The 288,358-nt window shown below is 47.7% G+C and overlaps 1 protein-coding gene and 1 pseudogene across 1 annotated transcript; one reads left to right on the top strand and one right to left on the bottom strand.

Annotated features, from left to right (window-relative positions):
- Window positions 1–3,429: 3,429 nt before the first annotated feature.
- Window positions 3,430–9,248, top strand: LOC146206775 (uncharacterized; annotated as a pseudogene).
- A 51,224-nt stretch (window positions 9,249–60,472) lies between these two features.
- LOC146206774 (uncharacterized) lies at window positions 60,473–257,742 on the bottom strand. The gene is made up of 13 exons (XM_084575576.1): window positions 257,736–257,742; window positions 254,495–254,692; window positions 253,648–253,840; window positions 251,483–251,594; window positions 249,453–249,460; window positions 232,876–232,895; window positions 229,517–229,535; window positions 191,205–191,239; window positions 190,879–191,145; window positions 162,368–162,442; window positions 70,588–70,671; window positions 62,546–62,683; window positions 60,473–60,573 (listed from the first exon to the last, which is right to left on the bottom strand). Exons 1-13 carry the CDS (start codon window positions 257,740–257,742, stop codon window positions 60,473–60,475), a joined length of 1,257 nt encoding a protein of 418 aa, XP_084431702.1.
- Between the last annotated feature and the right edge of the window lie 30,616 nt (window positions 257,743–288,358).

The raw sequence follows: 288,358 nt of genomic DNA, 5'->3' as shown, positions 1-288,358 counted from the left end.
GGGAATGTGTTTCTATGCTTCTGATGCTGTCTGGTGATGTTGAGCCTAATCCAGGACCTAACCAAGTTGAAATAATGCTCGCCGAACTATTGGAGGGGCAAAAACTAATTAGAGATGATATAAGAGAAATAAAATCGACACAAGCTTCCTTTTTAACCAGTTAGAGGTAGTAAACAAAAAGATATCGGAGATTGAAACAGCCGTACAGAATGTGAAAAAGAATGAAGAAAAGATGGAGTGGCTGGAAGAATCAATTAACTGCACAGGTGCTGCACTTCAGCGGAATAAAACAAAATGGTCGATCTAGAAGACCGAAGCCGTAGGAATAATTTAATCGTGTTCGGAATTTCAGAAAGGGCAAGCGAAACGATCGGTGAATTGAAAACGAAAGTCTTAACAGATGTATTTGAGACCAAACTTGAAGGTCAGCACAGTTGAAAGAAGTCACAGGATCGGCAAAAAATGTTCGAATAAAGATCGACCAGTTATCGTAAGATTCTCTAACTATAACGAAAAGGTGAAAATATTTCAGAACTGCAAAACGTTGAAGGGCAGCAATACCTCAGTTGCTAACGATTTTTCTGAGGAGACGCTAAGAAAGCGTAGACATTTGTGGGAAAGTGCGAAAGTGGAAAAAGGTGGTGGCATGAAGGTTCGCCTTCTGCATGATAAGATCCTGATCGACAAAGACATATTTGTCTGAGATGACGAAAATTAATGCAGAGTGCAAGTAAGCAAGACGGACATTAGCGAGCATACGACCGATTGACGTATTGATAACGGGCCCAGGGATTTCAGTCTGATTAATATCAATGCTCGTAGTCTGGCAAACAAGACCCTCGAATTTGAACATCTTTTACTGCAGTACAATCCTGATGTCGTCGTCGTGACGGAAACTTGGCTACGCCCCGAAATGAAAGATTGTGAACTGATTGCTCCTGGTTATAGAATGGTCCGCAAAGATCGCGACTCACGTGGTGGGGTCGTAGCAATTGTGTTTAAAAATGACATTCAGCTGATTGTTTTGAATGATTGCCCTAACACTGAAAGTATATGGTACAAAACTGTGTTTCAAGGTGTGCCTTTTGTTATCGCAGCCGTCTATCGGCCGCCGAATGCTCCTCTGTCCTTCTTAGAATCGCTGCAAGATTATATGTGCTGTAACGTTTCTTCGTCCACCCGTGTCATTATGCAAGGGATTTCAATTTACCGGGGATAGATTGGAGTAATCTTGAAGTCAGTGCAACGGACGCTAGACATCAGGAAGCCTTATTAAACACTGCGTTCAGTTATGATCTCGCGCAAGTAGTTCGTGAAAACACTAGGATTACACCTGCCTCGGAATCCTTACTTGATCTTGTATTTATATCAGGCAACGTAACTGAATACGACGTGTTGGTCAAAGATGGGCTTTCCGATCACAATTTTGTTTTAGTTTCCTTAAAAGAAGCCCTGTCGGCCAAGAATTGCAAGAGGCCAACTATCTATACATAAGAGATTATTCTAACGCAGACGATGGGATCATATTGGACAATCTTGAGATGTCATTGTACTCGTTCTATCGCGCGGATGACGTCAGCACTTTGTGGAATAAATTTAAGAACACGATTAATTGGTGCCTAGAAAAATTCGTGCCAAAACGAACTAAGAAAAACGGAATCCCTGGATTAATCGCAATATAATTTAAATGAAGCGAAAATTAAGGCGCAAGAGGAAGAACAAAAAAGGTAGTAAAACAGAGATCTCGCAGATTTCTGAAGCCCTTAAGCGTGCGCTCCTGACAGCAAAAGAACATTTTACTCACAAACACTAACCAAATTCAAATTTATGAAAGACTCCCCACGGCGATTTTGGCGTCACCTTGCTCCATCGCACGAGAGACTGCAGTATGTCAATGTTGATGGCAAAGCAGTTATGGACTGTGCAGAAATTGCTGAGCTTTATAATTAATATTTTTATTCTGTGTTTGCTCCGCCGGAACCACTCTCAATTGACCTTGACGCGAAGCGCACTGAGGAGCCGTGTATGCCAGATATTGTTTTTACAGAGGAGGGAATATTTGGCCTACTGCTCAACCTAGATGTAATGAAATCGCCTGGTCCTGATCGTATTCCAAATGAATTCTTAAAACGGTATGCGGAATGGATGTATATCTATATCATTTTCACTGCATCGCTGGAGCAGCACCAATTACAATCTGATTGGCTAACCGCCAGGGTCATTCCTGTTCTCAAGTCTGGTGGCAAACACCGCATCGAAAACTATAGGCCTATTATTTCAATTACTTCCGCATGCTGCAAGATTATGGAACATGTTATATCAAAAAGCTTGTTTAATTACTTTGAGAACGCAAATATTTCTGTACCTAATCAACATGGATTCCGTCAGAAACTGTCAACAGCTACACAACTCACCGAAACTATACATGATTTTACTAGTGTGCTTAATGAGAAAGGCCAGCTAGATGCTATTTGCCTCGATTTTTCCAAGGCGTTCGACCGTGTTCCACACACTGATTTGCTTCTTAAACTGCTAAATCTTGGTGTGAACATTAAAATTATCAAATGGATACAATCATACTTAGTAAAGACACAGTTTGCGGAGGTAAATGGTGCAAAATCCGGTGTTTTACCTGTAACTTCGGGCGTCCCTCAGGGATCAGTGCTAGGCGATGTCCTTTTCCTCATTTATATAAATAATATCGTTGACAGGATTGACTCCGATATCAAAGTTCGACTTTTTGCAGCTGACTGCTTAATTTACACCACAGTATCCAGCCACAACGACCAGACTGCATTACAGACCGCCTTACAAACTATATTGACTGGTGCGCCAAGTGGAAAATGAAAATAAACAACAGTAAGACAATGTACATGAGAGTGACAAATAAGAATAAAAACGTCTACTTTCTCGATTATGAGATAGATGGTAAGCCTGTAAGCCGTGTTAATCAAATCAAGTACCTAGGTGTAACCATATCCTATGACCTTAACTGGAAAGCACACATAAATAACATATGCTGTGCTGCTGAAAAGAAGCTCTGGTACTTAAAGGGAAGCTGAAGCGGTTTTCAAATTGCATGAAATGCTGTGGTTGGGAAGAAAAGACCTCGAAAATTATATGTGTAAATTTTTTCTCGATTCTGTCCGTTAGAACAGCCGCAATCGCCCTTTAAAAACCCGCCGCGGACACGCCCCCGTCGCCTCCGGAAGCGCCGGGTTGGGGGATGGCAAAATTGGAGAGCTGGCGGAAGTGACGCCATTCACGGGGAGCCGGCCGGCCGTCCTGCACGTCCTGCATTGCTTGCTCCGCTGCGTCTCGCGCTTTGGCGTGGCGAACGACGATCTCTGTAATCCTTTGCTAGTGCCGATTGTTTTTTTTCTAGTTCGAGCGTTGTGTGTGGAGTGGGTGTAGCAACAAGTGACCATCATGCCGTCGTTCTGCGCAGCATTCGGCTGCGCGAACACTGGCGGCCGGGACGATGTGGTCTTTCACACATTTCCAAAGGACAAGAAACTTTCAGCGCGGTGGGTCTCTGCCGTGAAGAGGAAAAAATTCGTACCTACGAAATCAACTGTGTTGTGCTCGAACTATTTCCGTGATAGTGACTATTATCGGAGCTTGGGAACGATGCGGGCACTCGGAATTCCAATTAAATCAGCGCGACTGAAGCCCGGAGTTGTTCCGTCAGTGTTCCCGCACAACAACGCCTCGCCACCTCCAAGAGCGGCCTTCGCCAAAAGAAAGCGGCGGGAGGTAAGTGTTTAAGGTACGCTTGTGCCTGTCCGTGGTTTGCTTGTGTGGTTCAAGGTTCCGCGAACTGACTAGAGCTATGTGAAGGACATAGTGGCGAAGGGCTCGGGAAATATTTCTCCTACCAGAATCTCCATACATCGGATATTACAGAGGCGCCTTGCATCTCCCAAAACTGGATTGCGGCTGCTGTGGCGGGGCCAAATCCCTCTGCCTCGAAATCAGCGTCCTAGCAATCGGCACCCGATGGCCATAACTGTATAGTGGATCGTGTGAACATATCCTGTGCGCCGCAGCAGCCAGTCGGCGGCACGAGGTCCACCAGTTAATAAGGTGTGACTCGGCAGCCCGTCGCCTTTCGACGACATTCGTCAAAACAACCACTGAGCCACCGCGGTGGGACAGTATATATATATATTTTTTTTAATTGCGTGCTATCAGCTTTGTAGTACTCGGGGGTATATCTGTACAGCATAAAACTGAGACCTTTGGTCGGAGTTTAACTTTCGGATTCTCTCTCATTCACCCTCTGAACATATATCTGTCAAAATGCACCATATTGGTGTAGTGGCAGTAGTTTTCTGTGCTCGTTAGTAAAGTTGCACTCACGCTTGTGCTGTTAATCAGTATAAATCTGACTTTTTTTGAACAGAATCTTGCAACTACATCTTTCACAATGCAAAAGAACGGAGTGCAGGGAAGAGCACGTCTCAGGATAGTAAATTCCTTGAGGCTCCTAATCTTTGGATGTGGTCTAAGGCACTGTGGTTATTGATACTAACGAAAGAAAATGCTTTTGTCAGTGTTTTCATGAATTTTTATGTATTTCTTCATAGTAGGCTGGCATTTGTGTTGTGCATATTTCATATTCTTTCAGGTCCTCGCAGAAATGCTCGAGAACACGCCTCCTGAAGAAGAAGCTACCACTTCACCCCCTTCGCCATGCGAAGAGAATGTAAACATCAGGGTTACAGAGGCACAGGTCGTCTCAAAGGAAACTGCTGACAAAAGCCTGCAAGTTGTGGTGCGGCCGCCAACAGTTTGCAATGCATCCCAAGCAGATATAAAACCCAGGAAAACATCACGAAAGACACAGACCGAGCCTCGAGGTGTTTCAATAGGTACAATACTTTCATTATTATGTTTCTTTGTGCATGTGTTTATGTTGAGCACATGGAATACAATGTTCACCATGATATTTCAGTTGTACTTGTTAGCTTCTAAATTAATTTAAAGTGAATGGCTCTTTGTCTTAGTGAAAATAATGACATTGAACTCTAAAATATTTCGTTAATACGTGTTTTCTTTCAAGGTGTCCAGGTTGGCAGCTTCCTGGTAGACGCAGCTGCCCAGGTGAATTTTGCACAACAGCCATGTGAAGATGATAGTAGCCTTACTGACCCTGAATCTGAGCCCGAGCGTTGCGACAACTACAGCCCTGGCAGTGACTCCTGGCAAGAGTATGTGTTGCTATTCTTACTATGCTTAGCCTTTAAGCTTGAGGCAGCATTTCATGCAGCTTATGCTCCATGTCGAAACTCTGTGCCATTGCCCCACTAGCTTTCACTCTGTGAATCCTATTCTTCTTTTTCAGGCCTGACAATTGTGATGGGCACCTATATCCAGAACCACCGTCGACCTTAGGTGATTGTGAAAAAGGCACGGTTCTTGTGGATAAAAAGCACCTAAAAGAATTGTTCAAAGTGTGCCACACGTGCCTTGCACCTTGCACATGCAGCGTTCACTGTGAAGGAACGCTGACTGAAATACATGCTTGGTGCCCCTCAGGGCACCATCTGTACTGGAGAAACCAAGATGTTGTGAGACAGCAGCCAGTATTAAACTTAAAACTTTGTGCTGCCCTGCTATTTTCGGGAAATAACCCCACTGCATCTTTGAGGATGTTGTCATCAATTGGTGTCTAGGTGGTCACCGATAGAACTTTCTTCAACATTCAGCGGATTCATCTTTGGCCTGCAATCGAGAAAGTAAGTGTTTTGAAAAAAGGTCGTGCCTAAGAAAAATTCCACTGCAAGTGCTCACTGTTTTGAAAATCTTTGTTGAAGGTTTGGAGGGAACAACAAGACCATTTGTTGGAGAATGCCAGGGGCAAGGAAATCTCACTTGCTGGGGATGGCCGAGCCGATTCGCCTGGATTCAGTGCCAAATTTGGCACATATTCTCTGTTGGATGTTTAAAACAACAAACTCCTGCACTTCGAGCTTGTCCAGGTTTGTTTTAAACTTCTCATTTAGCATTCTTGGGAGGCTTCACCACTCCATACTGGTCAATGCTATGCTGTTGCAGAAGTTGTGGCTGCTTTTGCTTTCACTTTGTTCTATTGTGAGAAAAAAATAATTGCCTATGTGTTGTATATTGCAGTCCAATGAAGTAGGAGGCAGTTGTTATATGGAATTAAAAGGACTGAAACGTGGCCTGCAATTCCTTGAAAGCCAAGGCATCAATGTGAAAGCCATTGTCACAGACCGACATGTCCAAATCAAGGCATATATGCGGAAGGAAAGACCAGGCATCCAGCACAAGTTTGATGTTTGGCATGTTGCAAAAGGTACTTCGAAGCAGCACATTTTTTAGGTGGCAGTATTGGCATTTGCAATGTTTTCTGTTTAAGTGTCTTGTAACAAAATGTGAGCGCTGACTGTTAGCTCTTGCATTATGCCTTTTAGGTGTTTTCAAGAAAGTGACGTCTGCATCAAAACGGCGTGATTGCAAGGACCTGCAGCTTTGGGCGAAGTCCATCCAAATCACCTGTACTGGTCAGCGGCGTCTAGCCACGAGAATAGCGACCACATTGTTCCGAAATGGTTGTCGCTTCTCAACCATATTAGGAATGTGCATATTCACGGCAATCCACTATTTCCAGCCTGCCTCCATGGCACGCCTGAGTTCCGGCAGTGGCTCTAAGAGGGTAAGTAGAGATGTAGCCGAAAAATATAAGAATAGTGAAGATGTTGGAAAGCAATGAAACACTCGTTAGGATTGAAAGCTGCCCAAGTTGGTCGATATTATGTGTAAAATATGCCAGACAAGATGGAAACATACACAGGAAGACTCACTTTGTGCACGTTTCCTTCGTGTCTAATATCTTTTCTCTGTTCAAAATTTGTACACTGTTAATTGCAGGGTTTAATATTTTTAAATACTCCAGCTATGTGAAACACCATAGTGGTAACCACTTAGAGTTGTTTATTGTGAGCCAACATGTGTTATCAGTGAAGGTGGGACTACTTTTTTTTCAGCCTTTTCCAAAATGTATCAGAGTACGTTTGTGCAGCCACTCTTGTTCCTTGTTGCTCTGTACTCAGATGGTGTAACCATCCTTAGCTCAATTCAGTAATCTGTATCAAGTCTCTTTTCTCTGGCCGAGCAGAAATGGCAATGCTATTCTGATTTGCTCCGGCTAGTATATGTCTACCCCGAGTCAGGCAAAACTGTTAACACTGATAGCCCAGCATTTTTCGCACAATGCTGTTATGTTGTGTGTACATGTTTTTCGCCCTTTCTGTACCATCAAAGTATATGCCACTGTACCATTCTCGCTCGGTTCACGCTCAGTTGCTTGCTGTAAAGAGGAAGCCGGGCAGGATGTTTCAAATTTTCCTGAGTCTTCAGTTTGTTCAGTGTGAGACTATCTCCCCAGAGGAAATTTGCTGAGAGTATTCAGTTTCCTCACTCAGCTTTGGATTGGTTCGCCCTGTATTCTGTTTTTCAGAATCAAAGGCATTTGAAAAGCTACGGGACATAGCTACCTCGAAGGTTCTATTGGCCGACATGCCAAAGCTCTCAACCAAGCACCAGACCTATGGTCTGGAAACATTTCATGGCCTTCTGTTGCATTTTGCACCAAAGAATTGCCAGTATTCATACCTTGGAATGAGGGCAAGGTAAGATTCAACTGCTTCAGTTTACTTTGTTATTCAACCTGCCAAGATAGATGTAAGCATTGTATATTTGTACAGGTTCAGTTGTCTCAGTAATATGGATAATGTGAAAAGAACCATTCTCTCCTATATACTCACGGCAGTTACTGGCTTTTAACTATGAGTTAAATTTAAAAGTTCACTGAAAATGCCAGTAAATGTATGGAAAATCAAATATCTAGGTGTTGGTTCTGACCAAAAAAGGTGGTATTCCTGATTGCCGCCACAGTTGGCTGGCAACTGTGTACGGCTTATATTGCAGAGCAAAAGAAAAACACCGAAGAGGTATTTCAAACTTAGTAGTATTGATTGTGTTTTTAGGCCATACTTGCTATGTCACCTGTGTCTGCAGCACAGATGAGAGATATTAGGTTAGGTAAGCATGGTTCTGTGTTTCGAGGTACTGCTTTGCTATGTTACATGTTCTGCACGCAGGATCCATCTCTTCACTATTTTAAAGCAAAGCACTGTTCATTGTCATCTCCAGCTGAGGGCAGCAGAGGCAGAGCTGAGCAGGTTTAATAAACCATGCATTTACACTGACGTGAAAACATCCATAAGTGTGAAAAATGTTTTGGCTGTAGCTCAGGCCTGCGGCAGTTTCCTTAACTGCCAACAGTACAGGGACCGCATGTTGCCTCAACCATTTGCTTAGCCAAGCACCATGCCTCAGCAATGCTTAGACAACCTAATTTTAGAAATATATGACCGCAGCATCTAGAATGATAGTGCCATCATTTGTCTTCTTTTCTTGGGACAATAGCTATTCTAAAGCTGTACCTTTGTATAAACCACTGAGTCTGGATATACTACAAGTCACTTGTGACTGTCTTGGAAAGAAATAGACTTGCTGAAAAAAGTCAGTACATTCTGAAATACATTCACCAACATTTGCAAACTTAAGAAAAATAACTGAAAGACCAACATCCTTATTTTAATGACAACTCCAAACATCTGCTGGCAACTAGCAGTATGAAAATATTCCTACTGCTTATGTATTCATAGTTTGCCTAACTGTCTAACATTGTTATCTTATGGGGCGACAGTGTACAGGCTGTGATATGTGACCTCTGCAAGAAACAAGCATTGGCGCATGTAACTGTTTTTATTGTACTCTTAATCACTGAGCATTTTTTCAGAACCCAGTTGGCTATCATGCATTACAATGAAAACAGTGCACGAAGCCAAGCGCTCCGACAAGACGGCACAGCCCGTTGGAGGCTGAAATACCCTAAAGCTACAGGAGGCAAAGCAACTGCTTGCCCTGTAAAGGAACAATCAACACATGGTAGGTGCAAACGATTTTGTTATCCAAGAAAATCTGCTTCATGGCGTTCCCAAATCTTTTTCCAGGGTATGTGCAGACACTCTTGGACGCGGTCATGGTGGAGGCCAGCAGACCATCACAGGACAGGAAAACTGCACTCATGCAGACCCCACCACCACTGAGCAGCCAGTTTCCCAGGGTTTCAAAGGAAGATGCTGTCAGGCAAAGGAAAACACGATTCAATAAGTAGTGTGAGAGCAGGAAATGCTTCTTTCGTGGAAGCAGGAAATCGGTCCCCCTGTCAGTGCTTATTGTTATATGCTTCCTGGCTGTTGTGTCCAAGATACGTATGGATGCTGTCATCAGCACAACATGAAGTACCTGAGCGTGTGAGCAACGTGGGAAGCAGGCATATACAAGCAGCCATACCGTTTGAAGGGCACAAACTACAGTACTATCCCAACCAATGCTTCTCAGTGATGAGGACTGCAGACACCCATCCGAGTTAGCAATGACCAATAAAAAATAAGATTTCTCTGAGCCACACATTCCTCTGCTGAGCTCACTACTATGCTTCAAATAAATATAGTGCTGAACTCGTGTTTGCATCCTCATGTTTGGTTTCATTTATTTATCTCTGGAAAATAATACCGATTTTGAGAGCTTCTTCAGGTATGTGTTGCAAAAATAATAAACGGATATCAATGAACATGCTGGTCTTGTCGTCACTTGTCAAACCTAAATCATGCTTGCTGGTGTGAGTTTTGGAGCTGCTGTTACGTTTGTACAATCTGCCTATAGAACTTAGCCAGAGCTCTGTACAGACATTTGTATGTTAGGGATTTTTTCGTAGAAAGCTGAAGTATGCAGACTGTTAGTTCAAGATAGGAGTGTCAGTCCACATGTCATTCGCAGAATGAATTTGCTATGAAGTCCAACACTCTAGTAAAAGAAGACCTGCATGTGTTGCTAAGTGCAATTGCCAAATAAGGTTTCTAGAATTGATGTCGTTACATGGTGTTGCCATGAATAAAGCTGTAATGTAGTGAATGCTAACTGAAAATAGAACCACAATTCTGCACTTACCTATATGGAATCCCAGAAATGCTTGAAGCCTGTGTATAAACCAGTTTTGGCAGGGTACTTCTTTCGAACAACGCTCAGCACACAACTTGGTAGAATCTTTCGGTTGTTCTCTCCCAGTCTCTTCCAAGTTAACCAGACAAACTGGCGGTACGCAGCATACCGCAACTGCCTGCACGAAATGCGTTATTGCATCGACATTTCTCTTTCTGCTACATTTATTTCTTACCTGTTTGTAAACTTGTTGCCTTTTCCAGCTGGTTCACATCCGTGCTGGGCTAAAGACACTTCCAGCACTGCCTTACTGAGACATACAGTCATGAACTCTTTTGAGCTTGTTACACACTGCGTGCCTTTTAGCTTTTTCTTGATTTCTTGCACCTCCTGGCAGCACAAGCAGTCCTCTTCATTATTCATCAGCACGCAGCACATGCAGCTGCACCTAATTGAACAAAATTCGATTATTTGAACTTATGAATATTTGAGCAATGCAAATAATTTGCATTCGTGAACGCTTGACAAGGCTGATGATCGACAATGGTATAGCGTTCGTGCAAATTTTTCCTCGAGTAAAAATGGCAAACTCGTCGAGCCGCGGTATGCATATATCTGTTGCAAGTCATTCTGCTGGCTATCTCGCTGCGCAACACCACCAACTACATCCTGCCGAAACAAGACCAACGGAAAGCCGCAGACAAAAAAAGGTGCACAGGACGACGCGGCAAAGATCTGCCTCGTTTTCTAGCTGGCTTTACTTGTTTAAAATGTGCCAATTCACCTAGCTCTCCACTCTACTACATCTCGTAGGACGACAGAAGAAAAAAAAATACAGGGGCTCACTTAATAGCACACACGAATAGCTTCCTCTGTCATCTCGTTACACTGCAGTACAGCAGTGAACTCACTAAACAGGTTTGGCGCTCTTTCGTAGTAATAAAAGGCCTTCGGATGTAAGTAGGCACCGTGCTCTAAATAAATGAAAAACAAATGCTTTACCTCGCGTGACTCGTGTAAGCATACCGGCGTTTTGAATTCGATATTACAGGTGTCTGGTGTTTCGGCTTTTATGCAGCAGCCAGTAAGCAACAGCGTTTCGACGTGATTTACTTTATTACCACTTGCACATATACCTCGCAAAGATATGTAAAAACAAGCACCTACGCAAAACATACGTACCAGAGGAGATTTCCAACCCGTGAAAATGTCGCGGCGTCACTTTCTCCATCGGCGCACTCCGCGGCGTCGTTGGTTCCGCCGTTTTCTGCAGCCGCTGATGGCTCGAACATATATGGCGAGAGTCCAAACTGTGCACTACTGCCCGCACTATCCATAATTTTCAAGACTAGGCCTTCCAGCCAACTGAAGCAACGCGCTAGCAACGCACTACGCAGCAACGCCGTCGGTGCAGGCCGGAGACCCGCGGGACCCCCGTAGATGACGTCACGACGGTCCCGACCACTCACAGGCGACAGTGGCGTTCGCTCGGCGCCCTGAGGCGCTGGCGCGCGTTTTCTTCTAAAAAACAGCTGTTTGCGTTTATTTAAGGCCTTTTTTAATGCGATATTCTTGTTCAGTGGACCAAAAACAACTAAATGCTGCCCGAAACTCAATTTTTTCGAAAAGTGCTTCAGCTTCCCTTTAAGACGTAAGTTGAAACTCGCTGCTGAAAAAACAAAATTAGCCGCATATATGACATTCGTCCGCCCGACATTAGAGTACGCGAGCGTCATGTGGGACCCGTTCAAGATGAACCACATAGATAAAATTTAAAAAGTTCAGAGAAGAGCAGCGAGGTTCATCTTATCGCAATATCGTCCAACCGACTCAGTCACTAAAATGCTCGAGAAACTTAACCTACCGCCGCTCTTCCAACGCAGAAAAATAGCTAGGTTAAAATTTCTTTATCTCATTCGTCACAACACATTCAAATTGGACACACAAACGTACATAAAGCAGCGCACATCTCGAACAGTGAGAAGCAGCCACCAAGACCAAATCCAACCCATGTCAGCACGAATAGATATATTGTGAAAGAAGGCCAGGTCCAGACGGCAAGGTCGTGAAGGCAAGGCAAGGTATGCCGTGTCAGCGTTTTATCTGATGGAGAAAAACCCAAGCGCGCGCCGGAGCCGGCGCCGCGGGACGATGATGATGGTATGTACAAGAGGAAGACGAAGATGATGGTATGTACAAATGAAAGAAGATCCGTGGAGGGCTCACACAATCTGCCCGGGGGGTCGGAAACGGCCAGCCTGGCCGCTCCTAACCAACCGATGTACCGCGGTGCACAAACGGCTTCAAGCGAGATACAAGAACAATTTCAGTTCCACGGTGGCGTCGGTCAGCTGGGGGATCAACAGGTGTGACTTGGTAGTTTACTGGGGAAGTTTGGTTGATTACCTTGTAGGGACCAAGATAGCGGTGCTGAAATTTATCACTAAGGCCAGGGGTGAGCAGTGGTGTATACAGCAGGACTTCGTCACCAGGACGAAAAGAGACCACGCGATGTTTCGAATCGTAGCTACTTTTGCGGTCCTGCTGGCACGCTTCTGTGTTGAGGCGGGCAAGATGACGGAATCTGGCTACACGGGATAAGAACTGGGCTGGTAATGATGAGTAGTAGTCGGGCGTAGAGAAGAAGGAAGTGTCGAGGATTGTAGTGGGAGGACGGCCGAAAACGAGAAAAAATGGGGAGTAACCGGTAGTCCGTTGTACTGCAGTATTATAGGCGAATGTGACGAATGGTAGAACAGTATCCCAATTTTGATGATTCGGTGTGATGTGCATGGATAGCATATCCGATAGGGTGCGGTTAAATCGCTCAGTCAGACCATTAGTCTGGGGATGGTAGCTTGAGGTTGTCTTATGGAGGGTGGATGACGCACGAAGAACTTCGGATACGACTGTCGATAAGAAGGCCGTCCCGCGGTCACTTAGAAGCACCCGAGGAGCGCCATGACGCAATACAATTGACCGCAAAAAGAAATTAGCTACCTCTTCAGCGGAACCAGTCGGTACAGGGGCGGTCTCAGCATAGCGTGTAAGGTGGTCGACAGCTGTTATAATCCAATGGTTACCCCCATTGGAGAGAGGTAGGGGACCATATAAGTCGATGCCGACTACGTCGAATGGTGTGGCGGGACAGGGAAGGGGTTGTAGGAGACCAGCGGGGGAAGAGGTCGGCCGCTTGCGACGTTGGCACATGTGGCAGGAAGCAACGTATTTAGCTACGGTGGTAGACAGGCCAGGCCAGAAGAATCGTCTTTTCACGCGGTCGTATGTTTTGTTAAAACCAAGGTGACCTGCGGTAGGGTCATCGTGGAAAGCTGCTAGTATACGTGGGCGAAGCACACGCTGTACGACTGGGAGCCAGCGAGTTCCATCAGGATAATACACGTAGTGGCGTAGTATGCCATCTTCAAGCTTGAAATTGCGAATCTGTCGGCGAAGCCTAGCTTTGGGTGGGCTCCAAGCGCCGATAAGGCGGTCGATGATGGGCCGACAGTAGGCATCAGCTAATTGCTGTGAACAAAGAGCGAGCTTGTTCTCAGAGTCGTCAAAAGAAACTGCAGTGATATGCGTCGGTGGAAGCGATGATCGGCTGTGGTCAGAGGTGGAAATGCATTGTGAAGAAAAACAGCAGGCTGATTCCGAAACCGGGCAGCGAGAAAGAGCGTCGGCGTCTTGGTGTTGGCGGCCCGATTTATAAACGACGTCGAAATGGTATTCTTGCAGGCGTAGAATCCAACGGCCAAGTCTGCCTGTCAAATTTTTCAGTGAAGATAACCAGCAAAGAGCATGATGATCGGTCACAACTGTGAAATGCCGACCATACAGGTAAGGGCGAAACTTTTGAACAGCCCAGACGACGGCGAGACATTCCTGCTCGGTAATGGTGTAGTTTTTCTCAGCTGGAGTCATGGTCCGACTGGCGAAGGCAATCACTCTCTCACGTGAAGTTGCATCGCGCTGCAGAAGTACAGCGCCAAGACCGTGACCACTGGCATCAGTGTGCAGGATGGTAGGAGCGCTGTCGCTGAAGTGGCCAAGAACTGGATCTGATGTGAGGGCGTGCTTTAGGTCGTTAAAAGCAGTGTTGCACTGTTCAGTCCACACGAAAGGGCTGCGCGCTTTAAGTAGTTCATGAAGTGGCGCAGCAATAGTTGCAAAATGTCTTATAAATCGCTGGAAATAGGACGCCAGGCCAAGGAAACTCCGCAAATCTGTAGTCCGTTGCGGACGAAGAAAATTCAAGACCGCGGTTATTTTTTCAGGGTCTGGGCGAATGCCGTCATGGCTAACCAGATGTCCTAATATTTTAATTTCCTTCTCTGCAAAGTGGCACTTCTTTGTGTTGAGCTGAAGGCCCGCTGAAGCAAGACACGTGAGGACTTCATTCAGGCGCGTGAGATGGTCGGTAAAAGTTGACGAAAAGATAACAATGTCATCCAAGTAACATAAACAGGTTCTCCATTTGAGGCCACGGAGTACAGTATCGATCATTCTTTCAAATGTTGCGGGTGCGTTACAAAGGCCGCAGGGCATAACATTAAACTCGTAAAGTCCGTCAGGAGTTGCGAAAGCGGTTTTTTCTTTGTCGTCCTCATGCATAGGTATTTTCCAATAACCTGAGCGGAGGTCCAAGGTCGAGAAATATTCGGCACCTTGGAGAGAGTCAAGGGCGTCATCAATACGCTGCATCGGGTAGACGTCTTTGCGGGTAATTTTGTTGAGTGCGCGATAATCAACACAAAATCGTACCGATCCGTCCTTTTTTTTAACTAATACTACTGGGGAGGACCATGGGCTTGTTGATGGACGAATAATATCGCGACGGAGCATGTCATTGACATTTTCTTCAATTACTTTTCGTTCCGAGAGAGAAACCCGATAAGGTCGTCGGCGTACAATTGAGTTACCTTCGGTAAGGATGCGGTGATGTGCAACACTAGTCCGTCCCAGTGGTGGGGAAGTGGCATCAAAAATGGCTTGGTGGGCTTGAAACAATTGCAGCAATTCTTGATGTTGGTTTGGCTTGAGGTTCGGATTAATTGTCTTCGACAGCATGGAAAGAGAGACTTGCGATGAATCGCGTTGCGGAGGTAGCGGGGCAGTGAGCGCCATCATGGATATAGGGTGAGCATCCACTATGCATGGCAGGGAAGTTCCTTTAGTCAGCACGAGGGATTCACGGGAAGTGTTCGTGGCAGCTACTATTGCAGAGCTGCTGCGGAATCGTACAAGGCTTGATGGGAAGGCGATTCCACGGGCAAGATGACGATGATATGGTGCGATGAGTACATCCCCGTCACTGATGTGTTCGGAAGAAACAGTAATAAGTGTTTCGCACTGTGGAGGCAATACAGTATCAGCTGCGGCAATGAGGAAATGATGCCGTGCAGAAATGTCAGATGAACAATCACTGTCTGTCATATGGATGACACGGTCGCCACAAGAAATTAACGCTGAAGTTGTTGACAAAAAATCCCATCCAAAAATCATCAAATGCGCACACGGTGAAAGCACAGCAAACTGCACATGGTGGCGGACGCCGTCTATAACAACTCGAGCTGTGCACTTTGCTGAAGGGTGCAGAGGGACGCCATTAGCTCCACGAAGTCCAGGTCCATCATATGGTGTCGTTACTTTCCGCAAACGGTGGCACAAATCAGCATGAATAACAGAAAGTGCAGCTCCTGTGTCAATCAAAGCTTCGACCGGTAATCCTTCAGCTAAAACGGAAATCATATTATACGGGCGACGAGGAGGACTTTTTGTAAGTTCGCAAAGTGCAGTTTCTCCTCCGGAAACTGCATCGCTTAGTTTTCCGAATTACGGACAGGAACAGTTGTTGCTGGTCGAAGTGGCGAAATAGTGCGGCGGTATGGGGAAGGGGACCGGCGTCGGGATACATGAGCCCCACTTGGTTCAGACGAGGATACCGGCGGTGGAGAGAATCGACGAGGTTGACTAGGAATTGGTCGTCGCTGATAATATGCAGGTGTGTCACTTTCGAAGGCGTCATAACCACGTCGCTCATTCTGAATGCGTCGGCGACAAAAGCGAGATATATGTCCTCGAATTCCACAATAATAGCACACTGGGCGAGAGGGGCGCCAAGGTGCGTAATAGGGTGGCGTCGGTTGAGCCGTGGTCATGGCGTTGATGTGGTTGTAGTGTGGTGCTTGGGGTGGGGAACAACAGGAGGAGGGGATGCAGTGACGTGAGCGTAAGTCGGTGCTGGGCGAGGTGCAGGAGGATCAGGCGTGACAGGGTGGTTGATAGTGGCCAACTCTTGTTTAATGATGTGGCGGAGGCCCGCGTCATTAGGAGGAGACGAATGATCGCACCCGTGCCGGCAGAAAGGGCTGAGAGCTTGGAGCTCCTCGCGGATTATCGCTCGAATCATGGCTCGTAGATCGAGGTCAGTAGAAGTCGGAGCAGTAGTGAAGCTGGGCTGCAATCGGGAGGACTGTAGCTGGTCGAGGCGTTGGCAGGTCGTTATAATGGAATCAACACTTGATGGATTTTGGGCAACTAGGGTGTTATATGCCATTGAATTGATTCCCTTCAAGTCATGGTGTACACGTTCAGATTCCAGCATAGTGGGACTGATACGCCGACAGAGTGACAGCACGGCCTCTATGTATGACGCATAGGACTCATCGGGACATTGACGGCGGGTAGCGAGCTTGTTCCTTGCGATTTCCGTCCGAACAGCCGGGTCAGCGAAGTACTGTCGGAACTGCTGCTTGAAAGTGGGCCAGTTTGTGGTGTGGGGCTCGCGGTTAATAAACCAATTTCTGGCGACCTCAATAAGGTAGAAAGATACGTTCAGAAATTTCAAAGCATCATCCCACCGGTTGTAGGCACTGCAGCGTTCATAAGTGTCAAGCCAGTCATCGACGTCTTCGTCGCGACGACCAGCGAACAGCGGCGGGTCGCGTTGTCGTGTGGGCACCATCGGAGGCGGCGGTGTAGCCGAGGTAGAGGGTCCGGCCGGGTCGGGACTGCTCTCGGTTGACATGACGATGGTAGTGGTTAAACGGCGACCGGAACGTAGCTCCAGCGAGAGGCAGGCACAAGGCAGCAAGGGGATCTAATTTCACCTCCACCACTTGTGAAAGAAGGCCAGGTCCAGACGGCAAGGTCGTGAAGGCAAGGCAAGGTATGCCGTGTCAGCGTTTTATCTGATGGAGAAAAACCCAAGCGCGCGCCGGAGCCGGCGCCGCGGGACGATGATGATGGTATGTACAAGAGGAAGACGAAGATCATGGTATGTACAAATGAAAGAAGATCCGTGGAGGGCTCACAATATATATATATATATATATATATATATATATATATATATATATATATATATATATATATATATATATATGAAGGAAAGAAGCCAACAGTCGGCGATGCCAAGGAAAGCAATGGGGATTATGTTTTATATCTTTTTTTTACTTTTAATTTTTAATTGGACAATCACAGAAATGAGTAATGTAATCTGCTTAGGGGAAAGATAATTAAACACAAAGTAGAAGAAAAAACAACGTGCCGATGGTGGGGACCGAACCCACGACCTCCGAATATCGCGTCCGGTGCTCTTCCAACTGAGCTACATCGGCCGCTGTCCCCCCTGCTACTTTCTCGGGTATTAATGTTGTCTGTATACGAACCTTGAGAGTGTTCACAAGCGCCACCCTCAACCATAGCGGCGGACTTGAAACGTCCTGTGTTACCGCCAGCGTCATGTAGAACGTGATCAAGAGCGAGGGCGGAAGCTGTGCTAGAACCCTCTTATGCTACCTATGGCTTCAAAACTGCCAGAACCGAGACCCCCGTAAGCTACAAGAAGATAAATGAAGGGGAAATGAGGGTGCTCGTTATAATACATGAAGGAAAGAAGCCAACAGTCGGCGATGCCAAGGAAAGCAATGGGGATTATGTTTTATGTCTTTTTTTTTACTTTTAATTTTTAATTGGACAATCACAGAAATGAGTAATGTAATCTGCTTAGGGGAAAGATAATTAAACACAAAGTAGAAGAAAAAACAACGTGCCGATGGTGGGGACCGAACCCACGACCTCCGAATATCGCGTCCGGTGATATTCGGACTGCTATTTTAAATGTTTTTTTTTTGTAGCCACCCTGTAACGGCCTCTGGCCAACAGTATCAATAAATAAATAAATAAAAACGGCTAACTTGGCAAAACTGCACGGTATGATAGGTAGTGTCGGTGGTGAAGACGCCACGGTGAGACAGACTCCGCCACAGTTACGAAATGGCTAGAGGATTCTTGTGGTCTATCCAGTTTCAGTTTACAACGGGACAAGCCTCAGATCTTTCAACCGAATGGTCCTGCTGTTGTGACCTGCCGAAAATGAAACACAGACGAAAAGAACCTGAAAAAAAAAACATTCAAGCACTCTCAGAGTCATTATTGCTTTTCCGCTTTTTATGAACGCCTTCGCGGGACCTGTGTCTTGAGTCAGTGTTTTAGGCATGCTTGGTAGTTGCACTGTCTGTTGCGCGCTCTCGCTCCACCTCTGGGGAGACCAACGCTGCAGGGAAGGTGACGCCCTCGCTCGGCTACGTCATCAGCTTCGCGTAGTACATGAAGTGATCCCTCGTTTCTTCGGTTTCTTCGCAGGCCCTGCTGAGCCCACTTTCAACGCTATAGTCATACAAGTGGGCAGCTACAGTTGCTTTACTTATGCGGTGTAATGTCAGTGATGTCTTGGCCGTTTTTTTTTTTCCGTGCTGGGCCGGAAGTCTCCTCAATCAGAATTTCGAACAGGTCGAACTCCTCCTCAATTGTGCGTAGGCGTCTGACCCAGCGAATGAACAATGATGGTGATGATGTCCGTGTTGGCAGCCCTTCGGAACGGGTGGTCACAGTCTGTCTTTGCTAGAGTGCCATCTGGCGGATGCTCCACCAAGCTTTCTTCCATATGCCAAAACTGACGCCCGAATTCACAAATGCACCTCGACTCGAGGTTCCCCCTTCTCTCCGTCCAGTGGAGAAGGTGGCCACTCCTCCACTCAAAAAGGTTCAGTTGGGATTCATGAATGCCGTCCTTCGTGTCCTCTGAACAAGCCTCCTCGAAAAGTCGCCCTCCACTAAAGGAAACGTTAATAACACGTATGGAGGAGATTAGGGCCAAACGTTTGCCCCATAACTGCATGCCGCTGCGCGTAACTCACACATTTTATCATGTCAAGTCTTCTTTACAACCTTCGCAAACAACGTCAATATTTATAGCTTAGTAAAACATGTTTTGAGGTCTGCATGAACAATGTAGAAATGAAAAGCAGCCGGAAACACTTTCTCATCTCTCAGCGACAATCGCTCTTCACTTCACGCAGCATGTCGCAGGCGTTCAGAAGCGATCTGAAATAATAATAGCAAAAGAATAGTAGTGAGAAAGGAAGAGGGCTGTGTCGACGGGAGGTTTCGCAGGGTGTCAATTAGTAGGACATGGAAGTTGACAGACAATCGGCGACGCCTGTCTTGCGAGTGAGGAGGTGTCGACGGCGACGGTCAGCCGACTACTCAAGTCGGCGCAGTGTGGCTAGCCATAAAGACACAGTGTTTGCTGACCGAACCTACATCGTGTCATGCTAATGTGGTTTCCCCTGAAATGCAGCCTTGGTCAAGAACTCGGGCCAATCCTTGTCGTACTGCAACTGTTGGCATTGTTTCAGTGAACATTGACCTAAAATGTCGGAAGTGTCTATCAGGAAAATTAAATGTGCCTGTCATGGAACTACTGACAAAAAACGTTTGTGTAAATTTGTCTCGAAAGTCGTTGACGTAGATAAAACGGAGGCATATGTACAAATACGCTTTGGTAAAATAATGTCCCGAAACAGTTCACAAAGATGGACACGCAGGTTCTCCTTCGGGGGATTCCAAAAGAGGCACTGGAAACGCGATTCTGGTGCCGAAACCGGGTTCATCTTCGATGCATGGCTGTAGTTAGGTACGCCAAGGTGGACCTGCAAGCCAAAGAAAAACGCGACCAACCACTTAGGGTGAGTGTGTATTAAGAGGGTGCTGAAGAGTTTCTAAAAAAGAAATTTGCTTTGATACTGCTATTTGACCCTATAGACCAATACGGTACTCTCAAATCCAGACAGATTTGCGCGCACTCTCAATTCCAGACGTCCGGCGTCACCTCTACCTTTCCGGGCTGCAAGAACCGCTGCGAAGTATACCTTTCTGCCGTACACTCTATGCAATCGGATGTGTGAGAGCATAAACATGTCCGTGCCAGTTGCGGTAAGTACAAGGAGTCGTCTGGACACCACGTCGATGGCTACGGGCGCGATAACAACCAGATGATAAGAAGCGGAGAGATTGTTGAGACCAATATGCTACGTACTTAGACGAAGCGTGTCGAGTGTTCTGCCAATACAGAACGTTCAGTTTGCGTCGTTTCCCATCAAGCATATAAAAATTGCGACTTGCGTTAAAAAGCGGATGCCTATGGTGAGCAGGAAAACTTTCGAGCGAAGCAAGAACTCGCTATAGTAAGTAGTGTGTTTGAAGCGAGCAGTTTAACACCGTGATGATTCCAATATATTCATCATCTATTGCCAATATATTCATCATCTAGAAATAATGTAGCCAAGCCGCAGAGGGCCGTCTTGATTTAATTCCGCACGCATGTGCCGAAAGGTATTAAATAAGGCATTCACGCTGGCGCACAGAACGCTACGAACAACGGCTAGGATCGCCACGCAGACAGGGGTAGGAAAGCTAGTTTCGATTTAAACTACTTCAGCATACCTGGCGACTGAAGAAAACTGATGTTTATCAAGGAATGACCCCCTGTTCATGCAAGCGGTGAGATAATGTGCGGCGGTGACCAGGTTATTTGAACTGCTGGCATCGAAAGTACTTTTTCGCCAGTAGTGGTTCGAAACGTGCTCGGAGACGAAGTTTTATAGCGAAAGCTACATTGGCCACGAACGAGGAGTTTCGCGCGGCGGGAGGAACAAAGCAGTTGCCTAACAACCACCACAGCTGGCGCTCGCCACGCCATCTTGCAATCAAGAAACAAGCAGAAGAAGATGCCTCATCTTTAATGCAACAACAACGTAGCTAGACATAGTGAGTAGCGCATCTTAATTCTCCTTCTCTAGCCTGAGGATGATAGTAGGTATGATGATAGGCTATTCCGTGGCGCATTTCGGACGAACGTGCACTCATCATTAGACAGGGTTGGATTGGACTAAATTAGATTGGACTGGATTGGACTGTTTGGATTGAATTTTAAAGGATTGGTTCGATTGTATTTCACTGAAATGAACTGTACTTGTTTAGACTGGATTGGTTTGGATTGAATTATGTTAGACTGAATTGGATCGGATTACACTGGATTGAATGAGATTAGACTGGATTGAAGGGGAGTAGGCAGCCCAGCGCCAGGTACACATGTTTTCGCTACGTATATCCTGGCCTAGCTTTGCTAAGCCACGGCCAAATTTTTTTTACAACGCTTTAATGGGCTTTAATCCGGCCGCTATGAAAGGCGTTGGCGCTAGTTTAAATGGGAAACAATAGGTTTCTGTGGAAGTTTCCTGCCGCAGATGCATAACCAAGGTAGATCTAATTGTAGCGAAACTTGCATAAAGTCCCATGATGACGACTGAGTGAAGCACGAGCTTCTTTGCATAAATATATATATATATATATATATATATATATGGCATAAAAATAGAAAAAAGCTATTTATAATGAAGGTAATGTTTTATACACATGACGAAAATTGTGCACAGCTTTATGCGCACGGACTACGCTTCTCAGGGCGTACAATTGAAGGAGAGCCCGCACGGAAACGAACGACACTCTATAACAATTAATCACAGCACTCTGTCCAAATGAGCTGTTACACGAAAGCGTCTTGTATTTCGCAAAATTTTTGTCTACAAATAGCAGTCAGCTTGCACGCCTTATGTCAAGGCAGTAAGGTTCTAATCAACCCAAATATTAATCAAGTGAAATGTATGCATGCCACAAAGCAACCCTACACAAACCACCGTAATAATACGTCGGACATCTGAATAGACTCAAGTACTTAGCTTCAGGACTTAAGTCCTGCCCTTTGTTATGAGCAGCCACATTACAAAAGTTGGCCTTTCGTTGCCTCGTAAACCAATGAGGCCTAACTCATGTGAACCAAGAAAACAATTCAGCATTACAGAATCGCTGAAAACTGAAGCATTTTTCTATTTTCTGATCAAGGAGAGAGCAAAGGCCTTGAATGACATTGTCTCGCGACACAAATTTCACAACAGAAGCCTTAAAAGGGCATTCACACGCAGAAAAAATAACCAAAAGGCTGTTGCCACGGCATTTCAATGCCTCTTCTGATGAACGCCAGTACATTATTGTATAGGATCCCACCCTGCCTGCCACAGTATTCCCCCAAGGCCTTCAAACTTATCGCAAGATGTGTTGTAGGACAATTCTTTCTGGATGTAGTCATGAGCAACATGAGAGAGAACAATGTTTGCGCAGTCATTTACGGATTACTCCATAATTACGAGTGAGAAGCGCAGCTTTTTCACATTTCTAAATAGTCTGCCTCTTAAATGCACAATCTCTAAAGATCGTTCTAATATCTAATAGAGAAATGCCGAGAATATTCGTAATTTTGTGCAAAACGTTTATTCCCTGTCGTATTGCTCATGACTCTCCATCTTACCAAACATTGTGGTGCATACTCGCTCGGGTGCTGAAAACGAAGCTCCTTTCTTTTACTATTTCAACTATTTAAGAAAAAGCTAATTTCAAAGAAAGAAACCTTCGACTAGAGCTGCAGTGACCCAACAGATGTTAACATGAGAAACTACCAACAATACCTATAGCCCTTTTGGCGGTGCAAGTGAAGTCCCAGAGAAAATGCTTTGTTGTAGGTGAGGCCAAGGCAACCACAACCTTCAGCATTTCTGAGCTTGAACTCAGCATTAACCAGTGTAGCAACTGGTGACAATACATGAGTGCTTATATTGTCCCGTGGTGGTGACAATGCCATTGACAACAAATGAGGAGACTTGATCTTCACGGGAATCAACTCTTTATGTGGCTGACTTGCGCCCGCAAAATAACTAAGCAATCGGCGGCGGCGATAGTAACAATCGTGCTCAGCGGTCGTCGATCTACAAATGCCCGTTTCACTTCAGCGCTCAGTTTAAAAGCTGTGTAGACATCTGGATAAAACCGCGAACAATGGCTAACATAACCGGAAAAAGGTAAAAATACAAGTGCGTGGCTGAAATCCTTCGAGATACATCCCGACGCATCTTGCGTGACAAAGAAAATGATAAAGCGTCGGCTCGCGACAACGAACGTGAACAAATACAGAATCGATCTGCGCGCTAGAATAACAATGATAAGGCCGCTTGATAGCGACTGTCGAAAAGGAACAAATAAAGATTTAAGTATCTCGCGGCATTACACCCCCCTTTAAAAAGACGTCGCTTCGATGCTTAAAAAATAAACACAGAAAGATAAACAAAAATACGAGAAATTAAAATAACTAGGGCCTTTAGTGCGTGTAATAGGGCACGACATGAACTGTTTCTGGTCGCTCCCAGCGCTGCTGGTATCTGGTCGTGCCGTCGGGAATGATTTCATAATTAACCTGTCCGATGCGCAGAATGACTTTGTGTGGGCCAAAGTACCGCGGGCAAGAGCTTTTCACTGAGTCCATGACTGCGTATCGGCATCCAAAACCAAACTTGATCTTCTCGTTTGTTCTCTGCGTCGGGTCGTCGCACGTTGCAGCGCCAGCCTTCGGTGCGTTGCTGGTCTTCGACGCGCATTCGGGCGAGTCGTCGGCCTTCCTCTGCACTCTGCAGGTAGGCGGCGACGTCGGGGTTATCTTCTGTCACATGCGGCAGCATCGCGTCGAGCGTCGTCCTGGGCTCCCTGCCGTACACCAGCATGAACGGGGTCGCTCAGGTTGTCTCCAGGGGCAGAATTACAGACGGCTCACACTCACAATCGTCCTATTGGCCAGCGGCAACGCGACGGGAGGGGCCTTTATTTACGCCATCGACGTCTGCTGTTTACGTCATGAACACACTTGAAGTGATGACGTTGCCCACGGGCCAATTGTGAGCGGGGGTTATGAGCGACGCGAGCCGCTCACAAATCGTTTGCCATCATCATCATAATCAGCAGCCTGATTATACCCACTGCAGGGCGAAGGCCTCTCCCATATTTCTCCACTTAACCCGGTTCTGTGCTAGCTGCATACACGTGACCCCTGCGAACTTCTTAATCTCATCCGCCCACCTAACTTTGTGAGCGCTCACAAAGGGAAAATGGCGGCGATCTATGCGGCGGCCGGCGTTCTCGTGAGGTGGTAGCAGCGGTGCCCCGACGCGGTCATCGGCGAAGGAAGGTGTACGAAGACTGTTTGACGTGCCGGGCGAGATGTGTCGACGCATGTTGCTACTCGAGAACAGAGAACAGTGACTGTGCGGCGGCAGATAATGTGTGCACTGCGCTTTTTCCGAACTGCTAGTGGCTTCCAAGCCGCTACCATAGAGAAAGGGATAGGGTAAAGAGCGGACACTTCTATAGGGCCCAGTGGCCCAATTGACTGTAGCGCACCAAGCGGCTGAAGCTTGACGCACATCCGCTTTCGTTAAAGGCGCGCAGTTTGAATGCTGAAACGCGCTACGCCACGGTGCGCAGTTTCAATGCTAGCAAGCGCTTGCCATACTGCCGCACCCTGTTGGCACGTTATTTCGATTCTGTACGGTGTGGTATTATTTTTCTATTTATTTTCAGCAATGTAATATAAAATAAGGGCACAATTACTGCTGACTGGCCATCAACGCAGCTGCGTCAAAGCCTTTGCCAAACAGCAGTATTGCAGGAAAGATACCAGGAGCTCCGTGAAATGAACATTTATTTTGCTTCATACAATAACAAAACAGATACAATTCTGTCACAGTTTGCTGCACGAAAGCAACCAGGAAGGGAGACAAAACGTAGGAAACATAAACCCACGCGTACATTATAACAAAGTAACAAAGTAAAAAAAAATACACAAGGCAAGAAACAATACATAGGTAGACAAATGTAGCATTACATGCAGATATACATAGTATGGAAAATGATGCACAAGATAATAGACATACACTATGCTCAAAATATATTCGCGGCTCCCTCACAATACCCTGTATCTTATTTTAAACACAGATTTCAAACAAATATACTTCAAGTAGTCTTGTGTATTATGCCACAGACACATTGCTTTTAGCTTAAATGCGCACCCTTCCCCATACAAGTATGTGTTTTTGAATACGACCTTGGCAGCGAATTCCAGCAGACGGTTACGTCTTTCATTCTCAGCATCACCTTTTTCAGACAGTTTGAAGGGTTCCTAATCACAAATATTCTGTAAGCCCGAAATAAGCTGGAAAACGTTTACTCATGTTACAAAGTGCCTTGTATTCATTTTACAATGGCAATGTAACTGGCACTCGTTAAATACATAGCCAGAAGGCTCAAGAGTGTAAATATACAAATGGTTCCTCTATTATTCACGTCTTTATAGCCTGGGTCTCTTTGGGACGGTAAATAGAAACCAATCAAGCTTAGCTTGTAATATTCTCAGATGGTCAATTTGATGAAATGTGAAAATATGTACTGATATTAATATTTCAGGAAACAATTGAAACATTTAGTTCATGCCTATTAACACATTTTGCATGTTAAATAACATATATATCGTTGTAGAAATACCTGATGTGCACTTTATATCACGTGAAATGGTTAGCCAAAAGTGAAAGCTCAAACCTATCGACTCGATCGTAGAATGCGGGATATTGGTCCGGACCTCTTGCACGTATGCTGCAATTGACTCCCCAGGGCTCACTGCAGAGATTGCCGAATCCTGGCATCAGCTGGAAAATTTACAGTAGAAATATATGTCAGCGTGATACACCTATTACTGACACTGTGTAAACAGATTAAACACGAGAAATCTGCAAAGGAATAAAGTTACGAATATTGGTCAATCATTTATCGAACCTCGTGTACATGTCCACGTAAAATACACAAATCAAGCTACACGGCGAAGATTCCTACCAGTAATTTCCAAGCATCGCTCCATTTCCTGATGTTAGCCTGGTCTTAAAAGCCGCATTGACAGCCGAATACGCGTTTCATTCCGTAAAAATATTTGATACCTGGCGGAAACAACACAGGGGATACCACCGTGCGCGTTATGAGCACTGAAAATAAATGCGCGGGTGGAATGCATGCTTTCAAAACGGAGAGGACAGAATTATTGGCGGGCCACTTCTTTAGTATCAAGCTGTTTAGAAGCACCTCGGCGTTTCCTTTTCTATTGCCTTTTTTTAAAGCGCATTCCCAGTGGGTTTTTTGTTGCAGATGACGATCCTCGCTCGACACACAAGTTTGGGATTCTCGAGATTTTGTGCGGTACCTTTTTTGTTCCTGCCGTGTTAACAATAACGGTCCCGTACATACCACGCGAAAACGCTCGTCCTTAGCACATCAACCTACTCGATGTTCAGATTTCACCCGGCCAACACATGACCTAAAAGAGATTGCGCACTGGTGAAGGTAATAAAAAACACCCCAACATGTAAAACTCAACGAGAAATTACGCAAAAGTAACCACTAGGCAAACCAAGCAAAGAACGTCAGGCGCGGATTCACTCTTATCTCACTGCGCAGTAACCGGCGAGCCCTTGTTGCGCCATTACCGAGCACATATAGGCCTTCTCTTCACAACTTCGCAAGCCAAAGTGCTCAGATAAATTGCTTGAAATGCAGCGTAGTTTGCAAACAAAAAAAAAATATCTCACCTTGCCATTGCCCGAAGCTGCCAGGGTGTAGCGAACTGGCCGACCCATGACGTGCGCACCGGCCCCTGTTCACGAGCTGCGCAATTCAAGAAACCGGCCGGCGCGGTCCGCATAAACTGCTCGAAATGCAACGTTTTAAACCAAAATAACGTTCATCACCTTGCCGCCCTGACAAACTGCAGTAGTTCCGTTTCGAAGGCCAAGGAAGCCGCATTCAGACCTCACGAACACGCAGCTCGCGTAGACGGCCCTGCCCTTTTGCAGTCCGCTTCGGTCTGCGCCGGCAGCACCCGCGCGCGCGGCGCGACAAATGCTGGTGGTGCAATCTATTTGGAGGAGCTGAACTAACGCTATCAGTCATGCGTCATTTCCTGGGGCCAGATTTCGCCGAGTGTCCACTATTTACCCAATCCCTTTCTCTATGCCGCTACTAGCAAGGAGGTGAACATCGGCCTCGCACAGCCGGCAATTCGAAAGCGTTTGCGGCGTGCAGCTAGGGCGGCGGCGTAGAAAGGGTGCTTTCGTAACGGCAGCATACCCGGCGTCATCGGGTTTGTCGACGGCATATCGGGCATCTACGAGTAGCCTTGTCATGTCCCTGCTTTCAGATGAGATACCCACATGATTTGGGCCATGAACCTCCCTACCTGGGATCTTGGCTTGAGGCTTTCTTCTGGCGACATTATCGGCTGCACGCAGACATGACGTGAGCTGCGCTGCTCTTTGCAAGATAAGTTACGGTAGGCTCCACATGCCTCACAGGTATTACCGTTCCTGGGCTTTTATAAAAGCTGCAACATAAGACACCTAGTACATTGTTGAAATGCTTACGTAAGAAACAAAAATGGAAATTCGTGTGTTTGATGCCTGTATTGAGTATGAATGGGGCCTCATTTATACCGATATAAAGTGCAAGACTGTCCTTACAGCAGTGTTGCTGAAACATTCAATCATTAATTGTCTGCACACCCATGAATGTCATCGTCAGCAAAACCTGGCAATGAGGTATTTGATGCTACTCTTCCATTGTGTCAGTAAGGCGTTAGTTGATGAGGCTGTTGAGGTCGACAACGACAAAGGATGTGCTTAACAGCGTGCCATTTTCGGTTATGCTGGTGAGAGGGGCACCTGCTGGAGACATGGCTGCCAGTGCCATGGAAACCCGGTCCTGACTCCCAACTCTCCATAACGGTTATAGAACAAGGCATACACCTCCACAAAGTTAATGGTGTATAACTGCATCGGCATGCTGAAGAACCGCTTCCGGTGCTTGCAAAAATACTAGACGATCATCTACCATCCAGAGTGTGTAGCATGTGCTGTGTTGCGTAACTTCTTTGGATGCATTTCTGCGTGCAAACGAGGAGGGTGCTGCTGACATGGACAAGAAAGGGTCACATCTGAGCACCGGCTACTTGGAAGTGGGATCACTATTGCCATGCATACCTCTAGGGAAAAGCCATACAGAATCATGTGAGCCTGTTCCACAGAACCTGCCACCAGAGGCTGGCACAGCTGTCCATGGTGCGCCAATAGCTGCGGCGCCAATCCCACCACAGCAATCGGCAATGATATACTACAAGTAGCTGACCAACTCATCACAGGCAGCCAAGTACAGCGTCTTCTCGTTTCATGTCTGTGCCAGAAACCTGTTATGATAAAGATGCATCTTCTCGAACCATGCGTTAAAACACCTCATCTGTCAAGTCAAATTTGTCTTCGTACACCCCCCTTCACTGTCGCTTGCAACCATGCATGTTGGTGTTTGTGTGTGTGCATGTGTTTGCGTACATAATTAATGTGTTTCACAGCGAGGCAGCAATGCCTATCGGAATGGGAAAGTCTTACAGAATTTATTTTAGAAGCACGTGCATCCACTGTGCACCTTTATTTTCCTGCAGCACTTCACACGCTTCTATATGCAGCAGCGAAACCAACTGCCAGCAATAGCATCGGCAGTTATTTTCACGTGCTCCACAATTGTTCTACATAGAGGGGACATACAAGAATAATTTTTAGAGCCTGTAAGCTGGCACAGTACTCATCGCAGGCCTGACACACATCAAAAGCAAGAAATGAAAGTATTGTGCATAAACCTGCGACACAGAGGCAAGACACAAAATAATAGTTGCTTTATGATTACAGGCTTGCATAGTAGTTGTCATAGGCTTGCACATTTCAGAAGCAGGGAACAAAGTATGGCACTTAACAGTGCAGAAACATGGCACAAGTAGTGCTAGGTACAATTTTTGCATAGGGCAGTCTCCATTAGTGAGCCTTTCAGGACTACAGGCCTGCATATACTGTTAGGATGCATAGAATGCATTTGCTTAATGCTAAACAATCAAAAGCTGACAAATTGAATGCATAATATTGCGAGTTTTATTGCTCACAGTGATTGTAGCATAAGTAGAAAATCTCATAGACATGCAAACTGGTGCAAAAACATCACATATGCGTCAAGCAAATGGTGTTTGGGCAGAAAGTATCGCTCAAAAGCGAAGCAACCCACTCATGGAGAACGCTGCAAAAAAACTGCAGCGCACACTTCAATGGACGCTACATCGAAAGTTCTGTCACGGTGGCACTGCAGTGAATGTATGCTTCGGGTTCAGTCCCGGAAGGGGTGGGAGCATTCCCATGGTTATGTTCTTTCCAAACTATGCGGCTACATACAAGCAGATAAACATGCAACCGAGGAGCTTCATTTCGGCCTACACTACATGCTTCACAGTAACCTTGTATTTCCTAAAGAGAAACAAATGGAACCTCAGAGCCTGTACGTTGCACTTTCAGCACTTTTCTCATCGATACATGCAGGCGCCGACCGAAAACACCTCCGCAAGTTTTCTTTGTCCATTTCTGTATCAAGCGCTCCATGGAATTTTATCGCTGCAGACCCTGAACTTCAATTTCATTCTATTAGATTTTCAGCATGCTGATGGCACCCGCACGGTACTTCGATTTCAGACGACGGTAAAAAAAAAGCAGCACCTTCTCGGGGAATCAGCTGTTTGCTTGCAGGCCGCCCTGTGCACGCCATGACGCCGCCGGCGCACCCTCGCGGCAACCAAAGTTATCTAATAGCAAGTATAATTGCAAAAATTAGAACGCCTCAACTTCAGCTTAATGTTATCCAATATTAAAAATAGTACCTTGTCAAAATAAACCTTTGTTTGTTTTATTTATTGCGTATTAATTGCGTCGTGTTACAAAACGTTAGGAGATGGTCCCTGCTCAGTTTTGTGCCACACTGGCAACAGCGTTTGCCGAGGATTCGGAACTACCGGGGCGGAGCCACGCTAAATGTCACTGGTAAATGGACGATTTCGTACTTCGTCACGATTGACGTCTCAAGGCTGCGTCACGGCTTCGTAATTTTGACGTCACGCTCGCAAACTTGTGAGCTGACTCCGTAATTCGTAAAGTTCATTCCTTACTAGTGAGGCAAGACTATTTCACAGGCGACTGCGTATGGGTTCGTCAGACCCTGGAAGATCGCAAAATCAGCTTGCCTGTAGCCAGATTAAAACTAGACGGGCCTTTTGGTGCAGTAGACACTGATGCTGCAGTGTCCGACGGGGTATTGTCCAGCTGCCCGTACATTCTTTCGAACATAATGGGAAGGCAGCTCAATGTAAGAAACACACACGTCTTTTTCGCGCAGTTTTACTTGTTCAATTAATATGAACCAACTAGTCCTTCAGAGTGTATTACTTCAGCTCAATGACCCGGGTGTCTCGCTTGATATGAATCCCGTTCTAGTAGTCACTCGCTCCATGACGAAAGCGAACAGGTCCGAGCCACAAACGCTCGCGACGAAGCCAGAAACTGATCAGACTGATAACGAAACTGCAGAAGCAACGCCAGAAGATGGACTCGAAGAAGCGGACGTGACCACGCTGGTTTCGCCGGAAAGCACGAACTTTGGTAATCTGGCAAAGGTTGATAAATGCACGCTCATCAGTGAACAGACAACTCACCCAACGCTGGAAAGATGTCAAGATAGCCTGGGAAAAAACATGGCACCAAATATTTCGTTCTATGTGAAGAATGGCCTCGTTGATCGACACTTTAAGCACAAAGGCGGGAATGAAGTAGACCAGCTGGTAGTTCCACACAAGTACTGGCGGGACTTTTCAGAACGCGCTCATAAAGAGGGATGGTTGGGGCACTTAGGAATCATGAAAACGAAGTGCAGGCTCTTGGCAGAGTACTATTGGCCTGGTTGATTCAAGTACGTTGAGGAGTTTGTTCGTTCGTGCGACACGTGTCAAAGGACGGGAAGGCCGAATGAGCGACGAAAGGCTCCCCTTACCCTGGTGCCGATGATTACTGAACCATTAAGGAGGCTTGTGATAGATGTGGTAGGCCCCCTACCTACCACTAAGGCTGGTTATAGGTATATATTAACTGCGATCTGCCCTGCGAGCAAGATTCCCGAGGCCGTGCCTATGAAAGTTCAGACTTCTGTCGAGGTGGAAGACAGTCTTCTAACAATTTCTCTCAGACTGGGTTCCCAAATTAGATTCAGTGTGACCTTGATAGCGTTTTCACCAGTGCATTAACAAGCAGTTTTTTTTTCAAAGGTGTGGCATCAAAATTTTGCACAGTTCAGTAAACCATCCACAAAGTAATAGCGTGGAGTGAACGCATTCGATCTTCAGGGCCTTATGCTACGAGAAGAAAAAGACTGGGACTTGGCTTGGCCAGCTATGCTTGTCGCTCTGCGGACCATCGCTCGCATGTCCACGGGTTTTACGCCTGCGGAATCGGTCTACGGTAAAAACCTTCGTTCACCTTTGAGACTACTGCGTGAGGGCTGGGTAGGCCAAGAAGACAACCCCTCGGTAACAGAGTATGTACTCTCACTACTGAACTGCCTGCACAAAACTCGAGAGCTGGTCAAAGCAAATCTTGAAAAAGCTTGGGCTCGGGGTACGGTTTACTGTGGCAAAAACAGTCGCCTCCGAGTGTACAAGGAAGGAGACAAAGTGCTGCTCTTACAATCTGCAAGGGCAAATAAATTGCAAGTGCAGTGGGAAGGACCAGCGACGATCCAGCAAAAGCTGTCTCAGACGTCGTAAAGAGGTGCGCATATATCACTGCAACCCAATGAAGTCCTACGTGGAAAGGGTACAAGTCGTCAGCATCGCACTAAACCAACCAGAGGAAGTTCAACCTCGTATTCCTCACTTGGGGAAAACAAGTACAATGTTGACAGTCGCAGAAATTTTGGAGGCTACTACTGATCCGAAACATAGTAGCGACCAGATGGCTGATTTGAATGCCCTAATCGAAAATTACCAGCATCTATATTCTACCATTCCCTTACAGGCCACCCTTGTCCAGCACGATATTGAAGTAACTAGTCAGTCGCCAATTCAGTGCAAGTCATATCGCTTTTCCCCACGTCAAGAAAAACTTTTAAAAGATGCTGTAGATCAAATGCTTGAACTGCAGCCAATTGAGAAGGAAGAAAGTGATTATGTATTTCCTATGATTTTAGTAGAGACCCCCAGCAAAGATCCGCGTCCCTGTGTGGACTACCAGAAGTTAAACGCCGTTACGGTAACGAAGGTCGACCCGATCCCGAACATTGAAGCCTGCATCGAGAAAGCAAGCAGGCAAAGTACATATCGGTCATCGATCTTGTCAGGGGATACTGGCAAGTACCACTTACTGAACGCGCAAGCAACCTGGCAGCATTCATGACTCCATTCGGCGCCTTCAAGCCACTTGTTCTACGTTTCGGTCCAAAAAAATGTTCCGTATGCATTTTCAAGGCTGATGAATCAGGTTCTAGCCGGAACACATGATTTCTCATTGCCCTACTTCGACGATATAGCATTTTTTTCAGACACATGGGCGGACCACCTTCAACATTAGCAGCAGATCTTTTCTCCCTTGCAAGACGCAGGCTTAACGGTTAAGGCTGTGAAGTGTAAATTCGCCGGTAATGAAGTAGAATATCTGGGTCATGTCGTCGGCCAAAGAGTAAGACGACCACAACGACTTAACGTTCAGGCTATCAAAGAGTTTACTTTGCCGCAAACGAAGAAGGGTTTGATGTCTTTCATCGGATTGGTGAATTACTACCACCAGTAAATTCCCCGGTTCTCGGAAAAGGCGAGTCCGCTAACTGATGCCTTCAAGAAAAAGCAACCCAATAACATTCTGTGGGACGATCGTAAGCGCAAAGCGTTTCAGCCCCTAAAGCTGTCATTGATAACTCAGCCTGTGCTGGCCACCCCAGACTCCACGAGACCTTTTTCGGTACAGTGTGACGCTAGCGAAAGAGGGATGGGCGTGGTGCTAAGCCAATAAAACCAAAAGGGGAAAAAACATCTTATTTTGTTTGCCAGCAGGAAGCTTACTTCGAGGAAGAAAGCTTGCAGTACTATTGAGAAAGAATGCGTTTGCTTGGTGTGGGCTGTCTAAAAGCTTCGCTGTTACCTCTGGGGCACTGAATTTATTCTCATTAGCGATCATCGACCGTTGACACGGCTCCAGCAACTGTCTCAAAAGAACGGCAGATTGCTCCGGTGGAGTTTAACTCTCCAGGAATATGCTTTTGTGGTAAAGCATAAAGGATGCAAAATTCATGCAAACGCTGATTAAAGTCGGGCGCACGAGTAAGTGTGCCATCTTGTGTTCTTTTTTTTTTTGGCTCATCTGCATCATTGTAAAGTCTCATTCCTTCTCACTTCTTTTTCCATAATTTTAATCAGTAATTTTTTTGAAGGTAAAAATCTGGTGGCCTTTAGGAAGACGTTTTGGGCAGTGTGATGTGGAAAACAAACGACACTTTCGGTGAACAAGATTGATGTTTTGGGCACCTCGGTGGCTTCTGTGCGGCTTGGTGGTTGTGGTTCTTGTTTGCTTCCCCGTCTACTCAGCCGTCAGTCTCATTCAAGAATGCATGGGTAACCGGGGACATCGACCGAAGGTTCCAAGAGACACCGTCGGATCAACGCTGTAATCCTGGGCAGTGCAGTCGACATATTTTCAACGGAACGGAGGTCGTGGCACTGACGTTTGCTTCTTTTTATGGTTTGGCTACACCCACCCGCCAGATTGCTGTGGTGTTGCGCTGTGGTGATGTGCTGTGATGTGCTGGTCCTTTCATCTGGGGACTCCGCCGCACCAAATCTTGGAATCGTGTTTTCACCTGCGCCGAACTAATCGTCATGACTGTTTTATGGATCAGCGGGATCAGCGGTTTATACTCAAAGACCTCATTGTTGTCGACTTGTGAGTGTCGGGTAGTTCACGGCTGTGTACAACAGCGGAGTGAAAACTTGTTCAATGTGCCTGATGCCGTCCTAAAAGGGGGAGGAGTTGTTACGTTCTTCGGCTGATAACGCCCTCTTTCACGCCGAACGTATCATTCCGTCTTGTTCATGATGACGCGTATAAAAAGCACCTAATATGGGGGCAATATAAGCGCCTCGTCCGAGCGCTGCGTCGTTCTTTCCTGCCCGGCTGCCGAGATGGAATAATGGCATTCCTGACAAGCTTCAGTGTGGCCGCTTGCTCGTCGTTCGTCGAAACACCCAGAAACGTAACAACGTCGGTGACTTGTATGACTGTAGGTCAAGATGTCCTGCGTGAGCTCTGTCGTAAATGATGTTCCCCTATCCGTGATGAGTACTTCATGGGAGCCGTGTTGCAGTAGAATGCGTTCGACGACATTGGCGACTTCTGCCGCAGTACCATTAGGTAGGGCTTTCGCTTCGGTGTAGCGGGTAAGGTAGTCAGTGGTCACAATGATCCACTTGTTACCCGCAAATGAAGTTGGAAAGGAGCCAAAGATTAAAATTTGCTCAAAAGGTTTGATCGGGGGGCGGTATCGGGTTCTGTAGCCCAGCTGGTCTGACAGGAGGCGTCTTCTGTCGATGGCATTCACAGCACGTTTTAACGTAATGGGCAACGTCGGCAGATAACCGCGGTCAGTAATACCTCCCTTCTATCCGATGCAACGTGCGCGCCATACCGACGGGACCTGCTGTCGGCTCCATCATAGAACACCTGCAAAAGTTTCTTTCGGAGTTCCTTAGGGACGACAAGGAGGTATGTTGTCATGTTGTGCGCGAAGGTCTTCACGAGAACGTCGTTGCGCAGCGCGACGGACGACAACTGACGTCTGAAAACAACAAGAGGGGAAGCAATCTTTCCTTCTAAGTAGTCCGCCAGGTCTTTCAACTCAGGGTCCGGCCGCTGCTGTTGAGCGAAACTGCTGGCGCTTACCGTTCCCAAGAAGGTGTCGTCGTTGTCTTGTGGGGGCGCGTCCACAGGGGCTCGAGACAAGCAGTCTTCGTCGGAATGCGTGCGACCAGACTTGTAGACCACTGTGATATCAGATTCTTGGAGATATAAGCTCCATCGAGAATGGCCGCCGGAGGGGTCTTTCAAATTGGCGAACCAACACAGCACATGATGATCCCTTGCTACCTTGAATGGTCGACCGTATAGGTACGAACGGAACTTCGAAGCCCAGATGATCGCGAGGCACTCCTTTTCTGTAGTGGAGTATTGGCTTCGGCATTTCGGAGGGACCTGCTAGCGTAGGCGATTACTTTCTCCCGTCTGGCATTCTAAAAAAGAACGGTGTCTAGGCTTACGCTGCTCGCGTCAGTGTGTATCTCATTCTTGGCGTTCTCGTCAAAGTGTCCTGGGACAGGAGGGGACTGTAGGCGGCGCTTAAGTTTCTCGAATGCTTCCGTGTGCGGTGCTTCCCACTGAAATGGTACGTCTGCTTTTGCAAGCTGCGTTAATGGTTCGGCGAGGCGCGAAGAGTCCATAAAAAATTGTCGGTAATATGTGCACAGTCCGAGGAATCGTCGTACAGCTTTCTTGTCACCGGACAGTCGAAAATGTGCGATCGCAGCTGCTTTCTGTGGGTCGGGGCGAACTCCTTCCTTGCTAGCAATATGACCTAGAAACAACATCTCTTCGTGGGCGACGGGACACGTCTCTGCTTTAAATGTTAAACCTGACAACTTGTTTGCATCAAGCACTGTACGAAGCCTTCTAGATGGTCTTCAAAGTTCGAAGAGAAGACAAAAACGTTGTCTAAATATGCCAGACAAATGTGCCATTTCAATCCAGCCAGTGCAGTATCCATTACTCGCTGTAATGTTGAGGGTGCGGAGCACCAGGCCGAATGGCACAACCTTGAACTCAAAAAGGCCGTCTGGCGTGATGAACGCGGTCTTCTCGCGGTATCTTTCGTCAACCTCGATTTGTCAGTACCGCTCTTCAGGTCCAACGACGAGAAGTACTTAGTGTTACAGAGCCGGTCCAGTGTGTCGTACATGCGGGGAAGTGAGTAGATATCATACTTTGTTACTCTATTCAAGAGACGTTAAACAAAACAGAAACAAAGTTTTCCGTCTTTCTTCTTCACCAGGATGACGGGGGCTGCCCAATGGCTCTGAGATGGCTAGATGACGTCGTCACGAAGCGTTTCATCGACTTGTTCGCGGATGGCTTGGTGTTCTTGCGGCGATACTCAATAGGGGCTTTGACGAAGACGCCGGGCGTATTCGTCAGTGATAATGCCGTGCTTAGCCAACGGCTTTTGTCGCACCTTCGATGCTGACCAAAAGCACTCGCTGTAGCCTTTAAGAAGACTGCGAATTTGGTCTTGTCTGCAGCGGGATAATGCTGGGTTGACGTCGAATGTCAGTAGGTTTCCTCGAGTGGGTGCATCATCAACGCGCTGTACGGGTAGGGCGAAGACATCTCGGGTAGCTTCTAGCACGTCGAGGAAAACGATCTTCGTGCTCTTGTGAAGGGACCTGTATTATTCGGTGAAGTTTTTCACCAGCACCTCAGCCTGACTTCCCCAGAAATTGGCGATGCCTCTCGCGATACCAAGACCTCGTTCAAAGAGTAACTGGGTGTTTCCTTCGACGACGCCTTCAGCGGTTGCGATTTCGCGCTACCCACGCACACTAAGACGCTAGATTGGGGCGGCATGGTCAATTCTTCGTACAGCATGTTCAGAGCAGCAGATTGTGTCGAAGTCGTCGTAGTACGTATGGCGTTTTTCGTCGAAAGCTTAATGAGCCTTGAGTGAAGGTTGATGGTTGCCCGATGTTCTTTCAGAAAATCCATGCCCAGAATCACATCGCGGAACACTGCTACAGAACGACCAAGCTGGTTGGTTCGATACGTCCATTTACTGTAGCCGTTGAAGTGCACCACCCCGACGGCCTTATAAGGTTACCTTCAGCGATGCGGATTAGCGAGCCGTCCGAAGTTGTCATCACTTTTTGAGCTGTACGGCGAAAGGTCCACTGATGACAGAATAGTCGGCTCCGCTGTCCACTAGGACGGTAACCGTGCGACCATCGACAGCAATGGTGAGGTCACTTGTTCGTGTCCTCGTATTGCATGTTGGCTTCGGTTTTCGATCTCTACTTCGTCGATTTGCTCAGATCGCGGCCAGGGCACACCGTTATCACTTCTTTAGCGATGGATGTGGTCGCGTGGTCGTCGATGTTCTCGTCGTGCGTAGCGGCGGGGTATTGGTTGAAGCGTCGTCGCCCGTCGTCGGCGGGGGAGAATATTCGTTAGTTCGCCATTTAGCAACGTCACATCCAAACGCTGCTCCATATAGTTTCCAATACGCGGGCTAAGGGACCGTTCTCGCACGCTGTCATCGTAATTACGGCCTGGCGACGCAAAGCGGGCCACGTACGGTGATGGAGACCTGAACCGACAACTTGTTGGCGCAAACTCACCGCTACGCATATAGTTCTTGATTTATTGCGGTCGTTCACCTGGGCGTGTGCGTGGGGCATTGATCCTCGGAGACCCATTCGACGATACGGGCCATGGCGCAGAATGTGGCCGGCCTCACCGCTGTGGAAGCATAATGGCCGGTTGTTCGCAGTCTTCCAGGCGTCGCACTTCCTGGGGATTGGAGGTCGTTGGTAGGCTTGGCGGATGGAGGCCATAGGGCGGCTTTCAGCAGCAGAACGGTAGCGTCGAGGGCTTGGAAAGTCACGTCGGGGCGCAGGGTGACGTAATGCAGGAGCGTAGTTCATCGCTGTTGCTCCTGCGCTGGAGCCATCGGAGCCGTCGCTTGGGGAACGCCCAAAGCTTGCTGGACTTCATCACGGATTACGTCCGTGACCGATGTAACCTACGAAGGCGTTGGCGATGGTAGGAGTCAGCGCAGCTCTTCGCGAACGACCTCACGGATAATCTCCCGGAGGTTATCTGCACTTGTAGCTGCGGCTTCGCAGTTGTTTACAAAGAACATTTCAAGAGGCCAGTTGTACTGTCGAGTGCGGGCGTCTAGGGTCCGTTCTATTAATGCTGCTTCTCGTTCGAATTCGGCCACTGTTTGTGGTGGGTTTCTCACGAGGCACGCGAAAAAGGATTCTTTGTCTTTGAACATTAAATGTATGTAAACTTTTTTTCCCACCCATAGTTCGATTAGTTCACTTGCTTTGCTTGATTGCAGTTTTTGATTTTACTGATTGTATTCGTTATGCTCCTTACTCTATTATTTAGCAAATGTATACTTATTGTATGCTTATATATATCTGTTTTACAAGATTTTTTTTTGTTGTTTTAACATCTTTGACTTTCCTCATGCACTGTTTTATAATGTACGTCGCTTCCCCCCTCCTCTTATGTAATAACCTGTAAAGGGTCCTTAATGGTTCAATAAATGATGACGACTCGCAATAATAAATTCACTTTCTTTTCTTCAGTCATTTCAAGGTCTGCGTGGCGAAATAGCCGCTTCATTTCTTCTACGTAACTGAGGACTGACTCATTAGGGAGCTCCTGCAGGAGTGACTGTGCTTTCTTTTTGTGCTGGTACTAGTAACAGAATTCAATGGCTTCGTATTGAAATGAGCGAATCCTTCAAAAAAGCCTCGCAATTCTCAAACCACATTGGAGAGAGTCCCTGGAGAGCAAAGTACACTTCCCTGAGCTTCGTTTCGTAATCCCAGGCGTTGTAAGCTGATACGTGTTCGAACAGCTCGAGCCAGTCTTCTGCATCCTCATCCAGTCGTTCTTGGAAGCTAGGGGCTCACAGGGCTGGGTGAAAACGAGAGGCTGTGCCTGCCAAGCTGGTTCCGTCTTCGGCTGCATGGTCACGTTGACAGGGATTAATCTCCTCCACCAGATGTTACTTTGTGGTGATAATGCCGTGACAACAAGTGAGGAGACTTGATTTTCACAGGAATCATCTCTTTACTTGGCTGACTTGCGCCCGCAAAAGAACTAAGCAATTGGCGGCGGCGATAGCAACAATCGTGCTCAGCAGTCGTCGATCTACGAATGTCCATTTCACTCGTCAGAGCTCGATTTAAAAGTTGCGTAGAAAGATCTAGTGTGAGCGCGAACAGTGATTAGCATAACCGGGGACATTGTAGAAATACAAGCGCGTGGCTGAAATACTTCCAGATACATCTCGAATCATCTGCCACAACAAAGGAAATGATAAGGCCGCGTCTCGCGACAGCTAGCATGAACAAACAAAGAATACAGAAGTGATCCGCGCACTAGATTCACAATGATATGACCGCATGCCAGCGGCTGTCGAAAAAGAGTAAATAAAGATTGAATGTTTCGCGGCGATATCATTTACGATTTCGGCCGCGCTCCTCTGGCGACGTCGGTGTGCAGATTGCTGAAGTCTCTTGATGCGTTCTCGATGCAGCTGGCCCTTTCTTTCAATGTTTGGGATGTTCCTGGTGGCAGAACTGCGTTTCGTACAGGAAGCTGCAAGATGCATTGTAGAAACAATAGAGAGAAATGCATGCAACACTGCATAACATCTGAAGGAAAAACCAAATAGGAATGCATTTAGTCGGAGTTGTGATGCTGCCAATATATCTCGGGTAGTACGCATCTATTAACCCGGTAATAACCAGCTCTGTAAGCTCATGAATGAGCGTCATAAAAAAAAGTGGAGGTTTCAAGGTACCTTATTGAACTGCTCTGTTATTGCTCGATGCTGAAAATTAGCTCATACCTCAAGCTCTGTATTTAAAGTGCTATTCGAGCCCCTATAATAAGTGCTATAAAGGGCTAGACGAGCAAATGTATTCTCGCAATGTATTATGAAACATGCAAAGAAAGGAAAATTGAGGAACGCCAACTAGGAGATTCAGAGCATGATATACTAAGCTCGCTGAGGAATGAGACATTACCACCGTATCAGCAACCCTTCTTTTGAACAAGTTCGTTTAATACAACCACGTAAGTCATGTAAGGCTATCGTTCACGTGTCAACCCGTCAGTAACAACTCGATCTAATTTATGCAGATAACATGTTAATGTGACACAGCAACCGAAATGAGCAGCTAAGCTAACAGGAAGGAGGCTGTGCAGAAGGGGGGGGGGGGGGGGGCACACGCGACTTGGAAGCAATAGAAGCTCGTTTGCTCACCTTCATTCACGCATTCAGACGCCGTTCGAGCAGTGCATTCCGTCATTTGCCGCGAATGGGCGTCTCTCCAAAGAAGCGTTGACGCAGCACTGCCTGAGAAGCTTTTCACAATACGAGCTTTATCGCAACCCACACAACGACGTGCAAGTACATATGACACATTACAAACCACGTTCACCTTGTGTGCAGAAGTGGCAAGATGAAGACATGCTGATGCAACGAAGATACCGCTGAACCGCCATCTTACCGCACGCAAGCCCATCGCGCTCTATCGGATTCACAAGAACAAAAGTGGCCGCTAACAATAAGATGCGCTATACTTACTGCACAATAAGTATACCGCATTCCTGTTAAGTCACCAACATAAGAAATGAAAATGTTTTTTTACTCAGTAGTTGCAATATTTACAAGGATATGACTGACAATAGTAGTAATAATAATAATTCGTTCACAGGAAGGGAAAGGCGCAGTATATGTCACACTTGCTTCTGTGGACACCTGAACCGCGCCGTAAGGAAAGGGGCAAGGTGGTAGTGAAAGTGGATAGAGAGAAAGGGGTGCCGTAGTGGAGGGCTCCGGAGTAATTTCGACCACCTGGGGATCTTTAACGTGCGCTGACATCGCACAGCACATGGACGCCTCTTCGTTTCGCCTCCATCGAAACGCAGCCGCCGCGGTTGGGTTCGAACCCGGGTACTCCGGCACAGTAGTCGGGCGTCTTACCACTGCACCACCGCGGCGGGGCTGACGACAGGATTCCGCACCCGTTTTCTCCCAAGCAACACGACCGTGCGATGGGCCTTGGCCATGGTGCAAGATATATATGTGGGGAAACCTCACGGGCGAGGCACTGGATGCAAGTGAGCAAATAATGTGCCAGCCACGCTCATACGAACCGGGCCGCTGATCGATCGTAGCGTCAGCGTCGATGTAGCGGCATAGAGAAAGAGATTGGTAAAGAGTGGACGCTCGGCGAAAACTGGCCTCAGGAAATGACGCGCGACTTGTTGCGCTGCCGCCGATTGATGGATGGTGACACCGGCTCGGACGCGCGCGCGACGGCACTCAAGGTATATACCGGGTGTCCCAGCTAACTTGAACCAAGGGTTACAAAATAATATATTTGAGGTAGGTCAGTGAAACCAGTTGCATACAACTACCAGCCTGCTTGCGCACTACAGGCAATTTTTTGTTTTGCAATTAGTTAATTGGCTAATTATGTTAATTTTTCTAATTTAATAAATATTCACCTTAGACCAAAAATGTGAATTGGAAAGTTGTAGAGCACCTTCAGAAACCCCCATTCCATTAATTGCGATAAAGAATGTCTCACGTGTATCTTTTTTTCCGGGCTCAAAAGAAAGCCCGCGAAATACAAATAATACCACGTGACTAGCGCATTTGAGCGCAGCGATCGTGGTGCTCTCAGTCGTGGTTTGAGCGAACGAAATCAGCTGCGGCCGTGACCCGATGGTCCCGTTGCAGCGGCAGGCAGAAATGTTGGCGATGGTTGGAGCGAGCTCGAGCTCGCCCGTCCTCCCCGCGATCTTGGCCAGGTCTGTGCACCGCAGCAGCCTACATCACGACAGGCGGATGACGATAAAACCGGCAAATGAAGGTGCAGCGCTAATTTTAGTCGAGTCAGATGTCATCTCGCCCCTTTACCCAAGCTGTATGCGCAGATTCAGTGGCTGATACCTTATCGCTCATCCGTTTGCCGTAAAGTTCGCTGATGGGAGAGGAGAGTTTGTTAGAATCCCGGTGCTGTCGGCTCGCCGCTCTCGGTGCTACTTGCACCATCACGTGGGCCGGCTGTCGGACGCGGGCGAAGAAGCCATCGCAAGCATATCGGCCTGCCGCTTTAGAGGGGCAAAGGAGACACGGCCACAGCTAATTTCGTTCGCTCAAACCACGACTGAGAGCACCACAATCGCGGCGCACAAATGCGCTAGTCACGTGGTATTATTTGTATTTCGCGGGCTTTGGTTAGAGCCCAGAAAAAAATATACACGTGAGACTTTCTTTATCGCAATTAATGGAATGGGGGTTTCTGAAGGTGCTCTACAAGTTTCCAATTCACATGTTTGGTCTAAAGTCGATATTTAATCAATTAGAAAAATTAACATAATTAGCTATTTAAGTAATTGCAAAACAAAAAATCGCCTGTAGTGCGCAAGTAGGCTGGCAGTTGAATGCAATTGGTTTCACTGACCTACCTCAAATGTATTATTTTGTATCCCTTGGTTCAAGTTAGTTGGGACACCCGGTATATGTACTATGGTAGCGAAGGCTCCATAGACGTCCATACGTACAAAACATGGCGGCTCATGGGCTCCAGCGACCAATGAAAATTGGGGGGCCATGACGTCAAAAGACTTCACGCACACGTTTACTTTGGCGCGAATTATAAAGAAGTTTAAAAAAAAAACGCCGCGTTGCATTGACGAGCCCGCACCATTTGAAGGTTGTTGCCTTTCAGAGCGAGCCAACCTTTGCCATCTAAAAGAACTCGAGTTGTTTACGCCCTTGTTTATAAGCAGTTGCTTTAACACAATGAAAGTGGTTGGCAAAGGTAGCGGCATAGAAAGGCAGCAACACATCCAAATAGAGACCACGCATGCAAATTCATAATACAAATACTGCTGCAAGTCATGCAAGTACTTTGGCCATTTACTTTGTCCCTCAGCACAGTAAGGTGCGGTCCAGAAACACTGGTGCAACGGGGCAGTCGTGCCCAGTTCGCAACAGAGTGTACCAAGTAAACAATTATGGTTTTCATATCCATGGTTTATTGCATCAACCAATAAAATACAGCAACAAATCACAACAATAAAAAGGCATGTCGCAGACAGCACAAACAGTAGCGCTGTTTAAGCTGGCTAATCATCGTAATGTTCACAGCCGAGGCACGGAAAAGGCTTGAAGTGCCTGCCACAAAACATCACCAGAAAAGAAACATGCACGTACAGAAAACAAAGCTATGACAGCAGCAGTTGAAATAAAAATGTCATGAAATAGTAGGTGCATCAAAACATACGTGGGGCATAGAGCACTGGGATCACTCTTCACATTTAAATGCTTCGGCAGAAAGTATGCAGCAGTTTTCAAGGCAATTTTAAGGTTGCACCAGTCCAGACAGCTTTAGCATCAACAAACGTGCTTAACACAGGAGCCTTAGAGCATACATTGAGTCTCTGTGCAACCTCCAGATCTGCTCACCGGTGAAAGTCAGCCGGGAAGCGGTAAGGATACCGACGGTTGAGTCGACGCTGTCGCAACGTGCCGCAGAGCATCGCTTCCTCACTTTGTGCGGACTCATCTTGCGATAAAACGCTAAGCGCAATACACTGCTGCAAAAAGACTTCGCACTGCCCGCACGACGAAGGGTACGAAACCAAAAAAACACGGCTGCAGGGGGATATTAAATCTCACCAAGCGGCGACAGAGCAGGGACCAGCAAGGACGCCGAAGTCTTCGCAAAGGGGACATTTTCAGACTTGCGAACTAAATTACGCTTTCCCGGGCGCACCAAGGTCCGCACCACAGCAGACGAGCAGCAGACAGCGATAAGAAACCGTTTCGTGCTTCGTCAGCTTCGTTATCTCCGTTGCCCTGGTTACCTCTGGCAGCGCCTCCTGACCGATGCAACATCAAGGGGGTGGGGTGATAAGAGTGTTGCAAGATTTAGAAAAAAAATAAGAATGTATTTATAAAATACCTTACCTCATTCACAAGCGAAGTTATCAAAATGCCTACTCTTTTTATGTCGATTGATACTTTTTAGTTTGTAGTAGTATAATTTCTTAACCTGAGTGGTTGGCCCCCCGACTTGTGGCTATGCCAATCTCTTTCTCTATGGCTATGCTGCCGTACCGCTATAGTGCCTAGAATATACTGGCTAGTGTGCTGAGCGCGCACCCCGCGCTATGCGAGAGGGTGGCTCCTTCCGTGATGCCTGCCCGCTACTGTCAATAGAGGACGCTGTTCGTCGGGAGGGTGCCACAGTCGCAGCTGCGCCATAGAGAAAGAGATTGGTAAAAAGCGGTTACTCGACGAAAACTGGCCCCAGGAAATGACGCGCGACTTTTTGCGCTGCCGCCGATTGATGGATGGCGGCACCAACGAGCGCATGCGCGGACGCGCGCGCGACGGCACTCGCTGCAGCGGCAGCCCGCCGGAGCAGACGACAAAAAGCTGTTGAAGGGAGCGAGCTGTTGTCTGCTCGTGCCTCGCCGCGCCTGTGCCGCACAGACGGCATATGTTATCTCTCGTGGGCTGCTAAGCGGAACGACTGCGGTTTGGAACGACGTCAAGGTGAGCAACGTTTTTTGCTGGATTACGCTGCATTTGAAACAGTTTCCATGACCACGCCGGTCGGTGCCAATTAAGTTTCGCAGCTCGTGAACAAGCGCGCCGGCTGTTCAGGCATAGAGAAGTTCACGCGCAGTTCGTGACGCTCCGGCAGATTCCAACCGCGGCGAGGATTAATATGTTGTGTTCCTGCGAAACTGAGCTGCATTTCGAACAGTTCATCTCAGCACGCTGGACAAAGTGGCATGCGAAGCACCAAGGCACGCGGTTGCGCCAACATGGCGTAGCCGGCCGGTGCGGCCAGGCCTGACGCGGTTTGCCGAACGACTAGTTTTCCTAAGTGTCGCGTTTAAAAGGGCGACTGTAAGGTGAGAAATGTTGCATTCTTGACTTTCTTGTGAAACTGTGCAGAATTCCAGCAGTTTAGCTCAGTACGGCGGCGACTGCGCTTCACAAAGTCGGCCGTCAAGGGCAAGCTAACAGGCATGACAAGGCGTGCTGGCCGCCGCGGTGACGTGACATGGCGTGAGGCGGTTTTGCGAACGCCTAGTTTTGCGTGGTGTCGCATTGCATTTAACCGGACAACGTTAAAGTGGGTTGTTTTTTATTATGCTGCAAGCTTTATTGCTTCAGCTGTTAAGTTCTTTTGAGGAATATTGTTAGTTTAGTGGCAGTTATTTCACTCACTGTAGAAATGCATTTTCAGATAGGTTCGGTTAGCCTACATTTCCTGGCCTCTACGTTGCAAGAGTAGCTTTTGCATCAATTTTACGAATGACAGCTTTTCTGTTCTGGACCATAACTCCTGCTCACAAAGTCTTCAGTACGAACCCACATGCACAGATGTGTGAGCGGTGCAGTGGCCTTAGAGTTCATTGCAACGTTCTGCATGATGTTCATTCCTTTTCCAGCAGCACTGCATGGACCCACGGACTGCAGCCGAAGCACGGCAGATGCGACGAGTGAACGGTGTGGCCTTCCCCCAAGCGTCAGTACTCCTCCCTTCCCTGAATACAAGTTGCCCTTACTAAGGTAGCCGCTACTAGGACTGTGTAGTTAGTGTATAATGCCTGTTTTGCTACATATCATTTGCCATAATGCGGAAATCAACGTTATGCTATTTTTTTTCTATTTCTCGCCTTGTGTATTTTTATTTTTCTGTACTGTGCACATCGTCTAATGTGTGCCAAGTTTGTCAATGCATCCGTCTCCATCTGTTGCATCTCTTGTGTGTTTTATATACAGCAAAATAAATGTTCATTTCACACAGCACGTGGCGTCTTTTCTGCAATACTGTTTTGCAAAGGCTGTGGCGCAGCTGCGTTGATGGCCAGTGTAGAGAACTGGGAATCTATTTTTCATGTTATTATGCATTCTGAAAGTAAATAGAAACACTAGCAGACCATGTAAAACCAAAATAATGCGCCAAATGGGCAGGGAAGGGCGCAGCGCATGCTGACATTCAAATCGCGCGCCTTTCAGCAAGGCCGGAAGTAGTTGCCGCCGGCCGCTTGGTGCACTACAGTCAAATGGGCCGCTGGGCCCTATGGGAGTGTCCGCTCTTTACCAATCCCTTTCTCTATGGCTGCGCAGACTGGTCGCCGTCGGTTTTGACGTGTGTTGCAGCTTTCCACGTGCTTCTTCAGTGATTGTTTTGTAGCTTTGCTACTTTTGTGCGTGTCTTGTGGCTGCTCTGTCATTGGGCGTGAAGTTTCGAGAATTGTTTCGGCAGTTCGCGAAACAAATGCCAGTAGCGCAGGACGATGTCAAAAGCAAATCGGTAGTGCAAGGAAACGAAGTATTTTGTGCCGCTTTGTCGGAGTGGTTACAAGTCTAGCAAAGAGCGTGTCTCGATGTTTACTGCTCCAACCGACCCTGTGCGGCTCGCGGATTGGGAAAGGAAAATCAAGAGAGGGGACAGAAAGTTGACGCCGTCAGCTGTGGTGTGCGAAAAACACTTTGAAGACATCTGCATCGAGCGCTCGTTCAAGGTAACAGTCAACGGCGTTGTTAATGAGATTCTCCGAGAGAAACCCCGTCTAAAGCCCGACGCTGTCCCGACTGTTTTTGAGAACTACCTTCCACACCTTGTGCCCAAGACGGCACCAAAAAGGAAGGAAAGAAACATATGCGAGCAGCAACCAGCTCGTAAACGCCATAAGCGGGACGCAGGGACTGGACCCGGTGATTCGGGCTCGGAAATCAACGAGGGCTCCTGTTTTCTCGAAGCTGGCTTTCAAGACTGCAACGACTCCTTCGGCTCCAGTGAAGCGGGCATTGTGGGTGAACAGAGTGGCAGCCAGGCTACACTGCAGACACCTAACCACCACGGAGGCCGTCATCCGTTTGACGACATTCTGATTCCGGTTACATGGATGCGGATACCTTCCGTGGATGACAGCCTAGCTTATGCTTGCTGCGTAGCACAAGCAAATAATTTTTCAAATTTGTTGATGGAAAGAGTGGTCAGCTTTGGAAAGCCTTCAGCTGATGAAGGCTCGGTCGTGGCCACTGTTTATTTGAGAGGCCGAGAGGATGGCAAGAAAGCTGTCAGGACACGGAATGAGGCGGAATCTTTGATTGGAGATGTTAATAGGAAATACCTGTGCGGTGGCTGCGATATGAAGCCTACCTCAACAAAGTATGCTTCATACCAGGAAATGTATTTTGCCGAGAGGTGCCTCCTCACAATTGAGTCCAGAGGAGAATCTTGTGCGCAATGCAAATATCAACGCAAGCTTGCCAAAACCAAATGCGCAGAACAAAGAAAAAAGTGCGTGCAATGAAAAGAAAAAGTCTAAGAACATCATTCGCAATTTGGCCAGAACAAGAAGGAGGCTTACCAGTGCACAGGCACAAATTTCCCACATGAAAGAACGAAACGAAGCACTAAGTGAACAGGAATTTGAGAAAAGAACCCTGGCACTCCCTCGCAAGCAGCAGCTGGCTGTGAAGAACTGTTTTCTTGCTGCTAATGATAATGGCGGGCTCATTTACCCATGTCAAGCCTTATCAAGTGCTGTAAAGCTCATGGAAGATAGCTTTACATCATTTTTCAGCAAGAACAAGTTGCATATGGAAAGCTTACTTGAGTTGGCCAGCCTTTTACATTCCCTAACGTTTAAAACTCTTGAGTGCCCCGAGCATCAGAAGCAGACACTGTCAGCTGTGCTAAAGTTTTATGTTCTGTTCAGATTTAGATTCTTTGTCAAGGGACTTAACAAGGAACGAGACGGACAGCGAGAGCGACTGAAACTGTTGAAGTTGCGCCACTGCAATGAAGTTGCGCCACCTGTGCGGCACAGACCGCATATTTTATCTCTCGTGGGCTGCTAGGCCGAACGACTGCGGTTTGGAACGACGTCAAGGTGAGCAACGTTTTTTGATTAACTACGCTGCATTTGAAGCAGTTTACCATGACCACGCCGGCCGGTGCCAATTAAGTTTCGCAGCTTGTGTTCAGGCATAGAGAAGTTCAGGCGCAGTTCGTGACGCTCCGACAGTTTCCAATTACAGCGAGCTTTAATATGTTGTGTTCCTGCAAAACTGAGCTGAATTTCGAACAGTTTATCTCAGCACGCTGGACGATGTGGCATGCGAAGCACCAAGTCTCGCCGTTGCGCCAACACGGCGTAGCCGGCCGGTGCGGCCAGGCCTGACGCGGTTTGCCGAACGGCTAGTTTTCCTGAGTGTCGCGTTTAACAGGGCGACGGTAAGGTGAGAAATGTTGCATTCTTGATTTTCTTGTCAAACTGTGCACAATTTCAGGCAGTTTAGCTCAGTGCGGCGGCGGCTGCGCTTCACAAAGTCGCGCGTGAGGGGCTATCTAATGGGCATGACAAGGCGTGCTGGCCGCCGCGGTGACGTGACATGGCGTGAGGCGGTTTTGCGAACGGCTAGATTTGCATGGTGTCGCGTTTAACGGGGCCACCGCAAGGTGAAAAATGTTTCATTCTTGTCAAACTGCGAGGCATTTCGGGCAGTTTAGCTCAGTACGGCGGTATGCGCTTCACAAAGACGCGTATGAAGAACAAGTCAACATGGCGTGCTTGCCGGCCGCGGTTTTGCGAACGGCTAGTTTTGCGTGGTGTCGCGTTGCATTTAATGGGACAAAGTTAAAGTGAGATGTTTTATTATGCTGCAAGCTTCATTGCTTCAGCTGTTGAATGCTTTGGAGGAATATTGTTAGTTTAGTGGCTGTTATTTCACTCACTGTAGAAATGCATTTTCAGATAGGTTCGGTTAGCCTGCATTTCCTGACCTCTACGTAGCAAGAGTAGCTTTTGTATAAATTTTACGAATGACAGCTTTTCTGTTCTGGAATATAACTGCTGCTCACCAAGTCTTCAGTACGCACCCACATGCACAGATGTGTGCGCGGTGCAGTGGCCTTACATTTCATTGCAACCTGCTGCATCATGTTCATTCCTTTTCCAACAGCACTGCATGGACCCACGGACTGCAGCCGAAGCACGGCAGATGCGACGAGTGAACGGTGTGGCCTTCCCCCAAGCGTCAGTACTCCTCTCTGCCCTGAACAATACAAGTTACCCTTGCTAAGGTAGCCGCTACTGGGACTATGTAGTTTATGTATAATGCCTGTTTTGCTACATATCGTTTGCCATAATTCGGAAATCAACGTTATGCTATTTGTCTCTAAGTGCTGTTTCTCGCCTTGTGTATTTTTATTTTTCTGTACTGTGCACATCGTCTAATGTGTGCCAATTTTTTCAATGCATCCGTCTACATTTGTTGCCTCTCATGTTTTATATGCAGCAAAACAAATGTTCGTTTAACAAAGCACTTGGCATCTTTTCTGCAATACTGTTTTGCAAAGGCTGTGGCACAGCTGCGTTGATGGCCAGTTAAGAAAACTGGGAATATATTTTTCATGTTATTATGCATGCTGAAAATAAATAGAAACACTAGCAGACCATGTAAAACCAGAATAATGCACCAAAGGGGTAGGGGAGGGCGCAGCGCATGCTAGCATTCAAATCGCGCGCCTTTCAGCAAGACCGGAAGTAGTTGCCGCCGGCCGTTTGATGCGCTACAGTCAAATGGGCCGCTGGGCCCTATGGGAGTGTCCGCTCTTTACCAATCCCTTTCTCTATGGGAGCGGTGAATCTTCGCCGGAAGAAAACACATACATGAACGCCGCCGTTGCGATAGCAACCAGCTGATATCACACGGAGCGTTTCTCCGGCGCAAGCCGTTCGCGTGGCCTGAGTTGTTTCTCCGTATAGCCAAAAGCGTCATCGTGCACTTTATTCTTAAGCCGTGTCCATCGCATCAGTTAAAAAGCGAAGATCCAGAATAATTTATTTGCCCGACAATACAATTGACGCAATTTATATCCTAACAACGTAGCGGAGAAAATGTTGAAGTTTCACTTTATGTTGAAATTCTGTGAACTGAGCAGCACAATACTAAACCATTTATTCATGGTGATTTCATCGAAGGCGCTCGGGGAGCACAGTTTTTTTTTTTTCACCTTAGATAGGGGCACGAAAAAAACGAATCCTCCGTCCTATAAGGCGAACGGCAGAAAATATAAAAAGCCTCGGGGCCCTCTTAACCACTTATTTAAAGGAAGAAATACAACAGCGCCCCCTAACGCTTATATATCACAGAAATCCCTAACGTGCAGACGGCTGAGTGGACGAATGGGATAAGCAAGCGAACAGAAGTACGAACGAGCTATGTGTGCCAAAAGCAGAATAAATGATGCCGTGAGTTAAGCTTTCTTAAATCAAGCAAACGCAACAGCCATCAATATTTTCAAGAACCCTGACTGCCCAAACGACTGCATGATCTCCAAAACGCGCAACCAATTGCGCCCGCCATGCCACCTTTACACATTTTGTGAGGGTTGTATACATGAAGGCAATGAAAGTTCACCGGGTGGGCTCCCGCGCATCCGTCAACATAACAAGCCGTCGATGCACACCATCTTGCCCTACGCCGCCGGCACGAAAGTAGGTTAAGTCAACTCTCGAGAATAGGTTTCAATCAAGTACATGGTCCATACGCGCAGCAATCATCACCCTTCATTTTTTGTCGTCGTAACCATGAACAATACATCTCAGTGTGCCATTGCAATAAGTACGGCGACATGTGCACAATCATATTTTGTAAGGACATGTAAAAATAGAATTCCTTGCCCGCATTTTAACTAGCATCAATCATCGCATTCAGTTTAAAAAAATACGTACAATGCTGAGTAATTTGTTTGTGTTTATTAACTGATTTATTATGCTGCTTTGGTGCACACATCATTGTAGTGTTCATGAAATCTCTAATGTAGATTTATGAAAACGTTCACCCATAATTTTACCTCCATTGCTTCGTATTGTGCAAACTATGCTTGGTATTCTTTTTTTATTGTTGTGAAATTCTCTTCCATTGAGTAATGTACTCTGTACCATGGGGACACAATAATCAGAGAGAAACTGGAAAAAATAAATGGAATGGAAATTGGCATAGAGGAAGCGACAGGGGGGGAGGGGGGGGGGGCAGTTTAGTGGGAGTGGGCAGAACCCAGTTAGAGAACCTCTGGAGAGAGCGATACCGTCACCGAAACACCCTCAGCGCGCCAACTAATTGTCACTTTTATGGGCTCCCTGTCAAGGACGAGGGCCTTGCACTCTTGAGCCTAGCAGCGTTTTTCAGTGAACGATATGCCGCCCTTTCAACAGAGGCATTCGTTTCCAGGCTGCGCTGCCTCCGGGCGATGGGTGCAGTCGGCGCACCACTGGGTCATTGGCGTATACAGCTCGTAACGCTTCTTTTTCAAAAAAAGAGCCCTTCACGCAAAGCAGCGCCGAGAACAAAGTTCCTGTCCCCGCGTATTCCAGCGCGACTGCCATGAGACTGGAAAGTCCTCGGAAGAAGGGACTGCTTTCCCTCTCTGCCTACGTTTCCGTTAAGACGGACCCTGCCTTGTGCGCTTCTTCCCGACTCCAGCCCGAGGGCAAGTAAGAGACGGCCGCAGCTGGGCGTTGAACAAAAGGAGCATACAGGCGCAGAGATCAGAATAGGCCGACTGTTGCGTTCAATGCCGCGGTAGAAAGAAAATTGCTCCGGGTCGGTGCGCCCGCGCTGCGATAGTGGCCCCTAGTGGGCGCCACTAGTTGCAGCACATTTTCTAGTGTGCTATACATGCTTTCCACCATTCTGCTGGCGTTCCTATGGGCACGAAGGATGAATATTTGGCTTCTGTCAGCAACATACAAATATGTCAGCTTCTGTCAGCAACATACATAAAACTCTGCAACATACAAATATGCTTGTTTGATATTTATTTAGACGCCTATCTAGACGCAGTTAGGAACTTTCATGCCACTTACTGTACAAATCACCTAATTTCCGAACGCAGAGACATGCGTCGTCTGCTCGAGCAGCTGGGAAGGTGGCACCGCAGAAGTCTGATGTGGTAGTTAGCCTCGTCTGACAAAAAACTGTTTAATGACTTCTTGTCGCCAACGTCGATTTCTGGTTGTATGATCGGCAGCTCAGCTGTCTGACAAATGGTAATGTCCTGAGACCAGCTCACGCATTAGGGAGGCCCAAAGTTAGATGCGCCACCTCAGGACGAGCTGCAAAACTAGATGCTTAGCTGTGTTGATAAGATTTCCCTAAATGGGGTGCTCTCATCGGATGGCATGCTTGCTGTCGTGCGCGGGTAGCGGGAAGTCCTCCTCTATCGTACTCATCTACTGACTGCGCTTCTTATGTAACTGCCGGTCACGAGGGGAGCCATTAGCTCTATGATGGGATCAGAAGAGCGCTCTTAACACGACAATAGTCGTTATGCCAAGGCCATGGTGTAAGATATGTAGTTGGGGACACAGCGGGAGGCGCTGGTGTCAGATAATGTCCCCATTTCGTGTAAGCCCTACGAGATGGCAGTTCGCTGTGCTGCCCGTTAAAGACCCTTGATAATTTGAAAGTAGCGACTTTCTGTGAACTATGCCGCCGCGCCGCGCACCCTAGCCGATCCTCCTCTCTCACCTCTCCCATCGGACGGTGATTGGCTCCGCGGGCGGTCTCCGGGAAAAGCGCGCGTTAAGTTCGCTCTTTTTGTGTTTTCATTTTTCGTCGGCGACATTGTTTGGGCAGCCGCCGCTTCTCCGACCGAGCTCCCTGACATTGCGCGCTTGCACTTCGCGTTATTCGCGCTCCTTTAGTGCAGCACTGTGCCCAGTTGCTGCGCATTTCAGTGCACAAGCCGGCGTGAAAAGGCTTTGTTCTTTTCGCGATTCCGAGTGGCAAGAAAGACACCGTTCGAAGAAAAACGTGGTTGCACAACATCGGCCGCAAGAACTTTACGCCGACGAAGACTGCCCATCTCTGCGAGGTACAAGCGACTGTGTATACTGAAACTGCATGCAAGCGCATTACTAATCTGGCAATCTCACTTTAATCACTGATAATTTTGCGTCGTTATGCTTGTTATTGTTTTCACTTCATGGTTCCGTTCAACGTGCTATAATAGCGACGACTAATGCATAAAATGCGCATACATTCGCATACAATACTGGCTTTAATTTCTGAACCTAGGTCTCGCTTTTCAACGATAGCGCGTGCAATGAGGGAGATTATTAAGCATTATTAGGCTTATGTCGCAGGAAAGCGTGTAGAGAACTCGTCCACAGAACGTGTCCGCAAAACTATATATCCGCACATCAAAAATTTCTCTTTAAACCCTTAAAATTTGACCTTGTCCGAATCTGGCGAAAATTGGTGTCTAACCTAACTTGAATATGGCGAATTCAGTAGTTAAGTCCAAATTTCGGGACCTCCCTCAAAATGCAGCCCCAGGAACCTTCTGAATTTGACCTCATCCGAATGTGGCCAAAATCGATGTATAACCTATAATTTGGGTATGGCGAATTCAGTGAAGTCGACTCCAAATTTCGGTGGTCGAGAGGGCCAAATTTTGGGGTGCGGACACTTTCCTTGGATGACGGGAAATCGGTGCGCGGATCTTTGTCTCTCGATTTCGGCTCGACATCGGCTCAAGGTCGCAGACAGCAGGACATAAAGGTGTTTCATGCTTAATAGAAAAAAGTTCATATTCGTTTTCAAGCCGCCGCGAAAATTCTCAACTACAAAAACGATTAAGCCGTTGCATGTGCACTGCGCGGTGCCAAACTCGGACTGAACCTTAAGGAAAAATTTTAGGACGGCCATCAAAGCAAATGTCCCAGCTTGTTCCCAGCATACATCCCACTACTAAAACTGCACTCGTGAGTAACCTCATAAACTGTACTTCCGCGAAAATTAGGTCGAGATGAATCTAAATTTAAGTAACAATTGGTATGCTGAAAATATTCTGGAATGTTCAAATATATTGTAAATATTAAGCTTCATATACTATGCTGTGTTGAGACAGACGGTATGGAAAAGTAAAAAGAAATGTGATATGTATGCAGCAAGTGGTTTTGTTCGTGCCGCAAGCGCTCTTAATTGGCACTTTCATTGCGCGTACGAGACGCAAATGTATGTGGCTCGTGGTAGTCAAGCGTGTCGCATGTCATACTCGTGATTTTATTCAATAACAGAGTGTGGAAAAAGCGCGAACTTAAGAGCGCGCGCATGTGCCAGCCAACTGCCCGGACGGCGAGCGAGCGATGCCCAAAAAAGCGTGCCGTGTGCAGCGCGCGCAGCAGGCGGGCGAGAATATTTGAGGAGGAAAACGCCGGAGTGGAGGAGAGTGTCGCTACTTTAAAATTATTAAGGGGTTTTACTGCCCGTGACGTAGTGGGCGGCAATGCTTTTCTATGGGAAATAAGCGCTTTTTGAGAAACATTTTATCAGAAACTGAGGCCGATGATAAGAAGAAACTATTTTTGCTGCGTTGTTTTTGTCTAGGGCCATTTTTAAGCGCAGTTTTGTGAATCAGTGACGTCGTGCAAGCTTAAATAAAGGCGTAGAAGGCGAAAAAAATTTTTCGCGCGTAATTTGAACCTGCGCTGCACGAATAAACGCCGGCGGCTTGTTGACAACAAAGAATTAAACATCACTCCTCTCATAATGGTTTTTTAACTTTGTTCGTTTCCTTCGCGCATCAATATGCCCGCTCATCTGTTCGCTCTCTCCAGAGGTTCTCTAACTGGGTTCTGCCCGCTCCCACTGAACTGCCCCCCCCCCCCCCCCTGTCGCTACCTCTATGCCAATTTCCCTTCCATTTATTTTTTTCCAGTTTCTCTCTGATTATTTTGTCCCCAGGGTACAGAGTACATTACTCAATGGAAGAGAATTTCACAACAATAAAAAAAAGAATACCAAGCATAGTTTGCACAATACGAAGCAATGGAGGTAAAATTATGGGTGAACGTTTTCATAAATCTACATTAGAGATTTCATGAACACTACAATGATGTGTGCACCAAAGCAGCATAATAAATCAGTTAATAAACACAAACAAATTACTCAGCATTGTATGCATTTTTTTTTAACTGAATGCGATGATTGATGCTAGTTAAAATGCGGGCAAGGAATTCTATTTTTACATGTCCTTACAAAATATGATTGTGCACATGTCGCCGTACTTATTGCAATGGCACACTGAGATGTATTGTTCGTGGTTACGACGACAAAAAATGAAAGGTGATGATTGCTGCGCGTATGGACCATGTACTTGATTGAAACCTATTTTGGAGAGTTGACTTGACCTACTTTCGTGCCGGCGGCGTAGGGCAAGATGGTGTGCATCGACGGCTTGTTATGTTGACGGATGCGCGGGAGCCCACCCGGTGAACTTTCATTGCCTTCATGTATACAACCCTCACAAAATGTGTAAAGGTGGCATGGCGGGCGCAATTGGTTGCGCGTTTTGGAGATCATGCAGTCGTTTGGGCAGTCAGGGTTTTTGAAAATATTGATGGCTGTTGCGTTTGCTTGAGGTAAGGAAGCTTAACTCACGACATCATTTATTCTGGTTTTGGCACAAATAGCTCGTTCGTACTTTTGTTCGCTTGATTATCCCATTCGTCCACTCAGTCGTCTGCACGTTAGGGATTTCTGTGATATATAAGCAGTAGGGGGCGCTGTTGTATTTCTTCCTTTAAATAGGTGGTTAAGAGGGCCCCGAGGCTTTCTATATTTTCTGCCGTTCGCCTTATAGGACGGAGGATTCGTTTTTTTTGTGCCCCTATCTAAGGTGAAAAAAAAAAACTGTGCTCCCCGAGCGCCTTCGATGAAATCACCATGAATCAATGGTTTAGTATTGTGCTGCTCAGTTCACAGAATTTCAACATAAAGTGAAACTTCAACATTTTCTCCGCTACGTTGTTAGGATATAAATTGCGTCAATTGTATTGTCGGGCAAATAAATTATTCTGGATCTTCGCTTTTCAACTGATGCGATGGACACGGCTTAAGAATAAAGTGCACGATGACGCTTTTGGGTATACGGAGAAACAACTCAGGCCACGCGAACGGCTTGCGCCGGAGAAACGCTCCGTGTGATATCAGCTGGTTGCTATCGCAACGGCGGCGTTCATGTATGTGTTTTCTTCCGGAGAAGATTCACCGCTCCCATAGAGAAAGGGATTGGTAAAGAGCGGACACTCCCATAGGGCCCAGCGGCCCATTTGACTGTAGCGCATCAAACGGCCGGCGGCAACTACTTCCGGTCTTGCTGAAAGGCGCCCGATTTGAATCCTAGTATGCGCTGCGCCCTCCCCTGCCCCTTTGGTGCATTATTCTGGTTTTGCATGGTTTGCTAGTGTTTCTATTTATTTTCAGCATGCATAATAACATGAAAAATATATTCCCAGTTTTCTTAACTGGCCATCAACGCAGCTGCGCCACAGCCTTTGCAAAACAGTATTGCAGAAAAGATGCCAAGTGCTTTGTTAAATGAACATTTATTTTGCTGCATATAAAACATGAGAGGCAACAGATGTAGACGGATGCATTGAAAAAATTGGCACACATTAGACGATGTGCACAGTACAGAAAAATAAAAATACACAAGGCGAGAAACAGCACTTATATATAGCATAACGTTGATTTCCGAATTATGGCAAATTGTATGTAGCAAAACAGGCATTATACATAAACTACATAGTCCCAGTAGCGGCTACCTTAGCAAGGGTAACTTGTATTGCTCAGGGCAGAGAGGAGTACTGACGTTTGGGGGAAGGCCACACCGTTCACTCGTCGCATCTGCCGTGCTTCGGCTGCAGTCCGTGGTTCCATGCAGTGCTGTTGGAAAAGGAATGAACATGATGCAGGAGGTTGCAATGAAATGTAAGGCCACTGCACCGCGCACACATCTGTGCATGTGGGTGCGTACTGAAGACTTGGTGAGCAGCGGTTATGGTCCAGAACAGAAAAGCTGTCATTCGTAAAATTTATACAAAAGCTACTCTTGCTACGTAGAGGTCAGGAAATGCAGGCTAACCGAACCTATCTGAAAATGCATTTCTACAGTGAGTGAAATAACAGCCACTAAACTAACAATATTCCTCCAAAGCACTCAACAGCTGAAGCAATGAAGCTTGCAGCATAATAAAACATCTCACTTTAACTTTGTCCCATTAAATGCAACGCGACACCACGCAAAACTAGCCGTTCGCAATACCGCGGCCGGCGAGCACGCCATGTTGACTTGTCCTTCATACGCGTCTTTGTGAAGCGCATACCGCCGTACTGAGCTAAACTGCCCGAAATGCCTCGCAGTTTGACAAGAATGAAACATTTTTTCACCTTGCGGTGGCCCCGTTAAACGCGACACCACGCAAATCTAGCCGTTCGCAAAATCGCCTCACGCCATGTCACGTCACCGCGGCGGCCAGCACGCCTTGTCATGCCCATTAGCTAGCCCCTCACGCGCGACTTTGTGAAGCGCAGCCGCCGCCGCACTGAGCTAAACTGCCTGAAATTGTGCACAGTTTGACAAGAAAATCAAGAATGCAACATTTCTCACCTTACCGTCGCCCTGTTAAACGCGACACTCAGGAAAACTAGCCGTTCGGCAAACCGCGTCAGGCCTGGCCGCACCGGCCGGCTACGCCATGTTGGCGCAACGGCGAGACTTGGTGCTTCGCATGCCACATCGTCCAGCGTGCTGAGATAAACTGTTCGAGATGCAGCTCAGTTTTGCAGGAACACAAATATTAAACCTCGCTGTAATTGGAAACTGCCGGAGCGTCACGAACTGCGCCTGAACTTCTCTATGCCTGAACACAAGCTGCGAAACTTAATTAGCACCGGCCGGCGTGGTCATGGTAAACTGCTTCAAATGCAGCGTAGTTAATCAAAAAACGTTGCTCACCTTGACGTCGTTCCAAACCGTAGTCGTTCGGCCTAGCAGCCCACGAGAGATAAAATATGCGGTCTGTGCCGCACAGGTGGCGCAACTTCATTGCAGTGGCGCAACTTCAACAGTTTCAGTCGCTCTCGCTGTCCGTCTCGTTCCTTGTTAAGTCCCTTGACAAAGAATCTAAATCTCAACAGAACATAAAACTTCAGCACATGTGACAGTGTCTGCTTCTGATGCTCGGGGCACCCAAGAGTTGGAAACGTTAGGGAATGTAAAAGGCTGGCCAACTCAAGTAAGCTTTCCGTATGCAACTTGTTCTTGCTGAAAAATGATGTAAAGCTATCTTCCATGAGCTTTACAGCACTTGATAAGGCTTGACTTGGGTAAATGAGCCCGCCATTATCATTAGCAGCAAGACAACAGTTCTTCACAGCCAGCTGCTGCTTGCGAGGGAGTGCCTGGATTGTTTTCTCAAATTCCTGTTCACTTAGTGCTTCGTTTCGTTCGTTCATGTGGGAAATTTGTGCCTGTGCACTCGTAAGCCTCCTTCTTGTTCTGGCCAAATTGCGAATGCTGTTCTTAGACTTTTTCTTTTCATTGCACGCACTTTTTTCTTTGTTCTGCGCATTTGGTTTTGGCAAGCTTGCGTTGATATTTGCATTGCGGACAAGATTCTCCTCTGGACTCAGTTGTGAGGAGGCACCTCTCGGCAAAATACATTTCCTGGTATGAAGCATACTTTGTTGAGGTAGGCTTCATACCGCAGCCACCGCACAGGTATTTCATATTAACATCTCCAATCAAAGATTCCGCCTCATTCCGTGTCCTGACAGCTTTCTTGCCATCCTCTCGGCCTCTCAAATAAACAGTGGCCACGACCGAGCCTTCATCAGCTGAAGGCTTTCCAAAGCTGACCACTCTTTCCATCAACAAATTTGAAAAATTATTTGCTTGTGCTACGCAGCAAGCATAAGCTAGGCTGTCATCCACGGATCCTGTCCTGAACGAAGGTTTCACGCCGTAATATTATAAGCGCTACTACAATGTTTCAGTAAACCTGTTATAACATAAATGTAACATTATTCAAAAAGATAAGGCAACCCTGCACGAGCATGTAAGCCCACCACTCATGATGGAGTTCTTTGTAAAGACCCCAGCAATCACAACCACTCCATAATACAGCACAACTACCGCACTTACCCATGAATAGAATAGAGTCAAGCTTTTATATCCGTCATCGATGGGCTTCCCACGAGTGATAGCGGCGAATCGAGAACATGCGCTTCCAAACAAAATTACAGGGATATGCGTGCACTCTATGGAAGGCATTATTTCGAAGATTTATTTGGAAATTTTTATTTAAATAACGAGCTTAATGGAAGAAAAAGTTCAAAAGCACCTGGACACGGTGATTGAAATATATTAGCCATGTTGTTTACATTATGATTCAAACATCAATTTAACATCTAGAAGATTATAATAAAACATTTCTTTGTAACATTCAAATAGCGCTTAAAAGCAACATAAAACATTCAAAAGTGAACACTATTCACAAAACTTTAGGCAACATTCAGTTAACTTAGATAACAATTTTATAACAGTATTTGAATGTTCGGTGCTACCTGGGTTGTTTTTCAAGACCTGAAGCGGCTCGCAGTGACGACAGTCTATAAGCTGGTCATAATTTCTCGCTTTTGAAAGCACCGATAAAAACACGTTTCAAACCAGCCTCTTTGTAAGCCGAGGAACCGAAAAACGCAAAAAATGAGAAGCTGCACTGACAAAGAGCACCGGCTTTGCGCGCATCTCTACACGACTGTTGCTCCTCATCTTCATTATCCTTATCGTGCTCTTGTGTGCACATGCGGCCGTTCTTGATCGAAGGTTCTGGCCTGACACCCGCTCTCACGCGGGCGGGCTGTTCAGGTTCTGCAGTCAGCCATATGCTGCACGGTCGCGGCTTCGCGGAGGTTTTGCCGCTTCTCTCCACTCCGTCAGAATCCGAGCGCTGGCTTAGCACACGAAAGCAGGCTGCCCCGAAGTCACACATAACTCATCGACCCATTATGGTCCATACAACTCCTCTGGTAACCCCCCCCCCCCCCCACATACACACACACAAATCCGCGATGTGTGTTTTGAGAGCTTTTGTTTTTGAGGCAAGGGCCCTACTCAGGCACGGGGGCTGTCGTTGCGGTGACACACTTGAGGCGGTCGCACCATTCACAGAAACAGCCTTAATCACCACTGTGGCAGCAAGCAAGCAGGGTGACCGGACCTTCATTGCACCTGGAGTGCTTCGAAATGCGACCAATCCATTAGAATCCCTCATATTAGCACAGACAGCTGACCACCAGAAACCAAAGAAACCACGGGCGACTAACACCAAGTGGCTTTGAACCTCTGCTCACCGTAAAGATGCCTTAACCGTTGCAGGGAGCACCAAACTTCATTCCGCACATTTCTAAGCGCTTCATGGAGGCCCGGGACCTTTCTGTTGTATGCGACCGCACAGTATGCTGACCATACTTGGTATGAGCACTCCACGAGCAAGAGGACGAACTAATTCACATCATGTCTAGACATTGGCTTCAGGTATCGAACTGCCTGATATGGCACACCTGGAAGCTGGAACACGTCAGCTATACATGACGCAGTCAAAGCTGCAGGGAGAAGAGACTGCGCGAAAGTATGCACAGTGTCCTCACGACCACCACACGCTGGACAGGTTGATCGCAAGCAGGCTCGTGCAAACACGTTTGCCTTAAGACGGAGTACTCCCTTGGCAAAGCGATGCATAAATGATGCTCGCCTCCAAGAAGCCTGCAGTGACATACTTCCAACTGAGACGGACATTGACAAACTTGTTCATGGTGACGGTGATGAGGCGGAAGGCTGGGCTTATGTTCCCGAGAAAAGCGGCAACAGAAGACCGCTCGGGTTGTCGGTGGAATCGAGAAGCACTTTATGGTCTTCTCACGGGAATCCGCCCAGAGGTCTTAGTGGCGCACCCGTCGCGGTTTTCTATTTCCCTAAGGGGAAGTAATTACCTCCTCTCCCAGCCGGTTCTGCCACAACGCTCGCGGGGGGGGGGGGGGGGGGGGGGGGGGTTCGGTCGCGGTGACGCAGGAGGATACGGGTTTTGCACAGGGGCAACAAATGAATATACGCCCACGGGCTTGGGTAATATGACGAGAGGACACCACGTGACTCGGCTCAGGCCTGCGTTCGTGACGTAGGTTCTTAGGGTAGCTGGGATGCACTGGCCTTGTCAAAGTCTCGGTGCTAACGCATGAGGGCGCTAGCCAAGTGCTTACCAGCTGCGCGCATGTCTGCCGGACAACCAGGGCTTGCATGGTAACGATGGACGGGCTCACGGGTGGTAACGCGGTATGCCTAAGTTCATGCGACTGGACTGCGAGGCAGAGCTCAAAAAACATTTTCCCGAGAACATGCGTCCGTTAAACTTGCCACTGGGGTAGTGCGTTGCAAGATGCGCAGAAAGAAATTATCTGCTGTGTTCGCAGGTTAAAATGTCTTGAAAGAAAAAGGATACTTTAGTGGAGACCACGGTTTTTTTTTTTAATTAAGCATACACTGCCTAGCATCTACCAAACCAAACGCGATGATAAAGTTTCATTCTATGTCGCCAAAATAACGACAAGAGCTTTTGGCAGTGCATTACCTTCTGTGCTTATGTTTCTATTTTTTTATGCAATGTCACCAATCATTCACTGGAGTCTTCAAAGTAGTTGAAGCTTTTCACTTCGTGTTTAAGCGCACAAATTTTGTAAAACACTCCTCGATATTGCGAGCCTTTCTCTCTACATTTTAGTCGACCAGAGTTGAGCTTCAGCTGCAATGTAGCAGCCATACTATGCGTTTGGCATGCTGCATAGTCTATGACAGCTTCATGAGTACTATACAACTAGACCTTATCTTCACCTTCTATGCCTTCATGTCTGCATTCTGCACTGGATACATAAACGTTTAATTTTTTTCTCACGTAAGTTGCTTTGATTCGTTCTGAGACTTTAAAAGCGTTAAGACTTGTATTACTTCGTCGACGCTCATGTGTGCGAATATGCGACTAGGTTCCTGTACGAGACATACGGAATTCGTTGGTGTTATCTCTCTCACATCACTTGGTTGTCTTCTCTTACTACTTTTGCGCGAAACAAAAAAAAAACATTCCTCCTGGTTTGCTTTGTTTCTTTCATGTGAAATAACCTTCAGAGGAAAGCAGGCCAATGACAAACTTTTAGCATTTCCTTCGCCGGTTAGGCGCTCAGATTTCAGCGCTTATACATTATAATACGTGATATGAGAGTCAAGGTACCAAGTGTTGTGCCACATATCTGGTGACAAAATATTGCCGCATTCCAAATCATCCTCGTGGCACCGTCATGCGGCCGCACTGCATTACCGTACGTTTTACCTGGCCTTAGCCATACTAATGACCACGGTGGTTCTTCGTCTTTCTCTCTCGTTCTCCCAGCTCCCTTGCCCGCGTCCCAGTACGCTAATAAACCTACCTTCTGGGAAAACCTGCTTTGGCTGCTCTGACTGTTTGACGGTGACATTCCGCGCGCGGAAAGCGGCTAGTGCAAGCTGGGTGCCTGTGTTGCCACTCACGGTAGCAGGAGAGCCTGTGGCGCGCAGCGTCCGCCTTGAGGCAGCGGCTGGTGCAGTAGGAGGCGAGGCCGCAGTCGATGCACTTTACACGGCCGGCCTGGCTGCAGTCAGGCCGCTGGCACACACCCAAGGGACCAACTGCATGAACGTCAAGGCTGTCAGCACAGGCCACACAGTCAAAAGTCTTAACACGGCCGTGCAGTCGGGTGGTACCAGTGGTGGTGGGGTTATATATCGCGTGGCGGTGTTATTAATTCTCGTACATGACGTCCAAGGTAAGTCGATGCGGCAACTTTTATCCAGCTCTAGAAATGCTACCTGTTATTTGTGCTTGATCTCACCCTATGTTCCGTCACTTGCTGAGCCGTGAAGCTAGCTTACTAATTCCATGCCATTATCAGTGGCAACAGTTAATCTGCATATGAGCATAGCATAGTGGTGTTTCATCCGCAATAGTAAGCTTGTTCACAGCTATAGCTGCAACTCCGCGAGCCATGGGACCATACCGCAAGCGTTCCCCCTCTTCCTGCTTCAGCGTCGCAGCAGCTGTGAGTCAGCACAGAATGTGCCTTTGACTCACCCCGAAATTCATCGACTGCTGATGGATACCGATGGTGATGGGTCTGTCGAAGCGGCAACAAGAAATCCATCACGCGAAGAAATTTCGCAAGAGGCAAGGAGTCGAAAACCACTCCACAGAAAAGTTTTGTTTTGCTTTCCTCGTCGGCATTGCAGATGGCGTCGACATTTGCGAAAGCTCTTAAGGCGCGAGTATAGCCCGACGCAACGCACGCGCGCGCGTGCGCTCGCACACGCTACGTTACGCTTGCGAAAACACTCCGTCGATAGTTCCGCAAGCTCCAGCGCCCAACGTAACCGGAGGCGGTCAGCGCGCCCCGACGGGCCCGGTGCAGAGACGGCTCCTGTTCCATTCAAGCGTCGGCGCCGCCGACCGCGTCGACCCACAATGCATCGCGCAGAGAAAGATGGTGGATGGCCGCGTAAGCAACGTGAATTGAACTCGCTTCGGACAGCTTGGTGGAGAGGTTTATCGAAGCCAGCGGCTGACTTATTGCGCCGGGAATCCGCCTTTTGCGCGAGGTGGCGCCATCATGCGGGAGCGGGCGGGAAACACATTGAGCGACAGTGTAGCAGACGACGCGAAAGCACACCATACGAAATGGCCACGCCAACGCTGGTAGAAAGCGAAAGCTTCCCCTCTTTTTTGGCCTCGGAGCGGAAAGTAGTGACAGTGATTGCAGCATATCACGTTCACGAAGTATGGGGGAAGGTAGAGCGTTTTCACAATCCACTCATAACGCACGTACGCATATACTATCTTCGTATTGTAAGAGCGTGTAGCGCGGGCCGTGTTCGACGTGACAGAATGAGACGCTGTCAGCGTGCAGGTTTTCGGCAGACAGGAGAGCGTTTGGGCAGAGAGAGAGAGAGAGAGGGGATCTCAAAGGGCAAAGCAGCCAGGGGTTTGTTGATGCTGCAGAGCTAGGTGGAATCGTCTCCTGTGACTTTGAGCGGCGCATATGCGCGGGGTGTCTTGAGTTACCGAGCACAATGCGGTCACCGCGGCGCCGGCATGGTGCAATGGGCGTCGCTTCCTCCTCGCGTCATCTACAACTGTGCAGCTATAGGATTTCATCCACGAAGATCGGCAGAGAGGCACATATACACACCCCGTGAAAAGGGCATTGTCCCGGCCGGAATGCACACCTGCAGGAAACGCGCTGCATTTTTCTGGCAATGGATGATTCAGAGCTGTAGCTGGTTTCTGGCCTCAGGAGTCAGAACGGATGTGGTCGCAGTGGTGAAAAGGTTCTCGGTGGGCAGAGAATGGTCATTCTGTTGTGAAAGGATCTCCAACGTTCATTTCTGCCTCCGCCGCGATTTCTGCGGAATCAACAACTTGGTGACACATGTGAATCTCCTACATATCGGATGCGCATCTCGGTCAGGAACCAACCCTGTTCTACGTCCAGAGCGATCCACTCTGCAAGTGAACGAGCATGAACCCTCCAGGAGACTCATTTATTGTGCCGGGCGGTTTCCTTGCCGTTGCAAACGGTTGGACGTAGACGACGATTATCAAGCTCCCTAACGAAGTGCATCTGATTGCGTACACCAAAGGAACAAAATCCGGATGCTTTGGCGTGCACGAAGGCGAGCCTTTAATTAAAAAAAAAAATACTGTGCGTTGTGCAAGAGTGTCAAGTGCGTCATATGCTCCGAGCGGCAAAAACACAGATACTACAGGTATGTATGCATCTAAACGAAATATGCATGATGAAGAGTACCTACTGGAGTTTTCACCCAGGCTGTAACGCACCAGTGATAGCTGCAATGAGGATTTCTTCGGTGCGTGATTGCTTTAGTTGCGCCGGGGCCTGAAGGCGATGTATTTTGTCCTTTCTTTTCTTTATGTGCGAAAGGGCTAGGTAGCTTAGATATCACAGGTGCGCTAGGCCGTAATATTTAGCATGTTTTATCGTGACTGCCTAACAAGAAAAAAAATACGGCGTTTTAATGCACTGCCGCTCGCGAGCCTCATGACCAGCTCAACCACTCGGCTCGCGAACGGCGGTGCATCACAACAAACGCCCAATTTTTCTTTTCTTTTTAGTGAGGTGGCAGTCGCGATAAAACATGCTAAATATTACGGTCTAGCGCACACAGCCACCTGTGATATCTGCGCTACCCGGCCCCTTCGCACATAAAGAAAACAAACGACAAAATACATCGCCATCAGACGCGCCGAACAAATGCTCATTGCGGCTATCACTGGTGGGTTACAGGCTTGGTGCAAACTCCGGTAGATACTTTTCATTATGCACATTTCCTTTAGATGCATACATACCTGTAACGAAGTGTTTTTCGCACAGTCGAGAGTACGCAGTAGGTAGCTAAGGTCGGCCATTCACATCTTGACGCTTGGTGGCCCTAATTATAGCTTCACGTCGTTGTTGGCCGCGGCTCGGCGAAGGAAACCTGAAAAACCGCGTCTTGCATCTTGGCGCGCTTAGAGAGTGGCAACCGTACGCGGCAGATGTGGTTGGCATCGCTTTGCCAAGCCTGTGACGGCCACCGTGCCGCCCCGTGCCGCCAGCCCCCGTGCACTGGCGGCGCCGAGAAACGCCGTCGACGCCGCTCAATGTGTTTCCCTCGGTCGCCGCTACGACTTCGCGCATGCGCAGAAAACTCGCTCAAAAGGCGGATTCTCGCCTGGGCGGCAGCTGTGTGAACCTTGAACCACACGTGAGCGTCCAGTGAGTGCGATGTAAACTGACAACCCCCACCTGCAGCGTGGCTCCGACGAGTCGGCGCCGCGGTGGCTGACGCCGTGTCGTCCGTCCGTGTTCACCTTGTTTTGGTTGTGGTGTTTTCTTTTGAAATGGGCCTGTGCGCAGCGAATACAGCGTTCATGTTTTGGTGCGAGAGAGTGCGATCACGGGATACCGAGCAGCAGTGCACGGTGCGTTGACAATGAGAGCGGGCGCGTGAAGAAATGTGCGAAGTGCAAGTGCGAAACGAACAAGTGTATTTGTAATCGAGTGGTTAATTTTCAATATAGCCATTGTTCTTTTTCGTAATATATTTGTGTGACTAGTCTTTTCTTTCACTACTTCAGAGTCCAGCAGCGCAAATAGAACGCGTGTGAACAGATAAGGCGGAGCTGTGGTCTCTTGACAGGTGAGCTGTTCACTGCTGCTGTGTTGGGTTTCATTTGTATGCTTGCCGGTCGAAGCGAGTTTACCACTTGCTGCACGCACCGTTATACAGTAAATTTTGATCTTTTTTTCGTCTGTCGTTTTTATCTGAGGTTGAAGAATGCTATAAGTCGTGGAAGAAGCTCCGAGATCAGTTTACCCGCGAACGGTTGAGGCTGCGACGGCCCGCGGTCGGCGATCTTTCTGCGCATGCTCCGAAGAGAGCCGCTGACGGCGTGCAGCACTGAAGTATAATGGGGATATATTTCGTCTGGCGTAGCGTGACTGACCGCGAGCGACGCTTGCGCGCGCGCGGAACACGTCGGACTATATACGCGCCTTTAAGGTCGAACTGAGCAATCGTCTTCTACTTTCCTTCCCTTTCGTGTTCTAAATTCTCTGAATTAAAGCAATATCGCAGTACTCTGGGTACGTAGAATTGTCATCGATACATGACGGCAGGCTCGCTTCGAAGTAAGAAGTGAAAAAAGCGGTAGAACCGTTGTCTATCCATAGCAGTTCTTGTGTCACCACGCTTCGGGCACATCTCGTGGCAAGCGTCCACCTCCCCGCCGGTGACTCGGTACTAGCCGAAACACTCTCAATCAAGGGAACGCCTGCCTCGTGATGGCGATATCGACGGTTCGACGCATGCATTTCAAGTGGATGTGTACGTATCTTCGTTACATGACGATCGGCGGCGATTTCGTAAGCAATAGCACTACTTTTAAACGCCAGTTTATTATCCCCCCTTCCTACGTGTCATCCCGCATCGCTCATCAGGTCAAAGTAGGTGCTCCACAATGCCGCAGCGATATTTTTCTAAATTTGTTCATTCCTCACCCCTCCCTGCGCTCAGTGGAACCCCCTTCTTGCCTTCATCACCCCCATAGTCAATGTTGATGCCTTCAAGCAATGTGCCTCCGACGTTGTATGTACTTCCTCTTTGTAATGCCATCGGGCATTGAGAGTATTGAAATAATAATAATCATCATCATCATCATCAGCCTGACTATACCCACTGCAGGGCGAAGGCCTCTCCCATATTTCTCCTATTAACCCGGTTCTGTGCTAGCTGCATCCACTTGACCCCTGCGAGCTTCTTAACCTCATCCGCCCACCTATGGAAATAAATAAATGAATACATAAATAAACTCCGTGGTATCTTGACTCCATTAATACATTTATTTCGATCTCATGCAACGGCACCTTGATTACTCTTATGGAAAGCGGTTGACGATTAATCCGTATCCATCTACTGCATCCAACTAGACCGCTGCACTCAAGGCTCACCGACTTTCATATCGCCACTTGAGTATGAGGAAGAACGCAGCCGCGCAATCGCATAGTGATAGCACCCTTTGGGGACAGAATCTACGGCCACCAATGTGGTTTAGAACCAAGAATCAGCGACGTCAGCTTGGAAATAAAGTGCCAAATGGAGGTGAGTGGGCACGTAAACATTGTTGAAAAAATCTAGTGTGTATATTGTGGCTTGTATCTAAACACCGTTTTAATTTGTGGTTTTAAATAGGAATTAATTGCGCGCGTTTTGCTGAAAAGTTCAATGTTTAATTGTTTTTTATTAAAAGTGCTTAAATTAGCATGCTCCGAGTTCTGCGGACCATTCTTATGCAATCCATCTTGAGCATGGCAAACCGTGTTTGCCGCTTGGACGAATGATGTAGTTTTATCAAACCGTGAATCATTTGTGTGCAGCTGCTGGCATTTTATCAATGTGAATTTCAATTGCTCTGTCGCCGTGTTACGTTCTCGTAGCAATGAGCGTGCGCTTCTTTTTTTTACCATTCAGACATAGTTGTTCCAGTTTCAGGCTGCTGCGTTCTGAAAGTAGCCACAGCACGTGAAGAGTGCTTGCACAACTCTAAAGTGTCCAATTGTTCAAGTGCCAAATGCACGCATCATGCTTGGACGGCAAGGTATTAGTCAATTTGGTAAGCCGTCATTACTGACTGCCTACAGCTTCCAGGGGGTGTTAGGTGTAGATGAAGGAGCTGGATGAAGGTACAATAGAACTGAATTATTATGCGATGTTTTGGATGTGCTTGGTTAAATAATGCATGGATGTTATTTATGTTCATGATGAGCAACGCATTGATCGACTTGCACTTGGCAGCGCTGTAATGTAAAAAAAGTTATGATGTACGGATATTGCGTGCCGTAAAATTTGTGATTTCAAGTCTATATTTGGTTCACATTTCTCCAAATGTTCCGGAACGCTTTGAAGAAATCAGTAATCCTATCTCTTGGAAACAGTGCGCAGATGTTCACTGTACTGATATTTTTCCGAGAACATTGGAAACTGTACAGAAAATGTTTTTGAACACATTGAATTTTGTAGATATTTTGCTGTTCTGGAACTACACTAACAATCAGTCAAGACCGCAGATCAGATAAGCCTATTTTGTACTATGGCCTACACCCCTCGAAACATCTTATGCTGGGGCTGCTATTTGTCTTTTCACATTAGGCACAGTCGGGATTTTCTGAGGTCAGTTGTCTAAAATATTCCAGTGTATTCTTTTCTTTTTTGATCAAGTGCTTGCTGGAACGTTTGCCACGAGTAAAACTTCGGTGTACATTTATTGCCCATTCACCGTATTTCATCTTGCTTTCTCCTTGCATGAATGTTCAATTTTAGGTGACGGTAGGTTCAGTTCGTCTGCGGAGCTTGTGATTCATGTGCCCCCGAAACTCTCATCCGGTGCAATCGATGACGTCGGCAGCCCATGTATTCCTGTTCAGCTCATGCATTACCTCGGAACAGTCACCACTGAATGATCGGCAAAGCCTTATGTACTACAGCTATTACGTTTAAAAACTAAAATACAAACAAAAGAATCGTAATTAAGTATAATAATTTGTAGGTACACGTCACATTCAAGCTTTACCAAATCCAACTGCTGTAGTGCTAAAAGTCAGTATCGAACAGCAAACAGGAGGCTAAAAACAAAACACAGTCGTGCGTTGTCTACGGCCTCTCTCAAGGTACATGTAATGTTCCCTTAAATAATTTCCTGTGCTTAAAATGTTTTGCCGCTACACAACGACGATAATGTTACTTGAGTAAAGCGGCTTAGATGGCCGCTATGAACCAGTTCGAATAAGCGGACTCTGCAGCTGCAATTCGTCGCTAGAGTACTCGACTATCACTAGCACTGACCGGGTCCATCGCAGGCTATTGGGCTAGATATCGTCTGTAAGGAAACAGAATTCGCTTTCTCGTCTCTGCCTCTTATCAGCACGCTTTTTTTATCAAGTTAATTATACACCTAGCAACTAAGCAACCATGGGGCAGATGGTAGCTTGCATGCCTTCAGAGCAGTGATTCTGTAAATACGCTGCCTACAATAACTACATTTCTGCGGCTATAGTGCGGCCCGGCAACCTTGGCAATGGTGTAAATGGCAACATGTCAGCCCGTGCACGGGAGTCTGAAAGGGCTAGAGCTCCACAATGACAGCAGTTAACTATGAACTGAAAATAACAATTAACAGATATGCAAATATGCCGAGGCGTTTGCACTTAAAGTGCTAAATTTGGTATCGCCCTCTTATGCCCAACACGGCATGCGCTTTTCGTTTTTTGCAGCGAACCCTGCGTGCATATGTGCAGCGCCCATGATGCTGGGCACGAAACGTACGTTGATGCTACTCTGCAGAAAACGTGGTTGTCTCCACTATCTACAAGGAAGCATGTCATTGAGGAAGAGTTCAGAACTTGGGGTGGGGGACTTCTGCTAGCCACAGGGCATTCGAGACAAAGCACCGACAATACGTGGTCATCATAATTTTTAGTCATATCTCGCGCTGCAAATGAAAAGTGAGGAGGCCACGTCCTGGAAGAGACAAACAAGCCAATGTATGACATGTAATGAGTGAGCAATTACCCCTTAGAACCCACCCAAGCGCAGCCATCAGGCTCCAGTGGAAAGCTATACAGTGTTCTCAGAAACTACGCAGTTTAAGAATTTGTCCTTGGACTCTGTTAAGCATTGGAAGCGAAAACCGCATGTATAAATATTAATTTCAAGTAGGTATAATCAAGTCCGCATTTGTTTTTATAAAATGAGTACAAAAAAATGCGCTGCCTATTTTGAGATAGCCTTAATGGCTTAATATAAAACATTCTTCGCTAAGCGGGATAATTGTCTCACCACACTAATATAAATACGATGTAGAAGAGCGGTCGAGGTAGGTTTACTTTCAAATGTAACTTGATTTTGAAAATATAAACTGGGTTGCCTTCGACTCTACAACGACCACAGGGAGGCGGAGAAGCCATTCGCCAGCATTACTTTACCGTAGCTGTCGACAATGTTGTTCGTCTTCCTCCAGGGCCTTGCAGGCATGACTGTTGTGGTAAGCGAAGATGAGTGGTTTGCTTCTGTAACAGCAAAAAAAAAGAAAAAAAAAGAAAACCTTAAATTGTGCTTTATTGCAACTGCGGCGGTCATAATCATTCATGTTGCTTTCTCTCCCGTATAACAAACAGAAACGTTTCAGGGCGTTTGCCGGAGTGAAACATGCGGAAGTATAAGGCGGAGTCGCGGAAACAGTTGGTAAATTCAGACCGTCAACAGCCTGTTCGCGTAGTGTTGGCGACCCTGTCACTTCGCCCCAGCACGAACTATTCCGAAACATGTCGTCGTCTTCCGCCAACAGCGCTCGCATACTTAAGGTCTCTTCAATTTGGCTGCACCACCTGCACTAATTCAATGGTGCAGCACCGTCGTCCTCGTTTTTGCAGTGACGCGCGCACCCTCTGCACTCGTTTTGTCAAGGTGCAAGCCTAGTTCCGCACGAGTTCTCTGACACCTTGCACTTGTTCGGAAGGTAGTGCTGAGATTAGTGCAGCATGGCTGGCGTGGCGCGCGTTCCACCCAGCGCAGAGCACACGACGCTCCACGTTCATGTTAACGGCATGAGAAAAGAAGTTCGCCTGCTTTTTGGACCTGATGGGTCAGCCATGACCGATGAAAATGGGTACATTTACGAAGCAATAGGTAAGTAATGCTGCATGATGGCGTTAAACACGTGGCTAGCGAATTTATTGATTGGAAAGGCAGATAGAGGTTGGCCTGCTACTCTGCACTAGGGAAGGGGAACGATCAGGAGAAGAGGATAATCATGATAGGTGACGATGTGGGGAGAAGACGTACAAATAGACACATATGCATGGCAACGTGCATGACAAGCGCGAGTCTAGTCCCGTCTTTTGTTAGTCGCGGCCGCAAGTAGCCGTGGGTGCTTTAGAGCAGAGCTTTTCTTCTTTGGCATCGCGCTATGCTGTGCAAATATTTTAAGTAACCGTCTTTCCCTCTGCAGACGGTCAGCGTGTGTCGGTGCGGTTCGAGGCCCCTCGGCAAGCCGTGCCCCCTCCTACCCCTCCGGTACCATCGCCGCCGCCGGCTCCCGCAACGTCGATGATGCAGCTGGCGATACAGGCAGTGCAGACGGTGCAGAATTTTATGCCATCCCTGATCTGGAAGAGGCACCCGCTTCTGTAGACGAAGCAGCAGAGCTCTGGGGTGCCCGGAAGACTAATTTTTTTTTTCGAAGTATTCCGAAATGAAAGATTTAGTGGGCAAAACAAGAGCACTCCGGTACGTTGTCTTTGTCTCTGAAGTGTTGTGCGTCATATCTTGACATATGCTATGTATATTAAGGTTTTTTTTTTACTGCAGCACGCTGTAATACGAACAGGTATTATTTACTTGCCCCTTCATGAATCACTGCCTTGTCGTGGCGGAAGGGCTTGAGAAACTCGATGAAGTCGTGAGCTCTGCTGTGTAGGGCCACCCAAGATAGACAGGTCACGGCAGAGAGTTCTGACAAAATGTGATTCACTGGAGAAGGTAATGGCAACCCACTCCAGTATTTCCTGCCAAGAAAACACTATGGCCAGTCACATTACCAATAACGATACGGCGCCGGAAGATGAGCCCCCCCAGGTTGGAAGGCGTCCCACATTTTACTGGGGATGAACAAAGGGCGATTCCTAGTAGCTCCAGGACGAATGAAGCGGCTGGGCTAAAGCCAAAAGGACGCTCAGTTGTGGATGTGTCCGGAAGCGACCGGAAAGTCCGATGTTGCAAGGAGATATATCACATAGCAACATGGAATGTAAAATCTATGACGCAAGGTAAACTGGATGTCGTCAAACGAGAAATGGACAGATTGAACTTTGATATCTTGGGTATCAGCGAGCTCAAGTGGACCGGAATGGGAGAATTTAACTCCGGCGACCATTATGTCTTTTATTGTGGGCACGAATCCAAGACAAGGAATGGGGTCGCTCTCATAGTAAACAGAAGAATGGGCAAAGCAGTGCTAGGGTACAACCCCAAAAACGACCGAATGATTTCACTTCGGATCCAAGGTCACCCTTTCAACATAACAGTTATCCAAGTCTATGCACCGACCACTACTGCTGAAGAAGCTGACGTTGGGAGATTTTATGCGGACCTACAATGCCTTTTAGACCGCACCCCATCATCAGACGCCGTTTTTCCCATAGGTGACTGGAATGCTAAGGTCGGGAGTGAAGAAATATCCAGAATTATAGGCAAGTTCGGTCTTGGCGAGCCAAATGAAGCTGGGCAGAGGCTAGTAGAGTTTTGTCAAGAAAACAACCTGACCATAGCGAATACTCATTTTCAACAGCACAAGAGGCGCCTGTACACATGGACTTCACCGGACGGTCTGTACAGGAATCAAATCGATTATATTCTTTGCCGGCAGAGATGGAGAAGCGCTATACAAGCAGTAAAAACAAGGCCTGGGGCCGATTGTGGCACCAATCATCAGCTTCTTGTTGCCAAAATTAAGCTTCGATTGAGGAAAACGCAGAAAACTAGAAGGCCTTTCAAATATGATCTGGATCAAATTCCATTAGAATATGCTGTGGAAGTGAGGAATCGATTTCAATGATTAGATCTAGAAGACAGAGAGCCCGAAGAGATGTGGACTGATGTTCATGATATAATACAAGAAGTTGCGACTAAGGTAGTTCCAAAGCAAAAGAAATCCAAGAAAGCAAACTGGTTATTTGAAGAGGCTTTGCAATTAGCTGAGGTAAGGAGGATGGCAAAAGTTATGGCGGAAAGAGAAAGATACAAGGTTCTCAATGCGGATTTTCAGAAAATAGCAAGGAGAGATAAGAATGCCTTCCTGAACATACAGTGCCAAGCAGTAGAGGACAACAGCCAATTAAGGAACACAAGACCTCTGTATAAGACAATCAAAGATATCAAAGGAAGCTTCTGTGCTAAGCTGGGCATGATAAAGGACAAACGAGGCAAGGACCTCATTGAAGCCTCAGAGATAAAGAAGAGGTGGCAGGAATACACAGAAGAACTGTACAAGAAGGACCCGAATCTGCAAACCCAACATAAGACAGTTGTGATTACTGAGCTCGAGCCGGGCATCCTGAAGAGTGAAGTTGAATGGGCCTTAGCCAGCCTTGCTAAGAACAAAGCTAGCGGATTTGATGGCATTCCAGCTGAGTTGCTTCAAAACCTCAACCATGACGCTGTTAACATTCTGCATGCATTATGTCAGAAGATTTGGACAACCCTGCAGTGGCCACAGGATTGAAGGAGGTCAACTTACATCCCCATTCCGAAGAAAGGCAGTGCCAAAAATTGTTCCCACTACCGCAATATCGCGCTTATTTCACATGCTAGCAAGGTGATGTTGAAAATCCTCCAAGGTAGGCTGCAGCAGTATGTGGATCGGGAGCTTCCGGACGTGCAAGCTGGGTTTCGCAAGGGCAGAGGAACTAGAGACCAAATTGCCAACCTTCGCTGGATCATGGAAAAATCAAGAGAGTTCCAGAAACCCATCTATTTCTGCTTTAATGATTATGCGAAAGCGTTTGACTGCGTAGATCGCAGGAGATTGTGGCAAGCTCTCCAAGAGATGGGAGTTCCAATTCACCTCATCTGTCTCCTCAGGAACCTGTATGAAGGGCAAGAGGCCGCAGTCAGAACTGGGCATTTTCTTACTGATTGGTTTCCGATCGAGAAAGGAGTGAGGCAAGGCTGCATACTGTCGCCCTGCCTATTTAACCTATATGCAGAGTGCATCATGAGGAAGGCCGGTCTGGACGAGTCTTCAGCTGGAGTGAAGACTGCTGGAAAACGTATCAACAACCTTAGATATGCGGATGATACCACTTTAATGGCAGAAAGTGAAGTGGAACTCAAGAGACTTCTGATACGCGTACAAGAAGAGAGTGAGAACTTTGGGCTTAAACTGAGCATTAAAAAGACAAAGATCATGGCGTCTTGCGCTATCAGATCCTGGAGCATCAATGGACAAGAAGTGGAAGTCGTGACAGAGTTTCTGTTCTTGGGCTCCAAGATTACCTCGGAAGGAGACCGCAGCCATGAAATTAGGAGACGCCTGCTTCTGGGAAAGAGGGCAATGGTTAGCCTTGACCGCCTAGTAAAGAGCAGAGACATTAGTCTGCCAACCAAGATCCGTATAACTCGTGCTATGGTCTTTCCAGTTGTGATGTATGGATGCGAGAGTTGGACTGTGAAAAAGGCTGACCGCCGAAGAATTGACGCGTTTGAGTTGTGGTGCTGGCGAAGACTCTTGAGAGTTCCTTGGACTGCCAGAAGATCAAATCAGTCGATATTGTCGACCATAAACCCTGCCTGCTCATTGGAGGGTCAATTTCTAAAGTTAAAGCTCAGCTACTTTGGTCATCTGATGAGAAGAGAGGAGTCGCTGGAGAAAGATTTGATGTTGGGAAAGGTTGAGGGTCACCGGAGAAGGGGTAGGCAGCGAACGCGATGGTTAGATGGCACCCTCGAGGCACTGCAGATGAAGTTATGTGATGTTAGGAAGATAGTGAGAGACCGGAAAGCGTGGCGTGACATGGTGCATAGGGTCACAAAGAGTCGGACACGACTGAACGACTGAACTGATTATTTACTTGAAATTGCATTCACACCTTAGCTGCCATGCATCTGAAGCAAACTGTATGGGTTTAAATCTGATAATCTGATCAAATATTCAGTATAAGTGCACACTGCGAGGGATTCTTTGGAACAATACTGGAACTGTAAACCACAGAGACAATATATATATATATATATATATATATATATATATATATATGAAGGAAAGAAGCCAACAGTCGGCGAGGCCAAGGAAAGCGTTGGGGATGGTAATTTATGTCTTTTTTTTTAATGTTTACTTGGATAATCACAGAAATTAGTAATGTAATCTATTTAAGGGGAAAGATAATTAGACACAAAGTAGAAGAAAAAACAACGTGCCGATGGTGGGATCCGAACCCACGACCTCCGAATAACGCGTCCGGTGCTCTTCCAACTGAGCTACATCGGCCGCTGTCCCCCCTGCTACTTTCTTGGGTATTTATGTTGTCTGTATACAAACCTTGAGAGTGTTCACCAGCGCCACCCTCAGCCATAGCGGCGGACGTGGGACGTCTTTGTTACCGCCAGTGTCACGTAGAACGTGATCAAGAGCGAGGGCGAAAGCTGTGCTAGAACCCTCTTACGCTACCTATGGCTTCAAGACTGCCAGAACCGAGACCCCCGTAAGCTACAAGCAGATCAATCAAGGGGAAATGAGGGTGCTCGTTATAATACATGAAGGAAAGAAGCCAACAGTCGGCGAGGCCAAGGAAAGCGTTGGGGATGGTAATTTATGTCTTTTTTTTTAATGTTTACTTGGATAATCACAGAAATTAGTAATGTAATCTATTTAAGGGGAAAGATAATTAGACACAAAGTAGAAGAAAAAACAACGTGCCGATGGTGGGATCCGAACCCACGACCTCCGAATAACGCGTCCGGTGCTCTTCCAACTGAGCTACATCGGCCGCTGTCCCCCCTGCTACTTTCTTGGGTATTTATGTTGTCTGTATACAAACCTTGAGAGTGTTCACCAGCGCCACCCTCAGCCATAGCGGCGGACGTGGGACGTCTTTGTTACCGCCAGTGTCACGTAGAACGTGATCAAGAACGAGGGCGAAAGCTGTGCTAGAACCCTCTTACGCTACCTATGGCTTCAAGACTGCCAGAACCGAGACCCCCGAGCCGATGTACGCTAGTGCAATTAAACATGCCTTTTCGGCAGATATCTGACAATGCCCTTGAACCGCTTTTGGATGGAAGGCTGAAGCTTTGAATCTGCTACTCAGCCAGTCAAATGTCTCTCTAGGCAGTCTGAACAATCTCTTAAATTCGTACTCGTAGTACCTCCTTACCACGTTCTCATATCCAGGAATACGATTAGCATTTTCACGCACCAGTGCGCAGGCGATCAAGATGCACACGTCGTCCAGTTCTTCATCTGAGTCACTGAAATCGAAGTCATCGTCCCTTTCAGAGTCCCTTTCAGAAGTCATCGTCCCTTTCACGCTACATGTCACATGACCACTTGGCACCGCTGCAGCACTTTTCAGAACTAGTGCAGCCAGTGCCAGCCAAATCGAAGAGATCTTTATTCTTCGATAGTTGGGCAACACCATGTCACACCGCGGAAACTTGCTGCTCCTTGCGGTGCCGATATCAGGAGCCGCCTACTTCGCTACAATTTCGCCCGAATTCATGCACTATACGCGGGGCCGTGAAAACTTAAATAGCGAAAGAGGCTGTCCTTTAGTCTGAACTTGCTTTAACGATGAAGGAGGGCACGTAAATGCTTGCGGGCCTTAGTTTCCATTGCACTAGGCATCGCTTTCGTACACCGTCTTGAGCGCTGCTTTCTCGTGTACGAATGTGCTGGTTGTGGACAAAATAGCGAATGAAAGTGGTCATCGAGTATAGAATTAACGACAGTGGACTGAAATCAAAGATTGCTTACATCGCAAGGAGCGTGTACATTCACCACGCAGCGCAGGTGCGACCCAATCCGCAAGGCTATAAGCGGCCGGCAGCAGCCGTCGGCGCTGCTTGTGGGGATCACATTAAGTACGGCCGCCGAACTCACGTCTTATCCGACGTATTTTACTGAGATGGACATTCCTGTAATGCGGGGACGAAAAACGAATCTTTATTACGATGTGGACGCCGTTGACCTGTTCAGGAATCAGGAGTGCCGTCCGCCGAAACAGACTAAGCCCACGGGGGGCGCCATTGCCGAAAGTTCCGCGCTTTGTGCTGGCATGCTACTGTTGCACAATTATAGCAGGTAGTCCTTCTGATCGCAACTTTGTTTTTTATACGAACGAGCACTGCATAGAACCAAGCAATGCTACATATGCAGCGCCGCTCCGCGGTCTCGGCTACGGCGACGGACAACGCGGACCATCGGCGCGCCGTCTGCGGCAGTTTTCACAGGTTTTGGTTTGGTTTGGTTTGTGGAGCTTAACGCCTCTACGTGCCTCAGGCTATGAGAGACGCCATAGTGGCGCACTTCGATCGTTGTGTTTACAGTCATAACGTCTAGCCGCTGCATCGCTACTTCGCAAGCCAATGTCAACGCTACGTTACGCATCACGCAATAAATGTTTGTTCCATAATTTAGTGTGTTTCAAGAATTGTGTGCTCAAAAAAGCGCAGAACTTGCGTTGAAACTTTACAACAGAACCAACAGCAGCGGTGGTCCCGCGGCCGGCCCTGTGAAATACGCCTAAAGTTTTACGCACTACACGGCATGATTCAAGCTATCTGCAGTTAACTCTCAGCAAGCTGGGTAGTTAACTCTCAGCACAGCAACCATAGTTCTGCATAAAGAAAGTAACAAAATTCCCATAAAGAAAGGTGTTAGGCAAGGAGACACAATCTCCCCAGTACTATTCACAGCTTGTTTAGAGGAAGTATTCAGAGACTTGGAATGGGAGCAGTTAGGGATAAGGGTAGATGGAGAATACCTCAGTAATCTGCGATTTGCTGATGACATTGCCTTGCTAAGCAACTCGGGGGATGAACTTCAAATAATGATTGATGACCTACACAGGAAAAGTAGAAAGGTAGGCTTGAAAATCAATATGCAGAAGACTAAGGTAATGTTCAACAGCCTCGGGAAGGAACAGCAGTTTACATTAGGTAGCGAAATACTGGAAGTAGTAGGCGAATATGTCTACTTAGGACAGGTAGTAACCGCAGATCCGGACCATGAAAAGGAAATAACAAGAAGAATAAGATTGGGATGGAGCGCATTTGGCAAACACTCGCAGATTATGACTAGCAGCTTGCCGGTATCGCTCAAGAGGAAAGTATACAACAGTTGCATCTTGCCTGTACTCACCTATGGGGCTGAAACGTGGAGGCTAACCAAGAGAGTTCTACTTAAGTTGAGGACAACCCAGAGGGCTATGGAACGAAAAATGGTAGGGGTAACATTAAGAGATAGGAAGCGTGCAGAGTGGGTCAGAGAAATAACTCAAGTTACCGACATTCTAGTGGAAATTAAGAAGAAGAAATGGACATGGGCAGGACATGTAGTGCGAAGAGAGGATAACCGATGGTCGCTGAGGGTAACAAACTGGATTCCAAGGGAAGGAAAGCGTAGCAGGGGGCGGCAGAAAGTTAGGTGGGCGGATGAGATTAAGAAGTTCGCAGGGGTCAAGTGGATGCAGCTTGCACAGAACCGGGTTAAGTGGAGAAATATGGGAGAGGCCTTCGCCCTGCAGTGGGTATAATCAGGCTGATGATGATGATGATGATGATGATGATGATGATGATGATGATGATGATGATGATGATGATGATGATGATGAAGCTGGGTAGTCAGTTAAGAGGTAAACGCCACCTTCGCGACTTTCACATAGCAAGACAGCATGTCAGCTAGAACCATATCTCAACCTCTGAAAGCCCAGGTTAGGCCTAACTTTGTGGTGCAGTGGTTAGCGCAGCTAGCTATCGTATAGGAGCTCGTAAGTTCGATCCCACAGGTAGAGATTTTTTTTTTTTTTGCTTTGAATATACTGTCTCTTATTCGCCGTGGACACCTTTTATTTTTCGAACACTGCCTTTCTGATCCTCCAACCACAACCGTAAAATACTGGACAGTATTCAGCCTCGGCCTGTAATCATGACTGGTGAGGCGCTTGTTTTGGTATGGTCGAATTTATGAAATAGAATTAAAAAAAAGCGTCCCTTAATTTTATGAGAATAAACCAAGTAAAATAAAAACGGGAGTAGGGGTAGAAAGGAGAATCTCGCAGGCAGAAAAAAAAAGGATTAAGAAAATAAATTGTATAATGACACGAGAAGAGACTGAGAATGGGAGGGCCTAGTCGGTGAGTAGGTTTCGCACGTTGTCTCGCTAGTGTGACATAGGAGTTGGGCGACCACCGGCCGACAACCGTCTTGCGAGCGACGCGGCGCCGACACCGACTGTCGGCAGACTGTTTCCGTCGGCGCAGTGTGACATCGAAGCCGACATCAGGAAGACATCAGGTTGGCAGATCAAATCGGCGCCGTGTCGCGCTAGTGTGACAGGCCCTTAACGTGCACACACAGGCACCTTGTTTTTCACCTCTACCGAAAAGCGCTCGCCGCGGTCAGGATTTGATCCCAGATTTTTGTTGGGCGCAGTAGTCGAGCACCCTAACCACTGCACCACCACGGCTTGGCCCGTCGCAGATTTTAGTGAATGAAGAGGGAATAAAGTACAGTTTTGGCTATAGTGAGGTGTATTCAACAATTTATGGTTTACATTAGCATGGAAGTACAATCCCCACGAAGCGCCGGTGTGCGGCCGGAGCAGTCTCGCTCGACTACGCTAATGCCTTCTGCAACGGGACGAGCTACCGTCGCTGCATGGGTGCCCGCCTGCATACGCCGCGCAAGATGCCACAAGGTGGAAAATGGTTTGCAAGAAAACGTTTTCCAGAAAGAAACACATCTCCAAGTAGGAAATGCGCAGGAACGAGTCAATCAGCTCAAACTGAGTACTTTGGTTGGTGTGTTGTCCCCCGGCCCGCGAACAGAACTGAAATTCTCACGGCCCGCGAACAGGCCAAACAGCGTTGATGGACATTGTTTCCTGCTTGTTTTGGTTGTCCAACATTGTCACATCAATGCAACACCGCAGTAACCTGTTTGACTTCCAGATTGTTCGTGCGGTTTGACATGCTGTCGGGAAGTAAGTTGGTTCGGAAACGTGTTGGCGCCTTGCTTGGCAAACGTGTTCTGTTGATGTCGTTGTTGTGTTTCCGTAGTGTGACTCTGCCTTTAGCGATAACTGCGTCCACCTCCGTTTATCCCCGGCTACTGAACCGGATGTGCAGCGATAAACACCACCGCTGCCACTTTTGAGATTTTCCGGTTATAGGGCTATTTTCAAGGTGGAGAGCAATAATCACACACGAAATATGGCCAGTAACAGATTTAATCATAGCTAGATGCATGACGGTTCAGACAGCGAGCTCAACATACGCGCCGGCAGGACTAGCAAGCCGTCTTCGTATTTTCAGGCAGTCGTCCCTCAAGAAACAAGGCTGTTTCGACCTTTTCTAGCGCGTCCCTCGTTCTTCTCTGCTCCGCCGTCCTTCTGCTGCTTTCCTTGTCACCTCGGGTCCTTTCTTCCCGTTCTCAGAACCCTCGCCACCCTCGCAACAGCGTCCGTGTAGCCGTCATTAGCATGTCGCCCCCGCATTCCAGCGTGCGTGTCGTTCAGCGACCCTTCTTCGCAGCCGGTTTTTGGACAAAGGCGACAGGAGACGGCAATATTGTGGAGAAGTCGGTGCCTCCCGGATCACCACACAATCCGAATTCCAAGTTCCGGCACAGGAAATTAGCCATCACACTCGCTCATCATATTTTTTTTTTTGTTTTCTAAAAAAACGTTTTTTTTTCGAAGTCTACGCACCACCACATCATTTCTTGTGTCCATACGTCGTTGACTCTGAGCTTTGCGCAGTGCCACGAAAGCACATCACATGAGTTCAACCGCATCTCCGTCCATACAAGAAGTCCGCATTTCACACACAACAGCGAGGTCATCCAGCTCCCTAACATCTGTTGATAATCAACTGGCTCGACTGGCGACTATTTTACAATGAACAAAAATGCGTGTACACTTTGTTTTCTTTACAAGGCATTGCAACGGATACACATTTTAAAGGTGGTCCAAAAATGGTGTTATACAGGTTGACATACACATGAATAAACTGATTTCATAACATTCATACAAGTAAAGCTAAGCACAAAAGTGCAAGAATAAAACTTACAGAACTGAACAGTGTTCTGAAAATGGTGTCATACTATGTTTTCGACATGGATGAAACTTGACTAGCAGGTTCACAGCGCTATCAATTAAGACACGGGCAGACACAGGGAGACACACATCGGGATGCAAAATCAGCTCACGGTCTGGCTCTTTCGGAGTTCTGAGTTTACGGTCTTGTTCTCTTCCAGTGCCGGCGAACTTGCCGCCTGTGAATTATCCCCGTCACCATCGGCAGGGCTGCTGGGTTGATTATCACCATCTTCAGCATTTTGCGGTGGTAAATGCTGAGCATGTGTCAGAATACCGTAAGCGATTTCGGGATCTATCAAGCTGGTTTAGATTCCCGCCTATAAACGGGCCTAGATTCCCGCCTGTGGCATTTGCGTGTGCTGTGAAGTGAGCGAGTATCACACGTGCATACGCGCTTGTGCTGAAACATATGTGTCAGTGCGCTTTGAGCTTGCTTTGTTGTTTTTCTGTTGAAGTACCTCGTGTGCGTGCTTCCGTGCTTGTGCCAGCATGTGTGTTCACTGACAAGTTGTGCGCGTTCAAGACATATGCGACATGTTGCGTTCTACGAGTGTGCATGGTTTCCTCAAGTGCGCGAGTACCACGTGTGTATGTGGTACTTTGAGGTTTTTCTGGTGAAGTTCATCGTGTGCGTGTTTCCGCGTTTGTTCTGGCATGTGAGAGTGCAGAGTTTTTTGTAATTGGGGTGGTGTTTGTTCAGTGAAAAGTGGTGTGTGTCCATGTAATGTGCGGCATGTTGCGTTTCACGAGCGTCGTTAGATGCAGTGCATGGCCTCCTCAATACCTCGACCACAAGTGAAACCTGACTGTACCACGACATCACCACCCTTCATTCACACCCTAACTCTCTTTTACTTCCTCTTTCCCCTTCCCCAGTGTGTAGTAGCAGGCCAGGATCTCTTTACCGCCGGCTGACCTCTCCACCTTTCTTGTAATTAAATTTCTCTTCTTCTTTCGGCACAGGCAATTAGCCATGACATTCGCTTACCATAGTTTTTTTTAAATGAGAAGGGTTCAACGCTGCTGAAGCAAATGTGGAGCGAATCATTAGCTGCGGGTGACCGAGCGTTCTTCTTCTTCGTCGTCGTCTTCTTCTTCTTCGTGGTCGTCGTCGTATTCTTTGTCATTGTCTTCTTCTGATTCTTCTTCTTCTCGTAGCTACGCCTCTTCACGACGTAGCTGCGGCCACCTGAGGTCTAGCTTTGGCTGTCGTAGTGCTGCTTTCGCAACTAACCCCCACCTTTTTTTTTTTTCGAAGTCTGTACACGGCTACCTCAATTCTTGTGTCCATACGTAGTTGACCCTGAGCTGTATGTGCACTGCCACGAAAGCACATCACAGATGAGTTCAACTGCATCACCGTCCATAAATGCAGACCGCATTTCACACACAACAGCGAGGTCGCCCAGCTCCTTAACATCTGCTGACAATAAACTGGCTGGACTGGCGCCTATTTCACAATGAGCACAAAAATGAGTGTACACTTCCCTTTAGCAAAGCATTGCAACAGGTACACATTCTAAAAGGGGTCTGAAAATGATATCATACAGGTTGATATACACATGATTAAACTGAGTTCATACCATTTATACAAGTAAAACTAAACACAAGAGTACAAGAATAAAGCTTCGACAACTGAATAGTGTTCAGAAAAGGGTATCATACTATATTTTGTACATGGATGAAACTTTACTAGCAGGCTCACACCGCTATCAATTAAGACCCAGGATTGCACGTATCTCACACTTTGGGATGCACAATAAGCTAACGGCCTGGCTCTGTTGGTAGTTCGGAATTTTCGTCTCTGTTCTCTTCCAGTGCCTGCGACCCTGCGGCCTGTAAATTATCCACGTCACCCTCAGCAGCGCTGCTTGGTTAAGTATCACCATCTACAGCATTTTGCGGTGGTAAATGTTGAGGATGTGTCAGAATTTTGTTATTTCGGGATCTATAGAGCTGGTTGGTGCAGGCAGGATTAAGTCATTGCAACTGTTCTGAGCCGGTGTTCTGTGTGCAAGCTTCGATTCTGTCCTGTTCACTTTGAGCGGCCCTTTCTTGGTAGCGTTTCAGCCTGTTCGCATGCACAGTGAACGTTGGGTGCCTTCCCTCACAGCTCCGAACCCGAAATGTTACGTGGCCTAGTTTTTCTCAAGGTGCGGTAGGGGCTCTTCCATTTTGGCGCCAGTTTATGTGACAGCTCCCTTTCCCTGTGCTCAACTTTGAGCAAGGCCTGATCTTGTGCTATGAGCTCTGCTTCCGCGGCTTTAAACACTGCCCCGGGCCCTGACGGGGTTACGAATAAAATGCTCAGAAATCTAGATGATGACTCGATTAGATACCTAACAGAGTGCATTCAAGATGTTTTGGAAAGAGGGCAGCTTCCAGAGCAGTGAAAGGCGGCAAATATTACATTTATACCAAAGCCTGGCAAGTCGCCGCTGATAGAGAATCTTAGTCCAATTTCCCTGACGTCATGCGTAGGGAAATTGATGGAACACGTCGTTGAGACGAGGTTAGCGGCCTTCATGAAGCAGAAAAATCTGTGGCCACACGAGATGGTCGTGTTTCGACCACACTTGTGCACGCAGGACGTGATGCTCCAACTGCAACATGGCATAGTGGACTCGCACACTAAAGACGCGAAGGTAATCTTAGGACTAGACTTCACGAAGGCTTTTGATAACGTCGAACAGGAACCAATCTTCAGAAAGAAGCTCGAGCATCACGCGATACAGACTCTAGGCCTTATTAAACGCATAGCAGTCAAGGGCAGAGGACTTAGAGAAACCTCATGAAACTAATACAAGCGTAAGTGATTGGCAGAATTAGCTACGCGACGCCATACTTGGATATCAAAGCGGCGGAGAGAAACAGGATAGACGCCCTCATACGCAAATGCATGAAGAGGGCACTAGGGCTACTTATGTGTACCTCAACGGAGGGACGGCTCTCTTTGGGAGTACCTAATACGTGGAGGGAGTTAGCAGAAGCGGTTAAAGTATCTCAGATAGAGAGACTTAGCGCGACAAATACGGGCAGGGTAATTCTTGCGAAAGTTGAAATAAACGCGGAGAAAGGATTGAGAAAGAAAGTGAACATACAGAGGAAAATAAGGAACGCCTTAGTAGTCCCCCCACTTCCTAAAAATACGCATCCGGAATTTAGTAAAGAACGAAGGGAGAAGTGAGCTGAGGCCCTAAAGCTAAGGTTCGGAAACATGGATGACAGTGAGGTAGCCTATGTTAATGCAGCCGGAGGCCAAATCGAGGCTGCGGTTGCTTCGGTCGTAAACGACCGAGGAGTGCTAGTTTCCGCTGCGGCTATCCGGGGACGCGGAAGAAGTGGCGATCGCTTTAGCCTGCGCAGGAACAAAGGCAAAATTCATCATAAGCGATAGTAAGACTGCCACGAAATAAACACAGCGCGAAGAAACAGGACACAGGAAGAAGACACATACAAGAAGACACATACATACAAGAAGACATACATACCTGTGTCATGTTTCTTCGCGCTGTGTTTATTTCGTGATAGTTATGAACCAACTAGCCAAGACCAAGATCCTAATTGAAAGTGAGACTGCAATTCGAAATTTTGGAAAAGGCAGGATCTCACCGGAGGTGGCAAAGATCCTTAGCCAACAGCCACTGAACAGGAAAATTCAGATAATCTGGACACCTGCGCATGCTGCCATCCCTGGTAACAAAGCGGCCCATGAGCTAGCTCAAGCACTCTACTTGCGGGCAGCCATGGGCCCCCTGACGACTGGGGTAACGAGGAGCGGTTGCTAACTTATGGAAAAATAATCAACCATTATCGATTGGCACGTAGGCTGGTACCTCGCCTACACCCAAATTGCATAACAAAGAAGCTGCTGCATGAAGGTGCTTGCAAACTAATACGTTCATGAATCCGGTCATGGTGTACCATGTGTACCCCTCACCCTTGACCACATAATATGGGAATGCCGGCACTCTACCGGCGTGCAAAAAATATAGTTAGTAGAGAAAACTGGGAGACCTTGCTGCAGAGCTTCGACCCTGAGCACCTGCGGAACATCTTCCACCTGGCGGAGAAGGCTGCCATGGGCCAAGGCCTGCCAACCAGCCTTTAACGTGGCGGCCTGTGTCTTCCAGGCCTACGTGCCGCGGGCGGGGGTGATCGGCTTCTTCTGGTGGAAAATAAAGTTTTTTTTTTCCATCCGCGGCTTTAATGTCATGTCTCGCTTTCCAGACCGGAGAGGAGGAAGCCAAAGCTATTTTCGGCATCTCGTGAGATAGCTGCAGTCGCAAAGCCAACTCTGCCCGATAGTCGTCCATGACGGAGTACTTGGACCCCCCACTCCTCAAATACCTCTTGCGGCATGTCAGGGTCCCGGCCATAAATTAGGCAGAACGGCTTCTCATGAGTACTCTCGTGGATGGCGGTGCTGTATGCGAAATTACATACGACATTCACAACTCCCAGTCTCTGTGGCCGCGTGCCGCAACATGCGAGAGCAGCGGCTTAACAGTCTGGTTCAGCCGCTCTATTACCCCATTACAATTGGATGGTATGCTGTAGTTTTCAGCTTTTTGACCTTTAGAAGCTTACACACTTCTGTCATAGCCTTGCAAGTGAAATTGCTCCATTGGTCAGTAAGCAGCTGTTTGAGCACACCGTGGCGCAAAACGACTCTCTCAACAAAACTCCTCGCCACTGTTGGCGCCTTCTGGTCAATCATTGGAATGGCTTCCGCTAATTTAGACAGGTGATCGGAGAACACTAAAACGTACTTGTTTCCATTACTGGTTGTCGGTAATGGTTCGATAACACCCATGACCGTTCTCTCAAAAGGTGCGCTCAACTCTCCAAACTCCTGAAGCGGAGCGCAGTTCCTGTATTTCAGTGTTTTTCGTAGCTTGCAGGATTCGCACTGAGCGCAGTACTCGGCAATGAACTTCCTCATTTCTGGCCAGAAATACTTCGATTTAATTTTTTGTCTCATTTTCTTGGCCCCGAAATGAACGGAGTATGGCGCGTCATAGAATGCACGCAACGCATCTCTAACTAGGCTGTGGAGCCCAATGTGTCTTTCTCTAGTAGCCGCGCCTGGCCATTACGTCAGGCATAGACACACCTTTAAGAGCTAGCCAGATGCGCTCAATGCGTATCCCCTTGAAGACTTCGGGCCGTCGGGTAGTTTATCCATCATTTTTGAAGTTTCGCGTCATTCTACTGCTCTTGTTTCAGCTTTTTTCATCAATAACTGGAATAAAAGCTGTGGTCCTCACTTCACATAATGGTTCCGAGCGCACCCGACTCCAGGCATCCGCGTTTGCGTGTACTTGTCCCGCTCTATGCTCTGTCGTAGCCTTGAAGGTGGAGGTTCCAGCACGCCAGTCGTGAGCCAGAATCCTTGATGTTCATAAGCCACTCAAGCGGTTGACACTCTTTAACTTTTACAAACTTTCGGCCATACAAGTAACAGTGAAAGTGGTGGACCGCCCATACAACAGCCAAGCATTCTTTTTCTTTCGCGCTAAAATTTTATTCCGCATTATTTAGCTGACGACTTGCAAAAGCCACCGGATGTTCATTTTGTTCTAACCTTTGCGACAAGACTCCTCTAACCGCGCACTGTGAATCATCGGTTTGAAAGATAAATTCTTTCCTAAAGTCAGTGTACTTGAGTATTGGCGCTTCAACTACCTTCCTTTTCAGATTCTCGAAAGCAGCTTGTGCCTCGGCCGTCTGCGACAAATGTGTGTGCTTTGCTGTTAGCAATGTCAGTGGCATAGCCACTTGCGCAAAGTTTGCGATGTGACGCCGATAATATCCTACTACAACCAGAAACTCTCGCAACTGTCAACACCATTTGGGTTGGGAAAGCGAAGAACCGCCTCCACTTTCCCCTCATATGGCTGCACGCCATTAACAGACAACACATGCCCGAGGTACTTACTATTTCGCCTTCAAAATTGGTGCTTTCTCGACTTCAACTTTAGCTCGGAGCCTTTCAGTGTCCTCAGCACAGCCACAATATCTGTCATGTGCTGTTCTATCGTAGAGCTATAGACCCTTAATAGCGCGAGCGCATGGGCCTGTCATATTTTATCTTGTGACCCTTCCGCCATCGCCGGCCTTCGGGCCTTCTGGTTTGACGGCTTCCGGTGCCCTGGCACCCGGCTGCACGGTGCGGCGTACCCGCTATCCCTGGGGACAACAAACGTTCAGAGAGCCCAGAAACTTCATGTCAATGCTCATAGTATGTGTAGGGGCTACAAAATGTTTTTTTTTTTTTTCTAACCATGTAGCTCTTTTATTGCGACCTTCTCACTGTCTGCGTTGGCTATAACGTGTCGACAAACCCGTAAGCCGTCGGCTCGTTTTCTTTTTCCCCTTCCCCCTCTAACGTTTTTGTTGAAAACATGGTTTACTGTAAAACTGAATAGACTACAAACTGATTATACCCTCAAATCTTTTTTTTTTAATTTTCTTGCGCAAAGGGCGAATGCATGTTCAGACTATGCTGGCTATAGACACATATGAATGTTCACCATTTAACATTGTGTGCAATATTTACTGCTCAATATGGATGCGCGTATAATCCGTCCATCAATGAATAAGATATATCTTAACTCCTGTATACGTCCTTGCTTCAAAACACTATTACGCTGCTCGAAGGCTGCATCAGGCGCTCAGCGGCGCACGCCTGCGCTCGCCTGCGCTGGGGCGAAAGTGACTGGAAACTGCGCCGAAATTGAGAAGCCATAGTGGCAGCCCGAGCAAGGTGGGCTATAAAAATGTTATCATGGTAAATTTAATCATTGACCCATGGATTAGTTTCATAAAAGCAGCAGTCTTGTCTAATTAAAGTAAGCAGGTTCACTGACATGCCCACACGAATTTTCCCTCTCTACACAATCAATTCTCATGAATACATAGGCATTAAACCACGCAAAGATACTTCTTAACACCCTGCGAAAATAACGTGGCAGCAGTGCAAAGATACAATATACATTTCCTGAGAAAATGTCAGCGCCGTTCTCGCATTCCCCATGGCTACTGCCGATGCACAGGTGCATTCTTGTCCCAGAAAGAAATATGAACTCGTGATACACCCCCAAGAAAAACGGTGGCCTAAGCCATGATGTGCTCTCTTATGAAGAAAGCATCGTCCGTTCTTCCGCCCATAAACAACTAAGTCATTAGCTCTACTTCCTCGCAGGCTACTTCGACAAGATAGATGACACCTGCATCAAAGCATGCGGTGTTTAAAAGTCAGCCGGTATCCTTACACAAGATGCACAGTAGCAGTCCGATGGATGGATGGATGGATGGATGGATGGATGGATGGATGGATGGATGGATGGATGGATGGATGGATGGATGGATGGATGGATGGATGGATGGATGGATGGATGGACGGACGGACGGACGGACGGACGGACGGACGGACGGACGGACGGACGGATGTATGGATGGATGGATGGATGGATGGATGGATGGATGGATGGATGGATGGATGGATGGATGGATGGATGGATGGATGGATAAATGGATGGATGGATGGATGGATGGATGGATGGATGGATGGATGGATGGATGGATGGATGGATGGACGAATGGTGGGTGGGTGGGTGGGTGGATGGATGGATGGATGGATGCATGATGGATGGATGGATGGATGGATGGATGGATGGATGGATGGATGGATGGATGGATGGATGGATGGATGGATGGATGGATGGATGGATGGATGGATGGATGGATGGAATATAGGAGCGCCCCCTTTGAAACGGGGTGGTAGCAGTAGCTATCATGCTCATTTTTCTCCCTATATCTTATATTGTTTTAGATTGGTTAATTATACCATCATTCTATTTATTAAATTTTTGTTTCCACATTACTAACATTATGTCACTCCTCTGCTTTTAAGCCACCAATCTTCCAGTCGATTTTTGCTAGCTTCCACCGCCGGTTTATTCACCCGGCCACTGGCATCTCTCAACCCCAGAGTTTCAGGAACAGTGACTGCGCCTGCATCAACTTCCGGATAGATAACATTACATTTGACATTTGAATATAATATTGTCCATTGTTTCACTGGAGTTACCACATAGAGCACATGCGTCATCTTCATTGTTAAATTTCTTTTTGTAGCTGCGTGTTCTAAGACACCCTGATCTAGCTTCAAAATGTAGGGCACTGCCTCTTAAGTTATCAAAGAAAGCTTCCTTCCTGATCTGCCTTTTCCGCTTTCGGTATAATTCCACACTCTGTTTCTTTTCCATCGAATTTACCCGATTTTTACCTTCTGTGTTTTTCACCTGTTGCTTAACGCTATTTATTTCTCCGTCTTTGTGACTAGCACACTTACTAGTTAGTTTCCTAGTTCGTTTCCTCCATTGTGAGTCAATGCTTTTTATGTATTGATATCTAAATACTTTAGCTCTCATATAATATTTTACTCTGAGCTTCCCCTACTTCGAAATATGCCCAGCCCATATCTCCCTGTACCGCCTCATTTGTGGTTTTGCCGTGGGCACCTAGTGCTAATCGTCCAACGGCTCTCTGATTTATTTCTAATGTCGACTGTACCTCTGATTTTGGGCACAAAACTGCATTTCCGAAAGTAAGTCTGGGTAACATAGTTCCTTTCCAAATACCCCTCAAAACCTCATACCTGCTGTATCCCCACAATGCCCTATGCTTCATTATCCCGGCATTTCTTCGCCCTTTGGCCTTAATTTATTGCTCATGCTTTCCAATGTATGCCAATACATCGTTCACCCATGCCCCCCCCCCCCCATATTTATATTCTGCTGCTCTGGGTATTTCATGGCCTTGTATTTTAAAACCCTGATCTATTGAGCCGTTGAAAATCATCATACCCGACTTAACTGCACTAAACCTGAAGCCTAGAGCGTCCCCTTCGTCTCCGCAATACTTAACTAGAGTTTGCAATTCCTCCAGACTCTCAGCTAGCCGCACAATATATTGCGCGCATATATCGTACCGGGGAGGCGCTGCTCTACCGCCTTTCCACCTAACCTATGTGACAGGTTAAAACCTAGGTTACTGTCTTGTATCCTCCGTTCCAGGTTTATCATATAAAGCATGAACAGCAGTGGTGATAGAGGATAGCCTTGTCTTAATCCTTTGCATACTTTGTCATCTTCCGTACTTCTTATGCCTTCCCATGTAATTTCTACTTTGTTATCTCGGTATATTTCCGGTAGGAACTCTATTATCTTATAACCGATACCTTCTTCTTTTAATATGTTCCACAGGAGTTCCCTGCTTACGTTGTCGTACACCCCGTTTACGTCCAGGAAGGCCAAATACAAAGGTCTATTTTCCACTCTAGATATTTCGATGTATTGGTAAGCACGAACAGGCTATCATCTAAGCGCCTACCATTTCTAAAGTTGTTCTGAAGTTCTTCGAGAATCTTGTTACTTTCTACCCATGCTTGCACCTTTGATTTCACCGCCTGCATGGCCAACCTGTACATAACAGATGTTATGGTAATCGGCCTGTAGGATTTTATGTGCATCCTTTCTCCTTTCTATTTATAAATCGAATTCATTTTGCTCTGCCGCCAGCTGTCCGGAATTCGCTTATTAGTTGTGATTGTTCCTAAAGCTTTTAACAACGTTTCCTCACTTTTTGGACCAAGTTCATTAATCAGGTTGATCGGAATTCCATCTATTCCTGTAGATGTGTTTTTAGGAATCTTTTTTTCTGCCTTTTTCCAGTTTAGATTGGCCAGTTCTACGCTGCTTTGTACTCTGCTACCTTGTCTTGCTTCCCGATTTGCGGAGATCACCCTATCGTCGCTCTTCAATGACTAGGCTATAACTGATGTTATGTAGTTCACTGCGTTGTCTCCCTTTAAACAATTTCTCTCGTCATCTTGAATCCGATCCTGTTTTCTTTGATTCTTCTTCCCTAGCCAGCTTATATGGTTCCAGAATTTTCTTGCTCCGCCTCTTGAGGCATCGTGTATGTCAGCCATCCAGCGATCGGTGGACTGCTTTAGTTTACTTTGGACGAGGGCCTGTACCTCAAGTTTCTTTTGTCGATATGATTACCATTTTTGGTCGATTTCCTCCTGAGATACCTGTGCTTTCTTTGCCCCTCGGTGGTCCCTTGAAGCAGCCCGTCGTTGTTCAATAGCTTCCCTGATTTCCTCATTCCACCAGCTCCGTGGCTTCCTCTTTCCATTCCAGCGGTTTGCCACTTTAACCTCGTTAATTTTCCTCCTAATGATATGTTCTACCTGTTCATAATCCCAGTCTTCCATGGGACTTTTCTCTATTGCTTCCTCTATGTCTGCTGCTGTCTGCGCTATTTGATCGTCGTTTAATTTTCCGTTTACTTTTTGTCTAAATTTCATTTCTCTTGTCATCAAGGGCCCCATCTGCAGACTAATACGTTTATGATCACTTCCCAGACTACACTCCCCTTCTTCGTCTATTTCCATTTTTCTGACCTCGCTATAAATTCCTTGCGACATCAGATACTAGTCAATGGTCGCCTGCCTGTTGCGGAATTCCCATGTGATTTGGCCTTCGCATTTTGTTTCTCTATTTACTACAACTAGATCGTGTCGCTCACAGAAATCTATCATTAGCTTCCCGTTACAATCCGTGTATCCATCCAGATCGTCGATGTGGCCGTTCATGTCCCCCCGGAGAATAATATCGGCCCCGTCTCCAAACTGGCTTATATCGGCACTGAGACATTCAACAAGATCCTTGTTTTCTTGCCTGCATTGGTGTCCTGTTCCTAAATAAACTACCCCTAGCCATGACCTTGTGCCGGCAATTGTTCCTGAAAACCAGATATGTTCTTTACAAGATGATTTTATTCTTTGCCAATTTGTTCCCTGGTGTATCAACACACCTACCCCTCCACCCTTTTTTTCCGTTCTCGTTCTGTTGCGCCCTTCCCAGACGTAGCCTTCTATAAACGGCGGATCTTCTAGATCCCTGAGATGAGTCTCGCATAGAGCGTACACACCTATTTTGTCATCCTTCAACTGCTGTTCTATCTCTAGCCATTTCGCTCTTTTTCTACCTCCTTGCATGTATATGTAGCTGATCCTAGTGCTAAATTTATTTTTCGTACTTTTCTTTATCGACCTCCTCCTTGCCATTTTTTGGGGCTCAGCCTCCGTTATTACACTTTCTTCTGCTTCCCTTCTAACTACCTCTGTGCACGGAGTCCTCGCGGACCCCCTAAAAAAGCTACAGTCCTGCCTGCCAGGCGCCAGCTGATCTCTGCTCCCACCCTTCTGTTAAAATGAATGCCATCTCGCTGAAAAGCCCTACCAAAACCTGCTTTATGCACCTCCCTGTTTACCTCAACCACTTCGAAACGCTTCTCCAGGCTTAACTTTCTTATGTCCTGATTAACTGTCACCACGTCCTTTTCCTGCTTTCCGTTCGATCCTAGCACTTCCGGTACTGTACATACAACTATCTGCGCTTACTGTGTTATCTCCCTGATATCGTCAACTCCCTTAGCTAAACATTCCACCACTCCTGCAGCGTCACTATTTAAGACATCGTTTAGCCCCGCGGCTACTATCACCATACTGCGCTCTGCGGAAGTTTTCAACATCCTATATTTTCTCTCTTTCAACACTGCCCTCATTGTCCTCCCTGGGAAGGACGCAACTAACACTCGCTTATCACCATTTACACGTTCCAAGATATCTTGCTTGCACCTGCTCATGTTAGAATCTCCGGCGATAAGCACTTGGGCATTCTCTCTCCCTCTCCCAACTGTTGGCTCCCGCTTTCGGCTATCTGTGCTCTTCTCTCTGGGATTTTCGTTCTTCCTTTCTTCTTCCTTTTTTCCCGACTTCTGAGTAGCTGCTTCTAAATAACTCAGTCGGTTCGGATCCGCCTGACCATCCTAGTGGCGCCACCTGTTAGGGAGAGTGGAAATACTCTCTGTAAACGGTCTATAGACGATTATGTGATCCATGTACACTTGACATGTGTAGCCAGTAAACCCTTCGAGCACGTCGGCGGTTCGCCGCCAGACAGGAAGACTGTTTACTAATCGCATGGGCATTCTCGTCTATTGATAATTACCACTGGCGGTGTTAAAAGCCGTTTTTTCCTTATCATTAGGATTCATCTCGAATTGCTAGAAGCCAGAGGCCAATTCCACAACCGATAAGTTCTGGCAGATCCCAACTGTGACAAGGTCTCTTGGATATCTGGCAGCGGATACGGGTCCACTCTGGTGACACTGTTTAGCGTCCTGTAGTGAACGACAAAACGGAATGACCAATCTGGCTTTTCAACCAATAGTGCAGGTGAACCCAACGGGGACTTGGAATATTCTATAATTACGGATTTGAGCATATCCTTCACCTCCTTGGCCATTTCCTCACGCTGCGCACACGTAATATAGGCCCTCTGGTACGCAGGAGACGCGCCCCGTGTCTCTATGTGGTCTTTGACTGCCCCACATTTCCCTTGATCAAAGTAGCCTCGAGAAAAACCTTCAGTGTATGCCTTGATTACCTCCCTCTGTTGGGTCAAGTCCTCCTCATGTATGTGAGACACATCAAAGAGAGACGTGATCTCATCATCTGTCGATGCCTGGCAATGATCTGTGACCGCAAGCACTTTTCAGTCCTTTGGTTCTTCCACAGCGCACAGATAAGTATTAATATTCTTATTTCGGGGCAACATTATTTCCTCTCTAGTAAAGTTTGCAAGGCGGATGGGAACGCGGCAGCTTCCGTCTGGCTTCACTAGAGTCGCGGACCCTATCAATCCATGTGCCAAAACCGCGTCTACCTCGACGACTCCAACCTGGCCTACGCGTACGGGTTTTGCCACCTTTGCCCAGCGAACAATTTGTGACAAGGCCGGTACAGTGCAAGGGCACGTCAGCCTCACGGATATGCGTTCGGGCGCATCATCGAGGATGGCTAACGCTTGAGGGACCTCTCTCATTGTTTCAGCTCACCAGGTTTTATTAGGAATTTGGCACTCTTGTAGATCCAAGACCCTTTCAGTTGTTAGAATATTAATTCCCTGGGCCGATATGTTGTCCTGCTCGATTATTCTGTCTACTGGGATTGCAGGCCCATCCGCAATCACAAAACTTTCATGAAAAATATTTCTCTTTCCTCGGGAAATTTGCAAAGAGAAACAGCTGTGGATGTCGATCTTACTCCCAGTGAAGCCCACAAAGCGCCCATAAGAGCTTACCGCGCTTGTAATTTTGTCAGGACAACGCTATTGCAACCTCTTGAAAGCCCGTTCAGAAATGAGCAAAATGCGAGAGCCCGCGTCAACTAACATTTCAGCTTCACTCCCGTTTATGCGACACTGAACTACCGGACTAGTTTCCTTCGAATATCGTACTACTGTAAGAGGATCTCCAAAGATCGCTGCACCCTTATTTTGTACACTATCTTCCCGTCTACAGCGGATTTACTCACCGATACCCCCCGTTGCTATTCTTTAGCGCCTTCTAACCCACAGTCAGAGGGACGACCTACTCGTTTTTTGGAATGGACTGTTTCTTGGAGTCTGCACGCTCTGCGCAGTTACGAGCAAAGTGACCAGTTCGGCCACACACGAAGCATGCCCTACGTGAATAACGCCACCCATATGGAGCACTCGATGACTGTGGTGCAGTGAGCAACCTCTCAATGTTCTCTACTCGTTGTTTCGTTTCCTCGTTCCGTCTCTTTGCGAGACGAGCCTTCTTTCGTATCGACGATTCATATCTCAGACATGCCGCCGCTGAAGAGTCCGTTCGCTTCCTCGTTGACAGCGCAGGCGACAGCATCGTTAAACGTCGACGGATCACGTGACATGACAAACCGCTGCACACTGTCCCTCCGCCCATTCACAAAATGCGATCTCATTTGATCCTGCAGCAATTCTTTCTTGGTTTTGCTTTTCTCGTCATTTGTCTCAAGTCCATAGGCCATTATTACTTGCTCTAGCTTCTGTACTCGCGTCGCGGAGGATCGAACGTCTTCGCTAGGCATCTGTCGGTCACCCATAAACCGCTGGATGCGCAATGTCAACGGCTCCATGTCAAACTTCGCGATCATAATCTCTTTGGACTTGGAAAATGTCGCCTCCCTGGCCGCTGCACCATGCCACACACTTTTTGATAGCACCTGCCATCTTACACTTACAGAGACACAGCACATGACTATCGGCGCAAGAAGTGATGCTGACAACTTGCTCTACGGTATAAAGAAATTCGCGAATAGATCCAGTACCATCAAACATAGGGATCCAATGGCTAAACGCTAGTACACTCGACCCATTCGCCATGACCTGATCTTCAGCTTTCGCGTTCATTTCAGTGCCAGTCTAGCTTTCCTTGTCAACTCGGGTCCTCTCTTCCCGTTCTCGAAACCCTCATCATCTTGGCAACAGCGTCCGTGTAGCCGTCATTATCACGTCGTCTCCGAATTACAGCGTGTGGTTCAGCGACCCTTTTTCGCATCCGGTTTTCGGACAAAGGCGACACGAGCAAGAAAAATTGTCGAGAGGTCGGTGCCTCCCGGATTACCGCATAACCCGAATGCTATGTTTTGGCACAGGCAATTAGCGATAACACCATGGCCCTTCCTGCGGCGTGTTTAGTGCTTTCGCTCGCTGTGCCCTCATTAGATTTTTAAAATACTCGACTTCGTCCATTGTAAAGTTCACACCTCGATTTTCATCGCCTTCTAAAGTTTAACGTCACCTCCTCGAGATTTAGCGAAGGACGCCGCACCTTTCGAAGAGACAGTCGACTTCCCGAGCCAGCATGTGGCATGGCGGACCATGAGTGGACCGACATTTATTTGTTCATTACGATGCCTGAAGGTCTAGGGGAGCACTATAAATGGCAGCGGAGTCAACACGACATACAAATTTATAGTACGGCAAAAATTATATACACATAAACCAAAAGCTAAGAACTAAAATGACCGTTAACCGAAGGTAACATGAAACAGCAAATAAAATGACTGCTCTTAAGAGGTACTGGTAGTCGAGTCAGACCAGTAGTTTAAACACTTTGCTGCCTAGAGAATAAGCTGATCAAAAATAATAAGATGACAATATGGATTGCCTGCCTCGTGACGGTTATTTCTGCTCGGTGATATGAATGCCACGAGCAGACTAAGAGCATCCACCTCACGCGCAAGACGACACGTGTCAACGGAATTGCATATTGACATCTGGAATACAGTTTTACCCCGGTGACCATCGACTGAGACGCGTACTGTCTCATCAGAACAGGATTTGGCCGCCGGGGTGTAGGAATTGGCTGCAACCTCCTATATGAATATGCACACAAACCTCCGGCACTTAGTCCTCGTTACTGTAGAACTGCCAGGTCATAAAAAAATAATTAGGTGTAAGAGAAAGCCCGCACCAAACGAAAGGTTCTTAATGCAAACCCAATTCAAAATAAAAGAGGCAGACACCCAGGAAAAAAGTTTAAGAAAATCTAATTGGAGAAAAAAAAATGACACAAACGACAAGTGGGAAAAGGGGACAGAGAGGCCCCAAAATCGTTAATCCTTGTGAAGGAAAAGAGTAAAAATCGCAAGGCTTGATCCAGCGCGCCAAGAAGCTTGAGACGTGCTAAAAAGTGGCCTGGAGGAGCGAAGGTGCGGGGGACTGTGGGCAGAAAAAGAAGTCAGGAAGAGAATACAAGCGGAATAAAAAAAAAAGGGGGGGGGGGGGGGAGGGGGAGAACGAAGAATGTTATTAGAGAAACAAAAGTGGGCCAGGGAAAAGTGAAGCAGGAAAAATAACAGGTAGTGACAGCGGCATTGATGCGTAACCGGTGAAAGAAGAGAAAACACGAAAGAAAAGTATCATCGCAGAGGCAAAAATATCAGTGTGGAAAAACAAGCAAACTGTCCATCTAAAAGCCATTAGCAACAATTTTTAGGAAACCAAAAGGAGTATTCGAGTTATAATTTACACTAATCAAAAAACAAAAGTCGGCCAGCGCGCGTTCGTAGCCCTCTGGGTGCTCCCAAACGGCGGCCGCTTTTCTTGCACAATGGGCGTACAGTAAGTTGAGGGGGCAGAGGAGCATCGTTTTTGATTCCTGATATCATTGAATTCGCTAAAGCAGCCTAAATCTTTTTCTATTGTGGAGAGGACTGATGGAATACAGATTGCTCAGGCAAGTTTTCTAGTTTTAGTAAACAGCGTTTTATGCACCCTTTCATGAGAGTGATGCAGATAATTTAACTGAAATTAATAAGAGGTATCAATTGAAGGGGGTACATGCCTACTCACCTACATCAATCAATTACCAGGTAATCAAAGTCTTCTGTAAAAATGTAGGATTAGCATTAAGGAAAACATACAGGCGGTTTATTTCAGTTCCCATTGGAATAGCGTGCGGCATCAGTAGCCTTTCACGTGATTGTGCTTGTTGTGCCTTAATTATGAAGTGGTATTTGCTGATTTAATTACGGTCGTACTTCTAGGCCACACATCGCATGTGCTTCACAGAGACTATCCTCTTGGAAGTAATATTTTGGTTCGCAATGGAGCATTAGATACGCATCACGCTTTGCAACATAGTCTGGCAAACACAATTTTGTAGTCAGTGAAGCCGGTTTGACATGGCCGTGACGTCATCCGCATGAGCATTATTTTGAAATACAAGATGTCTACGACTGTTCCAATGCCCTTAGTCAGTTTCTTGCTGACGTTTTCTCTGCACATACTGCCTCTGTGCATACAAATCTTTCTGTCTCTTAGACATGACACCGACCTCGGTTAATTTCTGCTGCCACTGTCTCTTACCCTTTCTTGGTCCCGTTGTCGCACATGACGATACTAGAGCCGAGACAGAAAGTATAGGATCCGTGCTCTGCAGTTTGGGGAGCGCGCGTGGCGCCATCTAGATGCCAGAAGGGGCTAAAAGTGGACGCCGCTCTCTCAGTTTGCAGTCAGCGAGGCGAGCGGCACGATGTTTCTGCCGAAGGCGAAAATAAACTTCACTAAATACGGGTGACTCGACCTATAGCAATGTCATAACAGCTATAAAACCCTGCAGGTAAGGTGCCGAAGATAAAATTTCATCGTTTTCCTTAGAAATCCTAAGAAACGGTAAAGAGGTAGCGCTGGATTCAGGCAGTGTCTTTGCATGTCTCCTTTTAATTTTTACTCAGACCACTATACACCGCAATTCAATGTTCTAGGCCCTATACACCACTGTTTTTAGACTATACACTCCGAAATAACTTCAAATAATCAGGCCAAACGCGTTCCGAAAACTGTCATAGCCTTGATCCAATGTTTTCGATGCTAATCTTGATTACGCAGGAAATCTGAGATAGCGCAGACAAACAATGACGATTAAAGGGATACAAAACCAACAAGCAGCTCTAGTAATGTCGCTAGCGTTTTTATTCATCGCGCCCGTTCTTCGCACACTGCTTTAAACGTTGATTATTATGCAGGTTCATATATGCATATGTGGTCATGTCTTTGGTTTCACAGTTCGAGTGCTGTGCGAAAGAAAGATAATTGAAACTCAGCAACTGAATTTCCCGTGTAACGTATATTGTGTGGTTTACACGCATGCGTGAACGTCATAATAACATGTGATTATATAAAAAAAAACGCGAAAGAAACAGAACGGCCGCTAAAAGTAGCGTGTGATGCCACAAGAAGCATAAATGTTGGACGCGAGGCGCCTCTACAAGCAGGACGTCCTCCGCCGCTGCCACCCTTCGAGCGTTTCCAGAGGTAGCCGCGTGGCGGCGACACCATATGTGGAACCACAGCCGGTCTCGAGAGAGAGCGCTTTCCGCGCTCTCTCGAGACCATCGCAAGTGGGAGACTCTTAAAGGAGGTTCTACCGTGCGAACCACGGAACCTTACAATGTCTTTTATTTGTTCTGCTTGCTTTTGAGCGCGCAGCGCTATCTCGTTGTATAACATTGTACTATGTGTTTAAAAAGTTTTTTTTTCTTCAAAACTCGTCGCAGCATCCCGTCTAGGCCAGTCTAGGCGAAGGAGTAGGGAGAAATACCACTTGGACCATTCTGGCAAAGGCCGTGACCGCGGCATGGGCTAATTTCTCTTCACCTCAACAGCTATAGTGTAACTCTTGGAGGAAAAAATGGTTTAGTGCTTTATTTTCTGTGTGTGCGCGTGCGTGCGTGCGTGTGTGTGTGTGTGTGTGTGTGTGTGTGTTTGTGTGTGTGTGTGTGTGTGTGTGTGTGTGTGTGTGTGTGTGTGTGTGTGTGTGTGTGTGTGTGTGTGTGTGTGTGTGTGTGTGTGTGTGTGTGTGTGTGTGTGTGTGTGTGTGTGTGTGTGTGTGTGTGTGTGTGTGTGTGTGTGTGTGTGTGTGTGTGTGTGTGTGTGTGTGTGTGTGTGTGTGTGTGTGTGTGAGAGAGAGAGAGAGAAGACCTTAGTCGTGACTGACGACGACATATGTCGTGAGGTGTCGTAGGTCTGTATGTTGTGGTACTGGGCGCTTGTTTTTCTTTCATTTCGAGCATGCATTTAGATGGTTGGCTGGTGACTGGAGTTGAATTAAGCGCAAAGTGAACCATGTTCGCGTGCCATGTCAAGAACGTCGATGTAATTAGGTCATAGACATCGGAGTAGTCATACGCATTTGGGATCGGTAGTGCTGTAGCTTCTCTCTCCATCGTCGCAGTTTGGCTGCTTTCGCTCGTCCCTTGGAATCTAGTGAAACGGTAAACGTGTGAGAAATTGTCCCTTTCAATTTGATGCCGACTATGTGTTCATTGCTTCGCAACAGCTACCCTAATATGTGCAGTAGTTCAATTGCAAACGAATAAAAGAATGTCGCTTGTGGGAACCTTGCAGCTATTTGAGGTTGCTGCTGTATATTTCAACGCGGTCAGTAGTGACAAGAGAACGTCGAACACCCCAGTCCGATTTGCAGTATGTTGCAGGGTGCCGATTCGTTGTACACAGATAGATGAAAGAGAGGGCGCACCCGAATGATCTCTTGCCCTTTCCTGTCCGGTTGGACGCAAAACGCATCTTTGTGTATTGAAATATTTTATTGCTGACCGCAGACACATCAGTGGTCGAAAGCATATCACTTCGAAAGCACGGCAAAGTGGATCAGACGGGTTTACACAGACATTCGCATCTCTTCCTAGTTTTTACACACTTGTCGAAAGAAATATAAACTACAGTAAGCAGAAGACAGTCTATAAAATGCAGGGTTCACAGCACAGCGTGAATATCACTGGCGCAGTCTTCTTTCATGCCAAACACACTCCAAATATCACAACAGCATGGCCGCATCATATATTTATGCTATTTTTTGTAGGATATGACACCTAACTGAAGCAAAACTGTTCGTCACATCAAAGCTGTAACCTGTCATTGTATATATATATATATACAATGACAGGTTACAGCTTTGATGTGACGAACAGTTTTATATATATATATATATATATATATATATATATATATATACAATGACAGGTTACAGCTTTGATGTGACGAACAGTTTTGCTTCAGTTAGGTGTCATATATATATATATATATATATATATATATATATATATATATATATATATATATATATATATATATATATATATGGCATTCCTTTGATATGATTGGCATTCATCCCTGCAAGTGTGCAGGGATGAATGCCATTGATATCAAAGGAGAAGACGACCTAGAACAGTTGAAATGAGTGCTGTGCTTGCCGAATCGATAAAAGAAAATAAAGTAAAGCAAAATAAAGGTGCAAAGCCAATATCATCTTCCTGCTGACTTAAACCGTATTATTTCCTGTTTTTCGCCCTCTTCGCTAAAAGCTGTACACATCAACGCACGATCAGTGAAGAATAAAACACAATCCCTAGAAAAATTTTTCAGTGAATTCAAGTTCACTGCGATAATGTTAAGTGAAACGTGGAGCACCAGTGAAGATAATGTTTTCAGAATGACTAACTATAAAACGTATTACCTGAATAGATCTGTTGGCCGTGGTGGGGGAGTGGCAGTTCTACTGGATATGAACGAAAATGGTGAAATGCTTGATTCATACAGTATGATCACACCGCACTACGAGGTCATATCACTGTCTGTGGGGAAAATTATCTATTCCGTTTGTTATCGCCCACCCAATGGGGATATAGCCGTTTTCTTGAAGTTTTATGATCACTTTTTATCGTTTGTAGCAGACGGAGGATACCTGCTTATTGCTGGAGCGGACTTTAACATTGACATGTGCAGTGATAATTATCATGCTAGAGAATTTAGCACTATGTTGGCTTCAAGCGGTTTCACCAATGTAATTGAAATTCCAACGAGAATAACTTTTGAAAGTCAATCCACCTTAGACTTGTTCATCACCAATTTATGCCACCCGAAACTTAAGGCGGGTGTATTATCGTGCCCCGTCAGCGACCATCTGCCTGTGTATTTCTGTATGGAGGTGCCAGCGCGAACTTTAAAGCAACCGGAAGCTTTCACTTACCAGTGTATAACAGAAGTTGCACTGGAGGATTTCAGAAATGCCCTTAACAAAGTTGACTGGACGCAGATTGTTGAGCTTGATAATGCAAATGATACTTATAACCAATTCCTTGATATATTCAAACAAATCTACCAGTTTCACTTTCCCAATAAGACATATCAGCGGTCCCGTAAGAGTCGTAAACCTTGGATCACTCCTGCCTTGCGCCAAGAAATAAAAATGAAAGATAAGTTATATAGAACGTTTCTGACGACACGCACGGCTGATAAGCTGAAGGCGTTCAAGCAGTTCCGAAATAAATTAACAAAGAAACTACGATCCGCTCGAAAGGACTATTGCTCTGCATTTTTGGACATTAAAAGGGGTCGTCATGACCTACTTTGGTCCCGTCTAAACTCTTTGTTGCAATGCAACCAATCCCATGCCAGCGTACAAAGGTTGAAGATTAATGACAATGGTTTAACTGGAATTGAGTTGGCTAATGCTTTTAATGATTTTTTTACGCAAATACCAACGTATGGATCGCTTCCAGATGCATGTGAGTACATAAACTGTCGTAACGATAAACAATGTTTCTAGAAACTGTTACAAGAGAGGAAGTTGTGTCAGTATTATTAAGCCAAAAGAATAGCAGATGCCGAGACATTGACGACCTTCAGATAAGACCAGTAAAATATGTTGCTGATATTGTAGCCCCCGCAGTTACGCACATATTCAACCTCTGCTTAACTACATCTTCCTTTCCAGAAAAAATGCAGACCGCCAAAGTAACCGTTCTATTTAAAAAGGGCGACCAAAATGACTTAGGTAATTATAGACCTGTATCCATACTTCCTGTTTTTTCTAAAGCACTAGAAAAAGCTATGCACTCCAGGTTCACTAAATTTATTGACCAATGTAATTTCCTCACTCCGTGTCAGTTCGGTTTTCGCAAAAATAAATCAGCTGAACTAGCACTTCTACATCAAAAAGAATATATTCTGTTCCGGTTTGATAACAGAGCTTTTGTAATAGGTATATTTGTAGATTTTTCAAAGGCATTTGACTTGGTGAATCATGAATTACTCCTAAAAAGGTATGGTACTATGGTATCCGAGGCCAGGCTGCAATGTTAATAAAATCATATCTTTCGCAAAGAAAACAAGCAGTTAGCTTAAATAATCTACTATCAGAGGTAAAACCTATATTTTCTGGCGTCCCTCAAGGCAGCGTGTTAGGCCCACTTCTTTTCAATATATTCCTTAATGACATCGTTAACATCAACAAAAATGCCAAATTCATCATATACGCTGACGACACGAGTATATTTTTTTTGCTGGGAAAAACATTCAGGATCTAATAGTGTCTTGCAATACAACAATGGTCACGTTGGAAAAATGGTCGAAATCCAATGATATGCGCGGGAATGAAAAGAAGACAAAAGCCGTAATATTTCGCCCGAAAAACAAGCCGGTTTCTACTCACAGTTATATTCTATATAATTCTCTACCTATAGAAATAGTTAATCATTTTAAATGCCTTGGAGTTATATTTTCTTCAACCATGTCATGGGAACACCATGTAAATCACGTTTTCAAACAACTGGCTAGAGTAGTGGGCACGATTGGTTGCAGACGGCACATTCTTCCGACGTCACTCAAACTAGCTCTTTATAACGCACTTTTTTATTCTCACGTAAATTATTGTCATCTTGTATGGGGAACTGCAACACATTCTTGTCTTCACAAAATACACATGTTGCAGAAAAGGGTCCTTCGCTACGCCTTCAATGTTAGCTATGGGTCACCCAGCAAAGGTCTCTTTCTTGCAGCCGGTGTGGTCCAAATCCATGAATTATATCGATAGCGGTTGAGCATGTCTTACAAAACAGAAATAAAAAATGTTACAAACCATATTCGACGATTGGCAAACTTGCAAGAGAAAACCACAAATTACCCTTTCAGACAACCCGAACAATGGATGGTGCCAACAGCACGCCTAAACTCCGGGCAAGAACGTTTGCAATTCACACTCCCTTCCCTTCTGAACGCTTACACATCTGCACATTTTGACTTATTCACTTGTACTCATAAGGTATTGCGTAGGATGTATATCGAAGATAGCTCCGAACAATTTTCATCCTCAGTTGTGCCAAAATGTCTTTGCTTCTGTATCTTATATTTTATGTATGCGAGTGTGATATGTAATAACAATCTTTTTATCCCTGTGTTTACTCAGCACGCTTGAAGTGCTCTTGCTATGTATAGCATTACATTTTTGTTCTTTTGTTTCGTTTATACGACACCAGAAGTTGAGTCGTTATTTGTCTTCTGCTGTTGCCTGTAAAATGGGGGCTGCGGCTTTGTCAAGCTCTATTTTTACAGCTTTTTCTGCAGCTCCTCTGTCCATATATCTTTGAGGCAGAAATAAAATTTATTTATTTATTTATTTATTTATTTATTTATTTATTTATTTATTTATTTATTTATTTATTTATATAAATGAAGGGGAAATGATGGTACTCGTTATAATACATGAAGGAAAGAAGCCAACAGTCGGCGAGGCCAAGGAAAGCATTGGGGACTGTACTTTGTCTTTTGTTTAATTTTTACTTCGATAATCACATGAATTAGTAATGTAATCTGTTTAGGGGAAAGATAATTAAACACAAAGTAGAAGAACAAACAACGTGCCGATGGTGGGAACCGAACCCATGACCTTCGAATATCGCGTCCGGTGCTCTTCCAACTCAGCTACATCGGCCGCTGTCCCCCCTGCTACTTTCTTGGGTATTAATGTTGTCTGTATACGAACCTTGAGAGTGTTCACCAGCGCCGCCCTCAACCATAGCGGTGGACGTGGAACGTCCTGTGTTACCGCCAGCGTCATGTAGAACGTGATCAAGAGCGAGGGCGAAAGCTGTGCTAGAACCCTCGTGATTATATGATTAGCGAAGTAAAAATAAAAAATAAGACAAAGTACAATCCCCAATGCTTTTCTTGGCCTCGCCGACTGTTGGCTTCTTTCCTTCATATATATATATATATATATATATATATATATATATATATATATATATATATATATATATATATATATTGCTAAGGATTATTTACAGAGTGATTGTGCACCTTAGCCTGGTGCGCTAACCAACAGATGGTGAGCTTCCTCTTCTTCAACCTTTATCCTGGAGAGCCTCTTTTTGCACTTCCTTCTCCTCTTCTGTGCGCATGCCTGACATTTCCCCATTCGGAGACGAAGCCTCTGGGCTGTCAGTCAGAGTCCCGAGAGTGGCAGCGCTTCATTCTTGCGACATGAACTACTTGTGTTTTCGGAGAGGGGCGACCTTGGGAACATTGGTGAGACACTACGTAATTCAACTCATTGATGCGTTTGAGCCCAATAAATGGGCCTGTGTAGTGCGTCAACAGCTTCTGGGACAAACCACGCTTGCGGAGAGGTGTCCAGAGCCACACTAAGTCGCCGGGAAGGTAGGAGACATCCTGATGCCGACGGTCGTAGCGCCGCTTAGAGAGGTCCTGCGAGGCCAGAGTGCGTAATCGAGAGACCCGACGAGCCTCTTCAGCGCGGCAGAGGGTGCTCGAAACAGAAGGCTCGCTGTCGAGAGAACGGCAAAATGGTGTCGAGAGAACGTCGAGGCGGACGGGCGTAGAGGAGGAAAAATGGACTATAAGAAGTTGTCTCATGCTTCGAGGTGTTATAGGCGTAAGTAATGAATGGAAGCACGTCATCCCAGTTCTTGTGCTGCGAGTCAACATACATCGCAAGCATGTTCGTCAGTGTCCGGTTTGCACTTTCAATGAGGCCATCTGTCTGGGGATGGTACGGCGTAGAGTGACGCAACTGGCAAGTACAAAAGCGCAGAAGCTGTTCCACAACATCTGCCGTAAACTGGCGGCCTCGGTCACTGATAATTACACGAGGAGGCCCATGGCGGAGGACGACAGCGTGAAGAAGAAAGAAAGAGACGTCAGCGGCGGTGGCGGAAGGGATGGCGGCAGTTTTACAGTAACACGTGAGATGATCAACGCACACGATGACCCAGCGATTGCCTTTTGACGAGCAGGGAAACGGGCTTATGAGCTCAACACCCACTTGCTCATATAGTGCGGTTGGTGGTGTCACCGGATGTAAGTGGCCCGGCGGACAAGTCGTGGGGAGCTTGAACCGCTGGCACTGCACGCAGCAGTACACGTAACGCTGAGTCGTTCGACGCATATTTGACCAGTAGAAACGTTCCTTAATGCGGGTAAGAGTCCTGGCAAACCCTGCGTGCCCAGCTGTAACGTCATCGTGCATAAAGTGCAGAACAGAGGAGTAGAGGCTAGCCGGAACGACTAGCAGAAAGCGTGCACCGCCAGAGGAGTAATTTTTTCGGTACAGCAAACCATCGCGAATGCAGAAAGAGTTCGCAGATGCCGGATCAGGAGCTTTTTCAAAAAGTGATACCAAGTCTTGATCTTTTCGTTGTTCTCGCTGGAAAGTGGCAAGATCCGGAAATTGTACGGAAACGGCGGCAAAATAGTCGTCAAAGTTGTCATCGCAGAGGGTAGTTGCGAGAGGCAGCCGCGAGAGCAGTCAGCGTCAGCGTGTTGGCGGCCACTTTAGTACGACACTGTAAAGTTGAACTCCTGAAGGCGTAATGCCCAGCGGGCCAACCGACCGCAGGGGTCGCGTAGATTCACCAGCCAGCAAAGCGAATGATGATCGGTGATGACTGTAAAGGCACGTCTATAAAGGTACGAGCGAAACCTCTGTACGCCAAAAACGACGGCAAGGCACTCTTGCTCAGTCACGGTATAGTTGCGTTCAGGCTTGCTAAGAGTGCGACTTGCGTAAGCGACAACGTGTTGGTTTCCGTCATGCCGTTGTATGAGCACAGCACCCACGCCGATGCTACTTGCGTCAGTGTGGAGTTCAGTGGGAGCTGTAGGGCTGAAATGGCGCAGTATGGGCCGCGAGGTAAGAAACTTGAGCTGGCGAAACGCAGAATCACATTCAGGAGTCCATTTGAAAGGAATATCTTTCTGCAAGAGGGATGGGAGGGGGTAGGCTACGTCAGCAAACTTGGGGATGAAGCGTCGAAAGTAAGAGCAAAGTCCCAGGAAGCTCCTGAGTTCTTTCACAAACTTGGGCTCTTTGACACAGCTGACAGCTTCAATCTTCTGTGGGTCAGGCCTAACACCGTCTTTGTCAACCAAATTCCCAAGCACAACGATCTGGCGTTCACCGAAGCAGCACTTCTTAGAGTTCAGCACGAGACCCGCTTCCTCCATGCAGTTAAGGATCACAGCTAAACGGCTGTTATGCTCGGCGAAGGTCCTCCCGAAAATCACTACGTCATGTAGGTAACACATGCAAATTTGCCACTTCAGTCCACGGAAAAGTGTCCATAAATCTTTCAAAGGTAGCCGGAGCATTGCATAGACCAAAGGCATCACGTTAAATTCATATAACCCATCGGGGTCACGAATGCCGTCTTCTCCTTGTCTTTCGGATGCATCGATATCTGCCAGCATCCGGACCGTAAATCAACAGATGAAAAGTAGGAAGCTGAATAGAGGCAGTCAATGGCATCATCAACACGCGGGAGCGGGTAAACATCCTTCTTGGTTACAGTATTGAGGCGGCGATAGTCGACACAAAATCGCCAGGTGCCATCTTTCTTTTTCACGAGAATCACAGGGGCAGCTCATGGTGCTAGATGATTCCTAAATAATTCCTCTTTGCATCATATCACGGACCTGTTCGTCAATTATCTTACGTTCTGAAAGTGAAACACGGTATGGTGTCGGTCTAATCGGGTGTGCAGATCCAGTGTCGAACATGTGATGGGTGCGGGAAGGCGGAATCGGTGGTGGCTGACCTCGAGCAAAGTTGAACACGTCCGCATGTTTCATAAGAACCTCCATCAATATTCGGCGGTCGTTGGTGGGTAGCGATTCATTTATTATGGACTGAAACTGGGAATCGACATGATCGGGATGTCTAGTTGAACGAGCAACGCCGTCACTGAACGCGGCGATGTGCATAGAAAGGCGTTCTTCTTCAAAGTCGGCGAATTTCAAACCACGCGGCAATACGGCAGGTTCGTTGGTATGGTTGACAGTCCAAAGCGTGGCACGGCCCTCATTCACTCGAACAACGTTGCGGGGCACCAACACACTCTTTTTGGCACCGGAAAGGGAAGCGGGTTCCACCACGGCATCGAAGGCATTGGGAACCGCGCCGAGGACACAACTGGGATGAAGATGGCGGACATCGCCGGAACGACGGTATCCTCGAAGACAGAAAACACTTGGACAGCCCGCGGCGATTCTTCTATGAGGGCCGATTGAAGGCTGGGGCTTATTGATATCTCGCCCCTGTTGAAGTCGAGAGTTGCGCCACACTGCTGTAAAAAGTCAACTCCTAGAATAACGTCGTGCGTAGAGCGAGGGAGCACCGTAAATTCAGTTCTAAACTCGTGTCCAGCGATCGCTACATTTGCATAACAAATACCAAGTGGAACCAACGATTCCCCCCCTACACCACCTCGAAATATGACAGTTCTATCGCAACTAAACATAATTTTGCGGCCGAGACGGTTCTTAAAATCTAAGCTCATCACGGAAACTGTAGCACCCGTATCCACTAAGACCATAACACAAACACCATCCACTAACGCTTCCAAGCGGTTCTTCAGCATAACAACCGGTAGAGGAATAGGCAATATCGATGACCTGGCGACCGCACCTCCATCGGCCGCACACGCTAGTTTCCCGGTGGCGGAGAAGACGGCGGGGAGAAGGCAAACGTCGAGAGCGGCGGGCAGGAGGAGTCAGGCTGCGGTCAGAAACTGGTGAGTCGTTGCGTGCTGGTGCGTAGCGGTAGGAGCCGGAAGGAGGGGGATAGGTCGGGTCACGGACTTCTGGACTCACGGTAGAACGGCGATTTGACCATTGGCGCTGATAGCGTGGTGCCGGTTCCGGCGGCTGCAGAATCTGGATATGTGGCCAAGCATACCACAGCGGTAACAGACTGGTGGTTCACGAGCACGGTCCAAATAATAGTCCTCGGTAACAGGATCGAAGCGATCAGCAAAGTACAACCGCTGGGGTTGTTGCGGAGGAGGTGGTGCCCTGTAGTGGGAACGAGCTAGGGGAACAGGGTCATATGAGTCGTTTCGGTGGTCACGGACGGGAGGAGGAGCGGTAGAACCCCAAGAGGAAGAGCGCTGGGTGGGAACCGCCTGCAGGGAGCAGCTATCACAGGGGATCACACTGCGGTTCACATCTTGATGGCGGGAGAGCTCATCACGGACAATTTGGCGAATCATGTCGGCCAAATGCGGAGGCTCATGTGAATGCTCGTGAGAATCCACGCTTGCAACAATGGTCACGTTAGGCAGACGGCCGAATTTCGGTGTTATGCGATGCAGCTTCAAAGTTTCGAACGTCCGACAGTGCTTGATCACGGCCGTGGGAGAATTTAAGTTTTCTTTTGTAATTAAAAAGCTATATACGTCCACCGCGATGCCCTTTAAGAGGTGGCCAACTCTGCCTTCGTCAGACATGCTCGGATTCACCGCTTTGCAGAGTTTTAGGACCTCTTCTATGTACATTGTGCATGTTTCACCAGGCCCTTGGGCTCACTGGAATAAAGTCTGCTCAGCGCATTTCCGTTTTGCCATGGTATCCCCAAAACAACGTAGAATGTCCTCTTCAAAACAATCCCAGCTCGTTAGGGACGTTTCATGGTTCTCAAACCATGTCAGGGCTGTGGAGTCCAAGAAAAAAACATTTGCCAGCATTACAGTGGCAACCCAGCAATTGTACTTGCTCACCCGCTGGTAATTGGGGAGCCACTCGTCCACGTCTTCGCCAGCCTTGCGAGAAAAGGTCCGCGGCTCGCGGTAATGCTGCCATGCGGGTGCCGCTGGACCTGGCTGCCATGCGTCGCCGTCTTGGATCATTGTGGGTGTCAAAGGGGGGAGCCCAGCGAGTCGTCAGCTCGAACGAGGTAGAGAGGAATCCGTGTTGATCGTTGCAGCACGTTCCACCACACTGTTAAGGTTTATTTACGGAGTGATTCTGCACCGTAGCCTGGTGCGCTAACCAACAGATGGCGAGCTTCATCTTCTTCAACCTCTATCCTGGAGAGCCTCTTTTTGCACTTCCTTCTCCTCTTCTGTGAGCATGCCTAACAATATATATGTATGTATGTATGTATGTATGTATGTATGTATGTATGTATGTATGTATGTATGTATGTATGTATGTATGTATGTATGTATGTATGTATGTATGTATGTATGTATGTATGTATGTATGTATGTATGTATGTATGTATGTATGTATGTATGTATGTATGTATGTATGTATGTATGTATGTATGTATGTATGTATGTATGTATGTATGTATGTATGTATGTATGTATGTATGTATGTATGTATGTATGTATGTATGTATGTATGTGCATACATTCTACCCCGCCGGGGTGGCGCAGGGGTTACGGCGCTCGATTACTGTTCCGAAGGACGCGGGATCGAATCCCGGCCTCGGCGGCAGCTTTTCAATGGAGGCGAAAAGCAAGGCGCGCGTGTGCTGTGTGATGTCAGTGCACGTTAAAGAACCCCAGGTGGTTGAAATTTCCAGAGTCCTCTACTACGGCATCTCTCATAGCCTGAGTTGCTTTGGGATGTTAAACCCCAAAAACCAAACCAAACCAAGCATAACTTCTGTGAAAGTATTGCTTGTAATTCTGGGCTTTATGCTACCCTTTATGAAATGCCACCTCTGGAGAGCTTCAAGGTACAAAATGAAAAGAAATAGGCCATTTTTTGGAGCTGGAAACGATGGGACATTCCATTGATGATTTACTCTTCAAATTTGTATGTCGTGTACCTTTATGTGTTTTCTCAGTGCATCTACCTTCTTCCTCACTCTTCCATGTGTCTTCCAGGATTCTGTAAGCCCAGTTCTGCAGCACTTTAATTTACCTAGGCGTTGCCGAGTGGGTGTTTGTCTTTATATCTCTCCATAAGACCATTTTATTGGGAATTCCCTGACCAATAGGCCACTGGTGGACACTGTCCCCTGTAATAGTGTATTGAGTGCTGCTGAAATAAGCAGCATCAAGTGCTTCCTGGTCAGTATAGTATACAGCCATGTTTCTCAGCCTGTCGATCGTATTTTGTAGCCTTGCTCTCGAGGCTCCGAGTCCCTGTTTTTAAGGTTTTGGAAGAATACCAAATTGAATTCTGCTTGATATTTTGGGTGGAGAGAGATGTTGCACCTCATTCGACTTCTGAACCCGTTTCAAGGCTCAGTTGAGCATTGCTGGTGTGATGCTTAGGAAGCCTCTCAAAGCCCCAGCCTTCAGTCAGTTGGAAAACTATGCAGATGTTTTTACATGGCAGTTTACACTTCTTGAAGTCTGCAAATGTACAGGTTGGTGTGTTAAAGTTTACAGTGTGATACTGACCAGGTGTGCTGGAGCTGTCTTTAAACACACCATTTTCGGGTGAATTATGTACATCAGTTTGGGTGTAGTGCAGGGCAGTGTCTAACCTTTGCATGATGTGCTTTATGACTTGTGGAGGTCTATTGTGTAGGTAAGGTAAATGGGTACTGTACCATGATACCTCCGGTACTTTGAGGAGCTCCTCATCGGTTCCTGGTTGAACAGCGTCTTTCGCTCAGGCAAAAACTGACTAGTTAAGGTCCATATTAGGAATGATAAGCTTTGTTTGCCATTCCCTGATTTCAAATAATGTTATTTCAATAATTTGTTCTCTGATTCAGTGCCACTGTTGGTGGTTATCACAACTGAGAATTTCGTTCTGTTGAACATAGTTCATTTGTCTGCTATTCGCAACCATTTGCGGGACATATACCTCCTCCGTTTAGGGTTTTTCCAATGATCAGAATTCATCAGCTGTTTATATGCATCGTCGTATTCCTCCTAGGACATAGCATGGGCCAGCCTCCTCAATAAAGGAAGTGCACCCTCACGATCAGCGACTCCCCTCTCCTTTTTCCTTAGCCAGCGGTCACATGCCTGTCCCCTGTGGAACTCGTACTGTTTGGGAAAATTTCTTCAATTGCTCACATTTCTGCTGAGCAATAGTCCGCCATCCAGTACTAGGGCTCTATCTCTGGTCACCAACGCTTACAGACAGAAAGTGTCTCAGCTATGCAAGATGCAGTCTCGAACTGATCGAGCTATGAAAGCTCCGGCAGCCATGTAGCCAGTCGGAGTTTTCACTACTATGAAAAAAAGAGGCAGCGTATAGCCTGTTGTCTTGTTGGTGGCATCTGAACAAACAGCACTCTGCCCATATTTTAAAAGCAAATCCTTCATAAAACATGACTGGTAGCAAAATAATAATGCTTGCTCATATTCCTTCGCAACTGCCTCCAACTTATTGTTTCCCTCTTAGTTTCGGAATTAACTCTTTTGTGGTATGGTCGGAACTCGACATGGTCACCTGTGCTACTGCTCTGAGGAGCCTCGACCATTGCTTCTATAGAAGCAGGGCGAACACGATCAAGAACTCGATTCAAAGATCAAGACCACCCCATAGCGGAAAACTTCGGAAACGATAATGAAGGCGACTTCCCGAACAAAGGAAAAGACCGCAAGTCTGACTTCGAGGACATGCAGGACAAAGACGCCCAGGAATCAGATGAATCCAAAACAATCCAGAAGCAAACAATAGAGAAAGACGAAAGTGCATTCAATGACTCTGCACAAGACAAAAAAAGCCAGCAGCAGATAGCCTACCATGAAGAACTCACAAGAGGTTTGCGACTATCGCGTGTGAGAAAGACTGTGCGCCATGTTGGCACATTGATAGCCAGGGACAGTCGGGTATTAAACGCAGTGTTAGAGGCGTCCTGGTGTTCGCACTGCTTCTTCTATAGCTCCCACATCTTGATCAATGTTATTTGACCCTTGTTTTTTAAGGGCATAACGAATGTGATTTACTATATTTTTGTTTGTCGGGTATAATTCTCGGCAGGTGATATCAGGTTTTTCTTTTTCTGCAAAGATCACATCTTCTACATAGTGCCTACGGCACTTCCATACTCCCTGCGCTGATCTGCCTTCTCTCACAAGCTGATAGATTTTCGCTGCATATTCTGGATGCAAATGAAATCACTTTGTCAAAATTATGTTCGATGTCCTAACATTTTCTTGTCATGTGGACATGTGCAACTAGCCGCGCACCATTTCGGTTGGAAAATAAAGTTTATTTCTCCTCCTCCTTGCGTTGATTGCGGATGTGTACACCGGCTGTGAAACTGCCCCTGCCACGGTCACGGCTACTATGGCCCAAGTGGCATTTCTCCCTCTCTCTTAGCCTAGACGAGTTGCCGCAACGAGGTTTGAGGTAAAAAATAAGTCCTTGATACAGTGCAACAGCCGCGGACGTCAGAAGGGGACACAAACAAAACACACACGGGCGCGGCGGATCAAGAAGGGAACACCAACTCGCTCAAGCATCCACATTAAAAAGTCATTCTTTTTAAACGTATAGTACAGCGCTGAGGATCACGCTACGAGCTTAAAAGCAAATGAAAACAAAAATTTAAAAGGTCGTTTCTCCTCGGCCTAGACGAGATGCGGTGACGAGGTTTGAAGTAAAAAAAAAGATCATCTTTTCAAACGCATTCCAAGGCACGAACGAAAGCAGCCAAACTGCGACGATGGAGAGCGAAGCAACAGAACGACCGATCCTAAATGACCTTTGTCAATGACCTAATAACATTCATATTCTTGACATGGCACGCGAACATGGTTCACTTTCTGCTTAACTCCAGCCACCGGCCACCAATGAAATGCATGCTGGATAACGAAAGAAAAACAAGCGCCCTGTACCGCAACGTGCAGCCCTACGGCATATGCCGTCACGAGTAGCAACTTGGGTACTTGGGTCTTCATACAACACACAGCACACACAAAAAAACACCAAACTTTTTTTCCCACTAGATACACTATAGCTGTTAAGCTGAGGAGAAAACTGCCCATGCCGCGGTCACGGCCTCGGCCAGAATGGTCCAAGTGGTATTTTTTCCTACCCCTTCTTCTAGACGAGATGCTGCGACAAGTTTTGAAGAAAAAAAAACTTTTTGAACACATAGTACAACGTTATATAATGAGATGGCGCTGCGTGCTCAAAAGCAAATAAAAACAATTAGAGGTCACATTGTTCGCACGGTGAAACCTCCGTTAAGAGTCCCATCGCAAGTTCCACATACCGTGTCACCGCCACGCAGATACCTCTGGAAACGGCCGAAGGTTGGTAGCAGCGGAGGACGCCCTGCTTACAGAGGCGCCTCCCATCCAACATTTATGCTTCTTGTCGCATCGCATGCTGCTTTTAGCGTGCCGCTCTGTTTCTGTCACGGTTTTTTATATAATCACATGTTAATATAACGTCCACGCATGCGCGTGAACCACCCAATATACGTTACATAGGAAATTCAGTTGCCGAGTTTCAATTTTCTTTCTTTTGCACAGCACTCGAACTGTGAAACCAAAAGCATGACCATGTATGCATACATGAACCTGGATAATAATGAACGTTTAAAGCCATGTGTGAAGAACGAGCGCGAAGAATAAAAACGCTAGCTACCTAACTAGAGCTGCTTGTTGCTTTTGTATTCCTTTAATCGTCATTGTTAGTCCGCGCTATCTCAGATTTCCTGCGTAATCAAGGTTAGCATCGAAAAACTATCAAGGCTATGACAGTTTTTAGCAAGACGACCTCCCTCCTGCCACAGCGCGGCACTTCCGGCGCAGCCCCCTTTTCGCTTCGCTTTTAAACCGGTTTCGCCCACACTGAGCATTCCCCCACCGAAATTTCTTCTCCCGTGTAGAAGCGGCTTAGGAGTCTCCACAAGTTGCAGCCTTTCCTCTCCCTCCTGCACCATGCAGTATGTTTTGCTCACCAGACCCCACACACATGCAAGTCTTCTTTGACGGAGCTGTGCCCCATATCCCCTCCCCCAGCCGCACTCGGAAAGGTCAAATGTCAAACCGACTTCAGGCATCGCGTTTTCACTATAATGCGGGATGTAGTGCTACACCACTAAAAAAATTATTCGGGTACTTAAGCTTCGCCTTAAAAGTACACGGGATAGTACCCTTACAGTGCCTTTTTAATTTGTGAATTTCCTCAAATTTATCAATTTTTAATATATATCAGTGCATAATCAGTAGACATCTCAAACACACGTCAGTAGGTCATGCGCACAACAACACGTTTAATAGGTGCCCCTCTAACATACTTGGCACCAGACGTTACCGAAAGTAAGTAACCGATTACAACTGCAATTACTCTCTCCGAAATGTATTTGATTACAGCCGTCAATTACAGCTCCGGAAAACTGCAGAAGAGTAATCGGTTACTTTTTGCGTTACTTTTCTTCGAACAGCTTGTTCATATTGTACATTATAGAGCCTTCGAGCAGTCCCTGGGCGTCGCCTGTCGTGCTTGTCAAAAAGAAGGACAATACATGGAGATTCTGCGTTGATTACCGACACCTCAACAAAATTACAAAGAAAGACGTTTACCCGCTCCCCAGGATAGATGATGCCCTCGACTGCTTGCACGGTGCCAGCTATTTCTCGTCCATTGATCTTCGTTCCGGTTATTGGCAGATCGCAGTCGACGAACGGGACCGGGAGAAGACCGCCTTCGTCACTCCCGATGGCCTGTATCAATTCAAGGTGATGCCTTTCGGCTTGTGTAATGCGCCCGCAACATTCGAGCGCATGATGGACTCTCTCCTGCGCGGCTTGAAATGGACGACGTGCTTGTGCTATCTCGATGACGTCATTGTATTTTCCTCTACATTCGAGAGCCATCTCCATCGCCTTGATGCCATTCTTGGCGTCTTCCGAAGAGCTGGCCTTCAGCTCAACTCGAAGAAATGTAGCTTCGGGCGACGTGAACTCAAGGTGCTCGGTCACGTGGTCGACGCCCGTGGCGTTCTACCCGACCCAGACAAAATACGTGCTGTAAGTGCATTTCCTACACCCCGTTGTACCAGTGACGTACGTAGTTTTCTTGGGCTTTGCTCCTATTTTCGGCGGTTTGTACCCAACTTCGCGGAGACGGCTCGACCACTCACCAATCTTTTGAAGAACGACACTCCATTTTGCTGGGACCAAAAACAATCTCAAGCCTTTTCTGCGCTCATTGCAGCCCTCACCAACCCGCCCGTACTGGCACACTTCAATCCCTCGGCCCCAACGGAGGTACGCACCGACGCCAGTGGTCACGGTATTGGTGCCATACTCGCCCAACAGCAGATGGGTCGCACTCGCGTCATTGCTTATGCTAGTCGCCTCCTTTCTGCAGCTGAACGGAATTACTCGATCACAGAACGTGAGTGCTTAGCCCTCGTGTGGGCCATTACAAAGTTTCGCCCCTACTTGTTTGGCCGCCCGTTCTCCGTCATCACAGACCACCATGCCTTATGCTGGCTTTCTACGCTGAAGGACCCTACTGGTCGCCTGGGCCGTTGGGCCCTCCGCCTTCAGGAATACACTTTTTCTGTCATCCACAAGTCTGGCCGGCTGCACGCTGACGCCGATTGCCTGTCTCGCAACCCGGTAGATCCACCACCTGCGAGCGAGTGTGACGATGACACATATGTGTTGGCCATATCTGACCTTTCAAACATTCGCCATGAGCAGCGCTTAGATCCGAAGCTTAACAGCATTATCAATCGCCTCAGCACTGACAACTTTGACGCTACCTTAGCTCTGTTTGTGCTCCACAACGGCACCTTATACCGACGGAATATGCGACCAGATGGCACCGAGCTTCTGCTCGTAGTCCCCGAACACCTGCGTACCACCGTTCTTCAACAGCTGCACGACGCACCTACAGCGGGTCATCTTGGCGTATCTCGTACGTACGACAGCGTCCGCCGCCGCTTCTTTTGGCCAGGCCTCTATCGCTCTGTCCGTCGTTACGTGGCTTGTTGTGACCGGTGTCAGCGACGGAAGAAGCCCTCGGTTCTGCCAGCTGGATCCCTGCAGCCGATCGACATCCCAGTAGACCCGTTTTCCCGAGTTGGTCTTGACCTTCTCGGGCCTTTCCCACTTTCTGCGTCGGGGAATAAATGGATTGCGGTGGCCACGGATTATACTACGCGCTACGCTGTCACCCGAGCGATACCCACCAGCTGTGCAACCGACGTGGCTGCGTTTCTTCTGCACGACGTCATCCTGCTCCATGGTGCTCCACGCCAGCTGCTCACTGACCGTGGTCGTTGCTTTATTGCTCGAGTAGTCGACGAAATTCTTCGGTATTGCTCCATCAAGCACTCTTTTACCACCGCGTACCATCCACAAACGAACGGCCTCACCGAACGCCTCAACCGCACGCTCACGGACATGCTGTCAATGTATGTCTCGGATGATCACCGTGACTGGGATGTTACTTTGCCGTTTGTAACGTTTGCGTACAATTCCTCTCGCCACGACACAATGGGCTATTCACCCTTTTATCTGCTATACGGCCGTGACCCTCCCCTTCCGTTTGACAGCGTACTGCCTCCCACCGCTAACGCCAGTACCTACGTTCGTGACGCCATCTCCCGAGCTGACGCCGCCCGTGTTATCGCTCGCCGCCGACTAGCTTCCTCACAAAGTTCTCAAAAACGGCGCCATGATTCTCGCCACCGGGATGTCCACTACTCTCCGGGCTCTCTCGTCTGGCTCTGGACTCCCGCTCGTAAAGTAGGACTGTGTGAGAAGCTCTTGCCACGATACACAGGACCCTACCGTGTTGTACGGCCAGTCACTCCTGTGACATACGAGATCGCCCCTGCACATCCGCCGCAACAGTCCTCTATGCGACGCACCGAGATTGTTCATGTCGCCCGGATGAAGCCGCATTACCCCTGTAGTACTTCGTCCTAGTGCGCACCGGGACTGTGCTTTTCGTGGGGGGGTAATGTGACATATATGCCCTGCATCGCTGGAAGTTGAAGATGAAAACGATCAGCAACAGTGACACAGAAGAAGACGAAGTGGTAGCAACGATTGATGATAGAATAAGGTCGACGCTGCTGTGTTTCTGTGTTCTGTGTGCGGTGCCAGCCTGGACTAACCTTCGCGGACTAGCCTTGCCACGTTACAATATAACATAAGTGCACAGAGACGACAGACAAACTTCGGATCACGTCGTATACAGTTAACTATTATTTTTTCAAGAGGAGCTGTTTTTTAGTGTTATCGCCGATAATCCTGCCACATTTCGTCGTGAAGAGGTCCGCAGCTACCTAAACACTCTCTCAATAAATGCACTGAAGGGAAGGGCGGTCATTTGTGTGTGAGCGACGTGAACTCGTTGTGCTTTTTGTATTTTGTAAATAATGTACAAAGCTCCCCTGTCCTTTCTTCCTACCTCTTCAGTTTAGTTTCGCCCTCAGGTGGCCAGGTGAGGAAACAATGATGACGCTCATCGATGTTTTTGATATAGTTCGTACTCGCAAACGTTCACATTACTTCATAGCACTAAAGAAATGTTAACTATTTATTTACACATAAGTAAAACAAGAAGACACAAAGAAGGAGAAAACTATTTACATGAAGAAAACGTTGATCAGACGACATCAGCCCTGGTTTAACACAGAGCACTTACTTTAAGCTCTGTGTCTCCGCCTTTGGCGGGGATGGCAACCAACAAGCAATAAGGCAAAAATTGTCACCAATCGACGATTAGGAAAATAAAGTTTCGGTCAGGTAATCAAAGACTGGGGAACGGATATTAATCAAAACTTTGGAAAAGGAGAGGTCCCAAGCAAACATACGAACAGCATTGACGTCACTGCATTCCGAATATCTGCTTTCCCCTACGTTTTCTTTTCTGTACACGTCATAGGGGACCAACGTGTGCCTCAGGAACAATAGCTGAATGTTCTTACAAAAAAGAAGAAGAAAGCTGTCTCTGAGGTATCAAACGCTTCTTCTGAGCACCTGCAGCTCAAATGACTCATTGGTGCTTCATCACGCAGGTCAGCCACCGTACACCTGCTTCCCCACAATAGGCTATATGCATGTGAGCCGAGGGAATGGCACGCACGTACCGTTACGAAAATGCATAAAAAATTTCCACTGGCCACAGAAATGACACTGAACACTGTGAACACTGCACAAAGGGAACGGGCGTTCTTTGGCGGCGGGTGCAGCCGGCAACAATAGAGCTGCCACCGCGTTTCCGTAGTGCGTCCGTGGTTCCATCAATTCGGTAATCCTTCTAACGGGGAAGGGTGCACATTTCAAAGTAGCTATACCTCGATTCGTACCCTCTGTGCGGAAGACCGAATACCGCATTAGTAGTTCAGCGAACTTTACACCTCCCAACCAAGAATTTCACACGAACACTTGCTGTCAGTGTGAGATTTCAATTCAGCCACAAAGTTTCTCACTGCGCGCACACACAGAAATCATTCATTCCGCGCAAGCAAGGCTAGTACACCAGTCAGCACATTCGAGAACCTTCCATGTTCGTTCTCTGTATGCCAACTGCCAGGCTAGCCCCTAACCTTCATTTCCCACAGTGACTGCCGCAGGGAGCTAGTCAGCCACTACCACACAGTCAATACACGTACCGATGCAAACACATCTAACATCACGTCACTCGTTTGCAGTTGCTAGAAAAGCAAACACGCAAACAAAAACATAATCTCCTAGGACGGTCGTTCGTCGCACTCCAGACAAAGGAGATGCACAACCTCTAAGTCACATTTCTGCCATACAAGCAACGAGTATATCCACTGCGGCTAGTGGGCGCTGAACGACTCAGGTAAGTGAACGGTTTGTGGTCTGTAGGGACCTTCACTTTAGCCTCAAATTGTCCCGTATCCAGTCTTCCATGTGCTCACATGACTGCAAAAGCTATCTCTGTGCTTGGAGACACTTCGATTTAAGCCGGCATGAATTCCTTGCTGCACAATGCGATCGAATTCAGTTCTTTAACTGGCTGAGACGAATATGCTCCTACCGCTATCCCCGAGGTATTCGTTGTGAGAGAGAGCCCCTGCGTGTGATCAAGCGCGACCAGTTCTGGCAACAACGTCAGTACGGTTTTCTTTTCACAAACCACTTCATCGGGATCTGAAACATTAATGGTCGTCTCTGCATTCCGCAGTGTGGTGTCTCATAGATCTCATAGATCTCACCATCCAAATGTAAGACAAATTCAAGGTTCCGGGTTCGCTCAAGATAGGGTCGTACCCTGTTCGCGTGCGCTTCATGACATTGAGATTCTGGCAGTACTTGCTGCTTGTGTGGCCCGTCATCTACAGTCCTCCCGTGGCTACCTTTTCTCGCCTGTTTGCGCACTTCTCGCAAAGAGGCATCATCTGGCTGCTGCAACTTTAAATCTTGGAACCTCGACCTCGACGTAGTTCCTGACTACTTCTCCAGACCTACTGCAACAGATGAGACGACTACTGACTCCGCATTCTCGTCCACCTCGGACTCGAGTGTAGCCTCTGTTTTGTTTTCACTCAACTCGTCTGCATCCCCAAGCCTCTCCAAACGAACCACTCAGTTTTATTTTATTTGAGCATTCATCTCGACACGATGCCGGTACTGTATCTGCCCTCAATAATGTAATATCAGCCCTTGCGTCCACACAAGGTTCTTCCAGGTTATCCCCGATTTGCAACCGTACGCAGGTAAGGGCGTCAGACTTAACCAATTTGTAGGGCTTACCCTTCATCTCAGTTCGGAGTCTAGCTTAATAGGAACGAGCATTTCAGCTCGAGCTACAAGACTGCTCGAATTCTGCTTGGAATCTGCTGCTTCTTATGTTTGCTGTGCACTTGGGCAGTGAATGGAGATGTGCCCATATTTCTGGCAACGAAAGCACGTCACTCTGCTCGTCTATTTTTTCTTCCATCCTTAGCACTTTGGATTAACGTCTGCTTTACAGGTTTCTCCCCTCCTTGCTGAGGTGTTTCAGAAGCTTCGAAAGTGTGAAGTTGCATTTGTGCCAGTTTGATCTTCTCAAGCTGAATTTTGAGCTTAAGCTTTTCAGTTTCAAGTAATTGAGCCTTATGCTTCTTTTCTGCCAACAATGCTCGCGTCATATTTTCTACTGCCTGCGCTTTCACTGACACTGGCTCTGCTGACAGAGATTGCCCGCTAGGCTCTAGACCATTCTCTGTGGCATCCATCCCTGTATCAGTCATTATAGCTACCTATAGCATACGATGACTACACAGACACGGCAACTTCGGAGAAAGTAGAAAGTTTTTCAATGCTCCGTCGACCACACTGCTGTCGCACTCGGCGTAATAACAGCGGGTTCCCGGGAACATAGACGACCATGAGTTGCTCCTGGTCCCTCAGGAACTCGCCGCCTTAGACTCTGCTTGACTTGGTCGCCTGGTTCTTACTCTGAACCTTTCGATGTGGAGTCCTGATTCCTTTCACCAGCTTGCTGTCTCAAACTGTCGAAGGCTCGTCTTCGTCCAGCTTCTTCAGCTCCTCGCTGACTTGAGCCTCCGACGTCCTCTCTAACTCGACCAGTCATCTCGAAGCTTCTCGGCGTCACTTTCTCGAGGCAGCTTCACCTTTTCTCACTTTAGAACGAACTACTTTGTAGCTTGTCCACCGACATGCTCTTCTCACCTTCCGTCAAATGCCTCGAGTATAAAGTCGTTATGATCCTGTCGACTGTGCCAGTTCAGTTTCCCCTTCATGTGGCTAGGTGAGGAAACACTTGATGATGAGGATCATCGATGTCTTTGATATAGATCGTATTCGCAAAAATTCACATTACTTGATGGCACGACAGAAAGAATATTTATTTATTTACTAATAAATAAAAGAAGATACAAGCAAGGAGAAAACTATTTGCATGACTGAACCATTGATAAGACGAAATCAGTCCTGGTTTAATCCAGAGCGCTTACTTTTAAACGGATAGAGACACCAAATTTTGAAGCTAAGATGGCGATGCGACTCGACTTTTCAATAAACCGAGCTACCTTGCATCGAGTTTCATCCGCGGCCTTTGCGTGGAACATATTTTAATTTGATTTCATTGAAATCCTGGAGAAATGCTCAATATACCGCACCCATCGGCATCGACATGGTCACGACGCAGATTGCCCGTTTGGAAGCGCTATAAGCCGTGACGTCACCTTGCGTCTATGACGTAGTAGGCTCAATGGACCGCAGGGGTAGAAGAGAAGCGCGCGGCGAGAGCGTTGCCGAGTTGTGTTGCAAATCCTTCTCAGCGTAACTACGATGAAACATGTTGGTCGCCCTCCTGTCACGTGGACGCATATGATAGTTTGATTTCGTTGCTACTTGTGCCCGCCCATCAGCAATGCTGCATTACCGTGAAGTGGACTTTTGCCAAAGCACTGAAGGAGGCCGAGCAGGCAGTACCGACAGTGTAGCGCTTCACCGCTTCCCCAGTGACGCTCATCAGCGGTAGGTATGGACAGACCGTGCTCTCCTGATCGCCTGCCTGGCTGCCGGGGAAATAGTTTTATGTGTTCGCTTCACTTTACGGACGACTGTTACATTTCGAGCTCGGCATGCCAGGCGAAGTTAGGCTTGAAGTCATGCAGAGCATGTCTCCGCTCTTGATGCAAGCTGCGCAGGGTTCAGGTTTGTATTTGTATTTCTTTTTAGTCTGCATGTGGCTATGCTCCGACGAAGCATCGCGCCGGGAGCGTTTGTTTTTCATTACATTCCGGAAGCATGTGCCCATGCACATACATCTCTTGCTTCGTCCGCCCGTTGTGTCGAGCCGAAGTTGGTTGAACCGAGGTCTACGACAACCGGTTTGTGTGCCTTATTCTCCAACTTTCTCGCTAGGAGATAGCCTTGGTAAGTAGCTTAGGTTCTCGCTAGGAGGTAGCCTGGATTTCACTCTGTGAGCGCTGCGCGTTTAAAGCGCTGTCCACTGCAGGTGTACGACTCGGCGTATGCATCTGCCACTCGGCCAGCAACGGACCGTTTACTTTACTACCTTTTCTCAAAAGCCCGTAGAACCTGTTGGTTGCGCAGTCTAAAAATTTGGTAAACAGCTTATGTTGCAGCAGTGAGGCGAATGGGGCGGCATTATACATTTCTCTGCGGTAATTGCGAAGGCTAGTCAAATAATTCAGGAAACATGGAGAGGAACAGGAGCGTGGAAAAGGACTTCTACCAACTGAATTTTTATTGAAAGACAGGCTCTATTTCTATACTCCAAATCACACACCACTCATTAGCAAACACGTAGCACAATTATAATCATTAATGGCAGTACAACAGTCATCAACCCAGGAAGGTCAGAGGCAGTCAACAGGCTTATATGAATAAGGGGAAATAAAAATAAAATGGTTAAAATTAGAGAACCAGCAGTTGTGAGTACCATCATAGAAAAAGCAGTCAGAACTACAAACAACGAAAAACAAGAGAAACAACGAGAGTAAACATTACGCAAAAACTTCAGGAAAAAGGAAAAAACGAAAAGGAAAATAATTTTTGTTCTTTTTCCTATGGCCTGTGGCTTCATACAAAAAAAAAATGAAAGCGACACCGCAATAAGTAGTTGTTCATAGGCATTTTTGGTGGAATGGTTTGTCCCTGAACTATGTGAAAAAAAAGAGAACTTGTGTTCAGAAAATTGTGTATCGATGAAAACTTATCTGCACATCCTTTTGTACATGACTGCCTAAAGCCCTATCCGTTCTTCCGAAACACGACTGGGAGCATGTATTTAGTTTCTTGAAGTTCTTATGCTGTATTTCTTGTCTAGGCTCACCCCCAGCAAAGTATGCACTTGCCGGCGAACAGTGCTCAGGGGAACACATCAACACGAGCTGCTCTGAAGCCAAGAACAATGACAATTTGATCGCAGAGAGAGGATCTGGGGAAAGATGCTGGTACGCAACACAGCATTTCACATTAAAAGGGCTTATTTTAAAGCATTGTTACATTCTGCTAAAAGCATGGTTGCACAAATTATCCCATGTTTTTCAACTAAAGAAATAGTTTATTTTTTGGCTAGACTGCACAAAGCCGTGCCACAGCTTTCGATAATGATTTTGTGATTAAAACATTTAAATCACATTAACAAGCAACCAACGCACCAAGCAACATAACTGCTCAAGTCTGTAAAACATTTTTCACAAGTCTTGTGATGCGTCTCATCTAAAGTGATTGTGTGACTGAATTGTCAGAATGCCAAACTGGTGAGCTGTCCACCATCGTGCTGCTGCAAGGCATACCTCATGACAGGGCTACACTGCAGCCCATGGAGATTTGTTATCAGGATGACCTTTGTGACGTTTCATACCAACTCTCAGAGAACAGTTCTGCCTCGTAAGTAGCCTATGAATATTATTACAACTATTACTTCTGTTGCAGTACTACATTCAGCACTGAGGTAAATTGAATTAGGCTTCAGCTTGAAGCAGGCAGCACTGCTCTTCAAAGTAATGCACATACATTAAGGCATGCTTGTGTACAATCATATAATGGCTTTTGGAACAAAAGATTTGTTTTTCAGCTAGCTGACCTAGAACGAGGATAATTTGCTGCCGTTGGCATTCAACAGAAGGCTTGCAGAGAATAAGGACCACTTAGAACATGGCACAGTTTTACCTGGTCGCCTCAAAGCTGCTTGTTATAAAGTCACTAACATTACTGGGGGACTAAATGCTTACTTTTCTTTCTATCCTGGAAGTCTTTCTATGCTATTATAACCATAGTTCTCTGCAGCCAATTTTGAGAGATGGACATTTAGAACAGGAAGGGGGAGGGGGGATTCAACCGAATCACTACACATCAGACATCTAAAAAGACATCACAAATGGCTACACAGCTTTTCTTTCTGGATCCATCTCCACCTTATTGCAAACTACCAAATCATGTGTTTGTTTTGTTTACACATCAATGTCTCGCAAGAGAGTATGAGGTTAGTGTTGGCCTTACCCAAAGGAACGTTCAGTAACAATACACCATGGTGAAAAATAAAACGTTCTGAAAGTGTAAATGTGCCACATAAGTAGGCACTGCACTAGTGGTAGTATCGCATAAAGAGGAAAATACAGTTTTTCAGAAACAAACAATAATGACATGAAGTAAAAGAAGAAGGCAGTGGGCACATTGTGAATAAAATAAAATCTCGTTACCTTAACCTTCAAGGAATATACTTGAAGTATTCAAAAGTTCAAGCTATTGATGGCCTTGAATCAGTGCCAAAAGCAGTTTGCATTGCAGCAATTTTAATTCAATACCCAGAACATGGTTGTCTATATATTTGAGATGAAAGCTAAGTGACAACTACACTTTCATGCTTTTGTCAACTGCTTTGTTTTCCGCACGCTGTCTAGAGTGTTGAAGAACTAATCCAAAATCGCAAGTTCCACCACGCCCCTTTTCGCAGTGCGACCCAGTAGCCGTGATGCCTGGTTAGCAAATGGCCGTTTCATTTTGAGGATCCTGTGTGGTGACGCATCCTCAAAACGCAACGGTTCCGCTGAACTTGGCGTACTCAAAAGCACAGGAAGCATGTGCTATGTGCTATAAAAAATTAGTAGGCATTTCAGTTGCCTGATGCAGTCCCGACCTAAAAGGCCAGTGATGCGCGCTGCAGTGAGTGAAATGGCATGACTGGCCGCATCAAGCTTGTCACGTCAACTGTTTCATTTGTGCATAATATGCCTGCATGTGTTGTGGCAATGCATTTTTTCAAGATGTAACCTTAGATCTTTTGTATTCCTCTCAGATGCAAAGTATTATTCAAGCAGAAAAAACGTTAAAAGCTTCAAATTTTATGAGGGAGTATGTAGTCATAATTGCAGAGCAAAAATTAACATCCTTCCAGGTGCTTAATTGTGCACTGGCAAGTTGTCATATCCCCACGCTGTGTTTTGACGCAGGTCTCAAAGTCTGTTGTTCTATTTTTTGTCATTTTTCTCACAAGAACTTATCATTGAACAAATCATGCTATACTAAACAATTTAAAGCACTAATCTTGGGAAAAAGAATGCCAACAAAAATGAGGCGGAGTGACCACAGGTGTGAAAACACTACCAGAAAACGCCCATGTGTTCAATTTAAAACCGATTTTCTGCATTAAATATATTCGTCTACATTGATTATCGTTACCTGCGGATCGTTATGGTAAGATGCGCATATATCACTACGGAGGTGGTGAGGTACGACGAGCAGCCACTTATGGCCATCTAGCATATAATTGTGTCGATAGAGGAGACGGTCACGAAGGGCGAAATGCTGCGCTTGACGACGAAGGGCGCGAGGAGACGGTGAAAGTGACGAGTTCGTAAGAAGATCGATTAGTGATGTTAGCCACGAATCCTTGCGCTGTTCTGATGGCATGTCGTCGATGGACAGGGAAGACAAGGCGATGCTGGAGGCAGGTGAAAACGGAGCGTCAGGCGGCACCGGCGGGCGGGATAAAGCGTCTGCGTCGGAGTGCTTGCGCCCTGTACGATGGATAACTCGCATATCATACTCTTGCAGTCTAAGCGACAAGCGGGCGAGACTGTCGGTGGTGTTTTTTAGTGAAGACAACCAACACAAAGCGTGGTGGTCTGTAACAACATCGAATGGGCGCCCATACAAGTATGGCCGAAATTTCTGAAGCGCCCCAAGCATTCCTTTTCTGTCACCAAGTAGTTGATCTCGGCCTTCTTCAAAGTTCGACTTGCGTACGCCACAACGTATTCATCAACACCGGGTTTTCGTTGGGCAAGAACAGCGCCGAGGCCGGCGTTGCTGGCATCGGTGTGCACTTCAGTAGGAGCAGCCGGGTCAAAATGGCGCAATACGGGGGGTGCACGTAAGTATCGTGCACAATTGCGCACAAGCAGCATCGCAAGCCGGCGACCAGGCAGAAAGATCTTTGTGAGCGCTGAGAAGTCGCGTCAGAGAGGCAATGATGGTCGCAAAGTTCTGAACGAAACGCCTAAAATAGGAGCTTAAGCCTATAAAGCTGCGTAATTGCTTGATAGATGTTGGCTTCGGGAACTCAGCGACAGCGCGAAGTTTAGATGGATCTGGAAGGATGCCATCCTTGGACACTGAATGCCCTAAAATAGTGAGTTGGCGAGCGGCGAAATGGCACTGTCTCAGATTGAGCTGCAGACCGGCGTCGCTAAGGCATTGCAAGACAGTTTCAAGGCGAGTTAGGTGGGTCGCGAAGTCGGATGAAAATACAACGGTGTCATCCTAGTAGCAGAGACATGTGTGCCACTTCAAACCGCGGAGAATATTGTCCATCATGAGTTCAAAGATGGCGGGCGCATTCCACAGGCCAAACGGCATGACGTTGAACTCATAGAGCCCGTCGGGGGTGACAAAAGCTGTCTTGGGGCGATCGTCCTGAGCCATCGGAAATTGCCAGTAGCCAGAACGTAAATCGATTGAAGAGAAAAATTCCGCTCCATGCAAAGTGTCCAGCGCGTCGTCTATGCGTGGTAGCGGATAGACGTCCTTTCGTGTGATCGCATTAGGGCGGCGGTAGTCCACACAGAATCGAATAGACCCGTCTTTCTTCTTGACTAAAACCACCGGGGACGCCCAAGGGCTACTGAAAGGTTGAATTACACCCCTACTGAGCATCTCGTTGACTTGCTCATCAATAATGCGGCGCTCTGAGGCTGATACACGATAAGGGCGTTGGCGTAATGGGGCGTGCGTACCAGTAGAAATGTGGTGAGAAACAGTTGATGTACGACCCAAGGATGGCTGCTGGATGTCAAAGAAAGCTCGGAATCGGTTCAGCAAGTCGAGGAGCTTGGCGCGTTGATCTGGAGCGAGAGCACTGTCGATGGCTTTGTCGAAGGTAGCCAGAGGCGATGAAGGAGACGAGGAACGAGGTGGGCTAAGGGCACTGACGTTGTCGAAGATTGTGTCGGCACAGATGGAGAAGACCGGTGGGACGGTCACAAAATTTTCTGATCGAACAGGCTCGGCATGCCCAACGCACTCGCCACATTGCAACGTGAGTGTATAGAACGAATCGTTAGTAATGGCTAGTTCGGTGCGTCCGCTTTGTACACTATGGACGGCGCAGGGTAGGGTTAGACAGCGTCGCGAGACGAAAAAGGAAGATGGGGTGAAGAGCACTGTACAGTCTTGAAGAGAGGCACAGTTTATAGGCACAATCGCAGCAGATGAAGGCGGGATGTCAGTAGCATCCGCAACGTGGCATTTGGCTTCCCCAAGAACGTTAGCGGCGGTCGGTGCGGTGCACACCGGAGAAAACTCTACTTCGGCACGAGCGCAATGAATTACGGCGCGATTGCGACACAAGAAGTCCCATCCTAAAATAATGTCATGAGAGCAGTCATGGAGAACGATAAAACTGATGACGTAGAGAACGTCCTGAATGGTGACTCGAGCCGTGCAGGTACCGAGCGGTTCGATGTGCTGAGCAGTGGCTGTGCGCAAAGCAACCCCAGAATATGGCAGAACAACTTTTCGTAACAAGCGGCACAGTCTAACGTCAATAACTGACACCGCAGCACCAGTATCTACAAGCGCAAGAGTACAAACGTTTTCAATGGTAAGTTCGATTAAATTGTTCGGTGGCGAAGCAGGACTTTCACTGGTCGACGAAAGCGCAGTTCTTGCCTGCGGAACTGCGTCTAGTGGTTTTCCGGCATTGGCGAGGTAGAACGGCGACACATCGGCGACGGTGCGGAGAGGTTGAGCCGTTGTCATGCGAAAAGTGGTCAAAGTTTGACGCTGGCTGAGGGGGCGCACGAAGTGGGGACCGCGGCTGCAAGTAGTTGACCGGGCTCTGATCGAAGGCATACGGAGCCGGGTGACGGCGGCACAGGCGTGCAACATGGCCAGGGAGACCACATGCAAAGCAAATGGGCCGGTTGTCAGATGTGCGCCAAGGGCGTAGAATAGGTGGCGCACGGCGCTGGGGGAAAAATGCCCGCTGAGGCGAACCGTACGATGGAAAAGGCGTAGGAGGTGGTGGTCTTGCGGCAACCTCAGCATACGACAATGGATTGTGTGCGGGCGTCGGGACAGCGTCGGCAAAATGAGCGGAGCTGTCAGTGGAGCGGCATGAAAAATTGGTTGTCGAGGGGGCGGAAGCGCTTCGGCAACTTGTTCCCGAATAACCTGGCGTATGGTCGGAGTCAGGTGTCAACTGGAATGCGGAACGTTTGGAATTAGCGATAATTGCCGTGCAACTTCTTCCCGTACGAAGCCTTTGATTTCTTGAATTAGTGCGGAGCTGACAGGGGCGTCAGACATAGCCGCTATCGTGGCTTCAGGTTGTCGAGGGACGATGCGTTGCCGCCGAAAGTCGTCGTAGCTTTGACACATCGTGACAACCTCACTTACAGTAGGAGGCTCTTTGCCATCAGAATGTTGAATACGCTTTCGTGGATGCTCATCATGATGTGGCGAATCTTCTCGGCTTCAGTCGTCGATGCGTTTACACGATGGCACAAATCTAAAACGTCTTCGATGTAGCTAGTGAAGGTTTCTCCTGTCTGCTGCACCCGCTCGCGCAAACGGTGTTCGGCGTGAAGCTTGCGGACCGCAGGGCGACCGAAGACATCCACAAAGCGAGATTTGAACGAGGCCCAAGTTGGAATGCCAGCCTCGTGATTAGTGAACCACAGCTTTGCTACTGTTTAAGGTAGAAGATAACGTTGCTAAGTTTCAAGACGTCATCCCACTTATTGTGGGTGCTTACACGCTCATACGACAAAAGCCAGTCCTCCACGTTCTGATCGTCGGTACCGCTGAAGAACGGCGAGTCCCGCTGTCGAAGCACTCCGGAGCATGGAATAGAAGAGGCCGAAGAGGCCGAGGTAGCGGGACCGGTGGTGTTGGTGCTGGAGTCAGTCATTGAGGTCGGAATTCGGCGGCTGCGGAGCTCCAGAGCGAGGAAATAGAAGAGAAATCCCGCGACCTCCACCAAGTGTTAAGCGGGGATCCAGGCACTGGTAGTGGGCACTGGTAGCGAGCAAGTCCGGAGCGGTGGTGGCTCAGCTTGTAGACAGCTAGTCCGCAAAAGGCACTTCCTCTTTCTCGGCGATCTGTCCGCTTAATTGGAACTTCTTTACAGTATACAATTTAGGCTTTTCACATCCTTCTAATTTGTGCATGTTGCACCTGCTGCACAATAACTTGACAGAATTTACGCTGCATGCGCAAATGTGAATGATATGCCTCAGCTTATGAAGGTTACCTGCAACGCACCCTCTCAAGTGTTGTGGCTGCATAGCTGGCAGTGTATTCTATGAAATCTGCTTTTCCAGGCGTGTGATAGTGACAACCACTTGTCAGGATGGGCACGTACACACATGGCATTGCCAGCCGAAAAGAAGAAAGTTTCCACGCAGCAACATTGAGATTGCTGCTGCCATCTTATTTACTGGGTGAAACCCCACACAGTCTTAGTGGTTCCTGGTAAAAGCTAACATCAGCTGCTTCACCAAGCAGACCTACAACCGCATACAAAATTCGTGCAGGTGATGTGTAGTAATAATTTAGGCTTGAGACAAATCGCATGCACTATTTGGAAGGCAATGTAGTGAACAGGAATTAGGGATGTGGGGTGCAATCTTTTATATGGTGCTGGTCACTTGTAAACACTGTAAGGGCTCGTGCGACATGGCAAAATATTTTCACACGTGCCTGCACGGCGGGGTAGAAGCCAGGAAAGGACAAGGGATTCTGGAGAACACTGTGGTGGTGACGCGTAACAGCATTTTTGATAATCTTCGGAAGTGGAGAGCATATAGCAAGCAATCTTAGGGCGGTATTGGTTTAGGCTATGGCCATAGGCGTGCACATGGCGGGGGGGGGGGGGGGCAGGGGGGGCGACCCCCCTTGTTCCTGCCAGGGGGGCGCCAAGTCCACCCTATACATTTACTCTGCCCGACCTGTGCCATCAAGTTGTAAACGCGTAAGTTCATGGGCATGCAGGTTTGTTTGTTTTTTTACAATACTGGGGGCTGACGACCTGTGATGTTGTATTACAAAAACTGCTAGCTTGCCACCTTTACCTCTGGAAACCCGCGGACTCAACCAACCGTTGTGAGACCACGATGTCGCATACTTTTCAATTCTGTGTCCATGACGAAGCTTCTTTTAATTTTAAGCCCACATTTTCTTTTTATGTTTAAATTACATCACGTCAAAATAAATGTTTGATAACAAATCCTCATCTTTGCGTTGTGTTTTGGCCATCAGGACTTTGGTGGGAGGAGCGGGCGGGGCAGGGAGTAGGGCGTTGCGGTGAAACGTCGCCCCCCTAATGCAGAACCCTGCGCATGCCTATGGCTATGGCATCATGAATAAGGTAGTGATGTATCATGCTGCAGGCAATAAGGAGCCCAAGAAAATTAATACGTCTCGTCCAGATAGAAGTTAGCGTCTAGAAAAATCATTGATTAAATATTGTGGATGAATTTCAAAAATTTGTCTAACACCTGAATCCCCTGTGATGGTGGGTTATGTATATGAAGAGGATGTTTATGAACATATGGCTAAAGCATTGCAGGCAGCATGAGTGAATAATTTTGTCAGCCACTGTGGAGAGAAAGCAGTGGCTATGGTCTGAAAGCAGTTGACAGGGAGTGCCATAGTGGAATATGCCGTGACGCATTATGTGTGCACATAGAATCAGTTACAAGTACTTTGCATTTACTGGGCAAGGCAATGCTGCCTCGATCTTGGTTCCATGCCTGTGAGACAGTTGCGGTCACACAATTTACAACGTGGAAATCATACGCATTATAGAGTGCTGTTTTGTTTTGTTAGTTCGGGAAGCAAGAGCAGGAAGCCCTGATGGGACAGCTGAAGACATCTGGTAGTGTTGCAAACACATGTCAGGGCTACAGACAAGCTACCACCAGAACTTCCGCCACTTGGTGTTTTCTTCCAAAAGGACAGCACTGCCAAGAAAAAGCAAGCCAAGAACCTCAGCGGAGCCCAGCGTCCACAATCTTGCATTGTGAAGGCGCCCAGGGGTGTTATTGTTATGTCACGCAAACAGTGGCATCTGGTGCTTTTCGAGAAGGAACCCGTCCTGCTTCCATTTTGTCGTCTTCAGTTTCTGCGGGCCAGTATCAATGCCCGTGTCGACGTCACTATGTTCTGGACCACTAAGGTAAATGCTTCCTGCTACTTCCAGGAGATAGGAGCAGCACTGAAGGGCAACGTATCAGAAAGGCATGGCAAACAACCTCCCAATGAAGACCACGGGGTCTGGAAGGTGCGTCATCTCACCGTAGAGTGAATTTGTAAACCTTTGGTATGGCATTGATGTTTGGGAGAAAGGGATGTAGTGGCGCTACTAACTATACTGACATATCTACCAGAGGGTGTTGCCCTTCAGTATTTTTCATGGGTATGTTTGTATATATATAAAGTCACAATTAAGTTCCAAGCACTTTGCAGGCCGAGAGCCGTGCCTTATCCTTTGTACCACTAAACTCGGCAGCATACAACGTTTGCTAAACCTGAGGATAGCTAATATTTTTAGTGATTCCATTTGCAAGCTTGTCCTGTGGCAGAAATATGATGCATGGCATTTTTGTCGTGTACTGGCATTCATTGTAATGAATTAGTGTATCCTACTGCTACATTTATTTTCAAATGCCTGCTGTGGTGACCTTGTTAGTTTGGACACTGGTTCCAGAGCAAAACTTCCCACAAAGTGAATTGTTTATAAGATCATATCCCGAAGAACTTAGTTTCAGAAAAGAATGCTGTGATAAAGGTCTGCTGCAGTGCATTGTAGTTTGGTTGGTAACAATTTTATTTATTGTCCTGCAGAGCTTTCGCCGACGCGGCCTTAGGTCTCCCACGTGGGGAGTGCACTGCAGTGACCAGTGAACTTAAAGTAAAATGTAATAACGGCAGATACAAGCACGTTATTTTGGTTGTCATTATGCTTGAAATAGTGTGGTGCAGCTTGATGCCCCTATAGAGATAATTTATCCTTAGCGTGGGAGTATCTTATGGCTCAGTGGTGTAATTCCTGCGACTGCTTGCATCCCATGGACAGTTACTGTGTCAGCACTCAATTGGTATGCGTCAGCACTTAATCGGCCGACTACGGCTTCCTACTTGACAGCCTGCAGAGGGAGTTTTTCTTCAGTCGCGGTACTAAAAACAGTAAGACATAATGGTTGGACAACTTTGCACTGTACACCACGAAGGCAATGACAAGAAGTCATTTGCAATTTTTTACTGCATTCTTGCACCCAAAATGCAAGAATATTGTTACACGAAGAAGACTAGAAGGGCTCATATGCACCAGGATGTTACGAGCGAGGTTTAGGGCTATCCTTTACTTCCCTCCCTACAATGTAAGATGTCTGCTCCATTGGAACATTGGCCTGTACAGTTACTGCACTTAATCTAATACAAATTGTAGAGAATGAGATTATGCAGCACCCATTCATTTCAGGCAGGTTAACACTTAACGTGCCTGCCTGCTTGTGCAGTGATTCTCTTGCCACAGAATGTAATTAACGAGGCTTGTACTTGCGACGACTAATGTTGAATGACTGCCCTGTATAATTTAAGCAGATGTTTGTTCCTGTAAAGTGGCAGAATGAGGCCAGCCTACTACTCGCATAGTTGTCGCATTCCTTTTCTTGACGCGAATTTGCTACATTACACGAGTGGTCCTCTCAAAAAGACTCCATAATTTCAATCCTCACCTAAACAAGTTGGATGGCTGCATGGGTTGCTTACTGGATCAGCACCTGCTGCAGACACCTGAAGTTATGAGACTGCAGGCATTGACTGGCGGCAGAAGGTTCTTGCTATATGAGTGTGCTTTTTCCTCACCTTGACATGTGCAGGATAGGGAAGAATGTGTGCTGTGTCTATCTTTTTACTCTATTTGATAAGCTGATTTGTTGATGCCACATTTAACACCTATTGACCTTATGGCATTGGTACCGTCATGAACTCATACGGCTTCTGTATGCATGCATGCTTTGTTGTGCATGTCCCATAATAGTTTGTTCTGTACCTTTGTTGATGCCGCTCATGTTTTTCACCCTATTATGTCTTCATAATAGCATGTCGCGTGTCGATCGAATTGCATGAACAGGTTTGGGGTGCGACCTGATGCCGGTGAACACCTCCGGCAACGCACTCCCTCACCAGAACAGGAGTTGGCCACCCTGGGGCAGTAATTGGCCGCAACCTCTCATGATAAACTCCATAAAACCCCAGCCCTCAGTCACCAGCGGCTGCGGAACAAATGAATGAAAACTTTATTTCCACCGAAAAGGAGCCCTTCATCTCTCGCCCCCGGCACGCAGGCCGGGGAGCGGGTCAGGAGGGCCCCGCAGGCTGAGGTCAAGTGAGGTTACAAGCACTCTTCACGGCCTCAGCCGCCAGGCGGGTCGCGTGCCGCTGAACGGTGGGATCTCCGCTCCGCAGCCAAACCTCCCAGGCTTCTCCACTATCAATGTTAATGCCGGCGCCTGGGCAATCGGCGCATTGCCATATTATATGATCTAGCATGCCTTTTTGGCCTCAATTTTTACATATAGAATCTTCTTGCTCCCCGGTCTGTGTTAAGAAAACCCAGACAGGGCAGATGTAGGGCTTGTAATCGCCCCCAGATGCGTGCTTCATTGTTAGTGAGAGACCGATCTGGGGGAGGGTATACTTTTCGATCTAGTTTGTAAGGTTCTGTCCTCTCTTTGTATGTGATAGCGCAATCTTTAATTCCCTTGCATTCGGGCTGTTCCACCGCTTCCCGGTGGTAGAGATCTCGGCCCAGCAGGTGCGCAGCTTTGTTGCCAGGGACAGACTCGTGTGCTGGTATCCACATGATGGATATGGTTCTAGTAATGGGATTTGTGAGAAGAATCTTTTTGGCCTCCTCTGAGATCCATCCTTTTGCAAAATACCAGACAGCCGTTTTGCTGTCGCTGATTATAGTGTTGGCCTGTGTACTAGTGCATGCGAACGCTATTGTGACCTCTTCAGCTGTACTAATGTCACGGGTGCGTGTTGAGGCTGAGGCCGCAATTTTGGGTGCACCTTCTCCATTTACTACTGCCGAGACAGCTGCTCCGTGTCGTCCGCATGATGCGTCTACATAAGCAACTTCATCGACTGCTTTGCGTTTCATTCTTTTAGCGATGGCTTTGGCTCTGTGTTCTCTGCGTTCTTCGTTGTAGTCTGGGTGCTTGTTTCGAGGTAAGGGTGGTACCAGTATGTGTTCCCTTATGTTGGGTGGGATAGATGTTTTCGTCTGTGGGCCTCTGTCTGATTGGAGTCCAACCCAGTCTAGGAGGGCTCTGCCTGTCTCCGTCTAACTTAGTCTTTCCAGTTGAGAGATTCTGACAGCTAAAGTGCGCTCTTGCCGTGTATTATGAATCCCCATTTTCTCCAGCTTCTCTGTTGATGTGGAGACAGGGAGGCCTAGTGCGCGTTTGACGCATTTTCGAATCATGACGTCGATTTTTTCACGTTGTCTTTTTGAGATTGAGAAAAGGTGTGGCATAACATATGCGACTGATGATGTGGGCCTGTGTCATTTTGAGTAGACTGCGTTCCTTGAGGCCGTGTCCTCTAAGCACTACTCTTCTGAATATGCCCGTAACTTGGGCTGCGTAGTTCTCCAATTTTTTTATGGTGTTTGTGTTCTGCCCTCTTGCTTGGAGGATCATTCCTAAGATTCTAATTTCCTCTACTTGTGGAACCGGGTAGTTTTCAACATTTATCTTTGTCTGCTTTATTTTTCCTATATTTGGGGTTGTAAATGAATAGTTCTGACGTTTGCGGTGAGCAGGATAGACCGCGTTCCGAAGCGTACTCAACCATCATATTTGCGGCAGCCTGGAGTTTTTATCTCTGCGTCGCTACCATTATTTATCCAGAGATTTATGTCATCTGCGTACATGCTAAATTTTACGTCCGGTATTTGCTTTAGTTGTGCTGGTAGCCCCCTCATAGCAATGTTAAATAGAAAGGGAGACAAGACAGAGCCTTGTGGCGTTCCCTTGCTACCCAAGGTGACTGTGGGTGATTTGGCGCTTTGAAAGCTCATGGTGACTTCTCTACTAGTGAGAAAATATTTGATATAGTTATAGGTTCTGATTCCAACCCCAACTTCTTGGAGACCTTCGAGCACTGCCTTATGCATGACATTGTCGAAGGGTTTGGTTAGGTCAAGTCCGAGAATAGGCTTTGCATCTGAAGATTCATGTGTTATGATATCGTATCTAAGTCTGAGCATCACGTTCTGTGTGCTTAGCCCCGGCCTGAAGCCTACCATTTCGTGTAGCCAGAGGTTCTCTTGCTCCGTGTATTTGGTAAGTCTCGTCTGAATAACGCGTTCCATTAGCTTTCCCACGCACGAGGTCAGTGATATGGGTCTTAGGTTTTCTAGTTTTGGCGGCTTCCCCGTTTTGGGTATAAGGACTATACTGGCATTTTTTCTATGCCTGTGGTAGTTGTCTAGTCTCCCATACCTTATTCATGTTTTCTGTCAGGGCTGTGATTGACTCGTCGTCCAGATTTCTGATAATAGTGTTCGTGATACTGTCAGGTCCTGGGGCTGATCTTGTCTTTAATCCAATAATCTCGCCTCGGACTTCAGCCCTAGTGATGGGAGCGTCTAAGTCTAGGTTAGGTTTCCCCTCATATGCTGGTAACGTTTCGGTTTCCATTTGTCCGATGTAGATTTCGGTTACTTTACTCATCAATTGTTCGTCCGAGCCTTCGAAGGCATGCTTAACTTTAGTTTGATTTACGTTGGCTTGTGCTTTAGATTTTTCCGGATCGAGTATATGTCGTAGAATGTTCCATGTTTTGGAGAGGCTCACGCCTTGTTCCATTTCATCACATCTGCTACACCAGTTTTGTTCATTTAGTTTGATGGCGTATGTCTCCATCTCTTTATTATGTCGAGCTAGTGCTCTCCTAATATTACGGTTTCATCTTTGTGTTTTTAGGCTTTTCTCTAGGTCCTGTTTCTTGTTCCACATGTTTAGGAGTTTGCTATCGATACTTGGCGGTGCATCTTCGTCTTCTAGAGTGGCTGTTGCTTCCTCCACGTGTTTCTTTAGCGTTTCTGACCACTTGTCGATATCGTCGATTTTCTCAATTCCCTCGGTCTCTCGTATTTGCCTAAATCTTTCCCATTCCGTGATTTTGGGTTGTTTGGGTTTTCTAATTTTGATTCCTTTTCTTCATGTGAGTGCAATAATGAAGTGGTCACTACCTAAGTTTTGCTCGGTGTTTTTCCAGTCCGCTGTATTTACATTCTTGCTAAGGTCAGGTCGGGGGTGGTGTCCCTGCTGACGCTATTACCCGTGCGTGTGGGTGCATTTGGATCCGTGTGCAGGGTGAGTCCTAGTGTTTGCATGTCTTCCCACAATTGTATGCCCTTATGATCCTGCCGATTGCACCCCCAGTCCTGATGGGCTGCATTAAAGTCACCCGCTATGATAAGTGGGGTATTTCCTGCGATCTTTAGTGCTTTTCAGAATAGGACTGGGAACCTAACTTTCCTTTGCTTCGGAGTGCTGTATATATTCAAGAGAAAGATACTCTTTCGGTATTTTCTTCCAGTGATGATTTCGGTTAAAACTGCTTCTATATCCCGAGATGTGATCTCGTTATTAGTAGCGGCTATGTTTCTCTGGATAAAAGTCATGACTTTGGATTTTTCTCCCCTATCGCTGCTGCGGCTTGATATCCAAACAATTTGGTTGGGTTTTTCCCAGTCTCCTGTATCATGATAGCTATGGATTTGTCGGCAGTTTGTTCTATGTATTGTTGCAATAGCGCTCGCTTTCACAGTACCCTCGGCAGTTCCACTGCAAGATCGTGGAGTTGTCTTTCTGATTATGGCTTTTGTCCATTATTGTTACCCATTATTTCGTCTAGTTTTGCGATTCTGTTACTGCATTCAGAGAAGGCCAGTGATGCTTCCTGCATTTGTTTAGTGAGATTTTGAATCTGCACTTGCATCTGTCCCTAAGCCCCTAGAAGTTGCTGGATTAGCATGTTAATATTCTCGAGTTGCTTATCAAATTTATTACGTTGTTCAAATTTTCTATTAAGGGTTATAAACGGATCGGTCTCTCCCCCTTTATGCTTCTGGGGTGGCGGCCGGGTGAATTCCAAGTTCATACCGTTTGATGCCTCTGAAGTAGAATTAGTAGTAATTGAATTTGCGGTTTTTGGTACCTCATTTGATTGATTTGCCGGCGGGCTCTTAGCCGTGGGCTTTTCGGTGAATTTATATTTAAGTTCCTGAATTTCACTACTCATTTGTTTGATCATCTCTCTAAGTTCTGCGTTTTCCCCTCTGAGTTTTTTCATCTCTCTATTTTCAGCCTGGGAGGTTTTGCTAACGAAGCTTACCGTCTTGTTGTCTGCTGACTTGGGTTGGCCCCATGGATTCTTGGGATATCTGGGAGGCAGGCCAGGTCCTCGTCCCTGGCTCGTGTTCCGGGATTTCGAGGTCGCTCTGGTTCTCGAGCTCGATCTTGATCTCGATCGGGTCCCCGACATTTAGTCCGTGTTTGCCCGGTTCCTTCCTCGGGGTTCTCGTCCCCGGTGCTCCTGTTCCGAAGAGTAGAGGATGGGTCCCTTGCTTCCTGAAGTTGATAGCAGTTGTTCTTTTTCTATTTCTCCCACATTTTCTTCTTTGAGAGGTAGGGCATCCTGTATATTTCGCGGCATTTGTTGTCTCCTAGGACATGGTCTTTACCGCAGAGTTGACACTTAGGTTCACATGTGTGTCCAGCGCCTGGAGGTTCCAAGCCACAACCGCGACACTTCACGTTGGTCCGGTCTGGGCATACATCGGCTCTGTGCCCCAGCCTGCCGCATGTTGTGCAGGCTTCGTACTTCTTCTTATACAAGTAGCACCTCATGTTGATTCCCTGGAAATTGAGCCGTTTCGGCGCAAACTAGTTTTCGAAAAGTATCAGAATGGTTTTGGATCCCGTTCCCAGTCTTCTAATAACGGAGATTTGCGGACTAGTCCCACTCCATTTTAACATTTCTTTAAGTTCTTCCACTAAATATTCTAGTGGTACGTCGTGAACGACGCCTTTGCCTCCGTATTCCGGCATGGCGATGTATGACTTGGCTTCAGTTATGTTGGGTCTAATCTCCAGAGCTTGAATTGCTGTGTACTTGTAAGTTCTCTCGGTATCCGTGGTAGCGACTAGTATTGATTGCTGAGTAGAGTTTGGGGAGATGATGTCACCCTTCGTGGTCGTCAGGTCCAGGCCGGCTGCTTGGATGATAACTCGAGACAAGTTCAATCTTCCTACGATGTTGATAATACTTTTAATTCCGCCTCTGGGGCGAATGTTGATCTTGTTAGCGGTGCTGGGAATTCGCTCCTGCTGTCGCTCAATCGATTTTTCGGCCAACTTCCTCCCTTGAGGGTGCTTGGACTTGGGTAGGCTCAGCGTTCCAACGTTGTAGGCTTGGGCGTTGTTGACGGCCACGTTTCGGTTTCTCTTTCTGATGAACCATTGTCCGTTCAAAATATCGCTGGCGGAAGCGTCTCTTCCCTCCACGGTTTAAATCATCTTGCTCTTCTCAAGCCGCGACGCTCTGGGGCCGCTCCCAGCCTCTTCGGGTACCGCCTAGCACCCAGCGAGGCTTCGGAGTCGAGCTACGCCTAGGCCTCGGTCAGATATTTTTAAAGACTCATAAAATCCAGAAACTTTGGCCTACCGTCGAAAGTCCGGTGTCCCCGTGGTGCTTCAAGGTTAAGGTATCCGTTGGTAACACAGAATAGGAGGTGAGAAGTCCAATACCGCATTCGCAGATTGAACTTTTGCGGAGCGAAACAAAGTGGCATTCGTCTCAGAAAGCGAACTTAACCGCCACTGCGGAACAAGTGACCACGGCGGCGGTCAGACCTGTGACGCAGCAGGAGGTGCTCGGAATTCCTGGCTCCCCTGGACAGGCCGCCATTGGAAGCTGACCCTGTGTCACGAAATCGGCGCACATTTTCATCAAGTCGGCACGGCGCGAGGCCCGCGCGGCGTCGCGTGGAAAGCATGTAGAGAAAAGCCCCCTTCCCCGCGCGGGAGAGCGCGTAGCTTTGTACGCGTTGCCGTCACCCTCTTTCCCATTGCCCGGGGAGGACGGTGGTTCATCGGACTGGAATCAGCCAGAAAATTCCAGCATCTTCTATGGGACCTAGCCAATGACGACGCGCGGCTCGACGGGAGGAGAAGAGGGAGCTATAACCAGAGAAGCTATGTGTGTGTGTGCGCGCTAGCTTTGACGCGTGCTAACAGACGCGGCGCGCCCTATTTAAAGCGACCGCGCCGCTTGTGAGTCAGTCAGTCAGTCAGTTCGTCAGTGTTTTGCGACGTGCTCGCCTGTGCTTCGGCTGGACTCCCGGGGATCACCCGCTGCTGGCAAGCCCACGGACTTTCAAGGGAGCGGCGCTCGTCTCCTATGGCAGCCACATCGTGACTCTTAGGGCGTCGGACTGCAACAGTGCCCGGTGAACAATTTGGTGTTTGTTTATGTAACTCTCTCGTGTTTGATCTGTTGTAAAGCCTGTGTTATTGAATCATTCTGTAGTTGCATGCTTAGCGTTTGTATTCTGTGAACCTCTCGTCTGTTGTATTTCAAGTGACCTTGTGTATGCCTTTGTATCGTCTCTTGCTGTGCATAAATTGTGTTTTGTTTGTTACTTCTGACTCCGATCCTTACTCTGGTTTGAACCGGCGACCGCTGGGCACCAAACGACCACCCCCTTCTGTCACTACAAGGTAGTTTAATTCCGGCTGAGCTTGCCACGCAGGTCGAGGGCATCTCCTTTGCGACCGGAACAGCTACCCCCACTCACTCAAAGGGTGTCTGGGAGTGTGCGCACCGTTAAGGGCGCATCGTTAATAATACCCCCATAATTATTAACGGGTGACACCCTGGCAACGTTTAACGCTAGAACCCTAGCTAGTGAAGCTAGTTTAGCAGTGCTTTTAGAGGAACTAGAGGGTATGAAATGGGATGTCATAGGACTTATTGAGCTTAGGAGGCCGAATGAGGTATATACTGTAGTGAAGGATGGGTACGTACTGTTATCGAGGTTTATTAGAGAGGCGGCAACTAGGAGTACGTTTCCTTGTCAATAAGTATATAGCGGGCAATATAAATGAATTCTATAGTATTATTGAGAGGGTGGCAGGCATCGTAATTAGGCTTAAGCGGTATAAACTGTAGGTTGTACAGGCCTATGCACCTACATGTAGTTATGGTGACCAGGCAGTTGAAAGCTTCTACGAAGATGTAGAATCGGCAATGCGAAAAGTAAAGACGCAGTATACTGTACTAATGGATGACTTCAATGCTAAGGTAGGGAAAAAGCAGGCAGGAGACCAGGTAGTAGGTGACTGTCGCATTGGTGCTAGGAATAGCAGGGGGGAGTTACTGAGTTAGCAGAGCGCAATAACTTAAGAATCAAGAATACCTTATTCATCAAACGTAAGACCCGGAAATGGACGTGGAAATGTCCTAACGGGGAGACTAAAAATGAAATTGACTTCATAATGTGTTCAACCCCCGCCATTATGCAAGATGTAGAGGTAATCGGGAAAGTGCGATGCAGTGACTACAGGATGGTGAGGTCTCGAATTAGCCTAAATCTGAAGAAGGAACGCAACAAATTAGTAAGAACGAAACCCATCAACGAATTAGCGGTGAGGGGGAGTGCAGAAGAGTTCAGGATCTCGCTACAGAATTTATATTCAGCTCTAACCGAGGATGGCGACATTACCCAAGAGGCAATGAACAATAATTTCAGAGATATTACTGAGTGCGCGGTAGAAGTAGGCGGTAGGATAGTTAGAGAGGATACCGGTAAGCTGTCTAAGGAGACGAAAGATTTGATTAAGAAACGCCAAAGTATGAAAGCTTCCAATCCAACAGACCAGATCGAATTGGCCTAGATATCAAAGCTAATCAATAAGCACAAGGTGGCCGATATAAGGAAGTATAACATGGAGAAAATTCGGGCATCCTGTAAAGAACGGGAGAAGCCTTGAAGCGATAAAGAAGAAATTGGGCATAGGCGAAAACCAGATGTATGCGATAAGGGACAAGGCGGGCAACGTAATCACGAATATGGACAAGATAGTCAAAGTAGTCGAGGAGTTCTATACAGAACTCTACAGTAGCTAAAGTAGTCAGGACCGTAATGAGATTGGCGGTAGCGAAAAACAGTCCGACGTTCCACCAGTGACGAAGGACGAAGTCACGAAAGCATTAGAAACTATGAAAAGGGGGAAATCAGCTGGAGAGGATCAGATAACTACAGATTTGCTGAAGGACGGGGGGATATCGTGCTAGAAAATCTGGCCACCCTGTATACGCAGTGCCTGGTAACATCGACGGTACCGGAACCATGGAAGAATGCAAACATTATCTTCATTCATAAGAAACGGGACTCTAAGGACCTTAACAATTACAGACTAATCAGCTTACTGTCTGTTACGTATAAGGTATTTACTAAGGTAATCGCTAATAGGATCATGACAACCTTAGACTGCAATCAAGCAAAGGATCAAGCAGGTTTTCGGAAACGGTACTCTACTATCGATCATATATATTGACGAATCGATCATATCCATATCGATATCATCGATATCCATATCATATCCATATCGAGACTATCGACCATATCCATATCATCAATCAAGAGACAGAAAAATGCTCGGAATATAACCAGCCCTTATACATAGCATTCATTGATTACGAAAAAGCATTTGACTCAGTTGAAACCTCTGCGGTGATGCCTGCATCACCGCAGCATTGCGGCATTGCGAAATCAGGGGGTAGACGAGTAGTACGTGAAAGTGCTGGAAGATATATGTAGTGGCTTCACAGCAACCATAGTTCTGCATAAAGAAAGTAACAAAATTCCCATAAAGAAAGGTGTTAGGGAAGGAGACACAATCTCCCCAGTACTAGTCACAGCTTTCTTAGAGGAAGTATTCAGATACTTGAAATGGGAGCAATTAGGGATAAGGGTAGATGGAGAATACCTCAGTAATCTGCGATTTTCTGATGACATTGCCTTGCTAAGCAACTCGGGGGATGAACTGCAAATAATGATTGATGCAATTGCAGAAGACTAAGGTAATGTTCAACAGCCTCGGGATGGAACAGCAGTTTGCATTAGGTAGCGAAATACTGGAAGTAGTAGGCGAATATGTCTACTTAGGACAGGTAGTAACCGCAGATCCGGTTCATGAAAACGAAATAACAAGAAGAATAAGGTTGGGGTGGAGCGCATTTGGCAAGCACTCGCAGATTATGACTAGCAGCTTACCTGTATCGCTCAAGAGGAAAGTATACAACAGTTGCATCTTACCTGTACTCACCTATGGGGCTGAAACGTGGAGGCTAACCAAGAGAGTTCTACTTAAGGTGAGGACTACCCAGAGGGCTATGGAACGAAAATGGTAGGGGTAACATTAGGAGATAGGAAGTGTGCAGAGTGGGTCAGAGAAATAACTCAAGTTACCGACATTCTAGTGGAAATTAAGAAGAAGAAATAGGCATGGGCAGGACATGTAGTGCGAAGAGAGGATAACCGATGGTCGCTTAAGGTAACAAACTGGATTCCAAGGGAAGGAAAGCGTAGCAGAGGGCGGCAGAAAGTTAGGTGGGCGGAGGAGGTTAAGAAGTTCGCAGGGGTCAAGTGGATGCAGCTAGCACAGAACCGGGTTAAGTGGAGACATATGAGAGAGGCCTTCGCCCTGCAGTGGGTATAGTCAGGCTGATGATGATGTCTTCATAAAAAATGGCAACATGAATTAAAGATACCTTTTTATTTTGTACAAGGTGTGTTTATTAGAACTGATAATACCTAAATCCTGTGTATTCCTCTGAAGGGAATCTGCCTCTTATTGCCTTTACCACACCGCTTGGCAGCACTCCGTTGTACTTGCCGAGTCGGTGGTAGGCCCACCGCACAAGCTGCCGGTAAGCAACAAATATGTAGCTGTTGAAAAAGGAAAGCATGATTTTACAGGTGTGAGAACACATGACTGCAGTTCCAAAGATATACTTTCACTGTAAGTCGTATTACAGTTGTGTGTGTTTTAGCACAGATGTAATATTGCTTATACACATATGCAGTTTTGAGACATGTTTGCTTTGATTTGTATGATTTAAGTACCAATGTGACTCTGGCTATGACGAACGCCATGGTGGAGATCTGAGGACAGTGCGTCACTTTGAAACTGTGAATTAGGTTTCTGAGGAGCCGATGCAAATATCGCGAAAATGCAAAGTTAGTCGCAAAATCGTGCAGAGGCACCTTATTATTCGGGAATCGGTGCGCTGAGAACAACTAATGAGCGATATGCTCTCGTCACATACCAGTGTATCTCCTACTGGTCCTCCACAGCGGCCGGTCGGTTATTCATCTGTTCGTAATATAGGCGACCTCTATAGTGTAGATGCTGAGCACTGCTGTATGAAATGCAGCGTGCGTGGTGATGCATTCTGCGTCGTCTTGCACCAGGGCGGTCCCACGCCGCACCTCGCGGCAGCAGAGACTTTCCCGCTCGGTGTTGATCGGGCGGCACCGGCTGCACTACCACCTAAGAGAATGTTCGGCAACGTTCACTTCCAGCCTTGCTTGACGCACAGCGCGCACGATGAGTAACGAATAAACAGATGCATAGGCGTGCATTTATTGCATCGGTAAAAAAAAATCGCATGCCTGAGACGTATACCTATTTCACTCATGTACTTCGCAGGTTTTTCTAAAATCACTGACATGGCGCTGATCGACAACGTGCGTGTGCCTTACGCGCGTACTCATTTCCCTCATGTAAAATTAGCAGCTTGTTTAATTATTCGAGTATGGCGCTGGCCGAAAACCATGCGGTACACTCTCGTGAAATTAGGAACGAATGCCAAAAGATACATGTAGCTGTTGCATAACGTCACAGCGGTACAATTTCATGCGCTGCATCGACCACTTACTTACCAGTTGTTGGCTGGGCGGGTATCGTGGTCGCCAGCTTCCTCACTTTCAGAAGCGTTGCCCGGACCATCGGGCGGCGGGCTTGGTGACGGGCTCGCCAGCGGGTAAAACCGATAGGGGTTCTATATGCCCACATTGGCGGCAAAATAGTCCTCCCATAAATCATCAATGTCGCTTGATAACGGCGAGGACGGCCAGGACGAAAACGACGGTGATGTCATCGTCAGCGCGGACGCATGTGATGTTGTATCGCGTACGTGTATTTCAAAGCAGACGAATGTTTACGCCTCGGCGTCAGAAGTTTTTGAGGTCACGTGATCACTAACTTACTGCGCGCGCGCGTCGTCTACGTCACGCCGCAGTTCGTGCTGCTAACATTGGGAACCGAAACTGACCATGATAAATTGCTGTGTAATTAATTATTTGTGGCGCGGGGGAACTTTTCATGCCACATTCTATTATCACTGAGTACCAATGCATCAAACAAAGCCGTAAAACCAGAACTTAAATATTAGTTTCCTTACTCCTTGAAGCCTTGTGTATCCGCCCTTGGCGGGGACGGCAACCAATAAGCAATAAGGCAAACATTCTCACCAATCGACGATAAGTGAAAGGAAAATAAAGTTTCCGTCAGGTAATAAAAGCCTGGTGAAAGGATAATAATCAAAACCTTAGGAAAGGAGAGGTACGAAAACATACGAACAGCATTGACGCCAATGCATTCCGAACCTTGGCTTTCCCCTAAGTTTTCCTTTCCGGACACGTGCATAGGAGACCAACGTATGACACAGGAACGTTCGCTGAAGGTTCTTATAGAAAATAGAAAAGAGGAAAGGTGTCGCTGAAGGATCAAACTCTCAGTACCAGCTCTAACTTAACCAAGCGCTTCTTCTGAGCACCTGCAGCTCAATCGACCCATTGGCACCTCATCGCGCACTGGTCAGCTACCGTACACCTGCTTCCCCACAGCAGGCTATGAGCACATGAACAGAGGCAATGGCGCGCACGTAGCAATATGAGAATGCATAAAAAAACGTCCACTGGCCACAGAAATGACACTCAACACTGTGAACACTGCACAAAGGGAACGAGCGTTCTGCGGCGGTGGGTGCCGCCATCGCGCCTCCTTCGTGCGTCCATGGTTCCCACCAAATTGGTAACCCTTCGTCCGGGCACAGGTGCACACCTTAAAGTAGCCATACCTCGATTCGTACCCTCTGTCGGGAGACCGAATACCGCATTAGTAGTTTCAGCGCCCTTGACAGCTCCCCTCTGTACTTCCCCTCGCTACCCTTTCCCTGTCCTTTGTTATCTTGTTACTAATCCTACGCCTGCCAGGTCTTGACTCGAACATACTAAAATGGCTTGAATGCTTTCTTACAGGACGTCCACAATTTGCAACAGCTAATAGCATGCACTCTCCTTTACACCCAATTCTTTCCGACGTTCCACATGACACTGCTCTTGGAACTTTTTTATATATTCTTTAATGACCTCCCTAATTGCACTAACTGATCGAGTCACGTATTTGCTAAAGACTGTGTAATATTCCGTGAAATGACATCTGACGCTGCGGCCACACCATTTGCTGGAATGGCACAGTCCCTCGCACTTCGGCTCTGTGCCTTCCCTTTATGCACAAGGAAAACTTTTTTCCAGTATGATCACCGTATCACTGCACCCTTTTAGCTAGCCCAAGGGAGCGACCTGCTCAAAAGCAGCAGCACTAGTGTGCCGGGTTCACTCACTTTTACTTGTTTTCGAGTTTAAAAAGTAATTGAATTACTCCAAACGTTGCAGTTAAAAAAATTAGTGAATTATTTACAAAATTAAATTAAACCTAATTGATTTTAAGTAATCAAATACTTGTAGCGCGTTAGGTACAAGTCTGCTTGGCGCCAAAGACACCCAGCCTCGTGGCCTGGGTGGCCTTCCCGCCTGGCACACAGAGGTTTGATTTTCACTGCCGAATTATTTTTAACAAATTATTTCTATGTTCTGAAGTACTCTAAGAGAAACCTTCTCATCAGTTTTGACTTCATTTAGGGCCTCCAATTAGTTATCTCTATTTAAAACTTCCGGAATTTTTTCCGCAGACGCAGGGTGCGCGCGTCAATGACGACGCCGGGTTTTGAGTAGAAAGAGCATGCTATTGTGTAAAAACGCTCTGTAGTATTGTCACGTGGTGGCGATAAGGCTGTTGACAACAAATGAGTCTGGGAGTGCACTAAAGAAACTCTATTGGGTTGACTTGCGCCCGCAAAGGAACTAAGCGATTCGGTGGCGGCGGTAACCGCAAATGTGCTTGTTGGTCGTCGAACAAAGAATGCCCGTCGCACCTATTAATGCTCAATTTAAAGGCGGCGAATAAACATTTACATTGAAGGCCTAACGCCACAGCAGCGAAGGAACAAGACTGCTTGCAGAGGCTGCACGAGCCACGACCAGGCGCTATCTTTATTTTCTTCGCCGGGTGGGGCGCGATATCAGAGTTCCCGGCGTCACCCAAGAGGGCGCTACAGGCCCCCTGCCTAGACTGTAAGTCGAAACGGACGGAGGACCAACGATGGCACTCGCGCAGGAGGTCAGGCGGCGATGCGAGTCTGTCCAGTGTGATCTCCATATAAGCTGACTTAAGGCGATCTAGGCTGATGGTCTCTGCCCGGCCGTTCTGTTGGAGTGTAGCGGTTTTCGGAGTGTGGTGGAGAACGCAGAAAGGGTCATCGTAAACCGTAGTTAGTGGAGCTCGGACAGCATTGTGGCGCAAAAAGCGTGGGTTGAAATAGCCAGGTCCTGGTGCACAAAAGTGGTATAATGGCGGGACGGACGCGGTGGAGTAGGCTGGAGGTCTTTAACGCAGTCGAACCGGCGTTGAAGGAATTCTTGGGGCTGGGCTGTGAGAAGTCTCCTGAAAGACGCAGAGCACTACCATACACCAGCTCTTAGCTGAGTACTGTAAGTCATCCCTGGTGATGGCCCGTAGACCAAGGAGCACAAAGAGTCGACCCAGGTGGTGTGATTGAGGCAAGCAGCTAGGGCGGCCTTCAATTGGGGATGAAGGTGTTCCAACATGCCGTTGGCACACGGGTGATATGCAGTGGTACGGCATTGCTTGGCGCTGGGAATATGATTAAGGAAAGCAAATAGGGAGGACTCAAACTGGCGACCACGGTCGGTTGTCCCGTTGCCAGGACGACCAAAACGAAATACTCACGTAGAGATGAAGGTGCGGGAAACAGTCTCCACAAACAGTCATGAATGTTATCGGCGAGCTCAGTCATGCGGTCTAGGGTAACATCACCGGCCGCTGCAAAGGGCGAGGCGGATGGGCTGGGAGAGGCGTTGGAGGAAAAGCTGTCGAAGCAACGCTGAGTTGTTGGAGTCATCGCGCTCACCGAGAAGCTGGTGCATCCAGCGCAGAAGCTGGGACGGGCGGCGATCGCCAAGGTCTTTTTCGGTAAGGAGCTGCTGGAGGCGAGGGTGCTCTGCCGGCATGAATCTCTCTAGCACCTTGATTTTCAGGTGCTGGTAGGGTGTATCACCCATGTGGGCTGAGAGAACGCCGGAGAGCTCGCCCGCAACGTCGTGAGGCAGGCTCGAGGCGACATAGTATTATCGCATCGTCTCCTAGCTGATGCGGGCAAGGCAAAATTGCGCCTCGATCGGGTGGTACCAAACTTGCATGTTCTTGGGCCAGAAATGTGGAAGACGAACCTGTAGTAACTAGACGTCCTGCGGACGTGAGTCCTGTTCCGTGGATGCTTCGGGATCGGTTATTTCTCGTCCTAGGTCACCAGATGTAGGTCTAACGCCTTAGGATCGAAGGAACAAGACTGCCGCAGAGGCTGCACAAGACACGACCACGACACACACCGTCTTTATTTTATTGGCCGGGCGGCGCGCCATAAACGGGTTCCAGGCGCCACCCAAGAGGGCGCTACAAGATAAAGCCGCAAACGGTGACTAGCATAACTAGGAACAATGTAGAAACATACGCGAGTGGCTAGTATTTTTAGATACATCTCGGCGCATCTTGCGCGGCAAATAAAATGAAAACTGCGTATTGCGACAACGAACACGAACAAAGAATTCAGGGTTAATCCGTGCGCCACAGTGATAAGGCCGCTTGCTAGCGGCTGTCGAAAAAGAACAAATAAAGATTACAATGGTTCCCGGCATTGCTCTCCTCTTAAAAAAAACATCGCTTCGATGTTCCAAAGCAAACAAATGAATGTAAAAATAAACATTAGAAAGTTTAAATCACGGATTTTTTTACGCGCATAATACGGCTTCAGACGCAAAACATGTACAATTTCTGGGCACGCGCGTCACCCTTGTGATGCTGTCGTACCGTCGGGAATGGTTTCATAGTGCAGTCGCCCGACTCAGCGGATGATTTTGTACGGAACTAAGTATCGACGTAACAATGTTTTACTTAGTCCGCGACGGCGAATCGGGATCCATACCCAGGCTTGGTCTCCCGGCTTGTACTCTGCGTCGCGTCGTTGCAAGTTGTATCGTCGGGCGTCGGTGCGTTGTTGACCTTTAATGCTCAACCATGTGAGTCGCCGAATTTCCTCTGCACGCCTAAGGTAGGCGGCGACATCCAAGTTCTCCTCGTCTGTTCCATGTGACAGCATTGCATCGAGCTTGGTCTTGGGATCCCTGCCATACCCATTCTAGAGCCCATACCTGCCATACCCTGCCATACCCTGCCATACCCCTGCCATACCCCCTGGTCGTCTCCTGGACGGCGGTATTATGAACCTAAATCACGTAAGGTAGGACGATGTACTATTCGTTGTGCTCGGTATCAACGTATGTACATGGCAATCATGTCCGCAATGCGCGGCGTCCAATGGCGGACATTGCGTCACGGCGAGGCTTTGTCATGGTTATTTCGACTTCCGGATCATTTCTGTGGCGTGGTTTCTGCTAGCATTGCTTGCAGGCGAGTGGTTTCGACCTTTATTCTCTTGATATTTGCGCCCAATTTGCTGGACATGTGGCATTGTGCTCGGCTCCCAACTACGGCTACTCAACAAGAACGCCATAAAAGATGTTCGGAGTGCCGTCGAGTTGTGAACGGCGAAAACAGTTGGCCGTTACGATACGCCGGCTGACCGTCGACGGCGAGCTGCACGTGCGACACGAGGCTTTATTTCGAGTATTTTGTCAATGGCAAGTGTTGGATAGGGCTCTTAAGACAAGTAAATTTTGTAAGGTATGTTGTTTGCTCTCGTTCAGCAGCACCAAGTTCTCGCTCGGGCGACTTTGGCTATGCGCTGCAGCTGTTTTCTCATGATGACGGTAGCAGCAAGCGGTCGTTACAAGTCTTCAAAAGGTTCGGAAATTGCATTGTTCGGCCTTCGTTAGTACAGAGTGATATGATAAGTACTGAACAATGTTCTCCTCGGCGATTTCTGCTAAATGCAAGTTTCTAGAATCACGGCCAGTGCTTACCAATCAGCTGTCGATGGTTTGTCTCGTTGCCTGACTAGGCCAGCCTGTCAAAGTTAGCAATCGAAAGGTATGCATTGTTGTGTAATAAATTAATTGCTGATATAACTCCCAATAACGAAACGTGCTTTCACCAGCGGAGTAATCAGCGCAACCCCGCAGATTTCGCGGAGAAATACAAGCAAGATGGATAAAGTTTCCTGCTTGTGCAGACCTACTACATAGTGCAGTGGTATTTATTCTTGTCCTGTGTAGAAAACGATACACTTGAAGACTGTTGCAGGGATAAAAATTAACAGCATGTTTTTATACTCTGGGTCAGTCATGAAAATATTCACTTCAGGACAGCGCTAACATTGCCTAGCTATTTTTCCTATTTCATTGTATATGGCACACAGGAGCGCTAACGGGTGAGATACATGGTATAAAACGAAGTTCTGCTATTCAGAAAAGCAGTTTTATAGATAGCCTAAGTGCTACTAAATGTACATGCTAAAATTAAATGAATGTCTCCATAGTTTACTTGTGATGCAATGCAAGGTGCTGCATACATGAAGGAAAACAAGGCACTGGTGGCCATTGACTATCTCCCTAAGTTCAAAATTCTGGAAGGTAGGCAGAGGCTAACCTAGCTAGCAGCTTATATATCCATAATGGTAAGAAGTATGAACCTTGTGGAGGCAAGCTGTCTGTGCTCTGTACTATTCATTTTCTTACAGCTTGCTATTACTCACCCACAAGTCTATTGAAGCTCATTTCTACGGCCTGTACTTGGAATTTTGTCACAATTTATTATTCCTCAATCCCAGCCTTGCTTGGAGGTCATTAATCACATGCTGTAAAAAATTTGCTGCAAAAGTTCTATTGGAGAAAGTAATATGAGGTGCAATTACAGTACTAGAAAAGTTTCCGATTTCCAAGAATCTTTGCTCTTTCATGGCTGTACAATAAAGACTAGTCACTTTTACTTTTGGCTCTTTTCTTGTGCCTCACTGTTTCTCTTGGTGCCCGTATCAAAGCTGTGCTAAGCGGTGATATCTTGCTTTCAATTGATGTTTTCATTTGAAAGAACCACAAGAAAGCTTACTTTATGCCTGGTTTTTAATACTTGACTTTTTACCTTGAACACATTGTACATACCCCAGAAGTAATACATTCCGACATTTCCGCTAGTATGTGTGCATTAACAGCCTATGAGCCTACTGGGAGCATCGAATGCACACACTCTAGTTTTTCTTTCCAGCCAGACCCCAAGCGCAAAGTGCATAACAGCAAAATAGTTACAGGCTCTTCCCAGTTTTGACTGGAAGAAATAATGGTTTCACATTCTGAAGATTATAGAGGTTTCAAGACATGCCATTAAGACAAAGCTTTTGTTTCAGTACTTCTCTTTTTTGACCGACATAATGCAGCAATCAGTATTGGAGAATCAAGTTTGGGAATTTCAAACATGGAGAGCTTCCACAGTTGTATGGGAATGGCTTAAAATGTCCCACACACTATGCTTAGTTAATTTTATTTATAAGCGGGGTTTTCTCGCATGCACTGCAGCCTCGGCAAGTGGATATGTCTCTCTTACTTCCCGATAGCTGCGTTACTAGCCGGCCCAGGCCCTCAACAAACATTAGTAGAGGTTTTTTACCATATAGTCTTGGCTACATACATGTTGGGGTATGATGCATGCAAAATGAATACAGCGGTGCTAAAAATGCAACTCGTATACATCATGCAGTTGCATTTTTGTAATACAACTCAAGTAAAAATCAAATATGCTTGAGAGATATTTATTATTTTTTTCGGGATCCTCCTATTGTTTTCATTGATTTACAGTATGATGTTAACCATAATACAGTTATTTGGCATTGTATACCTCCTACAGGTTTCAGAAAAAAACGAACTAGCACGCATGTAAACAAAATAAGGTTGTCAACAGCATTTAACTTAATATAGCGAAGATTGTGCATACTTCTAAGGTTTCGAAGCACTGGTAAGTAAATCTAGATCTTTTGAAAGAATAGCACAACAGCTGTTAGAATCGCATGTCACAATTTTAGCCGAGAAACTAAAACGCGGTGTACCGGCCGTGCCTGCACACAGCGCTGTAGTACACCGTAAGACAAGGAATCCTAGCTGCTCTGAATCTCTCGGGCAGTGCAGCTAATCCAAGAAAGATTTGTAAAGGCTGCAAAAAAAGAGCACAATATCCACCTGGTATTTGCATGCTTTCAGCTCTTAGCCGTCGGAGCTACAACTTGCACGACACTCCGCGCCTACGTATCGCTAAACTGCGGCTGCCGGCAGGCTAATTATTCGGCTTCTGCTAGCGAAATACTTCTAAAAATGCTTATTTTGGTGTTTCAGAGATATATGTAGCGACGGCATGATAGCATCAACAAAAAATGAACTTTAGCCGAATTAATGATGCATGCTAAACTTCAGAGCGAACAGACGACACACGTTGTAATGGTCGCACTTGCAACGATTTTTCACCCGTTTTCTTCAAATACGAAACTTTACTTAGGGTCATAACATGTGTGCAGATCAATGTGACCTTTTCTGTGACTTTATTCGAGCTTATCAAACACATGAAGAGTCCAATTTAAACTTGTCGATGCCGAGTTTCAAGTACAGCGCAGCAGACGCGCCTCACCGATAGACCCGGAAGTCATTCCGACTTCCAGGTATTCCACCAAGCATACCTTGCGGCTCGTTGAAATTGGACACCACCTATCGTTTTGTTTAGACTCTCTGCAAGACCTTTTGTCTGGGGATGGTACGCCTTTGTACCTCGGTGGTGTCGAATTCAATTCTGGTCGATTGGTCGTCGAGGTCTTCGCGTGTGGAACGCCCGTATAATGGCTGCGTAGTCGTTACTCATCGTCAGCGGCAGAGGATCTTCGTATTTTCGCCATTGAGCCACCTCACCTCTACAGATTGCTGTCTTCAGTTTCCCTTACGGAGACTAGGGGACCTTCCTTGCACATAGCTTCGGGCCGGCGACGCAAAGCGGGTACTGAACGGTAATGGTGAGCTGGACAGATGAGTTGAAGACGAGTGTTCTGCCCTGCGCAGAAAGGCATCGATTTGCTGTGGTTTGGACGGGGTCGTGGGGCATCGATAGCGAAACCTCGCAGGCCGATACACCGGTACGGACATTGACGGAGGATGTGCCCAGTCTCAGCACAACGGAAGCAGAGCGGTCCGTTCTCAGACGTCCGGGAGGCATCGCATTTATTGGGGCTTGGGGGTCGCTGGTAGGCTTGGCGGGCGAGGGTCAAGGGGCGGCTTTCGGAACTGGACGGTAGCGACGAGGGCTTGGAAGGTCACGTCGGGGCGCAGCACGACGTAATGCTGCAGCACAGTTCATTGCTGTTGCTTCTTGCGCTGTAGTCGCCGGAGCCGTCGCTTGAGGAACACCCAGTGCCTTCTAGACTTCTCCACGGACGACGTCCGCGAGCGTCGCCACCTGTTGTTGTTGGCATGATGGCAGTAACCGGCGCAGTTCCTCTCGGACGATCTTTCGGATGAGGTCCTGAATGTTGTCTGCGTTCCTAGATGCGGTGCAGTAGTGGCTTGCGCAAGCCGTTTGGAATGGTCGATCATAGTGGTGCATCCGGGTGTTCATCTTGTTCTCGATGGTGGATACTTCGCTTTCAAATTCCGCGAGTGACAGATACTGCGCCTTTCCTGTAAACGAAATATAGAATGCCAGTGAATTTAGATACCTTCAATGAAATGCTGGTTGTGTTCGACAAGGGGCGCGCGATCTGCGGTTACGACAGGTCATGACGTCACCAGGCGATTCATGCATATACGAAGCTGACCCCGCCGGCGTTCGATCCAGACGTCCGTGCGGCACCTTTCATTTGCTGCTTCCTCGAACGCCGCACCACACAGTAAACAGAAGCAGACCCAGATGTCTATGAGGCGTTAATACAGCAGGCATCAGCTGCGTTTGAAATTGATTTGCAGGATAGAAAAGGCGCAGTATCTGTCACAATTCTCCGCGGGCACATGTACCAAGCCGTAAAGGAAAGGAGGAAGGTGGGAGTGAAAGACGAGAGGGAGATAAAGGTGCTTTAGTGGAGGGCTACGATCCACCGCGCTATAATGACGTTCGCCTCATCGCACTTTAGTAGTCCAAAGTGCCCTCAAGAATTTTTACCGGTAAGTATCCGGAGGTGGGTTTCGAACCAACCACCTCCCGCAGACGAGTCGGATGCCCAAATCACTAGGCCACGATTGTAATGAGAAAGATAACCGATGGCCGCTAAAGGTAACAGTCTGGATTCCAAGCAAAGGCAGACATTGCAAGCGGTATCCGAATGTTAGGCGGTCGGATGAGGCTATGAGGTTTGGAGGGATTGAGTTGATTCAGCTGGCACAAGAATGACTAATAGACGGGCAATTGCCCTGCAGTGACGTGTAATCAGGATAATGATTATCGTGATGATTATATGAATACTGGTTCAAAACAAATACTCGCCTTTTAGTTGAGGACGTGGTCGGGTAATAAATATTTAGCTATGTTTTTACTTGCATGGAGTTACTAAAGTATAGAAGGGATAAGAATGTTGAAATTTTGTTTTCATTCCTGTTACGGAGGGCGTTCTGGAAAACGCAGCATAAAACGCGTACTGCGATTCTGTACTGGACTCTCTCGCCGACCTACGACGGAGCAGGACGTGTTTTTTCATGCTCCCTCGACTTCGGACTGGACTGGCCGCGCGCTTCGGCAACTCGTGTTGGGCCTCCACCTAGCGCCCGATCGTCTCGCACGCCCCTGGCCTGGACCTGGGATAATCACCTCCCGGGGGCCCCGGCCATGGAGCCCTCCCAAGAAACCCGCCGCCGCGGGCCGCGAAAGCAGGCGAAAATACACCAAGGTGGATTTCACTCGCACAGCGCCCGCCGCGACAGGTCTTTCGATGCGTCCCCGCTTTTGGGGAGATGGATTGAATGCGTGCAGCGTGCAGCTCAGCGCGCTGCCCTAACCCCAGAGACGGCGAAGGAGACTCTGCGAACCATGGCCCTTCCACCACGTGTTGCAGGGATGGCGGCGCAAGCGGGTGAGCACGAGGAAGCCGCCATTGCCAGCTCGGCGCAGCGCCTGCAGCCACCAGCCGGCGGGGACCACATTCCTGCAGCCTGGGCAGCTATTGTTCAGGAGGCCCTCAACAATGCGGACAATGCCATGGATGAGACGACCCATCGCAAGAGGCGTCGTTCCACCAACTCAGGGGAGATAGAGGAGGACAATGGCAGCAGTGGGGAGGAATCTGCTGCTAAGCGCGAAGCGCTATGCGTCACCCCTTCTGCCTCCCCTCTCACACCTGCCGGCCGTCTTCCCTCCGCTCTCGAAGGAAGGGAAACCAGCACTACGAATGATCAGCTGATGGCGAGGACGCAGGCTGAGGATGAGCAGCAGGCGCCAACGGACACCGCCCGTGAGCATGCTGCAGCCAGCCTGAGCCCGACGCGGGACCAGACGAACGGCCGTCCGTTCGTACGCCCGCTTGACAGCGAGGAGAGCCACCCCCCGGTGGCACCCGCGTGCTCACAGGAAGCCACCGGCCTGATTCCCTGGAGCCAGGTCTCAACCCGAGCCCAACTGAGACGCAGGGCTGCCCTCCAGAAAGCTGCTGCTGCTGTGCCATCTCACGAGGGGCTGCACTGGACAGTTCTGTTCCGGCCGGAGGACCGCGGCGCTGCCATCACAAAGGAACAGGGATGGGAGATTGCTGAGGAGCTGAGCCCACGCCCGGGTGTGCTGGCGGTTCGCGTTAACACACGCCGGAACGTGGTAGCGGTGGACGTTGGATGTGAGATCACCTTTGGCTCGCTGCTCGCCACAACAGTGATCCGGGGCCTGGCAGTGCGCGCTAAGGAACCAGCCCCTCGCAATCAGTCCACCGGACTCGTATTCGGCGTTGACGCGCGTCGCTCGGCAGATCAGCTGCTTGCTGCTATAGAGACGACAGTGGCTGTGACATCGGCGTCGCTGTCGGGAAGCACGCTGCTTCTCCGGTTTGCGGCGCCGACGCCGCCGTCACATGTATCGATATACAGGCGGCGTCTCCCCCGTCCGGCCCTGCCGCCCGCGGCCACTGCAGTGTTGCCGCTGCTCCAGCCTGGGACATGCCACCGAGGCCTGCAGAGCTGCCGCGCGCTGTACCCGCTGCGGTGGACCACACGACATCGACGCGTGCACTAGTAGGAAACCACGCTGCTCAAACTGCGGCGGCCGGCATGCGGCCACAGACCCGGCATGTCCTCACTGGCAGCGAGAGAGGCATGTCGCTACTATATTGGCTACGTCAGAAGTGCCTCTCTCGCGGCGGGCCGTGCGCGCTGTTGTTCTGGAAGAAACGGTCTCGCCAGCCCTGCAACAACAAGGAAGCAAGCGCAGCTACGCGCATGTTGCGAGCCTCAGCAAACAGCCGCAACTGCGGCAGCTGCAGCAGCAGCAGCGACGGCGGCCCCAGCAGCAGTCCCAGCAGCAGCAGTCCCAGAGGCGACAGTCCCGGCAGCCGCAGCAGCAGCAACAGCAGCAGCCCCTTACCCACGCAAGGCCCGTTTCCACCACCTCCGTTGGCGGCCCTCCGGATGCGCGTGATGCCCTAATTGCGCGCCTACAGGCCGCGCTGCGCGCACTCAGCGTGTTGCTACCGGAGGACTCTGAGGGTCGCCGCATCTGCGAGGAAGCGACAGGCCCTCCTACACTAAACAGCCAACACCATGGCTAGTCGCCGGGCAGCCCCACGCATTCCCTCAGTCCTGCAGTGGAACGTGCGTTCCCTCGCGGCGCGATATCCCGAGCTCCGCTCGCGCATAACATCAGAGCAACCAGAGGTAATCGCGCTACAGGAGACGTACGTCCGCCTCTGGGAAGGGGAGCCCCAAATGCGGCTGCCCGGATACGTTGGCTACCATTCACCAACAAATTGTGAGGAGGTGTCATGTACGGCAATCCCCTGCGGCGACCCGAACCACCGACCTGGGAAATCTCGGGCCTCTATGTATGTGCGGCGCGACGTTCAGCACGCTCTCGTCGACACGGCGGCGGCGACGAGCAACGCCCAGGAGTGCGTGGCAGTGACAGTGCGCGTCGGAGGTGTTGACACATCAGTGGCAAGTGTTTATGTGCGCCCAGCTGTGGCCTGGAATGTGTTGTGTTTCCGTGCACTGTCGACGTATTGTGCCCCACGCCAACTAATCGTTGGGGACTTCAATGCTCATCATTGTGCGTGGGGAAGTGCGCGCAATGATCGGCGCGGTGACGACTTGCACAACACAGCAACACAGCTGGGACTCGCCGCCCTCAACACTGGCCAGCCCACCTTCCGACGACGCGGTTTGCCCGGCTCCTGCATCGACATAGCGTTCGCGTCCAGCGGCATCGAGGCGACCTGGCATCGTGCACCATCTCTCTGGGGCTCGGACCACTTCTCCATCACCATAGAGCCCACTGCTAAAGAAGCGCGCCCTATGCGTACCTACTCAATAGTAGATTGGGGCCACTTTCGCCGAGAGGTAGACGCCGCCGCTGCATCCGGTGCCGATTTCTTCACCAGTCTCGTCCGGAGCGCTCTCGCAGCCACGCGTCACGCAGAAGTGCGAGCTGGTCAGCCAACACCCGACAAGAAGCTGCTCGATCTGCGTGACAAGAAAGACATCGCAGAACGCAGGGCGCTACGGACGGACAGACCGGAAGACTGGACGGTTTACAATCGGCTGGACGCGGCAGCAAGGCGGCACGCTAACAAGCTCTACCGCCGGCAGTGGGCTTCTCTGTGCAATACGATGGAGAAGGATCGCAGCTCCCGGCGGCTCTTCACCACCCTGCGGCGCATCACTACACCTCAGGCGAACCCTCAGCCCCTCGCCGCTCTCGCCATCTCAAGCGGCCAAACAACCCAACAACTAGCTGAGCAGTTCGCTGACCGGTTTGCGCCGCAATGCCCCGCGAGCACCGCTGCCATCGCAGCGACTACACCGAGCCCGAGCCCCGATGCCAATGTCGTTTCCTCCGCCCCGGACGACGGCCCGTGCAACGCGCTCTTCACAGCGGTGGAACTGAATAACGCCCTGCGCCGCTGCACCCGCCGCTCAGCGCCCGGGCCCGACGGGGTGACCTACCAGATGCTACGCAACCTGGACGCGGAGCAACGTCAAGTCCTTCTGCGGCAACTGAACCTGGTGTGGGAACGCGGGGAGCTACCGGAGGAGTGGCGCACAGCGGTCGTCTGCCCGCTACCGAAGCCAGGTCGCTCACCCACGGAGCTCAGCGGATATCGCCCTGTGGCGCTGACGTCGGCGGCCTGTAAGGTGATGGAGCATATGGCGCTCCAGCGGTTACACACGCGGGCCGCGGAGGCGGACTTGTTCGATGAGTGTCAGACAGGCTTTCGAGGGATGCGCTGCACGGCGGACTCAATCGCAGACGTGGTTTCTGCGCTCGAGCACGCCGTAGCGGCGCGGCAGGTCGCACTGCTGTTGCTGCTCGACGTGTCGAGTGCGTTTGACAACGTCCGCCGTGCGGTGATCCTCGCGAGGCTGGAAGAGGCAGGCGTGAACGGGCGCTTGTTGCGCTATGTGCAGGGCTTCCTCAACGCGCGCACTATTCGCGTGCGTGTAGGAGGGGCTCTCTCGCGCCCCCGTCCGGTGGATCTAGGCGTTCCGCAAGGATCGGTGTTGTCGCCGTTTCTATTCAATGTGGCGATGTCGGCGGTGCCGGGCTGTCTGCCCGCAGTCAACCGGCACCGTGTGTACATCTCCATGTACGCGGACGACATCGCACTGTGGTGCCTGGGGCCGCCGGGCGAGGCTCCCCGCGTCAGAGAGTGCCTTCAGGGGGCCCTTTGCGCGATAGACGCCCGGTTGCGTGATCTCGGTCTGGCGCTCTGCCCGGGCAAGTCCGCGGCCATGGCCTGCGGCGCTCGCAGGGGCTCCCGCCTTTCACCGCTAACGTTGGCTGGGATGCCGCTGCCGTGGAAAAGCTCCGTGCGGTACCTAGGCCTAGATATCGACCAGCGCCTCTCCTTCCGTCCCGCGGCGACCAGGGCATGCCAGCAGATGAAGAGCTCACCGCCCGGGGCCAGGGGATTTCCCAGAAGGCTGCGCTGCGCCTCTACAACGCAGCAGCCGTGGGGGCGATTCTCTACGCACTGCCACTCGTGACGGTGCGCAAACCATCGTGGAGAGCACTGGAGGTGCAGCATCGCAAAGCGCTGCGAACCTGCCTTGGCCTGCCGAGTAACTCTCAATGCGAAGCGACACTCGCCGAGGCAGGCGCGTGGCCACTGCAGCTACAGGCCACACAGCGAGCGCTGCACCACATCGACCGCCTTCACCGCGCACCAGACGGCGGCGAACTCCTGCAGCGCCTTCGGAACTTCCCACGCTCTAGAATGGGTGCGGCGTTGCAGGAGTATGACCAGCTGACGCGTGCCACGCCCCCCTACGGCCTCTGCTCCCCCTGGCCCCTCACGACGGAGGTACAGCGCGAGATCATCGGCATCGCGGGAAAACGCAGCACACCACTCTGTGCGGTGCAACAGCTAGCCAGAGCCGTCATACACGAGCAACTAAGCGACCACCTGCTTGTTTTCACTGACGGCTCCGTGGCGAGAGAAAGCTGCTCGCTCGCCGCAGCGGCCACCATCCCTGCCCTGCAGTTGCACCGCCAGCAAAGAGTGACACACCTGGGCTCTTCGACCACGGCGGAACTACTGGGCCTTCGCCTGGGCCTTGACCTATTGCTCACCATGGCTCCGCCACCTCCCAGGTGTGCACTGCTGTGTGACTCCCGCGCCGCCCTCAGCCGCCTGCAGACTCCCGGCCGTGGCACACCGCTGCTGTGCGCGATACGCGAGCGCCTCGAGCACCTCGCAGAACGAAAGTGCAGCATTCGCGCGCAGTGGGTGCCCGGCCATTGCGGCATACACGGCAATGAGCAAGCCGATGAACTCGCCACCGCCGCACATCAACTCCCTCCCAGCGACGAACTTCTCGCTCTGGAGGACGTGCGCGCGGTAATCTATGACCACCTCCGTCAGCAACACCCGGACCCACGCATCGCGCGAGGAGAGCGCATCCCTGCTGTCGGCGCGCGCTCATTGTCGCGCCTACAGCGTGCAATGCTCATCCGAGTGCGCGTCGGCTGCGTGTGGCCCGGGGTAAGACGGGTGCGCCACGGACTATCGTCGAGCGACGTGTGTGGTGATTGCGGTGCAGTGGAGACATTGGAGCACATGCTGCTTCGCTGTACCGCATCCGCAGAGCCACGTCGCGAGATGCTCGCGGCTTATAGGGCGCTCGGAATCATCCTGGACAGCATCGAGACGCTCCTGTGGCCGCGAGGCAGTGCGCGCACCCGTGACAGGGCAATGGTGAGCCTCTGTGCGTTCATCGAGCGGGCGGGCTTGAAGCCTCGCTTGCTCTTCGCCAGGTAGTGCGTGCGTGACCTGAACGCTCCGTGTGTGCTACCTTGGACGTATGCTGCCGGGCGCCCCACCCCGGCAGCTGGTGCATTGCGTCGCGCGCGCGATCTGTCTGCGACAGGACGCTACGTGCGCGCGACTATGTGTATATATTTTCTAAATAATTGCAGGGGCCGCTCGCGCGCTGGCATTCGTGGACAGTGCTCGGACACTTGCGCGCGAGCGATGCGAACTCGTTGACTGTCTTTACTCTGTAAATAATGTACAAAGCTCCCCTGTCCTTTCTTCCTATCGCTCCCCTCTCTACTTCCCCTTGCTATCCTCTCCCTATCCCCTTTTCCTTCCCGCCGGCCGCAGCTCAAGTGCTTCAGTTTTTTAGATAGCAGTTGCCGCGGCCGGCAACACTCTTTTTCTTCTTTTTGATTATTTAAAAAAATAATAAATCAACCACTACCATTCTGTACTAATTCTGCTCCAATAATTCTCAAGGCCGTTATACCATAATAATAATGGGTGCTGTAATTTTTTCAGCACTAGGGCTTTATAGATTGTTATAGTTAAAATGTAGCCATGCAATAGGTGCGCTGGAAATAATGGAGCACGCGCTTGTCGTTTACAACCTGACATACGCCACTGGCGTGCAACGTTAGCTGTTGTACGAGCTGCTAAACTATCAGAGTATGCTATTCCTTAGAACTCATAGCCTTGGTTTAAAGTGTATAACATTACGTTCCCTTCAACCTCATGATCCAGGCTTTGGAAACATTATTAAGGTCTCTCTCAAGCATCAAAAATGCCGAAAGGAATATTACCGCAATGTTCTGTAAGGTTTATTTATTTGAACAAAAAGGCCGCTGCTTTATAACTATTTTTCCAAGGAAAGATCTTGCCAGGTTCATCTAGAAAGCCACACGCAATCGTCTGGGGAACCGAAAAATGACGCAGTCGTCAGGGAAGAGTCTCATGGTGGAATCAAGAGCTTTTTTGCGTGCGCGTAATGCATACGAAGGAAGCCATTAAAGCCAAGGCGGGCACAGGTTCTTTTCTAATCTCTGTATTGGTCAATGTGCTCTTAATAGACATCGCAAATTAAAATTCATCTACCATCTTCATGGCAGTTGCCTTCCTTCAAGTGACGGCGTGTTAATATCAAAGGGTTTTTCATGATCGAGGCCCATTGGTATAAAGGTGTGCAGTAAGTGAACCCGCTTCGCTGAGACATCAACGTCTTTACGCTGAACTGCGGGCAACTTGAACGTGCAAAACAGCGGCTTTTGCTGTTAGCAAAGTCCCTCTTTCCTGCGTGCGAGATTTATCACATGCATGCGCTGTGCGCTTTTAAAAGAGTTCTTATAGCTGCATCCTTCCAAATACACATCTGCCTCTACGCTACGTGCAATAAAATCGTCGTGCCTTGCACTTTAACCTTCCTGTCACTTCTTATGGGAGGTCCCGTCACTTCTTATGGGAGGTCCCACTTCATCAGGCCCATGCGGCGCATCAATACATTCTGAGGTTTCACCTGGGTCCTGGCTGATGACTGGAGGCGTGGAGGAACCGGGTCCTTCCCAGGAGAACGGTGAGGTGTCTGCAACCTCTGCGAAGCAAAGAGTCCCATTTTATTTAGTTACTTTGTTGTCACATTCACATTTTCCGGCATTGAAGCAGAATTCAACACAAATTTGAGACACCCAAAGCGTGGAAAGGATCAGTTCTATAAATTTAAACAGTACCTTGCGACAGGCGGTTCCAGCCGCGAATAGTCGCAATAACATAACCAAATAGTGATAAACCACGTATTTAAATTATAGCTCTTGAATTATAGATAATTAATTGTTCCTTCTCTTCGATGTATATTTGAAGGCGCTCGACTTATTTTTCTCCATTCGTGTTTATTATTGGTACATAGTATACAACAACTTTGATAACTCATTCTTTCTCCAAATTCCTACCGCTGGAAGTTACGCTTAGCTGCAGACATGCTGAGTATGGTCCAGTAACGAATCTGGCTGTTCGTTTTTTATTGTTTAGTAGTCCAGAATCGTATCGACCTCATGAAACAGATGCATACAAACCATACGTAGCTAAATTTTACGTTCATTAATGTGCGTAGACATCACAAAGCATTTGGACGATATCCTCTTCATCTCAATGGAAAAGCAGCCGCCACTGCCATAATCGAATCCGTCTCCTCGAGGTCAGCAATCGAGCGCCCTTAGTACCGAGCCACCGCGAAAGGGACCCCCCTCCCCCCCCCCCCCCCTACAGAAATAAACAAACAAAAAAAGCTGCCGTGCCTACCATGTCACAAAATTGCCTAAGCAAACGCAAGTTAGGAGGGAGAAGACACCTAGATATATTAATTCCCAGACTCATTTTAAGGCAACAATTTTACTGCTATATGTACACCGGTGGCATAAACGTACTTTCTTCAAACAATGACGCGTTGTCTTTGAACACTCTACATCATTTTCGAACATCGTGTGCATCAAATTGTCCGAATAAGCTTTTTTTATGACTGCGTAATCACTGGCATTGTTAGTCACTCCAATTCAAAACAACACTGGCGAAGATGCGAAATAAAGACGTAATACAATCTAATTATCTGCAGAGAATGAAAATATAAGGGCGATCAATAAGATTAGTAGGGGAAAAAAATCGATGGTATTTTCTGGTTCTATTACCTTTTTACTTACCACTTCTATTCCAATTCCGACATTGTTCCAATTCCGATTTTAGTCTAAATTCTATTATATTCCAATTCTTGTTCTATTTCAGCTCCTATTCACTTCTAATTCTGATTCTGTTCTTATTCTAGTTGTGTTTGTAAGCGCTTCTTATATTCATTATTGCTGAAAGATACTTAGTCCTTTTTTGTTTCTTTTTTGCGGACTTTCCTAGCCCGACCTTTCCCTATCTGCCTTAAGAAGACCTTTCTCCCAACATGATTGGCAGCGAAGATAAAATCGACAGCTGCCAAGATTGCCAGGTGGAGTTTTCACACAGACGCCGGACAGAATTCCGCTTCACGGCCCTCCCAATGCAATCGCATTCGAACAAAAGGGGCTCAGAATAGAATAACCACTATTCATAACTACGGGACTCAAGGCAAATTCTGATGTACCGGGAGAGTGCAATATATTAGCCGAGGAGCTTAAAGGTATACTGAAAAAATATCCAAGAATATTGAGAAAGCACCACCATTTCATTCTTACGACACTAGTACAGACCCATAATTCGGGTTCGTTTTGAACAGATGGCTGTATTTTTGACGTTTTCTGAGCTGCCATCGGGTCAGAGGGGCTCCCGACTGTGAGCCGGCGAGTGTGACTTCACATCTACCTTCAGCAACGCCATGGCCCCCCAATCCTCCGCCGCCGCCCCCTCACCTGAGCTTGGTTGACCGCCTACACACAATGTAGGTTCCTCACGTCGCGCCGTGCACAGTGCTGCGAAGTGTGGAATGCTGCACACGAGAGAGGTCGAGGGGGGCGCGTACGGAGGGTGCGTATTGCGGACAAATGTTTGCGTGCTGGGAGGGAAGGATGAATTGTGCGCAGCAACACAAGCAGCAAAAAAAAACACATCAGTCCGTGCCCTTTGTGAGTGCCACGGGGGAAAGGAAAAATGAACAGGTGCGACCGATCGCGATGGGAGTGGCTAGGAAGACATGAGAGAGGCAGGTAGATGTGACGTGGTATCCGGTTTTGTCAGAGCTTCCACAGGAGGCTGCTAGGTGTGGCGATTTGAGAAATATTCATTAAAATACTTACTTTCCGCTCATTTCTGTTCATAAAGTGGATTGTTTTGTTAACTCCCAATGCGATAACTGCCATCTGCGCTGGAAATCTCGGCGGCAATTTTTTTATTCAGTATACCTTTGAGCTTTAATAAACAAAACTTTGAGAAACACTTTATCCATGATTGAGAGCGCTTCTGTAACTGCTACCTAAAATGAATTGACAATTACTATTTCAAATTAGAGACCGCCTCGAAGAAAGTGTTTTTCAAGGCGCATGCGCGGGTGTTACTCCCCGAGTGACGAAACGGTGGCGTTGAGAAGACTCCATGAGACCAGCTCGGAGTTCGCGGCACCAGAACCACCCAGGACACAGCGGGTCGCATATCGGCAGCACTAACTAATTCGCCGAACAGCGGACGCGCCTGTGTTTGTAAACATGCGGCGCCTTCGTGTTGGCGCCGAGGAGAAAGCGAACGTCTGATGCCTCATTCTCATAGCCGGTGCTAAACCACACGGCAGAAGGCGCGATGTTCGAACAGAAAGAGCGCCGGACGCTGTTAAACCTGTTCGGGCGGAGCATCGCTGCTCCCACGTGACGCTACGCCCGCGCTTTTTTTTTTTTCCCCTCAAGAAAAACAAAAGCGGAAGTGGCGGCTGCTCTCCCAGCAGCAGTGGAAGTCGTGTCCTCCGCGTCTGTGTGAAAAAAAAAAAAAAAAAAGCGATGCTGTCTCATGTGCGCTAGCAGCAGTTCGGAAAACGTGTTCTCATCTCAGCTTCGCTAACGGTGCAACCACCGCGAGTACTGCGCCAAAACAATTAGATATAATTATAGCCGGCTAATATTAAACCACCAGCATAACGAATGCTCACTGAAAATGACTGAAAATTGTATCCTTTATCAGTGACGCCGTTTACAAGTAACGTAAAAAGTAACGCAGCGCTCGTCTTATTGTCTTCGTCGCTGTCGTTTTTTCGCGCTGTTCTACATAGTGGATTACCAACGTGCCCAAGCTTCTGTTTTAACGTAAAACTAACTCATTGCTGCTGACAGTCGCGGGGGTCATAACGCAGTACTTTTTTTTTAATTCTGATTGCTTGATTAACTTTTCAAGACGCACTAGCTAGCTATCAAAATATTTGTTTCGGGGGCAAAATGTCGACTACAAAGCCTTAGTTCACCTGGGAATACTTGCCTGAAGAATTTGCAAAAAAAAAAAAAAAAATCCGCGTTCAGTATCATTCTCTAAGCTTCTAAAATGAGTCTATTGTCAAATAACAGTGCTATCTGTGCAAGCATTGTCCACCAGGTTGCTGCCGATACCACGACTTATGATATTAAGGTAGCGCTTAATATTTCACTCTCACCGGCAAGTGCAAATGCGACTTTAAAATCTATGGCTGCCTCTAGAAACCGCCATTCATGGTATTAAGGTAGCGCTTAATATTTCACTATCACCGGCAAGTGCAAGGCGGCTTCAGAAGCTATGGCTACCTCTTGAAACGCAGTTTCGTCACAACATTCGTAAAAGGAGTTCTCTGTTTTCCGGGCAGGTTTTTTGCGGCCTTTTCTTGTATTTCTTTTTCCCAATGATATGCTTCTTTTTTATTTTCCTTCCTAAGCCCTCCTTCCTTGATGAGGTTTTCTTGCCGCGCCATTTAACCGCTGCTTGCTTTTTTTCTCTTTTCTTTGTTCAATTTTCTCCTCTGTTCCTTTCCTTAACTCACTCATTACATCTTTCTTTACTTTCTGCACTGGTGCAGCAGTTGTTCTGACTTCTTCACCTGCTTAGCCAATAGGTTTTCCCTCCGTCCAGATCTTTACTGTCCCAAACCTGTTTGCCACGCCGTACTTGTTTTTGGTTTTGGTTGTATCTATATAATGGTTCTTAGCTCAACTTATGAGACACATGCTTTACATGTTTCAATTTGCTTGGATCGCCTCACGTTTGTGAGAAAACCCGCTAGCTGAACTGTTTGCAAAGAGGTACTGCGTAGCTCCTAAATGAAAGGTAGTGAAATTCCAAATTTGCTACTAGAGAATGGTGGTACTTGAGCGCCTCAGATAAAAATAAAATTTGTGTTTCTTATATTCCGCATTTAGTTTCGCGAGCTCTCGCTGCAGTTTGGAGTTGGAACTCCTTCTTATCTTTGCCCCAGTACAAACACCGAGCGTACTACGGAACAACAAATGGGTACGAATATATATCAAGCCAGTATCCAAGCTCAGCATAAATGCGCACGTCTTGTCAGCTGCGACCCCTGATATATTTGAAAATGAAATAAAACCGGCAATGAAAACAGAAAATGAAATGAAATTGCGGTAGCGCGCGCTTCGCGAGGCCCTAGACAGGATCGCAGCCCAAGCTTTTTTTTTTTCCTCTGCGCTCGCGCACCGCACCGCTGTCTGTATAAGTTCTTTTTTTTTCCTCTGCGCTCGCACACCGCAGTCTGTATGCGAGCCCGCGCGTGCCGCGCGGCCTTTTTGCCGGCACTCGCTTGGTCGTGACAGGCAAGCCCTGACGTCAGTGAGAGTAGCGATGCGCGCGCTTTCGTGGGGCGGAGACCGTCGCTCACCGGCCGCCGAGACCGTAGAGCAAGAGCTGACGGCGCCAGCCACCCGATTTCGGGAAGTAGCGGCACCAATAACTCCCATCCTGCGTCAAATGATGACGCGAAGGAGAAGAAAAAAAAACGGCTGTGAAAATGAGCCCTGACTCTGCTACCGGAGCAGACTCAATGCAATATGGGGGATCCTAAAGACATGACGCGCTGCAACTAAGACCCGTCTTGCGCATTTCGCCGATGTTTGCCTGATCCTCCTGATGAGCATGCCTGACATAGCATGGTGACTCGCCAGCAGTTTGTGGACGTCACGCGATAACATGACATGGTCGAATTGACAAGAGCTGTCAGCTCGGACAGACACGCTACTCCTAAGCCATGCAGGCACGTTTGGACAGCTTGGTTTTGTAGCTACGTCAGGTGGTCTCTCACACAGTATATTAGATAAATAATGTATGCGAAAAGGATCGCTTCAACCTGCTATCCCCTGGTCCACACAGCCCAGAGCGCAATATTGCAACCCTTATTCATGTAGAGTCAATAGGGAGCATTCGCCTGAGTGCCTGGATCTTGGGTGGCGAGCAGCACTTGACCCAGTTTGAAGCAAGAACACCAACATTTACATCAAAGGTCAGTTTATACTTGTAGATCTCGGCCTGCCGGGATACGGGGTTGCCACGAAGGTAGGAACAGATGTTCGAAAGCAGTAGACCCGACGAGTCGCGACTGTTTTCTCGGCGGCACTCAAATCAGCTTCGCGGGAAAGAAGAGCGAAGAAAAAGAGCGAAAATTGTGGGGGTTTAAGCATGAATTTGTGCTATAGTGACAGAGCGAAAGTTGTGAGTGTTGCAGCGATAGCCTCTGTAACACCGAGTTTTGGATCCGTGGTTATTTTTCATAATTTTTTTAACCCTTGGTTTGGGGAGAAGAAGGCGTGTTATACATTTGGATGGACACTACGGTAAGGTCATGTTTTCATTTCTTTTCTTGTAAATTGCAAATTGGTTTAAACGAAAAGAAAGCCGTAGTATGTCAGACTTCTCGCAGACATCTGAACGGCGCCGTGAGGGAAGGAAGGTGGGAACGGAAAGAGCGAAAGAGGCCCGTAGTGGAGGGCTGCGGAGTACGGGCTGATATCGCACAACACAGGGCTACTTCTCCGCTAATTTAGGTTTTTGGGGAAAGAAGGCGCAGTGTAGTATTGGGTGGACACCACGTAATCGTAGGCACCAACCCTTAATTAGGTAAAGGTCACTGGAAGGTCACATTTAGTGTCATGTGAAAGCCGTTTCTACCTCGCGTAGCGGAGCTTATGAGGAAAGGAAGGCGCAGTATACTTTTTGGTTGACACCACACAATCGTGCACACCCAGACTTAATTAAGGCAAGGTCACTTGAAGGTCAAATTTAGTGTCGCACGAAGACCTGTTCTACCTACCATAATGGAGCTTTTGGGGGAAAGACACAGTACTATTTTGATTTATACCTAGCAATCATGCACACCCAGACTTAAGTCAAGGTCACTTGGAGGCAAGGTCGGTAGCAGTAGTCGACGTACACGGGCGTACGCGCAACTCACTCACACTTTACACCAAGAAGCCATCGGTTGCTGAACAAGCAGCGATAGCACTAGCTCTAAAAGACTCGAACTTCACAACTGTATACAGCGACTCTAGAGCAGCCACTCGAGCTTTCGCCAAGGGCGGGATAGACAAGACGACGCTACGGATATTAGGCGGAAGTAACATCACCGGTCACTCCATCGTATGGCTCCCGGCACACATGGGCAGCTTAGGGGACGGCCTGCGGAATCTCAATGAGATCGCACACGAGGCGGCGCGAGGACTCATCGACCGCGTCCCTCCGGTTTCCCCTGCTACTCCACATATCGAGTACAGAGATCAATTATTCACGTACAACGAGCTCACTAAGCACTTTTATCTAGGCAGACGAGCATTTCCCCTCCCGGATAAGAAATTAACCCGCAGCCAATCAGTCACGTTACGCTTGCTCCAAACGAAATCATACCCCAACCCCTGGCGCATGAAGCACATCGACCCAGACTACGACGGACAACATGTGTGTGAACGGTGCAGTGATCGTGTAGACTTAAACCATATGCTGTGTGGTTGTGCATCGAGCGACGCCTACGCCAAGAACAAGGAACGTTGGGACAAAGTTTTAAAAAGTGCTTCCCTACATGATCAGCTTCGGGCGGTCCAGGAGGCCCGCGCGGCGGCGGAGAGCTTCGGGCTCTCTGTGCCGACGTGGGAGCTGCCCCCTACACCTGGCGCCTAGCCGAGTGTCCTCCAGGACCCCTACTGTGGGAAATAAAGTTTTACCAAACCAAACCAAACTTGAAGGACAAATTTAGTGCCAAGCGAAGACCGGTTCTACTAGCGTAGTGGAGCTTTTGGGCAAAGGAAGGCACAGTATACTTTTGGGTTGACACTACGCAATCGTGGACACCCAGACTTGTACCGCTGTCACACGGACATTTCGAAGGCCCTCGAACCTACTGTCTATTGACTCCAAGGCCTTCGAACGCTGTCACATGGGAATTTCCAATTGCCATTGAGTCGATAGTCTATCCAGTCAACAGAACAACTCAGAACTCTATCGAGATCTCGAAGGTCTTCGAACGTCGCTCAAGGTTGCTAGCGTTGACCGGAGGAACGCCACGCGCGCTCTCGCGCACAGCGCATTTACTACACAAAAATATGAACAAATGTTATTATTTCACATCTTAAATTTACGCGGTGAAGTATTAGTGTGCGCAATAATTTAAATATAGCACCGCTCTTTTTTGCTGCATTACATTTGTACTCTCTACAACTGTAACCTGCACCGCTGAGGAAAGCAAACAAAGAAAAGTCCGGCCGTATGAAAACATTAAAAAAACAAAGTTGTCCTTTAATAACTAAAAACCTGTAGTTAATAAAAACGATGAGAGTTATATTTTATTTTGCACTTTGTGGAAAGATTTCAGTTCTTCCAGCAAAACCGCAAGCAACGATAGTGGCGCCACAAAAGTTTTGCGCCAAACACAGAACTATTTCAACAGCCTTCGAGCTTTGTCGTGTAGCAACGGCACAACTATTTCGAGTTCAATCGCGATTTAAAATCTCCAAAGCTATCGACTCAATCGTCTTTGAAAATGACCATGTTACAGGGGCATTAAGGAGGTGGTCCCACTCCAACTGTGAAAATACGACATTTGTGGTGATATTCGTACGTTGACTGTGCCTCACTCTTTTAATTTATAAATGTGGTTTTAATATCTTCTAAAAGCTTATTTTCTGCGCTTTCGAAAGATGCATTTGGTTTATAAATAGCTTCAAAGGTGTTCAAGCTGTAAATCAAAACGCAAAGGTAAGAAACGGCTTTTCAGCTGTACTTGTCAAAGGAAATAAAAAATTGTGCAAAACCTTTTGCATCTAGAAAAACACCGTTCAAAATGTTTTGAGAAAATGGTATTGAACATAGTTAAGCATTTTACATAATGTGTATAGCTTAGTTTAGTAGCCACAGGCCTTTGAAAACTGTAAGAAACAGGAAAATATATATATGCAATAACTTTCAAGATATGCGCTGTGCTGCGGAAATTTTTTTCGCAGTTGGAGGTCGTGCAGGGTTTGCTATTTCTTGAAAATATCATCTGTCTACCTTATTTAGTGTAAAAGTCATTTTTGATCAAAGTTAGCGTTTTTTGCAGCGAAAGCTACATTGGCGACGAACAAGGGAGTTTCGCGTGGCGGAAGATACAGAGCCGTTGCGTAGCAACCGCCACAACTGGCGGACGCCGCGCGCTCGCCACGCCATCTGGCAATCAAGAAGCAACACGAAGAAAAAGATGGCTCATCTTTAATGCAAAAACAACATAGCTAGACGAGTACCGCATCTTATTTCTCCTTCTCTAGCGTGAGGAGGATAGTAGTAATGATAGGCTAGTCAGCGGCGCATTTCGGGCGACCGTGTACTCAGCATTGGACAGGACTGGATTTAACTTAATTAGATTGGACTGGATTGGACTCAATTGGACTGGTTTGGATTGAACATGTTTGGACTAAATTGGACAGGATTGGTTGGATTGCATTTCACTAGAATGAACTATACTTCATTGGACTGGATTTGATTATACCGGATTGGTTTGGATTGGATTAGATTAGACTGGATTGGATTGGATTACATTCGATTGCATGAGATTATATTGTATTCGAGAGGAGTAGGCAGCCCAGCGCTAGGCACACATGCTCTCGCTACGTATACGATATATCCTGTCCTAACTGTGCTAAGCCACGGCCACTTTTCTGTAGAATAGCTAAAAAGAAAGGGTAAACTGTGCAAGTAACCAGCTTTTAGTGGTGCTGAGGTTTCGTGTGAAAAAACCGCTTTACGACTCTCCAGGAAGTCATGGGTGTCTCGGTGGGTTCTAAGACCTTCCCCCCCCCCCCCCCCACACCACTTTTTAGGAGGGGTCTGAGGCCCCTCCTCTCTCGAATGTATAAGGATTGCATGCATAAGAAGCAGGCTGCCATTTTTTTATTGTTGTCAGTAGCTGTCAGAACATTCCTTCTCTGTGTTTCCAGCAATTTATCAGTTTTAATAAGAGGTCAGTAACTGTCGTGTTTGTGTGTTGTCGATGTAGAAAAGACGTACGCGCTACTGTTAAACAGTTAACTTTGTTTATTCACCAGACAAGAGGGTGCGACCAGCGTCGGCCGAGGCCTGAGCCAAACTGCCGGGCGAAGAACAGAGGGAACGAAGGTCGGAGATGGGGATGGGACTTGCTTCCCAGAACTAGAGGAGGGTGAGGGAGCCTGCCGGGGGGGGGGGGGGGAGGGGCGTCCCGCTGTGTGCAGGCAGGCGGCGAGTCCTCCTGGCGACGCGCGAAGAGGAGTGCCGAGGCCTGTCCATTAACGCGCACTGCTCCAGTCACAGAACGGACGAAGACACAGCACTTCGAATACAACACTTTCTTCCGCCTTAAAAAGTTGCCTGATAGCGTTCAGGGGGTCGGCGAGGACGAGTGGAGACGCGCTGGCTCTCTGTGCACAGGGAAGAACCACTTGTAGGCTGGATGTTGCCCGCTGTGCTTTGTAGGTCTGCGCTGGGTGCAGTCTTTTCTTCTCAGAAGAGATGCCATGCTATATGGGAGGATGGTTCAGATGTCCTCACTTCTGCCAGACCGCTCTCGGAAGGCGTCGTAAACCCACGCTGCTGGTTGAAGTGTCGGCGTGTCACTGTTCCATGTATGTTGACGAGCCAAGAGCGCAGGCCTATGCGTCTCACAACAGTAGCTTCCTCCCAGCTTGGTTTTCTGAGAAACTGGCGGGCGAGGAAGCGCTGCCCCTCAAAAAGTGTCCCGAAGCGCGGAATCGGTCTTTCTTACCGGATCGTCTCTGTTTCTTGCTCGGAGAGAATAGCTGTGAACTGCGTTCGCATTTCGCGCTCGAACATCATTTTCGCTGGGATGTGGCTCTTCGTGTTTTGAACTGTCGTGTGCTGCTTGAAAAGAAAACGTGCAAGGCGGCGGTGTAGCGACCCTGTCTGGTTGCTCTCAAGGGCACGTTTTAGCTCGGCCACGTAGCGCTCGACTTGTCCGTTTGTCGCTGGGTGGTAAGGGGCCGATGTGACTGATGAGATCCCGTTGTCGCGATAAAACTTGAGAATCTCTGCAGACACAAACGGTGTTCCGCTGTCCGACACTACCTTGCGGGGAATTCCGAACGTTGCGAACAGTGATCGGAGGTTGTCAATGACTGCTGCCGAAGACGTCTGTAGCATTTCCCTTACCTCAAGCCCATTTGGTGTAGGCATCTACGAGCACAAGGTAAGTGCAGCCTTCAATTGGGCCTGCAAAATCAATGTGCAGGGTGTGCCAAGGTGTGTGTGGCTTTTCCCATTCTGGGAGAGGAGCTTTCGGCGGATTGCTCCGGCTGCTTTGGCAAGGCTTGCAATTCCGGACTGTTGTTTCAATGTCGTGGTCAATGCTATAGGCCACCACATGTAACTTCTGGCGCACATTTTCATGGCAATGATGCCCCTGTGTCCAGCGTGGATGAGAGACATAGCCTGTGTGCTTATCTCACTCGGAATCACAACTCGGGATCCAAATAGGATACAGTCGCGGTGGGTGCTCAACTCTGTAGCTCGCCTGCGGTAAGCGTCGAAGTTGTCCCCTTTGAGTTTGTGCACGTTGCCTTGTTGAAAACTTGTGTAAACTTGCCGAAGAATTGCGCACTTCAGCGTAGATGCTGCAACTGTGTCTGCTGTAAGCGCAGGTTCCGGCAGTGCTTCGAACATAGGAACGTCTCCGAGCGGAGGCGGTTCGTCAACTGTTTCGTTCAGTGGCAGGCGGCTTAGCGCGTCGGCATTCTGATGTTTAGTCCCATTGCGGTAGACCCGATCGTAGTCGTACGCTGAGAGCTTTATGCACCAACGTGTCATTCGCGGATACAATGTCCGTGGCATAGGCTTTTGTGGCCCCAAAATGCCCAGTAGCGGTCGGTGATTCGTTATAAATATCACCGTTCGGCCGGCAATGTACTGGTGAAAGTGTGTCGCCGCGTAGACGATGGCTAGCCCTTGTTTGTACAGTTGCGCGTAGTTGCGCTCCGCTTGTGACAACGTACGTGAGGCGAAGGCAATCGGGGCCTCCCTTCCTTGGTCGTCAGGCAGCTAAAGAACCGAGCCGACTCTGTACGGAGATGCGTCGCAAGACAAAAGCAGTGGCTTTCTTTCGTCTTAGTGGCGGACTGTACACCTTCGAAGCAGGTTTTTCAGGGCGTCGAATGCTTGCTGATGGCGTGGCGACCATGTCCATTTCACATCTTTCCGGAGAAGCTGGTATAAGTCGTTGGCCACAGTAGCTCTTTATTCTAAGAAACGGTCGTAGAACGTTAAGAGTCCGAGAAACGCCTGTAGCTCCTGTTTGTTTGTTGGTGCCCGTGCTTCGGTGATCGCTCACACTTTGTATTTGGTCGGGTGGATGCCTTCTACATCAATTCAGTGTCCCAGAAATTGCACCTCTGACACCGCAAAACAGCATTTCTCTTTGCTGAAACGGAAATTTGCGTTTGCTAGCCTTTCAAGAACGCGCTGCAGGTGCACTGCATGCTCTTCCGTGGAAGCGCCACTGATTATGACATCGTCCAGGTAGACACACACTTCTGGGATTCCCTGAAGTACTGTCTCCATGAACTTCTGAAATATGGCCGGGGCCACAGCTACGCCAAAAAGCAGTCTCTTGACCTTGTACAGGCCTTTCAGTGTGTTGATTGTCAGTAATTCTGACGTCGGTTCGCTCACTTTCAGTTGTTGATAGGCCTGGGTAAGATCTAGAGTGCTGAAGCCTCTTGCGTCGCGTAGTACACTGAACACTTCTCCAGGTGTTGGCAGAGGGTAAGACGACGCTTAAGTCGCAAGATTTACGGTGCTCTGGTAGTCTCCGCAGAGGCGTATGGTTCCGTTCTTCTTCCGAACTACAACCAGTGGTGTGGTCTATAGTGAATATTGTGTCGGCTCGATGACACCTTGCTGCTCCAGTTTGTCCAACTCCCTTTCAACTGAACCTCTGAGAGCAAAGGGCACCGGCCTGGCCTTCAAAAACTTCGGTTGCGCTCCGCTTAACAACTCCAGTGTGACTGGGGGCCCTCCATTTCCTGGAATCTCTTGAGAGAATACTCTTTCAAATTTCTCCTGCAATTGTTCAATCACGTTGTGGCTCGGCGATTGGTGTATGCCGCATATCGTCACCCCTAATGGAGAAAACCAGTTTCTCCCTAGAAGGCTTGATCCTGAGCCCTTCACAACAAGGAGAGGTAGCGTATGGGTCTGGCCGTTGTAACAAACCCGCACGTTGGCAGAGCCCAATAGTGGCAGGTTTTGACCTGACCACGTTCGCAGGTACGTGTCGTCTTGTTGCGAGGGTGGTGCGTCTGATGGCCACAAAGTTCAAAAAGGCGTATTCACTTATTAGAGTACAGGCCACGCCGGAGTCCACTTCGAACTTAATCAGCTTGTGATGTACGACGACTTCGATAGAAATCTTCGGTCGCGTGCCGACATTTACGGTGTTAAGATGATACAACGCTGATGATGCTGCTGATGTTGCTCCTTGGACATCAGATGGCGGCCTATTCTCTGAGGCGTCGACGCTGTGTTTAGGCAGAGAAGGCGATTTTATATTAGCAAGCTTCCGCTTCGTAATGCACGCTTTTTCAATATGCCCTTGCTTGTGGCAAAAATTACACGTGGCAGACTGGAATCGGCATCCCTGGACGTTGTGTTGGCCGTCACACCGCCAGCGGCGCTGTCTATTCTTAACCAATTTCGGAACAACAGGAGATTTGCGTACCTGGTTGCTTGTTTGGTGTACCGGCTCGGTGTTCCGGCGCATCTCTGCTGGTGACCGGCGCTCTCCGCTCGCACGGCGATGTCGTAAGCTTTGTTAAACGTGAGGTTTAACAAAGCGAACAGGCGCTGCTGTAGAGACTCGTCACTGAGTCCGCACACAAATCTGTCACCTAACATGACGTCCAATGAAAGCATGGTAGTGTTAGCAGATGCTGCAACTTCATGCTGCCCAGTAGCTGTCCTGGCTGTGGTCAGCGTCCCGAAATTGCAGTCAGCTGCAAGCTTCTTGAGCGCTGCTACGTAGGCGCTCACGGTTTCGCCTTCCAGCTGATCTCGTCGTTGGAAGCGGGCTCGGCTGTAAACGTCTGATGGCCTCGGGTTGTAGTGCTTTTGAAGTGCTGCAACGATGTATTCGTAAGGCACTTCCGCTGGTTTACCCGGCTGAATAAGGGCGCAGACAGTGTCGTAAGTCTGCTCCCCGCACAGCGTTAGCAGGTTGGCCCTCTTCAAGGCTGGGTCTGTGATGCTGTTAGCCTCAAAGTAGAACTTGAGGCGTCCAACCCACGACGACCATGATGAGCCGTTGAGTTCTGGTATTAACCCTTGCGAAGCCATGACTTGTCAATAGCGTTGCGTAGCTCGGGTTGAATCCACTTCCTCGTCGCCACCGTCGTGTTTGTGCGTCGTCGATGTAGAAAACACGTACGAGCTACTGTTAAACTGCTAACTTTGTTTATTCACCAGACAAGAGGGTGTGATCAGCGTCGGCCGAGGCGTAAGCCGAACTGCCGGGCGAAGAACGGAGGGAATGGAGGCCGGAGATGGGGATGGGGCTTGCTTCCCAGAACTAGAGTAGGGTGAGGGAGCCAGCCGTGGAGGGCGTCCCGCTGGGCGCAGGCATGCGGCGAGGCCTCCTGGCGACGTGCGAAGAGGGGTGCCGGGGCCTGTTCATTAACGTGCACTGCTCCAGTCACAGAACGGACGAGGACACAGCACTTCGAACACAACAGTACCATGTTTTCTAAATCCCGAGAAGTAGAAAAATAATTTCTGCTCTATGTATAAAGCGATGTGTGAAGCAGTGGGTAAGAGCTGCTCTCTCTCGCCCTCTTTATTTCCCTTTCCATTTGTGCTTGAATCACCAGAGACCCTCCTCCGATGGAGTCAGAGTTTAAGCACTGAGACTCTCGAGGAATGTGCACGGTCAGGGTGATTTCAGCTACTTTTTCATGGAAAGGGCGCGACCTTTCCATGAAATATTTTAAGCACTATTGAAATGATCCATGACTATTTTTTTTCTGGCAGATATAACTTAGCTTCGGGCTTTCGTTCATTTATTCAACTGGTAGCAATTATCAACTACAAAGTATTCAAAACCCCATTCATAGTGGAATAGCAGAGCCAAGTACAGTAAATGTAGTAGGTAGCGCCACCTACAAAAAGTACGTTCATTCATTCATAAACCTTTATTCATGAGGATGACCTGAGATAAAGATTTTGCAGTTCAGACAAATGACAAGGGTGGCGCTACAAACAACCAGAATCTAAGGGTCCGTTCCAATACCCCCTAAGACGTCTACTTAGACGGCTAGCCGGGCAGCCGCCATTTTGGGACACGTTCCAATTCTCGCGAAGCAGTCTCACGAAGACTGCTTCGCCGAAGTCGACATCGATGCAGGCTACTTTGCTGTCCATACAACATGGCGCACAATGCGCGGTTCGCGCTGAGCGAGTTGTGCTTGCAGGAGTTGCAGTAGCTGTATGGTGGTCGTGCTCTGTGCGAACGCCGGAGTATGCACATGCCCGATCTTTGTAATGTTAGTTGTTACGTCAATGCGTAGCCTAGCTAAAGTGTAATTTAGCTGCCTTTATGGTCATGAGATTCATAGTACTGCAGATTCTTGAATCGCGCTCTAAGAGGTAAGCGTGAGGTTGAGTTTTTGCTTAAGAGTTGGTTGCTGTTGGTATTCTTTTTTTTTTTAATTTGACGACGAGTTTCTTGAGTCTTGATGTTATCGGCGTACTCGTCGCTTTCTGGGCACCTCGCTGGGAGTCGGGACGGCTGCTTTACGGCACGCACGTGGCAACTCTTCTGTGCATTTTCAGCTGTGCATGCCAGCTTGTTGCTCATTGATTTTAGTGTGCCTGTATATTATTAAAACGAATTGCTGTCTTTGGTTTCCTCGCCTAGTGACTGCAGACGACAGGTGTAACGGCGTGAAGCTTTTCTTTTGCAGTGGCTGGTTATCACCTTTCGCCCGCAATCCTCTCAAGTTTGCACCCTTTTGCATGGTTTCATGCTTATAGCTGTGTGCATGAGACATCCGAGAAGAATGTATACTTCAGCATCAGCAAAAAAAAAAACTAAAAACGGGCTAACATTCTCTTCCGTCAAGCCGTGAGTGGGCCCATTGCAAAAAGTCGGTACGGTCTGCTACAAGTTAGCCGATGAATAGTCGATATGCGTTTGTTATTCTTACACCGTGATTGTGGCGATTAAACACGCAATATGATTACTGCAAAAAATCGCAAACCGTTAAAAAAGTGATTTTCACCTGTATTGTCGTAAAGTTTTAAAGAAAGCAACGTTATAATAGTTATTCAAAAGTTTTAGTTCAACCTTAATGGAGGTAGACGCATTCCATTACGCCAGCATGTAAACGTCTACGATGACGTCTACGAAGCCGTCTTGCTAGATATCTAAGAATTGGAATGCACCCTTACTTAAACGAGCGGTATTTACAAGAGGTATGAAGTTTCCACAAAGTTTTCTCTCTGCCCTTTCCTACGCATCGGGCAAGGGAGGCGTTGAAGCGCTTCCTCTGCGAACTGCTCCGAACCGGTTCCGCTCTCTTCAACCGCGCTTGCGCTTCGACACCCAGTGAAAGCAGTATAATCGCGGCGCACAAATACGCTACTCAAGGGATTTTTATTTTATTTCTCAGGCCTTGTTTGCTGCTCGCAAAAATTAATTCTGAGGCTTTCTTTATCCCATGGAATGCAAAGAGGGCTTCTGAAGGCGCTCTCTAAGATTGAAATTTATATATATATATATATATATATATATATATATATATATATATATATATATATATATATATATATATATATATATCCAGTGCAAAATCCAGCGCGAAAATCTTACTGATTTCGCACTGGAAGACGCTGGGAGATGCTGGTTTTTTGCAAAAGGGATACCCACTGCAGGGCGAAGGCTTCTCCCATATTTTTCCACTTAACCCTGTGGAGCGTGTACAAACATTACGCATAGCAATTACGCATTTGATTATTGCAAACTTCCTGAGTTATATATATATATATATATATATATATATATATATATATATATATATATATATATATATATATATATATATATATATATAACTCAGCTCAGGAAGTTTGCAATAATCAAATGCGTAATTGCTATGCGTAATGTTTGTACACGCTCCACAGGGTTAAGTGGAAAAATATGGGAGAAGCCTTCGCCCTGCAGTGGGTATCCCTTTTGCAAAAAACCAGCATCTCCCAGCGTCTTCCAGTGCGAAATCAGTAAGATTTTCGCGCTGGATTTTGCACTGGATCTGCTGGGCACGCTGGAGGTCTGCGATATTCACTGGAGCAGTAACGGGAAGACACTGGCTGCACTGGCACGATGGGAGAAAAACGCAAGGATTAGCTTTTTGACGCTGGGTGTGTCTCTGGCATCCACGATGCACTAGGAGAAGCGCTGTATGTGCACTGCGGCCGCACTGGTCCCAGTGCCCCAGTATAGCCGGTGCGGCCTGCGGTGTCAGCCGGAGTAGCATCTCTCAGGGGCCAACATGGCAACAGCGTACTCGCAATCGACCATTGGGGCGCATATGAAAAATACGGTTCAAGCAAGCGCCTTTTACTGCGAAGTTGTTGCGCACCTGTAACAAAACAAATGCGGTATCTTTTTTCTAGAGTTTCCATGTTTCGATAGGTCGTTTCGAGCGTTTCGAGAGAGACCACGACCGCCGCGCCTCTGATAACTCATGACACACTGACGATTAACGCACAACTAAAACTGGAATTGAATAATGTGGGCTACCATGCATAACAAACTTCACAGCTGATCTTGAGGGCACTCTAACACAATGATTACTGCCAAAATGTTTAATGCGGGCTCAATCGCAGGCGCACGTAGCCTGCACCACGGCCCAGTATAAACAGCAGAAAGAGAAAATAAAACGAGGAAGAGTATATTTTACCGAGCGATGGGCCCATGAGAGAAAAAACAACAACATACAGCGCTTGAAATGCATAATATTTTGCGTGTTTCTCAAGCTATTGCGCTCCATCTTACTCTGCGTATAAAGCAGCCGAGCCCTCCGTCACCGCAACGCTTCCCGAAATGTTTACATACAAATAAGGTTTAGTTACACGCAATATAGTGTCGTCGCTGCTGCGCTTGCCGATATTGAAGCTTGGTCGCACTTTTTTCCTTGAAGGTTTGTACTAAAGCTCCGTGTTCAGCGAAAATTACGCCCACGGTAGCAGAGCACCACCGAAGAGCCGGCGTTGCTAAATTTGCCAGCAATGTCAAACTCCACATGTTAAAATGATTCCAGTGCACAAAATAGCGCGCATAGGCACCCAGAACATTAGTTGCAAGTCGTGAGAGCAGGCAGCAAGCTCCAATGATCAAGAAGTTGTAATTGTTAGAGCAGCAGCAATAGCTTAATGACTGCGAAACATGAAGTCCCAACCTTATAAATGCGGGTCATCACATAAAATGCAGAAATATTTCGCAGGATCCCAGTTCTCAGCGTGGCCGAGCATAAAAAACAATTGGTAGTCCAGTTGTTTTTTGCTCGGCATGTTTTTCTTGACTGCTGGGACCCAATATTTCACTCGATAATGTTTTACAGCGCACGCTTAAGAAACAGTTACCACTCGATCCATATGGAATAAGGTTCTTGTCGATAGAAACATCACAGGATATACCATATGATTTGATTATGCTTATGGGCCTGCACTCAATATGGAAAACGAGGATGCAATTTGAACATGCTGATCTTGTCGTGCGTCCTGTTCGCGAGCATTTTGTTGAAAGTGTCGTTTCACTAAGAGAGTGTTACCGAGCACTCCCCGATCCACCAGAATGGATTACCTTGCTTGATGTTTTGGTGTCGCTGAGAGAATTTTAATCCGTGTTTGCCGAAGCCTGGCTTACGCGTTTTATGCACTCTATTTCTGATTTCACTTTCAAATGTCAAAGTCGGCAATAAAGAAAAGAAAAAGCGTGGCCGAGTGGTTAGCGTGCTGAGCTAGTGATTGAATACGTGCCTATGCACCAAGTTCGAAACGCGCTTGGTGCACTTTTCTTTTTTTACCTTTTTGAGGGTTTTGTTTTATGTACCTAACTTGTTTCGTTACTTTTTCATTTTTATCCCACGTGTTTTTTTCTCCGGGCGAACAGTGCCGTCAGTGTGGAGCGCCCTAGTATGCCGCGTCCCAGTATGCCGCGTCCCAGTGCGCCCAGTTTCCAGCGTCGTACTGGGACCATAATCAGGTATGGCGCTGGGGCGCTGGGACCCAGTGGCACTGGTTTTTGCAATAGGGATATAGTCGGGCTGGTGATAATGATGACGATGATAATGATGATAAGTAATGTTCCTACAGGCTCTACATCTCACAGCATGTTATTTATAGACCTCGGATATGCTGCATTCCATTATGACTACGAGTCGTGAGTCACAGTTATGACTACAAGTCATGTTGAGACTATAGCGGCTTTTAGATGGACCCGTCAGGAGCGGATTGAGTTGACTTATCGGATCGAAAACCGCTTACAGAGTTCATGTAAACGCTGGCGGGAGGGTCGAGAAATCGAGGGGTCGACGAGTCAACTCCAGCGCAGGGGGCGGGTTGACTCGGCTCGAAAGCATGTAAACGCGGTCGAGTTGAGTCGGGGCACGGTGGGACGTCGCGCGACGGATTAGTCAGGGAGGGGGACATCTGAACAATTGCTGGGATATTGTTCGGGTTTCCCCCTCCGTGACGAAACGAGCCGCCCGACTTCCGCGAATATCGCATCCCATTCAGGGCAGGATACTGTTTGTGTGCCGAGTCCGTCTTCCAACGAAACGCCGCCACCATGCACTTTACCCCGGTGAACAAAACTGACTTCCGGTCCAGAGCTAGTAGTGGCTTTCGTTACTTCGTTTTCGTTTTTTTAGCAACACACATAATGTATACGTGTGTTTGGCGAAAGCAGGCATCTCGCTGCTCATCGCGCTGCCTCGAACGAGAAGCGAATAACCGCTTGCACACTAAACACGCGGAAACCGACGAAGAGAGGAGGCCTCTTTCCTTTCACAGAAAGGACTAAGCGGAATCAGTCATTTAAAGAAGAGTACTGTCAGAATTTCAAACTACAAGCAAGAGATAAATCCAGACAACGCGGAAATGCTCTGCATTCTTAGTATTGTTGTGACCGGGGTTCCGGTCGAGGTATGCGCAGACTCCAGCAGCTGGAAATGGAGGCGTCTAGCGGACGCCGTCGAGCGACCGCCACCAAAGGAGCGAAGCGGTGGAGACGGCACCAGAGTGACGCTTTGTTTCCGGCTGCGGCGGCCAACCCTTCCCGCCTTTCGCGCATTAACCCCTTTGGCACCCACGGCAGCAACAGCGGGAAACCTGGACGCCGGCGAGCGCCCGCCGTCAAGGGCAGCGAGGTGGTGGCGACGGCGGCGGAGTGACTTTTGTATTCGGCTGCGGCGACCAACCCTTCTCGCCTCCCCTCCTTCGGGATAGAGACGAGTTGCCTTTCGGGCCTTAATCCCCTTGGCGCCACGGCGGCGACAACAGGGAACCTATCCTTGTGCTGAATGGGCTAAAGGAGCGTCGCCGAGCAGCATTGACCCCGCTCGCCGAATTCTCGAGGCAAGCGGGTGACCTACTTGGAATTACGCGGGGGGTCGCGGGTTGTTTTGGCTTGGTGCAGAATATTCACCACCAGCACAAGATTGTCATCGACGTGGGAAAAGTTTGCCTCGCCACCGAAAGATGTGAGATGTGATTCAAGCCCCACCCTCGGCAGTGGGCGACACCTCCAGTGATCTCTTGTGCCCCTGTGATTGGACTTAACCGACGGAACTTTGTTTCCCCAGCTAGGGAAGTGAGGACAACCGACTGTATTTAAGCGGTGAAAACTGTCTCCACAGAGAGCACCGTTTTCCTCTCTTGACCTGCAGATATCTCATCATCTAAAAAGGTGTATAAAAAACTCTTATTTGCGTCTCCTCCCTGGCTGCTTCTGCTCCGTCATCTCGGCTCCTCATGGTTCGACTGCGGTGAAGTCTAGGCCCCCGAACCCCAGCCGCATCAACTAGATGGCAGCTATGGGATCGTCCACGCTTGGTCCTGGCATCGGCAATATGGTGAGCGCTTGACTTTCTTTGAAAATCTGCCAGGTTTGATAACTCAGCGATTTTATCAAAACCAGTAGATATTGTTTTTGTGTAGCGTGCGTGGTGAAGCGGTTATCACGCTACAATTTGTTTGAGAAAGTCCTCGTTCGAAAATGGCCATGGATATGAGCAAACTAGAGAAAGCAGAGTTGATTTTGCTTTGTGAAGAGTTGGGCATTGAAGTCGGGGAAAGCCTTAAAGAGTCGCAACTTGGGAGGGCGATTCGGGAGTGGGGAGCTGAGGGGGATGAAATTTCCGAGACGTGGGATTTTATACAGGAGAAGTTCAGGGAGGCTGAGGAAGAGGCCCGCGGGATTTAAAGAGCGAAAGAGAGAGAACTAGAGCTCAAAAGATTGGATTTACTAATCGCAGAGATAAAGCGTTCCGGAAATAATGCGACTAGTAATCAGGCAGGCTCGGTAGACGCAAAATTTGAAATCAGAGATCAGCAACTGCAACGAAGAGAATAGGAGCAAGAGAGCGTCCAATTCGGATCGAAGGTTGGTAAGAATAGGCAGGCGTAGTTTAATGCAAATGAGGAAACCAAGACTGGCACGAGAAACGCGTCGGCTAATGCCCCACTTGGAGATAAATGTGCAAGAGGTAGCACTGAGAAACAGGCGATAAAGGAGAGGGATTTTAAAGCTAGGAAACCGATCGTCTTTTTCCGTTGCCTAGAGCCTGGCCATATAGCGACCGGTTGCCGTAAGCCAAGAATTACCTTTTTGTCTCAGTCTAATGGCGACAAGTCGCGAGTTATGCAGCCCTTTCGGGGAGAGCGAGCGAAAAAAGGAAAACCGCGTAAAGTTCCCCGTAACTAGGCTGCTAGAAAGGATGTTGTCCGCCCATTAGACGTTTGGCCTGCGGAGTTCCCAGGCGAGCGTGCCTGCGAAAGGCAGTTGGTTGAGGAGAGTGCTTTACCCATTGCCCGCGACGAGATCGAGGAGACATTTTGAGTTCCTCAGATAGAGGAAGCCGTCTCGCAAAACCTGCCCAAGCATTATCCATACGGGTTCTCTGATGACTCGGATATGTTGCTTAAAGTAAAATGCCTTTGTTTTGGAGACGACGATGTTCGGGATCTCACCCGCTTGCGGCCACAGGATAGCGTGATGCAAGCGAGGTGCGGGAATTACGAGGGAAGACAGGATGCTGAAAGCGAAGAGGACTTTTATAGTCACGGGGAAGAGCGAGAGGTGTCCAAAAATGACCCTGCTAGGGAGGCTAGTAGCTTAACCTGTAAAGGCTCTGCGAGCACTAGTGACGCGCCAGTGGAAATTTCAGAAGGGCGGCATCACATAGAGAAAGCCACACAGGAGGTTTTCGGGGCAGATAAGAAAGTTCAGGTCACTTTCAAAACCGAGTTGAAAACGAAGGGGCTACATAAGCGAAAGGAATCGGCACCTCAGCGCTCTAGGTTGCTTACGCGTAGCGTGATAACACAGGGAATTCGCAGATCAGCGTGTTCAAGACCCCTCAGCATTTCGAGTATGTCGTCCCCTAGCATGAGACACGCAGGTAGCTGTCCTTTGTCAAATGACATGTGTCATTTGTTGAGGACAGTGCGCGGCTGTCGCGCGAAAGGAGCACAGGATAAGCGCGCGAAGCAGATTTTAAAGTCAGCTACGGCACTGGCAGAGACAGAGCGTACAGGCTTTTGTAGAACTAAATGTTCAAAAAAAAAAAGGTCTACTTGTGTGTCCGGACACCACAGTAGCCTGATGAGAGGTGACGCGAGGAGGCTGCGAAAAAGGGCGCTTAGCTGTTGCGTGCAAAGAAAGAAAGCTAAGAGCGCGCAGTGGAGGCTAAAGCCAACTTTGGCGCTAGCAAAGTCAGGCCGTAGGCGCTTTTGCACATCTAAATGTCCCAGGCCCCTGGGCACTTCAAGTATGTCTTCTTCTAACATGGGACACTCAGGTCGTTGTCCCTTGAGAGGAAACATGTGTAGTTTCCTACACGGAGGGTGCGCCGCTGCGGCATGAAAGAGGCACAAGCAAAGCGCGCGCAGCGTCGACATAAACCCGCTGCGGCACTATCAGTGTCAGGCCGTAGAGACTTTCATAAATCTAGAGGTACAAGGTTCCTAGATTCTTCCAGTATGGCTACCTGCACCTCGAGACACTCAGGTCGTTGTCTCTTGGCAGGTTTCATGTGTCGCTTGCAACACAGGACAGGCAGAGCTCGCGTGAAAGGAGCACATGTAAAATGCGCGCAGCGAAAGCTTAAGTTAAATGCGGCACCGTCGAGGTCCGGCCGCAAAGTCTTTAACAGAATAAAAAGTGCAAAGCCCCGTGGTATTTGTAAAATGTCTCCTTTTACATCGAAACACCCAGGTAGTTGTTTCGTGAGGAGTGACACGTGCGATGAGCTGGGAAGTGACCGCAGCTGTCGCGTGAAAGGAAAACAGGGTAAGCGCGCGCAGAGAAGGTCAAAGCCAGTTACGGCACCGGCAAAGGCAAACCGTCGAGGGTTTCGTAAATCCAAATGTTCTAGGCCCTCCTGTCACTCGAGACAGTGCAGTAGTGGCCCAGTGACAGGTGACAGGAGTAGCTTGCTACGAAAGAGACGTCGTGGCCGCGTAAAATGGCACTGCAGAATGCGCGGCAGTAAGAGTGGGATGCAGCATGCAAACGGGATCCAAGACAGGAGGATCAGCAGGCAACGCGTTCCCAGTCGCTCGCTCCTATCTCGCGTTCGGCTTTCCAGGCGCAGGCTTCGCTTCGGAAGCATACAGTTTGAACGCAGAAAAGGTCAGGTTCGCGAGCTGAGACCTTCAAGTTTTTCTTAGATCTAGGCTTCTAGTGCCACCGTGGGATCGCGGCCACCAAGGGCGCGGCTTAAGCATTAAGACTTGAGAGGGGTGAACGGAATGGAAAAAGAAATCATCCCCGGCTAGTCAGGCTTTTTGAGGGTTCCTGACTACTCACCCTCCTGTGCAGCAGAGAAAAAAAAAGCGAGGCTAACCCTTCCCGTCTTTCTGGCATTAACCCCCTTGGCACCCATGGCGGCAACAGCGGGAAACCTGGACTCCGGCAGGCGACCGCCGTCAAAGGCAGCGAGGCGGTGGCGACGGCGGCGGAGTGACCTTTGTTTTCGGCTGCGGCGACCAACCCTTCCCGCCTCCCCTCCTTCTGGATAGAGACGAGTTGCCTTTCAGGCCTTAATCCCCTTGGCGCCACGGCGGCGACAACAGAGAACCTATCCTTGTGCTGAATGGGCAAGAGGCGCGTCGCCGAGCAGCATTGACCCCGCTTGCCGAATTCTCGAGGCAAGCGGGTGACCTCTTTGGAATTACGCGGGGGAAATGACCGCCGCGAGCAGGCGACTTCGCAGGATGTTTTGGCTTGTTGCAGAATATCCACCACCAGCACAAGATCGTCATCGACGTGGGAGAAGTTTGCCCTCGCCACCGAAAGATGTGAGAGGATGTTCGAGCCCCACCCTCGGCAGTGGGCGACACCTCCAGTGATCTCTTGTGCCCCTGTAATTGGACTTCACCGACTGAACCTTGTTTCCCCAGCTAGGGAAGTGGGGACAACCGACTGTATTTAGGCGGTGAAAACTGTCTCCTCAGAGAGCTCTGTTTTCCTCTCTTGACCTGTAAATATCTCATCATGTAAAAAGTTGTATAAAAAAAAAACACTTCTTTGCCTCTCCTCCCTAGCTACTTCTGCTCCGTCACCTCGGCTCCTCATGGTTAGACTGCGGTGAAGCCTAGGCCCCCGAACCCCAGCCACCTCAGTATCGAGTCAGTCAGCTGAAAGTGAGGCGTTGAAGCCTTGCGCGTAGAAGGACCGATTTCGAAAAGAGAGCACGCCATTAGTGCCTACAAAACTGGCAACATTCGAACCTTTCTTCTGGCAAGGTTCCTGTACAGCAACCTCCCCCCTCCCCTTCCCCCCATTTCCTACATAGGTTAGGGTGAATCCGCCTCTTCAGTGCCGAAGTGAACATGAATACATGCCGGCATCTGCGCGGTACATAGCTGACATAGCCTCTTGGGGGATTTCATGTCTCTTTCGCAATACTGAACCTCCTCAAAGCGACAAAAGAAATTGGCAATCATCCACTTATCTGATCTTTGTAACTTACCAACTCTAGTATTCAAGGTTGGACAAGCACGAACTAAAAACAAACAAGGACGACTGCTGAACATTTTGCACAGGGCGAAAAACGAAGACCAGGAAAGAAACACACACGGACAAACCAAGCGCAGTTTGTTTAGAGACGGAAAGGAGACCAACGAACTAGAAATGCATTTTAACAAAACTGAATACTGGGCGAGTCGGTGCGAGTTACGCATTTTGCACAACGAGAAAAACGAAGACCGGGAAAGAAATACACACGGACTAGTTCAGCTAATTGTAGCTGCATTATCATACATGTAATAACGTTCGCTAAAACAGCATTTTTTTAGCGCAAGAGCTGGCAGTGTACACTCCACTCCAGGAGTGTTCCGGTCCCTGCTATATCTATGTCACCAACAATAGGGAGCTTTAGAATATGGGGCCCCGGCTTAGGGGGCTGCGAAAAACAGACGAGGTTTGACGATAATCACTCTGGACATGCGCCCCGCTATTACCCTATCCCTCTATCCGATAGTGTCACCCTATTCTAAAGCTGGCTAATAGTCACGTGTTTGCACAGCGCTAACGGCGAGGATCAAAAAAACACAAGTCTGGCGCCGAAATCAAGGTTCATTGACGAAGCCTGCAGAAATATATGCATGAAACACAAACAAATGATTTGCATGATATCTCCACTTTCCTTTTTTGGCATCCACTTTTCCTTTTCACTGACTAAATTTGCCCTGACAGTCATATTGATATTACCCGAATGTATTGTAATTGAACGAGATGCTTCTAAATTCCGGCAAATGCTGTCTTTACACTTACAATCCTAATGTGGTAACTGTTGCCTTTTGTTTTGTCATTGTATGATTCACTATATCTGTCTGCTTGATTGGTACACATGCATTTTTCTCTTTGCATTAGCCTGGCTTACAACGATTGTTCCACCTTTTTGTTTGCTTTACCTAAAATGCCATATCTTGTTCCGATCTCTCCCCACTTATGTAATACCCCTCGTAGGGATCTTTAAGGGTCAATAAACGATGATTATGATGACCCTGTTTTACTTGTGTTTAGGCAGGCTAGCGTGCTGCAGTCCAGTGCAATCCCCTCACGAACGGCGCGGAGGAGCAATCGTGTTTGTGCCTCTACAGCGCAAACTAGGCAGGCGAGGGAAGACTCTTGTCCCATTGCAGGGACGTGTATTGTTCGAACTAAGGGTGCAGTGGGGGGAAGAGGGAGTTGACGAGGCAGCCCGTGCTGCGCAGGACGGGACAAAAGCCTTTCCCTTCTCTGCTGGATTTCACTGTGGAGCCGCAAAGAACTTCGAAAGCCCGCGCAGCAACAAAGAAAAGCCATCAGGCAGCGCAGGTCAAGAGGACTGGGCCACTGGGTACTCAATTACTGCCATGGATTGGTGGCGTAGCCTAGTGGCAGCATCTGAACTACTCTCAAAATGGCGACCGTAGAACCGCCACCTTAATTAAGTCAAGGTCACTTGAACATCAAATTTAGTGCCCCGCGAAGATCGGTTCTATTAGCGTAGTGAAGTTTTCGCTTTAACGATCTTCAAGGCTTACAACAGAGAAGCCCACAGTCTCCCACCAACGATGTGTGCCGTCCCTCTTCAGAACACGATGGTGACTCTATTTGACTTCCTCAAAGCTCAGCTGTTACATGCTGTTTCTTCGAACATTCGCAAGTGACTTCATTCCCACAGATAGGCAGGGCCTAAAGTAGACGTCATTGCAGTTAATACTTTTAAATTCAACATAAATGTCCCGATCGGCAGTATGTAGATGATTGTGAGGTACACACGCACGAAAATTTTACCTTTCGGCATGTTGTAGCTTTCAGCAGTGGAAATATCGAGCGTAGCATTTTTTTTCTGTACTATAGTAAACATTTTTGGGCGATCGCTTTTTTGATGGAACTGGCAAAAAAAAACAGACTACTGACATGTGTGTGATATATCCATGACTTGGTGTAGTCTTCTCCGCATGAAGGAAACACCGAGAAGGCGACACCAGCATAATTTTATCAGCAGAAGGCACGTAGCTAAGTATTTTTTTCGGGAAAGGTCCACGGTGACTTCTTTTATCGGGGAAGAGGAGAGGCGATCATATGCCTAATACAAGCCCACTCAAAATTATTGACGAGATGGCATTAGAGTTTCCTTTCGCAGGCCCGGGCTGCCTCGGGTCCCTCTTCAATACGTACCTGCCTTCATAAGATGTGTACCTGAAAATGAAAGGCGTCGAGTACGCTTTCCGCACACAGTGATGTAAGCTCACCAAGCAGTTCTGCAGCATACTGTACTGACTACTATTCGGTGTTTGTCGCCGAATGCGAGTTGCCTGCAGCATCAAAGGTTTGGTTTGGTTTGTGGGGTTTAACGTCCTAACGCGACTCAGGCTATAAGAAACACTTTAGTGGAGGGCTCCCGAAATTTCGGTTATATCGAGTTCTCTATTGTGCGCTGACATCGCACAGCCCTCGCGCGCCTAACTTTTTCCCTGCGCCGAAAAGTGGCCGGAGCGGTCACGATTCGATCCCGCCTCCTGGGGTACAGCAGCCGAGCGCCCTACTCATTGTGGTTCAGAGGCGGGGTACAGCCCCAAAGGAATGTCTTCCACATCGCGGCTAACTTTTCGTACATAGAGCTGTCTCCTTCGAGGGCTACCTATAAGAATATCAAAGAGCAGGAACATGGATCCCTACGTCGGCAAAAGACGCTAAAATTATCCTTGATCTCTTATCACGGGCACAGGCAAGTCACCAGAGCATGGCACTCAGCAGATGATGAGAGCGAACGCAGTTACATCTGTAGAAACTGACCAGTTATGAAGACCCAGAAGTACGCTACATCTCTCGACTGCTCACTCTCAAGAAGGGTAAAGTGACCACACTTGGTAAACGCGATGCTATACTACATTGAAAATGCAAATGGAGATAGCTGGTTGTTCTAGATATTCGCCATGTACTCAAGACTTCTGTACGTAGTTAGGTTGAGAGTCATAACTCTTCTTGCGAAAATAGATGAGCCCTGTACACGTAAGTGGTTATAGATTTGCAAACTCAAATTCAAGTAGTCGTTATCTGTAGCCGTGTTGCAATGGAAGCAGCATAACAGCTGCAGATCATCAGTTAATTGCCTCTGGGAGCACAAAAACCCATCAATGTCCATGCACTCTTCCAATTTGGCCGTCGTTCAGGTGCCTTCATCGTCGACGGTGTTCATTTTGCTGCCAATATCTCTTGCATGAGCATTGACCATCAAACACTACGCTTTCATTGAGCGCGTTGTAAGCAGAAACCAAGCCTTAATTCCTTTCTCATCTCCCTATTTCCTTCCAGTGGAACAAGAGACTACAGTTGCGGAGTCGTTGAAAGCAGCGAGAGCGTTATTCGACCTGAACAATCAGATCTTCCTTTCCTTTTAATAGATCCAAGATCGCCACTGTCTAGAAACCAGATGTAACCAGATGGCTACTGACAGGAGGTGGGAAAGACTGCAGTAATGTCAAACACATTGGACGTTACTGTTAGGTGATACGATATCTATAGGCCCAGTCGCAAATCTCTTTCAGCGCGTTGATAGCGGGCGTTGAGATATTCGGCTGTTGCACTGTATTTTGAAGCTGATTCATATCAAACAGGGCTGTCCCAACCCGCCTGTAGAACCCGCAACGATGCAGTAAAGAAGAGCGAACAAGCTGGCAGTTCAGAATGGGACGCTCTTATTGGGGGTACTATGGCGCAGTGCCAGCAGTATCAAATAGGTGACCTCAGCGACCACTTCCCGCAAGGGAAGATGGACGTGTGAAGAACATGGCCATGTGAGCTTAGTACGAAGCACTTGCCCGTCGTGTCACGCAGCATGACAGCACGGGACGGATAGACGTGCCGGACGATGCAGGAGGCCTCCTCGCCAGTGCTCAGCGGCCGGTGGGCCTCGGTAACAAAGCGCGACGAGGCAGCCAGTTCCCGTAGAGCCGGGTCCGGGGCGTGCCTGAGCGCGGCGCGTAGTTCGGCCAGCGTGACGGGCTGGTCTAGAGGCAGCTCCAGCGAACCCACGCAGTCGCGGCCGCCGCCCGCCAACAGACACACCTGGTACAGCGCCAAGCGCCCTGCGAAGCACGTAATGCGTTCCAGACGCCGTCGCGTGGAGTACGCCACGAGAACCGACCTTTAGGACTCGTCGGGACACCGGGAAGGAAGGCGCTATGTTTCTCGGGCTGGTGAAAACGCGACGCAGGTGGTCTGCAAAAAAAACAAAAAGCAGCAGCCCATCGAAAGGCATTAAGCCGCTGAGAAACCAAACTGTCTTCTAGTGGCTGATACAGAAAGACAGGTATGTGACGCCAACTCTCTAGGTAGCTCCACATATAATCGTTCCTGTCGAAAGAACTGCTGTAGGCCGCATCTGTATAGCTTAGAAATGCAGGCACAGTGGGAATTACATTATAGCTAAGCATTTAAGGTTTGAGAAATTACAGAATAGGAGCTTAAAGCATGAATTTGACATATCAGTGATATATTCGTCTTTTAGCAACGAGCTGAAACAGTAATAAAAGAAACTATCCCATAATCTCGACCTCTTATAAGTAGTACTTTAAATGAGCAGTGCATGATTGGTACCATCAGTCAGACCCACACATGCCTAGATGCGCACTGCAATAAATGACTTTCTTAGCTTCTAGAGACCCACTCGTTGTCTGTGACCATAGTCATACCACAGAGAATCATTCTTTAAGTCTTCCTGTACGCATTACGCACTGCCAGCTTGAAAGAAAGAAGTGCACTGGACCTTCTCAGCGTAACGCACGTTCAATATTCTATTCCGGCCTGTATTTCCAGTCTCCCGGCAAGGGTACCTGCGCAGTTAGAGCGCTAATTAACACGCCAGAGGACCTTCTTCTGTATGCTACCTGTACTGAATACAGCGTAGGCTTTTTGCTTAGTGTGCAGCTCACTGGCGCTTGTGGGAGTATAGCGATCGCATGCACAACGCGCATTATAAGAACGATGCGGGCAGCTGAGATACGATACAAGCTGCAATAAAGCCGCACTGGTGAAGATCAACGAATTATCTGAAGCTCTGGGAACACTAGAGTGGCTGCAAACCAGCTGGCACGTCCGCTGGCCTGCGAAGAAATTTAGCTGGACTATCGGTTTCGTGACCTGGAGCGAGGGAAGTCGGTTTTCCTGAGGCATCAGTCACAGAAAATAAAGATCACATATAGAGACACTGCTGCACAGCAGCTGTTTCCACTCATCATCTCAAGCCTGGAATGACTGGCTATCCAGAAAGTCTCCATCCGCCCAACAAGCGTTGTCGAACTAGACATCTGCCTGAAGAGGGCCAGGCACTTTGCTAGAAAATCGGAGGACATGGCAGTATTCTGTGTAGCACGGAAAAATTAGGTCGTCATATGCCGGATTCCGGCATGGGGCATACGCCGAGCAGTTTATATAATCACATTGCACAAAAAGACCAAGGCGACACCACAAAGAGCAGTACAATGTCTTCTCTGTCTGTCCTTCGTGACGATATAGGCATATCAAACCAATTAGCCTACTAGTTCGTCTCCATCTCATGGGCACATGCAATGTAATCATGATTTTAATAGGTTATACGTACTATGGAACTGAATTTGGCTCGCATCGAACGCGCGCACTTTTATTTAAGATCAAATGACGCCATCTGTTGCGCGCCAGTAACGAACAACACTTAAGTGAATGACATTTTCCTTTTAAATCCAGAAAAACTGAAGCCACAAGTGAAAGGTTGCCCGAAAATGCTGATAGAATATGGCCCATTCCTGCTTCGCGCTGCCGCACCTTACTTATGCTTTCCGCGCTCACAGCAAATGGTTTTGGCGGCCATAGAAAATCAATGTAAAGGCTACCTTCAGCCGGCCGTTCGCATGCGTCCTCGGAGGCGCATCGCACAAGCAACTTCTACTTTTGCAAAGATGGCCGTTCGCGAAGCGCCGACCGAGCGTACAGCGAAACAAGGCCTGGGTGGATGGTGTCTGTCGACGAAGCATAATAATGCTTCATGTCGCTATTGCTCGTTTATTACGATTATTAAAAGCGACTTGGAAGTTTTTCTAGCCCTGTGCACAAGCGTTAAGTGACAGTTCCCCCAGTTGAGTTGGCCTGCACCGAGTTGACGAGTGGCTGTCAAACCTACAGAACATATACTACTGCTACACAGTTGCGGTGCCTCAACGTGTTTATTTGGAACCGTTTGTGGCTCCTGCAGGATTTTCATGGACAGCATCAAGAAGCAGCTCCCCGCAGTGAATTAATTCCTTGCGCGCGTAGACAGTTTCATAGCAGCGACAATTAGTGGGAGTGTAGCGAAAGTGATACTTTCGGAACGAGTGCTGTTTTATCAAGTTGGTGAAATCGCCTGCAAGTACGAGTCAAAAGCTCACTGCGCATGCTTTGTTTTCCGAATGTTGATGTGAATTTGCAGCTGGGCTAGTCGCATTCATTCGTCTGGGTGCAGTGATCGCGAGCGTACGATGTTGTTTGTGTTACGTGCCCATCTCTGATATCAATCGTGTTTTGTGTGTGCTGTGCTTCAGAACTGCCGTGGATGTGACGTCACCTTTATGAAAGCTGTTTTGCGTGCGCAAACCTATTTTGGCTTTACGGAGGAGCGTCGGGGCGTCGGCATCAATCTGGGGCTTTATGCTCCGTGAAGTATGTCTTGCAATGGTTGCTTGTCATCGTTGCTCCGTCTGATGTCTTGTCTGATGCGTTTATTGGGATTAATCGCTGTGCTGCGAATTCTCTCATTACAACCGTGCGCTGACGGCGTTGTTGCTAGTGTTCTTGGCCACTTTATATATAGCCATGAGTTGTGGTCACACATCCATGGCGGGCTCTTCAACGAGTTTTAGTGCCGAGAAAAAAAAAATAACTTCACATTCTTGTTCGGTAAATGGACCAATCACTGTAGAAATGGCTGAGAAGGCTAGGAAGGTAAGACTTCTAGGAAAAGTGAAACAGACTATATGGTAGAGAAAAAAAATGTAAATATTGGCACAATCTGAAATGAAATGTCATCTTATGTGTTATTCACAAAGTTTCTCAACTGGAGCTGTACGAGGGTAGCAGGATGGAAGTTTTCTGTTCTGTGTGCAGGACAGTCCTCATAATATTTTCGCTGAAAAGAACTCGCACAGTGAGCCATAATAAGAGAGTAAGGAGTATCTGCAGACGAGTTCTTTCAGTAGGAAACAACCTGCACGAAAGTGTATATTGCTCCCTGAATTCTGCTTTGTCATGTGACTTACAAAGCATAGTGCGAACTCTGAACAGCATAAATAAACATTGAGCTGCAATTGCATGGCACAAGACAAATGTTTACATCTTCATGAGAATCATGATTGCTGGTACGCTCAAGTACGACTCAAGGAGCAGAGATTTAACTGATACCCATAGCAGGAATTCGTGAGCAGTACTTCTGTCCCACCAACACTTTACTCATTGAAATCAATCTGCATTAAACTCGAAATTGAGCCCGAGCCAGCTTGGATCGAAGCTATTCCTAAAGCGCTGTCGAGTTTTGTTTTCAAGCACATTCGAGAGCGGGCGAAGGAAACTTATCAGTGGTCATTCAAAATGGCCATCAGCACCTGATGCTTCTATCCTTCTTAAAAATCTCAGTGCAGGTCGTGTTCAACGAGGATCACAAGTGTTCGCGTCACAGAGGTGTAAGGTGGAGAAGGTGACCTCTGTTTGCTAAGAAATGGGTTCCTGCATTCACTCAATTCCACAATATCCTTGCACCTGGTTCCACCACAGCTCTTTCAAGTGCATTATAATGAAAAACTAAAGGTAGATCTGCAGAAAATAGCATCTCGCAAGCTTCTGGACTCTGAAGATAGGCGGTTTGCACATATAAGCGCTTGAGGCGTCACGTACATTTCTGTGAACAGCCGACCAGCAGCAATACATTTGGCTGCAAATATTGTCGTGTGACATAAATTTCCCTCCTTGTCTTATGAACGGCAAAAAAAAAATGCTTATCACAAAGGCAATAACATGCACCCATGGTTTACTGCAGATGTCATGATCTCATTGATGCATTTATCTTTTTTGTATTTTTACTTCTTGATTGCTTTTATGGCTGATATTGCCTAAAAGTATTTCATTAATTTGAACAGCTCACTACGCATATCATGCTTTCTGAATGCTGAAATCAAGTTCCATCTGGGCATGTAATCGCGTTTGTTCCTCTCCGTGTAGTGACCTATACACGGCCTTGTCCCTGCGACATGTCCATTATAAATATTTATCGTGGCTCATGTGTACTGTGTGCTTGAAAACAGCTTTTGGTGCGATAGGACCTTTTTGGAAACTATTTTGCATTAATGAAATGATCTCCACTGTCTGCTTTCTGATGTGACAGAAACATCGGCATCACTCAGTGGCTTTATTCTTCTTGAAGTATAATTCTTGAAACTGTAGCTAGATTATAGCAAGCGTGTCTCGTCTGTGCCACGTCTTGTTCTGAGTTATCATTATATTGTGGGTGCTGGCATCATGATAGTGTGCCGACAGCACTGTTATTTTTTTTTTGTCTCTCGGAAAAGGGTACATATCTGTGATGGGTACTAAGGGTTTGGTGCTGAGCTAAAATCAAGAGGCAAGATTCGTGTCCCAATAGAGCATATGCCGTGTAATCAACTGATTTCTGTCGTTCTACCCTTGGCCCAACAGAGCAAGATGCCCCAAATAAATGGCTGAGAAAGATGGTAAGGCCCATTATAAGACTGAAATGAATTGGCCAATATAATAGTGCAGAATGAAAAAAATGTACAATCCGAAAGGAATTTTCAACTTGTCTAAACATTCTCCCAGTTGCAATGATACAGGTACTTGCACACTTGTATCAGCGCAGAGCCCTTGACCACACTGAGGGGAAGATTAATTCAAATAATGAGTTGCAACTGAGCGAGATGAATTTTCAAACACGATTCCTTGAGATTAAACCGTGAAGGTTCGATAGTGTCAACCCTCTACAGCATGATGACCATGATAATTCTTGAGAACATTAAATGCTGCATCTTAGTGCAGCAAAAAAAGTGCAAAATACATGGCAACAACCAAATGTTGAGAAGAACCGAATGGGGAGGATAAACATTTATTTTCTGGCCTCAAGGACCACTGTACTGGTAGCGCAGATGCGAGATGCTACAACTGGGGATATTCATATAATAGCTTAGGCTTGATGCTACCGGCAGGTAACATTCATTTTTTCTTCATGGTATAGCATGCAGAAATGTGGATAAAATATTCTTTGCCTTGATGAATTTGCTGGCTTCAACCAGAGCAGTGCAGCAATACTATCAGGTGACACAAACAGCCTGAAATCTCAGAAAGGCCATGCTACACATGCCTAAAATCACTAGAGTGCTTCTAAGTACTCCACAGATATGGTTTTCAAGTGGCAATTCATGCAGTTGCGTCAGCATGCACCTAATTAGCAATCTTGGACTGCCTGAAAGCTCATGCGCTTCACGACTCCGGAACACAAAACCAGACAGCATGTTGTGTCCTCTCAGAGCAATGTACTTCTCTTTTCCTCTTGAGATCACTGGCCTATTTTTGTAATGTCAACCTAAATGAAGCTGTCACTGTATACACCCATTGCAGGACCCCTTTGTATGGAAAATTCCACAGAGCCTGTCTGCACAACAACACTGCACAAATGTGAAGAAGTGAAACTACAGTACAAGGCTGCATGCGTGAAGAAAGCACAATTGCAATGAATGAGCAAGAGTAGTGCTTTGCCTCATCTATTTATTCAATTTGTGATAGAAACGAACCCAGCAATATGGTAATCCACATTGCTCAAAGGGGAAACACCTTTGTCTGCTAGTTTACAAAGTGCGACCATCACTATTATATGTCGCGCATATCACTGTGTATCACTGCTGCATTACAACAGTCCCCCCCCCCCTCGTCTACTTGGGGACTACGCAGTAAAGCAGAAAGGTTCCGCCAAGTGTGAAACTGCATCGACTAGTTTCTATACAGTTTTATGGGAAACAAAGTGGAAACGAAAAGCACAAAAACAAGGCGCACAAGAAGCTGTAGGGCTGTCCAATGTTATTCGCCGCAGCCCAAGTGCCTGGAGAGTAAATGAAGGGAAATCGCAAGTGCAAAAATGACAATGGCAGAGAAGGAAATGACCACACTACAGCGCATGTAGGAACGCATCCACAAAGCTTCACAACAATTTCTACATGATCCTGGAAACATCTAAAAGGTATCATTGAAACACAGACAAAAAAATACTACAATCGGGAATGCATATAGAAACCTACATGCATCTAACACGTGACAGGACGACATATCATGCAGCATGAGCTCTGCAGGTGAGCAGAATCTGGTTGGGCGATCTAAACCCAGGGCTGCTGAACCAGGCAAAGACAGAACCTTCCAGTGGCAGTGAAGCGAGGGCGCTGTTAGCATTCAAGAAATGGTAACCCAGCGTAAGATGATCAATAAAACGGCAAAAGAACACGATCACAGGAAAAGAAGAGGGATTGAAAGGCGCTCTCTCTCTGTCCATCTTCTTTTCCTGTGATCATGTCCTTGCGCAGCTCCATTGGTCAGTGTGAACCAACTATCCCTACAGCAAGTACTTCTACAAGCATAAGATGGTCAGCACGTGTAGCATCCTAGCGGCATGTTTCCATTGCAAGGCAGATGCTATTTGAGTTACGAAATGGCACATATGGATGAGTTGCGAATGTCTATTACATATGCATGCATCCTCTGGCAGGTATGTAAAGCCTCACTGGTCCATACATTTACATTCAATGCTTTTGTCGAGAGAGACTCCCTGACGAAGGATCCTTCAGCGATTGGCCAAAGCATGAATTGCGTTCTTTACAATACACCTGCAGCTTGGTGATATTGTGAAATGACATAGCAGCCTCCATGTTCCTGTAAATACGCAAAATTCAGTTAGATGAGCAATTTAAAGCAGAAATCTACATTAGATGGGTTTTTAAGCATAGGTGGCATTGAGGAAAAAAAGCCCTGCCAGTTTCAGCTGAATACGAGAATAAGCCTAAGTACAAAATGCAACCAAATGCAACCACCGCCAGCTTTTTTTTAATCAGTCTCAAACAAGCAAAGTGATTATGAACAGTAAATAAAAGCATTTTTCTTCGATTGACAAGATTATCCAGCAGCTTTCTCATTATATGCAATTCTAATATTGACGTAGTAAACCTCTTGCAGTTCAGTGCTGCTTTGTTTGCCTCTGTGTCTTAGCAAACGTTACTTGTTACACGATCCACTGAGTACAAAACATCTGGGTTTGCAAGGCAGGCAAGTCCTTGCCTCCCGTTGCAATGACTCCTAACATCCACACACACTCGCTTTCTTCCATTTTTCTTTTATTTGACAGTTCAGAGTCCAAAGCACATTTTTCTTTCTCAAAGGAGTATTGAAATCTCTGAGGAGATATTTTATTCGATATAACAAGGTGCAGTTTTGTCATGACTCTTTTGGAGAACTGCACTGTGTTTGCATGCCACTACAATTGGTTACTGTTCTTTGAATTGTATTGAGGATTTGTGTATTCACTCCACAATGAACTTGATATATGTGCTTGCAGTATAAAGGACTCGGGTAGGTAAGTACACAAGTCATAGAAGTATAGTATTTCATGTTCACAGTCAAGTCAAACTACCATCAAGTCTGCATACTGGCCTGGCAACTAAGTGACATGCCATTACACTTGGTCACTGTTTTACAATTAGCCCCTCTACAGTTTTCCTGTACAAGTGGAATCCTTAGCTGTTGCAAAGCAGTGAGAGCTTAGTATTTAATTCTTGGTGTCAACTGACCACTACAGCCGTGCATCATTATTCTGCCATTCAGTGTCGCAACTTTTCAGTGCTTACTCTTAGCTGGATTGTTTTTAAGTATGAAAGACACTGAAATAAAATTATTACAGAAGAAACTACTACAGCGGCCTCATGCGACACAGGCAAGGCCGCCGTCCGATCGTTTTTAGAGTCGCTGCGACAATCCGCCTTCCACCAGTTGGCGGATGCGTTCTGGCACAGGAGGCGCATAGGGTGCTATACGGTCGCTTTTGGTGCATGCGACAGAGGCGGACGACTCCAGCGCTCTGATTGGAGCGCCCGGCGCGCGCTGCCTCGAACGTCGAAACTGCCTGTGGCGGCCCGGCACCGGTTTGAGCAAATTTTTCCTCTGCACAGTGGCTCTCGTAGGCTATGAAATTAATTTGTACCCTAGCTGTAGAATTATTGAGCCCCTGCATATACAACACAAACAGTATGAATTGACAATTAAGTCGCCGGCGATGCAATCATCCAACGTATACGTACGTACGCGCCAGCGGCGTCTACTTTCGCCGTCTACTTTGTGTTTGCATTAGTACTGAGGGGAGAAGACGGCAAGAATTGTTTCAAGTACACCCGGACGTATACATTCAAAGGTAAAGTGTATATATTCATATTTCCCCTGCTTGTGTTCACGCGTTCACTTTAAGATAGCCCTCGCGGCAAACATGTAGAAGCGGGGCATGTTTTCACCCGATATTACAGTCTGAATGCATTATATAACAAGTTTGTTTTACTTTGAGAAGATAAGACTGCAAAGCATAAACAAACATGTGCACCATTTGTAACATGTACAGAAGTACTATTTGCCGCGCATTTCTCCCCGGTGGCAGGAATCTCATTTCGCCACGTAAACCTCATTTCTGGCTGCAACCTACAGTTGCAGTGTTGCATATGGGATGCAGATGCACACAGAAAATATGTTACGGTTCATGACAGTGACAGATCTTAAAATGTGGATACCATAGCAAATGATTCAAACTGTGCATGTTCAAATTATCTGTAAAAAGTAATATGTTTACTTCTTCAGAGACATTTAAAATAACTGCTCAACTATTTTATTTGTATTCAGTTTGGTTTTCAGTACTGTTCATATTTGATTAGGCAGCAAGACCGTTCTGTTCATAATCAGTTGGGTTGGAAAACTACAATTTGCATTCCCCCAGTTCATAATACCACCGTTTCTCCATACTAATAAGTGCCTTCATGTCAAGTGCAGTATAAACTTCCTTTTCTTGACCTATGCTATTTGGTTTTCTTATGTTTCATGTGTGTGCGCTGCTTTTGTCGTTTCAGAAACAGAAAGCTGCGAATGAAATCTGGCGATTGAGTGTTAGCATGCAACACAGCTCAATCTACTCAGCTGCGGCAGGTACTCAGAAGAATTGTTAGCAATTGTGACTGCCTCTACCAGCCAAATGTCAACTGAAATATTTGTACAGTTAGTGTTGAGCACAAATAAACAAGTAGTGTGGCACAACTGTGCTGCTGTCGATGAAGAGCCCATAATGTTTTCGAAACATTGCATGATATGCAATGACTATTCTAAGTACAAATGTGTAGATATTTTATGTTTTGTGCGGAATGAGTGTTTTATTCTTCTGTTGTAGCTTTATTTCAGTGTTTTTTATACCTAAAAACAATCCAGCTAAGATTAAGCACTGAAAAGTTGCGACACTGCATGGCAGAATAATGATGCACGGCGGTAGTGGTCAGTTGGCACCAAGAAGTTGATACTAAGCCCCCACTGCCTGCATTAGCTAAGGACTCCCATTTGTAGATGTAAACTGACTAGGGGGTAATGTAAAACAGTGATCAAGTGTAATGGCATGTCACTTAGTTGCCAGGTCAGCATGCAGACGTGATGGAATTTTGACTTCACGGTGAATGTGAAAAAAATGTACTTTTATGACTTGTGTACTTATCTACCCGAGTCCTTTGCTTTGTTTACATAAATATACTGCAAGCCCATACATCAATTTTATCGTGGAGGGAATACATAGATCCTCAATACAATTCAAAGAACACAGTTGTAGTGGCACGTAAACACACAGTCCAGTTCTCCAAAAGAGTCATGACAAAACTGCACCTTGTTTTATCAAATAAAAAAATCACCTCTGAGAATTAAAAACTCCTCCGAGAAAGAAAGCTGTGCTTGGAACTGTGAATTTTCAAACAAAAAGAAATTGGAAGAAAGTGAGTGTGTGTGGATGTTAGGAATCCTTGCCATGGGAGGCTAAATACCTTGCGAACCCAGACATTTTGTTCTCGGTGGCTCGTATAAGAAGTAACGAATGCTAAGATAAGACGCAGCGGCAAGTAAAGCAGCACTGAACTGCAAGAGGTTTACTAGGTCAATATTGTTATTGCTGTAAGAGGAGGTTTAATTTACACGTTGAGGACAGCGTCGAGGTTGGCGAGAAAGTGGGGCGATTCAGATCAGCACGATGATCTGCATGACAACAATTCCACCGACTGCTTCTTCTTCTTCAACGTCCAGCGAAGAGGTCCATCTTTTTCTTCACAATGCCCCCCAGAGAAAAAGAAGCCATCCTGGCGACTTGAGGGGACGAAGATACAATGGGATCGTAGAATGGCTTAAGGCGCTGCACATGTACAGTCTCGCGGCCACGGCGTCGGAAATCGGAAGATGGCGTAAGCGGCTCAACAACGTAATTCACTGGTGAAGTACGCTCGACGACATGGTAGGGCCCATGATACTTGGAGATTAGTTTTGTTGAGAGGCCGGAGCTGTCGGATAGAACCCATAGCCACACTAGTGAGCCGGGCTCGAAGTGTGGTGCATTTTTTGATCGATGTCATGGCGATATTTTTGGCGCCACTGAGAGTCGGTCGTGAACGTCCAGGCAATCTGGCGGCATTTTTCGGCGTACTGCGCAGCTTCGGTAACTGTGGTACATTCTGATGGGTCAGGGTTGAAGGGGAAGACAGTATCAAGAGGTGCAGATGGATGCTGACCATAAAACAAGACGAACGGAAAGAAATCCGTGCTGGATTACGTAGCAGTGTCGTACGCTTATGTGGTATAAGGAAGGACAATATCCCAGCTCGTGTGGTTCAATCCGACGTACGTCGTGAGCATGTCACCGTGGGTGCGATTAAATCTTTCAGTGAGGCCGTTTGTTCGCAGGTCGACATGGTAGGGCCCATGATACTTGGAGATTAGTTTTGTTGAGATGCCGGAGCTGTCGGATAGAACCCCTAGCCACACTAGTGAGCCGGGCTCGAAGTGTGGTGCATTTTTTGATCGATGTCAATAAGGTGGTGCAAGTCCGGTGAATGATTTTTCACTGAGCGAGCAGGGCTTGAACAACCTCAGATAAGAAAGCATGGCCTCTGTGGCTGAGCAATTCATGAAGAGCACTGTGACGGAGAATGATTCGATAAGAAACCGGCCACATCTCGGGTTGTTGCACCTCGGAGCGCGGCGGTTTCTGCATAGCGCGTCAGGTGGGCGACAGCGACACTGGCCCAGCAATTACCATCAGCTGTGTACCGAAGAGGGCCATAAAGGTAATTTCCAATGCGGTCGAAGGGTCTAAGCGTACATGTGAGAGGCTATAACTCACCAGCAGAACGGTCTGAGGCAGGTTTGCGCCGTTGGCAAGTGAATCACGATCGAACGTAGCTAAGAACCGAGTTGTACATACCACGCCAATACTAGCGAAGACGGTTTCGAGTGTAAGTCTTCAAAACTCCGGCGTGGCCGAACTGCGGATCGACTTGAAACGCTGTACATATTTGAGTCCGTAGATGGCGCGGAATAACGAGGAGCCATTTCCGTCCACTTGAGTTGTAGCTGCACCGGTAAAGGAGGTGATCCCCAATCGCATAGTGGGAAGCTTCACGGCGAAGGTCGCGTGAAGGGGTATTGCTGAATTGTTGGAAAGGTAGTCAATAAGAGATTCGATCCATGGTTCTTTACGTTGTTCGGCGGAGTTAAATTGCAAACTGGGTGATGACTGTCGAAGTGATCACGATGACCATGATCGTATAGGGCTTCGGTCGAACAAAGAGCGCCAAGCACGTTCCTCCTCTCGTCCGGCGACATGTTGCAAGTTGGAGAACTCTTGAATATAAAGGCCGTTTATTCAAGACAGGGCCAAAGAGGTACAGGGCAGTTAAAACGATGACTGTCCAGAGGCAGCCGAGACCCGGCACGCTCTCTCCATTTCGCTTGAAAACATCCCCTTAAGTCAGTTTTCCCAGGTTTTTGGGCCACCTCCTACGCATCAATCACAGTCCCACTCCTGGTAGTAATAATAATAATAATAATAATAATAATAATAATAATAATAATTGGTTCACAGGAAGGGAAAGGCGCCGTATCTGTCACACTTGTGTCTGTGGACACCTGAACCGCGCCGTAAGTGAAGGGAGGAAGGTGGGCGTTAAAGTGGAAACACAGAAAGAGGAGCCGTAGGGAAGGGCTACGGAGTAATTTCGACCACCTGGGGATCTTTAACGTGCGCTGACATCGCACAGCACACGGACGCCTCTTCGTTTCACCTCCATTGAAACGCAGCCGCCGAGGTCGTGCTCGAACCCGGGTATTCCGGACAGTAGTCGTGCGTCTTACCACTGTACCACCCCGGCGGGGGGACTTCTAGTAGCCAATACGAGAATTTTAGACCAACCTAAATGGGCCAATGGCGTGTCGCAGCTAACGTTGTTTTTATTTTCACGCACCACGCGTCTCCTCGAAACCGTCGAGTATCTAAACACATGGCTACAGCCCCGCGGACCAACACGGAAAAGCACTCAACGAACAAAAGCAGGAGCCACACGTGCGGTTCGAGGAGCAGTAGCGGTACTAGCGGTCCCCATCCCGTCTCCATTTCTGGAGCATCCGCGCGCCTTATCTTCGAGGGCCATAAAACACAATTCTCAGAAACAGAAGGGCTCGCTTGTCTTCGTCCGAGTCGCACAAAAAAGACTCAGCGCTCCGGCGATGGCCATTCTTTCACCGCGGGGTGTCCCGCCGGACGCACACAACAGAGGAGGACCAAGCAGCGAGCAAGGGGAGGAGGGGGAACCGGGGCGGCCGGCAAACTGTTAGGCGCCGGAGGCTCCCAACCTAACACCTTCCTGCCAAGAATCGGGGGGGGGGGGGGGGACGCTTGCCGTACTCCAATATGAAAAACAAAATCACCCCTCCGCGAAAAGGAATAGTGACTGACACAGCCAAGCGTATAAAGCTACTGGGGGCCGCTCCCCGAGCTCTGCAGACATTATCACGACACTTTCAAACATGCAGAACACAGCATCAAAACACAGCACGTATGAAGCATATATTCACTCCCCGGTCAATATGAAGTTCAATAATCATCCAAAAAGCCATAATATTCAGGCGCATTTCGTGATGTAAGCAAAAATACCAAAGGTACACACAAGACAATCGTCCCGCACATGAATGACTGATGTCCGCTCCGCGTTCAGTCTTTTGGATCCACACACAACATTCCCCCACTCCCATTCACTGCCCCAGCGCGTGCCGCAGGCCACTTTTACAGACATCACAAGCTGGCAGTGGCAAAGTGGGCAAAGACTGTGAACCTTACGCGCTCGGTACTATTCACCAGGATCGAACACCTCGACTGGTCCGACTCGCATTGCACAGACGAGCCGCAGCGTGCAACGTAATCGCATGCTTCCTGCATCTTGGCAGTGTCGCTCTCGTACATCGTAGAAAGCGCTAGTCGACTGTGTACACGGCACACACGTGCCTACTACAAAACCCTGACCAAGAACATACCCAAAGGGTTTCTCTGAAGTGATCATGACTGTCTCAAGCGGTTCATTCTCAGGAGTCTGTAGCTTTGCTATCCGTCCATTACGCAAATGTACACGGGGGTCGCAATTCTGGTCATAGCCGACTGCTATCTGTGGCGATATTACTTCGCTGCGCTCAGAGCATAGAGGACCATCTCCGTCGCCACTGCCAGGGCCGCGATCATCTACCTCCGCGCTCATTGTAGCTTCACATAACCCGGAGTTCTCTGAGTCAGTCTCCTCGCCCACTCAGGTGCACCGCTAGCCTGTCTGATGCCGGTACTAGTTTTGTCACCGTTAGAGCTTTGGCGCTTTCGCCGCAGCCTGTCTCGCACGTTGCCGCCAAGGTCGGAAACCTAAAGTCGGCCTCAGAACTCGCGCTGTTCATGCAGGTTATGTCATCGTTCTCATTAGCGTCCTTAGCATCATGAGCCTGTTCGGCTTCCTCACAGGTGTCGGCCTGCACATTTTGATCAATGGTGGCAATTTTCCGAAGAGCCCCAGTAGAGCTCACATCTACCTCTGAAATAGAGGACTGCCTTTCTCTCTCAGCATCTGTGATCGATCCCACAATTGTACTCTCCGTCTGAGTCTGCACTAACTCCGGTGGCTTACGCACAGCTCTTCGTGAGCACTCTTCCTCCTGAATCCTTTCCCTCTCCTGCCTTAGCTTCTCCTCGACTATGACTAATCGACGCTGGATATCGCAGATATCCTTGTTGCCGATCACTTCGGTCAGCTCTTGATCAGCGTCAACTGCGCAAGGGCACATCTGATTCTGCGCCGGCTCCGGTGGCTCCCGCGCCGCCCTCCGTGTGCGCTCTTTCTCGTCCTAATTCTTTTTCTTTCCTGCCTTAGCGCCTCCTCGACTATGGCTAACTGGCGCTGGATATCGTGGATATCCTCGTTACCGGTCACCTCGAACAGCACTTGACCAGCACTATATATGCAAGGGTACGCCTGCGTCTGTGTCGTCTTCGGTAGCGTACGCGCCGCATTCCATGAACGTTCTTCCTCAATCCGTTTCCTCTCCTGCTTAAGCTCTTCCTCGGCTATCGCTAACAGGCGCTGGAGATCACGAATATACACGTCGCCTCTTTCCTTCTCTCTGGCTCCCTCAGCCTCTGACATCGGTGCGCACCGAGCGCCATATTCACAGTCCAAATCCCTCCACCAGACAAATGCAGCCATTCCGCATTACTCTCTGCGGTTCATGCACACACGCCGATGAAGGTAAAGTGAGAGCGGAGAAACTCACTCAGTTTCGGGCTGTCGACCATGAAGCTTGCCCCGTAGCGCCGCAGCAGGTTGCGTCATAGGGGCCGGTATGAGTACGACGTCCACCAATGACCGCAGGCTCGTTGCGAAGTCCCCACAGGTGCCGCACAGTCCAGAAACCGTCGCCTCGTTCTCGCAGCGCTCCGCTTCATCGGTCGCGGTTTGTTCATTTCCTCCGCCACTTCTCGGCGCTATCGCGGAGCCTTGACTCCCGAGATCTCTCACTGGGCTCACTAGAATGCCGCTTCACTTGGAGCTTGGTCCACGGTACTTCTCACAAGGGCCCAGTCACGCTTCCAGCAGGTGCTGCCTCCAATTTCGCAGTAAGCCACTCGGACGATCCTGGTCACGGCCCCAGTAAATTGCGAACTGGGTGTTGACTGTCGAAGGGATCACGGTGACGATGATCGCATAGGGCGTCGGTCGAACGAAGAGCGCCAAGCACCTTCGTCCGCTCGTCCGGCGACACGTTGCAAGTTGGAGAACTCTTCAATATAAAGGCCGTTTATTCAAGACAGGGCCAAAGACGTACAGGGCAGCTAAAACGATGACAGTCCAGAGGCGGCCGAGACCCGGCGCGCTCTCTCCATTTCGCGCCAAAACATCCCCTGAAGTCAGTTTTCCCAGGTTTCTGGGGCACCTCCTACACATCAATCACAGTCCCACTTCTGGTAGCCAATACGAGAATTTTAGACCAACCTAAATGAGCGAATGGCATGTCGGAGCTAACGAAGTTGATTTTATTTTTCCGCACCACGCGCCTCCTCCAAACCGTCGAGCGTCTAAGCACATGGCTATAGCCCCACGGCCGACACGAAAAAGCACTCAATGAACAAAAGCATCGCGCAGCAGGAGCCACACGTGCGGTCGGAGAAGCAGCAGCGGTAGTAGTGGTCCCCATCCCGTCTCCATTTCTGGGGCATCCACTCGCCGCATCTTCGAGGGCCATAAAACACAATTCTCAGAAACAGAAGGGCTCACTTGTCTTCGTCCGAGTTGCACACCTCGACACAAAAGACTCAGCGCCCCGGCGATGGCCATTCTTTCACCGGGGAGCGACCCTCCGGACGCATACAACAGAGGGGGACCAAGTCAGAGAGCAAGGGGAGGAGGGGGAGGCTCCCAACCTAACAGGCAGGCATGTCAATGACGTCGATCGAAGACTCCACGGAGTCCAAGACGGAGAGGCTCGCAAGGTCGGCTGGAAGCGACGAGCGAGACAAAGCGTCGACGTCTTTATGTTTGTGGCCAGATCAGTAAATAACACAGATATCGTATTCTTGATGACGAAGAGCCCATCATGCCAAGCAACCGGAGGAGTCCTTGAGCGATGAAAGCCAGCATAGGGCATGATGGTCCATGACTACATCAAAAGAACGGCCGTAAAGGTAAGGGCGAAACTTTGTGAGTGCCCAGACAATGGCCAAGCACTCTTTTTCAGTTAGAGAGTAGTTCGCTTCGGGCTTTCGTGAGAGTACGGCTGGCGTAGGCGACTACGTATTCACCAATGCCAGAGGTACGCCGAGCAAGCACAGCGCCGAGGCCGACATCACTGGCGTCTGCGTGCACTTCGGTAGGCGCATGAGGGTCAAAATTGCGCAGGATGGGCGGGGCGGAGGCGGCGCAAAAATTTGTAGGCGTCGTCGCATGCTGGAGACCATAGCGAAATATCTCAGTTATTGCCGAGGAGCTCAGTCAGCGGGGCGACAATGGAAGCGAAGCTCCGTATAAAAGTCCGAAAGTATGAGCACAGGCCCAAAAAACTCCTTAGTTGCTTGATGGTAGTAGGCTTCGGAAACTCAGTCACAGCTCGCAGTTTGGCGGGATCAGAACGTATACCCTCCTTGGACACAACGTGGCCTAAAATGGTCAGCTCACGAGCAGCGAAACTACACTTCTTCAAGTTAAGCTGCAGACCGGCGTTGGGAAGACATGTGAAGACCTGCTTAAGGCAAGAGAGGTCGGTTCGCAAAGTGCGGCGAGAACCCCACGATGTCGTCAAGGTAACAGAGGCACGTCTTCCACTTCAGGCCACGCAGTATAGTATCCATTATACGCTCGAATGTAGCAGGGGCATTACAGAGACCGAAAGGCATGACGGTAAATTCAAAGAGGCCGCCGGGGGTGACAAATGCGGTTTTAGGGCGATCTTCCACAGCCATGGGCCCCTGCCAGTAAATGGATCGTAAATCGAGCGAAGACAAGAGTTCAGCACCTTGTAAACAGTCCAATGCATCATCTATACGCGAAAGGGGGTAGACGTCTTTCCTCATAATTTTGTTTAGGCGACGGTAGTCAATGCAGAAGTGAAGAGAACCATCTTTTTTCCTCACCAGGACAACAGGGGAGGACCATGGGACTGTTAGAAGGCTCAATAACCCCATTTTAAAGCTTAATGTGTACTTGGGCTTCAATAACTCGGCGCTCGATGGCAGACACTCGATAGAGGCGCTGACGCAGAGGAGCATGGGAACCGGTGTCAATGTGGTGAGCAACAGTTGATGTGCTGCTCAAAGCAAGCTGGTGAGAGTCAAATGAAGAACGGAACGCATGAAGCAGTGCGAGAAGTTCAGAGCATTCAGGCTCAGGAAGACTGGCATCGATGGAGTGGAAGAAACCATCGGCAGACGTCTCGTCCAGTGCGAGAACAGGCGGAGTGAGTGCAGCCAAGTCAGCGGGCTGCGAAGCGGGTGTTGCGTCACCGGTGAGAATAAAATCAATGAGCTGGATGGTACCGAGGCATTCACCGCAACGCAGGGATACGGGAAATGAGAACGGATTAGAAATCCACGGCCCGGTGAGGTCAGCAGATATAGTAATTACGCAATAAGGTAAAGGAATATTTTTTCGGTTTGGAAAGGTAGGCGATGGGGTGAAAAGTACATCGGTACTGCGGGAAAAAGCACGAACGGTGAACACAAGAGCGAAAGAGCAGGCAGGGAGATCAGTATCTTCGGCAACGACGACTTTGGGAAAAGGAACGTCCGGTGACAGTTCGTCAAGCGCAAAAAACTCCAGTTCGGCACGGGCACCCAACATACGATCATGAGAGCAGGATGGCAAAACGACGATCTCTATGGCGTATACAACTTCTGGAACGATGACTCGAGCGGTGCACATCGATATAGGCTCTACAGGCTGGGCACTTGCCTTGCATAATAAGAATCCTGGAATACGTGTCGACTTTGCGCAATGAATGGCAGACTTGCAGCCATGGCAGAAACAGCAGTGCCGGTGTTGACCAGAGCCAGTACTACAACGCCCTCAAAAGAAACTTCAAGAAAATTTGCGGGAGATTCGTGAGGCCTTTGACAGTTCGCTCGTGGCGTAGTTTTCGCCTCAGGAACTGCGGCTTTCAGTTTTTCTCTTGAGCAAGATTGGGACGCCGTCACAGAGGAGATAGGGAGCGGCGACGCGGCGCCGCGGCGAAGTTGGGCGGCGAGGAGAATAGGCGGCAAGGTCATTTGCGACAGAACATGCAGATGGATCGGCTGCTGCGTACTGATTTCGGGGCGGCTGCTAGGAAGCTGAAATTCGGCGCGGCAGAAATTTGTCGGGAGCGTGATTTCGGCAGTACCTGGCAATATGCCAGCAAATCCACACGAGTAACAGATGGGACGGTTATCACTCCTTCGCCAAGGATTGCGGATCTACGTTCGAGGTGGAATAAATGGCTGTGGAGCATGCCGAAATTCCTGAGCAGGCCCTAGAGGCGTAGCGTACACCAAAGGGTAGCAGGTGGCCTAGGTCGGGCAGTGACGGCAGCGTACTTCAGTGGTGCGACAGGAGCGGTGGCGCATGTCATTGGTGTAGCGATAGGGACGTCGGCGTATGCGAGGGGCTGAACGGTAGTCGTAATCTGTGGCATGGGCGCTGGCGGAGGGACAGATGGAAGGGCCCCCGCCACGCGGTCAGCGATGACCTGTCGAAGGGGCGCCAAATTGTGGGATAGCTCGCAGTTTGTGGGCAGTAGAGATATTTGGCGAGCAACTTCCTCCCGGATGACGTCTTTGAGCTGCTGCAGCAGCGAGGAGGTCTTAGAAGTAGCGGAGAGGCTAGAAAGTGACTCCATAGGCGCGGAAGGCTGTCGAGGGAGGAATGCGCTGCTTGCGCAACTCATCGTAGCTCTGGCAAAGGTTGGCAACTTGAGCAACAGTAGTCAAATCCCGCGATGTTAACATTTGAAAGGAGTCATATTCCATGCCCTTCAGGATGTGCTTTCTCTTTTGTGGCTCGGACATCTGAGCGTTTACGCGACTGCACATTTGGAGCACATCTTCTATGTAACTTGTAAATGTCTCACCGAGCCGCTGTGATCGATCCTGCAGGCGTTGTTCGGCGCGGAGCTTTTGTACAGCAGGACAACCAAACACGGTGCTAAGGTTCACTTTGAACGAGTCCCAATTCGTGACATCGGCTTCGTGGTTACGATACCACAGGTTGGCAACTCCGGTCAAATAAAAGATAACGTTCGTTAACTTTGTGGCGTCCACTTATTGTACGAACTCGCTCTCTCGTATGAAGCGAGCCAGTCGTCACAGTCGGTGTCGTCAGTCCCACTGAAGAGTGCAGGGTCTCGCTGGCGTAAGGAGCCAGAGCAAACGACCGGCCGGGTCATCGGGGCGGTTGGTGGGCGTTCGTCTTCGGCCATGCGAATTGCCGCTAGCGTGTGGGTGCGAAGCTCTAGCGTGAGGCAAGGGCATCAAGCCGCACCTCCACCAAATGTAGGAGAAGATTCAATTTACACGTCGAGGACGGCGTCAAGGTTGGCGAGGAAGCGAGGCGATTCAGACCAGCACGATGATCTGCACGACAACAATTCCACCGACTGCTCTTTTGTCAATGTCAAGCGAAGAGGTCCATCTTCTTCACATTGCGTATAATGAGCTGCTGGATAATCTTATCAATTCAAGAAAAAGGCTTATGACTGTTGACAATCACTCGACCTATTTGAGACTGATTAAAAAAATGCTGGCGATGCCCAACGTTGAACTGTTTAAAATTACGGCTTCATTTTGCACTTACGCTTCTTCCCTTAATCAACTGAAACTGGCAGTGCTTTTTTCCTCAATGCCACCTATGTTTGAATATATCTATTGTAGTTTTGTAACTTCTGGGTCATTTTAAAATATTACCAAACTGCGGGTGTATCGTAAAGAACACATTTGCTGCTTTGGCCCACCATTGCAGGATCCTTCGCCAGAGTGTCTGTTTCTACAAAAGCATTGAATGTAATTGTATGGACTAGTGAGGTTTTACATAACTGGCAGAGGCCACATGCATATGTAATAGCCATTTGCAACTAATCCATGTGTGCGTTTAGTAACTCAGATATTATCTGCCTTGCAATGGAAACATACCGCTAGGATGCTACACGTGTGAACCATCTTATGCTTGTAGTAGTGTTGCTTTAGAGTTAGTGGGTTCATACTGACCAATGGAACGACGCAAGGACATGACCACAAGAATCAATCCCTCTTCTTTTCCTGTGATCGCGTTCTTGCGACGTTTTATTGGTCATCTTATGCTAGGTTTTTGAATGCGTAACAGTGCCCTCACTTCCCTGCCACTGGAAGGTTCTAATTTGCGCCTGGTTCAACAGTTCTGATTTTAGATCACCCACCATTATTCTGCTCGCCTGTAGAACTCATGCTGTATGATTTGTCATTCTGTCACGTGTTAGATGCGTGTAGGTGAAATTTTATATGCATTCCTGATTGTATTCCTATGTTTTTGTTCTTTCGACTGTGTTTCGATATTTCTTTTTATGTGTTTCCAGGCTCATGCACAAATTCCTGTGAAGCTTTGAGGATGCGTTCCAGCCTGCACTGTAGTGTGTTGATTTCCTTCTCTGCCACTGCCACTTTTGTACTTGTCATTTCCCTTCATTCACTCGTCAGGCCTTTAGGCTGCGTCAAATAACACTGGCCAGCACTACTGCTGCTTGTGCACCTTGTTTTTGTGCTTTTCGTTTCCACTTCGTTTCCCATAAAAATGTATAGAAGCTAGTCGATGCAGTTTCACACTTGGCAGAACCTGTCTGCTTTACCGCATAGGCCCCAAGTATCCGAGGAGGGAGGGAGGTGCTGCTGTAATGCAGCAGTGATACGTACATTTATTTTCATTTTTATTTATTCAAAGAACCCCTAAGGGCCCTATGTCGAGGGTATAACGCGAGCATTCACACACAAGAATAGAAAAACAAAAATGTGTGCACCAAGGTGCAAAGCAAAAATAGAGAACAAAACACAAGTATAAAAAATAACCTGTAATACACATTATAATTCACGCGAAAGGAGAACAGAAAGTGCATTAGAGGCTTAATATAACCGCTGAAACAAAACCAAACAAAGACAGCTGAATGCAGCATGTGTCACAATCAATGGGTAATCCTAGACAGACATTTGGGTTAGAAGGTCCTGAAACGTTCACTGATGCGATATGTGAAAGTAGATTATTCCAGTCAACGATAGTACGAGGTATGAAGGAGATCGCAAAAGAAGAAGTGTGGCATGATATGCGTTTTACTTTCAGTGCGTGTTCGCGACATTGAAAAAATAGGTGATGGTCGCGCTTAGTGAACTAACAGACATTGCTGTTTTCCCTTTGAGCAGTGTGGATGACCATATTGTGGGGCTCTTTTCTACCACAAATTGAATAAATAGATCAGATGGCAAATCACTACTCTTGCTCATTTATTGCAATTCTGTTTTCTTCCCGTATACAGCCTTGTACTGTAGTCTCAATTCACACTTGTGCAGTGTTGCATGTGCAGACAAGCTTTGTAGAATTTGCCATACAAAGGGGTCCTTTGCACTGGGTGTATACTGTGCCAGCTTCATTTAGGAGGACATTATAAAAACAGGCCAGTGAGTTCAACAGGGAAAGAGAAGTACATTGCTGTGAGAGGACACATGTAAAATGCTGTAAGGAGCTGTGTGCGCGGATCGTGAGGCGCACCAAGCTTTTGGTCAGTTCAAGATTGCTAATTAGGTACATGCTGACGCAACTGCATGAATTGTCACTTGACAACCATATCTGTGGTGTACTTGGAAGCACTCCAGTGATTTTAGATATATGTAACATGGCTTTTCTGAGATTTCAGGCTGTTTGTGTTTCTTGATAGTAATGCGGCACTGCACTGGTTGAAGCCAGGGACATTCAACTAGGCCACATGTCTGCATGCGAGACCATGAACGAAAAATGAATGTTGCCTGTCTGTAGCAGCCAGCCTAAGCTGTTATATGCATGTCCCCAGTTGTAGCACCTTGCATTTGTGCCACCAGTATAGTGGTGTTTGAAGCGGAAAATAAACGTTTATCCCCCTCATTCTGGTACTCCTCAACATGTGGTTTTTGCCAAGACATTTCCATTTTTTGCTACACTAAGGAGCAGCATTTAATATTTTCACGAAGCATCTGTTCATCTCAAAGCAGTGAACGGTAATGTGGTTGTGCGACATGATCTCACTCGAATCATCATCATGCCGTACAGGGTTGACACTATAGCACCTTCACAGTTTGGTCCCAAAGAAACTTGTTTGAAAATTCATCTTAAGCAAGATGAATTTTCAAACAAGTTGCAACTCACTATTTGAATTCATCTTCCCCTCAGTGTGATCAAGAGCCCTTCCCTGATAAAATTGTGCAAGTACCTGCATTGTTGTATCACTGCAACTGGTAGAATGTTTAGCCAGTTTGAAAATTCATTGATATTGTACATTGTTTTTTAAATTCTGCACAATAAAATTGTCCAATGCATATCAGTATTATGATGGGCCTTACTATATTTGGTGGTGTCTTGTTCTGTTGGGACAAGAATAGAACAAGAGTAAGAACATGGTTACACGGTATGTCCTCTGTTGGAATAAGAATCTCACCTCTTGTATTTGGCTCAGCACCTAACCCTTGATACCCATCGTAGATATGTACCCTTTTCAGAGAGACAAGACAAATAACAGTGCAGTCGGCACACCATCATGATGCCAGCGCCCATAACATAATGATTAAACAGAAAAAGATGTGGCACAGACAATACAGGCCTGCTATAATTATGCTATAACCGCAAGAAATATACTTCATCAAGAATCAAGCCACTGAGTGGTGCCGATGCTTCTGTAGTCGCGTCAGAAAGTAGACAGACAGGCTTGGGCTCTATTGCACGATTTGAAGACAGATCGAGTTCAATGAGAATCGAAAGTGTTCGTGTGACAGAGGTATTACATACTTAATAGCCTTCTACTCGTTAATTCCTGCTATCAATATCCCTAAACTCTTTCCACCTTGAGTCACACTTGAGAGTACCAGCATTCATCATTCCCATGAAGAGTTATGTATGCAGCTTAAGGCATGCCAGATGTAAACATTTCTCTTGCGCCATGTATTTGCATCCCAATGTTTATTTACGCTATTCAGGGGTCACATTATCCTCTGTGAGCCGCATGATAAAGCTGAATTCATGGAGCCCTATACACTTTCGTGGAGGTGGTTTTCTACTGAGATCTTGTTTGCAGATACTCTTACTCTGTTATTATGGCTCACAGTGTTTTTGTTTAATGAGCGCATCATGAGGACTGTCCTGTCCAAAGTGCAGAAAACTTTCATCCCTCTGCACTTATACTGATCCAATTGGGGAACTGAATAACACATAAGATGGAATTCATTTCAGATTGTGTCAATATATATACATTTTTTGTGCAGTATAACACTGCCCAAACTATTACACTTGTCCTAAAAATCTTGCAGACCTTCCTACCTTTTAAGCCAATTCTACGGTAATTGTTCTATTCACAGAACAAGAATGTCAAGTTTTTATTTTTTTCTTCTCGGCACTAAAACTTGGTTATGAGCTCACCGTGGTTGTGTGCCCACAACTCATACCTATATATAAAAAGCCAAGAACACTAACAACAATGCCGTCCGCACACGGTTGTAATGAGAGAATTCGTAGCAAAACGATTAATTTCAATAAACGCATCAGTCAAGACATCACACGAAGCAACGATAACAAGCAACCATAGCTTCACGAAGCACCAAGCAGAAGATTGGTGCCGACTTCCCGACGCTTCTCGGTGCAGTCAAAATCATTTCAAGCACGTAAAACACAGTTTTCAGAAAGGTCACTTCACACAAACGGCAGTTCTGAAGCCCAGCACACACGAAACATGACTGATATCAGTGATCACCACGTAACATGAACATCGTGCGCTCGCGTTCGCTGCCAGCACGAATGAATGCGACTATCAGCACAGCTCAAAGTTAATTTCAACACTCAGAAAACAGAGCTTGCGCAGGTGAGATTTTCACCCGTAACAGATAAGTTGCAGGCGATTTCACCAACTTGACATACAGCAGGCGTTCCTTCACTTTCGCTGCACTCCCATTGTCGCTGCTATGAAACTGACTGCACCCACGGGGAATTAATTCACTACGAAAAGCTGCTTCTTGATGCTGGCCGTGAAAATTTTGCAGTAATCACAAACGGCTGCAAATAAACACGTCGAGGCACCGCAACTGTGAAGCAGTACCGTTTGACATACACTCTACAACTCGATGCAGGCCAGCTCAATTGGGGGAACTGTCACTCGATACTTGCGCACAGGGCAAGGCAAACTTCCAAGTCGCTTTCAATAATAGTAATAAACGAGCAATGGCGACATGAAGTATATCTCAGCGACAGGCATCAGCTGATGCCACCTAGGCCTTGTTTCGCAGTACGCTTGGTCGGCGCTTCACGAACGGCCATCTTTGCAAAAGTAGGAGGAGTTTGCGATGCGCCTCCGAGAACGCATGCGACCGATGCGTACAAAAGTTGAAGTTGACCAACTTGATATGCGGCAGCCGGACGGAGGACGCATGCCTCCGTCCGCCCTATTAGGACCTGGGCGGATGCGCCTTCGAGCGGCCCAAAAAGTGACCTTATAGCGGCCTTTAATCCACCGCTGAGGTAAAAAGGGGAAGCAGCGGAAAGACGCGCGACTCCCGTCGCCGCAGACACCGACACGTTGTTGGGGATTGATCATCCCGAGTATCTGAATGGGAAGGAGGAGTGCACTTTCAGCATTCCTAAATTGGATGCTCACTTCTGGTCGCGTTCGAAGAAAGACGCGAGCAGTGTAGCACATGAGAAGGCACCGCAGGGTTACAGTGGAATCCACTACTCGCCATCATGTCGGAAAGCGTATCGGCCGCCTCACTGAGGAGGACAGCGGAGGAGAAACCACTGCGAGGCGTAGCTTACCGGCCAGGGGCCTTTGGAGTACGCCCGTGATAAACATTCAGGAATGGCAAAACGGATTATTTATTTATTTATTTATTTATTTATTTATTTATTTATTTATTTATTTATTTATTTATTTATTTATTTATTTATTTATTTTGTGAAGAAAAAGACCTGGCGCCAGCCCGCCGGCACGAGACGCGCGCACCTGTTGTTCGAGCCAGCGCCTACCTGCAAGCCTGAACCTAGCCCTAGCAAACGAGCTCGCCTTGCAATAAAGCTCATTACAATCGTGGTGGAGTCTGGGGACTGATCCTGGAGCTACGGAGCCGTACCCTCGCTGCCGCGATGCCAGCTAACACCATCCAACCAACCGCTTCGCCACCCGCAACCTGTCCCGATGCACTTTGTCAACGAGATTCCGCCATTTTCAGTGGCACGGACGACCATGATGTGGAGGACTGGCTGTCCTCCTACAAACGGGTAAGCGCTCACAGCCAGTGGGACGACGGCATGAAGCTGACAAATGTCGTTTTCTGCTTGACTAATGTGGCGAACCTTTGGTTCAAAAACCACAAATTGGACATCACCACCTGGTCCGCTTTCAGGACATCTTTTAATGACATCTTCGGGCGCCCGGCCATGTGCAAACTTCGCGCTGAACAGCGTCTTTCCTCTCGCACCCAACAGCTCGATGAAAGGTTCACCAGTTATATTGAAGACGTCCTCGATCTATGCAAGCACGTCAGTGCATCAATGACAGAGACTGAGTGCATCAAGCATGTGCTTAAGGGCATTAAGCTAGACGCCTTTCACATGCTTGCAGTCAGAGGCCTTACCTCTGTCAGCGAGATCATCAATATCTGCCAGAGTTATGACGAACTGCGCCGAGGGCGAGTCTCCACTCGGCTGTCCTCAACACAGGCCGCGACTCTTAATAACATCGACGTAACGAGAGAAGTCAGCCGTTCTCTCCTACTCCAGATCCAACAGTTCATCCGTGAAGAGGTCGTCCGGCAGCTGTCGCTGCTTCCCTCTGTTTCTAACCCGCCATCAAATCTGGCACCGACATTTCAACATCTGATCCGAGAGCAAGTGTCCGAGGCCATGCCGTCAGTTTGCCATCGTCCTCCCGTTGCAGTCCCTGCAGTTGCAGCGCCTCCTGCTGCTGCGCATCCTGTTACAACGCCGCTTACTTACGCTGAAATAACCCTATAACCCCAGTGATTCCTCCTTTTCGATCCCCCCCTCGAGTCATCTCCGCTCCAGCTGTTCGCCCGCGCTCCCAACGTTTCCAACCATGGCGAACACCAGACAACTTGCCAATTTACTACGCCTGTGGCATCGCTGGACACGTGATGCGTCACTGCCGCCACCGCGTCATGGCTTCTTTTGACGAAGCCGACCACCGAGCATACGCTTACGACCCGCCTCCACGGCATTATACCAGAACCCCTACTTCCGAGCCCATCGACCCCGAATTCCATCCATCTGTTCGTTGCCGATCTCCATCTCCGCGTCACCGCTCGGTGTCTCCCATGCACCGTCGTTCAACCCCGCCGCAGGTAAACTAGTGATCCCAGTTACGGAGGCAGGAACTGTGTTTTCGACGGAAGATCGAAGCCCTCGTTTTTCGCCGCCGAATTTGATAACTGTTTCCGTGGAAGGCATCAATGTTCTTGCCCTTGCTGACACCGGTGCTGCTGTGTCCGTGCTAAGCGAAAAATTGTGCCGCCAGATGCGCAGTGGCGACGCCGCTATATGGTTTTTCGCGCTGCGTTCCGCCGATTCGCAGCTCATATACCCTGCGGCAGCCTGTACAGCGAGATTTCATATTCAGAGCGCCCTCTACATCATTGACCTCATCGTTCTTTCATGATGCTCTCACAACGTCATCTTGGGCGGGGATTTTCTATCTCAGCATTAGGCCGTTATCTACTGCACTCGTGCTGAATTGGCGCTGTTTCCCACTGTGGTAGACGTCACCGGTGTAACAAGCAAAACTTTATTTATACATCAGGTAATGGCGGCCGTTTATGCTCTGCTTGGCGCGGTCGCCCATGCCGGGGTAACCCGGCGGTCCGCCTGGTTAGCTTGCCGCTTGGGGCGCTGTCGTCAGTGGCACCCACAACAACCCCCTTTCTTGAAAGGTTTGAACTCACAGGTCCAGGCGTTCGCTTACAAATACGTCCACTTCTTGTGGTGCTCGTGTCCTGCAACGGTTGCAGATGTCTTGCTGTACGTCTTGCTTGTCCTCTGTCGGTTTGTACAACGTAGGACCTTGGTTCTGATGTTGGCTGTGTTACTACGCCGTGTGATGCAGCTTCAGCGAGGATGTGCACCGCTGTGCCTGGTAGTAAGCGCTCTCGGCTCCGTACCTTGTGCCGGGTGTCCTATGATCGTTTCGCATGAGCTCTGTAGGCTTCATTATTTTGTCTGAATTCGCTGTCGTCCCACTTCGGGGCTAGCAGCTTCGAAGTGGTTGGTACTGTGGTGTTCAGACGACGACTCATTAAGAGTTCTCCTGGTGAAAACCCTTCTACGCTGGGTGTGGCCCTGTAGGCAAGCAGCGCTTCGTTCATGTTGGAAGGCTTCCTCAAAAGCTGCTTTGCTGTCTGCACAGCCCTCTCAGCCATACCGTTGCTCTGCGGGTAGTAAGGGCTTGAGGTTGTGTGTGAGGCGCTCCAATGATGCACTAGTTCTTTGAACACTGTGGAAGTGAACTGCGGCCCGTTGTCTGTGCGTATTGTCCGTGGAACTCCATACCGTGCAAACATTGGCTCCAAGACTAGGGCTATGTTTTTTGTAGCTGTCCTCGGCAGCTGTTCTAGCTCGAAAAATCGGGAGTAGTAGTCTACTACTACAACATACTCTTTCCCCTCCGGCGTGAAGAGATCCGTGCCGACTGTGTCCCAAGTGTGTGCTGGCAATGGGGTTAGAAGCAGGGGTTCTGTTTCTGGCTTTCTCTGCTCACTGCAAGTTGGACACTTTTCCATGTAGCCTGAAATGTGCTTGCCTATGCCTGGCCACTATATGCATTCTCTTGCCCTCGCTCGGCACCTCGTTGTGCCCAAGTGGCCTGCATGGAGTTTTTGCACCCTCGAGAGTTCTTTCTTTGTCTGCTGGTTTCCCAGATGGCTTCCAGGACAAAAGGTCAGCTGCGTACAGCTTTTTGCCGGAAGTGTGGGACATGCCCAGGTAGCACAGAATGTGGGGCCCCAGTAGGTCCGATGTAGGCAAGTGGGGCTAGGGCAACCATCATAAAACCTGCATCGGTCCCCGATGGGGCAAAAGTGGGCAAGCCCCATTTGGGCTTGCCCCTGCTCCTCCTGCACCGGTCCCATAGCGGCGTTTCTTGGGCTAATGCAGAGCACATTCCTGCATCCAGACCACAAGGGTCCCTTGCCGGATATTTGAGGGCAATCCAACCTAAATGTGGGCTTTTTATGGGAAAGCCCTCATAGATCCGAAATGAGGCCGCCCCCATTAAATCTTTGTGGGACCAACATCGGCCGTAGTGAGGCAAGAAAACGGACATACCCACATGCTGCCCAAATCGGCCCCTTGTAGGTTACTTGAGGGCAGGTGAAATATGAATAAGGGCTCAATTTGGGCAAGCCCTCGTGAAGCCCAAATGAGGCAGCCTTAGCTAAACCGCTTTAGGTCCCACATAGGCTGCAATGGGGCTGGAAGGCGGGCGTGCCCGCATGGTACCAAAATCGGTCCTTTGTGGGGACTTTCAAGGCCTGTGCAACAGCAGGTGGGCTCTAGGTTTAAAAACAACGTCCAGCCCAATTGGGGCTGCCCACACAAAACTGCTTTATATCCCACATGGGCCGTAATGGGGCTGGAAGGCAGGAGGGCCCGCATGATACCAAAATTGGTCCTTTGTGGAGAATTTGAAGGCATGTGCAACAGCAAGTGGGCTTTAGGTTGAAAACCAACACCCAGCCCAATTGGGGCTGCCCACACAAAACCGCTGTAGGTCCCACATCGGCCGTAACCCAAGCAGCACGCCGTCAATGGACCGCCAATGGTCCAATATTGGGATATATTGGTCCCAATATTGGTCAATATTGGCGTCTGATTGGGGCGCACAAAGAGCCAAGATATATGCCAACCAATTTGATCGGCTCTCCTATCAAAACCAGTATTGGCATACTACCTTGTTTACTGGCATTCAACGGCACTCAATGGCTACTCAATATCTTCCACCCAAGCTCACTCACTGGTTGTTATATCACGGCCATCCCGCCAAGCTCACTGGCCATCCAATATCTTGTATCCATGCTTATTCACTGGATATTCACAACTGGCATCCAGCCAGATTTATCGGCTACACAATATTTCCAATCCAATCTTGCCCAGTGGTTTTGCATTATTGGCATCCAGCCAGAGCAATTGGCAATCCGGCTAGTTGCTTTTTCGTGCTATGACTAATAGGCACCTGCAAACCCATCCCCTACTTATGCAGTGAAGATATTTTTCATGCAGCTTTTCATTTAAATAAAGCATGCTGAGAATATCCATGCACAGAAAATAATACAGCTGAAAGGTTCACTGCATGGTGATTTATTAGGTGTGCACGTGTTACAGGGCATGGAAACATTTAGGTAGAACTCTTAGACTTCAGTGCTCCTCCTGTCTTTGCGTCCCTTGTCAAGGTGTTCTCAGGTCCCAGGTTGGAGGAAGGCGCTGCGTTCATCGCAGCTTCTTTTGTGGTCGGTTGTAGGGGCAGCAGCTCCATGCAGCCTTGAAAGATATGGACTTGAGCAGCGTGTATAACAATGTATTTCCTTTCGCAGATGGCACCTGGAAATAAAAGCAACATTCATAAATCCCATTAAGACAGAAAACTTTTGGAAAGTGGAAGTGCAGCTAGACCGTGGAGTAAAAATGCAAAATAAAGCACTACCTGTTGGCCCTCAGGCAACTTTCTTGTCTGATTTACTCAGGTTGAAATAAGCTGCATGCTCAGTGAGGCCGGCCATATTAACTTGGTTACATTGGTTTGCACATCTGGCAGTGCACGGCTTCCCACGTGGATGCGTTGTTGACGCTGGAAACATAAAACAAAATGACATTTGCCGTTATCTATTCTTTAACGGTAGTCAGTGCTTGCCCCCTTATACTTGTAGTGCCTTTGTGATCGAACACCTGTAGAAGAAAGACGTCGTCATAACTGGAAGCTTCAAATCAATAGCTTTCCTTTGAATAGATTGCCTCAAGAACTAAAAAGTAACTACAAAGGAAAAAACAGACACAAAAAATGGCAGTCGCACTCCGACCGCGGCTACTAAATTTAGTGTGCACCGCATCATTACTGCAAACAGATCGTTTTAAAAGTTGTCAAAGCTGCAGCCAAAACAACGTACGACACAGATGCTTTGGGGTTTGTATGATACACTCGAACTGAAAAAAATAAAGAAATCCGTAACTTAGCATCACGTTTGTTGTGGGAACAACTTTGTACGTGTGGTAAAGTATAAGAACTATGGTAGCAACTGTAAATAACCTATTTTAAGCGGCTATTTTATGACACTTCTACTACTCGGAATTAGCGCAAGAGAAAGATCAAACACGTGAATAAGCTACGCGTCGTTTAGACCATTCCAATAGCGCATTCATAACGGCAAATTACAATATTAAATATTCGCTCGCAACTAAAAATCATGTCCCAGAAATCTAGACTTAACTCTGAGTTTTGTATACAGTTTGTAAAAGAAACTGACCACTTCAGACTCACAACACACTAGCGATGAAGTTGTAACCTGAAAATCACACAAAACACGCGTCATGTTTTACAGGACCACGTTTTTCTTTTGCAATACAAATTGGCCACCTCTGCGCCGTAAATTTTGTCATTATGACCAGAGTTTATGCATACAAAATAGTGCGCTGAAAATACAGTTCAGAACTGACTGGCGTGGTGCGGTCGAAATAAATGACTTTCCGTTCTCGCAAGCATATCGGTTATTGACATGATGATCAAGGCTGACAACATACTGCACCAAATAATGCAAAAAAAAAGTATCTTACCATACGGCTAGCGCAGATTTGCAGACCTCAATTGCAACAATCCAAAATGAATGCTGCCACGCAAAGTACATCCCAGGGATCTGATGCTTTATACACCTGGTAAGAAAAAGTAGCGATCTTACAAGGAGACAAAGCAAGAAATAATCTCAGAGAGCTGAGTTGTGAACAAACAACTTAAAATGCTGGTGGTACTCACATCCTCTTTCAGGCATGGCCATTAAGACGAATCGAAATATCCTCTTTCAGGCATGGCCATTAAGACGAATCGGAACTTTCACAAGGCTTGGTTTTTCGGTTCTGCTGTCCAAAGCTGCGGGAGCTCGAGCGGATGGGGATTGTGTGGCCGACCAGACGCCTCTGAATCAGCGGCTTGTGTCGAGTTTTGAGGCACGGTTGGAAGAGGGCAGAAGATGGTTGTGTTTTCTCTCCCTCTTTTTTTTTTTTTTTTTTTTTTGCTTGAGATCTGTCGAAAGAGTAAGCATAAAGCTCGAAAGGGGGTGAGAGAAATGAAACAGGTCCCGCAGGACCACGTGAGCCCAGAAGGCTGCCGGCCAGGAAAGTTGGCGGGAAGGAAGGGAAGAGTGAGGAGGAGTAGAGTGGGGGGCATTGTGAGCAACGCCTGCCTAGCCGGGAGGAAAGAGAGGGCAGTGAAGGTCGCTGCCCCTCCGCGATGACTGCTTTACGGGGAGAAAAGGCTACAAGACGGGAAGTTGAAAACGGTTTGAGAATTGCTTTAGTCAAGGCACTCGGGCGGAGAGGCGACAAAAGGACGAGAGAAGGAAAACCATATGTTCTTTGCGCCAAGCATGTGAGGAGGAATGCGCAGTTTTACCCTTGGCTTCGCTAAAACAACGAGGAGTGCGTTCGGAACTCTTTGGTCGCCTCGACTGTTGGCTCGGTAACATTTTCAGTGGAATGATAATTTCGCTATATTTTTTTGTTAATGCAAAATACGTTTTACCTCATAGTTTCAAATAATAATCACATACGTAAAACAATCTTCAGTTTTCACGGAATCGTCCTCGGTTCGAACAAATGGACATATCTTTTTTTATTAAAGATGGCACACAGGTCGCTGTTCATGACGGAGTGCTCTTGAAACGTCATCACGCGCAACTGAGCGATTCAACAGCCCGTATACTTGCTGTATTCCTATTAAGGAAAAGAAAAGCGAAAACGACCATAACTACGAGCACTTCAAGGTTAAAAATTTTCATGTTATTCATTTTTTTTTTTTTTTTCAAATCAGGTGGACATTTAGACCAAGAAAAAATCCGCGTAGAACTAACCGTGGGCATATCAAGAAATACAAAATACTCGACGAGCTAAGATCTGAAGAACTAAATTTGCAGTAAAGAAAAAATAGAAAGAAAGCAAGGGTCAACATTGAAACTATATCTACGAACTTGGGACAAGGTTGTCCTCAGAAAGAAGCGCGGTATAATAATCTTTCAGCCCGCGGAAGCAGCACTTGTGAAAGCGGCAGAATATTTCACAAAGGAACCCTAATTCTCAATCATGTGTTAAATTCTTCGAGAGTGGTGTTCTCTAAAAATGCCTCAAAACTGCTAGAGTAACGCACTCGCATTACTTTTAATATATATGAATTGCAATTAGCTGCCTGGTTGACATGATGGGATAGAATTATTTAGTTCTCTGAAGGAAAACGCCTTCGGTGCAGTGATTATATGGTTGGATAATAAGGCAATGAATGTTTGAAGAATAGTTTCTGAACAATGTTTAGGAGAGCGCTGTGAAACGCTGTGGTCAAATGCATCATTATGAGCCATATATTACAGCTTTCGAACAAAAATAACTTCCGTAAAGAACATCGTTATTATGCAATTTCAATTTTGTTACCATATATGCTGGCGACACATGTGCGCGCATTCATTACACTGTAGGTAATTGTTTTAAATTTTTATTTTTTTTCCTTTGCCTTGCCCCATGCAGTGCTGTTGATTTTTTTTATTATCTTTTACATGTACACTACTTTTTGGCAGTGTGCGATTTACGTCGCATTAGAATACGAACCATTCCAGGACAGTTCAGATTTGTTTTCTTGTCAAGTGAATTAGCTAGACATAACGTAGAATATATGTTGCTTGTATTTTTTCTTTGAGCTGAAATATTTTATGCGCTGCTGCACCGATGGCCAAAGTCGTTCAGTCTTTGTTGCTGAAGCCCGCAGCGGAGCGCAAAAGAGTACAGTACAAATTTGTGTTTAGTAGATATTAGAACTCGAAGGCCCTGAAAGCAGCCCAACATATCTGTCTATAAGAACAGCTAGTACTGAGGCGTGGTATAGTCGGTGCTTATGCTGAATGCCGGAAACAGCTAGGGTAATGGCGAATCATGCAGTGCGTGTTTGATTGGCTAGCGCGATCGATCTCTCCCACCTCTGCTTAGCTTGAACATGTTGGGTTTCTTTCCATCACGTAAAAAAAAAAGGCGGAAATAATGATGCTACGCTTGCGTGTTTCCAATCATGGACAAACGTTTATAGGATCTGGATTCACCGGATATATTCGATCGTTTCTGCGTTTACTATCCAAACGTAACCCCTGGTTTTGTTCAAGCGACACACACGTTCTGTTGCGTTCTTTGCATTTGAGTACCTTGCGTTTCTTGACTGCGCAGGATTTTTTTCGCGGACACGCATCTATTAAACATTTGCTTGTCAGATCAGATGTGTGCTCGAGCGCGCGCATATGCTTGTACTCGTATGCGTATAAATAGGCCCATGGAACGAAATCCCGTGCGCGAGAGTTGTGCGCGAGATGTGTTCGAGATCTGTGCATGGATATATCTGTGCATCGGATCTGTGCATTGATGTGTCAATCACTTTCAATCATCCTGATTTGACGAGATCAGAAAAACAAATCGTCTCCACCGGGAATCGAATTCCTAGCCTAGTTAACGCTTTAACCAACTGCGCTAAACCCTGGATCGCGAAACTAGCACCATACGTAATTCTCATTGTCTACCGTGAGGATAGCGACGAGAATGACGCTGCAATTAGTGAAAATGACAATGATGACAGAATCAATGGTAATGACGCTGCGTTTAGTTGATAACGATAATGATACGTAATGCACCGTATGCAGTAGCATTAATCTCGCCTTCGCTAATTTCTGCAGTGTAGATTCCACGTGCTGTCAGAATTTTTTCAACACTTGGCTAAAGTTTGGAACGCTATCTGTGTTAGCTACGTCCACGCGTGATCGACATCCGGGTCTCTAGTCTGCAGGAATTGTCTCGAAGATATTATATGCAGAATTTTACGTAACAATTAATCGTGCCTAAATTCGTAAATAAAAGAGTTCTCTACCAAAATTGTCAAGTATAATCGCAGATCATCCACAACAATTAGCGAATCACGAAAAATGTACTCAGAAAAATACATTCTACATTTTCCGTGATAGGCACTTCTGTTCATTTTGTCTGGTCAACTCAGTCAAACAATTTTAGGACAATCTATACATTAATCCCAATAAACATTATATATATGGTGGCCCAAATTACGTATGGCATATGAATATCTTCTACAGTTCAACGTAAACTGACGTCCGGGACAGCGAAAAATTTAGTTGCGACGAAATTAGCCCCAACACTCTGTCATATTGAGATGCAAGTATTAGAAATGTCTCTGTCGGTCAGAGCTGCTTCTACTGTTTTTTTAGCGCCGCCGCAGCCTGAAATGTGCAAAGGTGGCCAGCCATCAAAGCTCGTTAGACAATATCGACCACTAGAAACCATGATATATACAATGTTGGGATGCCATCAAAGCTGATGGGACAATATTGACCAATCTATGTCAAGATATATGCGATGTTGACAAGCCATCCATATTGGCAGAACATTATTGCCCAACCTATGCCATTAGGGTGCAATGCTGGCTAGCCATCACAGTCCATCGAACAATATTGAACAATATAATGCATATGTATACATTGTTGGCAGGCCGCCATGACAGGCGGGTCACTATTGACCAATATATGCCATGATTTATTTATTGCTGACAAGACAACATTAATGGCCGGACAATATTAACCTATTTATGCCATTATATGTGCAATGCTGGCCAGCCATCAGAACTCATTTGGCAATATTGACCGCTATAATACAAGATATATACAATGTTAGGATGCCACCAAAGCTGGTGGGGCAATATTGACCAATGTATGCCAAGATATATTCAATGTTGACGAGGCAACCATAACGGCCGGACAATATTAGCCAAGCTATGCCATAATATGTGCAATGCTGGTCAGCCATCAAGGCTCATTAGACAATATCGACCACTAGAAACCAAGATATTACAATGTTAGGAAGCCGCCAAAGTTGGTTGGACATTATTGACCACTGTATGCCTAGATATATTCAATATTGAGAAGCCGTTGTTATTGACCGGACAATATTTACCAGGTTATACCATAGTGTGGAAGATATTGGCAAACAATTGCAGCTGGTTGGCCAATAATGACCAGGCTGCCTCATTGTGTATACAATAATGGCAAACTGTTCAATATGAATGGGCATTATTGACCGCTCTTAGCCGGTTGAATGCCAATAACGGATATGGGTGAAGTTCACTGGGCCAATAATGATTATGGTATAGCGTGGCTGCACATTATTGGTAGCTCAATGGCACCATTGGGCCACTTGTGGGCCAGTAATCCCCAATCAATCCCCATTATTGGGCCGATGAAATGTGCTGCCTGGGAATGGGGCTAGAAGGCGTGCGTGCAATTGCTTATCATTGTTTCCAACCTTTATTTGCATTAGATGTTGCCCTAAATTACTATTATAGATGATTTGTATAACAGTTGTGGCCATGTTTAGAATATTAGAAATTTACATGGCTTTAGTTCTCGCGCTCATGCAAATTGCGCTACAAATACTAAAACAAACTGATTGCTAACTGTTGCCTCTTATGTGGTTGCTTTGGACAGCCTGCAACTCGCAGCACAGTATTACTGTTCAGAACACACATCTCCATAGCCTGAACAAGATGTACATGAAGTCATTTCGGCTAGATGAATGTTATGAATTATTGTAAAATTTAATATAGTGGCTGTTTCGAAAGTGCAGACATGTATAAAATAATTACTTAAATATGTGCATAAATATTGATTGGGAAAACTTGGACTAGGGCTTTCCATCAATTTCCTACATCGGACCCCTATGAGAATAATGTGGGTAAGCCCAAGTGCGGCTAGCGCTATAGAACCCGCATTGGTCCTATGTCATTATCTGAGGGGCTAACTGAAATAAAAAAAAAAAGTTCCTCCAAAGCGGCTGCGCAAATCGGTCCAAAGTAGGATCATCGCGGGGAGTTGGCGAGATGTGCCCTTTTAACAATGCCGGAAAAATGTGGGCAGCCCCGCAAGGGCTGCCTGCATCGGCCCCTAGTGGGGCCCATTGGGGCTTTGTCGACAGCCCCCTTCGGGCCTACGTCGGCCCCTCTTGCAGCACCCACATTGAGCCCACCGGGGCTTTCCTGCATTGCCTACATCCGGCTCACCGGGGCCCATCCTTCAGAGCCCACTTTGTGCTACCTGGGTGGTGTAGTCGTACTCCAAAAGGCGCATCCTAAAACGTTGAAGGCGAGGACTCGGCTCGCCAAGTCGTTTAGTCGTCAGCAGCGGTATTAATGGCTTGTGGTTCATTTCCACGTGAAAGGTTGATCCCAGCAGGTATTTGCAGAAATGTTCGCAAGCCCATGTGATTACCAGTGCCTCCTTTTCGATTTGGGCATATCTTTGTTCTGTATCCGTAAGGGAGCGTAATGCATATGCCACAGGTAGGAGCTTTTCGTGCGACTGCTGTAGAAGTACAGCCCCAAGACCATATGAGGAAACATCTACAGACACTGTGTGAGGCGACTGAGCATCGTAGTGAGTGAGAATCGGCATCCTGCTTAAAGCTTGCTTGAGTTTGTCAAAACTCTGCTGCTGAGCTGGGCCCCAGAGCCAGTCGGCGTCTTGGTGGAGCAAGTCTCTGAGAGGCTTCGTAAAGTCTGCTAGCTCTGGAAGAAATTTCGCTAGGTGGTTTGCAGAGCCCAACAAAGACCTGACTTCTGACACATCACATGGTGGGTCGAACTGGACTATGGCCCTGACCTTTTCCGGGTCGGCGCTGACTCCTGTTGAGTTTACGACGTGTCCTAAGAATGTTACTTCTGTTTGTCGAAAGGAGCACTTGTCGATGTTAAGGGTAACACCTGCATCTTCAAGCTTCCTCAGCACCAGCAGTAGGTTGGCGTCGTGTTCCTCTGTTGTCTTCCCTGAGACAATGATGCCATCTTGTAGACAACTAACACCATCTAGTCCTTCGAGCACACGGAGCATTTCTCGTTGGTAGAACTCTGACGCTGTGGAGATTCCGAAGAGAAGCCTCAGGAACTGGAACCTGCCAACTGGTGTGATGAAGATTGTGTATTCGCGAGAGTCCTTGGACAGTGGCACCTGCCAGTACCCTGCTCGTGCGTCTAGGCGGCTGAAAACTGTTGCACAATTTTGCAAGACACTCGTCCTACGTAGGCATGAGCACACGTTCGCGCTTTATTTGTTGGTTGAGTTGACCATAATTCACGCAGATGGGCAGCTCATTGTTCTTTTTCGTGCGACAACCATTGGAAAATACCACTCGGTTGCTCGCTCAATCTTCTGGATGACTCTCAAGTCTTCCATCCTTTCTAGTTCTTTCTTCACAAGTGGAAGCAGTGGAAGAGGCACGCGCCTAGGATAACTGACTGCGTATGGCTCAGTATCCTTTTTGACTTTGATGCGGTACTCAGTCTTCATGACTCTAAGCCCAGACATTAGCTTTGGGTATGACGCCAAGAAGTTGGGGACATCAGTTGATTTTGCGAGGGTTTCGTCTAGCTCAAGAGGGTGCTGTAGAATCCCAAGTGATTCTATAGCTGGTCGACTGAGCAGCGGTTCTTTTAATCCTTTGATGATGAAGACTGCTTCTTGGACATCAGTGTTGCGCCAGGTGACTGTTTCATCGATGTAGCCAAAAGTGGCTATCGCTGTCTGGCCTGGGCCTATCAACAGCTGTTGCGTTGGCTTGATGGGTCCCATGATGGTTCTGTAGTACTGGTCGTTTGCGATAGCAGTCACATCCGCGCCGGTGTCGACCTTGAAGGTAAAAGGCAAGTTGTTCACGGCAGCAGTAATCCTCCACGGCGTGTTCACTCCCACTTTGATTTCGCCTAGATATAGCTCTCCGAGATCTTTTGGTCGTTGTCGGATACTCGAGGTCTCGTCCTTTGGCTTAGACATGCAGACGCGGGCGTAATGGCCTTTTTTCCCACACTGGTTGCACGTCTTGTCTATAGCGGGACACTGTGTCTTCGTGTGGTCACACACACCACCACACCACTTGCAGCGTTCGTCTCCCGTCTTATGTGTACGTTGAGGGCGCGACTTGAAAGGCACCTTCGCTTCGTTCCGGCGAGTTTTGACGTTTGTCTGGCCGCGAACTTCTCCCATGTCGAGAGCTGGCTGTTCGATGGAGCGAATTTCCTTGTGTTGAAGTTTCACGCTCTCTGAATTGCGGGCAGCTGTTATTGATTTTTCGAGAGTGAGTTCTGCGTCAAGCAGCAGGCTCTCACTGAGTTTTACGTCTCGTAAGCCGACCACGAACCTGTCCCGAATCAGTTCGTCTTTGAGAGTTCCGTAATCGCATCTTTCGGCCATCTTGAACAGTTCAGTCGCAAATGCGTCGACGTTTTCAGGCTGCTCTTGTTTCCGAGAGTTAAATCGCGCTCTCTCATAGATGACAATCTTTCGAGGTAGGAAACGCTTTTCAAAAGCACTCACCACGGCGGAGTATGACGCCATTTGTTCGTCTGTCAGTTTCAAAGCAGCGAGCACGTCCTCCGCTTCTTCGCCGATGGCGTAGAGTAATGTGTCGATTTGCGTCGTCTCGTCCTGTCCTATCAGACCGGAGATGAGTCGGTAGCGTTCCCACCTGCGGTGCCATCGTGTCCAATCTTCGGGCTTGCGGAAATCGAGCTTTGTCGGCAGTTCCACGGCGAGCGGGTTGAACGTCATTCTCGGAGTGCCGCTCGCTCGCTCTTCGCGCCGCGGGTGTCTGACATGATGCTGCGGCCGCTTACGTTGGGCTCGCTGTCCTTCTGGGTGTCACGCTGCGTTGGTTATCCCGCCGCTGCCACTATTTGGTAGACGTAGCCGGCATAACAAGCAAAACTGTTTATTTATACATCAGGTAATGGCGCCTGTTTTCATTCTGCTCGGCGCGGTCGCCCATGCCGGGGTCTCCCGGCGGTTCGCCTGGTTAGCTTGCCGCTTGGGGCGCTGTCGTCAGTGGCGCCCACAAACCCCCCCTGCATGGCTACGACGAACGGCACCGTTCCTACCTGCGCCAATCTCACTGTGGCTGACGATGTTTCAATCCCGCCATTTTCTGCCGTTCTTATGCCTGTTTTATCCTACTCTCTTTCTGGCGGATCTGCCATCTTCACGCCTTCTGACGGCTTCACACATCGCCACTGTCTACCCCTGCCGTTTACCGTGCTTACTATTGAAGCTGGCTCTAGCGCCGTGGCCGCCATCAATCTATTCAACTGTCCGTTCTCTTTTCTTCGTGGTGAGTGTCTGGGACACGTCCAACCTTTTGCCTCGATGCTCGAATGTGACAACTGCGATGATATACCACTTGCCATATACCGGTCGCTGCGCTTACTGCTACTCCTGCTGATTCATCTTCAGTAGACATCTTCGCCAGCTCTATTGACAATTAGCTCACGCCGACTCAACAGACCCAGTTTCTTGCCCTGCTTGACCAGTTCCTTGTGCCTCCTTTGATTTGTCACATCATAATGTAGGCCGCACATCGGTAGTTACACATCGGATCGAAACCGGTACCCATTCGCCCTTGCGTCAAAGACCTTGCCGCGTTTCGGCGACCGAACGTAAAATCATCCACGAACAAGTGGCCGACATGCTTACGCGTGGCGTCATTCCACTTTCGTCATTCCAGACCGGGCCAAGACAGCTTTCGTGACGCCAGACGGACTGTACGAATTCAACGTCATGCCGTTCAGACTGTGTAATGCACATGCCACGTTCGAGCGCATGATGGACAACATATTGAGCGGCCTCAAGGGGAAGACCTGCTTGTGTTATTTGGACGACGTTGCTGTTTTCTCGCCGGATTTCCCGACGCATCTCGCTCGATTGAAATATGTTTTGGAATGCATTACTGCAGCTGGCCTCTAATTAAATTTAAAGAAATGTCACTGTGCCGCACACCAATTGACAATTCTGGGCCATGTTGTTTCTAAGGATGGTATGCTCCCCGATCCAGCTAAACTTCGTGCTGTCGCTGCTTTCCCAAAACCATCCATGATGAAGGAACTTCGAAGTTTCATGGGGCTCTGCTCTGATTTCCGATGGTTCATCCGCAATTTCGCTTCCATCATCGCGCCATTGACAACCCTCCTTCGTGGAAGCAACGACCTCTCCAGCTGGTGTTCTGCCTGTGACGAAGTGTTTAGTACACTGCGCCGATTGCTTACCTCGCCGCCCATATTGCGGCCTTTTGACACTGATGCTCGCACTGACATCCACACTGATGCAAGCGGCACAGGTATCGGTGCTATTCTAGCGCAACGCAAACCCGGGTGTGTTGACTTTGTTGTCGCCTACGCGAGCCGCACCTTGACGAAGCCGGAGCTAAACTACGCAGTTACGGAGAAGGAGTGCCTGCCCTTACGGAAATGCCATATCTGGACTTATAAAAAAAATCCAGATCAGGTATATCAGGAATTGGGCAAATATGGTATATTAAGACAGATCTAGGCCAGATAAGGCATATCTGCCCAAATTCCTGATTTCGAGTACCAGATAAGGCATATCTGGTTGTGTATGCCTGATCTGCCCAATTCCTGATTTCAAGTACCAGATAAGGCATATCTGGTCAGATATGCTTTATCTACCCAATTCCTGATTTAAAGATCTAGCCCGCATGAAGGTAGGTTTTGAAGTATAGATCTATATATCTGCATATCAACATAACACTTTATTACAACACACACAAAACAATTTCAGTATTCCAGCTAAACGCACACTCAATCAAGTTTGCCTAGGGAAACCTGAATTTCTCCTTTTATTTCAAACCTTACAGGAAAATAGCTTTGAAACCACAGGTTTTCTTTTTTCCCTGCCTATATGGAATCGCTCAAAGACGGTCCTGAATTACGTGTGTATACCGATGGTCAAAGACATGCTCATCTGTTAGTAAATATTAAGATTCTACTCATTTACGCGCGATACTATAACAAACTAATGAGATATCTGAACAGAATAATGTCTACACGAGAAGCTAAAGTGAAATACATTAACCTACTAAATTAGATATTACATTTTTATTCTACTCTTTTACACACACAGCTTTAACCAGTAAATGCTTTTAGTTTGAGCTGGTTTACTCGCGAACCTAAATAAAATAAACGGCTATTAATCGAACTAGACTATTAAAATGGAATTTAAAGGTTTGTCGACATCCGGAAAAGGTACCGCTAAACCGTAGGGGGATAAAACACGCACTGCTGGGACTGCTGATAATACCTAAACCTTAGCAAAGTACATATAGGCTGTGAGGAAGTACTGGTGTTACCTTAAGCAGAGACTGCAGTGCAAAATGAGTGAACGCGCCTAACTCGTGGTTGCTTTTCAAATTAGGAGAGAAAACAAAAAAAAACATGTCCGATGGCATTTGTCATGACAGCGACAGCTCTGCCCCTAAACCAAGTCAAGCATGAAGCTTCTTAGGTAGTGCAAATAATAATAATAATAATAAATAACGAAGGACCCTATCCACCCACTGAAATTTATCAAAATTGCTGGAGCAAAAGACAAATAAGCAACGAAATGTACGAAAAATATCACATACTGGCAATTACCATCCAATTTACTGATTGGAAAATTACTTTTCCATCAAAATAATAAAGTGAACAATATCCTGAGGCTGGCAAGTGCTAGTTCCCGACAAGAAGTCTCACGCTCACGGTTTTGGTGATCGGGCGTGAAGATGAGGCGGCACGATGAGGGCGCGATCCGACACAATGGTGAAGATTTGGCCGGGCCACCCAGGGCAGAAGCCCCGAAAAATTCAATCGTTCATCAGGTTCGCTGCCAAGGCTGGGGAGGCAGCTTCCACCCGCAGTGGGACACAGTAATTTCCTCTGTGCCGACGGTCAGACTGAAGCTCTTGTAGGTTTGCTGTCGCATTTTTGTTACATGCACACAGCTAATAGCGAACAGGCGCTGGCACACACACACACCACCATACACAACATGCAGCACGCCCGCCAGCCGCACCGAACTCCCATGTCTGCCACCGAAAAGGAACGAGATACCAAGTGCTTAGGCGCACGGAGTGGAAAGGGGGAGGGGAAACAAGTAAGCACACACAAAACGGAGAGCTCGCGGCCTACGCGGTATAGAGCGTGGGAGCGAGGAGGAGAGATGAAATGCGAGCCAGCGATGCAGGGGCCGCCGCTGTCTGAGAGGGAAGAGGGGAACGCAGGAGAGGAGGAGTCACTGTCTAGCCACTGCGGCCCTCGACGAAGCAACCGCCAGCTGTCGCTGAGGGTGAGTCACCGTCTGACAGAGCGGAGGGGGCCGAATACTGAACTGCCTTCATTTTCTTGATATTTTGAATCGCTCAACTTAACTGACCATGCTTTTGTGCACCGGACTGCGGCCGCATTTTAAATGAAAATGCGAGTTAGTAGGCGGAAAGAGGAGCATGTAGCTATAACCCAGCACCCTCCTGGATTAAGGAACACATGGTGTAATAATTATAGTGCAGCGAAATCTGCAGAACATTTGAAATATTAGGAGTCGTAGCTATTTTTTAAATTTGATACAATTAACACTAAGCATGCAGGCCATGCTGAGTGTAGAAAAATTGAAGCTCGACCACATGATGCCAATATTGGATATTTGCAGAAGGTAACGAAGGCCATATATTGCTAATATACAATAACTATGGCGCCTACATAATTAAGGCCCCAATGAGGTTATATAAAGTCCTGTTGACGCCAGGCATATATGGCCCTGGTCTGTCTATATAAGGTCATGATGATGCCATATATGCCCTATATCAGGCCACATAAGGTCGCGAGGATACCATATATGCCCCTGATCAAGCCATATAAGGTCCCACTACCCGTTCAGATAAGGATTATATGCTGCATATGGCCAAATCTGAGCCATATAAGGGCAACATTTTGCACATATATGACCTTATCTGGCCCAGATAAGGTCTTGTTTGCTGCCTTATATATTTGTATCTGGCAGCATATGTTCCATATCTGGAGCAGATATGGGATTTCCGTAAGGGTAGCCATAGTTTGGGCGATAGGGAAATTCCGCCTTTATGTGTACGGCCAACCCTTCGAAGTCATTACAGACTACCATTCTCTGTGTTGGCTCTCCTCCCTTAAGGATCCAACTGGCCGCCTCGCTCGCTGTGCATTACGGCTTCAAAAATATCATATTCGTGTTGTGTATCGATCTGGAAGGAAGCATATAACGACGCCGACGCACTGTCTCGCTCTCCGCTACCCCTTGAAAGTATTTCCGATTCTCCCATTGACTGCAGTTTCTTGTCTTTGACCAACATGGCAGTCCTGTAGCCCAGAGATCCATTGATCGCCTACATTCTCGCTTTCCTTTCGGCCCCTTCGCCCACTTCGACGCCTTGTGCATTTCGCCGCCAAGAGGCTCATTTTACAATTCGCGATGGCCTGTTAACCGCCGAAATTATCTATCTTCCGGCCGCAAATGGGTGCTGGTCACTCCTCGACACTTTCGTTCAGAAATCTGCGCTTCATTTCACACTTACCCGCAAGCCGCTCACGCTAGCTCATTCAATACTTGTATTCCGCTTCGCTTGAGTTTCTACTGGCGCTCAAATTACACTTACGTCTGCAAGTTCTGTCGCTCCACCGGCCCTATGCAGCCTCTTACTTGCCCATCAAGACCTTTCGACCGAGTAGGCATTGACCTCTACGGCACGCTTCCCTACACTACAACCGGAAACCGCTGGGTCATTATAGCGGTAGATCATCGCACCCGTTATGCCGAAACCGCCGCTCTACCTGCTGCTACAGCACGCGATGTTGCCACCTTCACCTTACACCACTTCATCCTTCGTCATAGAGCGCCACGGGAACTTTAGAGCGTTTGAGCGACTGTGGTTGTGTATTCTTATCTGAAGTGGTTTCCTCCCTCCTGCAGCAATGGAATATCACCCATCGCACTACTACGGCCTACCACCCGCAGACTAATGGTCTGACTGAAAAATTCAACCAAACCCTAGGTGACATGTTGTCGATGTACGTAGCTGCCGACTATTCCAACTGGGACACATTGCTACCCTTCATCACGTATGCATATAACCCCGCTACGCAGAACACTACGGGATTCTCGCCATTTTTCCTATTTATGGTCGTGAGCCATCTTCGCCACTCGACACCATACTTTCTTCCGGCCCGATTCTTCTGATTTACCAATCCAATTCTGAAGCCAACACTGTGTCTGAAGCCTCAAGATACGCTGAGGAGTGCAGGAAGCTCGTCCGTTCGTTCACGTCTGCCGACCAGGGCCGACAGAAAAATCGTTTTGACTCAGCTCACGTCGCCGATAGCTTTCTTCCGCAAGCCCGTGTTTGGCTACGTGTGCCGTGTGTGTCACCTGGCCTCTCCTCCAAGCTACTGCCGAGATACCAAGGACCCTAACTTGAGACTAAGTAACGAACGCAGTTGTGCTAAGTTAGTAGGCACTGGGACTTTCAGAAGAAAGCTGCTTTCCGGCTGCGCACATGCAGGTCCTTGGTTTTTGTGCCGCCCCTGCTGACGTCACTTAGCGCGTTCCTTATCACGTCAATAACAAACTAAGGTGCCGCGTATCAATGCGCACACCCAATCAATGCCCTGTTAATTCGCTCCCCGACCCAAACCCCCTGGGTCATCTTGCCTCAGGCGACGGCAGACTACACTAATCGACCGTGCCAGGCTGGTGAAGACTCTTCGAATGAGCAACCTTATCATGGAGGTATTCGAGTTTTCTTAAAATAACAGCTTGAGGGGCTCGCTGGTGCTGCATAAAACCCAGAAATGTGGCGCAACAAACACAAACACAAGCGAACCCTAGTGAAACATCCCGTATCGCGACAAACGGGTTTGAACCGGTACTGTATTATCCCGTATAAATTTGATACCGGAGTGAGCAGTCCTGCATGAAGCTTAAACAGGTTTATATCAGACAGGTCATGTCCGGTGTGAATCTCAATCCGGACGGTGCAGTCCTGTATAGAGTTAATACAGGGCAGACCATTTATAGATGCATCTTATACATGACATCCCAGTCCGGTATGGATATAAAACAGGGCGGACCAGTCCTGTATGCAGCTCAAACGGGTTTATATCGGACAGGTCATGTCCGGAATGAATCTCAATCCGGACGATCCAGTCCGGTATCGAGTTAATACAGGGCAGACCATATAACTTATACATGACATCCCAATCTGGTATGGATATGAAACAGGGCGGACCAGTCCTGTATTGAGCTCATATACAGGACAGGTCATGTCCGGTTTAACAGAAACCGGACAAATCCCATATGAATGAAACTGATACAGGACAGAGTATTTCCGCTTCTCAGTACAACTCGGGCGGATCGAGAAGCTCAGCCAGGATGACCACGTCGGAACATGCCTTCACGCTAAATAAGCATGAAACCATACATAATATACGTTAAAACTTTTCTGTATATGTGGAGTACGCGTTGTTTCGTACATACCTAGAAGATATGAAGCTGTGGATGTGTGCGCTAGCAAGTACATACATGCATCGTGTTTTGTTTTTGCGTGTGCAACAGTCGCTGCAGCTTGTACGATCTTGCGGTGCACCTTCATAATCTGCGACTGAAGATCTGCCACCTTCAAAGCGAAAGTGCAAGCAAGAACTTAGCGTTTCGTTAGCGCGGATAAAATACGCTCGAGAATAAATGAAACATCGCTGACCATCGAAATATGCGCAGGTCAGCCGGACATCGGGAGTCGCTTCCTCGAGTATTTACGCATGCAAAACACTTGGTCAGAAATAAATTCATTGACGTCGCGGCTCCGCTGGCAGCAGGTGAAGCTAAAACAAGCAGTATTACAAGTGTTGGTGCACCGCATATATCTATATGTAGCAAAAATTGCATGCGTTCGAAGACGATGACAAAACACATCAGCACTAGTAAATTGTGACATTCGGAGGTTTGTCTGCGAGAAAGCGATCCATTGTAGAGATGCGGGACACGGATAACCCTTCGTGACAGCCAGGAAAAAGATGCAGCGTGTTTAAAGGGCGATCGTTCAATTACGACCACAAATTCTACACCCTACAGAAATACACAAACTACAAAAGAGCAATCTCGACTACATAAGCAGATATATAACCACCATCACCGAGTCCTGCTGTGGTGTAGTGGTCTTCTACTTCCGGCCACCGGCGTGTACGGACGCAGAAGCATGAGCTCCGGCGGAGCGGCGTTTGCGGCCCAGGCCGGCCGCGGAAACAGGTTTTTTGACGCTTCGGCTGACGAGTATCAGGTGATTCTGCCAAGTTTGCCAACCGGGCGCATTGTGCTTAATACTGTTTTCATGCATGGTGATGTGAAGGCTCGACCATACCGAGTTGAAGACTTCATGGACGCGTTGGTTCGTCTTGGATTGCTCCCAGAGGTGGTCGCCCTGGGGGCGTACCAAATGAACCACGTTTGGGCAGTGACGTTTAAAGACGCCGAGGCCACACGTAAGCTGCTCGCTGTCAGTGATGTGAAAGTGAAGGACCATCGCTGTGTAATCGTTGACCCCAACGACCAGGGCGTCCGGTTAAAGATTCACTGGCTGTTGCATGGCGTTCCTGACGAAGACGTGCGAGCCGCACTGTTGCCGTATGGGACGGTGTCTGACATCGCAAGGGAAAGGTGGCGCGCACAAGGCGTCACCGACAAAGGGTCAACTACGCGCACCGTGTCCCTAAAGCTGAAGACAGGGGTGAAAATTGACGACATCCCACACCAGCTGCGAGTTGCCGGTGAGCCAGCGCTCGTCGTCGTTCCGGGCAGGGCTCCCCTGTGCCTTCGCTGCAAGACGACGGGTCACATCCGGAAGGAGTGCCAGGTTCCGCGCTGCGCTCGTTGTCGTCGTTTCGGCCACGACGAACCGCAGTGTGTAAAGACGTATGCAAACGTCGCAGGGCCCGTGAGGAACGACGACATGTCGGAACACCTCATGGACGAGGCGGATGCGGAAGAAGCAGCTAAGGAGTCAGGGACCAGCTCAGCAGAAACAACGGTCACTCCCCCCTCCCCAAACGCGGACGAGGTCAAGGAACAGGGTGTCAAGAATTTGCAAGCGTGTTCCGTCGGCGTCGCGGACGCTAAGGTGGCCAGCAGCAGCAACTCAACTGGGGACACGGAGGTCAGTCACAGCACAGTATTCATTCATGAGACAGACAGCATGGTCGAATCTGAGGCAGCGAACTCGGCAGCGGTAGCGAAGCGGACACACGACGACACGGAGGACCGAACACCAGGTCACGAGAATGCAGACGTCGAAGGACCGCCGACAAAGACTTCCACGGCGGTACGGCGGGTGTCCTATCGGACTAGGTCGAACTTGTTAGAGAAAAGAGGGGGAGCTGCATCGCTCCCACCTCAGACTTAACACCTGACACCATGGAGGGGTGCTCGGCCACAGACATCACTAAAGGTATGACCATGCTCCCGGGTATTCGTTCATCACCAATGATTTGTCTAGACAAAGCCATTAGATTCGCGACTATTAATGTTCGAGGGCTCGCAGCAAGGCGCAAGCAAAATCAACTGTTTCGTTTGGTTAGCGAGCTGGAGCTAGACGTCATCGCGATTCAGGAAACTAAAGTTGATGGTGAAGAAGAAACCGGGAGAATGGTTAGCCTTTTTACTTCAAGATACAATGCCGTTGTAAGTCATGCAGTTGGAGCAGCGGCTGGTTGTGTGCTGTTTGTGCGTCAGTGCCTTGGTGTCACAATTCAAGCTGTCACGACTTGTGCGTATGGCCGCTTCGTTGTTTGCGATCTCGTGCTGTATTCATACGAATGGCGCATCATTTGTGTTTATGCACCGAACAGCGTGGGCGAAAGGCGCGATTTCTTTGAAGGTATTCGTCAATATTGCAACTCTGAAAGGCTAACTGTGATAATGGGAGACTTCAATTGTGTACTCTCCGCATCAGATAAAACGAGTAGAAGGCCGCATAGTGATGCCAGCACCTGTGTTCTAGCAGAATTGGTAAATGAGTTTAACCTTGTTGATGTAGCTGGGTGTCTGGAGGGTGGACGAGCGGCACAGTTCATTCATTTCCAGGCTTCTAGCCACGCTCGACTCGATAGGATGTACATATCTCTTGATCTGGTGCCTCTATGCCACGAATACCACGTTAAGCCAGTATCGTTCAGCGATCACTGCTTGGTCACCGTCACTATCGCTGGGAACAAAACTAAAAGTCAAGGATTTGACTGGCAAATGTGGAAGTTAAATTCAAAATTATTAACTGATGACAGTTTCCAAGCCGACGTTGAAAGGCATATAGCAAATATGAATGACAAAGGCGTAACAAAGTTAGGGGCTAAATGGGAGGTTTTTAAACAGAATGTCAAAATGACAGCATTGGAAAGATCGAGCGCTATAGCCAGACAAGAAAGGGCCGAAGAAAGGTCCCTTCGCGTGAATCTACAGCGTCTAATCGATGTGGAAAGCAATAACCCCGGTTTGTTCATAGACGACATACGAGCCCTTAAGGGCAAGCTTGAACTACTCGACGCTGACCGATATCGCGGTGCCCTTGTCAGAGCTAGAGCCGAACGGCTGATAAGGGGGGAAGGTCCGACAAAAAGGGCGTTAGGCACAGAAAAGTGGCACGCTCGAAGGAATCAGATAGATGAAATTGAATACCAAGGGACCATTGCCAATGAAAAGAAAGAAATCCAGCAAGCTTTCTTCGAGCATTATCGTCAGCAGTTCGCACGATGTGCAGTTGATATCGAGAGTTTCAAGAGAGTTTATTTGCCTTTAATGCCACAACTCGACGAAAAGACGACACGTGTGCTAGAGACCCCCATCATGGAGGACGAAGTGAAATGCGCTATTGGGAATTTGTACCCCGGCCAATCGCCTGGCCCTGATGGACTTAGCGCCGCATTTTATAAAGCTTTCCAGGATTTTCTCTCGCCGGTACTGGAAATTGTGTATAATGAAGCATATGACCTTAATGTGCTGCCGCCGTCCTTTGCATCTTCTCATACTGTGCTAATTCCCAAAACGGAGGACCGAGGTCAATTACGCAGTGTTACCTCTTACCGGCCGATTAGTTTAACCAATGTCGACTATAAAATTTTTATGAAAATACTAGCTAAAAGACTGCAAACAGTTATTAAAGATATTGTTGGAGACCACCAAAAATGCGGTATTAAAGACAGGTCCATTTTTACGAACATTCACATCGCGAGGGCCATTCTTGAATGTTGCGATGCTGGTGGACTTGGAGTAGCAATGCTCCAAATAGATCTTGAAAAGGCTTTTGATAGAGTGCCCCACGACTTGCTTTTGTGTATATTAGACTATGTCAAGGTCAGATGCGTCATCAGAGAAGGAGTGGCTATGGCTTACAGTGCTTGTACAACTAGACTAATTGTGAACAAATCTGTCGGTGAAAGTATTGCTGTCCAACGCTCAGTTCGTCAAGGTTGCCCCCTTTCACCTCTTCTCTTTTGTATCTATCTTGAACCCTTATGTTTAAGCATTATCAAGCATGAGAAAATGCGGGGCTTCAAGCTGCATCAAGCAGAAGTGAAGCTTTTGGTTTATGCCGATGATGTCGCGATGTTTTGTGTAGACTACGAAAGCTTCGTAGAAGTTGTGAAAACTGTAAAAGATTTTTGTGCTGTAAGCGGCAGTGCTGTTAACTGGGGCAAGTGCCTGGGCTTCTGGCACGGTGACTGGCCAGCGACTCCAGGCATTTTTGCTAACATGAAATTTGTTACCAACCCTGTCAGCTACCTTGGTGCCCCTCTTGAATCGTATCGGGACAGTGACCCATACTGGAAAAACCAAGTCGGTAAATTGAAAGATAGAGTGGACAAATGGAATGGATGGCAGTGGTCGGTGTTTGCGAAGGCCACGATTTGTAATTTGTTTTTAGTGACAAAAGTTTGGTACGTGCTTCAAGTGTTATATTGTTCAACAGCTAATGTCCAAAAGATGCATCGTATCTTTGCCGTCTTTGTGTGGGGGTCTTCGTGGGAACGGACAAGTCGGACAAATCTCTTCCGCCGGGTGAAGGACGGCGGGCTTGGTTTGGCACATCTGTTTCTGCGCCAGTTAGTCAATCGTTTCATGTTTTTGAGGAATGTGAAAAATCCATTTCTTCGTACGGTCTGTCAGTTACGCCTGGGTCAAGCTCTCCCGGGAATTGTCGTTTCTTCTGACCGCATGTCAGGAGGTGTCCACGGGTATCTAAGGGAAGTGGTCTTGGCGTACAGGTTCTTGATGGTGCGGTTTACTTTATACTATTTGTGGAGTGTAAACCGGAAAAAACTGTATAAAGACTTGTGCGATGTGGTGCTTCCAGAACCGTTGTACAGAGCTGTGTACTCGTCTACCGGGGGCAAAAATGTTCTTAAAAGAGTGAAGAGGATGATGGTACCGGCAGGGATGAAAAAGTTCTTTTTTGAGCTGCACACTGGAACATTGGAGGTAAAGAAATGGAAGGAACAGAAAGGGCTTTTTGTACCCTGGGGTGTCCACTGCATAATATGCAGGAAAGAGGAGACGATTGAACACGTGTTTCTCGAATGCTGGAACGCCGTATTTTTATGGGACGTGCTCCAGAGGACGCTTAAAAAGGAACTACCCATAAGCCCACATGGTATTCGATTCTTGCCAGTAGAAGCGAACAATGATACACCGTTGGATCTTTTGATGCTACTGGCTCTCCACAGCATATGGAAAAGCAGAATGGCTGTAGAGCATGGTGACGTCGATGCACGTTCAGCGAGACAGCTCTTTAGAGAGAGCATACGGGCATATATGGATGAACAGAAAGCGTTAAAACTAGAGTCAGAATGGTTGGTTAGTTTTGAAGGGTTGTCACATATGAGGGATTTTTAATCCGACAACTTCAGCTAAGGAAGGCCGAAGCTTTAAGTCAATGCTTGATCTTTTATTTTGTCATGTTAATGATGTCACATGTGTCTTTTTTGTGTACGTCCTCGGTCAGGAAATAAAAAAAAAACTGCTGTGGTGTAGTGGTTAAAGTGCGTGCTTGCTGGCTGAAAAGACCAAAGTTCGAATCACATGTAAATTTTGTTTCCTTTTCTATTTTCTTTTTGTTTCTTTTTCTTTTTTTCTTTTCTTTTTCAAATGTAATGGTGTTATGTAGTGTTCAGCCTGTATCAATTAACCAGAAACCGTACGAACGCGTCATTTCTGGAACTGATACCGGGCAGAGTATTCCGCTTCTGAACAGAAGCCGGGCCGATCGACGAAGCTCAACCAGAATGACCATGCCGACACGCCAGCGCACTAATTAAGCATGATACCAAACATATTATACAACTGTTCTGTATATAAAGGGCACGCTTCGTTTCCCAAATACCTCGAAAATGCGAAGCTGTCGAAGTGTGCGCTAGCAAGCATATACGCGCGTCGCGTCGCTTTTGCGCGTACAACAGTCGCTGCAGCTCGTACGATCTTGCGGTACGTCTTCATATCTACGACTGAAGATCTGCCGCCTACAACACGAAAGTAGAAGCACGAAAGTATCGTTTCGCTATAGCGATGACAAAAAACTGTTCGAGAAAAAATAAACAAACATCGCTGACCATCGAAAGATGCGCAGATAGCCGCACACCGGGCGACCCGTTCTCGAATGTTTACATATTGAAACCGCTCAGTCGGAAGTGTATTCATTGACATCCATGCTCCGCTGGTAGCACGTGAAGCTAAAACGCCCAGTATTACAAGTATTAGTGCACCGGATATCTCTGTATGGAGGAAAACTTACAAGCGTTCGTAGACGAAAAACACATCAGCACTAGTAAATTATGATATCGTGCGGTTTGCCTTCAATAAAGCGACGCATTATAAAGATACGGCACATTTGTGAACCCTCGTGATAGCCTGCAAAGATATTCAGCGTGTTTAAAGGGCAATCGGTGAATTACGGCCACAAACTCTACTGCCAAGGAAAAGTACGAAAGAGCAAAAGTAGCTACATATACTGAATAATAACCGCTGTAACCATAATATGCTGTATAGTAGTGGTTAAGGTGCCCGTCTGTAGAACATAAGGACCGAGGTTCGATTCCATATTCGGTAGTAAAAGTTTTTTATTTTATTTATTATTTTAAATGTAGTCGTTTTATTTTATATTGTTGCATGCTTTTTCCACCCTGGCGACGCGTTTCTTCCCTGAAACGAGGGCCATCAACCATACAGGCCATTCCGGTATCAGAGCTCCGCGCGGTTTCATTCCGGACTTTCCAGGGCAGTACAGGAATTTGCTGAAATAGCCCCCAATCCTGTAACCCAGATCCTGTACAGTAAACCTGTATACGATTTCCTGTACGAATTTTATACAGGATTTTTCAGTAGGGAAGAGACACAACACACGCGCACACTACCAACTGTGGTGGTGGTTGTTAGTGTGTGACAATGTGACTATGTGGTGGACTTTGTGACTGTCCAGCGTGGTATTAGCTGCTGGGCAAAGCAGAGATGTGGAGATGCTCGTGTGTGTAGAATTGGTGACTGCCATGCTTGGACGATGTTTATGCTCTGCGGGGAAGAACGTGCCAAGAAGAGGAATATGAGAAGATGTACTTGAGTGTAGGAGAAGAGGAGTGGTGAAGAGGAAGTGTGTTCAGATCCATATTACAGTTGGTAGTGTGCGCGTGTGGGTTGTCTCTTCGCTTGTGTTTGTGTTTGTTGAGCCACATTTCTGGGTATTGTAGAGTTTTCTTGTGAGTAAAATTTATCCTCTCTCCCACCTAGTTCATTTACTCCGATACCTCTGTACGCTGACAATACCAAGCTGTATATCGTTCTCTAACTGCCAAGTTTTAAAAAGATGTTGCAAAAATCTATCTTCAGACCGCTTATTGTATTTGATGTTCGCATCCTCTTTCGACGGCGATTTCATTGTGCAGCGACTGTTCATTATTCGCTTTTTTGCAATTTCTGAGCGTCTCTTGCAAACTAGTCTGAGTTCGTAGTATCCAATAGCAGTACATTTCCGAAACGTAGTTTTTCTCCATAGAGTGTGTTCATATAGTTGCGCCAACATGGAGTCGCATTACCTGTCCTGTCTTGCCATTTTCCATTTTAACTTTCAAATCCTTGAACTATGCATAATATCGTCGTGTCCAATGCCATTATGTTTCCTTCAATGTGTCTTGTTTAATGTCCTCGAAGCTGTTGAGCAAACATGCTGCTGGTATAGCCACTGGCATCAGTACGTCGCCAGCCTTTCCTTCTCTGCTGCTCCAAAGTAGGAAGGTGGGGTTCGGTTTTTAGTTTCTGTTGGTTCTCGTCACGCGAAAGCAATGGTGGAGTCGAACAACATCATATCTAAGTAGTCCTCGCCGCCTTTACTCGCTTTATTCGTTTCATTTTCTCTCTTCCTGGCAGCGTTGGTCGGTGTGGAAGGGTATCAAATGAAGAGGTGTAGTCAAAGCGGAGAGGTTCCACGCTCTTTGTTCGTACTTTTTTTCCATCATGCGCACCTACCGCCTTTAGTTTTCTTCACGTACAATGTATCTCAACGCTCACTACCCACGTGTTCCCCTGCGTAGCATAGCCAGTGTTTAGCCTCATACATAATCGTACACCGCTGCGCTCTTCCAAGCTCCTTAGCCTCCTTTGAAAAGTGGTCCGCACCCGTTCGGAAGGCTTTTTGGAAAAATAAGGAAGACCTGCCATTTTGGGCTGCCCTCTACATTTATTTTACCATTCAAATTGAGGAGCGCTTATTTTAGCTGCTAACGAGAAGGCCGTTTTCTCATATTACCACCTGAATGAAATTCTCTGCGCGATCTCGCCGCTACAGTTTAGTTCAGCCTATCATCGCGAGAAGCAGTGCCTCCCTATCTTTTCTCGGTGCCGCCTTGTGCACAGGCGCCCTCACTACGGTCGCTGTTCCGTTTCTCTTCGCCTCGGCGTTATTCTTCCACGTGTATGCGACTCTTGCGGAGGGCAGCGCACGTATTTGCTTTTTTCATTATTTTCGATTTTTCAGTTGCAAGAACATTGTCCACATAGCCCAATCGAACACCAGAAACGAAGCTGAGCCAAGCAGAAATTTTCTTTTGTGGAGAACGGGACGCGAGACACCAGCCGCCTGCATTCTCTGCAGCCGCTGAAACCCACGCCCATGCACGACTCCCTGCCGCAGGAAAATAATAAGAATCAATATCATCGAAAACGTAATGCTCATGGCAACATACTGGGCAGCAGCTAATCTCAGAGTTCGGAAAAGAGCGCGCAATCGGGTCAGGCCCGCTTGCACTGAGGAAATTTGTCGAGTTCCCATTGAAGACATGCGCAGTGTAAATACTCTGCGTGGATTTGAGGGCAAAAACACGCACAACAGGCACCGGTGAGGGCGGGAAACGGGCGAGCACGTTACAGGTGCATCACTGTTAGTGCTTCTGAGAGAGGCAATAGCAAAATAGGCAAGCGGCAATTTTTGGAGTTTTAGGGAACTTCACAAATACTCAAAATAATTATGAAGGATGCTATAGGGCTTAGAGAGCCCGAGTAAATTCGACCGCCTCCATCAAAACGTGCCCGCCGGGGCGGGAACCAATTTTACAGGTCTTAATATTTCGGTGGTAATGGGCATGAACGCGGGTCGGAAGACATTTCTTATCAAATGCGACAGGTGCGCTATCTCTATATCAAGACATATCTGCCGAAGACGCACTCTTCAAATAAAGCTGATGCATTCTCGTTTCTGTAAGCCTGCTTTGTGTCCATTTTTGGCGTTGTAAATATCACGAGTACTTGCACGTTTTTTCTGCACGGGTAGATTCTCAGCTCACCCCCTCCTAGTGCTTGAGCGGGGTTATGCGTGCTGCTTGTTTTGTCTTTTGGTAACTTTTCTCCTACTAAAATCAACCCTCGTGCGGCCGACGCCGATGTCTCGAGTCTTCTTTCTTACACTTTTCTTACTCTTTACCATTTTTCAGGACGACCGCAGTTGTGGCGTGTGGGTTTCTTTTTCAACGTCAACGTGGCGTCTATGTAGTATAAGAGGGTGGTGTGAGTACATGTTCCTGCCTTTATGTGTGAACTATGTGACACGCTTTTAGTATGTGCTTTTTTTGTTTGTTTTTTTTTTCTTTTTCGACGCGGACTCTGCGCAAGTGAGCGTCTGCTGATGCACGGCCGCTCGATGGAAGCGCGCTTCCATCGAGCGGCCATGGCTGGCGTCCGCTAGCTCCCTGCGGCTTAAAAAGGAGCCAAAAAATTGGCTGTGGCTTAGCTCAACTAGGCCTGGATATACGTAGCCAAAGAATGTGTTCCTGGCGCTGGGTTGCCTACTCATCTCCAATAAAATCTAATCCCATCCAATTAAGTGTGATTCAGTTCAGTCGAATCTAATCTAATTCATTCTAAATCAATCCAGCCTAATCAAATCCAGTCCAATCAAGTACAGTTCATTCCCGTCAAATACAATCCAACCAATTCTGTCCAATTCAATCCCAACATGTCCAATCGAAACCAGTCCTATCGAGTCCAATCTAATCCAGTACAATCTAATCTAGTCCAATCCGAGGGATGAGGTTCGGTTCCCGCTGGAGACGATTGTATTTTGTTTTTGTTTTTTATGAGGAGACCGGCCCAGGATAAAATTCGCAGTAGCTTAGCTCGGCTATGTCATCTAAACCTTGATTGCAAGTCCAGGCTAGTCTGGTTGTCTAGCTATGTGGTTTTGTATTAAAGAAGGGACATCTTCTTCTTCTGGTTGCTTCTTTATTACCAGATGGCGCGGCGAGCGCGTGGCATCCGCCAGCTGTGGCGGTTGGTAGGCAACGACTCTGTGCCTCCCGCGACGCGAAACTTCTCGTTCGTGGAATGTAGCTTTCGCTACAAAAATGAGTACTGCGTAGCGACGGAGTGATTTTACGTAGCCATGACGTAGGTTGTACGCTATCACTGTTTGTCTCACGACGAAAAGCAAGCAAGGTCCAAAATAAACGACTCCCTTTGAAGGTGTGCCCCGGTTACAGCATCATTTCGCTAAGACAAGTGATAGTTACGCTGCTTGCTTCGCATGTTGGGTTAATGGGCGAAAGCATAATGGTGGGTGTGTAAGTTATGTGTCACTCTGGAACATTGCACTTTCGGGTCTCGAGTTCCCTTCCCACCTGCAACGGTAAGATATCGCTTGTGGCAGGTGCCTCGATGTACTCACCTTCTCTTCAGAATATTTTGCCCTATTTCTGTGCATTCTGTAGCATAAATCTAAGCTTATATCATTTCTGAAGCCGTTTTGAAGCTCTTCCAGTATCTTGTTATTTTCAATCCAGGTCTTCATTTTTTGTTTATACCTGCATTGCCAGCTTGTCAGTAATTGAAGTTATGGCAATCTGCTTGAAATATTTTGTTTTGGCCTTATCCCCTTCCCATTTATACATCAAATGAATCCAACCCTGTCGCCAGCTCTCAGGCATATGCTTGCTTAATACGTTTGTTTCCAGATCTTTTAAAGCCCTTTCTCAATATTCTGACCTTCCTCATTCATTACAGCTTCACTAAAACTTCGTCATTTAGTGCTGTTTTGCATTTAGATATCTTATGCTGCACTTTCTTTAAGTTAACATGGTTCAATTTTGAGCTGCTTTTGGTCATACTGCCTGTTTCTAAATCTGTAAACACAGGATGGCCCTACTGTCCATATCAAAATAACTCAGTGTTACATCGTTGGCTCACGCCAAGCGTGTGCCGCAATCCATTAACGACGTGCATTGGTGGAGTGCAGACCTCAGAAGAACGTTTTTTTATTTGTTTATTTATTTATTTACGTCGAAGCAAGGCAAAAGAATAAATATGAAACGTGCGCAGTCAAGCCGCTTGGTACGTAAACTCGCGGCCACACTGGGCCGCGAAACAATAGCCTAGATGATAGGGCGGCTGTGAGTGGCTATCCGCAGTTATCTTTGCTTAATACTGGAAACGTTGTGGGGGTCTGCGTCATCGTTTTAGACAACGTAGGGAAACTTCGCAGCTATCTGTAGAGGTATCCTGTAGGGGTGGGTCAGTAATCCGATTCAGCGTGTGTCTATGCAAGTACACCGGATCAGTGTGCCAATGGGGCCAATTGGCTTAACGATCATGGCCAATCGGGAGTTTTCGTGGGTCCTGGGTAAATGGGAGGGAATAAAATGTCCAAGCCAGATCGGATACAGCAGCCCAAAGCAAGCTCAGAAGGACATTTTCCGGAACTGAGTGAGGCGCTTGAGCAAATAAAAAGATTATCTAAATTGCCTTCTATCCTGCAGTTACCCATTCTCATGAGGCCGTCTGCTTTTTTTTTTTTTCGTTCTTTTTTTTTTGCGCAGACTGCTCTTTCCGCTCGATTGCGGGTACTACACTGGTGCGCGTACTCATATGTTTATATTGTTCTCAAGTATTGCGAATGTTTATTGTGCGCCATTACCGGATACGCTAGGTCGGGGAGTACCAAGTGCATTTGCAAGTGCGTTTTCAGCGCGCTAGACTTGACAACACACGCAATAGGGTTTTGAAGCATTCGGTTCAGTACTGTCACAAAATTGCAGTTGTCAGCAGTTGTCCTCTGTTTTGGGAAAAATTCATGAACAGGCTCCCTTGTGTAGCTTGGTACCAAAGTAACCATTCAAGGAATTGATGACTTTGTCTAAGGTGATCGCATTAGGCTTCCTTCGTGCCACTGTTTAAGGCAGCGTGTGGAGGGTGCGTGTGTTCAACCTCACGAGAAGCAACGCCCTCTTTTTAACCTGGTCGCTTATGCCCATTGCTTGAAAGTATACCTCTACTTTGATGACGTCCGCCTACCAGTTATCCCTGTCGTCGTCATACTCCGGTATCTGTTAATACGCCATGGCTGCAATTCTTTCAGTAGCCGCCTCCCATCTTCGTAGGTTGCCTCTGCCTTGATTTCGTGGGTTTCTTTCCGCCTCGTCCCCCCTGCTACCATAGAGAAAAAATAATGGTAAATAGCGGACAGTGGACGAAATCAGGAAATGATGCGTGGCTGACCGCAGGCAACTTGATGGTACCACCAGCACAGTCGCGCTGGAGCGTTGTGCCGTCGCCCAACTTTGACTAGCAGACGTAAGCAGATGCGGTGACGGTTGTCTGCGCGTGTGGCGTCATTGTTCGTGGGCACAGAGACATGTTTTGCGTCTATCTTGGCCTTCGGCAAGGGATTACTGTGGTTTCTGACAATGACAAGGTAGAAAACCTGTTTTTCTTTTTTGTCGAAGTAAACTGCATTTCACGCAGTAGGTTGACCACGCCGGAAGGTGGTCTGACTTACGCAGCTTGTGTAAAGGCGCACACGCCTTATGGCCAGGCAACTGTTCTGGTGCAGTTCATGACCCTCCTGCAGTTTCTGACAACGGTAAGATGACAAATGCTTCGTTGTAGCATTTCAAATAGATTAGATCAGCACACTGGTCGGCGCTGTTGTGAACATGTGTTTGAACTTAAATACAAGTTACTCTTGAGGAAGGAGCCACGCGTGAAACTGTGAACATTTTAATGCATACAGTGCCTGTTTTCTTGTGTATCATTCGCTATAATTGTAAGTCTGTGCCATCCCATTTGTTGTCTACCTATGTATTGTTTCTTGCTGGTGGGGAATTGTTATTTTTGTCTTGTTTTGTTACTGTACACGTCGTCTGATGTGTCGTGCGTTTTGACAATATCTTAATTCTTGTTTATTAAGCAACAAATAGTAACACGAATTGCATCAATTTTGTGTTCATATATGAAGCAAAATAAATGCCTATTCACAAACCACCTGATGTCGTTTCTGGAATAATGCTGCTTGGCAAAGGCAGTGACGCAGTTGTGTTGATGGCCGCTCAAGAGCATTCGGTATCTGATCTGATTTTGCAATGCCAAAACAAATTTTGAAAAAAATATCAGACCACACTGTACAAAAATAATGAGCTAACAGGGCATGCTATCATTCCACAGCGCGCGCCAACCGAAAGTTGTTCCAAGCCTGACCACCGGCCACTTGATGCGCTACAATGAAATGAGTCAGTGGAATATAGATGTGTTCACCATTTACTGTCTTTCTCTATGCTGCTGCATCGTAGGCTTCCGCCAAGAATGGGCGCCGATCCATGAATCTGTCTCAGGTGCAGGCCTCATATGAACGTTTACTACTCTCGAAGCAAAGCTTTCATAGCCATCAAACGGTAAAAAGATGGGAGAGGAAATCAGCAGCCATGTCGTCTGGGGAGTAGGCGCCCGGCTAGACAGAGGCCGCAAAACGATAAGTCTGATAGGGCGGCTGTGCGTGGTTACCATATTAAGGCTTAACTTTGACCATGTATTTTAAAGCATCGCCTCCCTCTAGACAATTTCCGTCTGCTGTTTAACCCTGTTGTGCTTTCTTCGATTCTTTTTACCGAGAAAGTTTATGTGGTTCAAGACGTTTCTTGGTCAACACTTAAGTCACCCAGCAATCACATATTTTTCACGGTTAGCTCAATGCCGCACTTGGCGGCAGGCGCACGAATTAGAAGGTTCGATGCATATAATTTATTACTCAATTTAGGAAGATTTTTGCCTGTGGATCCCAGCTCCCAATCTCAGTCCCAAGAACGTCGGCCAGGAGACAGCATTACGCATCTCAGAGGCGAGCATGCGGCGAAGCGCATGAAAGGGGGGCCACTGTCATTTATTGCCACGCGAAGCTTGAATGTTTCGCATTGGACTGCAGCGCTGTACCCAGGTGTGCACGGGGAAGAAAGTACAGCGCAAGGATGTCGTTAGTGCAGCGCCCATCCCACCATGTTGCGACAAAAGGCCAGTGGAAAGGCTCACGTGACAGACGCGGCGGCAGACTCTGAGGCCAAGGCTTCGGCGAATGCAGGCAAAGGCTCGGAAGGCAGCTCTTCGTCAGATTCGTCCGGGCTGAGGTCCTTCAGCTCGGGCTCCTCGTCATCCTCCACTCCTTCGATGACTGGCGTCTCCTTGTCCGTGCTGCGATATTGAGCACGCAAGGATCCATAATGGGCGCCAGCATAAACTACCAAACACTCCAGCTCTTAGGGCACAGATTCCAGACCAAGTCACGGTAGTTTTTCTAGTCAAAATGTGTCCTCGGCCAAGACGAAAGTTAGTTTCCCCGCAACATTTTCCCCATCGCCGCGTTCGTGTTGTAAGGAAAACAGATAGAAATGAAGGGCGCGCAAGGATTACAGCTAGAAAAAAACGGAAGAAGCGGCGAAGAAGCAAGAACGAATCGACTCGCTACAGAACGCCAGGTGAAAGCGCGACCAAGCATCGCTCATCGAAGCGGCTGCCGCCACGCAGCTACGAGTGGGCTGTGGCACCAAAACGGCGGGTACTTCTGGCGTGGAGGGCATAGCTTTTGGCTGCTTGGCTGCTATCTTGACGTCCAACTTCAATGCAGCATCGCTCTAAAATAGGATGTTCAGCCGTCATCGCATGTTTGGTTAGGTTTGGTTACGAAGTTTAACGTACCAAAGACGCCTGCTAGAAAAACGCTGTAGTTGACGGCTGCGGAAATTGAACTACATAGAAACCTTTAGCCTGCACTAAGATCTGACGGAGGCCTTGCTTTTCGCCTCCATCGAAGCATGGCCGCAGCGGCCAGGATCGACCCGCATCCCCGAGATCAGCAGTTGGACGCCCTAACAACAGTGCCACCGCGGCAAGGCTACATGCTCATCATTAAAGGGCTTTATTTTGGATGTCTACCAGAAGACCGTTTTCAGCAACCGTGGGCTTATTTCCCTAATTTTTCTTAGTTTCGCACTGCTTGAGTGTGGTCATCTACTCGCACGTTACAACCCATTTGCTTGTAAACAAACAGCACTGTTTTCGAGTGAGACACCGCTTTACGAGTTGGTAACTGATCTCTATTCCATCCTCTAGATGGTATTTTGTTCAGTAGGAGCATTCGACCGTGTTCCTCATAAGCGATTAACTGTGAACATCCGTAATTTCGAACTTGGTAATACTGAACACGATCGAGGGCTTGAATAATTCCTCTGTTATCAGTCATTCCCAGACAGTTAATTTGAGTGGTCGCATCTGCACCCCAATCTTTGTCTAGCCATGAAATTGGAATAAAAGGTACGCTTTTATTTTTATATGATAATAGCGATATCCCCTTAAATGTTGCTTCATCAGTCACTGAGTACCTTGTGCTCATATAGCTAGTTCTATTGACTTTTTGCTTTGCAATATTACCTTAATGGCCAGCTAACATGCTGTTGAAGATCTAAATCCACACATTATATACTAAGTATTTGAAATTCACTTAAAACGCCCAACCTAAGGCTCTTTCACACTACTCCAAATATCCGGAGAGCGAAGCGCATTCGGCCACTTCTGACGCCGACCGATTGTTTTGCTATGACAGCAAATTTTATTTTTGAAGTCATATCCTGTACACATGGCGGAAAGCATGCCAGCAACAATGGCAGCGGAATCCCGCAGAGTCGTAATTTCAGTAGATATGTTTGTTGATGCCATTCAAGAACGCCCGAAGTCCTACAAAGAGAGGCATCTTAACTTCAAAGATGTTGCGCATACAGAAGAGCTGTGGGAAAATGTCGGAAGTAGGAGTCCGCGGTACGTTTGCTTTGTTGCGATCCCCGAGAAAACAGCGCACTTTTTTTGTGACAGTGCAGTGTTCTTTGAGCGTATTCTTCCTAAAACTTAACCAGACTTTTTTCTCGGGCTGCTGCCAACTCATATCACATGCATGTGCAGCTCGTTGCATGCATGCAACGAGGCATGTCCCTGTTTCTTAGCGCTTTGATATTCGGTCGACGAAAAGCCATCAACCAATTAATCCGGACCAAAATCCTCACTGAACGAAAGGGACACGTCGCTTATCGGGGCCCTTGCTAGGACGTAATACATTCAGCTCGCATTTGCAATCTTTGCCGAGCATCCTCCTGAGCTCCCCAAAACGTTGATGCCGAACCTTGTTCCCAATACTATATACTGTAACGTCCACCCCACAAGACCAAAGAAAAACGGGCCTGGGGCATGTACGCACCTGTGCACGTTGGCGCTCTGCGTACTGATGGCAGGCAAGTCGTGTTCTGCCCGGGGCTCTACCATGGCGGCAGGAGACGACCACGCGAGCGGGCTTCGCCGAGGAGCCTCGAGGGCTAATGGCTGCGTTGTGGCCTTGTCCAGCTGGGTCTCAAAACCGCCGCCAAGTTGTGGGAAAGGAGCACCCTTGGAACCTGCGCAATTCATGGCCTCTTATAAGAGTGCTGAAGGCTAGAGACACAATGTGTTCTCCTTCTTATTGACCTCTTCAAATATGGCCCATACTCACATTGGGGGATTGGCAAACGTGGAGTGGCAATACAAAAAAAAAATTTGCACATGCGATTACTACAAAAATATTAGCGCCAAGCGGGAATTTTTGAAAAAGAAACGACAGAAGAGCATTTAAAGTAAAATAACACACATAACATTTTGGCTGTTGGGAAAGGTTGAGGGTCGCCGGAGAAGGAATAGTCAGCGAACGCGATGGTTAGATGGCATCCTCGAGGCACTGCAGATGAAGTTATGTGATGTTAGGAAGATAATGAGAGACCGGAAAGCGTGGCGTGACATGGTCCATAGGGTCACGAAGAGTCGGACACGACTGAACGACTGAACTGAACTGAACTGAACATTTTGGCGAAAAAAGACCTCGAAGCCTACTGCAGTGCGTTTTCTTTTTTGTCTCGCACGAAATGGGCGCACGTATGTCTAGATGAGCGATGCAACGCCGGCAGGAAAGGATCGCAAGATTTCGTGGTAAGAAAAATAGGACCCTTATTGGGGCGTCTATTTGCGCGAGCATGGTGAGTATCATACAAATAAAGTTGGTGCGCAAAGGGGCTCACGCTTGCGGTTGCGGATGTAGCAGTAGAGAACCAAGACGAGGAACAGGGCGACCAGGACCACGTTGACGGCGATGGCGGCCACCCAGGCGCTGGGAAGCCCTGGCGCCTGTTCCTCCCGAGGACTACTCGAATCCCCGTCTTGCCCTTGGTGCTGACTCCCATGTGGCGCGAAAAAACAACACAGCCGCTTTGAGTCCCCTCAACAGCACAAAGGAAATCAACGCACAGGAACAGGTCAAGAGGGGTTTGAGTTGGTCGGTGCTACTTGGCAGCAGAACGCTATGACGCAGCAATTAAAGTCTTGACATATCTTCTAGTTTGCCTATACGTCACTGATTGCATTCGACAACTAAAGAAATTAAAACCGTAATTACAAGAGGGGATTACCCATGGCCCGTCCGCTCACAACAGGCATTGGTAGGTAGCTCTCCTCGTAACCGAGATTTCTCTCATAAAACCCCAGAATGCTTTCCACTAATTGTGACCTTGTACTCCTCAAAGATGTTGCGATCAGTTAATTCAGTTGACATGTCACGTTCCAATTCTCGCCGAGGTTAGAGGACATTCTCCTCTTTGCCCCTCCGAACATGGTTTTACATGTGAGAGGTTTACGCTTCTCAGCATTCCGACAAACATAATTTCAGATTCTTAAAGGTGTCACTAAAAATACATTACACGATCCAACCCTAACTGAACGGCGCACTCCGACACCTCAGGCCGACGTGCGCTTAGCGCTACAAGAAGGTTGCGAGAAAAGGAAAGATGCCATGCCTGCTGTGTGACTAGAATAAAATGTTCCTGAAGACTGCAGTGGTGAAAGCGAAGCGGAATCTTCTGGGAGGCGCTAAGGCGAAGAAAGCAGCCGGCCGCGCACTGCGCTAGCGTTGAATGCTGGAGGAGAAAAGCCTCCTGTCTGCGCTTCTCCATCGCAGCATTGAGACAATTTGAGCGTGTCGTTGAAACAACTGGCGATATGGATTGGTTGGGCACGAAAAGCAGGTAATAAAGTGACCATGGGACACAAAATGTACAAGGACTCAGTATAACGTAGGTTGAACACTTCACACATCTGGTACTACTAAATGCTAATACAGTAAACAAATGTAGCCATTATGAGAAACAAACCAGAAAGTAAATGTAATTACTCGAAGCGAACAACCACTGACGATCGACATCCGACGACAATCCAAGCTCGCGAGAAGAAATGATATTTCTCTTGCTGTGCCAATGATGCAGGTAACGTGACGCAGTAATAGCGGGCAAAAGTCATCTATAAGGGTTCAGTCATATCTCTAAAAAGGTAGTTGCCAGTTTTAATGATCCTTTAATAGTTTCAAATTATGGCAGGCAGTTACAATCCCTGCAATGAACACTGAAGACGCCTGCGCCCATTACTACCGCTAAATATTATTTACATAATTGCATGCGTAGTAGAAACAGGAGGTAGCGGCATGGTTTTCGGCGCGTCAGGGATGTGAGCTTAAGAGCTGTTATAACATACGTTGCATCCGGTAGAAAATATACGTCTAAGCCTGAAGGAATGATCCATGAAAGTTAATTCGCTCTTTATTACATCAAAATTACCCATAATACTATTGTAAACTTTATTTATTTCGGCTGTAGTTGCGCGACCTTATGAGATGAAAATGTTATCCCCACCACTGGCAGGAGTGGCATGGGAATTAGTAGCAGCAGTGCGTATATAACGGAAGTCATTCAAATGCGCTTGAACGAACAGAGAAATACGAATGAATGAATGAATGAATGAATGAATGAATGAATGAATGAATGAATGAATGAATGATACGTAGAAAATGGCACCCAATACGGAGCAATTTGCGTGAATGCATGAATTCATTTGAAGGATGTGGTCCCCAGCGGATGTTCCTTTGTAGGTGCTGCCGCCCGTTCCATCAGGCAGATCATTATAGTCTATATTAGGGCCAACATTCCCCAAACGCCACTTGACTAGAGCAAGTAGTGCAACACTCACCAGGAAGTAGTTGCTGTACTCACGCGTCCAAACAAAACGCCCCTTATATTAGTGCCCGTGTAGGCTCAGCCAAGAAACACAGTACTTAATCTTGGATGGGTTAAGCATATTCGCCATTCATACCCTGGAATTGCGATACTAATCGGTGGAGATTTTAACGCTCCGCACACTGTATGGGAATATGATTGTGATTCTAAAAGGGGTGATCAACTTCATACTGCCTTCACAGAAATGGAATTTACACTCTTAAATCATCCAGGAGTCGCAACACTACCTGCAACACAAACACGCTCACCAGACTTGAAGTGGTGGAAGGGCCCTGGTGCACCACAATGGCAGGCGGAATTAGATGCGTGGGGTAGTGACCATGTCCCCATTAGTATTGGTCTAAATTTGGGACATATGAAGAAAATTCGAAGGAAAGGTTCTGTTACACATTGGGATGGCGTACGGCAGGATACTAGAACTCATCCAGTTAGCCCGAATACTCTTGTTACCACCCTTCAAACGGTACTCAAGGATCACACCATTACAACTACAGTGAAAGACGATCAGGCAACTCCCGACCTGCACCTACTAAAACTTTAGGCACGCCGAAAACGGGTCGAGATACAGGCTGGTCGCCATCCCGAAGACGTGCAAAGAAAAATTGAGGTAAACGGAGTGACGGCACAGGCACGCCGATATGAAAAACAGCTGGCTCATAGGAGATGGGATGAATGGTGCAGTCGTTTGGGCTCAGTAACGACCAACAAGGCCCTCTGGAGGACTTTCCATGGCATGGAAAAGGGGCGGTAGGTTAAAGATTATGCGGAAAGTATTAGACTCGCATTACAGCTTACACCATAGGAGTTTGCAGATCAGGCTGCTGCCCTTTTCTTCCCGAACCGTGCACATTATCCGGCGCCTTCACCGACATTAGATTCGGTTGATAAAACAAGAATAAGATCACCATTTACCAAATTGGAGTTATTGGCTGCTACAGAAGAAGCGAATGGTAAAACTGCGCCTGGACATGACGATATCCCTTATGAAGTCTTCAAGAATTTAGAAGGAGCCGCAGTTGACAGCTTGATGGATGTAGTAAATGAGGTATGGCAAGGAGGAGACATTTCACTCGGCTGGAAACACTCGGTGGTGGTAACAACACCAAAGGCTGAGAAACCTCCCACAAGCCTAGAATATTTGCGGCCTATCTCGCTAACACCCACAATTTGGAAGATCTATGAAAAGGTGATAGCCACCCACCTGTCATGGTGGTTGGAAAGTAATAAAAAATACCATGCTCGACAAATTGGGTTCCGAACAAACCTTGGCAGAGAAAATGGACTGGCTATGCTCGCTGAAGAGGTCATACACGTGTCGCCTTATAGCCACCTAGTGCGCACTGTATGTGGCTGCCGACATGCCGAAGGCATACGACACCGTGTTACATGCCAAAATTCTTAGCAACATGGAATGTATGGGCATTCTCTTGCAAGTCATAAAAGCAGTACGTATTCTGCTTAAGGATAGGAAGTTTTCTATCCAGATAAACGGAAAACAAATTGGCAATTACACCTCGAACAGAGGCGTGCCACAAGAGTCAGTGTTAGCACCTTTACTATTTAATATCGCACTGATCCCATTGGTGTGGAAATTAGCTGAAATACCAGAAGTGCGGTTCATGATATACGCAGATTATATCACGATTTGGTCTGTTCATAAACAACTTGAGAGACAGAAACGGTATCTGCAAGAGGCTTTAGATACCATAGATGAGTACGTCCAAGATGCAGGTCTGGAATTGTCACCTCAAAAGTCCAGTTACATTCATGTTGCAAACAAGAATGGAAGAACACAATTGGCAACGCAAAGAGTCACCCTAAAGATTGGAAATCAGGCATTGGAAGAGGTGGACGAGTTGAGATTTCTTGGCCTAGAAATTCTTAAATCCGGCAAAGGAACACAATAGCTCCATAAGGTGAAAAAAGTAGCTGCGACTTCCTTAAACTTGATAAAAGGCATTTTGTCTAGGGGAGGAGGAGCTCGAGCGGACATGGCAAGACGTCTTGTACAATCGGTGTTACAGCCGAGGGTACTATACCACGCCCAATTCCAAGGACTCACGGGGCGGCAGTGGGCGAAATTGAAAACAATAAATAGAAACGCAATGCGCACTATCACAGCCTTACCAAAATCTTACCCCTATCCCTATTCTCCAAGAGTTTGCACAGATAAATACGTTGACAGAATTAATGGAACAACGAGAGGCAACAGGGGATATGAAGCGAAAGTATGTTACGCCCATAGCATCCTTGTACAACGAAGTGGCTGTTCAAACACCACCAATGGCTAACCCCCCTCCGTGGGAATTCACGACTATTACGACAAACAAGACCACTCGACTTCGTCGCCAAGAAAAGCTGGCATTTTGACCTGGTTGATCTCCTTTCAGGTACCTGCATTGCATATATGGACGCATCAATTATAGAAAATGGCGGTAGAACCACAGCTACTAGTCCAACACACAGCGAACTAAAGGTACATAAAGAATATGTTTCAAAATAACCGGACCCGTTTGTGATGGAACTCTATGCAATCCGCGATGCTATGGAGGCCATAAATAAAATAGATTCCATAACAGAAGCCCACATCTATACAGACTCCTTAGCCGCCATAAAACAACTGAAGAAAGTGACGAAGACGCTATGTGTTACCCAGGTAATCCACGCATTCAATAAAAAACAAAGATACATGTCCAGATACATTGGATACAAAACGATGCTGAGAACGCTGAGCAGAGAAAAGTTGACCACCTCACACATGAAGTTCCAAACGCTAATGCGCCTCCCACCAGGCTCCCTTTTGATGCCCGCTCCGCTGTTCCCATCTTAGCATCCTCTTTAAGGAAAAGTACACGTATCCTCATTCCCCCGTGTGCATTCGCCCTCTCTCATAACTTAACGAGATTGGAGAAGGTTTCCCTTAGAAGGGTAAGAGCTGGGGCGGCCCTTACCCCGTCGGTAACATGCCGATGGGAATCTCAAGCAGACATCGGACCAACCACATGCCCGAAGTGTTCCACACCAGCTGCAGAAGTGGATGTTCGCCACCTGCTATGGACTTGTGTAGGGACAAGGGCATCAAGGGCACAGATTCTACGCGAAGGGGGACTAACCACAACAAGGGAAGAAGAATTTTCTAAATGGCTCACCGACAACTCTAAGAGCAGGAGCCTGCTCCGGTTCCTCACGCAAAATAATTAACATGAGTTTCTATAATATGCCTTATGGCAAGCTTGCGTAGAAAAAAAAAGATAATTGAACTAAGGGAAGGTTACCTAGAACGTCTGAGTATCGTACAAGACTTTGAATGCTTGATATTTTAATAGCATTATGAAAGTTATTAATAGAATCACATGGCTGATGAAATAGTGTATTGGACAGGAACCAGCGAAGTATACGATGTATTAACTGTACTGTAACACTCGACGATAGAAGTGGACCCGTAGTTGAAGCACCCTCCGATTTCTCACGGCCAGGATGATATTCCACCTCGTGAAAAAGCAAAAACAAATCGAAGCATCGGAAGAACTATGATGGGAGTTGCCTTGTTTTCAAGTGGAATAAACCTGCATTCAAAAAATGAGGCTGATTCTGTTATTATACGAACGGCTGATACAATATATACTACTCATGCGCGGGTGGTTTAAAAATGATGAACCTGATTTTGGTCTAGAGATTCAACCCATAATAAGAAGGACAAATTGAGGTAACGAGAGCCCGATATTGTTACCTGGGACGGCCTCTGGATATAACCTGATGCCTTTCGGCCTGTGTAAGGAGCCGGCCACATTTGAAAGATTTACGGACCCAATACTTCGTGGCCTTTAGTGGGAAATCTGCAAGCGTTACTTAGATTATGTTATTTTTGGGCGGACATTTACTGAACATAAAAAGCGTCGCTCTATTGTTTTTGACTACCTGCGTACGGCTTAGCCTGTCCTGAATTCTAAAATGTGCCGTTTCGGTGTACGTCAAGCGCCGATACTAGGACATCTCGTCCACAGGATCCACAGGAGACTACGACAGTTGCTGCATTCCAACGACCCGAGACTAAAAAGGAGCTCCGCTGTTTTCGGGGGTTGTGTTCTTACTTTCGACGGTTCATCCCTCGATTTGCCGGCGTCGCTTACCCTTTGACATCCCTCCTCAAAACGGATGTGCTTTTCGAATGAACCTAAGGATGTGAGGCATTTTTTCACCAGCTGAAATTACTACTTACGTCACATCCCATTTTGCGGCACTTCAACCTATCCGCCCCGACGGAAATCCACACTAACATAAGTGGGAATTGTGTCGGTGCTGTGCTTTTATAACATTCGGAAACCGGCGAGCATGTAATTTTGTATGCTAGTCATTCCCTCCGTAAATATGAGCGTAACTACACAGTTACGGAGCAAGAGTGCGTGGCTGTGTTTTTCGCCATGCAGAGATTTTTGTGTTACCACTATGGACGCCATTGTACTGTTGTGACGGACCATCGTGCAATGTGTTGGCTCGTCAAACTTCGTGACCCATCTGGTCACCTGGCACGCTGGGCCCTTCGTCTTCAGGAGTACGACTTCACTGCTTCGTACAAGAGTGGCAGCATACTCGCCGATGTACTGTCTTTTGCGCCTTCCCCTTCTTACAACTGAATGTCACTCTGCATACTTTGATCAATACATCGCTTTCGTCGCGCCAGAGTTTACCGACGCCTCGGCTCTCGGACTGCGCAAGCGAACGATACAAGCCTCTAGCCCCGCCTTCCGGTTGCACGCGATTTCACAGTAAGCATCCCTTTATGTCTCCGTGATGGCCTCCTGTACAAAAAGGCTTACGCAAACACCGGAAAGAATTTTCTACTCGTTGTTCCCGAGAACCACTGCTGCTGCGTCCAGCGTGCAATGGAAGACAACCCCCGTTCACGTCACCTGGGCTCTGCACGAACGCTCCACTGTGCCCGCTACAGCTTTCACTGGCCAAAGATACGCCAGACTATGATATATGGCGAGCTCCACTGAGTATCAGCCGCACAAACTCCTTACGCCCACGTTACAGAGCCTGCTCCATCCTGTAACTCCACCACGTGGTGCATTCGAGAAAGAAGGAATCGACTTTATGGGTTCCTACCAAAGTCTTTTAAAGGAAATCATTGGATCGCTGTTTGTGCCGACTATTTCTCACGCGACTATGAAACGACCGCTCACAATGTGTCCCTGTTCTTGCTCCGCTCTGTCATCCGCGAGTGATCATCAGTGACAGAGGATGCCAGTTTACAGCAGATGTTGTGGAAAAGCTTCTCCATATGTCCGCGTCGCATTTGCGACACTCTACACCATATCAACCTCCCACCAACTGTTTGACGGAGCGCACCAACTGCACACTCGTCAGCATGCTCTCTATGTACAACGCATCCTACTACAAGAACTGGGGTGCCATAGTGCCGTTTATAACGTTCGCCTTCTACACTGCAACACATGAGACGACTGGCTACAGCCTGCTCTTTCTTCGTTATGCCCCTGCGCCTCGGTGTTCTCTAGACACCATTCCCTATTCTGTCCATGCCAAACCATGAATCGCCGCAACTCTTTCGAGCCGAAGAAGCTCGTCGTCTTGCCCGTTTGCAGATTCTCGCTTCTCAAGAGCGTTCCAACGCAGTGCGACAGCCGGCGTCGCCTTGTGTCTTACGCCCCTGTAAATTTAGTTAGGCTTTGGTGGCCGCTCCGGAAGCGTAATTTAGCCAAGAAAATGTTGCTGCATTGCGCTGGCCCTTACATCGTCATCGATGTAAGGGCCCATGCCGCCTGGGTGCAGCCGTGCCACTCGCGTGGGAACGACTAGCTGCCTCGCCCGGGGACTTCGGAGGTCCAGAAGGGGAAATGTAGCAGTCTTGAAAAAGTTGAAAAGAACAGAAGAAAATGATAAAGACGTTGGGCAAAACTCTCGTGCCGGGCACGCAGCCGTTGGGCAGCTGAGATCTCTGTCTTCTCCATCCGTCCAGCGCTCCTACAAGAAACCCCCTGTTTTTTCTTGTCCGAGGGTCCATCAAAAGCTGCCAATACCCCAATCGCTAATAAACAGAAGAGAAATAAGACGCAGAGAAAAGCCTAACTATGGCATCGTCAATGCGCGGGATTGGATACACATCCTTTTTTGTGATAGAGTTGAGGCATGGTAATCGATGCAGGACCTCCGTGTTCCGTCTTTTTTTTTTTTTACCAATATCACCACGGCAGCAACCCAAGGGCTGGATGACTCCTACATATGTACGTTTTAATTTCTCGGTGACGTCCCAAATGTGGAATTACCGTTGGCACCTAGGGTATTTAAAAAGATCGTAAAACAATATTTAAATGAATATCCCCTATAATTTCATGGATGGTAGTCACTGTAGTTTTCTCATGTGCAATCGTTTTTGTGTAAATATTTTTTGCTATGAAATTTATGTTATTCAGTGCGTGGTCTGGTGATTTGAATATGTAATGAACACTGCATGTATTTATACCTTTTATATATCGTATGTAAGTGTTGCATAATGTTTTGTTTTTAATTTTATATACACTGGAGGTGTGTGCTGTTGTCTATTTTGGAAGCCAAGGCCCAGTCAGGCTTGTCGCCTTTTGCCTTGGCTTCCCCTTTCTTGTAAAAAGAAATAAATAAACTCCAACTACCTTTCCAACTCCAACGTCCTTGCGCTCTGACGGCGAAACACGATACGGCTTTTTTCAGACCGGATGGGCAGATCCCGTGTCGATCTTATGGCATGCGCGAGACCGTGGAAAACGTTGTGAGCTGTTGGACGGCGCGAAATCGAATACGGAGGTGTGCTGGGACAAGAGGTTCTTCAAGAGCTGGTGATGTGATGTGTTCAACGATGCGCTGATCATTGGAAGAAAGTGTGGGTCAGCAGGCGAATGGGTAGCGGAGTTGTAAGAGGAAATAGTAACGAGAGTCGCATAGTTGGGCATAGCTGCGTTACATGAGACTAGCTTCGACCCCGTTGAAAAAAACAACCGGGTGCGGTCAGTAAAATATATAGTCCACAGTCCAGTTCGGCCCTCTCTCACGGAAACCAAGAAATGCGGCACTAATACGTTTTTCTTTATCCACTCTAAATGAGGAGGCACCGCAGTAGCCTCAAAGGAGTCGTTCATGGCACGGAAGCAGGACACCTGGACGTACACTGCATAATGGGGCCATGCGACGACTTCAGCACACACATACACACACACACACACAGAACGTCTTCATAATTTGACGACTCATCCAAGTCAGCGCTCCCTTCCGACAGTCAACTGCAGCGCCGCAGTTACCCACGAAGTGAGTTCCCAAGATTACGTCGTGTGTACATCAGGGCAGTACTGCAAACTCTGCCGGAAATACTGTGCCCCTCCCCCTCTGGAAACTTTAACGTTGTACACCCCCACCGGATACAATAACTCCCCGCACACTCCATAAAAATTGAGCAGTTCTATCCCAAACCTAACTTCGTCCTTCAAAAGGTTCTCAAACCTAAACTCATGACCGACTCAGTTGCGCCACAGTACACTAACGCTATTATAGACAAACCGTCAACAAGCCCATTGTTACGATTCTGGTCCGTGTCCAGGTATTAAGGCTCCAGGTCCACACGATGAGGTGAAAGAAAGATGAATTTATACAATATATAGTCATGGTACAAGGCACAATATACCGGCACGGGGGCCGGAAGTTACTGGCTTCACGCGACTGTCTTCGTACAGCGACGGCCGGAGAGACTCCGCCACGTCCACTCCAGGCGCATGGCACTGCACGCGATGATTCTCTCGACGGTCTCGATGGGTCTCGCCCGACCACCGGCCGAGCGCCTTCTTTTATGGGGGCCATAAAGCCGTTGGTCTTCAAACTGTCCAATCTGGGAGCTGTAGTTGGCCGCCGGCCAAGAAGCCCAATGACTAGCGCACTGGGTTCCCGCCGCGGTGCGAGGAGGCGGGAGAGGAAAGCGCGCCTCCGTGGCGTCGGCGGTCGTCGAGGCGCCAGAATGTCTGACATCTGCTTGGACAAGCCAAGACATGCCAGACGCCGAGGCTTCTCCTAGGTACGCCGGTGCCATGCGGACCAGCACCGGGTTTATAAGAAGCGTCAGGCACTCGCCCGCACCAGCGCGACTGCAGGAGCGGTTCGCTGCAGAATCCACGGCTAGAAGCACGACCATAAGAGCATTAGCATTGTTCTTCAGCCCATTAACAGATCGAAGAATACTAGGCAGCAGCGCACGCTGTCCAGCGACCTCACCTCCCTCCATTGGCAGCGCTGGCTAGTTTTTCTGCAAGCGTGGTGGGGTCGGCACCGTGATGACGGCGAACGGCCCACGTGAAACGAAGGAGGTGTTGTCACACTACGGTAGGAAGTGGGAGAATGGCTGCGGAATCCTTCGCTTTGCAAATGGCTCCTCCACGTAGGATGCTCTGGCAGATAAATGTCGGTATAGAACGGGACGGCGGGTCGGGTAGATGCCGTCGGAAGAACGGCGCTCACCGATTGCATTAGCGGGAAATGTGATCCGCGACGTCACACCGGTAGAACAAGGAATAAGTCGATCAAAAAGCGACGCGTCAGAGGGCTCGATCCTGAATGGTAGCATGCGACGAATATCCAGACGTAAGTTACGAGACAATGTAGCTGTCCGGTGGTCGGAGCGATGTTGTGTTGTAGTAATGCGAGGATTTCTGAGTTGATGTTAAAAGAACTGTTGATATTTCTGGTCGGGTCTTGGTCGCGAGGTGCCAAGGTTGTCGCGCTATGTGAAGTCGGTGACACTCACTAGTGTATACCCGGACGTCGGAGGGCACGCACGCGCACGATCTGGAGGAGCATATGCGTCATCTAAGAAGCCAGAGGGCAGGACAAGCTGCTCGTGACATCTCATCCCGAACAATTTCACAGATGGCGTACAGGAGACTAAGATTAAAATTCTTCGACACTAGCCACGGTAGTAACATTTGCCGGCAGTCCAAACTTCGGTGTAATGCGGCGAGTCTTGAGGGTCTCGAATGTCCGGCCGTACAGAATAACTTCGGAGACCAAACCCAAGTTTTCTTTGTCATGAGGAAATTACAGACGTCTTCTGCAGTGCCCTTGAGCAGATGGCTGTTTACGGTCATGTATAACTGGAGTATTACGTCGATGAAGGTGGTGCAAGTTTCACCTGCTGCCTGGCCCCCTGGGCAAGTGTCTACTCGGCCTGTTTCTCCTTCACAGTATGTTCGCCAAAACGTTCCTTAATGGCTTCCACAAAACTATCCCAACAGGTCAGGGAGTCTTCGCGGTTCTCATGCCACATCAAGGCGATCTGCGCCAAGAAGAACACGACATTCGCGAGCTTAGCCACCGAATCCCAGCGGTTATTAGCTGCTCCCACGTTCATATGAGTAAGCCACTTATCAACATCTTACCCTGCTTGACCGGCAAAGGAACGAGGCTCTCGAAATGGTAGCGTGACATTCGTGGTGGTGGGCGGCACATCGCTAGACGGTGTCAGAGGGCCCCGCGTTGATGTCTGGGACTACTCAGTTATCTGTAGTATTCTCAAGGGAAACCGGCGATGTGACAGCTCTGGCGAGGCTTCAGATGTTGAGGATGCATAGTGATGGTAGGCGTACCCTACACTTTCACCAATTTGCTACGACGAGAGTTTATCGTCGAAGTGCTGGACATATATGGAGAAGGCAGAGAGATGAACTCATTAACGGCTGTGCGTCGGGCAGAAGAGTTTTGCCCAATACCTATATCTTTTTCTTCTCCACTTTTCAGCTTATTCAGGACTGCTACAATATATTCATATTTTACAACTGAATACCAAGAACAATCTGTCGGCATTCGCGGCTTCGATTCTCCCTCGGCCAACAATTTTTCTTTTATTCAACCGCCATTTTCTTTCAATATTCAATACATACCCTCTTTATCATTGAGGAAATAAACGTAGCGATAAATAAACTTTTCGAGAACAGGAAGAAGCGGCTGGCAAATATTTGGTCCGCCGCCTCAAAATGGTACCGTCACTGAAACATATAGCTACTAATTTACCCGGTAAAATATCAAGGATACATTCTTTTGATGTAATAAAAATGGATATTTATGTGATAGTGTCGAAACAAACGCTGCGATTTTCCGGTGCACCCTCGTTACCGCGCGGGCCAATACCGCGCAGCTGCAGAAGCCACGTTCATCGCCGCACTGCGTCAACCGCTTCAGGAGTCTCACGGAGAAAGCGCCGCTTTTGCCACTGCAAAGCCTGCTAGAACAGCGTGCCAGGACAGTCAATCTCTGTCGTTCTAAAGCAGAAGGGATCTATCGCACCATGCACACCGTTTCTCTTCATCTCAAGTAAAATCCTCCGAGTAGGGGGTTTACTGCTATTTTTTTAAAACAGGGCAAAGAAAGTGGCACAGCAAGCAACGTTCTGTCTGCGCCGGAGAAAACTATAAAAGAGTGAATGAGAGGAGCTAAGGAGGCCGATATTTATCGCCTGTTAAGAACGTGGTGTCTCAGGAACAGAAACCGTTTTATCGGCCAGTGGAGTTTATGTCCGTTAAAAAGGTCAAGAAGCGATCTTCGTCCGCGGAATTACACGATAAATGAGCAGAAAACTAGGCACAAGAAAAAACAGACAGCTACGAGGGTTTAACTTTCAACTATCGATTTTGATCGTAAAGTTTCACACATTAATACTATTCAGCCAAAGATCAAGAAATTTGCAAATATAAACTCCAGTACTAAGTTCAGCCCTCGCCTATCTACTCTTTTAGGCTAGTATTGTGTATAATAAGCGGTGCCAGCCCGCCAAGTTCACTATGATTCTTCGTTGTCAGCGCAGTTTCGTTGAAGTTTTCAGTATTCCCTAACCACTGTTTGTTGAATATTCCGCGTGCCGCTTCCGCTATCGCAGTCTTCACGGCACAACATCTGGGCCATCCCACTGACTCTGACGGAGGGACGTATCGGCCCGTGTAAGACACGGACTGGAATCGCCCATCTTCCCCGCGGGGAACGGCTGTGGCCGCTTGTGTTGAGTTTTTTGTGGTCGGGGGTTGACGCGCGGAGGCGACGCGCGGAGGCAACGCTTCCGTCAAGATCAGAAAACAGACACTCAGCGAATCCGGAGCAGTGCAGTGCTCCTTTTCGACGCTTTCCGGCCAGTGCCTCTTTGTGTGCAGTTGGACAATAAACGTCATATTGTTGTTATAAAAAGTTCTCCCTAACGTCTTTGAAAAAAATGAACAATTGTTATTGCCGAAACCCGGAAATAAGCGAAGAACAACGGCAACTTGAGGCCAGCGATTCCAACTGCAACGGACGACGGCGATGGAGCAACTCCAAACAAAGAGAAGTGACGCGCGCCGAACTGGACCGACTCAACAGGGAGCTTGCGGGACTAACGACGACGGATGATCTTAGCCCCCAGCAAAGAGACTTCATCATGAAAATATCAGATGAGTTGGACATTGTTTCGAAATATCCGAAACAGCTAGATGCCCTGGTTGAGCCGCATGTGCATCACGAAGGCCTCGCGGAAGAATACAAATGTGTTCGTCAATGCCAAGCTCTCATGATACGAACGCGGACAAGGCTTCGACGTTTCAGTGAAATGAAGTCTAACTGTGCAACAAGCACAGTGAATGCAGAACAAACCGCGACCGGATTACCTGCTGCCTGTTTGGAACAACTGAGGTGGCCTAAGCTGGAGCTTCAGAAATTCAGCGGCAACAAGCTCGACTTGCACCCGTTCTGGTAACAATTCCGGCAAGCACTCCTCGAGAATAACGGCTTGAACAGCAAAGAAAAGTTCTTATACATACGGACAGCGTTGACAGGGAAAGCGGCGGCAGCCTTTACCAGCATCCAGGCAACGGAGAAAATTACGACTACGCTGTAAAGACACTCCAAGAGCGCTTCGGCCGTCAGAATGTGCTCGTTCAAGAACACCTTACGTGGTAGTTAAACCTCCCCTAGGTTAGAGCTCTCAGTGACGTGATCGCGCTGCGACGCCTCCACGATCACGTTCAGTGAAACATCGCAGGACTTGAAACTTTAGGTGTCAAATCAAACAGCTATGGTGCGATGCTGTGCGCGGCTTTGTTTCGTGTATTGCCGGCCGAATGGGTTGTTGAGTACCATAAGGCCCACAGTGCAGACAAGGATGTGCTTGACAGCTCGAGTCTCCAAGCCATTCTGCAATCAGTCTGCCTGGAAGCGGAGAGCAGGGCAAAAGTACACGGAGGAAGCACACATGCTCCTCAGCAAACACGACCTGACCTTGCCAGAGAACGGCTTCCCAACAGCGTCAACAGCAAGGGTTCAGCGGCCAGCCTCCAGGTTGGTGCCCAGTTGAGCAAGGGGAGAGGCATGAGTCGGCAGATTGCAATGCTCCGATATCAATCGATGAGAAGAAAACTGCGAAACGAAGGGAGGTGCCACCAATGCGCGAAAAGAGGGCACATGACGAAAGGGTGTACGAACTAGACACTACGTTGCGCGAAGTGTGGCCGACGACGCATCACTTCGCTTTGTAATCCACCTGCACCATAAGCCGACGGCGAGACCGCTACTGGGTTGCACTCAACAGCGTCTCTCAGCAACAGCAACAAAACGACGTGCTGCTGCAGACGGCGCAAGTGTGGGTCGACGGACCGAAAATAAAGCGTCTCGCTAGCTGTCTGTTTGACGGAGGCAGTCAACGATCGTTTATAAGAGAGAAGCTCTCGCGAATACTGGATCTTGAAGTGACCGGTGAAGAAGTAACCATTTACCCTTTCGGCGGCTCGGCCAACGTTATGACAAAAAACTATGGCGAGTCAAAGCCTGGCTACGAAGCCATTACGACCGCGAGGAGCACAGCATCGAAGTCCTCGAAATTGACGAGATCTGCTCCGACCAACTGCTGCTTTAAGAAAACGCTGTCGAGATGAGACAGAAGTGCAAGATGCCGGGCTAGTTGGTACTGCATAATGAAATAAAACAGCACATAATGAAATAAAATGCCCGTTCCTTGCGTGTCTATGTTTCCTTTCTTTCGTGTTTCGTCCCGTTCCTTGCGCGGTTTTATTTCATTATGAGATGAGTCAGGTGGCTGATTTGAAATTAACAAATGTCATCGTCTCACTAACTCGCCAGTTAACACAAGGTATTGAAATTCTAATAGATGCGGATTATTATTGAACTATTGTGAACGCAGAAGTAAGGAGAGTGCAAGAGGCCTTGGTTGCGCTCAAGGCTGACTTCGGCTGGACCTTGCAAGGGCCGATATTACTGTCTGCTTCAGGTGTGTCGTGTTCCACCATTGCCGTTCTGCGCGCCAACATCTGTGACATGGACGCCAAAAGTCAGACGAACTTCGAGCGTTCTGCGAGCTGGAGAGCCTCGGCATCTCCTCAAGCAGCTGCCTGCTTGGAAGCGAGTAGCATCAGGTGAGAAAAGACTGCACTCGTTCTCTGACATTGAACGATGGCTCTACGAGGCAAGCCTCCCGTGGATGGTACTTGACCAAGAGCTAGCCAGCAACGAAGCTGTGGCAAGAAAACGCCTGGCCAGGTTGATGCGGCGTCTGAGACCCAGCAAAGGCAGGCTAATGGTTTATGATGCAGCCATCCGTCACTGCATGGATAAAGGCGTTGCGGAAAGGGTTCCAGCCAATGAAATCGACAGCACGTCGTATTGAGTGTAATATATGCCTCATCGGGCTGTTTTTCGTTCAGAGAGCTCTACCACCGAAGTTCGCATCGTGTTCGATGCATCTTCGAAAGCACAAGGCTGCGTGTCATTTAACGATGCCCTCGCCACCAGCCCGAACCTAAACGCCGACCTGCTGCGGCTTATCCTGAATTTTCGATGCCACGAAATTGCATTCACCACCGACATCGAGAAGGCCTTCCTTCAAATTGGCATCAAAAGTGAGAACCGCGACAAACTGCGATTCCTCCGGTAGTCATCTCCGTAATGTGAGGGCTCATCAGTGGGTGATATAGAGGTCTGGCGCATGACAAAAGTGAATTTTGGTGCAACAAGTAGCCCTTTCATGTTGGTTGCCACAATACAACATCACCTGGCTAACATCTCTGAGGACCTCTCTCACTCCGCACAAATCTTAGGCAGCTGCCTGTACGTCGACGATTTGATAACCGAAGTCGGCAACACAGAAGAGGCGACGAAATTTAATGAGGAGGCACAGCAAATAATGAGCTCAGCAGGGATGAAACTGCGAAAGTGGAGTTCCAACAACGAACTCCTACAGCAACGGCTCGATGCTGACGCCGTTGGAAATGCCTGCGCTGACACTGCGACGACGACTTCAGCCGTAGCAAGAATATTGGGGCTCGAGTGGGACAGAGAAAACTACGAGCTGAAGTATTCCCTGAAAACAGTGCTGGAGCTTCTTACGGTCAACAGGAACCCTAAACACTTCGTGCTCCAAGCCTCAGCGTGAATCTTCGACCCACTTGGCCTGCTAAGCCCAGTGACGACCACAGCGAAAATGTTGTTTCAAGAGCTTTGGGTACTTGGTACTTGGGCAGTGTCCCACTCCTTGGGACACTGCCGCAAGGAGTGGGTGAGAAATGGGGAAACTGGATCAGTTCCGTGCATCACCTCAAGGATATTTTCATCCATCGTCGGTATGACAACCAACCAAACAGCAAAACCGAACTTCACATATTCACGGACGCAAGCCCAAGCCTATTGAGCAGTTACATACCTGAGAGGGGAGAGCGACAGGAAAACAACGGTTTCCCTTGTAATGCCCAAAACGCGCGAGACACCACTCAAGACTATCCCTACCACGGCTAGAGCTTCTCGGTGCCTTGATTGGCGCTCGGACGGTCGCATACCTCAAAGAATCTTTGGCACTGAATATCGACAAGATCACACTGTGGACAAATTTCATGATCGCTCTATATTGGGGGAAAGGATCAGCTGTTCAGTGGAAACCTTTTGCAGCCAACAGAGTCGGAGATATTCAAGAGAAAACAAACCCAAGCAACTAGAGCCACTGCCCAGGAATCAGCAACCCAGCAGACGTCCTAACTCGGGGAATTTCTCCGGACGCGCTCAAGAGCTGTGAAAAATGGTGGAAAGGGACCAAATGGCTTGAGAGCTCCCCAACAATCAGGCCTAACACGCCGGCTGATATTTCGACCAAGAGAGCCCACGAAGAAAAGAAGAGTAAGAAGCTAGCGGTCAGCCATGTTGCAGCACAAGCACCTCTGCCATTGATAAAAATTAAGCACTTCAGCAATCTGAATCGCCTATAGCGAGTCACAACTTGGATGCGACGCTTTGTTCACAACTGTGATCGGAAAGAGGATCGACTTGAGGGCCCGCTCAACGCACCCGAAATCCAACAGGCAAAGATTTCTTTGCTCTAGGAGGTTCAGCGAGAAGCGTTTGGTGACGTGAACGGCATTCTAAACGAAGACGGTCACTTTCATGGAGCCTCAGATCTTCGAGGTTTAAACGTGGTTCTGTTTAACACGGGACTGTTGCGACTAAAAGGACGCCTGCAGAACTCAAACCTGAGCTATGAGACTGCTCATCCAGTCGTTCTGCCTGCGTCTCACCCTTTCGTCGATCTGATGCAGAGCGCTCACCCGCGACGTTTACATGCGGGATGTCTGGACATACTAAGCCAACTGCGCGAAAGGTTTTGGATCACACGAGGCCGTCAGATCCTGAAGAAAGTCCTGGGCCATTGTATGGTATGCAGGAATATGAACCGCAAGAGTGCCACAGAGCCTGTAGCGCCACTGCCACGCGACAGGGTATTGGAATCAGTTCCTTTTGCAGTTACAGGTCTCGACTTTGTGAGGCCTGTTCTGACGAATACAGAAGGCCAGATAAAAAAAAAAGCCTTACATCTTGATCCTGGCCTGCGCAGTGACCAGAGCAATGCACCTAGAGATTGTGAGTGACCTCTCAACGAATAGCTTCCTCTTGGCGTTTCGCCGCTTCATAGCGCGACGCGGTATCTGTAGAACAGTGTCCTCTGGCAATGCAAAGACCTTTTACCGGGCTGCAGCGGAACTGAAGAAACTATGGAATGTGTTGCGCAATCAAGAAGTTCAAGGCTATTTGTCTCATCAAGGGATTGAATGGAAATTTATCGTGAAAAGGGCAGCTTGGTGGGGAGGCTTTTGGGAGCGGATGGTGCGATCTGTAAAGACCGCATTAAAGAAAGTGCTTGGATGCAGCTACGTGAACTTCGAAGAGCTCTGCACCATTCTGGCGGATATAGAAGCTGTGATTAACTCGCGACCCCTAACCACGGTTCCCTTTGATGCAGGAGAACCGGAACCACTGACGCCGGCACACTTTCTAGTTGGTAGGCGCCTGACCTCCTTACCAACCTGCAGTGGAGGACATCCCACAGCTGCCATCACCAGCGAGCTCACTCGTCATTAGAAATACCAACAGCGCCTAACGGAAAACCTTTGCAAATGATGGCGCACCGAATACTTGTGTTTGCTGAAGTCCTACCATCATTCCACACCTACAGCCTCAAATAACCTACAAGTTAATGACATGGTGCTGCTTCATGACAATTTCCACCCTCGACAGACTTGGAAAACTGGTCGTATCAAGGAGGTATTTCCTGGGCGCGATAAAAGAACGTGATCCTGCATGATCCGTTTCCCAGGTGGCACTACAGTAAGGCGCCCAATTCAAGTTTTCCACCCGTTGGAAGCCTGAAATTAATGAGCTAGCATCCATTCGGTGGGGAGGATGTTGAGTATTTTGTATGCCGCTTCCGCTAACGCAGTCTTCACGGCACAACATTTTGGCCATCCCACTGACTCCGGAGGAGGGACGTCTCGGCCCGTGTAGGACACGGACTGGAATCGCCCATCTTCCCCGCGGGGAACGGCTTTGTGCACCTGGGTTGAGGTTTTTTTGGTCGGGGGGTTGCCCCGCGGAGTGGACGCTCCCTTCAAGGCCAGAAAACAGCGACTCCGGAGCAAAGCGGTGCTCCTTTTCGACGCTCTCCGGCCAGCGCCTCTTTGTATGCAGTTGGACAATAAACGTCACGTTGTTATGAAAAGTTCTCCCTAATGTCATTCATAAAACGAACACTGCTTGCACAGGTAAACAGGTGCAACCTGGACGGCCAGTCATGAATCAACCATGCGTCCACATGGCGCGCCTTTCCCAGTGCTTCCCCAGTGCATGTCACGTGTCCGCACAATCTGACGAATGACGAAAGTATTTAAAAACCTGTCTTCATGCATAGCCTCGCATTGAGAAGTGCCCTGCACAGGTGTGAATACTGAACTTGCCGAATAATTAAGCTTCATTTTAACCTCCGGCTTCGAAAAAGTTTGTACTGACCTGCGCGTTGTGCGGCGCAGCCTTCGAAAAAACTGGTCGGTCGGTCGGTCGGTCGGTCGGTTTGGTCGGTTTGGTCGGTCGGTTGGTGCAGTTTAACGTACCAAAGCGGCTCAGGCTATGAGAGACGCCATAGTGGAGGACTCCGGAAATTTCGACCACTTGGGGTTCTCTAACGTGCACTGACATCGCACAGCACCCGGGCGCCTCGCTTTTCGCCCCAATCGAAAAGCTGCCTCCGAGGCCGGGATTCGATCCCGCATCCTTGGGAACAGTAGTCGAGCGTCCTAACTACTGCGCCACCCCGGCAGGGTCCTTCGAAAAAACCTAGCTTCGAATCGCTCCAATGCGCATAAACGCTTGGCGTTTTGGTAGGCTTATGGCAAGCATGTGCGAAGGAGTCGCTTAATCATTTCAAAACGTGTGGCTACGGGGGTAAAAAAAATCTGTTTAGTACAGGAGCACTTATGTGTCATTTTTTTTTATTTTTAAAAACGTTTTTTATTTATAAATGTATCTTTTATTCCTTTTTGTTATTTACTCGTTTTTAGATGTTTTATTTGTTTATTTATCTCAACAGCCTCAGCGTCCTCACGATTGACAAGGGGAATTATGGACACGTTCGCAGGAAATCGGTCCTCGATGGGCCTTTCGGCGGGTTGCTTCCTGTTCTTGAAAGAGTCACCCTGTCTGTGCACCAGATTGACGCCGAAGCGCCATGTGATGTTCGAGTGCATGGCGTGAAAGTTTATCGACGTGTATGCTCTAATAATCGGGTGCAGCTTTTTGATTGATATCGCACATCTCCTAGGTCATATTCGAGGGTGAGTTCAATTGGGTATGCTACCCCTGTGGCATAGTAAAGACACCCATAAGCGTTCTGGATTGCGATCGTCTATCACTGAGAAAGCAGATTTATTTGACGCCGAAGTTTCATCCACCGTCACATATATCAGAGGAGTCTCCCGTTCATGTCTCGACTGCCTTTATGCCTCCGCAGATCTCCTTAAACGGCGCATTCCATGCGACATCAAGCGTGTTTCTTTCTGTGATCATTCCATGGTCATTGTGAGGATTAGTGGAAGTCCTCGCCCAAACTTTAAGCTGCAGTGGGAGCTGTGTAAACTTAACATTTCGTTGTTAAACAAGGACGACTTTGCGCAGAAAGTCAGGAAAGCTCTCAATTCTTGTTCAGCCATGAGTCTCCCATTATTCGCAGCTTGGGAGACGTTTAAGCAAGGTTTAAGGGCATATTTCCTACTGAACGACACTCCATTATGAAAGTAAAAATTCTACATGGTGATTTTATTTTGCATGTGAATAATAATGTATGTGGTTTTATTTTTGTTTTTGTGACGAATACTTGTCATGTGCTTATGTAGTTTTCTGTGATACATGTATTGTCGTTTTTCTAAATATTATGTACTACTTTTGCTGCCAAAGTAAACGGCTGGGTGCCTGTGGCCTTGTCAAGCTGCCCAAGAGGCAGCTTTTACTGTAGGCATCCTGCCACCATGTACTTTGTGGTGGTGAAATAAAGTTATTATTATTATTATAGCTATAGAGTTTGTTTCAATGAGGTCTTATCTGAAATGTAGTGAAGAGAAACGGTTGCTGCAGAGCCTTTATAATTGCACAAAATTGAATTCGAGGCTCCTGGCCTGTAAACAGAGGAAATTGCTGCTGTAAAGTGACACCTTCAAAAGTTCGATGCAGAGCGCTTTCGGGCTGCCCGTATGCGATCCCGTAGCAATCGTGCTTTACAATCTGAGGAACCAATTAGACAAGTATTGCTACATGAACGATGCCACGCGGCTGCCAAACAACTCTGAAATTTATCGTGGTGGTGTCTTGCTCACTAATTCTAATGCAACCGAACTCGGCAATCATTAAACATCTTTTTATTTTTCTGCCGTTGCAAGCACTGCTGACAATTTTCAAGTTGAGCATATTCTGTCTACAACCAAGCTGCTTTCTGAGGAAGAGTGCGAGGTGACAAGCTGCCCATTAATTTTAGCAGCTGGAATATATGATTGATCGTTTGCAGCTTACCGAAACGCCGTAATCTGATAGTATTGCAGGGCAAACTTTACAATAATTTGAAATTTGCTTTATGCCCTCTCCTACTTGAAATTTTTTAGACCAGTATTTGACTGGGATTTCCGCCACAGTTCTTTAAAAAAAAAGTCATATTGTGTTGACACCAAAAACTGATGATAAGGAAAAACTGCAATCTGTAGACCGCTACAGACATATCACGCTTTCGAGTGTTGGTTATAAGACAAGCCCTCTCAAATCGACTGCATCTTGTAATGTCTATTTTGATTGGAACTCATCACACATGTGACTTGAGGGGCCAGTCAATGCAATCTAACCGACACGTGGTGCGTACGGTTCTGCAATATTGCAGTGATGCTCACGAGCAGCTGGCATTGCTGAAAATTCCCGCAAAGCATGGAACAGCACAAAGCGGATGTCACATAAGCGGGCAGAGGCCGTAGCGCGGTGGCCGTACATTGCGAGACATTCTAATGCAATAGTGGCTTGGAAAAAAAAACATGGTGCTGGACACAGAACCTCGCTCAGACAGGAGACACTTGCTGGAATCATAGCAGGAGCAAGGAAACATAAAACTGTACCCAGGATCCCCCCTCCCACGTTACATACACGGGCTACATTTGGTGACCCGGCGTATGACTCTTCGTGGTATAAAAAAAGGTAAGCTGCAACTCTCCTCCATCCTGTCCCCTTTCTTCCCGCCGTCCACAGCTCGGGTGCTTAAGATATTAGATACCGATTGCCGCGGCCAGCATTATTCCTTCAATTCCTCTGATTATATTTAATGAACCACCACTACCACCACCAAGAAGTATGTGTTCCGAAATGTCAGTTTTTTGTTACCGTTCCTGTCTATCACACTTTAAGTTGCAGGAATGTGGCGGTAATCCAGGCCAGTTGGTACATTGCATAAAGCTAGCGGCGCAACAGTCAGCATGCTAAAAGCCAGAAGATAAGCATATTTCTTACATTTAATTCGACACTTTTATATGGCGCACGGATGCTTGTCTGCGCAATGCACCAGGCTGTTACTTGGTCCTCATCTCGCGAAATTATCTCCTTCACGTCATGTACATGACCTGCTTCAAAAAGCTTCATTCCCTTCCTTTTGTTTTTGCTCGAAATAATTTTGCAACCCCATTAACAGCTCCAAATTTCGCCTCTACAATCAGCGGCACACCGCTGGCAGATGACATCCCTGCGGAGACGCGGAGGGAGTCTTCATGATCGGTACGAAAAACCGGCCGCGCGGGGCACTGAACGCAGCCACTATGGTGGTGGCGCCTAGCGGGTGTAGGTTGCCTATATTGTGCCTTGATGTATTTCGCCGCGCGCTATACACTATGTAGCTGCGCTATCGGGCAGTGCCCGAACATCGTACAGGAATGCCGTCGGAAAACACTATTATACATTGCGCCTTTTACTTGTTGCTTTTGAGACGGGTTTCTGTGTACAATGTGTGCGCTGTTTGAGCGGGTCAGCTCGTGCGCCTTTCGTATTAGGGCGCCGACGTGCACCTGAATCCCTTCTACAGATTAAGCTATTCCCTAGGTTAAAAGCGCTAACAGAGATCGATGAAAAGCTCAGTTCGCTGTAACCTTGGTAAGCGGCATGATTGCTGTTCGGCCGACATTACCGAGCCTTCGCTTAACCGCGGCCCGAAGCTGCTCATGCGCAGAACATGCAGCAGACGACGCGGCATCGGTCTATGCCGAGTTTGATTGGATTGGATTGGTACTGAGGCTTCCCTTTTTTACCAGGTGAACCAGAAAGGTCCTAGCCAAGTCAATTCCCTACAGTGACGGAGTCCGTCCCGCCCTGGCGCAACGCCACCAACACTATTTATCTAGTATGCCTTATCCAGTTCTCTAGGCGTCGTTTGTTTGTCTCCACAGCCACAGCTCTCTAATCCCACTGTGTCGCATCACTGTCCACCGCAGCGTCTCCTTGCGGCTGTCCAGACGTGAACCCCAGCACCTGCGGCAAAGTTGACCCGCTAGGCTGGCATGGCATGAGCACTTGGCAAGTCAACACAATATGTTGGATCGTCTCTGTCTCCCGCCCGCACACTGCACACAAGACATCCGTGTTGTCTTTGCCCTCGATCCGCGCGTGCCATTTCTTCGTGCGCAGTACCCCCGTACGGGCCTCGAAAAGCAAGGCGCTCCCCTGGGAGTTGTCATAGAACAGCTCCTGAGTGATGTCGCTCTTGTGCGTGGAGTACATACCAAGAGCCGGCTTGGCCGCTGCACCAATTCGCCTTCACCTGGTCCCCGCCGCTGCCACGTGTTCACGCACCTTCGAAGTAGTCCAGCAGGTAGGTGTCTTTAGTGTTTGTCACAGTTGGCAGTGGTACCTCATACTTTGCACTCAGTTCACGTACCCTCCTCTTCCAGCGTGTGCATACTCCGCAGTATAAAAGGCAGCGTTGTACTGGATAAACCCAGCGGTCCGCCCCCAGAGTCCACGAACGCATTTCAAAACTAATCTTGGCTACTGCTTCCCGGACCTCGAAGGAGGACCAGCCAACATCACCCTGCACCGCCTCGTTGGGGGATGAACGATGGGCTCCCAGTGACCGTCTTCCCACCTCTCTCTGTCTTCGTTCCATAAATTCCCGCGTCGAGGACGTGGTACACCAGCTGCGCCGGTTGCCAGATCAGCGAGCTGCCACTAGACCGAAGCTTGGCCTTGTCGTAGAGCATCCGCTTCGTGTTCGGGAGGTACCAGGTTCGATCCCTGGTGCCGCCGGGTACCCACCGGTTTTCAATGGGTACAAGCTTTGCCCCGGTCTGGTGCTCGGCTCTTTGGGGTGAAATGCTTGGGAAAGGGGTCATAGGTCCCAAATAGTTGCTCCGATGTGGCAGTGATTCGTTCCACCATCGGGCAACAATAAGTCCGCCTTGTGCGGCAAAAGCCCATTATGTGGCCCTTTTTCTTCTTCAGCATGGCCTTTGCAGGCCATGGTTGTTCGAAACTAAGCCCCCGAAGGAGCACAGCAGGCTGAGCAGAGCCTCTTCCAAACACACACCCCTGAAAGAGCCGGGCGCCGGGCCGGGGGACGCTTGTACCAAATTTTACCGGTGGGTGTCCGGCGGCGGGTTTCGAACTGACCACCTCCCGCAGCCGAGACGGGCGCCCAAACCACTCGGCCACTAGTTTTAAAAATATGTGCAGCTGAAATTTCGAGGTTTAGTTTCTTGGCACATCAGGAATAAGATGCAATAAACAGCTTGTATTCCACAATTGGTGTGATGACCCCTTTAATGAAAGGCCTTGGTTCAGTGTCAAGGTAACAGACTAATCGTTCCATGAGTTCATGGCCTCTGGTTTGGTATGTGGGGATCGACACTTGCTGAACATACTGGCGTGACATGGACATCTCCAACCAAGGGTTTGGAGCCCCTTTTAGCGCCTATAAGCATAGTGCGCATTACTGGAAAGATAGTGTGCCAACTCTTCAGTGCTACGCTCAGACTTTTATCCATCATGGTCTCTATATCTGGCGGGGCGGCCGCCTGGGATCTGTTTCTAGCCACTATAATTTATTACGCCTATAAATAAACACTGTGTAATACCCCTGTCACAAAGTCATTTCCAAAAGCGATTGAGTCGATAGCCTTAGAGATTTTTAATCGGGATCGAACTCGAAGGAGTTATGCCGCTGCTACACGGCAAAACTCGAAGGCTGTTGAAATAGTTCTGGAGTCTGGCGCCAAACTTTTGCGGCGCCACGACCGTAGCTTTAGGTCTTGCTTAATGAACAAAAATCTCTCTATAAATGCAAAATAAAATATTACTGTTACCTTTTTTTTTCTAGTAGCTGCAATTGTTTAGGTGCTATTCAAAGACAACTTTTTTTTTTAAACACGTTGAGGTTCACACTAGGGATGGGTCGCTCCGGAGCGAACCGGATCTTCGCGTCCGCTCCTTTCAAAGAGCGGGTGAGCCATTTGGCTACGCAAAGTCGGAGCCGGATTCGCTGGAGCCGTTGGATTCGGAGCGGTCGGAGCCGTCGGATCTTTCGGAGAGCTGGTTGCTGGTTCTCTCGTTCCATGGAGGAAGGAAACAACTTCCTTCCTTCATGTCTCGGTCCGTTACAGGGCTTTCCGTGAACCTTTCCGTCACAGACGGGTGCGACTTCCACGCCATCTATCAGCGATGCGAGAAAGAAACCTCCTACCCTTTCTCACAAGATTCGCAATAATGTCCTCGCCCTCGGCTGTCTATTGAGCGAAGTGCACTGTTCTTTTGGAGAGCGCGTGAGGTGGTTCTTTTGCTTTTGTTCTATCGATGGAGGTCTGCTAGATGACTGGAATGGCGGTTCTTTTGAAAAGCCGGTTCTCTCTCATTCAGTGAGCCTTGTCTGTCGGAGCCGGGTGAGATTTTTCAAAACGCAAAGCGAAAAAGCAACTATACCGCTCTTCCTTGTCAGTGGCACAACTAACCCATTGCATTCAGACCTTCCCGCGGGTGCCGCGGGCGCACTACTACTGGTGCCCGCACTTTTTTTTGTCTTGCAGTTTTGTGGTTCCGTTCCATGCCGACGAGTGGGGACCGGTACTCGTACTCGTCCGCTGTGTAAAGTGGTCCGCGGCAATCCCTTTGGCTCTGTATGCGTAATATAGTGTGACACCTGATGCCACTGAAGGGAAGAGTAAAAAAGCCATGATTGGCAAAGAGTAGCGCTGTTAATTGCTATGCTGCTGTTCGAACGATATCTCACGACACTCATCGGTCATGCATTGTTCGCTGGTGCAACAACACCATTTGAAGACGAAGTCTTTCGTGCCTCAAAAGACAATCGAAAGTGCAGTTTACTCTTTTGATGAAATAGCAAGCAGGACGAGGACGTAGAAAGAGACACAGAGAGCACTGACTACAACTATTATACATCTGATCAGAAGAGAAGTGAAAGAAATCAGTGGGAGGTCAGAAGAGGGAAATAATGACCATATGCCCGTCGAGCTCGTCGCACAACTGCAGCAGAAGACCCAGCGACCTGATTCGACGGGACGGTTCGGGGCCATCCTCCCCTGACGCCCGGTCTCGTGGGCGTCAGGGGGTCGAGGCCAATGTTATCGTACTCCAGGCGTAATTGGTACGCGGTGCCGTTTAGTGTCCGGAGCGAAGCCATGCTCCGGAGAGGAGAAAGCAGAGCGAAATGGTCCGAATGTCCCGTGTTGTTTCGTAGCACCTTCCTCAGTGGCCTCAACAGGCAGAAACCGCAACTTCAAGCAAGAACTGATACTAAATGCCACCGCTTGCGGTGTCACGTGAGGGCCAAAATTGATTTTACTTTTTATTATATACATATAAAAGATCCGGCCCTTCCTGGAGTGGTGCCGCTCCGATCCGCTCACTAAAGTGAGCCGTCTTGCCCATCTCTAGTTCACAAGGCTGTGCTTTTCATTGTGTTTGCTTTTCTCGGCGGCGCACGTTAAAGTGGTAGAGAGTAAATAAATAATGTGTTCTAAAAAGAGCGATGCTATTTTAAAATTATTATGGACATGAAAATTTTACCGCGTAAATTAAAGATATAAAATAATAAGGCTTGTTGATGTTTTTGTATCGTAAACGCGCTTTGCACGAGTGTGCGTGATGCTCCGCGGGTCAACGCTGGCAACCTTGCGCGACGTTCGAAGGCATTCGAGATCTCGATAAAGTTCTGAGCTGCTCCGTTCACTCGATAGACTATCGACTTAATGGTCATTGAAAACGCCAGTGTGGCAGCTTTCGAAGGCCTTCGAGTCGATAGGCAGTCGGTTCGAGGGCCTTCAAATGCTCGTGTGGCAGCGTTATAACTTTATAGCCAGCGTTTCCACAAAGTGTTAGCTACTTTCATGTGGATCTCGTCTTTTGAATCTATCACACCTGATAACACTTTCCCGGTCTGTAAGCGCAGGCGACCTTAGTCTGGCCCACCTGTAATCCGTAAGATAGTTGCACGTTTCATTTTTTTTTTTCATAACTTTTCCCACCCGATAGTACGTGCATTTTTGCAAGCAAATTTATTTCATGTTTTACCACGTCTCAATTTGTCTTCTAATGTTTCTGATCATCCGTGTTTATGGGGTGTAATGCAAGAGGTGTACTTGGCTATTCGATTCCTACTTTCTAAAAAAATTGCTTTCAAATGTGAACATTTCTGCCAACTGTTTTTATATGCTTCCGCTATCTATTTCTGTGCTATGTATTTATTTCCCGTATTCCATAATCCAAAACAATGCATTCTATGCATCAGACAGTGTTGTCCATTTTTTTTTCTTTTTTTTTTGTCATCTCTGCCCGCTAATGATTATAATATATTGTATAATTGCTTCCAATATTTTTAGCAACTGTGATGTGACCGCTGATGTACCATTTCCTAAGTGGGGAGCTCGAGGCCTTGTCAAGCTGCCGTAATGTAGCTTTTACTCCTGCCACCATCATATACACGTTGATCGTAAATGAAGTTATTATTAATAAAGGTATCATTATTACTTGTTCGTTTTCCCCGAGAACTTCTATTTTCAGTGTCGAGGAAAGGTTTGTAAAAGGATTTAATTTCTATGCTCTTCCCTCCACCCATGTCCCGTTCTTTGCATTTGGTTTACCGGGATATGATGTACTCCTCCAGAAGGTATGAAAAATGCCTCCCTCGCCGTGTGCGAAGACCTTTTTTGAAAACCGAATACTGATACTGCTAATTAAAGCGTGGTGAAGGAAAAATGGCATTTCTGTGGTTGGGATAAATTGCCGCTTGTGTGATTCTCCTGAAAACGTTGCGCATTGTTTCATTGCATGCAAAAATGCGATATTGTTTTGTTGAAAAGACATTTAAACAGCTTAATTTGACACTGCACTCTCTACGATATTTTACTGCTCTACAGTTTGTTGATGAGCATTTAGACATGTTCTTTGTACTTGGATTATACAGCCTCTGGAAATCTGGAAAACGCGCATGATGGACCGACATTGTAAATCTTGTTTCTGCTAAGGACACTTTCCGTATGATGGTTGTTCATTTAAGGGAACTGTATGCACAAGCCGAGTTAGAACCGGAGTGATGTACTCATTCTTAGTGATGTGCTCTGCACTGCCTCTCGTTTAAAGCTTCCCTGACTAGGTATGCCTATTGCACATCGTGTTGATTTGGTGCTATTTTCATAATAATCTGTACGTAGTTCATGTACATAAAACATTGGTTCACTTTCATAAATACAGCGCTGAAGACAAAAAGGTGTAGAGTGCCTTTTTTACGAAGCCACGTTTTGACAGGTAAGGTTGATGTGTGAAGTTTAAAAAGAAAGTCTTTGCGGCTGATTGTGTACACATTCGTTGAACCCGCTTTAATACACTATTGTCTAGAAAGCAGAGGTAAGGCTGCCAATACATCGGTACAGGAAATAATGGCTTCGTGCAAAAGGGACTTTTGTGCCATGGACAGTAGACTGTCGCCTGTGTCAGCAGCCAGAAACTATAGATTATTGCTTTATGTATTGCAGTGATGCAGTATTTTTTGGGGACATTCTTCAACGGACTCTCAGAAAGGGCATTCATATTATGCCCTATGCTATAAGATTTTTGCCTACAATGAGGCGCCGTGTGACCTTTTTGTGCTCATGGGATTTTTAGCCTGTGGAAGAGCCGCATGACAGATCGCCACACAGAGCCACCATGTTCATCAAAGTATCCGTTCAGAGATAGATAGATAGAAGGATTTATTGAAAGGAAAAGGCAGAGAGGTTGGCCCGAATAATTCGAATCTGGCCTGCTACTCTGCACTGGGGAAGGGGAAGGAGAGAAAAAAGAAGGTCATGATGGGTGACGATGTGGGAGAAGGCATATGAAATATATATACAGGCACAGCAGCTAGCTTTACCAGCGCGAATCAAGTCCGCTGGCGCTCAAATAACGGCAAAGAGCACGCACTGCCTGGAGGCCCTTCCCCTTGTCCTGCAACAATGCAGGTGTTTGGTTACCTTTACTATAGATGCATGTATATCTCTCCCAGAATTTTAGTGTGGCCGAAGTGAGAGCTCGATGCTGGTTTAACTGTGTATTGACAGGTTTCGGGATGCGAGCTGGTTAAATTGGCTCGGAGTACTTCCATGTAATAAAGAAAACAAAATATGTAGAGTGGTGATGGTTAGCGAGCTCGGGACACGGAAGGGTGGTAGTTCGATTCCTGGCATGGCCAATATTTTTTTTTCTGCAGTGTGAGTTCATACGGACACGCTCTGTCCGCACATACTCTGGCGACATACTCTGATCACGCCACTGATGAGACAAGAAATGTTTTCGCTTTAACAGGAGGCCGATGGCGGCATTTTAATATTTACTTTGCAGAGCGCGTGCGCTGGCTCCTCGCTTTTTTTCATTGCAGAGGCTGTAGGTGCATATGACGAAGTAAGTGCGTTAGTGTGAACAGCAATGGTGAGTCCATGACTCTGGTCATGATGGGAACATGTGAATGGTAATAATCCTCATTATCACACTGAAGTGCAGCCGTACGGCTACGGTATGTAATTTTAATGAGTCATTAATGCCGCATTACAAATCTACTCAACCTTAGAGATTTCTTACATCCATGGCTTTAAGCGTTACCTTTCAGTGGCGGCTGTGAGAATATCTGAGATCATTGTTTCAAGTATCCATTTTTCGCATTCAAATACACTTTGCCGGTAAAGCAACTTTTTCTGCTCCTCCTATGGCTGTAATATGGTAGGTCATCTTTGATGGCCACCAATGCAGACTTTGCCATGTATTTTGTTGACTTAACGTTACACTTCGTTCTATCAGGCGCATCTGTTCAGCTGTGGCAGCATGTCGAAGTACGCCCCTGCAAGCGAGCCTGCTCCTATTGGAGATTTAAACCCTATTTCAGGCTGCTTCGAGTACGTAAATACGTATTCAGCACATAACGGAGGAATTTAATGTTTTAAAACCATCATGACGTACTTGCTGATTGCGCATATGGCAAGACTGCAACACTTTCTGGAGCTAAATAGTGGTCAGTCGATGTCTCCCTCAAATGGCTGAGTTTCCAATAGACGGCAAACCATTTTAGTAATGCTGGTACACGACTTCTTACAACTGACCAGAGCATCGCTTGCCAAAGACATCATCAAATGTCGCCTTTGGCGATGGCATCAAAAAAGCTGATACAGAGGAACACGGTGGCTGTTGCTTGTGTGGCCTGGCATTGTCGTGAAGTGGAAATAAAAAACAAACGGGCACCTTGACGGTGTCACTGTTGTTAGGTGCAGCTCTCCTGCTTCTGGAATGGCTCCTGCCGGCAGCCAAGTCTCGCGCAGCCATGAGCCCCCTTCACAGCAGATGCAAGTTGGTCGCGGTCCAGCCTCTCAACTAGAAGCAATGCGATAAAGAGAAAAAGAGGGTGAGAAAATGCTCCTCACTTGCTGACGCTTGGCTAAAACGTTGGCCCACTACACTGTGAATCATGCATCCGGCTTTCCCCTCTAGTCAACGCGACTGCTGGCGGTACATATACACCACGTTCTTATGTCAGGAATCTAGAGCGGAATAATTTTTCAACTTTTGATAGGTGGTTAGGAACACTCCCGAAGAATGCGGTTAATTAGGTAATACCAGTCGCGCCCTTTATATACTACATACTGCTGTTCAGTACTGTTTCCCGAGTCTCAGTTGATACGTATTTCGATTTGGTCATATGAAACAATATCAGCGCAAAGTACGCGGCATCTGAGTTTGATTGCATTCAGCGCTGAAAGACCACTAACCAGCACCACTGTAGGCGTTATAGAACTGCGCTAAAAGGCGCAGACAAAGAGACGCTGATAAGCAAGACGGGCGCTGGCTATATCAGCTGTTTAATGTCAAGAGACCCAGCACAGTATATGCCTACAACACCGGCCCATGGCGATGCCAGAGCCAATGAAGGCATCTTGAAGAAGCTCATTAGGTTCTGGCAGTGTGTAATCCGAAGCAGACGAGCCAGAACTCGTGCGCTGAAACTACAAACAGATTGTGAAACGAAGCTAAACTCGCAGTCACCTCTTCAGATTGTGTCTTAACAGTGTCAAAACGTGAAACAAACAAATATGAGCACAAGGTGTCGAAACTGAGGTAGCAAGAAAAAGGGATAGAGTACTGGGTTAACAACAGCGAAGCCAAAGGTAGATATCGATAAATGACATCAAAAGGTATATTCAGCGAGTTCGCAAAAACGCCAGAATCAATGAAGCAAAAGCAGGTTCACATTGTAAAAACATCTAACAAATTTATGCAATCATTAGGAGAGCCAATAAAAACCCGGCACAACAGAACAAAAATTGACAAGCCATCCAAGAAGCAATAAAAAGACGAACTAAAGCGTGCTAAAACCATCAAAAGGAAAAATGTTGCAATAATCATAACCCGAAGTATTTGCAACTGGTTGGTCATAAACATATGCATGTAAAAGAAGCAAACTAAAAATCAGACCAAACACATTTCAAATATATTCAGCACTTTTAGTGTCGTCTACAGTTCTATCATAACACGATCAAACCGAATGTCTGTGACCTCTATTAAATTGAGGGAGCTGTCATTTCGCTTGAAAAAGAGAATAGACCCGCTCTGCGCTCAGGCTCTATCTGGCGAGCCATCTGGCACCATGCACAACGTGTGAAAAAACCTTGAAGCCTGAATACTGAATATCATGCCTGCTCTTAATCTGTCTCTCTCTCTCTCTGAATACTGGACACATTTAGCGCAGCGAGGCTTCCTCAGATGCGTCGCTTATGAAGAATGACCTGTTCGCATCAAATACCAAAAACGAAAAGACTTAAGGAAGCTTGCTGCCCAAATTAACCGCCCCTTTTTCGTGGCACCGTGCACATGCGGGCCTCCGGCCAATGAATGCAGACAATCCACAACAATCCATCACTCTTGTCGGACTCCTCCGAGCAGGCACAGGGATCGCACGTGCCTTCCGGCGATCCCGAGACTGGCGTGATTTCAACCCTCAGGTTAACATCTCGGACAAGGCGCCGCGTCTCCGGCCCTAATCTCAGTTTGTGATGTCATAAGTGCCTTGTAACGCACCTTATTGCCGCCATCGTAATCTTCACTCCGCCTGGAATCTGTGGAACCTCGTCTGTAAGAGACATTTTCATCATCTCAGGGACTTTGCATGCCCCAGAAGCTGGGCCGTCATGGTCAGCCAATCGGCCAGCAGAGAAAGCGGACGGATAAGCCTAGGCCGCTTGCGGCGGGCTCTGCTCCAGGCCCTCGTCAGAAATGAACATGGAGACAGCGCCGGACGGCCCCTGTTCTATGGCTGGCATTCTGCACCTCCTGACCACAACCCCAACCTTGATATAAGCTCGCGAGAATACACTTCTACCTGATAACCTCAACCTTTCCCGACTCACTGCAACAGACCAGCCAAACCAGCTAGATCTGAGCACTGAACAAAAGGCAAAGAAACTCCAAAATGCTGCCAGGCAGGTAACCGAGACCTCTAATAAAGCCCTCACTACCCGCCGGGGCTTGGGTGATTCTATCTCGGGTCAGCTGAACCCGCACAATGATGCTAAGCGACGCGCGCTCCAGCGTCGCATTTTGTGCTTGGCGAAGGGCGACATCTAAGTCATCATCCGCCCTCGACGACAGTTATCCCTCAAAGACTACGTCATTATTACCATCTCAAGTGCCATTTTTACTGCCTGTGTCAGTATTAAAAGGTTTCAGGAGTATGCATCATCCGGCCTCGGACAGGGCCCACCACACGCACTGCCAGTACTACTTCGAAGGGAAAGGCGGAGTACGCGAGATCACCGATCTAGACTTCCCGGCAACCGTCATCGCACCACTGCCTATATTGCCCTGGCAGACCATGAAACGTAGGGTTACTCATGGTCTCCAGGAAGGAGAATCCCCTGAAACGCTTGTGGTCGGCCTTCGTGTGCGTACCCATAGCGTTAACATCCTACATGGCCGAATGCTTGACAAAACGGAAACGGCGCTCCTAACAGCCACATGCAACCGAGATGTATACATTCAAACGTCTGCGTGCAATCAAGACATTGCCTGAACGTGTACCCACACCCGAACAATGTGATATGCAAAGAGTGCGGTGTCAAATATCCTGGAAAAGAGTAACTGTGTCAGCCAAAGTGAGCCTAGTGCGATGGTGCACACGCCACGGGAACCCGTGTGCGTGAGTGTCCACGGAAACCTAAGCCGGCCAGACTCTCTCCGCTCTACGCGTCAACGTCCTGCATAACAGGGCACGCTTGGACGACCAGTCTGTAGATTTCCGCAAACATTAGTTCAGATCGGAGGGCTCGTCCACTAGACTGCAGCCGCAGTAACAGCTGCGCCAGAAGCGAATTATCCTCACGGTCCCAAATGTCTATAGCTCTTCCACGCAGTGAAACATGTTATCGTCATGATTTTGTATGCCGAAGAGGCTAATTCCATAGG

Source organism: Amblyomma maculatum, chromosome 1 (genome assembly GCF_055883805.1).
Source record: "Amblyomma maculatum isolate TAMU_Amacu chromosome 1, ASM5588380v1, whole genome shotgun sequence".
In the NCBI taxonomy this organism is placed as follows: domain Eukaryota; kingdom Metazoa; phylum Arthropoda; class Arachnida; order Ixodida; family Ixodidae; genus Amblyomma; species Amblyomma maculatum.
The sequence above is the reverse complement of the archived record's forward strand: the minus strand, read 5'-3'. Positions and strand labels throughout refer to the sequence as shown.

Coding starts and splice junctions, on each gene's coding strand:
- LOC146206774 (XM_084575576.1), bottom strand. Junction 253,841..254,494: donor CTACATCCGCAACCGCAAGC/GTGAGCCCCTTT, acceptor TGAATTGCGCAG/GTTCCAAGGGTGCTCCTTTC. Junction 60,574..62,545: donor CCACAGGCTCTCCTGCTACC/GTGAGTGGCAAC, acceptor TTCTCCCTGCAG/CTTTGACTGCGTCATGTATA.